Source organism: Myxocyprinus asiaticus, chromosome 12, assembly GCF_019703515.2.
Source record: "Myxocyprinus asiaticus isolate MX2 ecotype Aquarium Trade chromosome 12, UBuf_Myxa_2, whole genome shotgun sequence".
Classification (NCBI taxonomy): domain Eukaryota; kingdom Metazoa; phylum Chordata; class Actinopteri; order Cypriniformes; family Catostomidae; genus Myxocyprinus; species Myxocyprinus asiaticus.
In genome coordinates, this window is record NC_059355.1 from 5,535,997 (window position 1) to 5,794,176 (window position 258,180).

At 39.3% G+C, this 258,180-nt stretch overlaps 9 protein-coding genes and 1 pseudogene across 40 annotated transcripts; 5 read left to right on the top strand and 5 right to left on the bottom strand.

Moving 5' to 3' along the window:
- Positions 1-2,824: 2,824 nt before the first annotated feature.
- On the top strand, positions 2,825-30,690 carry LOC127448935 (transmembrane protein 237B-like). Of its 4 annotated transcripts, none has more exons than XM_051711924.1 (14): positions 2,825-2,955; positions 3,116-3,166; positions 5,856-5,887; positions 6,008-6,021; positions 6,228-6,299; positions 10,604-10,726; positions 10,836-10,929; positions 11,185-11,345; positions 12,189-12,315; positions 16,799-16,990; positions 17,114-17,187; positions 17,292-17,388; positions 17,459-17,580; positions 30,616-30,690. In XM_051711924.1, the coding sequence occupies exons 1-14, from the start codon at positions 2,938-2,940 to the stop codon at positions 30,648-30,650; spliced, it is 1,212 nt and encodes a 403-aa protein (XP_051567884.1). In that variant the 5' UTR covers positions 2,825-2,937; the 3' UTR covers positions 30,651-30,690. The 4 variants fall into 4 exon arrangements, with proteins under 4 accessions (XP_051567884.1, XP_051567882.1, XP_051567881.1 ...); XM_051711922.1 differs by lacking the exon at positions 30,616-30,690 and adding an exon at positions 18,059-18,425; XM_051711921.1 differs by lacking the exon at positions 30,616-30,690 and having other exon boundaries at positions 17,459-18,425.
- Positions 18,328-23,827, bottom strand: LOC127448934 (zona pellucida sperm-binding protein 4-like; annotated as a pseudogene).
- Positions 30,691-36,048: 5,358 nt separating the features above from the next.
- On the top strand, positions 36,049-64,709 carry LOC127448928 (abl interactor 2-like). Of its 25 annotated transcripts, none has more exons than XM_051711892.1 (12): positions 36,049-36,539; positions 45,104-45,271; positions 45,476-45,652; positions 46,217-46,234; positions 46,341-46,438; positions 50,295-50,477; positions 52,261-52,379; positions 52,745-52,978; positions 55,215-55,403; positions 58,571-58,657; positions 60,814-61,005; positions 61,831-64,709. In XM_051711892.1, exons 1-12 carry the CDS (start codon positions 36,423-36,425, stop codon positions 62,004-62,006), a joined length of 1,758 nt encoding a protein of 585 aa, XP_051567852.1. In that variant the 5' UTR covers positions 36,049-36,422; the 3' UTR covers positions 62,007-64,709. The 25 variants fall into 25 exon arrangements, with proteins under 25 accessions (XP_051567852.1, XP_051567855.1, XP_051567850.1 ...); XM_051711895.1 differs by having other exon boundaries at positions 36,050-36,539; positions 50,331-50,477; XM_051711890.1 differs by having other exon boundaries at positions 36,052-36,539; positions 52,258-52,379.
- itm2ba (integral membrane protein 2Ba) lies at positions 63,719-80,201 on the bottom strand. Its single transcript, XM_051711934.1, has 6 exons — positions 79,981-80,201; positions 71,288-71,419; positions 70,442-70,657; positions 70,181-70,291; positions 69,537-69,687; positions 63,719-64,708 (listed from the first exon to the last, which is right to left on the bottom strand). Exons 1-6 carry the CDS (start codon positions 80,065-80,067, stop codon positions 64,620-64,622), a joined length of 786 nt encoding a protein of 261 aa, XP_051567894.1. The 5' UTR covers positions 80,068-80,201; the 3' UTR covers positions 63,719-64,619.
- A 455-nt stretch (positions 80,202-80,656) lies between these two features.
- LOC127448942 (nucleotide triphosphate diphosphatase NUDT15-like) lies at positions 80,657-89,004 on the bottom strand. Of its 3 annotated transcripts, none has more exons than XM_051711938.1 (4): positions 88,887-89,004; positions 84,631-84,807; positions 83,728-83,924; positions 80,657-81,001 (listed from the first exon to the last, which is right to left on the bottom strand). In XM_051711938.1, exons 2-4 carry the CDS (start codon positions 84,795-84,797, stop codon positions 80,898-80,900), a joined length of 468 nt encoding a protein of 155 aa, XP_051567898.1. In that variant the 5' UTR covers positions 84,798-84,807; positions 88,887-89,004; the 3' UTR covers positions 80,657-80,897. The 3 variants fall into 3 exon arrangements, with proteins under 3 accessions (XP_051567898.1, XP_051567897.1, XP_051567896.1); XM_051711937.1 differs by lacking the exon at positions 88,887-89,004 and adding an exon at positions 88,319-88,464; XM_051711936.1 differs by lacking the exon at positions 88,887-89,004 and adding an exon at positions 88,308-88,456.
- On the top strand, positions 88,550-110,905 carry LOC127448932 (succinate--CoA ligase [ADP-forming] subunit beta, mitochondrial-like). 2 transcript variants are annotated; one of them, XM_051711919.1, is made up of 11 exons: positions 88,550-88,685; positions 90,034-90,229; positions 94,581-94,680; positions 94,812-94,974; positions 95,348-95,476; positions 95,587-95,725; positions 96,128-96,289; positions 98,602-98,744; positions 98,849-98,969; positions 104,020-104,108; positions 110,281-110,905. In XM_051711919.1, the coding sequence occupies exons 1-11, from the start codon at positions 88,602-88,604 to the stop codon at positions 110,353-110,355; spliced, it is 1,401 nt and encodes a 466-aa protein (XP_051567879.1). In that variant the 5' UTR covers positions 88,550-88,601; the 3' UTR covers positions 110,356-110,905. The 2 variants fall into 2 exon arrangements, 1 of the variants encoding a protein (XP_051567879.1); XR_007898603.1 differs by lacking the exon at positions 110,281-110,905 and having other exon boundaries at positions 98,823-98,969.
- A 12,910-nt stretch (positions 110,906-123,815) lies between these two features.
- On the top strand, positions 123,816-134,992 carry LOC127449529 (5-hydroxytryptamine receptor 2A-like). Its single transcript, XM_051713016.1, has 3 exons — positions 123,816-124,191; positions 132,615-132,815; positions 134,193-134,992. Exons 1-3 carry the CDS (start codon positions 123,816-123,818, stop codon positions 134,990-134,992), a joined length of 1,377 nt encoding a protein of 458 aa, XP_051568976.1.
- A 15,503-nt stretch (positions 134,993-150,495) lies between these two features.
- Positions 150,496-161,014, top strand: LOC127449530 (copper-transporting ATPase 2-like). Its single transcript, XM_051713017.1, has 11 exons — positions 150,496-150,626; positions 150,792-150,875; positions 150,986-151,013; positions 153,311-153,514; positions 155,079-155,261; positions 156,125-156,354; positions 156,454-156,579; positions 158,570-158,834; positions 158,907-159,036; positions 159,178-159,282; positions 159,422-161,014. The coding sequence occupies exons 1-11, from the start codon at positions 150,496-150,498 to the stop codon at positions 159,676-159,678; spliced, it is 1,743 nt and encodes a 580-aa protein (XP_051568977.1). The 3' UTR covers positions 159,679-161,014.
- b3galt1a (UDP-Gal:betaGlcNAc beta 1,3-galactosyltransferase, polypeptide 1a) lies at positions 155,176-182,738 on the bottom strand. 2 transcript variants are annotated; one of them, XR_007898606.1, is made up of 3 exons: positions 182,669-182,738; positions 162,236-166,306; positions 155,176-156,310 (listed from the first exon to the last, which is right to left on the bottom strand). XR_007898606.1 is itself a non-coding variant. In XM_051711932.1 (2 exons), exon 2 carries the CDS (start codon positions 165,732-165,734, stop codon positions 164,745-164,747), a length of 990 nt encoding a protein of 329 aa, XP_051567892.1. In that variant the 5' UTR covers positions 165,735-166,306; positions 182,669-182,738; the 3' UTR covers positions 161,161-164,744. The 2 variants fall into 2 exon arrangements, 1 of the variants encoding a protein (XP_051567892.1); XM_051711932.1 differs by lacking the exon at positions 155,176-156,310 and having other exon boundaries at positions 161,161-166,306.
- An 8,756-nt stretch (positions 182,739-191,494) lies between these two features.
- On the bottom strand, positions 191,495-237,218 carry LOC127448948 (xin actin-binding repeat-containing protein 2-like). Its single transcript, XM_051711947.1, has 11 exons — positions 236,363-237,218; positions 217,430-217,526; positions 209,069-209,193; positions 205,193-205,327; positions 204,879-204,947; positions 204,481-204,547; positions 204,269-204,372; positions 197,357-202,709; positions 192,821-196,546; positions 192,217-192,350; positions 191,495-191,642 (listed from the first exon to the last, which is right to left on the bottom strand). Exons 1-10 carry the CDS (start codon positions 236,546-236,548, stop codon positions 192,256-192,258), a joined length of 9,957 nt encoding a protein of 3,318 aa, XP_051567907.1. The 5' UTR covers positions 236,549-237,218; the 3' UTR covers positions 191,495-191,642; positions 192,217-192,255.
- Between the last annotated feature and the right edge of the window lie 20,962 nt (positions 237,219-258,180).

Consider the following 258,180-nt stretch of genomic DNA (forward strand, 5'->3'; position numbering starts at 1 on the left):
GGAAACCTGGCTGAATGAAGCCATGCCGGACAGCGCGTTTCACCTGCCAGGCTTCCAGTTGTTTAGAGTGGATCGCGTTGTGGAATCATCGGGGAAAACGAGAGGTGGCGGGACATGCTTTTACATCAACGAAAGTTGGTGTACAGATGTAACAGCGTTGAAGAAGATGTGCTGTCCTAATTTAGAAGTGTTCTTCATCAACTGTAAGCCTTTCTACTCGCCACGGGAGTTTTCCTTGTTCATTCTGGTGAGTGTGTACATCCCGCCACAAGCATGCGTGAATGCAGCGCTGCAACAGCTGGCTGATCACGTCACTTATTATTATTCTGGGATATTTTAGTAAAGCAAACCTCACACGTGAACTGCCCAAATACAAACAACACATCACATGCCCCACCAGGGACAGAAATATACTGGAAAACTGCTACACCACTGTTAAGGATGCTTATCGCTCTGTTCCACATGCAGCTTTAGGACTCTCTGATCACTGTCTGGTTCATCTTCTCCCGACCTACAAGCAGAAACTAAAATCAGCTAAGCCTGTAGTAAGGACTGTAAAGGAAGACCAATGAAGCAGAGCTGGAACTACAAGCCTGCTTTGACTGCACTGATTGGAATGTTTTTGAAGCTGCAGCCACAGACCTGGACGAGCTCTCAGATACTGTGACATCATATATCAGTTTCTGTGAGGATATGTGCATCCCTACAAGACTTTATCATTCAATAATGATAAACCATGGTTTTCAGCAAAACTCAGACAGCTTCGTCATTCCAAAGAGGATGCTTACAGAAGTGGGATAAAATCTTGTACAACCAGGCCAGAAACACACTGACTAAGGAGATTAGAGTGGCTAAATAAGCTACTTTGAAAAGCTGAAAAAACAGTTTTCAGCCAATTATCCTGCATCTGTGTGAAGAGGCCTGAAGGACATCAAGTACAAGACACCACCCCCTCGCTCTGTAGAGAATCAACAAATGGCTGATGACCTGAATGTGTTTTACTGCAGGTTTGAAAAGCCCAGTCTCACACCCCTCACCCGCTCTGATCTTCACTTCACCCACACACCAACACCTCCTGGAACCCCCCTCCTGCTACTCAATCTGCACTTATGGTCAGTGAGGAGGATGTGTGCCAGGTCTTCAAGAAATAGAAGACTAGGAAAGCTTCAGGCCCAGACGGTGTTTCACATGCCTGTCTGAAAGTCTGCGCTGACCAACTGGCCCCCATCTTCACACAGATCTTCAATAGATCACTGGAGCAGTGTGAAGTTCCCTGCTGCTTCAAACACTCCACCATCAAAATCACAGGACTTAATGACTACAGACCTGTCGCTCTCACGTCTGTGGTCATGAAGTCATTTGAGAGACTGGTTTTGGCCTACCTAAAGGACATCACTAGACCCCTGCTGGACCCCCTTTTGTTTGCTTACCGAGCAAACACCTCGACAGACCTGGGACTTATGCAAGGATCCTATTTGTGGACTTCAGTTCAGCCTTCAATACCATCATGCCTGATCTTCTCTCAACCAAACTGACCCAGCTCTCTGTGCCCACCCAATCTGTCGATCATCAGCTTTCTGACAGATAGGCAGCAGCTAGTGAGACTGGGGAAACTCACATCCGGGACCCTCACTGTTAGCACTGGTGATCCTCAGGGATGTGTTTTCTCTCCACTGCTCTTCTCCCTGTACATGAATAACTGCACTGCTAAGGACTCCTCTGTCAAGCTCCTGAAGTTTGCAGACGACACCACGGTCATCGGCCTCATCCGCGATGATGACAAGTCTGCATACAGACTGGGGGTTGAACAGCTGGCTGTCTGGTGCGGTCACAACAACCTTAAACTGAACATGCTCAAACAGTGGAGATGATAGTGGACCCCCCCCCCCCCAAAACACACACACCATCCTGAACAGCACTGTAGCAGCAGTGGAGTCATTCAGGTTCCTGGGCTCTACCATCTCTCAGGACCTGAAGTGGGACACCCACATAGACTCCACTGTGAAGAACGCTCAGCAGAGGTTGTACTTCCTTCACCAGCTGAGGAAGTTCAACCCGCCACAGGAGCTGCTGACACAGTTCTACTCGGTCATCATTGAGTTTGTCCTGTGCACATCTATAACTTTCTGGTTTGGTTCAGCCACCAAATCAGACAGAAGGAAACTAAAACGGACAGTCAGGACTGCTGAGAGGATTATTGGTGCCCCACTGCCCACTCTCCAAGACCTGTACATCTCAGGCCATTCACCATATGAACAGTTAAACTGCCTCAAGACTCCCCCATAGTGCAATAATATAAATAAATATCTCATGTACATATGTAAATTCACTCATATTTAATTCAATAACTGTACATACCCCTACCTTGCATATTTATTACCACTTGCACATGTACATACATACACCATTCTATGTTAATGTCCTATTTTTGTATGTCTATTTATACTCTTACCTTGTTTTACATTCTGTGTCTCACTGTAATGTTCTGTGTGCACTTGTTTCTCCAATCACCAAAAAAAAAATAATATATATATATATATATATATAGTACGTGAGAACACTCGGCAATAATGCTCATTCTGATACTGATTCTGGAAAAGGACTTAAATATTGATATGTTTCTCGCTAAATGTTAAGTGTTTTAAAACATCTGTTTTTCTATAGTAATTGCGTTGATTGTAGACTGACTCGTAGCCATCTAAAAGTGTATGTCAGCATCTGTCAGTGCAGGAAGACCCTTATATACAAAAAAAATTACGTTCCAAATCCTGCGCGCGTCTAGTACAGATAGTACGTCACGGAAAAGAGACACGCCCACTCGTCTCCAACGTCAACAATAGACAACGTGCAAAACAAAATCTCGGACCAACAACATGCGAATTCAAAGATAACCACAAATTAATTCAATAGCGTTTACTATACGACTGAAAACAAACAATGGATACCGACGCAAAGGTTTGTCTCACGCTTGGATAATAGAAGTCTCGTGCCGTGTACAGTTAGTTTGCTGGCATGCAGTTGCCCACAGATTATTTTAGGTCTGTTCTAACAGAATAAAAGGGTTCCAGTGTCTTGTCGTTTGTTCAGACCTTTTGTTTTTGGATATTATATGTAGGCTCGGAACACAAGGAGAAGAGATCTACCCCCAGTTGCTCAAGGACAGAGGGTAAGCACACGATGTTTAACAGTGGTGGTTCTGGCTTACTTGGTGCCCTAGGCGAGATCCGACGTGGCGCCCCCCTTAACTTTCCAACCCCCCCCCAAAATAAAAATTCTATCATCATTTAATCACCCTCATGACATCCCAGATGTGTATGACATTCTTTCTTCTGCTGAACGCAAATGAAAACATTTTTAGAAGAATATCTTAGATTTGAAGGTCCATACAATACAAGTAAATGTTGGTTAGAACTTTGAAGCTACAAAAAGCACATAAAGGCAGCATAAAAGTAGTCCATAATACTCCAGTGGTTAAATCCTTGTCTTCAGAAGAGACATAATAGGTGTGGGTGAGAAACAGATAAATATTTAAGTAATGTTTTTACTCTAAATCTCCACTTTCACATCTTAAAGTCACATGCGATGCCTGTTTAGTTTCACTTTCAGATCTGAAAGTGTAAGTGAAGATTTTGAATCTAAAAAGGGATTTTCAATCTATTTCTCACCCACACCTAGCATATCACTTCTAAAGACATAGATTTAACCACTGGAGTCTTATAAATTAATTTTATGCTGCCTTTGTGTGCTTTTTGGAGCTTCAAGGTTCTGGCCAATATTTACTTGCATTGTATGGACCTATAGAGCTAAAATATTCTTCTAAAAATCTTGATTTGCATTCTTCAAAAGAAAGAAAGCCATGTTTCTGGAATGGCATAAGGGTGAGTAAATGATGAGAGAATTTTCATTTTTGGGTATAACTAGACAATGAATATAGAAATGAAGTAACTATATACGTATAATATATATATATATACACACACATATACATACATACATATGCCACTGCGAGGACGATCAGCTGTCCTTCCTGTCTCCCTGTAGTGCTGTATTAGGCGTCTCACAGTACGGACATTGCAGTTTATTGCCCTGGCCACATCTGCGGTCCTCATGCAGCATGCCTAAAGCACGTTCACGCAGATGAGCAGGGACCCTGGGCATCTTTCTTTTGGTGTTTTTCAGAGTCAGTAGAAAGGTCTCTTTAGTGTCTACGTTTTTATAACTGTGAACTTAATTGCCTACCATCTGTAAGCTGTTAGTGTCTTAATTACCGTTCCACAGGTGCATGTTCATTAATTGTTTATGGTTCATTGAACAAACATAGAAAACATTGTTTAAACCCTTTACAATAAAGATCTGTAAAGTTATTTGGATTTTTACAAAATTATCTTTAAAATACAGCGTCCTGAAAAATGGACGTTTCTTTTTTGAGTTTATATATATATATATATATACAGGGTTGGGGAGTAACGGAAGACATGTAACGGGATTACGTATTTAAAATAGAAAATATAAGTAACTGTATTCCACTACAGTTACAGTATAAATCATTGGTAATTAGAATACAGTTACATTGAAAAGTATTTTGATTACTGAAGAGATTACTTTGCATTTTATTGTCATTTGTTTCATTTAATATTTCGTCCTTTCAGATGGAAAACATTTATACATATAAATGACGCGATCCAAAGTGCATTTGAACTGCGGTGAAACACTTTCTTATGATGTGTTACATTCATACGAGCAGACAGAGAAGTAAGTTTGAAGTAAGTTTGAAGCAGAAGAAATAGAAGTAAACCTTGTGTAAATCGTCAGCTTTACGCTAAGATAAAATGCTATTTCTAGCCATTTTACATGCACGTTACCAGGCACGATCATATGTTTTTTATCAAAAGAATTCAAGTTGGATCATAATTTCTTTTTTTTTTTGTAAGACTTTTGATATTTGGGCAAAAATCATATTCTTGATAATTTTTGTATTGATTTCCTGTAAAAATATCTAAAAATCCTTAAAACAAGATCAATTAGATTTATCTTGTTTTAGAAACAACACTGCATAAGATATTTAGGTTTTTCAGAGAATATATTTTTAACGTGTATTTTGTCTTACTGTACTGGTAGAGTTTTTATAGTCAAAACAAGTAAAAAAAAAAAAAATTAAGCCAAAGTATTTAGAATACATTACTGACCTTGAGTAATCTAACGGAATACGTTACAAATTACATTTTACAGCATGTATTCTGTAATCTGTAGTGGAATACATTTCAAAATTAACCCTCCCAACCCTGTAAATACTGTTATATTTTTTCAAGTTATGGTCCGCTCTAAAATATTTAGAAATTGCTCTTTTTGAGTGCAGTCTCTATTAAATTATTTTTAAAAATCATTATCCGGCAATCACAAACAACCGGCAAAGTCATGGAAATTATTGGTCATAGAAGCATAGGAGACCTGGTATCCTCTGTATATAAGGGTGTGTGTCAGAAGATTGAGTAACACTATTTTATCCTGGCTCCTCCCTCATAATCCTGTTGCTTGGCAGATGCCCGTCTCAGATTTAGACTCACATTAATCCTTGGTGTAAGTGCACCGAGGTGTTTGTGTGTATTCGCAATTGTCCACATTTCTGACAGCTCCCTTGTATTCCCCTTGTACTCTTCAGTGAAATGGCAAAAAAGACGATGGTAAGCTTAATTAGACACAATACACACATGTAGACCGCTCAACAGGTCCAGTGTCAGATGGTTCCCTTTGCAACAGTGTTTTTTGGTCTCTTGAAGTGTGTAAACAGTAAAGGGTTTGATGTTTTAAGACTTGAGCTGTTTTTTCTAATATAATATTAACTTTTAACATTTCAGCGGGGGCCACGAGCACTGCCATCAATGTCAAGGTAAGAAATCCTTGCCTTGTAGAGTAAGATGTTGTTTATGTTTTACCTGATATTATAAAAGAAAGTGGCATTCTGACTCTATTTCTTTCTTCTTCCTTCATTATGCTTACATACACACAGTCAAGACACAGCAGGTGACTGTTTCTCTATAAAACTTGCAAATCTCATGACAGTTAGTGTCCAAAAATCCTTCTATTATTACTATTATTTTCTAAATGTTTGTAGACAATCTTTTTGATCATTTACTTTTGATTTATGTTAAGTAATAGGTTAATAAATGGATGTTTATGGATGAAGTAACACTTTAAAAATATATAAATCCATTTGTTGTCCTGTACAGAGGAGATACCTGCCCCAAAAAGTAGGAAAAAGAAAGCCAGGAGAGATGTGGAGAGTGTGGAGGAACCTGATGGTGAGTTCAGATGAGATGCATATAATCATAAATCTATATCATGTAAACAAAACACATATATTTATATATATATATATATATATATATATATATATATATATATATATATATATATATATATATATCACACACAACAGTTAGTTCCGATCCTCGAATCTGATTGGACGAGAGACGTGCTATGAGTTCTGATGGTCTCACACCATCAGCACTCGGACGCTTCACTGTGTGTATCACTGCGCTTGTGTTTGTGCTGTTCTAAACTAAAAAGTGTAAGAGCAGTGCATATGTGTTAAGAGCTACTGTATGTGTGTATCTTACATGTATTTTAATTTTTTTTTACATTACATATGTTAGCCAGCAGGTGGTGGCAAAAGATTATTTTTGTGTGTAATGTGAGCCAGTTAGGTGACGTGACTCCGCGTCAGCCAGTGTTTACATACAACAGCGCTCCGTGATCGCTTGTATTACTACTACACTACTAAAGCTAGGAAATAGCTTTAAACCACTTTAAACGAACATCACAGCTGAGAGACACAACAGACTGATTAATTACAGAACTCAAGGCGCTTACCTCTTACTGGAGTTTCCACATTGGAGAGGATGTGCTGTTTAAAATAGCAGAGGAAATTACGGTTTCTATAGTGAATGACTCTTGCGCACTGGCTACTGCGAACAGGGAGAAATACCCCCGCTTGGACGGCTACTTTTAAACTGAGAAAGCTGATCTTCAGAAAGCTGACAGCATCTCTGCTTGAGTGTGGCAACAGGTGATCGCACACGCTCAATTCCTCTCTCTCTCTCTCTCTCACACACACAAACACACACACACAAACACATCCATCTTTGTTTATCCAATAACTTGTTAGAAACAGCACAAGCCATGATACTATTTCTGAAGTGACATTTTTGAATTACTAACGAAGGCTTGGACGCATCATTTGGTTTGAACCAGCAACGGCAGATTCTGATCCGTTACGTAAGAAAGTAGTTCCATACACAAATGTGTTTTTATGACCTTACTCAGTATTTTCTAATTTTTTTACATTTACTTGTACATTGAACTGTTGTATATGAGCAATATCACACTCGAAATCATGCTATATGGCCCTAAATCAGCACTGCTGTGATTACCTACGGCACTCGACCTGCGGCCGAATCACAGCAGTGCTGATGTAGGGCCATATCGCACTCTTGCTCGTGTGAAATTGCTTAAATATATAGCTCTGCCTTCAGCTTGACACATTCAATATACAGTTTGGATATACAGTATTACAAACTAATCTTTCTTCTCTTTTCAACTTAGTTCATCAATACAAAATTACAAATTATGCATCATTTATTGATGCACTGAAAAAAGTGGTAACCTAGAGCTGTTACCTCAAAGACCTATTTCTAGTTGATCTAACCTACACCAATCAGCCACAACATTAAAACCACCTGCCTAATATTGTGTAGGTCCCCCTCGTGCCGCCAAAACAGTGCCAACCTGCATCTCAGAATAGCATTCTGAGGTGATATTCTTCTCACCACAATTGTACAGAGCGGTTATCTGAGTAACCGTAGACTTTGTCAGTTCGAAACAGTCTGGCCATTCTCTGTTGACCTCTCTCATCAACAAGGCATTTTCATCCACAGAACTGCTGCTCAATGGATGTTTTTTGTTTTTGGCACCATTCGGAGAAAATTCTACAGACTGTTGTGTGTTAAAATCCCAGGAGATCAGCAGTTACAGAAATACTCAAACCAGCCCGTCTGGCACCAACAATCATGCAACGGTCCAAATCACTTGAGATCAAATTTTTTCCCCATTCTGATGGTTGATGTGAACATTAACTAAAGCTCCTGACCCGCATCTGCATGATTTTATACACTACACTGCTGCCACACGATTGGCTGATAAGATAATCGCATGAATGATTGTGGCATTATATTACTGTGATTTTACCATGTTTGTTCTTTTTTTTACTAAGGGAGTTTTCATGGCTAATTGAATGAATATTGTGGGTTCGAAACCATTTTAGCTCATCTGACAGCATTTGTTGCATAATTTCGATTACCACAAAAATGTATTTCAACTTGTCCCTCCTTTTCTTTAAAAAAACCTGTTACAGTGTGGCACTTACAATGGAAGTAAATGGTGCCAGTCTGTAAATGTTAAAATACTCACCATTTCAAAAGTACAGCAACAAGACGTAATAAGCAATATATGTTAACATGATTTTAGTGTGATGCAGTTGAAGTCAGAAGTTTACATACATCTTAGCCAAATACATTTAAACTCAGTATTTCACAATTCCTGATATTTAATCATAGAAAACATTCCCTGTCTTTGGTCAGTTAGGATCACTATATTTTAAGAATGTAAAATGTCAGAATAATAGTAGAGAGAATGATTTATTTCAGCTTTTATTTCTTTCATCACATTCCCAGTGGGTCAGAAGTTTACATGCACTTTGTTAGTATTTGGTAGCATTGCCTTTATATTGTCTAACTTGGGTCAAACATTTCTTGTAGCCTTCCACAAGCTTCTCAAAATAAGATGCTGGAATTTTGGCCCGTTCCTCCAGACAGAACTGGTGTAACGGAGTCAGGTTTGTAGGCCTCCTTGCTCGCACACGCTTTTTCAGTTCTGCCCACAAATTCTCTATCGGATTGAGGTCAGGGCTTTGTGTGATGGCCACTCCAATACCTTGACTTTGTTGTCCTTAAGCCATTTTGCCACAACTTTGGAGGTCTGCTTGGGGTCATTGTACATTTGGAAGACCCATTTGCGATGAGCTTTAACATCCTGGCTGATGTCTTGATGTTGCTTCAATATATCCACATACTTTTTCTCCCTCATGATGCCATCTGTTTTGTGAAGTGCACCAGTCCCTCCTGCAGCAAAGCACCCCCACAACATGATGCTGCCACCCCCATGATTCACGGTTGGGATGGTGTTCTTCAGCTTGCAAGCCTCACCCTTTTTCCTCCAAACATAACAATGGACATTATGGCCAAACAGTAAAATTTTTGTTTCATTAGATCAGAGGACAAGATCTTTGTCCCCATGTGCACTTGGAAACTGTAGCCTGGATTTTGTATGGTGGTTTTGGAGCAGTGGCTTCTTCCTTGCTGAGGATCCTTTCAGGTTATGTCGATATAGGACTCATTTTACTGTGGATATAGATACTTCTCTACCTGTTTTCTCCAGCATCTTCACAAGGTCCTTTGCTGTTTTTCTGGGATTGATTTGCACATTTCGCACCAAACTATGTTCATCTCTAGGAGACAGAATGTGTCTCCTTCCTGAGCGGTATGATGGCTGCATGGTCCCATGGTGTTTATTCTTGCGTACTATTGTTTGTACAGATGAACGTGGTACCTTTAGGCATTTAGAAATTGCTCATAAGGGTGAATCAGACTTGTAGAGGTCCACAGTTTCTGAGGTCTTGGCTGATTTCTTTTGATTTTCCCATGATGTCAAGCTAAGAGGCACGGAGTTTGAAGGTAGGCCTTAAAATACATCCACAGGTACACCTCCAATTCAGTACACCTCCTATCAGAAGCTAATTGGCTAGTTGTCTAAAGGCTTGACATCATTTTCTGGAATTTTCCAAGCTGCTTAAAGGCACAGTTAATTTAGTGTATGTAAACTTCTGACCCACTGGAATTGTGATATAGTCAATTAAAAGTGAAACAATCTGTCTGTAAACAATTGTTGGAAAAATTACTTGTGTCATGCACAAAGTAGATGTCCTAAACGACTTGCCAAAACTATAGTTTGCTAATATGAAATCTGTGGAGTGGTTAAAAAATGAGTTTTAATGATTTCAACCTAAGTGTATGTAAACTTCTGACTTCAACTGTAAAATTGCTTACTAACCTTTTCTGTGTAGTTATTTCCAATTTTACAACTTTATTGCCATGACGACATAACACTGTAAACACTAAAACCCCAAAACAACTGTAAAAACGATGACAACTTTAAAGCTCAAATAATTTACAAGTTTTAACAGAAGAATTAGTGTAAGAGTTTTTACAAATTTATAAGCTTCACATTTCTGCTTTTCACTTCCATTTTACTATAACCTTGATTTTTGTCTTTTTTTTTTTTTAAGGAGGGACAAAATAAGAGTCAAAATCATGGAGCTTAAATTTTATTGAACCCAGAATATTCCTTTAAAAGCTCTATGTATCTAGCTTTTTAAATGATGTGGATAGTGACTAAATTAGTGCAGTACACTAAACTGGAAAGTGTTATGTTGCTGTATTTGTCCAGTCTGTGTGTACTTATAAGGTGGTTTCCCCCTTGACCTCTGTAGATGCTGGAATGGAAATGGGAGGACTGGCCAGTCGCAGAGAGTCCGAAATTCATGAACCTTTGACTCCGGAGCCTCTAGACAATCCGCCACAGAGGAAAAAGAAAAAGAAAGCACAGGCCACCGGTAAAAACACTAGCGACACGCCCTTTTTAATCTGTATTAGTGTAAGGACTTTTTAAATATAGATATGATCCGTACTGCTACATAATGCTGGCCTGCTCTGATTGGTCAGTTGTGGAGGGAGATCAGACAGACCTGGTTTCAAATGGAGATATGATGGATCAGAACACTGATGAAGAGGTGACACGGAAACCAAAAAAGAGGAAGTGAGTCATTGTCAAGTCATTTTTATTTGTATAGTGCTTTTCGCAACACACAGTTTCTATGCAGTTTTACAGAAAATGAAGCTGTGATATGTGAAATGTCTTAATGTCATTGTCTTGTAGGAATCTATTTTTTTATCCAAAATAAGGAAGGTTCTGGTTATTCATGTGCACCACTTTTTTGTTTGTATTTTGCAAGAGCTGTTCAGATTTAATTTGCCCTTTAATGAATGCTTTCATCGCTCTCTCTTTCTGCAGAGTGAAGCCTAAAGTGACAGATACACAGTCCAACAATGAACTGGATGTGGAGGATGATGACATCATCACAGACCCCCAGGCACCGGTGCCTCAGCATTCCTTGTTCTCTGCTCCCCAAGGGCAGAGCCAGCCTGTGGGGAAGGCGTTCGTAGAGAAGAGCCGTAAGTGTCACGCAAACTCAAGATGAAGTCAGTTAGTATGTGTATGTGCTCCATGTTTTTCTTTATGACTGTTAGTTAGGGGTGAAACGGTACATGTATTTGTCCCAAACCATCATGGTACTGACGTCACGGTTCGGTGCATGCAGTCAGACGAAGTATACATCTAAGTCAGTCACAGGCGATCCACTCCAATCCAGAAGGGGGCACGTGCGGTAATGCAACACTGTTTGCTAACCGCCACAACAGGAAAAAGAGCAGAAGAAGAAGAGACCATCTATGCACCAACCCAAAACAAGAATGGTTTCTCCTAGTGCACAAGTTTTATTTTTCATTATTCTATTTATTTTGTACTTTTATAACACAAGAGATGCTTTTCAGTTTTGTAGCTGATTGTGACCAAATACCTTTTGTTTTTTATCAACCCTACAAAAAATATGGCGTATGCAAGAGTGCATTCTGTTTACTGCTTAGTGCTTAATCCACTAAAGGAGGCTGTACTGTACCAACTACCTCAGGGGGGACTAAATGCCGCTAGGTGGAACAAACTGTAATTTGCACTACTGTCTGTTCAAAATAAATGAAAAGAAACCTAGCATTTGGGATTTGTTGCTTTTTCCTGTTGTACCGCACTCGTATCGAACCATGATCCCAAAACCGAGGTACGTACCGAACCGTGACTTCTGTGTACCGTTACACCCCTACTGTTAGTTGCAACTTTAGGATTGTGACATTGACCACATTTATACTTTAATGTGAATCCGTACATTAAAGAATATATTCATGTTACTATTTGCGTCAAATCAAAGTTGTGTCTAAGTAGTGACAATGTTTGTTTGGTGGCAGGTCGTTTTCAAGCAGCTGAGCGAGTGGACCAGTGGAAGGCCAGCAGCCAGATGGAGCAGAGCTTTATAGACATCCGTTCAATGTGGACCACTAGAGATGTTTCTATGAGAGTACACAACAGCTTCAGGTGTCTTTTTGACATTCGATTTTAATTGCCATCCAATTGTCATTTTTAATTACCATTCATCCAAATCATCTATCGCCAAGTTCACACATGAAATCTGTTAAATTGTAGTAAAATTGCCAGGTTGCCTTTTCTGGTAAATGTACCATATTTGCTGTTCAAAGGCGCAATGACTTTCCACCTTTATCCGTTTTGCACCCATTCACACATCAGCACCAAATTGCTGTTAAACTCTGTCATGTAATTTGCCAGGAAGGCTTTTGGTTCTGTATGTACCTCATTTCCGAACAGAATCACTTACTGTTCCTCTAAACGGTCGACAAATGTTCTGAACCTCTCAGATGAAGAGAAGTGCTTTAGTTTCATCCGTCCAATTTGTCTGCATTTTTTGACTCCAGAGTCACAGGCAGGGGTGCCGTAACAGGGATGGTTGATGAAGCATGCAGACTATATATTTATATAATTAAATCACAGCATTAGTGCTTTAATGATCAGACTAGGCCATGTAGTGAACTGTTTTTAGATCTCTTCTGTTTATCCAGAGAAGTGAAGCTTTCGTTAAATACACGTCAAAATAAAAGCTAGACGACTGATATTGAAGAAATTGTAACAGAAGTATATTACAACTGTATAGTAAAATGTAATATTCACTGTAGTAATATTAATAATAATGATTAATAAATAATAATAATAATAATAATAATAATTACAAATAATGCAAATTAAGCAATATCACAAGCAAGAGTGCTGTTGTACTGAATAAAAGTACTATGTTCCACTGTTAAAATAATTAATTTGATTAGATACCATTTTGATGATGAAATTAAATTGCATTTTAAAACTATTCAAAAAACAAAATATGATTTGGGAAAAAGTAAAAAATATTTCAATAGGGCCCTACTTAAAAACACTTAAGCAATGCATACTTAATTGAGAAACATTTGAAGGAAACATCCATTTCTTTTAATTTATTATTTACATTGAAATTGAACTTTAAATAGGCTAAATGAGTGTGCTCAATAGCACATTACTATATTAGCATATTTTTGCATTGGTATAGAAATTTGTATTGAGAACTGTGAACTTTCACTGGTATCGACTAATACAATTTTAGTATCGTGACAACACTAGTTGTAACACCAACTTTAGTGACTGGTATTTTGACCGAAATGTTATAGATTCATATTTCACAGCACTCTTGAAAGCTTGATTCTGATTAGTTGACAGTTGTTCTAATGTGTGCAATTATTTTTCAGTGAATGCACGGCTATGAAGCAGTTCCAGATCTTGCCACATAACGGTTCCATATCACTTCGCCAAATTATTTTAGATATTTCAGTTAATGATGAATTATGGACCAAGCCATCAGTTTTCCTTCTGTCTAAAATCTTTTTTGTTCCACTGCTCTCTGACTGCGGGGGGTCTTTTCTTTTACATTGTAGAAACATTTCCTTTAGAAGCACAGTCTCAACTCTGACTTAGATCAAAAATCTTACTGCATCACTTTGCCTTGATTTTTTTAAAGTTTGCACAACAATTCTTTTTTTAAATTGAAGGTGCTTAAGCTGTTCATCGAGTCATCATCTAACCAATACTTAATGGTGTGGATTTTCTGCACCACCAAACAGAATTACAAAAATACATTAAGAGTTTCTAAAAAGCTCACATCTTCCACAAATTCAAAGGTGAGGTGTGTATTTTTTCGGATATTAAAATACCTTCCATCTCAGCTTAATATGTAGAGACAAGTATTAGTTGTTTTGTTTAGTCAATGTTAATTTGTTTGTTCACTAAATGCAAAAATTCTTGTTCAGAAAACGACTTATTTCTTGTTTATCCAACTATCAATTCGAGAACTTTCATCTAGTCTCCATTTCAATGATTTTTATATGAAGTTAACTGCAATGTTTGCCTCTGAAGAGAGGTATATCTTGCAAGGCAAAACAGTACATAAAATTGTTTGACATAGACACACATTAGGCTTCAACCTTTAACACACAAACCTCAATAACGGTGACTATCAACAAAATGTATTTAAAAAAAAAGAAAAGAAAAAATAGGTTACAATGAAACACTTACAATGGAAGTGAATGGGGCCAGTTTTTGTAGGATATAAAATCAGAAATGTGCAGCTTATAATTTTATAAAGCACACATTAATTCTTCTGTTAAAACGCATGTATTATTTGAGCTGTAAAGTTTTTAAATTGTAATTTTTACAGTCAATTTAGAGTTTGTTGGCATTACATCGTCATGGCAACGAAGTTGTAAAATTGGCTATAACTTTACACAGAAAAGGTTTGTAAGTGATTTTATCACACTAAAATCACGTTCACATGCATATCCTTTATGTCATGTGGCTAATCTTTTGAAACAGTATTTTAACTTTCAAAAATTGGCCCCCATTCACTTCCATTGTAAGTGCCTCACTGTAACCCAGATTTCTGCATTTTTTTTTTTTTTTTTTTAAAGAAAAGGAGGAACGAGTCTAAATAAATTTTTGTGGTAATCAACATTATGCTACAAATGCTGTCGATTGAGTTTAACTTATATTTAATCCGGAAAGTTAAAAGATAAGCTCTTAACATCACCACACAACAATAGACTAACAGTGGCAACAAAAAACAAGAAAAACAGCATAAAGTCAGCAAACTGCAAAATGTTAACCCTATAACACTTACGGCATAATTTATTTATGTTGCAATGCATGCTGGGAACTTGCAAATCAGCAACATGGTTCAATATGAAATTGTTCGTTCAGACAACTCTGTTAAGCTAGTTGGGACAACATTTGGGGGAATATTATTGGTCTAACATGTGTTTTTATGTAGATGCAATGTAATTCACATTTCGTAGTCGATAACTTGCAATGAGTCATTTACAGCGCTGTGGAGGAATTTTGACCCACTCATCTTTGCAGAATTGTTGTAATTCAGCCACATTGGAGGGTTTTCGAGCATGAACTGCCTTTTTAAGGTCATGCCACAGCATCTCAATAGGATTCATGTCAGGACTTTGACTAGGCCACTCCAGTCTTAATTTTGTTTTTCTTCAGCCATTCAGAGGTGGACTTGCTGGTGTGTTTTGGATCATTGTCCTGCTGCAGAACCCAAGTTCGCTTCAGCTTGAGGTCACAAACAGATGGCCGGACATTCTCCTTCAGGATTTTTTGGTAGACAGCAGAATTCATGGTTCCATTTATCACAGCAAGTCTTCCAGGGCCTGAAGCAGCAAAACAGCCCCAGACCATCACACTACCACCACCATATTTTACTGTTGGTATGATGTTCTTTTTCTGAAATGAGGTGTTACTTTTACGCCAGATGTAATGGGACACACACCTTCCAAAAAGTTCAATTTTTGTCTCGTCAGTCCACAGAGTATTTTCCCAAAAGTCTTGGGGATCATCAAGATGTTTTCTGGCAAATATGAGACGAGCCTTAATGTTCTTTTTGCTCAGCAGTGGTTTTCATCTTGGAACTCTGCCATGCAGGCCATTTTTGCCCAGTCTCTTTCTTATGAGTCATGAACACTGACCTTAACTGAGGCAAGTGAGGCCTGCAGTTCTTTGGATGTTGTTGTGGGGTCTTTTGTAACCTCTTGGATGAGTCGTCGCTGCGCTCTTGGGGTAATTTTGGTCGGCCGGCCACTCCTGGGAAGGTTCACCACTGTTTCATGTTTTCGCCATTTGTGGATAATGGCTCTCACTGTGGTTCTCTGGAGTCCCAAAGCTTTAGAAATGGCTTTATAACCTTTTCCAGACTGATAGATCTCAATTACTTTCTTTCTCATTTGTTCCTGAATTTCTTTGGATCTCGGCAGGATGTCTAGCTTTTGAAGATCTTTTGGTCTACTTCACTTTGTCAGGCAGGTCCTATTTAAGTGATTTCTTGATTGAGAACAGGTGTGGCAGTAATCAGGTCTGGGTGTGGCTAGAGAAATTGAACTCAGGTGTGATAAACCACAGTTAAGTTATGTTTTAACAGGTGGGGCAAACACTTTTTCACACAGGGCCATGTAGGTTTGGATTTTGTTTTCCCTTAATAATAACAACCTTCATTTAAAAACTGCATTTTGTGTTTACTTGTGTTATCTTTGACTAATATTTAAACTTGTTTGATGATCTGAAACATTTAAGTGTGACAAACATGCAAAAAAATAAGAAATCAGGAAGGGGGCAAACACTTTTTCACACCACTGTATGTCGAAAATACTGAAGTCTGTCAACCAAAACATGAGCTCATTGATGTCATTAAGTGAGCCTGCTTTTTTATTCCATCCGTTACTCCTAGTCGAGGCTTCCGTAAATATTTAGTTTATACGTAGGGTTACGTTTAATGGTGCAACGCTCACATATTTAGTAGTGCGTAAATTGTGACTCAGTGCCCATTTACACCACAACTAGGCTAAGTTGTAACTTACGTATAGCTGGTGCAACCGGCCCCTGTACATCTGCAAAAAGACTATTGTCTATTCTCACGACACAGGGTTATCGGCCTGTTTTCTCATGGCTTCCTGGCTGGTTATGCTGTGTGGAACATCATCGTGGTCTACGCATTGGCTGGTGAACAGATGAGAAGTCTTTCCAACCTACTTCAGCAATATCATACACTGGCCTACCCCGCACAGTCCCTGCTCTACCTGCTGCTGGCCCTCAGCACTGTCTCTGCCTTTGACAGGTGGACCACCTATCCTAAATGGCTTTCAACTTAAACCAAAACAAACACTGTAGCCACTTTCAAGTATTTGCAGATGTCCGAGTCCTTTATAAGACTAGAGTCTATTCTCTCTTTCCTGTGTAGGTTGAATCTGGCCAAAGCTCCTGCAGCCATGTGGAGTTTACTAACCCTGAATCCAGTGGCACTTGCTTCCCTCTGTGAGTTTGTCACATCCTCCTTTTTCTCATGAAACGAATATATGAATATAAAAGATATTTATACATGTTAGGTTTTTTTTAATGAATACATTTTTCTTTTTCAGTGTATTACTCTGCCCTTGTTTTATCATTAAGCCAGCAGATGACTAGCGATCGCATCAATCTCTATAATCAACCCTCCAGCTTAAATCTGACACTGTGGTAAGACCCCTTCTCACTCACGAAGTGCAAACTGGATAAATTCCCCACAGTGATCAGAGTTTTTTTGCAGGCAGCCGGGCTCAGAGCGGACCATCCTGTACCCCTGGATCATAGTGAATCTTGTGGTCTCTTTGCTGGTCGGGCTGGCTTGGGTTCTGGTGTCAACATGCCCAGATACTGACCACACAGAAGGTATGTGCAACAATTGGCCAAAGTTTAGTCTTCAAGGTGATCTGTGGCTATGTTCGGAATGGAAATCTAGCATACTGCTTAGTATTTTTTTAAGGTAACACATTTTCAAAGACTAGTATACCTTGTGTCATGTCCTCACCTCACCACATTGCATGTTTAATTACAAGGGGTGTCCTCAAAGTTATTTTGCATTTGTATCCATTTTTTTAAATGAATAAAAAAAGTCTTGATTCTTGGCATTCCAATCCGTTTGAGTCGAGAATGAAGTCGCAATGGATATTGCTTCATTCGTCACTCTGGTATTGTGAGGTCAAGCCGGGTGCATCGCATTATGGGATACAATATGCCCCACTGTGTGCTCAGTTATATGATACTAGTAATGTGCTATTCTGAACATGGCCTCTGTACAAGCTGAAATTCTCAAGTTTTCATTGTTTAAATAACAGTATATGTGAGTAACATGTCTTTTTGCATACAGAGTTTTTAATGTCAATGGAAGTGGACTATCCAAAAGCAGAGAAGGAAGGAAACATCACTGCTTAAGACATCTGAATGTGTTTTTTTACTCCATTTTGATAGTTGTTGTAGATTTGTACTGTTCTAGAGATATCTCATGCTTTCCCATTGTGTAATATATTTTCCAAATATCCAATGTTGTCTTGGCCATTATTGGACAGTAGCAAGTGATCACACAAAAGAGGTCAATTTTTTTTAGTCATTTTATTTAAAACAAAACCCAAAATAAAATCACACTGGAGCGGGCTGAGGTCGAGGTCTGGACTGCTGGATTAAAACAGCCAACATAAGTCCACAAACACCAAACATAGCAAGAGCTGCTGTCGCCCATAATACACAAGGTAGTGTCTGCGGAACTAGAAGAGGTCAAACATCTTCAGATAGATGCCAGCTTGTTGAACAAAGACTGTACAAGTATTCTCAAATGATGGTGCATTTTTACCTTCTTTCTCCGCTAGACTCTCAGAAACTAGCAAATCAGAGAGAAGAATGACCTCGCCGCTCGAAACCAGAACTTCCTCCTCAAAATCCTCCCATTTTTGTGAGATTGCTCTTCCTAAAGGATGGGAAAATAGAAACATTTCTTTTTCAACAAGTCTTGGCCAATCTCTATTGGTGAAGTTGTTGAACGGGGGGGGGGGGGGGGCCTTGTGCCACCCTGGGCAACTGCCCATGTCGCCCATGCCTAAATCCACCACTGATCTACAGCACGAAACTTATGCGCTTCCATTTAAAGCCGGTTATGGAATTAATCTTATACTGATAAATTATAACTATCCAGCTCGAAATGAAATAAGAACTGTTGGAGTCTCACAAGCCTGAAGTACAACATTAGGCTACATAACACAGTCTAAACTGTCTCTGGAACTGTTACTGTTTATTTAATGATGACCTGTCTCTATTAAATCAAGCAGTGCAGTTACTGACTGGTTGTTCATATGACAATGTATAATTAAAGATTACACGAGTTTTGTTGTAATAAGTGGAATTTTATGAAAGAATAAATGATTTAATGAATTATGCCATCACATTTCTTGTTGGTTTAGATTTGTTTAATTTAAAATAAGTTAAGATAGTTAGGATCTATTATTGGATTGTAATCAAGTCTCTAAAAAGTCTACAAACACACCTTTTACAAGAATTGTATTACATTTATTTCTGATTTGTTATATGTGCTCTGTAGATATCGGAAATGATCTCGGTGATCTCGTTATTTGGTAACAGACAGCAGGGTAGTAAATACAATAAGAATTGCATTAGTCATTTCCAAATCATTCTTTAAAAAAATAAAATAAAAATATTATATATTAGTACAAAAATAATTACTGGAACCATTAATGAACCAGAATCGTTACGAGAAATCGGGACTGTTAATTTCCTCACGATTCCCAGCCCAATTCACTGGTGCATGCTATTGCAAAAAAATAAAATAGTCTTTGTAATCTTTTATCAAAGTCACATTCTCTACCTCAGAAACAGCTATAGTTTTTTGGCTAACATCAAGGCCTTTTAGTTTTCAACCCCTACGTTCCATCCAGCTGTTTTATAGAGACCAATTTACAAGATTAATTAATTCCAGATGGATAAAATATTTAAGTTTCACTCTACATTTCTTCAGAAATAGGTCACATTATGGAAGTAAAATGGTTTTGAGCACTATTCCATGTTGAATTTAAGATGGCTACATCAAAAGGTCCATCCCATGCAGCCTTGTAAAAACCTCAGCTGTACTCACGTGTCCTGCCACAGCTGGGCTTGCAGGACTCAGTGGCAGAGGGGTGGCAAACAGAAGTAGAGCAGTGAATGAAGACCTGTTGAAGAGGTGGGGGTTAAAAGTTACAGCTAGAAAGAGCACAAGGGGGAAAAAATAAAGTGGACAGAGGGCACGTACTGGTTCCTGCAAAGGCACAAGAGATGACTGGTTTACAAAGGTGAACATCTTCATGACAAAGCGTCTATAATGAGAGGGGTACTGAAGCCCTGACTCTCCAACATGAAGCATCTTGGTCAGGTAATGGTCATCCTTATAAGTGCAGCTTGGATGAAGAAAAAAAAAAATGGAAAGACGACAATACCATTTCAAAAGTTAAGTGTCCACACTGATGTGTGTGGCCATTGCATATCCCCAATTAGATGTTTACATGACCCAGAACTCCAATTAATATAGGCACATTCGGATTTCATACTAATTAGAATATCCTTGTGCGTGTTAACATGGTCATTGACCCAGTTCTGCAACTAGCAAAGTTTACCCATTAACTACCAGGTCCCATTGGGGCAGGCTCTGGGGTTCCTGGGAGGATGTGGCCCAGCAGTGGTCCAGGATTAGGATAATATTTGGGTCCGTACGCTCTAGAATCCGCACTTCCACATACACCGGTTCTCTCAATACTTTAGTAACAGGGTAGTCCGTCTCAGAGTAGTACGAGGTATACATATCCTCTGAAATACACAAGGAGATTTGTGATTGAATAGTTGGTGATGCTGGGCATCATTTATTTCTAGGCTCTGCTTACCATCAGAACATCCTTTAGTGCTGCACTGTCCATTGGCGAGTCTGAGCTCCACTCTCAGAGGGCCCTGCTGCAAGATAGGGGGAGGAGGGGGAACCGTATTTACCTCAACCACAAGAGCCTCAACTGTGGTTCCCGAATACCTGCACTGGAATTTTAGTCTGTAAGACAAGCAGTGTTAATATACAGGGTTCCCACTACTTTTGACAAAATAATTTAAGACTTTTCCAGCCATTCGTGACTACTGAATAAAGATATATACACTACCGGTCAAAAAAGTTTCGAAACACATTCTTTATTATAATTTTTTTTTTTTTTTTTTTCACATTTTAGAATAATAGTAAAGTCATCAAAACTATGGAATAACAAATGGAACAATGGGAATTATGTTGTGACTAAACAAAATCCAAAATAAATCAAAACTGTGTTATATTTTAGCATCTTCAAAGTAGTCACCCTTTACCCTGGGATGCTTTTTAAACAGTATTGAAGGAGTTCCCATCTATGTTGGGCACTTATTGGCTGCTTTCGTTATTATTTGGTCCAAGTCATCAATTTCAAAAACTTTTTTTTTTTAATTAAATTTTAGTTTTGTAATGAAATAAATTAATATGGTGGCACAATTATATTTTTGTCTACAAAACTAATTTCAAACATTTAAGCATACGCCTTCAGATCAAAAGATTTTTAAGATCATGAGAAACATTTCAGTCAAGTGTTTCAAAACTTTTGACCGGTAGTGTGTGTGCGTGTGTGTGTGTGTGTATATATCAAATTTTAAACAGTATGCACTCGCAAAAAGCAATTTCTAAGCAATGAACTGAGCATTTCTAGGAAAAATCATAGCCACAAGCAGCAATTATCTGGGTCCAAGCAGTTTGGAAAAGTGGAGAAAATGACCAAAATTGGCAAATTTGAAACAAATCTGTCAGGTGCAAGTAATTTCATTACCAAGTACTCTAGTTACTTTGTAGGTACGGTGTTTTGAGACTTAATAGGATTAGTGTGACAAAATGTATATATCTCCATCTTCATTTCCGTGCCCCATTTTGAGTTTTCTGAAAATCCAAATTTTTTTAACTCCTCCCAGACAGATTTGCAGGAAATACAGACTATCATGACAAAATGTTATCAAAAGAATTTTGATTTGTCAAATCATTTTGAAGATAAGCCAATTCACTTTTTGTGGCCAAAATTGGCACAAATTTACTTATCCAAGATCTTCTGAACAATTTGACAAGTCCATTTATTTTTTTTTTTAATTTATTTATATATTTATATATATATATATATTTTTATATATTTTTATATATATATATATATATATATATATATATATATAGATTTTTTTTTTATTATTTATTTATTTTTTAAGTGTTTTACCAAATGGTTGCGAAGATACGCATTAACAAAAACTTCAAAGTGCTTATTATAGCGCCACCAAGGGTCAGATGGGAGGTTGTGTGCACCTGAGAAGGGAAGAGATTTTGGACCATCCTGCCAAATTTGGTGTCCCTTAGGACTTTTTAGGATCGTTATTGCTGGCCACATACTTTTAGGGCAGAAAGAGAAGAAAAAGGCAGGAAAATCAGTAGCAATATAAAAGGGTTCCAAAGACTTCTGTGCTTGGACCCCTATTTAGATTCACCATAGAAATTTCCATGACTTCTCCAGGCCTGGAAATCACAATTTTAAAATTCCAAGTATATCCAGGGTTTCCATTACACTGGAAACCCCAAATATAAAAGTTCACTGTGACAGGAAGCGCTTGCTACCAATAATTAATGGACCACCATGGCAAATAGGGTGTATTGTGATGGCAACAACAGTGAGACCACAAGAACATGAGCTCCCTCACTCATAAGCACTGTCTCTTGTGATGGATCCGTGGGGTCCAATGCCCAATTCGTACACCGATGACATCATGTTCTCATAAATAACATAACCGCTTTCTTCCTGAAGAAAAAAAGTGCAGATGTAAAAAAATAAAATAAAGATAGTGGAAGTAGCAGTGAATGTTGTAAATATGCCCCACCAAGACTTTAAGGTTTGTTTCTCAGACCCACATAAGGACTAATCAAAGGCTATCCCACTATTGTACCCACCTTCATTCTGGTGCCACAAGAGTTGACAGGAAACTGATAGATGGCAAAGCTGGCAGTACTGTCAACAGAAGCACATTGTCCACTGGGGTCATTCTCCAGCATTTGGATGGAGTCTAGATTGATGCGTGGCAGGGTGGCATCTCGAGCAACCACCAATACAAAATGCCCATCACTTGAGCACTGCAGGGTAACTGGTACAAACAGGGAAAACAACTTTCTGAAGAGTTTCTGTACACAATGTATACATGACAAACACCAAGGACTTACAGTAGTTATGGCATTCCTTTATGAAAACATACCATAATTTTTTAATGGTGCCCATAGATTAACTATGGTATTTGTAGGAAGACCAGTGTAAAACCATTGATGGTTCCAAAGTAGCATGGTTAAATGTAGGCTAACTATCGTTTGTATAAACCAAAATGTGGTATTTGATATGCAAAATAGTAGCTAAATATTTAGACACTACGAATGTCACAATTGTCATAAAAATGAAGTAGAATGACAATACCAAACACTGCAGTTAGTGTAGTAAAAAAAATAAAATAAAATAAATTCATGGTAAATGGTCGCTCATGGTAGGTTAACAGCACTAATGTGGTTCCATGGTAATGCAATTGTTTTGGGACATTTTTCTTTGGGACAAGTCCCTTGGAGTAAATATTATGCGACAGTACTTTTGGTAAGGGAGGACCTGCAGCTAAACCCTCGAGACTAATCACGCATTTCTATGCTGTTATGCAGAATTACAGCAGACTTCTCACCTGCCTTGCCATAATAACAGCCCTGTCTATCATGACAGCAGCTGATGGCCTCGCATTCAGCAGGGGTAATGTCGGGCTCTCCACACTCAATGCGCTCAAACTGCTCCACCACACAGCGCTGAGACCCAGAGGAGGACAACTGGCCCAGAGGGTCCCTCATGTCGGGAGGAAACACCTGCTGGGGGTCATACAGCTCTTGCTGGGGGAATTCTTTCAGTGGAGGTAGAGCGGGTGAAAATGCTAAACCACCGGCCTGATATTTCGGCATCTGCCAGGGAAACTGAGGGTCCTGAGCATTGCTCAAATATACACTAAGCGTAAACGCAATTAATGCTACAATTATCAACATTTTTACGGGTTTCTTTCGCGAAGTAAACACTTGTTTCCTGTGTGTCACATTTAAAGAGTTCAATAACGAGCCTAATTATCATTAGCTCCGCCTCCTTAATTATAAACACTCACTTGCGTGATAATTAAAGGTGCTGTTGGCGAGTTTAGCGAGAAGGGTCGGTCTGCCTGCGTCCTGCAGGAATACTACAAGTCACGCCCCCTTCAAATAAACATCTAAAAGCTCAAGACTTGCAACAGTTTGGATTCACCTTCACCAGTATCAGCAGTGCATGTAGAAGTAAGGGAAAGGCCACTCCATTTAACCCTTATGCGACCTTAGAGACATTTTTGTCTTTTTCATTTTTGCTTTTTCGATTATTTTAGCTGTTATTTTGCCAAAGGTGTGTATTTTTGGGGGGAATTTTGATATTTCAACCTCACTTCCTATAATACATCTATAATACCCTGTGTACACAAAACAGTTACACTCAGGAACTTCAGGTCAAAAATGTCCCCATTGAAACCCATTAAATCTGCAATATATGATCCCAGTACCATTAAAACATAAAATCATGAATTCTATTATATTATGCTTTAATTCCAGAGCCCTGGGTTCAAAAATGTAATTTTTAATATTTTCCACCAGATGGCACCATTTTACTCATGTTTAGCCTATGGAGTAAATACATGCTTTTCCCCTATTTTCTGTTTGCTGTATTATAGAGCACTGCAGGCCAATTGAATAAATGATGCAGATAAACTTGCGTGGGTGTGTTGGTATGGATGTCAGAGTGTGTTTTGTATGTGTGTATTGAGAAATGTGTGTGTGTGTGTGTGTGTGTGTGTGTGTGTGTAAAAAACAACAGTGGCATTATATAAACAAACTGGCATTTAAAGGGTTAAAATCCTGAAAATGAATGAATATTTAGTAGTTATGATCAGGACTGATGGTCAGTGAAAGTGGAAAATAATATTAATATATAATATTTTTATGGCAGTTGTTTGACATGGACATTTTTGTCCTCTAAGGTACAGTTTTTTTTTTTGTTTTTTTTTTTATCTGACACTGCACAAAAAATAATAATGCATCAAAATCAGTGTTGTTGCTAATCATTGACATATCCCAGACTGTGATAATCCAATAATAATAATAATAATAATAATAATTCCCCTTAGCATTTAGTATATGGAAAATAATTATTCTTCTTTTTTTTCATAAAAAAAAAAACAACAGTGGCATTATATAAACAAAATGCCATTTAAAGGGTTAAAATCCTGAAAATTTATGAATATTTGGTAGTTATGATCAGGACTGATGTTGGTTAAAAAAGTTAACTCACTGAAAGTGGAAAATAATATTAATATATAATATTATTATGGCAGTTTTTTGACGCGGACATTTTTGTCCTCGAAGGACCTCCGAGGAACTTTTTATTATTGACACACAAGGGTTAAGAAGACAACAATTGCTAGTGTCATATTGGGCTAATTTAAAGGGTCAGAATGAGTTACATCCTGCCAAAAAGTTGTTAAATGCATGTTGGGAGTACGGGAAAGGGGAAAATACAAGCTTTGGTTGGGTTGTGGTTGGTAGTTAAAGAAATGGGTTTAACAGAATATAGGTGTACTCCACAAGTGAGTTTACCACCAGTACATTTACTCACTAGATTCATCACCTTAATGCACATTTGAACTAATGCAAAACTTTAGAAAATCCACCTCCTCCTAGCGCATTACATTTTATGCAAATTTTGAGAGTGTTTCCATTCAGGATTTCTTATGTGCAATTTCAAAATGCAGTTGGATGGAAACCCACTCTGAAAAAAATAAATAAAATCTTTATAGCATGATCTGAGGGGGAAGGGAGTTGTTTGCATTGATGCTGCTGAAAATAACTGCAATATCAATCATATCGATGTTGTTACAGTGATATTTAAAATTTCAGCACACGTTATTTAGCATTAATGATAATAACAAAGAATATTATTTGTATTTTTAGGGGGCCCTAGGCGGATGCCTACCTCTGCCTAGTGCTGTCTGTAAAGCATGTCATAATTCAGTGTGGGATGTATACAGAAGAAAGGAAGGAATTAGTTGAACAGTTGCAGAAGAAAGGGGAGCATCAGTTAACATTAAAGAGTCTTTTAAATCCAGTTATGGGTAGTAGTGGAGCATCCATGTTAATACAGTTTCTGAAGAGATCACAGTCCCCTTTTGGGCTGGGTGGGGTCTGGTGTATACACTGGAAGAGCTGAACATGCAGCGCCAGTGGAGACCTGGGCCCCGGAAAGCCTAAAGAAGAGAGGGCGTTAAAGAAGGGAAAGTCTCTGGTCCATGTTAACAGCAGTTTGCGGTAATGCACTATTTAAGTTTGCGAGCCGCCGTTAAAAAGAAGGAGAAGAGAAGAAGTTTGGATTCACATTCATACACTGTGTATGTCGTGTTTATTTGGAGTCCTGCAGCAACCCCACAACTTCACCTATCGCTAACCCTAACATTAACCGCAAAGATTAAAAAATGAAAAGTTCTTAAAAGTTCTATTAAATAGAATCTTACCGCTGTTTAACTAGGTGGCGACAGTGAGGAGAAATGTGATGAAAATGAAGAGGGGAAGAAGCTAGCGGTATTCTCAGCTAATAGGCTAACCGGTTAGCTTGTGAGCTAACTGGAGAAAACAGATAAGGGAAAATTAAACTTTATCATTTACATGTTATTCGGTTTAATAATATGACATATCATTTAAAAGTTATTTGTTGTTATATTAACACAGTTAATACAATCATACAGCGAGTGCATACTGTAGGATTTTAATAGTTTTTTTAGCCAATAGAATCGCTTTATTATCCAAAGGGGGCATTACTTGGAGTGGGTGTGACGTGTAGTGGGTGTTTCTTGTCGTCTTGGGAGACTGCCCCCTTTTTCTAAAGCCCTGCCCTCCGTAGCGCTGAGACTAGGGTGCGTTAAATTCGGAAGTGATCACTGTGACAGCTTTGAAAGGCTAAAAGGTGTGTGGCTTAAAAATAAGGGTAATTCAGAACTCCCTTTTAAAGCCATTTTTATTGCAAATTCTGTTTGAAACAATCTTACAGCATGACTGTCATGGTTGTTTTCCCTTCAAAGTGCCCTTCGGAGGGTGATATCCTGTGATACTGAACTTACATAGACTAAATAATCACAAAAATATTAATTATGCAAGCGCAAATATATTTTACAACACTATTACCGGACTTATCTCGGTTCACTTCACGAACCTATACACTTTTCATAATCAAGCAGTTAAAAAAAAAAAAAAAAAAGGTATATTTTTTTGCAATTTTGGCATTTTTTTATTGTTACACTATCTGTAAGAGAAAGGTTGAGGAATACTAAAGAGGTCATAACTAAGAGGTGGGCATAACTCCAAAAAATGGATGAGATAAAAGGATTAGAATGAGGACCTGGGTCACTAAAGACCCAAGGTATGCATTTAAGGGTTAATGTAGTGAGTCCTGTGACTTGGCTATAATTTTGACAAAATAATTCTACACAACTGTGTCAAAAGTTACAAAATTATATTAAGAGGTAATAATTGCCCCCTTGGAGTTCATTTCAGGGGCATTTTTAAAAACACATCATATAAAAACATGTATTTGAATCAAATAGCAACTTCATTTGAATAAATAAAGTCATAACAATTAAGACTACATAAGTATTAGTTACCTATATAATCAAATACAAAAGTAGCTGTAAACAATGCACAAAATATCCCAACACAAAGACACTGCTAGAATAAAAAAATGACTTTGTATTAGTTACACATTCATCAACAGTTACCTCTGAAACTGGGAATACCAATATCTGACAGCTACAGTGTCTGTAGAGGCACTAAACCATCACCATAAAGTGTTAGATAAACCACATTTTAAATGTGTGGGTAAAATGCTTCCATTTTTTAACAAGCCTTTATTCTGTGATTTATTTATTCTTTTAGACATTGGTTATCTATGCCCTGGGTGTGGTTCTTCAAGATACAGATACTTGGTCACTTCCATACAGATAGGCAGTGCCGTAGCAATGTAATCTGGGCCTCCTGACTGTATATTGCTCTGGGCCCCTTTCCTATTAAAACATACATTTTCGAATTTGTTGTGGAGCCCCCTGGACCTGTGGGCCCCTAGAATCGTTACCACCTTTCACCCCACTAGCTACGGCCCTGCAGATAGGGGTGTGTTTGTGTTGTGTGATTGTGATTGTACATTAACATGTTTTGCTTGAGTTCTTAAAGGAATAGAACACCCAAAAATGAAAACTGTCTCATAATTTACTCACCCTCATGCCATCCCAGATGTTTTCAAATAGCCAAAAAATAAAAAAATAAAAATAATAATAATAATAATAATTAAAAGGTATCATTCTATAACCTAACCTTTAGTAATATGAAATGGCTTTACTATGTTTTGCACATTTTTTAGAAAATATATTTGAATTTGTCAATTGCCTGAAAAAATCCTTGTCCCCCTTCATCTGGTACACTACTTCTATGACATTTACAGTTATTTATGTGTTTATTTATTTTTTACTCATTTTTAATACAAGCATTGGTACAAGGCCGAATAAGTGTGCAAAAAACTAAATAATTATTAATATTTTAAATAATTTAAAAGGAATGTTTGTCCCTTGATTTCATGCCATTGGTGTTATCAATGGTAAAACCATTTTTTTAATGTTTTAACTTTGTTTAAATACAAAAAGTTGTGGAAATGAATTTTTAGGTCAAAGTTCAGAGGCTGCTTAACTATACATATAGTGATTTTCCCAACATGTTCAAAAGTTATTAATTCACATTTTAACTAATATTTTCACACACAAAAATGTGGTGTTGTAGCCCATTTAACCTTCATTATTGTTAACCCTCACTTCGTTCGTGAAACAAAATTAAATAACAAAAGAAAGAACAACAGTCAAGTTGTCCTTTATGAATAAAAATAATGTCAAAATGTTTACCCTCAGCGTTTATGGGCAAAAACTGAATTGAACGGAAATTTTCAATATTTTGTAAGTTGGAAAGTCAAATTATTTTTGAGAATGACCAATTAACAGTTTGGGTCAGTTCCTCACATAAATCTGTTGTATGACTTTAGAAAACATGGAACATAGCACATGAGTCATATGGACTACTGTTTACGAACCCAGTTATTCACTTTTGTTGAAAAGCGAAGTGCGTTTTAATGGAGCACACTACAATTGCACATCAATTTCGTCATGAATGAACCAAGAATTGTTACTGAGAATGTGTAGTTAAAGAAGCACATTGAGATATGTTGTACTTGTTATAAGTGGTGTTTTATAAAATAAACAAATTGAATGAATAAAATATTTGTATTTAAAATGAACGAATTTGTTTTAATGACATCTCGAGCATAGTCCTTGAAAACAAATAAAAATGTGAAAAGTCTTTGAATTTCACTTTGAAGCATCTGTACGCTGCTATGACTTTCTTTCTTCTGCTGAACACAAAGATTTTTAGAAGAATATCTTGGATCTGTAGGTCCATACAATGCAAGTGATGGATGATACAAATTTTGAAGCTCCAAAAAGCACATAAAGGCAGCATAAAAGTAATCCATTCAAATCCAGTGGTTAAATCCATGTCTTCAGAAGCGAAATAATACATTTGCAACCCTCTACGAACATGTTGAAGAAAGAATCGCCACTGGCAAGTAAATGTATGTTTTTACTTGCCAGACTTTTGATGACATGTAAGCGTAATGCAACTGAAAACTGAAAAAGATAGTACCGTATTTTCCAGAATATAAGTCACGTTTTTTAATCATCTGAAAGGTCCTGTGACTTCCCAGATAGCACACGCACATCTCTGAGATGTCTGTTTTTGAGCAAAGGGAAATCGGGACTCGGGCGGCTGCTCCAGGGTTCTAGTGCCTGCTGAATGTAATCTCTGACAGTGCGACTTATAGGCTACAGAGATGCGACTTATCTGTGTTTTTTTCTTCTCTCTAAACAATGCCATTTTAACCATGTGCGACTTAAATTCAGGTGCAACTTTATTTCTGGAAAATATGGTAAGTAAACCGAGAAGGGGGCATCTTCACACACACACACACACACACACACACACACACACACACACACACACACATATATATATATTGACAGTGAATAACAGAAAGAATATTAAAAGAAACATGAAATGAAAATGGACTGTGTGGATCTCATCTTTAATTACAAAATACACGGAACGAAACAAAAGGATACTTTTGCTTGTATAATGTGCATTGACTTGCTCGTACAAATATTTATTGTGCTCAAATTGAAATCTACAAGCTCTTGAGTTTTGCAATACATTTAAGTTCTTACAGATGTCCAACAGGCGCGTCACTCTAGCCATGCTGTAAAACGGAGAGTGTTTTGAAAACAGTACATGGAAAAGTTTAACCAAGATCAGAGTTGACGTCTTTAAATGCAATGTAAAATGTAACTATGGCCAGGGCCGCCGATAAGGGGGGACAACTGGACCTTTTGTCCCAGGCCTGGACTTGAGCGTGGCCCGACCGCTTCTGAAGATATAGTTTTATCCACAGCAGTCATATGGATTACTTTTATGCTGCCTTTATGTGCTTTTTGGAGCAAAGTTTTGGTCACCATTCACTTGCATTGTATGGACCTACAGAGCTGAGATATTCTTCTAAAAATCTACATTTGAGTTCAGAAGAAGAAAGAAGTCACATATCTGGGATATGCCACGGTGATATGGAAAGAATTTTCATTTTTGGGTGAACTATTCCTTTAACAGTTTCTCTTTCTTAATAGATTTAATCCTGACAGATTTGCTGACAAGTCAGTGATGAAAAGTTTCTCACTGCTTGGGTTTTCAGGGAACCAGGCCTGCCCTGAACTAAGGTACAATGAGGAACCTTAATTATGGTAGCGCCATCTTTCATTTTTAATGGGAATGACAACGAGGCTGTGAGGGATAGACTTGCCATCTCTTCAATGGCACGAATGGTATAAAGCTCTTAGATCACATCTGAGTTTCCACAACTCATGTTGTCTGGAGTTCTGTGTATACTGAATGTTCTTGGACAGATATTTTATCAATGTTTTGTTTGCAGAACGATCCAAAAGCACTTTGAACTGCAGTACAGCCCATTGAAGAGACTGTAAGTCTATCCCTCGCAGCCTCTTTGTCGTTCCCATTCAAAATCAAAGATGGCGCTAGCATGAATAAGGTCTATACAGACATTATCGTGAGGAAATACATAAACCAATATTCAAATCTGAACTGGAATTGCACTTGATTGTTTTCAATGATGAAGGTGCTGTATTTTCTTTACTTCACTCTCTCTCTCTCTCTTTCAGATTTGCATATGGCCACAGTGCTGCTCAGCACACTGGTGTGCAGGTTGAGACTGCCCAGAGTGGAAGGGCGGGTGGTTGAGGCCAGGAATGAACTGGTGGACACTCCCAAAGATGACACCTGGATCACAGTCATCAAGAGGAACTGAAGGGCTCAGATCTCATGTCCCTTAAATGGACTCTTCCTAAAAATATGAATTATGCATTGCCAATGGTATGGGGTATTTTTATGGGTCTGTAAATGAGTGCATTTCCTCACTGAGTGGGACTTCAGTTAATAATATCAAAGTGATGTCATTCTAAAATGGTCCAGTTTATTAAACTTACAAGACACTGTTTGTAGATCTTCATTCCTACAAAATGCCACAAAAAAGGCCATTTAAAATAAGGACTCCATTACAACCAGGTTCCTGCTTAAATGAATAGTTCACCCAAAAATGAAAATTTGCTGATAATTTACTCACCCTCAGGCCATCCAAGATATATATGACCTTCTTTCTTCATCAGAACAGGATTTAAGATTTTTAGGAAAGTATCCCAGGTTTTTAGCTTCATCCAATGCAAGTGAATGGACACCAGTTTTTGATGGTTCAAAAAACATATTTAGGCAGCATCAAAGTAATTCACATGACTCCAGTCGATTAAGTAATGTCTTAAGTAATGAAGTTAATCAATACATTTGTGTGAAAAACAAATTGCTAATTAAAACGTTTTTAACTTTAAATTGACGCTTCCACCAGCTCTCTGTAGCTGTTTGAATAGGCCTAACTCTCACATGAAGTACGTTCCTCTGTGGTAAACAGAGCGGAACTTCTGAATTCTCGCATGAACGTGCCAACATGATGACGTCACATGACAGTGATGTGAGGCATTCAGTGTTTACAGGAAGCAATTTTTTTAATTTAATAAAGTTTTAATTAGCGAATTAAAAAACAAACATGTCCTGCTCCAGGCACGGAGCCTGACCGCCAGAGAGGGGGCTGGTGCTGCGACCCAACGGGTGGGTCGTAGCCCCGAGCAAAGCCGTCAGCTCTTTAGATCTCTGAGCTTTGGGAAAAATGGCCGCCCGGTCGCTTTTGCCCAACAGCTCCGGGATGCCTGCCGGAAATGGTTGCTGGCAGAGGGAACCCGCAGCACCATGGAGGTTGTCGATCTGGTGGTACTGGAGCAGTTCGTCTCCCAGCTTCCTCATGGAATGTAAGAGTGGGTCCAGTGCCACCACCTGGCGTCGCTGGAAGTGGCCATCAAGTTAGCAGTGGACTACATGGCGGCGCTTCCAGGAGGCAGCGAAGCAGTGTTTTTTTCTTCTCCCTCTTCTCTCTCTGCTATCTCTCCACCCCCTGTGTGTCACTCTTCCCCCCTCCTCCCATCCCTCCCAGTGCCACCCAGTTCCGGCTCCCCGGATGTGGGGAGGAGCCCTGCCTAAACCCCATCCCCAGTCCAGGGGACTCCTCCCCTTGTCTGTCCCTCCTACTCCCCCTGTCTCCCTCCGCTATCCCCCCCAGGTTGATGAGACTGCCCCCATGATTGTGGAAGGAAAGCCTGAGCCGGTCTGTTGGAGCTGTGGGGAAGCTGGGCACTGCCAGGATCGTTGTCCGGTGATGGAGGTGGGGACACTGATCCGGATCCCCGACGCTCCACAGGCTACCCCCGATTGGGCAGGGGCATATCGGATACCGGTAAGAGTAAAAGGGGATACACATCAAGCTTTGGTGGATTCAGATTGTTCCCAAACCTCTATCCACCAGCGCTTGGTGCAAGGCGGGGCATTGGGTAAGAATAAACAAGTGAGGGTGAGGTGTGTGCATGGTAATTCACAAATATCCAGTTGTAACAAATGAGATATGATTCAGGGGAAAAAGGCACAGAGTCGAGGATGCGGTTAATTCCCGCCTCACCCATCCATTAATTCTGGGAACCAATTGGCCTGATTTAAAAAATTTATTGAGGGTAATATGTGTGAATGGGATCTGCAAAGTAGTGTTGCGGTGTGTGACGTGCGACGCTATGGCTGGAGAGGCGGTGCCAGGGCCGTCGACAGCGACCCCGTGTCATGATGATGCAGACAAGGGAATTCCTGTACTCAGGGGCTTCCCTGAGGGGGATTTCCCTCTAGAGCAGTTGTGTGACGAGTCCCTCAAGCACGTCTTTGACCAAGTGAAAGTAATTGATGGTCAGCAGCTCCAGCCTAATGTGGTGCTCACATACCAATACTTTTCTATTATTAAAGAGAGGTTGTATCAAGTGATGCAGGACTCTCAGACCAAAGAGAATACAACTCAGCTATTAGTACCAAAGAGCCATCGGGAAACACTCTTCCAGGCAGCTCACTATAACCCAACGGCTGGTCACTTAGGTCATGAAAAGACTTTGAACCGTATAAAGGCAAGTTTTTTTTTTGCTGGGCATTCATGGCAATGTACGCAAATGGTGTGTGCCAGTTGGTGAATCCACCGGCCACCTCAAAAGCACCATTGAAACCTCTGCCATTGATCGAGGTCCCCTCCGAGAGAATTGGCATGGACCTCATCGGGCCATTAGAGCAGAGTGCACGTGACCATCGCTTTGTATTAGTTCTGGTGGACTAAATCCTCACTGATCAAGGCACAACATTCATGTCATGTACACCACGTGAACTGTATGAATTATCAGGCATTAAATCAATTCGCACCAGTGTTTATCACCCACAAACCGACAGGTTGGTCGAACGATTTAATAAGACCTTGAAAAACATGATTCGTAAGTTTGTACACAAAGATGCTAAAAATTGGGATAAATGGCTCAAACCCCTGCTGTTTGCAGTACGAGAGGTCCTGCAAGCCTCCACGGGGTTTTCCCCATTTGAGCTACTGTATGGGCGTCGGCTGCACAGCGTGCTCAACGTCATACGGGAAGCTTGAGAGGAAGGACCTTCAAATAGTATAGTATATTTTTATATATTATAGTATATTTTTTATATATCAAACATAGAAAAAGTACTTAGTTAATCATTCAGTTAATAACTTAATTAATATGTATGAAATATGCAGTGATCTAAAAATGACAATGTGTAATCAATGTATTATGAATAACTGCATTATGAATGTTATTCAGATTGGCTTCTCTAGAAAGAATTACAGCCTCTTTCAATTAAACTTTGTATGACCCAAAGGGAGGTGTGTATGTGGATACTGAAAGGAAAATTTAATGAGCAGAGCTGGTGCTGATAACACCAAGGTCGGCAAAACAGGTATTGAGATGAAACAGCAAGTTGGGGCCAAAGGTGACCAGCTGGAAGGGAGACGGTGATGACGAAACTAGGAGGGCATAAGATGATTTTATTGGAAGAAGAGGCCATCACTCAAAGAGAGAGGGTGGAACAGAAGTTGTATAAAGGATGTTTGATTATGAAGTGTAATTTCAGATGCTAGGTGATCAACTGGCATCTCGGCTTTGTTGCTTTGTTCAATAAAGTCTAATCTTTGATATCTGGAACCCCTGGACTTTGAGAGTTTTCTTGCTAAGAAGGAAAGAGACTCCAATAATAGTGGGCAGGCCAGATGTTGCCCCGGCCTGAGTCGGCAGTGGGGGTATTTGATATGGGGGTGTGGTCATGTGTCTGTCTGCGGGAGAGGGAAAGTGGTAAGGCTCGTCACCTGGGCTGTAATTACTCTAACACCTGTTTCTCATTATAGTGTTGGCAGAGGGAGACCTGATAAAGCATGCCAGAGCGTCGGAGTGGGAGAGAGAGTGGCAAGAGAGCTGGTGGTCGAATGACCGGCAGCAATAACTACTTAGTTCTGTGAGAGACTGTTAAAAAAAGACCCTGTTTGAGTTGGCCACTGAGAGCCGTGTTTTTCTGTGTATCTGAGTGTGGAGAAAATAAATACTCACCTGCATGCATGCAGGAGGAAGTGTGATGGTGATGGTATTTTCCCCCTGCATTAAGGATGGGCGATATCACTTATTTTCTTTTCGATCTGATACCAAGTACTTTTAGGTCAATATCGTCAATATCAATACCAATACGATACCTCTATTAAATTGAATTTTTACGAATTATTTAGATAAAATGAGTAACTTTATTATTACTTACATTTGTTATATATTTATGGGTCTAAACAGAAAATTATTAGGCTGCTTTGTTTCCCTTTAAAATTAGTTTGTATAAGCCACATATAAAACCTCAAAATTAACCATAGATATTATTATATGGTTACTACTGCTAAAACCAAATTACCATATGGATACTACAGTAATGCTGTAGTAAAACCATGGTTAATTGTATCAAAACCGTGGTTACTGCCAAAAAGAAAAAAAAAAAAAAAAAAAAACAAACATGTTACTACATTCATGGTTAATACAATATTATTACAGTAAATCCATGGTAAGTTTTCATAAGGGTATCATTTATTAATGAGGATTACAGAACATTATCAATGTTTTAACAACTCTGAACTTAAATAAACCTGTAAAAATGGTCATACAAGCCTATTATAATACATGTCACATTTGACTTAGTGTGAATAACTCCAGATGCTGTTTTTCTGTCATTGCCTCAGGAAAGCACTGCTCCCTATTTGAACGAGCGCTATGACTGAAAGGGTGAGCGCTGTCTGTGACTTATAGTGTATTTTAGCATTTCTGGCATGTCAAGATGAGCGGAAGAAAAAATAATTCCGGTGCCATGCAACAATTCGCTCATATAATTTTGTTTTCCACTTCGAAGCTTATGAGATGCATTAATATTCATGTAATCTAAATAATAAGATGACTTGTTAAAAAAAAAAAAAAAACCTTCAGAATCTATATTTTTATGTGAGGATCGATATTCTTGATGCCACATCAGTATCGGAAGTATCGATCCACCCATCCCTATCCTGCATGCTTCAGTGAGTGATAGAGGGCCAGGGGAGTGTGATGGTGTTTCCTCCTGCATGCTTCAGTGAGTGACAGAGGGACAGGGGAGTGTGATGGCATTTCCTCCTGCATACTTCAGTGAGTGATAGAGGGACAGGGGAGTGTGATGGTATTTCCTCCTGCATACTTCAGTGAGTGACAGAGGGCCAGGGGAGTGTGATGGTATTTCCTCCTGCATACTTCAGTGAGTGATAGAGGGACAGGGGAGTGTGATGGTGTTTTCCTCCTGCATGCTTCAGTGAGTGACAGAGGGACAGGGGAGTGTGATGGTGTTTTCCTCCTGCATGCTTCAGTGAGTGACAGAGGGACAGGGCAGTGTGATGGTGGTATTTTCCTCTTGCATACATCAGTAAGATGTGAAGATGGCGGAGCTGCAGATGCTGCTGGAAGAGGAGATTCCTGCTGGTCGAGGAGCCCTGCTAGACAGCTACGCCAACCTAGAGAGAGTCGCCGAGTACTGCGAGAGCAACTACATACAGGTAACATAAAAACCGTGACAAATATACGAGGCACGACCAGATACATGGAGTGAAATGACACGAGAACTGAAGTGGTCCGACAGTTTTGTTGTCGAGTGATAATGTCTACAAACACTGCACAAATCTCCGCATTTCATCACAGCCGCGTAGTGTGTCCTTTATAATACATTTATTTGACACTTCACACATTTTATAAGTGTTTTGTTTCCCGCTGTTCAGAGTTTTTTTTTGTAGAGAATTGAGGCCTCAAACACTGAGCTAACATGCTACCGCGCTAGTCGAAGCGAACCCAGTGTGTAAACCTCAAAGTAACCGCATCAAAGACAGTTCTTTCCCTCGCTTTTCACACGGACTATGAATTTAAACACGTTTAAGTGTTTATTACAATTTGAGAGATATGATCGAAAGCGTAAAACCGCGATATACCGTGTGAAATTAAAGCAGCACTGTTTTTAAAGTTAGCTTGGCTATTATTCTTGAAGATTATGGATACAATGTGTTTTTGTTATTAAATGTGTGCTTAAACGTTCATTTATTATTATTATTATTAGTAGTAGTAGTAGTAGTATTTTATGAGGTGTTATTGAGCTTTATTGATTATAGAGTAGATAGTGAATGTGATATTTACTGTGTTTTCTGTGTTATTAGTAGGGTCGGTGTCATTTCATTTAAACCTTAAAATTAAAAATTTAATTTATATATTTATTAATTTTTTCGCTTTGTTTTTTTTTTTTTTGTTTGTTTTGGTGTTTTTATTTATTTATTTATTTATTTTTACTATGGTAACACTAACCTAAGTAAACACAGTGTTTTGGTGGAAATGGTAATTAATCTTTTATTAGAAGTGAGGGAATTATTTTTTATGACAATAATGGCAGTTATAGATTCTAAATGTGCTAAGGCATTTATTTATTTTAATAACAAATATCATGGTTTGTTAGTTACATTGATCTGACCATATCTTGATTGCAAGACCTCTATTTGGTGTGTGTTTACATCTGGAAGAGGTATTTTTCATGTTATCTGCAATACATCTATAAGACGTGTTTTGGATGTCATTAAGACATACAGCAGATGTCTTTGAGACATTTATGATTTAGAATGTTTGTAAATCTGATCTTTTTAAGATGTTTAGCAGATGTTACTTAGAATGTGATGCTTTCCATATGAAAAGATCTAAAACAGGCACCTCGGAGACATACATGTGATATCTGAGTAGTAATGGGGAGTCATCCCTGGTAACTAGTGTTTACCAAATGTGTTTACTATGGTCTTACTGCACACCACAGTTCAAGTAATGGTTACTATGCAAGAATTGTGTTACATTTCAAAAATGTTTTGAGTTTGTTGATTCACTATGGAAACTGTGAAGTGCTTTTGGAACAAAAATGAAAAAAATAAATAAATGTTATTTTCAGCATTGCTGGGGGATATACAGAATTGGGTGTGTAGGCATTTCCAGTCCGCTGTTTAACTGTTTGTCATTTGACCTACAGAAAAAGAGCATCCGAAATGCTTCGTCACTTGTTCTTTCAAAAATACAGAGTGTCTCACATGGACCCTAGCAGAACAGTGACTGGATGTCACCGGAAATGAGATTGTTCTCTGTTGATGCTGAATTGGTTACTTAGAGGTCAGATAGTGCATGACGTGTTCCTAATAAATATTGCATACTTGAGAACATCACAGCTTTTGCTGGCCTGCAAATGCGCAAAGCCACCTGGTCAGTGTTTTAAAGCAGTTTTAAACATGTAAAGCAGGTTTAGCTTTGTGATCTGGCACTGGGGTTCTCGGTTTGTATTATATCTCAATCAGGCCCCCGGGAATCATGTCGAGCACACAGTGATGCTCTCGGAACGTGTTGCTATGGACAATGTGAGTCCGTTACATATGTTATGAATGCTCTCAATGGGATCCACCAGCCTTTTGATGCTGTTGGGCTGGTTGGTTGAGAAAAATCATCGTATTCTGTTAGTGATTATACTTGTAATACATGTGACTTCATTGCTTTGTCACAGCAGGTTTAGAAATTCCCATAATAGCTGCATGTGACCAAGCACAAATGTTTCCATGGTGGTGTTCAGCTCGGGTTGATATGATTCTTGCCTACGTGTGGTCTGTGGTCTGGTCTGGTTTTAGTTCAGGTTGTAACCCAAAATCACACTTGATGTTTGTTTTTATTGAAGGCCATATTAATGGATAGTTGTTGAATTATATGAATGTCTGTTCAGGCCCAGAGTTATGTTAAAGCAATCACCCAAAAGTTGTAAAATTCTGTTATAATGTACTCTCCTGTATTTTCTTCTGTGGAACACAAAAGGAGATGTTGTGAAGAATGTTCATTCTGCTTGTTTCCATACAACGAAAGTACGGGGAGTTAATGGCAGAGACTCTGGAAGATGAAATGGATTACTGGTATACTTATGAATTGACCCTTCACTAAGCCCGCCTTAAAAGCGCTTCTGACCAATCCTGTCTTAGTAACTGTTGCCCAGCTGTCATTACTCTGACACACGTTTCTATTTTCCGATGACGGCCTATGGAAGTAATGTGTGTTTGAGTACTTTCAAGCAGGATTTTATAAATGTAATGCATTTGTAATAGTGACATGAGTTACCCAAAGAGGATACAAGCAGTGCTTTTCTTTCTATTTCTAAAATAAATCTTTCAATAAATCTAGAGAAGAGCATGTTATGGATATAACTGTTTGCCTTGATTCTGATTAGGCCTGTTGCAATTATTAAATAACCGTCTGATCGCGATTATTTGATCTAACCTCGGTTATTTGAGGTAACCGTGGTTATTGGGCATTCAAATTCCAATCACATTTTAATGCCCAAATAAGGGAATTTTAAGCGAATATACTGTATAAATGCCATGGACGGCACATTTGTGTGTCATTCAGTTGAACTCCCGAGTCCGAGCGTCACTGAGCCGCACCATGGAGGTCAACCAGCTCCTGTCCAGAAGAGCGTGTGAATTGCTCTGATGCGCACGCTGTCAGCAGAGGCAGGTAATAAATATTTTACTATTGCATAATATAATAAAAATATAATATATAATAAAAAAAAATATATATATATATATATATATATATATATATAATTTATTTAAAAAAATATAAAATATATTAGTTCAAAAAACAAGTGTAAATGTAAAATTTACCAAAACTAAAGTTGACCCAAAAGAGAGACAGGTGAAGTGAATAACATTATCTCGTTACAGTGGCACCTGTAAAGGGGTGGGATATATTAGGCAGCAAGTGAACAGTCAGTTCTTGAATTTCATGTGTTGGAAGCAGGAAAAATGGGCAAGTGTAAGGATCTGAGCGACTTTGACAAGGGCCAAATTGTGATTGCTAGACGACTGGGTCAGAGCATCTCCAAAACGGCAGGCCTTGTGGGGTGTTCCTGTTATGCAGTGGTTAGTACCTACCAAAAGTGATCCAAGGTAGGACAACCGGTGAACTGGCGACAGGGTCATGGGCGCCCAAGGCTCATTGATGCGCATGGGGAGTGAAGGCTAGCCCGTCTGGTCTGATCCCACAGAAGAGCTACTGTAGCACAAATTGCTAAAAAACTTAATGCTGGCCATGATAGAAAGGCGTCAGAACACAGTGCATCGCAGCTTGCTGCGTATGGGGCTGCAAAGATGCAGACCGGTCAGAGTGTCCATGCTGACCCCTGTCCACCGCCGAAAGCGCCTACAAAGGGCACGTGAGCATCAGAACTGGACCATGGAGCAATGGAAGAAGGTGGCCTGATCTGATGAATCACGTTTTCATTTAGATCATGTGGACGGCCGGGTGCGAGTGCGTCGTTTACCTGGGGAAGAGATGGCAGCAGGATGCACTATGGGAAGAATTAGGCTGGCAGAGGCAGTGTGATGCTCTGGGCAATGTTCTGCTGGGAAACCTTGGGTCCTGGCATTCATGTGGATGTTACTTTGGCACGTACCACCTACCTAAAGATTGTTGCAGACCACGTACACCCCTTCATGGCAACGGTATTCCCTGATGGCAGTGGCCTCTTTCAGCAGGATAATTTCCAACCTTTACCCCTAAACATAACACTAATCATCACACAAACGTGCACATCCCTAGATTTGAAGATCAATATCATCTGACCAATTTAAGAGCTTTTTTTTTACCGATGAGGACATTTGGCCCTCACAGGTGTAGACAGACCTGTCTGTATATTCCAAACATACCACACAGATCGAAGTCTGAGTCTGACCCCTGTGTGACAAAGTTTCTGCTAGAATTTTGATGTTTGATGTTTTAAATTAATGACAGGTAACAAAATAATAACTCTGTCCTTTCTTTGTATCACAGTCAGATTTTACTGTGGAGCATGTCATGTTCGCCAGCATATTGGAGCATCATTGCAAAATCTGACACTTCAACACGTGGTTTAGACAAAATGCTACAATTTGACAAATAATATATATCTATATCTATATATCTATATATATCTATATATCTATATATATATATATATATATATATATATTTTATAATGTCTAAATATATATCCAATGCATAAATTGTGATAATATATATAGAAATGATTCTTATAGAAATCAGCCAATGCATGGAGCACTGAAGTAATCTATTGGCCACAGTTGTTATTTCATGAAATTATTATTTTTTTTAAACCAGTTGATGTCACCAGAGACCCCCAGTGCATGACAAATTGTGGTGTTTTGACACTTTCAATATACTGAAATGAAGTTGTATTTTTTTTTTTTTTTTTTTTTAATTTTTTTTATTGAAGTGAAGATAACATAAAATGTGCTTGTTTTATGTGAAAACGAATGGCTTAAATTAGTAATTTAGAGCTAAATAATGTCTAGATACCATAAAATCCCCCCCCCCAAAATGCACAACTTTAGTGTTTATACTTTGGTTAATGAGTGTTATTACATAGCTTTAAAAAAATATTCAAAGAAAAAAAGGAAAATATTACACATGTACTGTGTGTTCGGGTCATTTCTGACCCGCGAACATCACAAGTGTGTCTCACAAAGGAATGGTGCACAACGTTTAAGGGATTTTTGTTATAGTTCCAGTAGCAGTGCCGGTTCAAGAGCATGGTACGGTATTATTACAAACTTCGTGCTAAATGTACTCAGGACAGAGAACCATGCTAGTGGAATGGTTTTAGAGATTTGGTAACTCACGATTGGTCACTTGCTCAGTCTGTCCATTCTTATTCTGATTTCGCAGCACCAGAATGAAATGAAAAAAAACGTAAAAAATGTAACTGTGTCAATGAGACTGGATCGGTACAGAGTGGCACGTTTCCGCTATGAAAGCTGTCCGGCCCGATTGAACCTAGAGGGCTCCAGACTGCGACCTTTTTCCTAATAGTGCAATTAAACTTTGCAAGAGGTCGCACTGGTGCAACTAATTTAATTTAATTATATTTATTTATTTATTTGAAATTCTTTTTTTCCACATATCCCAGCTAAGCTGGGGTCAGAGTGCAGGGTCAGCCATGATACGGCGCCCCTGGAGCAGATAGGGTCAAGGCCCAACAGTGGCATCTTGGCGATGCTGGGGCTTGAACCCCCAACCTTCTGATCAGTAACCCAGAGCCTTAACCGCTGAGCCACCACTGCCCCTGTTTTTGCATATCCCAGCCAAGCTGGGGTCAGAGCGCAGGGTCAGCCATGATACGGCGCCCCTGGAGCAGATGGGGTCAAGGGCCTTGCTCAAGGGCCCAACAGTGGCATCGTGGCGGTGTTGGGGCCTGAACCCCTGACAATCTAGTCAGTAACCCAGAGCCTTAACCACCAAGCCACCACTGCCCCTACAACTACAAAGTTGGCCGACACTCTGATTATGCACTGTCGTTTTTTTGTTGCGTATGAGAAATGTAAAACGGTAGAAGTTTCAAAAGCGAAACGAAACAGCTCTACCTGGATCAGTCACAGCGGCTCAATGGACAGCTCAGCGTTGAGCACGTGTGTTTACACGTGGACTGGTCTCGAGCTCTCAGTCACGTAGATCATCATAAACAGTGCTGCGAGAAGCAAGGGCTCGTTCGCGAATTCGGCATTGATTATTTGTTTAAAACCTCTATGAAAACCCCTAATGTGTCTGTGATTAAACTAGTTTAAAAAAGGCTTTGTTTGTCTTCAGATGAGTGTATTTTAATCAGTAAGATCCTGATGAAACTCATTCCTGCTGTCACAGTATTTTAATTTAGCCCAATATAAAAAAGGTATATGTACAAAATTTCAAGATCAACGGTTTACGGTCAAGTGGGCATTTCAATGGGACAAATGTGCGTTTTTATTGGAAATGTACTTATTTTTAATATTGTTTGTTTTTGTCCATATCATTTTCATTTTGCCACCAATTCAGGTGCTGGTGCTACCGCTCTCAAATGTTAGCCTATAATGACCAGGGTCTGTCAAGCTCCAAAAAAAACTAAAAAGTAACAAGGGTTAGGGATGGGCACGAGTACTCGGAAGTGACAGCAATGATCGATCATGAAAACGATGATCGATAAAGAAAATGCGTGACGTGACTTTTCACTTAATTCAAAATTTAGTGACAACTATACATAAACGTGTCAAAGAGGGGCCTTATTTTTAATTTTGAGATTGATTATGTTGTGATTTTCAGCTATACTTTCATTGTGAACAAAGAGGTCTCATAGCAACCAAACTGATAAACGATGCTGCTATGCTAGTGTTTGTTCTACATGTATACGATAAAAAAGAGAGTATAATTAACCGTATTTTGAATACGTTCTCTGCAAACGTTTACTTAACGAGTTTTATTATCATGTAATGTAGAAACTGACTCATTAATGCATATTGACTTTTATTAAACAATGTTTATCATTGACTGTAAATCTCCCTGGGTGCTGACATGTTTGCGTGAGGTGAAACACCTGCATCTTGGTGAAATCGCAGTTGAAGATTTCCGCACGATTTTCCAAGTTGGAAGTCCGACATAAAGTGGCATTTCCGTTGCACTTTTCCCAGTAGGAAATTCCAAGTTGAATGGAAGGCAGCATAAATCATCACAACAACAAACTCCAACACTGCGCGGCGTGAGATTCTGTCCGTGGGATATACAGCGCACACACACCAGACGTGTGACTGTGACGTGTTCTTCCTTTCAAACATCTAGACGCAGCGCAGCTAAATGGAACAGAATATAGAGTCTCTAAAACTATTTTAAACTTAACACTGCGTATTGAATACGCAATGGTTATGGCGTCCGAAGGAAAAGCAGAAAGACGCGCTTTCTGAGCATTCTTTCATTGGAATGGCCAGCAATTCTTCACATAATGACAAGATATGATGCATTATATTTTTATTATGCCATCTTTTATATTTTTTGTAACAGATTACATTATAGCAGCCCATAAGAATGTATAGGCGAGACACTGGAACAATAAGATGCAATGCAGCAGCTAAAGACAGATGTCTGACATATATCTACATTTACTGTATGTACATATCTATGTTATACCCCTCCTCCCTTTGGAGTACTCGAGTAGACACAATTACCAAAATGTCCATCCCTAAAAAGGGTTTCATAAAAGTTGTCCATATGACTTGTGCACTTTATTCCAGGTCTTTTAAAGCCATACAATAGCTTTGTGTGAGTAAACTTTGGCCGACCACTGAAAATCTCACCCTCCACTGCAACTCTTGTTTGTCAGATATATTCAAACTTGAATCGCGAATGTTATGAGACACACAATAACCAATGGTGTTGGCCATTTACGTCAGAACTAAAGCAATGCATCTTGACATGGTATATTTAGTTTGAAAGACATATATCAACTATTGGACTACATTTAATGGACTACATCTTTGGTTCTTCTATGGTGCTTTTTTTGTCATTTTTCAGCTTGGCAGACTGTGGTCACTATAAACGTCATTGTATTGAAAAGAGCAGCATGAACATTCTTCAAAACATCTCCATTTGTTTTGTATGAAAGGAAAAACAATTATATGTGTTTGGATTGGTGGTCAGGGTAAGTAAATGATGACAGAATTCCATTTTTGGGTGAACTTCTCTTTAACTGAGCATTTAGCCAATTAGGAGATTTACTATATATTAGATGATTTTGAAGTTTGTATCTGAATGACTTTGCATTTATCTGCATTTGTTTTGGCTCCTCGTTTGTTTTGAAAGCTGGAAGGCGTGTCTTTCTCACCCTTTCAATTCCACATTCACTCACTATTCCCCCCCTCCCTCACTGTCCTCAATCACAGTGCTGTTTGTCAGTGGACCTTCCCATTTATTTGACAGCATCACCATGGTAATGCCAGAAGGGAATGATTGATAGTTGTAGGCAGCCAATGAGGCAGCGACCTGAGGCGGTTTTTCATGAAGGTGTACTGTTCTGATTGGCTGTTGCAGCATCTGTCTTGCTGATCATATTGCTCTCAGGAAATTAATCATTAAGGGGCGTGAAATCGAGGTAGTAGAAATGAGGCCACAAGTCAATATGATGTTCTGTTTCACCTCTACATCCTTCTGTGCAGAGATTAACACACACACTCTCCTTTTCCCCCCCCCCATTCTATTCTAGTCTCCAGATAAGCACAGAGCTCTAGAAGAAACCAAAAGCTACACCACTCAGTCTTTGGCCAGTGTTGCATATTTGATCAACACTCTCGCCAACAATGTGCTCCAGATGCTGGACATACAGGCATCCCAGCTACGCCGCATGGAATCCTCCATTAACCACATCTCACAGGTATACTCACTCCAAACAGTTCTGCTGATGTAGAACTATCTAATATTACAGGTTCATTGCATTACGTAAAATGATCAGGGTTTTAAATTGCAGTATTGTGATGCTTAAATGCAGACATTCAAACCATTTTTTTTATTTAGCCACTTAAAGACCAGTACTGTGAATCTGTAATACAAACTGTAACACTCCAACGTTCCACCACAGACGGTGGACATCCATAAAGAAAAGGTGGCAAGGCGAGAGATTGGCATCCTCACCACCAATAAGAACACATCTCGCACACACAAGATCATTGCACCAGCCAATCCTGAGAGGCCTGTGCGATATATCCGCAAGCCTGTTGACTACAGCCTGCTGGATGACGTAGGCCATGGTGTGAAGGTAAAGATGTTGTGTATGTCACAGTAGTTTAATTCTCATCTGTTAGTACACATGTCTGCTTGGCTGCAAGAGCTTGGCTTGACTGTGAAATCTGGCACACACTGAAGTGAAATTAATTCAAGATAATTACAGTATTAAAATAGTAGGTACTATTTTAGGACTTAATATTCAGCACTGTTAAATAAGTTTAAAGCTCTGATGTGTGTAATTTGTGCGCCACTAGCGTCACCCAACGGAATTGCAAAAACTATGATTTCGAAAAGGTTTCCCGAACACTCCCCCATCTGCCATTGTTCAAACAAACAGATTGAGCCAATGTTGCTGCATCGGGCCATCGGGATGCTCAAATAAACAGAGCAATGTTTTGATAGTGCCACATCCAATCATAAAAAAATTACACACTTCAGCTTGAAATAATATGAATGTATTTTGCTCTGGCTCATATGGTGCTTAACTATCTACAGTGTGTCTGTGCATGTGTATGAGTTCTTCTCTATTCATCACACTAATGGTTTGTATCTTTTCTCTCCTTAACTCTCTTATTGCCTTCATTTCTGAGTGTAGTGGTTACTAAGGTTTAAGGTAAGGATTCAGTCAGGCTTTTGTTGGTGTGTTTTTTGTGTATGTGGTGTAATGTCAGTGTCTTTACATTTGTTCAGAATTATTATATTTGTCTTTTGACCCAAAGGTCAACGCCCAGAATATGAAAGCGGGTACGACTCCACGCACAGCTGCCCCTACCCAGAAACCACCCAGCCCCCCTGGCCCTGGCAAAGGAACCATTAGGTAAGTGCATGTGTTTTATTTATTTTTTATTATTATTTTTTATCTCTCTTGATGCCATTTATAAAATAAAAGTATTGATTTTTATTCTGAAATGCCAATTCTAAGAGCGATTTGACATAATTCTGAGATAATTACACTGACCTAAATTTCACAGTTGATTACTGATGTAGTTTAATCGAGTGTGAGTTGGTTCAGGGTAGAATAAGTATTCTTTCGGTTCTGCCATCTGGACTGGAGGTGAGTTTACTGCTGTACAGTAATTTGCTAATCTTTGCTAATCCACACCCCCCTTAGTTACTGTTGCTCCCTCAAGACAAGTTTTACATAAAATCCCATAGGAATGAATTGGAGATTTTCAGTAAAATATGGTCATAAAGTGTTACAAATTAAATGGATGTTATCCTTACTTGGGCTGGAATAAAATCTGACATTGCAACACTTTTTTATCTGCCGTTTTTCCTTTGAAGAATTTTTTTAATTGTGCAGTATTGTGTTAAAAACTGCAGAGATTTAGGATCAGAATTGAGGCAAACCCTTCTCATGGTCAGCTGAAAAGGTAGAAACCTAATTTAACAGTGATTACAACTAGTCGATATTAGAGGTAGACTGATATATCGGTTTTACCGATTAATTGGTGCCGATAGTCACTTTTTTTGAACTAACGATTATTTGCTAAATTTATACTGATAGTTGCTGATAGTTTTTTTTTATTTTTATTCCTCAACAATAAACCTCATCTGGTGAAATATATATATATATATGGGATTTTATATATATATAGTTGAAGTCAGAAGTTTACATACACCTTAGCCAAATACATTTAAACTCAGTTTTTCACAATTCATGACATTTAATCATAGAAAACATTCCCTGTCTTAGGTCAGTTAGGATCACTACTTCAAGAATGTGAAATGTCAGAATAATAGTAGAGAGAATGATTTATTTCAGCTTTTATTTCTTTCATCACATTCCCAGTGGGTCAGAAGTTTACATACACTTTGGTAATATTTGGTATCATCGCCTTTAAATTGTTTAACTTGGGTCAAACATTTTGTGTAGCCTTCCACAAGCTTCTCACAATAAGTTGCTGGAATTTTGGCCCATTCCTCCAGACAGAACTGGTGTAACGGAGTCAGGTTTGTAGGCCTCCTTGCTCGCACACGCTTTTTCATTTCTGCCCATAAATTTTCAAAAAAATCAGATTGAGGTCAGGACTTTGTGATGGCCATTCAAATATCTTGACTTTGTTGTCCTAAAGCAATTTTACCACAGCTTTGGAGGCATGCTTGTAGTCATTGTACATTTGGAAGACCCTTTTGCGACCGAGCTTTAACTTCCTGGCTGACGTCTTGAGATGTTGCTTCAATATATCCACATAAATTTCCTTCTTCATGATGCCATTTATTTTGTGAAGTGCACCAGTCCCTCCTGCAGCAAAGCACCCCCACAACATGATGCCGCCACCCCCATGCTTCACGTTTGGGATGGTGTTCTTGGGCTTGTAAGCCTCACCCTTTTTCCTCCAAACATAATGATGGTCATTACAGCCAAACAGTTAAATATTTGTTTCATCAGACCAGAGGACATTTCTCCAAAAAGTAAGATCTTTGTCCCCATTTGCACTTGCAAACTGTAGTCTGGCTTTTTTATGGCAGTTTTGGAGCAGTGACTTCTTCCTTGCTGAGCAGCCTTTCAGGTTATGTCGATATAGGACTCGTTTTACTGTAGATATAGATACTTGTCTACCTGTTTCCTGCAGCATCTTCACAAGGTCCTTTGCTGTTGTTCTGGGATTGATTTGCACTTTTTGCACCAAACAACGTTCATCTCTATGATACAGAATGCGTCTCCTTCCTGACCGGTAGGATGGCTGCGTGGTCCCATGGTGTTTATACTTGCGTACTATTGTTTATACAGATGAGCATCATACCTTCAGGCATTTGGAAATTTCTCCCAAGGATGAACCAGACTTGCGGAGGTCCACAATTTTTTTCTGAGGTCTTGGCTGATTTCTTTTGATTTTCCCATGATGTCAAGCAAAGAGGCACTGAGTTTAAAGGCAGGCCTTAAAATACATCCACAAGTACACCTCCAATTCAGTACACCTCCTATCAGAAGCTAGTTGTCTAAAGGCTTGACATCATTTTCTGGAATTTTCCAAGCTGCTTAAAGGCACAGTTAACTTAGTGTATGTAAAGTTCTGACCCAGTGGAATTGTGATATAGTCTATTAAAAGTTAAACAATCTGTCTGTAAACAATTGTTGGAAAAATTACTTGTGTCATGCACAAAGTAGATGTCCTAAACGACTTGCCAAAACTATAGTTTGCAAATATGAAATCTGTGGAATGGTTAAAAAATTTGTTTTTGTGTATGTATGTAAACTTATGACTTCGAATGTGTATATATATATGTGTGTGTGTGTGTGTGTGTGTGTGTGTGTGTATAAACTATATATAAAAAACTGTTCATCTGGTAAATATAATGGCTATAAAATCTTTTTTTATAGAGCATTGTAATGCAGTCATGTCTCTTTCATTTCAAAATAAGAGTCACGGATGTATGTCAGGCTTGTTTATTGTTAGAAGTTCTGCATTATGCACCAAATCTTAATTTTTCTGGTAATTATTGTGATTTTGGTTACACAATAAACTGCTTTTGGGATTTTATTCATTTTGGAGATGTCTGTGCCCTTCATTGTTCTGAAAGACTAAGACATTTTTATAATTCTATAGGCTAAGTCTTAAAAACCCCCACTATTGGTCGATTAATCGGTTATCTGCCTTTTCCCCCACCTTAGTTATTGGATTGGCAAAATCCACTATCGGTCGACCTCTAGTGGATATTATAATGAATGTTATCAGTGAACAGATCTGTTCCTAACATTTCTACAACATACAATGATACTTTTGTACCCTTTAGTTACTGTCACCTCTACTGTTAAATGAATTTTATCCATTTGTATCCTCTCTGGGTACCTCTTGTCACTTTTTATGTTCCCAGCAACAACATTTTACCGTTGTTCTTCCGGATATTTCAGTAAAACCTTGTTTAATCTAAACACATGGTTCTTTCATAGATTTACATTAGAAAAGAGCAAAAGCTTGTCTGCAAAAATTGAAGATGGCAACAGTTGCTGAGGTAGGAATATTCAGTAAATTTTTTTGGGCGGGACTTAGCGAAGGGGCAATTGAGATTCTACACATAAGATTCTGCACTGTTCATTTGGTACTTGAAAAGGAAATTCTCCCTCTCTCTGTTTTGTTCTTTGTCTCTGATCTCTATTCCTGACAGCAATGCTCACACACACACACACACACACACTCACCTACGACTGCGTGTATGAGTTAACAATTTTGGCTAGTTCTCTGTTCAGGGACTGACACACTAAAGCATTCTGGATCTGTGTGTGTGTTTCAATCTGTGTGCCTTTTTCCACCACTGCAGGTCACTGTGGAGAACAAGCTGTCATATTGTGTGTATGATGTGTTATTATTTTATGTCATTGAGTTTTTACAGCTGATGTTTGTCACTGCTAAACCTCAACTGTGTTCTCCCGCTTTTGCCTAATGTCCACGGCCTTTAACCCCTGACTGTCACCACAGCAACACAGCCAATCAGAAGCAATTCAGAAAACCTTCTGAAATACACCATAACAGGCACCACTAAATATCTACACCGCACATAACAGATTCCTCCTAATATCTACAAATAACAATAACTTAGACATGTCTCATGAGGTGTCCTTTACGGTACTGTTGTGATGATATTCTAAATGGATATTTAATCTACACAATATCTTACAGTATGTCATTATTGGGGGTCTGTCATCAGTGATGTTTGACTCCACCCCTTAGTGGACTTCAAAATATTTTAACCCTGCCCCTCGGCAGGCGGCACTCCCCTTACCGGACACTCGAGCCAGTGCGCCCACCCGTCGTCCCAAATGACTACGTTCCAAGTCCAACACGCAACACTGCACCACCTCTGCAGAGCCCGGCTAGAACTGCTTCTGTTAATCAGAGGACCCGCACGTACAGGTATTCACATACACACACACACACACACACATGCGCACACATCAAAATGCAGCGTTTTCAGAACCCCAAGACAGTCTTTTAGAAATGATGTCCTCTCACAAAGAATAAAAAGAAATTGGAAAAGGAAAAAAAGGTCCTTCACTCTTTTTCCGCATCCTGTTTTCCTGTCTGTCTCTCCTGGTTCTGTCTTTCTGTGTTTTTAAGCTGTCTTTGTTCAGTGTTTCTGTCGAAGTGTGACTTTCGGTTAAAGCAACAGTCACTCACTAACTTTCTCCTTTGCTTTTTCTCTCTCATACTGGGATCTCTTTCTGATTCAAACAGCCATAGTCTGCTTACAGAAGAGCTCTCTTCCGCTCTTTCGCTCACCGTCTTTCTTTCTATTTCAGTCTTTCTTACCGTATCTCTTCATTTCTATACTGCATTCTCAGCCCTCTGCTCTGTTTTTGAGAATCTCAGGAGACAAACATAGAGCTCTTAATCATATTCTTATAAAACTCTTCCTCCTCCTCCTCCTCCTCCTCTTCTCAGATTCTCATCCACAAATCCCCAGTCATGACCGTGCCAGGTCTTTATGAAGAAATTATTTTTGTAGATTCTACACATTTAATATATTCAGGACATAAACAGGGAATTGGACTGAACTTGACCCTCAAGGGACAGTGATTTGCTCATAAGTTTTTATTTTACTAGTGGTCAACCGATAAAATAGCCAGTTTTAAAATAGCTGATGGGCCGAACATGGTGGCTGATGATTGATATAATTTTGAAACATAATTTAGATTTACACAATTGAGAAAGCTGTCAGTAGATTTTGAAACATACACATGGAAGTTACTTCAGTTATTCGGCAAAGTAGGTATGGTCATCAGTTGATGCCAATAATCTCAAATGACGCAGATATGTCATTGCATCACTTGTTATTAGTCGCAAATTAGTCGTGGTTTAATATCGGCTTGACTGATATATCGGTCCATCAGTAGTATTCAGCTGATAATGTCACACTGGCCAAATATCATCTGATTAATTGGCCTGACCGATATATTGTTCCAGCACTTGATATCAGTTGACAATCTTAAAATGGTTAAATATCAGATGATTAATCGTCCTGGCCGATATATCGGTCCATCACTTGTTGTCAGTTGATAATCTCAAAGTGGTGAAATATTGTCTGATTAATCAGCCTGGCCGATATATCGGTCCATCATTTGTTATTAGTTGATAATCTTCAAATGGCCAAATATCAGATGATTAATTAGCCTGGCCGATATATCGGTCCATCACTTGTTGTCAGTTGATAATCTCAAAGTGTCCAAATATCGGCAGATTAATCGGCCTGGTTGATATATCGGTCCATCACTTGTTATCGGTAGATAATCTCAAAGTCCCCAATTATCGGCTGATTATAGGCCTGGACGATATATCGATTCATCACTGTCAGTTTTTAATTTTGAAGTAGCCAGATATCGGCTTATACATCGGCCTGGCGGATATATTGGCCCATTACTTGTCATCAGTTGATCATCTCAAAGTGGCCAAATATCAGCTGATTAATCAACCTGGCTGATATATTGGTCCATCACTTGTTGTCAATTAATTATCTGAAAATGCTATTAATGTTATTGCTGAAATGTTGAGGTTTCATGTGCATTTTTTTTTCAAAGGGGCAGAGTAAAATATGCATGACTGAGTGGGGGATGCTTTTTTTATATAATAATGTATTGGTTTATGTGTGCTGGATAAATTGCAAGATGTTTTTCTCTTTTGTGTGTCTGTGTGGCAGCAGTGGCAGCAGTGGAGGTAGTCATCCCAGCAGTCGCAGCAGCAGCAGAGAGAACAGTGGCAGTGGAAGTGTGGGCGTGCCTATTGCTGTTCCAACCCCTGCCCCGCCCACAATCTTTCCTGGTAAGAGCTCCATTGTTTACTGTATAAATGAGACCATAAATGGTCATGATGACTGTCGAAGATCCTGAAGCAAGCATCGCACCTTCAAAGTGTCTTTCTTTCCTACCTGCCTTGAAAACAGCAAAGATATTTTGCTGTTGTGTTGAAAGTGTATCTTCTAGAGCTGTGGATTACTTGTATTTCCTCTCACCTATTAGTGACAAGAACAACTCTTTCTGTTCACCTCCTCTTTTCCCCTCCTCTCTTTTCAAACAATTACCTTTCTCTCCTCCCTGTGGCCTGTTTCTCCTTTCGATCTCTGTTCTGTCTCTCTCACTCTCGTCTCCCCTGGGCTTCCTGTCTATGTGTGGCGTTCGGAGCTGCAGGTACTGTACCTGCCCCTCCCAATCCCCCCAAACCTCCACCGAATGTTACTCTCCCTTCCCCTCCTGTGCCCCCACCACCCTCCACCCCTGAGCCAGTGCCCCCTGCCCCTGCTTCTACCCCTGCTCTGCCAGCAGAGGGCCCTCCTGAGATACCACCACCCCCACAGCTGCCCCCTACCCTTCCCGTTAGCACCAACACCAGCCTTGTTGCTGCAACTAGCACTCCCGCTCAAGGTGAGTCCCTCTCACCCCCTACTCCAGCTCCATCTCCACTCCTCCATTTTTGATCTGCATGCAAACATAACTGAGCACCACATGATCCAAGACTCATCTCTCATTTACCTCACCAAGGCTTCACCTGCGTGGGCTTGGCTTTGCCTGCTATGCATCTGGGATCCAGTTCTTAGGGGGCAAACATTCTCAGCGACTTTCAAGTCTTCCTTTTACACTTGTTTTTCTCCATCACTCCATATGTCCTATCTCTTCTTCCTTTTTGTACTTTGGGACTGTTTTAGATTCTTGCTTTCTTTTTATGGTTTAATGTTTCATGGCAAATCAAAGTGAGAAATGCATTGTGGGCCAACTAAATTTTCTGGCTGAAAGGCCTTATTGTTCTGTGTAGCTCTGTTCCCAAACCTAGCGAGCTGCCAACAAAGACAGCATTTTCAGCAAAATCTTGTGTACTTTTTGTAGAGGAGCTGGTGAAAAAAATCATTCCTGAGGGCAGACAGTCGAGAAAAATGCTGATGATAAATATTTTTTATTCGGTACTTAAAGATATCAATAAAAAATACAAAATAAATAAAAAATAAAATAAAATAAAATTTGCCCAATATTTGTGTGTGCCATGTACTGTAGAGTGAGTCATCAGCTTAGCAAAATTTGCTAATGCCAAACCAGAGACCTCATAAAGCCCAAAGTATACTGTGGTCAAATGCTAATGTACAGGATGCGTGACGCAATTCTTTTCATCAGCAGAGTGTTCGAGCACTGAACGCGTGCAGCCTGATTTTTCTAACCACGCGTCTTTGAACACGCAGAATGTGCATGCGACTGGAATTATTTGCACTAATTAATGGGTCCAAAAGGCGGCAATACTCGTATTTAAGCCATTGTTGTCACGAAGATGTGCTAGAAGATGTAATTGCCGGTAAACAACTGGAGACGAAGGTAAAAACGTCAACAGTGGATGTGCATGGAGATACCTGTAATTGTATAACTAGGTTTGAAGGACTATAAAGACATGTTTATAGGTCTAAACTCCTGAAGAGAAATAGTCCGGTGTCTCGTTCAGTCGTAGCGCGCATGCTCCAACCGCCTGTGTATGTGCGCACCGTGAAATGGAGTATAATTTGACAGACTCCCGTTCGCCTGTACGCAGACGCCGAGCGTTCGCGTCTAAATCGAAGTATACTTTGGGCTTGAGTATGTAACAGGTCACTGGTATACATATAAGTGGGAAAAATCTTAATGCTTTATATTGCAGCTGTAGGAATGGAAGTCCCACCTAACAGTTAAAACTAGAGGTTGACCGATATATCTGTTTTATGATATATCTGTTATCGCGCCAAAAGTGGCTTTATAGAACTATTGGTTATCTGCAAAAATTGTTTGTGTTTTATTGCTGGCTGGTGCTGGAGGGTTCTACAGTACAACAGAGATGAAATAGTAACAATCACTGATTTCACGTTAAGTTTGTTGTGCCACATGAATACGCTATGCACCGATTTTTTAAATAGTACACGTTATCAATACATATAATCATGATGTAATAGATCAGTAATTTAAAACAACCAAACTAATTGCTGCATTGGAGAACTGCATGTTTGCCGACAAGATTTTCGAATGGTTAGAACAATGTTACAGTGTGAAGGAATGAAACTGCTCACCTTTCATCTTTGCAGTTTTGAATTATAAAAATGGGTGCTCCAAAGAGGTTTTATTGTTAAGCAGATATACGTAAATCATGTTCATGTTATAATGTTGATGTTAATTTTGACTGACAGTGTCCCTAGAGAAAAGGAAAAAAGTTTTTATATTTTTTTATGACCGGAATACCGGACAGTCATGGCAAGTGATCGCCGATGAGCTACTATTGATAAAAGATGATCTACTGTTGATCAATTACAGATCATACAGAATTTATTAGCCTAAATGGCACTGATTACTTTGCAGTGTTCATATTGTAATACATTGGAGATGATTGTAAAAGTGCATGTTTTTTCCCCCTGAAGTAACACAACCATTTCAAAATAAGAGTAAAAAAATGTAATCATTGAATAAATTGAATTCACCTGTCTATGGATGTAGACAGCGATGCAGCTCACTAGAGTTTGGACAGAGCTTGTGTTTTCAGTTCATGGCATCTGTTGTAGATTGTACCATGGTTGTCTCATTCTTATCATGTTTTCTGTACCATGCTTCAGAAAAGAACCAGATGTTTTACTTGTTCTTACTTACTGTCTCCCAGGCAATGGTCCTCACTTTTACAGTATGAATCGGCCAATGACACGGCATGCTACGCCCTCTGTGGGAGGTTCCCTGCCCTATCGCCGGCCATCATCAGTTACCGGACAGCCTAACAACATGCCTCCGAACACAAATCCAAACATGATCCAAAACCAGCTCAATGGAGGGCCGCACTACAACCAAAACCAAGGTAATGATCAAATGGTTAATTGCCTCATAGAACTCATAGAATGATCAGTTTTGGGGGGGTTACTAACTAAAAGTATTGACACCGTTAACTAGTGTGACAGAAGCTCTTCAGTTGCAAGTTATTGTACTAACAAGTAGCAAAGCAGTCACCTGTCATTTTATTTATTTGTTTATTTATTTTTATCCCCTTTTCACCCAATTTGGAATGCCAAATTCCCACTACTTAGTAGGTCCTCATGGTGGAGCGGTTACTCACCTCAATCCGTGTGGCAGAGGACAAGTCTCAGTTGCTTCCGCTTCTGAGACAGTCAATCCGCGCATTTTATCTCGTGGTTCGTTTTCCATGACACCGTGGAGACTCACAGCATGTGGAGGCTCATGCTACTCTCTGCGATCCACGCACAACTTACCACGCGCCCCATTGAGAGCGAGAACCACTAATCGCGACCACAGGGAGGTTACCCCATGTGACTCTACCCTCCCTAGCAACCGGGCCAATTTGGTTGCTTAGGAGACCTGGCTGGAGTCACTCAGCACACCCTGGATTTGAACTCGCGACTCCAGGTGTGGTAGTCAGCGTCAATACTCGCTGAGCTACCCAGGCCCCTATCACCTGTCGGTTTGTTGCCTGTAAAGCTTTATTTCCTGTACAGCTGTAGCTTTGCTTACTGCCTCCTGCTGATTGAGTTTTGCAAAAACATGGAGGTGACACTATAAGCTTGAATTGCTCTGTTAGTTGCAAAATTCCTTATTAGGGTGACGTGATTAATTGTTATTTTTTTATGCGTTATTTTTTTCATATTTAATCGCGTTGAATTAACGTATTACATCTTCAGCCTTAGTCAAGTTATTCACACACAGCTTTACTACTGAACAAGCAGAGGCCCAGATTAGCATGTTGATTGTGCAGTTCTCCTAGAATAACCACTCTAAAATAGCATTGGGAAGTCTGATTCATTGTAGTGATTTATTTCGATTCTTTCAGACAGGTTGTTTCAGTGATCCGGTGAAAAAACTGATTAATTTGACAGCGTTTTACAATGTTTTTTGTACCAAAATAAATCTTTAGTTCAATACTGCTGTATTATAATTTATTCACTTAAATAAGGGTGTATTCATGGCATGTTACATTTATTGTTAATCTAATTGGTACCCAATTAGTGTGCCAGATAAGTACTGATCTGAAGTAATATTTTTGGAACCTAAAAGTCCCATAATTGAAAAATTACTAGTGTAACTACTTTTTAAAAGTGTAGCTTCTTGATTGTAGTTTAGTCAACTACTCTAAATTATGAGAACAGGGTTCCCATGATCATGGAAATACTGGAACTAGGGATTTTTCAAAATTGTGTTTTATGGGACATTCTATAATGAATTGACCTATGCATTTTTCTTGTTATGCTCTGTTAAAAAACATTTCAGTGGCTAAATATTGCTCTAATATTGCTATAGTGATATCTGAAAACTTGCTTGGAAAGGCATAGGGATACCTGATTTGTCAGCGAATCATTCTTTTCAATTAATTGATTGAACCGTTCACAAATCAGTCTGAATTTGAATGATTTTAAGAATGCTTATGCAGTAAAGCCGGTGCCACATTAGCAGACTCCAAACAACTTGATTTTGGCCGAGGGTGTCACACTTCCAGACTGTTTTGCTGAGATCTTGCTTTCTTCGGTCGTGACAAACATACCAACTCACCGCAACTTCTCTCTCTGATTCCCTGTCTCGTGGAGCTCGCCGAAATAACAACAGGGATACCACGTGAGCATAAACAACTGTAAAAGAGTGATTTAGGGCTTTTTCAGACCTGTAGCTTGCTTGATTTGTTCCAAAACAGGGGCTAAAATAGTTACTATGTTACATTTTCTTCATGGTTCAGTTTGCTTTCACAAGATTGTATTTTAAGACGGACCAAAACTGTAAAATTTCCGTTGTGGTTATTTGTATCCATCATTAGTTGCTTTTGCATTGTCTCTGCATTGAAAAGTACCTGTTCTCACAATCAAGGAGCGCTCTCTCGCGCCCGCACACTTGTGCACACACACACATACATGCTGAAAGAGTGAAGACAAGTTTTTATCTGTTTTAAAATTTGCTGACGCTGTCTGTGTCTGTTCTGCCACGTTTTGATGATGCATTACGGTCACGAGCTGACCTAAAGATTTCTTCTCCATCCAGGTGGTTGCGGACCGATTGTTTTGGTGCAGATCCGGGTGTGATTGCAGTGTTTATATATGCCTATACGAACCAAACCGAGGGAGAAAGCGTGGCAAGTTCTGAAACAAATGCTCCAAATGAGCCAGCAGTGAAAACGGCCTTAGGATGTGATTAATGGAGTAACTTTACTTTGTGAAAGTGAGTGATTGTGTATTTATCTCCATAACCCTTGTTGTAGAATGTGTATGTCCAAATGCAGCTTTCAGTGAGTAACGAAATGACGTTTAATAAAAACATTGCTGAGGCTCTGCTTTCTGATGCCATTTTAGTGTAGGAAAAAAAGGCTGGAAAAACGCTTGGTGACAGAATCACTCAGCTTGATGTCTTGTCAGTTCTTCAGTAAAACAAGAAGCTCATTGGTCACAGAACCCTGGCGACAGAACAATTTTTTCTGTCATGTTGGATCCTTTTTTCTCCGTTGCTGTAACCATTAACTCAGCAGGAAGTCCCAACAGTCAAGTGATTAACGACCTCCTCCTAACACATGCTAAAGCACGCTTCGTCTCCCTCCGCCTGTCGATTACGTAAATAAAGCTCACACCTAAATGTCACTGGATAAATCGGCTAGTGTGGCGCTGGCTTAATCGAATGACTGGGAATGTCATGAAAATTCATTAGTCTGAAAATGTGGGAACCCTGTGAGTAGATTTGGTAAGCTATAGTTTCGAAGTAGCTTCCCCAACACTGCAGATAGTAGAAAATAAGTTCATTAATTATCTGAGTGGTTGTTTGTCTGTCAATAAGTTCAAAATGTTGTTGGTCTGACTGACCAGCTTTGATTTTCTCTTGTTTCTTCACTTTTCATCATCTTTTCTTATCTACGTCCTTTACGATTCCTTCTTTTTTGTTTCACTTGCACTGTGTTCTTTTTGTTTTCTCGCTCTCTTTTCTTTTTTCGTCTTTCTCTAAACTGTCGCTGGTTTTTTTTGGGGGGGGTGGGGAGAGTAGCCCCTGTGGCCCCTCCCCCCCCCTCTGTCCTTCAGATTACTCCTCAGCTCCCGCTCATGGGCTTTGTGGCTCGAGTTCAGGAGACCAGTAAGTAATCGATTTGGAAGAAAGCAACTCTAAATTGTGTCTGTGGTAGATGCATGCATGATTTTAGCGTGAGTTTTTGCATGTTCTTTACTTTTCTTCATACTTGTGCGATTTTTATTGATCTTACACTATTTCACCGATCAGTTGTATGTAATTGGATCTCTCTTGATTCATATTCCATAATCTGCTAGAACATACTGTTTGAAACTCCCTGCATGTCTTGGACCACATACACACTTTGAACGGTTTGGAAGTGACAACTGCATTTAAATGCAGATGTGAATTAGTTCTCTGTGTGGACAAAACGCAAAAGTCACTCCTGAATTCTCAATGGTTAATATATAGAGATAACCAAAGACATTTTTTGGCATCTTGTGGATGCAACAAGTGGTGTCACAACCTGAATTTGGTTGTAGAATGCAGTTGTCACTCTAGTAAATAACTGAACTCACATTCTGTGTATAGAATGGAATGATGCACTCAAAAGAGGAGTGACTATTTTATATGTATTTTGCTGCAGTGTGTATGTGATCATAGTGAAATTCCTATTTGACAAAGTGGCTTGTAACTGCTGATTTGAGGTCAGCGGTTATTCCATCCCTCCTTAAAGGGATAGGTCTCCCGAAAATGAACATTCTCTCATCATTTACTCACCCTCATGCCATCGTAGATGTGTATGACTTTCTTTTTCCTGCAGAACACAAATGAAGAATTTTAGAAGAATGTCTCAGCTCTGTAGGTCCATACAATGCAAGTGAGTGGTGACCAGAACTCAGAAGGTCCAAAAGGCAGCATAAAAGTAATCCATACGACTCCAGTGGTTAAATCCCTATCTTCTGAAGTGATATGATAGGTGTGGGTGAGAAACAGATCAATATTAAAGTCCTTTTTAGTATAAGGGTGGGTTGCACCAATAAGGATTATACTTTAAGTTTTGATTTAAATCAAGGATTGTATATAAAATTTCATATTTAAAAATAATCAGAGTTACATTTAAACCATCGTTCTGATCCTGATTTAAATTTGACAGTAAATCTAGATGAACTTTAATCCTGTTGCTCCAATACTTTAAACTCTTGGTGCGATGGCTCATCTCGTAGGCCGCGAGTTTACCAGCTTCCCGATACTTTACATGTGGGGACACGGTACATAGACAGAACTCTCGATGAGAAGGGACAGGAGAGCGTTAATTCGGTATTTAATGAGAGCTTGCAAGCGTCAGGTGTTTGTAATTGCTTCCCTCCTCTTGTACTCGCATCAGTCGACTGCCCGTGCTGTTCATTTCTGGCGATGACGCGAGGGGAGGCAGTTCATCCAAAACCTCTGCCTTCCTTTTTTCTTAAATCATGCTGCCATATTTAAGGCTTGTGACCTTGAACATGCTGCTGATACATTTTCTTAACCTGCTTGATCAGCCATGTTCAGCCTGCTTGAACAGCTATGTTCAGAATCCATCATGGCGGACAAAGTTAATCGCAGGATATGGTTTTAATCACAGGTTAACAGTTTAATCTCCGATTTGTTAAGCCGTATATAAAATTAAGTGATGCAACTCAACTCAAATAAAAATAACAATTTGGATCAACAAACCCTCAATTAGCTCTAAACTCTGCTTAATTTAATCCTTATTGGTGCAACCCACCCTAAATCTCCCCTTTCACTTTCACATTCAGTCATCTACTGGTGTGGGCTGGTCAAAGGTTGAGATTTATAGTTATAAAGGACTTAAATATGGATCTGTTTCTCACCCACACCTATCATATCGCTTCTGAAGACATGGATTAAAACACTGGAATCTGAAGGATTACTTTTATGCTGCCTTCATGTCCTTTTTTGGACCTTCTGAGTTCTGGTCACCATTCACTTGCATTGGATGGACCAACAGAGCTGAGGTATTCTTCTAAAATTCTTCATTTGTGTTCAGCAGAAGAAAGAAAGTCATACACATCTGGAATGGCATGAGGGTGAGTAAATGATGAGAGAATTTTCATTTTTGGGTGAACCGTCCCTTTAAATGTCTTGACCTTTACTAACACATTTTCCCTTCTCAACTCCACCTTTCCATCAAGCATTACTCATTTGTCTCGTGTCAAAGCAGACGCAGGATTTACCCAATTCCATCAAAATGTGCTTGTTACATTTTTTTATCCCTTTAGTCTCAGACGCACCCCCGCCACCACCCCCAGCAGAAGAGGTGGAGTTTGAGGAAGCAACCCCACCCCCTCCTCCTCCAGAGGACTATGAGGATGATGAAGGTGGTGAGGAGGAAGAGTCGGCAGTGGTGGAGTACAGTGACCCTTATGCGGAAGAGGACCCGCCATGGGCTCCTCGCAGTTACCTGGAGAAAGGTATGTAGCTGTTAATTGCGTTTACATGGCTTCAGCTTTTGCTTTCATTGAAAATGTTTGTAATTAGTGGTGCTTGCTTAGGTAAGCATCTCTATTACTATTGCCCAAACTTAGGGTTAGGGGGTCATTCAGATCCCTAAACCAAAGTATTAAACTTCTGTGCGCAACTTGTATCGCATCATTTGTGTTACAGACATGAATGTTACAACAAATTATGCAATTTTTGGAGGGTTTAAAGGCAGTAAATAGTTGTTTACAGTCATTTTATGGTGTTAGGGTTTATGGCATTATGTCATCATGCAACGAAGTTAGGGTTAGATTAACATAATTTAAAAAAAAAATCAGATTTGAGCTGAAAATCTGGTTTGGGGCATATTCATCTGCGGTGTGAATGTAGCCAAAGAGTACATTTCTACGAATTTGACGTGTTCCATTTTTTTCACCTCGGACAGCCTTTTTTGTAAATGTTTCAGCTTATAAATGCTGTAAGCTTGAATCACATCACAGATCAAATCAGTAGTCTGCCATCTATCTGAATCCTCATGGTAAGCGAGCGGCAGATGTTTGTGACTCTCCCGTTGATATCAGTTTGATTTGATATGAAGCATGCGTAATGCATTCCTATTGGTGATCATGCGCCGTATGCATTAGGCCTACGTTGAATACACTGTCTGGGGTTCAAACTTCTTGTTTGTTAAAATTAAGAGACTGATAAAGCTACATGTTATATCTTTTTTGAATCCTCTTCCAGTTTAGAGGCCTCCTCTTTCTGTGTTCACCCCTCTTTCATTTGTCATCTCTTCTTTCTCTTGTGGTTTCTGTCAGTGGTGGCGATTTACGACTACACGCGTGATAAAGACGACGAGCTGTCCTTCCAGGAGGGGGCGATCATTTACGTCATCAAGAAGAATGACGACGGCTGGTTTGAGGGTGTGATGAGCGGCACCACAGGCCTCTTTCCTGGGAATTACGTGGAGTCCATCATGCACTACGCTGACTGAGCCACGAAGTGGCGCCACTTCTCCTATGTTTCTCATCTTCCTCATTCTTTGGGTGTGCACATACACACACAGGAACACAAATAAACTCAGCTACACTACATCATGCACAGGCTTGTTGCAGACAAACAAACTGTGGACGGAGATGACTTGGAGAGCTGCGGCAAAGAACTGAGGCATTGTGTACATTGGCAAAGAGGACGGTTCCTCAAGATACAAGGGGAAAATAAACTATTGAAATGTGTAAGATAAATTCATAAGAACATTTATTCATCTCTTATTTTGAATCTCTTAGAAACATGTATCAGAAAAGTGTTGGTTATGCCTGACTTGTGTTGATATTGATTGCTTCGCTTTTGCTTCTATCCCTCCTCTGCTATGGGGGAACGGTCATAACACAGTGGAAGGACAGTTATCCACTCTCATGCCGTCATGAAGTTGCTCGGGTGAAGGAAGAGGGATGAGAAGATGGGCATCTTGGACATGCATAATCATTTTAACTGTATGCTGTCCTCTGACCAGCAAATGAGAGAAAAGCTTAGAATGACACAACAAGGATTTTACTGTCCCAGGTCATAAAGAAATGCATTAATTTAGGTCGGCTTATTTACTTGTTATTCATTGCGTTGGAGGTGATATTTATTTTTTAAAACTCTGTTACATTTAGAATGCGGTTCAGTTTGAAATCTTTAGCTGAAAGATATACCAAAGGATTTCAGTGACGGTTTGGATCGTGAACGGGACCGAAAACAACCTTAAAATATTTACTTTTCTCCATTCCTTTACATTCATTTCTTTTCCAACAAAGATTTTATTGCTTGAAATGTTCGCAAGTATGTGCATTCTTTACATGTATGATAAAAAAACAAAAAAACTAATGCTATTAAATCGTTCAGGAAGTTTGTGCCATAAAGAAATGTATTTAGATGGTCATATTTTTGGACATGAGAGGTTGTTTCATTAATCTCAGCACCAGATGCGGTGTTCTTCAGGAAGAAAATGTGTATTGTGATCTTGAACCTCTGATTCATCCCTTCGACCAACTGTGGACTGAAAGATGCAAGACTATTCTATATGTGTGTTATATATTGATTTATATTACAGAATTACTATTGTGTTGGTGTATGACTGGTGGAGAGACCCCATTTTATCTGCAATAACTAAGGCACAGTTGGAACGTCCTCAGTCGATGCGCTTGAGAGATCTTTTAAGCACAAGATGAATGTGATCTTAGGAAGACCTTATAAAATGTGAACTGACTTTCAGATGAAGTTATAGTAAAGAAATAAAAACCGAAACCAGCCCAAACTTTAAAACAACCTCTGACCCACATGCAGATGATGTGGAACAAACTGTACTAATGCACAGAGACCTTTTCTATAAAGTATTTCAATGTCTATATGTAAGTGTGTGTGAGTGTGAAACTTTGATTTCACTGTTTATAGATTGTTGGTGACTGACACGCTTGTCTGTGTGCAAATCTTTATTTTCAATGAAAGGTCTGCGGCAGTGCGTGTGTGTGAAATGAGTCTCGCATGTTGATAAATTCTGTGATTTTCCTGCTGATGGAGAATAAACTGGAAATATCTGGTCAACTTGCTCACACTGCCTTCAAGTGTCATTGAAAGTTTTCTTCTGGAGGTTATGGTACAATTTTGCATATCTAGAACAGTCTACGCTGCACTTGAAGCCGTAAAAAAGACAGACAGGCAAAAGAAGTGGTCAAATTTTTATTAGTGTTAATAGGTTAACATTAAAACCTTTCGGGTTATGTACAAGGTATAAATCATTCCAACTGTAGTTCAAAGATTGTCCAAATTTACTAAAATGTCAATCTTCACAGAACTCATCCATCCCGCTTTTCCCCCCAATACAACCACAATCCCCATATGATGCAAAAGTTACACATTTTATTAGTCTGCATTTTGACATTTGATTTATTTTGGATATGTGTTTTTTAATCAAAAACTGATGTTTCACATACTTTACATTTTTATCCTAAATTGCATTTCTTTAATATAGGACATGTTTTAGTAGTATTTTATCTTACAGCAGAGCCAAATCTATCATTTTAAAACAACTAAATTGCAACTAGTACAAAAATCGGTTCTACGAGTGTTCTTACCATGTTATTATTGGCCATATACCACAATAAGTCAATATCTTCCAGTATATAATCTAAAGTCGGTGACAGTAGTTCACATTTTTAAAAGTGCACTATTCATGTAGTGCATCTTTTTATAGATTTCCTCTTACGTTTATCCTTTGTGAGTCCTTCCACTGTTACTAGTTTATCATACATTACCCCACACACCCTGTTGGAGACTTCGAACTCCCCGCTTAGAAACCCAAACACAGAAAAACACATTACTAGGAGAGACAAACAGGTCAAAACGTTTGCCTACACATAAACGATTCTATGCATAATATTGCTCTAGGCGTTCAGTCGCGCACTCTCTGTAATATTGATCTACTATACAGAGAAACACAAATCACGCACACGTGCACACACACACATACAGGGGAAACAGAAAAAGGTTTAATGGAAGGATAGGAAGGGTCAGAGTGGAATTTGTCCAAAGTGGTTTATCTTGCTACCCAGCTGACATCTGCACCCTATGGCTCACAGATCAGCGTCTCCATCACAAAATTGTTCTCAAAGTGGCGGATCTTGAGGCAGTTGAGAGCCTCACGCTTCTCGATACCTGTAAAGAAAAAACAGAAGATGACACTTGTTTACATTGACGGACTAATTAAATGGACAATCAGAAACAATCCCCATTTATGTGCAAGCGTATCTCTAATGTCTATCATTTATTGTTCTTAATTGTCACGTGATTTAGAAACACACTACTCTCATATTTCAGATCAGCTTACACTGCTAACCTTTGCCTGTTTGCAAACACTTGTGTATACTCACATGGTGAGGTGTGTCTGCACTGTATCAAGCATTTCAAGTTCACCCAAAAATTAAAATTCTCTCATTTACTCACCCGCATGCCATCCCCAATGTATATGACTTTATTCTGCAGAACACAAACGAAGGTTTTTAGAAGAATATGCCAGTTCTTTGGGTCCATACAATGCAAGTGAATGGTGGCCAGAACTTTTAAGGTCCAAAAAGCACATAAAGGAAACACAGAAGTAATCAATAAAACTCCAGTAGTTAAATCCCTATCTTCAGAAGCGATACGATAGGTGTGGGTGAGAACTAGATCAATATTTAAAGCTGCACTATGTAAGATTTTTTTGGTTAAAAATGAAAAAAATTGCCATTATTATTCTTTTATTTTTCTCCCCAATTTGGAAGGCCAATTCCCAATACGTTCTAGGTCCTCGTGGTGGCGTAGTGACTCAATCCGGGTGGCGGAGGACGGATCTCAGTTGCCTCCGCGTCCGAGACAGTCAATCCGTGCATCTTATCACGTGGCTTGTTGAGCGCGTTACCGGAGACCTAGCACGTGTGGAGGCTTCACGCTATTCTCTGCGGCATCCACGCACAACTCACACGCGCCCCACCGAGAGCGAGAACCACATTATGGCGACCACAAGGAGGTTACCCCAGCGTGACTATACTCACCCTAGCAACCGGGCCAATTTGGTTGCTTAGGAGATCTGGCTGGAGTCACTCAGCACGCCCTGGATATGTTGTCTGGTAGGGTTGTTGAAGCTTATATTACTTGTCATGCTTGTATGAATCAAACAATACTTGTGTGTTAACCGATCACAATGTATCTATGTTGTCGGGGGAAGTTACTGTGACATGTTTACTAATATTTATGACTTCTTAAATTGAATGTTAACTGTTATATTGTATTTTCAAGTGTACTATTTTCATGTTTAATAAAAATATATCTTATTCCCATCATTATTGAATCCTCGTTTTAAGTTTTTAGTTTACTGTCTTATTGTGTGCATTCATAGACATACAATTTTAGTATTACGGTTCAATTGCATTATCAACTGAGGCTGTACAATATAATAATAATACATATATATATATATATATATATATATATATATATATATATAAAAAAGTCTTCCATTTAACTCATATCAGCCATATCACAAGTATCACCTAAACTGATAAGTGTAGTACAATACAAACATTAATAGTAATGTGGAAAAATTATATTAAAATATATTGGTAGTGATCGAGTCCCCTGTTCTTTATGTAAAATGCTTTGAGTGTAGTTTCAGAAAAGCACTATAAGTGTCAAATTCATTCATTCAAAATATGTGAATACGAGTGTTGTTTATCTTCATCAAAGCAAGTAATATTTCAGTTTTAAATGTTTAATCGTATAACATTATATCAACATGAAAATAGCACTTATGACTCCGGCTCTGAATATCTCCAGTAATGAATGATCACACACGGCGATGTTCAAGTAAGCTCAAATCATGAGATTCATCCGCCAGAAGAGCAGTGCCGAGACACAAATCATGTTTATTGTTCTTCTGCAAATTACTTGCAATTTTAAGTTTCAACCACAGATGTCGCTAGCAAGCACAAAGTTTTGTAGTTCAGCTTCAAGTCCTTTTTTACTATAAATCTCCACCTTTGACCAGCTCGACCAGTAAGTCAAGATATGCACGAAGCATGCAAATCACCAAAAAACAAAAAGGAGGAGGAAGTGAAAGTGGAGATTTACAGTAAAAAAAAAAAAAAAACTAAATATGGATCCGTTTCTCACCCACACCTATCATATCGCTTCTAAAGACATGGATTTATCCACTGAATTACTTTTAAGCTGACTTTGTGATTTTTGGAGCTTCAAAGTTCTGGTCACCATTCACTTGCATTGAATATCTCAGTAGGACCATTCTTCTAAAAATCATCATTTGTGTTCAGCAGAAAAAAGGCATACAATTCTGGGATGGCACGAGGGTGAGTAAATCATGAGAGAATTTTCATTTTAGGGTGAATTATTCCATTAATATTGTCACACAGTAAAGTGGCTCTGCTCTGAGTGTTTGAATTCATGAATCCAAGGTGGTATCTCTGACCATGCACTAAGTGGTCCTCAAAAGTGTAAAGACCCCTGCACACTTCATACGAAATCGAAGAACAAATGGAATGATGTCAATTAGAACAAAATCTGGCCAAAACAAAGGTGTTTTTGAGTTTGTTTTGGTGGTTCGTAACAGTTCGCAGAGGCGAACATTCAGGAAAACTTATTTCTGGCTGCTTATCACCTTCCTACCGCCACTGGTTACGTCATCGGTAGATATGACCTGGAGCTCCACCTACTTTGAAGCCCACAACTAATTCCCATTCAGTCAGTTAAGATAAGTCAGCATGAACACACTGGTGTAGCGTTATTAGTGAATTAGTGCAAATTTACCTACATCTGTTCACGTTGAGACATTTTTGCAAGAACATGTCATGAAATTCTTTGTTTAATTAGTGTACAAAATAAATAAAAACTACTCAAATACTCTGAAGTGTCCATTCACTCATGTGACATCTGGAGCTGAAAGCAATTCACACATCTGCCCAAAGTAAGATATGCCTACCATCATTCTTCTGTCTGTATTCTACCAATTAACACTTTTATAAACTCATTTTTACAGTAAAATCAGCGTCATCATAAATTACAAAAACAGTGTAATCGGCGCACATCATGGCCATGTACAGTGTGTTAGCGCATTAGCGGTATGAATACAAAAGGTAAAACATTACAAATTACACATTATCTACAGTTGAAGTCAGAAGTTTACATACACTTAAGAAGTCACTAAAACTCATTTTTTTAACCACTCCACAGATTTAATATGAGCAAACTATAGTTTTGGCAAGTCGTTTAGGACATCAAGTAATTTTTCCAACAACTGTTTACAGACAGATTGTTTCACTTTTAATAGACTATCACAATTCCAGTGGGTCAGACGTTTACATACACTAAGTTAACTGTGCCTTTGAGCAGCTTGGAAAACTCCAGAAAATGTCAAGCCTTTAGAAAATTAGCCAATTAGCTTCTGATAGGAGGTGTACTGAATTGGATGTGTACCTGTGTCCACAGGTCTGGTTCATCCTTGGGAGCAATTTCCAAATGCCTGAACGTACCACGTTCATCTGTACAAACAATGGTACCCAATTATAAACACCATGGTACCACGCAGCCATCATACCGCTCAGGAAGGAGACGCATTCTGTCTCTTAGAGATGAACGTAGTTTGGTGCGAAAAGTGCAAATCAATCCCAGAACAACAGCAAAGGACCTTGTGAAGATGCTGGAGGAAACAGGTAGACAAGTATCTATATCCACAGTAAAACGAGTCCTATATCGACATAACCTGAAAGGCTGCTCAGCAAGGAAGAAGCCACTGCTCCAAAACCGCCATAAAAAAGCCAGACTACAGTTTGCAAGTGCACATAGGGACAAAGATATTACTTTTTGGAGAAATGTCCTCTGGTCTAATGAAACAAAAATGTAACTGTCTGGCCATAATGACCATTGTTATGTTTGGAGGAAAAAGGGTGAGGCTTGCAAGCCGAAGAACACCATCACAACCGTGAAGCATAGGGGTGGCAGCATCATGTTGTGGCGGTGCTTTGCTGCAGGAGGGACTGGTGCACTTCACAAAATAGATGGCATCATGAGGGAAGGAAAATTATGTGGATAAATTGAAAGCAACATCTCAAGATATCAGCCATGACGTTAAAGCTCGGTTGCAAATGGGTCTTCCAAATGGATAATGACCACAAGCATACCTCCAAAGTTGTGGCAAAATGGCTTAAGGACAACAAAGTCATGGTATTGGAGTGGCCATCACAAAGCCCTGACCTCAATCTGATAGAAAATTTGTGGGCAGAACTGAAAAAGCGTGTGAGCAAGGAGGCCTACACACCTGACTCCGTTACACCAGTTCTGTCTGGAGGAATGGGCCAAAATTCCAGCAACTTATTGTGAGAAGCTTGTGGAAGGCTACTCAAAATGTTTGACCCAAGTTAAACAATTTAAAGGCGATGATACCAAATACTAACAAAGTGTATGTAAACTTCTGACCCACTGGGAATGTGATGAAAAATAAAAGCTGAAATAAATCACTCTCTCTACTATTATTCTGACATTTCACATTCTTAAAATAAAGCAGTGATCCCAACTGACCTAAGACAGGGAATGGTTTCTATGATTAAATGTCATGAATTGTGAAAAACTGAGTTTAAATGTATTTGACTAAGGTGTATGTAAACTTCTGACTTCAACTGTATATTACTTTAAATCATCGAGTAGTTAAATCAGCTTCTTTTACAGTGCAAATTCTGCTCATAGAATGAGGCATGAAGTCATCGATAACACATTTTAATGTCATATTAAGGTTTTAAATGTAGTCTTGGGCATCCTTATATTTAAATGTACCTCTAAACACCTCTCCATGCGACGTGGCCAGTGTCTGAACGTTTGCAAACAGTATGTCGTTGCTTATCGGTTTCATAATTCTTTTTACCTCCAAAGAAAGAACGAAGAAGAACTTCTCCGTAAGTGTGCTGGCTGGGGCCTTAATAAGACAAATGTGTGTGTTTACCAAAAACAGTCTCTCTGCGCTCCAGTTTGTAGGTGTCCCTCCCTCTGCAGAGGCCGTTGATGAAGTAACCCAGCTGATCCACATGCTCCACCTTTCCTGTCACTATCATCTTTTCACGGACCAGGTAGGACTGTGGCAGGTATGTTCCAGCCTACACACACAACCAGGGTTACATTATCTCAAATTTGTTACATGGCTCTCTGGGATAGATTATGAATGATTTCTTTTTGCATAAAAAAATAACTCAAATCAATATTTCAAATCCATTTATATGGCAAGTAGCCATGTAATAAGTAGGATAACATGTGTCAGACGGTCATGATAACAACCGGCTGACTGTACATTTATCTCTTTCTTATACATATTATAGGTCTACATTTCAAAGCCTAGCGAACTGCTTACCTAAACAGCATTTTTGAGAGACAGCTTAGATACACTTGAAAGCAACTTTAGAAATCTTTAGCTATGATAATGACACACAGTACATTTGCAAACCATAACTTTAATGTCTCCTGCCTAGCCATCAGTAGATGTTTAGTTAATTTTGTACAATTATACAAATTATTGTGTGTACTGGATTATCTGTACTTGCACTGAATATATAATAAAAACTGGTTCTAAGCAGCAGTGTTTGCCGTGATTACCTTGATGTTGACGAGCAGCTCCAAGAAGTCTTTGGGTGGCATCACAACAGAGGTGTTGAGCGGAATGACGTAGCATTTGTTCAGACGCAGATCCAGATAGGCTGTCAGTCTCTGAATGCAGAGAAGGAAAACCAGGACAAATTTGATGGGGTTGGGTTAGTCTCATACCCATTACCTATCCTGTCTGTTTTTGACTTTGTAACCTCTCCTGATATCGTGTGTTTGTGTGCCCTTGTGGGAGAGAGAGGGGGGAATTCTCACCCTGTTGAAGTCATGAACGATGTCAGCAGGGTCGCTGTCGCTGAACTTGGGCACCGGGATGTTAATAAGCTCCACTCCATCGTCCTCCAGAACCCTCACTCTCTCTTCAATCCTCTTTAATACGGCCGGCAAATCCATCTCACTTTCCTCATGGCTATCCTGCATCTTGTAATTCTCCTCACGGTAGTTCACACCACAGAAATACATCCTCTCCTCCTGGAAACAATCATCAACATCATCATCAAAACACATATTCTTCCACAATTAAACACCAAAACACACACTGCTCTTTAAGAGTAAAATGAGTACTGGATATTGAACCAAGTCAATATCAAATTTTTCAAAAGTGGAACGCTATCAGTCTTTCTAGATTATATGGAATTCTGAGTACTGACTTAAAACAGAGGTTTGTTAAGCAAACAGAAACTAAAATATTGGTGTGTGCCTATAATGAAAATGACAGTACTCTCTGTGGTTATGTCTGAATGTTTACTTGAATATTGACAGTGCTGCAAGATGAAAAACTTTGTTTCTTTGTTCAATTATTTTTATGATATTATCGATAATTCAAATAATTACTTGAAAACACAAAGCAATGTTCACTTAACTGAGAAAAACTGGCAACATCCAATGTGTTAAATTCATTAACATTTATATTGCTATTTGGTTTTAAAGGAGTGTTTTCAATAGCATAATTTAAGTGTATCGAAACTAGTATTGAGAATCTGAACATTTTCACTGTTATTGACGACTAAAATTTTGGTACTATTTTAGTCACTCAAACTAAACATATAAAAAGTCTTTATTCTCATGCAGTATTACATATTTTGTTAGTTGTTTTCTCACCTCTATGAAGTAATACCTGTACAGGTAAGCTCCGCCCACCACCACGCCAGACAGAATAAAGGCCAGACCCAAACACATGCACCAGCACCAGGCCCTGGACTGCTGCCTGACACGCAGACCATCCTCCACATCCTGTACACACACACACACACACACACACACACACAGTCAGCTGTATCCAATGCAAGAAAAGTGCAAATATGTGTTTTTGGTCTTTGAGTGGTCGATGACTCCACCAGTACTTTTATTTTAATTTTTTAATGTCACATAATGCTCGTTTCTGTATTGTACTATAGTCAGTTCCTCTAATCTTATTGGACAAGCAGCGTTCCAAGAGTGCTGATACTTAGTAACCACAGTTTTCCTGACCAACCATTATGTGGCACCATGATAATTCTGATTGCCACTGGACTGTTTTCTGGTTCCAGTGTCCATAAGAAGCAATGCAAAATTGCCAAAACTAGTGATCCAGATGGACAACAACAACCATTTTAAGTGTTAATTGGAGTAAAAATGGATTATGAATAAAGTAACTATTCAAAGTAGCCTAGTTAATAATATTAACGTGACTAAACTCTGGGCATCGCTTCACATCATCCACCCACTTGGCACTAAAGACAAGTCATCAGGACTCTGTAAAGTATCAGCACTATAGAGCTACGTTTTTGTTTTGTTTTTTTCCGGCAATTTATACAAATGTAATATGCTAAACATCACATTATCCACTAAAAACTTACGCCAATGCAAGTGAAAACCCTGAGGACTGGAAAATGAAAACAGGCTTCCGTTATGAATCGTGGAACACTTTCGCATAAAAAAAAGAAATAAAAAAAGTGGATAAACATTCTTTACCACCTTTGGCATTTTGTTGTAGCACAAATCACAAATGATTAAGCAACTGCTTGAAGACGTGGTGCCGTTAAGGTTAAACTGTAACTGCCGTTATTAGTAGTATTGACCAACATTGAGATCCTCACAAAATAGTGCTGGGATGAGTGACCGATGAGATATAGAGAGCACCTGGAGCGCGCTTGTTTGACTTGACCCAGAGAGCGTGCATGTTGACGAAAGTGCAGCTAAAAGCACTCATGATCGCTCTAACAGTCTATCGCCCCTTTTACACTGCACGCTGAAGCAGGACAGAGGCATGTTAACAAATGAGTGCATTTACATCAGCAGAAGCAGCGCGTCTGTGCGAAGCAGAATCAGCGCATGTAATGCTGCGGCGTGCAGTGTAAAACAGGCATAGAGCTCCACACACCGTATGAATGTCACGACTCACGTTGCATCATGTATATTCAGATTTGTATTTGCATATTCATTTGTTGTTATACCTTTGCAGTATCTCTGTCCTCTTCATACTCTAATTGTGCGGCGAGTCAGAATTACTACTGTAATGACTCTTGAAAATGGGCACCTTAATATTCATACATGTGTATTTCTTATACATATTCATCTGATTGTCTGAAAAGTTTAAATTCGCGACTGCTACGAAACTCACCCTCCAGAGGCCACACTGTATGCTGCAAGGGCTGAGCAAGCACTTGTTTATTAGAGTAGCAGTGTATATGTGATTCCCTGCGTGCTGCAAAAAAGATCGGCCCTGAATCTAGACACGACCGGCCTATCGCTGATTTAAGACGAAGATCGGTGGCATACATCGTGTCTCAAACTTCATATCTTGTTAATAATAATAATAAAAAAAAATCTCATCTGGTGAAATATATTTATATAAACACTTGATCAGGTTAATAGGCTATAAAAACCATAATTTGGTAAATATTTAAATATAGAGCATTGTAACAGAACAAAATAAGAGTCCCCAGTGAATTTCAGGCTAGTTTAAAGCCACACATTGTAACAAATCCTATTTTTTTCTGATTATTATTGTGATTTTGGTTGAACAATAAACTGCATCTGGGATTTGTATTTATTTTGAACTCTTGCAGCCTCCATTTCTGTGCTCATCATAGTAATGAAAGAAAAAGAAAATCTTTTTAACATTCTATAAATCAATTTTGAAAACTGTCGGTCGATTCATCGGTTATCTGCCTTTTCCACCACCTTAGTTATCAGTATCTGCAAAATCCAATATCGGTCAAACTCTACTCTAGAATATTACAATCGCAGTCATGCTGTTGTATTTTATATTACCAACAGCTGAATCACAGCCGTGCTGAAATTCAGTACAACTCTCGCTCATGTGATATTGCTTACCAGAAATTATTATATGCCTAGTTATTAGTTTATGAGTTGCATTAAATGTCTTTGGGACTCTTTCAATGGTACAAGTCTGTGACAACCTGGAACAATGAATTCCACAGCTTACGCAACAAACCTAAACAACAGCTGCTCACTTCATGAACTCACTAGTATTTCATGATCCCACTGCTACTGCTGGGAAATCTGTATTTGCTCCCAAACTTTTGGCAGTTTTCCCTTTAAAACTTCCCCCTCAATCCCTAATGCACCTGTTCGTGTTTGCTTGCATAGAACGGGCAAGTTTTTTTATTTTATTTTTATTTTGAGTGTGCGTGCTCAGTCAGGGTGTGGCTTTATTCAAAACAATTGCATTGTGTGCAATAGAGACTGGGACATTTCCAACCTTCCTCCAGAGACTAACAGGAACAAACATATTGCATGATGTAAACGAACAAAACATCTGACACAATGAGAGAGAGTGAGAGAGAGTGAAAGTGAATGAAACTGTGAACTAGGAACTAGAAACGGTTTCAGGAAACTAAATGGTAACGAAGTCCCTTTCAGTCGTTCCAGAGTGAAAACGTTATTTTTAAATCTTGCTAACGGTTAATAACCTTATTTCATTCCAATATTTTTTCCATTTAAAAACAAAAAACAAAGGGTTCTTCACAGTAAATTTTCAGATTTACACTATTTCGTCTTGCCTGAAAAAAATGTGCACACAACTGAGATTAATTAATGACTGCTGTAAATATCTAAAATCAACACAAAATTCACAAGGTGCTCATTCTGAATGCTGATTAAGCTGACATTTGGAGCTACATTTCAAATGATTCTCTACGGAAAATAGTTTGACTCTAAAGTAAGCTCAAATTATCTTTGGAGGCATGGCATCTGCATAGTTTGAAATTAGGGCTGGGCGATACATAGAATATTCACGATATAATCACGATTAATTTGCTGACGATATAAAATTAAGTAATATCGTAAATAGTGATAATTTTATTGTGCTCTTAATTTGGCCATTATGTTTCATAAAGAGCACATCAGTAGACTAATTTCACGATCCTTTCGGGCTGCACAATAAATCAAAATGACGATACGCTCATTTGTGATTATTAAACCGCAAAAAACTTTGATTGAAGACAGATAAACACGGTCTGTGCGCTTCAAAATAAACTGGTGACGTGCTGTTCTTTGCATGTGCGAAACTCATGTGCTCATGTTTTTAGCACTCTCAGAGCAGTTCACCAGCATTGTGAAAGATAAATACTGCATTGTAAAGCACTCACAATTCCAAACATTAGTAACTGCAACAAGTTATTATATACATCTACAAACGAGGCACGGTAACAGAAGAGGAAATGACAGCGATTCAACTGATGCAGAACATTGTAAACTACACAATGCACTTTCAGTGTCCAGATGAAGTGTCAAAATAAAACCTCCAAGTAAAGGGGTGAAGTAAATAGGACAGAAATATATTACTTCTAAATAAAACAAATCTAATCTTCAAAATAACTATAGTAAAATATATGAAGGTAGATCATGTTTTTTTTATTAAGCTTCTATGTATCATTCCACATAAAAAAATGTAGACACAGTTGAAGTCAGAAGTTTACATACACTTAGGTTGAAGTCATTAAAACTCATTTTTTAACCACTCCACAGATTTCATATTAGAAACTATAGTTTTGGCAAGTCGTTTAGTACATCTACTTTGTGCATGACAAGTCATTTTTCCAACAATTGTTTACAGACAGATTGTTTCACTTTTAATTGACTATATCACAATTCAAGTGGGTCAGAACTTTACATACACTAAGTTAACTGTGCCTTTAAGCAGATTGGAAAATTCCAGAAAATGATGTCAAGCCTTTAGACAACTAGCTTCTGATAGGAGGTGTACTGAATTGGAGGTGTACCTGTGGATGTATTTTAAGGCCTGCCTTTAAACTCAGTGCCTCTTTGCTTGACATCATGAGAAAATCAAAAGAAATCAGCCAAGACCTCAGAAAAAAATTGTGGACCTCCGCAAGTCTGGTTCATCCTTGGGAGCAATTTCCAAATGCCTGAAGGTACCACGTTCATCTGTACAAACAATAGTACGCAAGAATAAACACCATGGGACCATGCAGCCATCATACCGGTCAGGAAGGAGACGCATTCTGTCTCCTAGTGATTAACGTAGTTTGGTGCAAAAAGTGCAAATCAATCCCAGAACAACAGCAAATGACCTTGTGAAGATGCTGGAGGAAACAGGTAGACAAGTATCTATATCCACAGTAAAACGAGTTCTATATCGACATAACCTGAAAGGCTGCTCAGCAAGGAAGAAGCCACTGCTCCAAAACTGCCATAAAAAAGCCAGACTACAGTTTGCAAGTGCACATGGGGACAAATATCTTACTTTTTTGGAGAATTGTCCTCTGGTCTGATGAATTTTTTTTTTACTGTTTGGCCATAATGACCATCGTTATGTTTGGAGGAAAAAGGGTGAGGCTTGCTAGCCGAAGAACACCATCACAACCGTGAAGCATAGGGGTGGCAGCATCATGTTGTGGGGGTGCTTTGCTGCAGGAGGTACTGGTGCACTTCACAATATAGATGGCATCATGAGGAAGGAAATTTATGTGGATATATTAAAGCAACATCTCAAGACGTCAGCCAGGAAGTTTAAGCTCGGTCGCAAAAGGGTCTTCCAAATGTACAATGACCCCAGGCATACCTCCAAAGCTGTGGTAAAATTGCTTTAGGACAACAAAGTCAAGGTATTGGAGTGGCCATCACAAAGCCCTGACCTCAATCCGACAGTAAAATTTGTGGGCAGAACTGAAAAAGCATTTGCGAGCAAGGAGGCCTACAAACCTGACTCAGTTACACCAGTTCTGTCTGGAGGAATCGGCCAAAATTCCAGCATCTTATTTTGAGAAGCTTGTGGAAGGCTACACAAAATGTTTGACCCAAGTTAAACAATTTAAAGGCGATGATACCAAATACTAACAAAGTGTATGTAAACTTCTGACCCACTGGGAATGTGATGAAAAATAAAAGCTGAAATAAATAATTCTCTATACTATTATACTGACATTTCACATTCTTAAAGTAAAGTAGTGATCCTAACTGATCTAAGACAGGGAATGTTTTCTACGATTAAATGTCATGAATTGTGAAAAACTGAGTTTAAATGTATTTGACTAATGTGTATGTAAACTTCTGACTTCAACTGTAAATATAAAAGTGCATAAAAATGAAAATGTTATTCTCCCTTTTTCATTAGCCTAAGTGTAAAACTCTGGGGATTCATGCCTTTATTATCTTTAAATAGACTTTTATTCAATGCCTCTAAAATATTTAATCTACTTGGCTACAATGGTTGTTTGGATGAAATGATGGTTCCTCTGATAAAAAAAAATTAAAAAAAAATACTTTTGAGCCATTTCAGAACAAATGCATAATTGAAACATTTATTGAAGATCATCAATAGGCTGAAAAATACTGAGGTTTAATTTTTGAAGCCACCTCACCCAGCTCTACTTGAAATTCAACAAAAAATCAACCTAATGCAAGTTTCAGCTAAATGCATATTTAATTGCAATCCCTAAACAAAACACAAGCATGTTTTCACTGTCTTCATGTGTTAGCTTTTATGACCCTTTAAGGACCTTTGTTTGATTCAGCAACTGACAAAGTTTCTGTTTGGTTTAATGCTTACTAATGTTTAATGAAAGGTTGATAACGAAAGTGTTTTTGGATCGTTCCGCAGACAAAACATTGATAAAATATCTGTCCAAGAACATTCAGTATACAAAGAACTCCAGACAACATGAGCTGTGAAAAATCAGATGGAATCAAGGAGCTTTATACAGCTTTAAATCATTCGTGCCATTGAAGAGATGGGAATTCGATCCATCACAGCCTCGTTGTCATTCCCATTAAAAATCAAAGATGGCGCTAGCGTGAATAAGGCGTGAATAGGGGCCTCGGAGTCAAAAAGGTTGAGAACGACTGATCTAAAAGATTGTTAAATTGTTTAATTTGTAATCAGTACCAGATTACATTTCAGAAGTAATCTACCCTGCTGATTGGTCACGTGACACTTGTGGCTGAACTTCCTGTTCTCTAGTAAAATATGAACCTAAAACTAAAACCTTCAGAGATCCACTCTTTCAATTTTGCACACAAACAAACCTATTTCAAATACACTGTGGCTCACCTTTGTACACAGAGACACACTGCAGATTACGGCTCAGCCCTAACAGAGAGCGTCTTTGTTTAACTAACCCAAGCCTTTGAGAGTTTTTGAAGGTACAGAGATGGCTGTTTCTGGTAGTTGGCTCCAGCCACAAGTTCAGGGAGGCTTTGATCACTTGCGTGACAGGATTTCAAGACTGCATGTCAGACCACACAGCAGGCTCTTTACAGCTTATCTAATGACGAACTGATACCTTGAACGGATTTAGATAAGAATGAGAGTGCTTGAGACTCTCTGGTTGCAGGAAATATCTAAAGGCAAGGCACACTGCTCCATGCATGAAGCCACCTCTTCATCTTAATCAGTTGCTTCTCCTTCCTGCTGAAACACTCTTGTACATCACTGTTGTGTCTGCTGAAATCAGTAGCGGATCCTGGCATAGGCGATATAGGCAGACGCCTAGGGCGGCAACGCTCTCTGGGGCGGCATGACAGGGTACCTGATTGACCCCCCCCCCCCACACCACACCACACACACACACACAGAGCTCACAAGATCGCAATGGGGAAAAGGTGCCCCGAACTATGCCGCCCCGCCCCTGGGTCGCGATGGGAGAAAGGTGCCCCAAATTGTGCCACCCGCCGCCATGGAGAGCTCGCAATGGGGGAAAGGTGCCCCGAGTTGTTCCTAACAGGCTACTCAGCCTTAAATGCTCTATATGGTTAAGATTATGAATATTCATAATGCATTCTTACATTTGTTTGTTCAGAATACATTATGATCAACAGTATAATCATGATCAACAGTATAATATAATATATATATTTTATACATGTATATACATACACACACACACACACACACATATATATATATATATTATAAAGTTATTTCATTTCTATATTCATTGTCTAGTTATTTTTATTTAAAGGGATAGTTCACCCAAAAATGAAAATTCTCTCATCATTTACTCACCCTCATGCCATTTCAGAAACAAGGCTTTCTTTCTTTTGCAGAATACAAATGAAGATTTTTAGAAGAATATTTCAGCTCCAAAAAGCACATAAAGGCAGCATAAAGTAACTCATATGACTCCAGTGGTTAAATCTATGTCTTCAGAAGTGACATGATAGGTGTGGGAGAAAAACCGATCAATATTTAAGTCCCTTTTTACTCTAAATCTCCACTTACATTTTCAGACGTGAAAGTGAATCTAAACAGGCATCAAATGTGACTTTCAGATGTGAAAGTGGAGATTTAGAGTATAAAAAGGACTTAAATATTGATTGCATGTTGTTGTTGATGTTAAAGTGGGCACCAAGTAAGTCAGAACCGCCACTGGCGGAAATACTGCCACTTGGATCAGGCTGCACCACGGGTCTGATCACAGTGGCAGGGGTTTCAGTAGACACAACACGGTCTTATGAATGATTCACGACCTTTTCTTCTTCATCTTATCTACCCGATTCGCACATTCGGCGCTGACTCATCCTCAGTGGCAGATGATCGTATTTGGATAACAGAAGCTGTAGACGCATGAGTGAGAGCTGGTCTGACACTTCTGAAAGTCTCTCACGATAAGCTGGCTAAACATGTTTTTCCTCTTCCTGACTTTACTGGATGCACGACTGCAAACTATTCAGGAAGTGCAGGGGATAAAATTATACATATAAACCGTCGTACACATTCTTTAAAAATAATAATAATAATAATAAAAAAAGCATTTATATGAATTTACAACAATGCACGGCTGTGCGTGGACATGCATCAGGCAACTACAAGAAAAACCAGCAAAAGTGCAATGCATCTTTATTCATTTACGCACGCATTTCTAAAAATGCAATGTCTTTTGTATTAACCATAACGTTGCAAGAGCACGCATGGTTATGTATTGGACATCCGTTAAAAAAACCTCTTAAAAATGTAATGCATTGAGTTTTGTGCTTTGTGTATAATTCCTGGTGTTTGTGTTGAACTGACGGCCATTTTCCTGTCAGCTCAAAGCTGTCTGACGATCACACACTATATAAACACACTGAAACTAAGCAGGAGATGGCTTCCCTATACACACATTAAAACAAAACTCTCAGGGTTACTTTGGCTACTTAATGTGGAAAAATCCTTCATTTTTCTTTTACATTCTCACTTGACGTTGACATATTTTCATCTATACAATCTGACCGACCGTTGCCACATCGAATAAAGAGTTTTATGGTTAAAACAACGTTGTTATTGAAGACTTTCAGTCTGTTTTAAATCACATTAGCCGGGTAACATTCGTGCTAACAAAACTCACCACATCCTGAGGGATCAAAGCTTCATCTTTCTCCTCCTTTTTCACATCCTTCTGCCCGAGAGCTGAATTGAACGCGAGTTTTACCATGTTGGGTCACAGGAATTTGGGGTTGTTTTCTTTAGTTTTTTCTAAGCGAAATACAGAGAAAGCTCGATAAAACGGACGACCTCTCCTGACACAGTCTTGCCTCACAACTTGCTGTGGCGCATTTAACTGGATTCAGACTGTGTGTTCATCAGTGCGCGGGTAGAGGGCGCTGTTTCCACCATTCATGGCTCTTCATAGAATACTTTTTTTTATCTATGAATGTGTGTACTAATATAATATAATATATTTGAAGAGTATTTTATCCGGAGGGTATGCACTGTACATCAGTTTATGTGAAGAGTGCGCAGTTAATACATCTTTAATCTCCAATGCCTATCCAACTCAACATAAAATGTAATACCAGGTCATGCTGATTTGAGTGCAGGTGGGACATGGCTATGTGGAAAATAATGTTATGAAATCATTACACTGGGATTACCCAGGTAAAGGCGTGGTGGAAACTGTGAAAGTAAATTATGCCAGAAGCATTCTTTGAGACAATAATGTAAAACCACACAGTCCTCACATGATAAATATGACTGATAAATAAATATGACTGATAAATAAATATGACTGGTAAGCCTTGTGCAATTATGAATGACAGCTTTAATATAGTACACGTGCGTGTGCAATAAAAACATTTCTTGGAAAGTAATGTGACAGGTGAATCAATGCAATAGATGTAACTGTCAATCAGGAAGTATGACCATCTCACTACATAAGGCTAGGGCACTTTACATTTTTTCACCAGGGCTAAGGTGATAGAAAAGCACTGTTCAGCTGATCCTGAATCAGGTGTAAAAGGTCTCTTGATTACTAAACAAATCCCTTTAACTCTTTCTGAACAGCTGGAGTCCCTGCTGTCTCAGATTGGCCAATGGCAAGAAAAGCTGCTCTTCCGGGGGAAACTCCTCCCATCGCCTCCATGTCCAACCTGAGAAAGCAATAAAAAAAATGAGGCTTTCTTTGTGTTTGCACTGGCCACTTTATGATATGTAGTGGATTTGATTATTATGTATGTTAAATTCCAACTTCCAAGCAATTCAGAGTTTGAGGGTTCATTAAAGGCTGTTCATTAAACTGTTGCATAGAAATGTTACCGAGAGTTAGAATGATTTTCAGTACTGGTCAATATCAGCAACACCGATTTAACTAGGGATGCACCGATCCGATAACTGGATCAGTATCGGTTCCGATACTGACGTTTTTAACGATTTTAACTGATGTATCGGTCCAGCGAACCCAATCCAAATCCGATACTGTGTGTTACTCATGGTCGTTACTGTCAAGCTCCAAAAATGACATGAAAGAACCATAAAAGTAAAAGTAGTCTATGTACTCATGAGTTTTATTTGAAGCCTTTTAAAGACATACAATAGCTTTGTGAATCCTAAAAGGCTGCGTTTAATAAATAAATAAATAGGGGTGCTCTGTTGTGTCACACACACATACTAGCACACCCTGGCTGATGACGCGCTGCTGTTTTTAGCTCTCAGAGCAGCTTGCAATATGTGAGCTCTCCACAGTAAGTCATCTCAGATTTATATGCTCGATGGTTCGGTTCACTTTTAACATGCAATGAGATTGGAAATAGAGGAGCAATTCAACAGATTTGGAATAAAAAGCATATTAAACTACTGTGAACTAGCCCACATACAGACACTCTAGTTACCTTTTTTCCTGAAGTGTTCCATCAAAATAAAAGCCCTAGGGCTTTAAAGTTTAAAAATTGCAACTGATATGATTATTATTAATATCATTATTATAATATATTTATTATATTATTATATGAATAATAATACCAATAATAATTATTATTTTTAATTATTATGATTATATTTATGAAGTTCACCCAAAAATGAAAAATTTTCTCATTTACTCACCCTCATGCCATCCCAGATGTGTAATACTTTCTGTCTTCTGCTGAAAACAAACAAAGCTTTTTAGAAGAATATCTCAGCTCTGTAGGTCCATACAATGCAAGTGAATGGTGATCAGACCTTTGTAGCTCCAAAACTCACATAAAGGAAACACAGAAGTAATCCATAAGTCTCCAGTGGTTAAATCCATGTCTTCAGAAGCGATATGATAGGTTTGGGTGAGAAGCAGATCAAAAAAGTCATTTTGTACAATAAATTCTCCTGCCTGCCCAATAGGTGGCGATATGCACAAAGAATGCAAATCACCAAAAACAAAAGAAGAAGGTGAAAGACTTAAATATTGATGTTTCTCACCCACACTTATAATATCGCTTCTGAAGAAATAGATTTAACCACTAGAGTCATATGGATTACTTTCATGCTGCCTTCATGTGCTTTTGGTGCTTCAAAGTTCTGGTCACCATTCACTTGTTTTGTATGGATCTACCGAGCTGAGATATTTTTCAAAAAATCTTTTTTTTTTTGTGTTCAGCAGAGGAAAGAAAGTCATCCACATCTGGGATCACATGAGGGTGAGTAAATCATGAGAGAATTTTCATTGAACTATTCAGTATGATTGAAAAGTGGACTGATATCCTATTAAAACTAAAGTAAGCTAAATAGAGGTCTTAATTCATTTAAGTCCAGATACAAGTTAAACAATTTTTTATAAAGACAACTGGCTTCTTTTCTGAAGACTTTCATTGGAATTACTGTTAATTTTACTGCTGCATTGTCCAGTTATTCAAAAAAAATCTTTATAGCTTACACATTTTTTATGTCATCGTTTTTTGATTTTACAATGAAATAATGTGTAGTCATATGTTTTTTTTCTTTGCATATAGCCTAAAAGAGTACCCCCAATCAGTTCCACACAGGGAGGTATAGATATTCTATACTGATTAGAAAAAACAAAAACAACACCATTATCGGATCAAGATTGGTGTAGAGCGTTACCGAGAGTTCAGATATCTGAACTGGATCGGGAGAGAAAAAATGGTAAGGGTGCATCCCTAGATTTAACAACACTTAACACTGACATCAAGAGACAAATAAACCCATTTCTGCAAACAGGTCACCATATACTCATAACACATATAAATCTATTCACATAACTTGGCTATATACATATAAATTATATTTGTACACACACACAAAGTATGCTGCCAGTTGATCTCACATTAAATATGCTGTCAGTTAGACACATGGCAATTCATTCTGGACAAAAGCCACCCATTTAGAAAGAAAAAGACTGTTTGACCGACATATATAGCAGATAATCCGAAATCAATGATAACATACAGTAATAATAGACTGGCATGGAAAAAAAAAAGGTAATTAAATAATGATGGGACAATCTCCAAATTTGGATATTCTACAAATAAGAAAATCTCACAAACTTCACAAACTCTGGAAAATCTATAATTAGTTCTTGTTGGAAGGGCTGTAGCAAACAGGTGCACAGTAAACATAACTTTGTTTTTCGTGTAATGTACATCTTCTTCTGACATGCTATAACGTATCCTGTAATCTAAAATAAGCCTTTTAAAAAAATATATTTTTTTTAATATTTGCTCACAATTGGTAAAACATGTTGTAATGTTGAGTGTCAAGGTGGCGTGAGACAGGCAATAGTCTCACAAGCCAGATTTTCATCACTATCATGAATGGCCTACTCTGTAGGCGGGCCATCTGGGGCTGAGGCTAGACAAGCAAAAACACATTCATGGAAAAGATTTACCTTCATTCTTCTCTGGCTCCACATTAACTGGTTCAGCTGAGAAGGACCTATCCAGTTCTGCCTGCATGAATATTGTGACATAATGGTAGTTTTCCTCCATTCTGATGGAGTTCACGACAGATGCAAAGTGAATGTTCTTCAGACGGACACCTACTTCCTCCATCACCTCTCTCTGGGCACACTCCTCCCAAGTCTCTCTGATGATGCAGTACAAAACTGATTTACATGCTACCCATGTGTATAAACATGCAGTAGCACTTTTCATAAGAATGCACAATGTTCACCCAAAAAGAAAAATTCTGTTTTCATTCACACACCCTTATGTTGTTCTAAACCTGTATGTAGAGCGGAACGTTTTCACTCGATGATCATGTGCTACACGGATGGGTTTAGCCGTTGCACACCCTCTCTGCGTCTCCTGCCGAACGCATTTACATACACTCTCCCGAGAACGTCGATGGGAAAATACAGCGACTGGGCTCCCCCTCCCGGGAGTTCAGGGCCCCCCTGCTACCGTGGGCTCCGGGGCTTAAGCCCAGGTAAGCCTGTGCATTAATGCGGCCTTGCCTATACTATATTTTAGTATTTAATTAGGGGTGCAAATATTATCTGCCACTATTTGCACTGGGTTGCAAGGAGCATCTAACACTATTTTCACGTAGTGCAAAGATGATGCTTTTTGTTGCTAATTACACTTAGCGTTAATAGCATATATTGCTATTTGCACTTATTAAATACTGCACTTAGTGCAACAAGCTTTTTCTTTCTCCTTTTGTGTTCAGCATTCGGGTTTGGAGCGACATGAGGGTGAGTAAATATTGACCGATTTTTCATTTTAGGGTGAACTATTCTTTTAACATTGCAAAAGGCCACACTGATGCACTTTTGTGACAATATACTCACCCAAATTCAATGTGACCTCCTGGTAATTGGTAGGTACCTTTCCCAACTATGCCTTTCCTCTTTCCTAACAGGACACAACCTGGATTGGAGGAATCTGTCACAAGGACCCCAAGTCCAACCCCTGGACGTTTGGGGATGGGCTTGCCATTTTGAACAGCTGCAGACATTTTATTGCAGCTGTGATGAAATAGACAGACAGAGTTATTTAATTGTTGCCTGGGTCTTGTGTAGCTTTGACAAGCAATCAAATAAGGCTGGGGTTCCCAAACATTTTTGCCTGTTGAATCCCTGTGTCCTGTAAAAAGTCCAACTTCAATGTTGTCCGATAAACTCAACTTTAAAAGTTGATTGAACTATCTTATGTAGAAAAAGTTAAGATTACTTAAAACAATCTATTAAGTCAGGGGCCTGGGTAGCTCAGCGAGTAAAGACGCTGACTACCACCCCTGGAGTCGCAAGTTCGAATCCAGGGTGTGCTGAGTGACTCCAGCCAGGTCTCCTAAGCAACCAAATTGGCCCGGTTGCTAGGGAGGGTAGAGTCACATGGGGTAACCTCCTCATGGTCGCTAAAATGTGGTTTTCACTCTCAGTGGGGGGCGTGGTGAGTTGTGCGTGGATGCTGCGGAGAATAGCGTGAAGCCTCCACGCTATGTCTCCGCGGTAACGTGCTCAACAAGCCACATGATAAAATGATAAAGATGTAGAGGCAACTGAGATTCATCCTCTGCCACCCGGATTGAGGTGAGTCACTATGCCACCATGAGGACTTAGAGTGCATTGGGTATTGGGCATTCCAAATTGGGGAGAAAAAGGGAGGGAAAAACCAAAAACAATCAATTAAGTCAACTTGTATGTGAGGGAATTTTAAAACTGTGATTTCAACTCAGGATGTTATCCAGTAGTCATAAACATCTTCATGGAAAGTCCTGAAAATTAATGGGTCAAAATCTGTGGGAACCATATGAGGCTAAGCACTATTAACTTCATATTGTTGCATCTGCTACTGAGCATCCCCACTGGAGAAGCATTGTGGCTGAAGGCAATACCCACAATCCCTTGCGCTTGAATTGAATTGTGTTTAGTCAAAGCACGCCAACTTATGAGGACATGCAAGTAATTTGTAAATAATTAGTTTTTAATAAATAGATGTTTTAGCTCCATGTGTGTTTTTTATGTAGTTTTGCTGTAAAAAGTTGTTATGTTTAATGTCACAATCAGGGTGATTAGTGTTCGCTTTGATGAAGTTTCTTCCATTATTAAGTTGAGGGGCCCACAACAATTTCTAAATAGTATTTTTAAAAAGGAGGGCCCAGGATTCCTTGCCACAGCACTGCTAATCGGACATTTTAAAAAATGATTCCATCGACCACCTGCAATTACACCACAGACCACAAGGGGTTTAATGACCCCCGGCTGAGAAAAACAGCATCTCACTGTGCAGTGTTTTTCAGTTGTGCTCCTATGACCTGAGGGCCCTAGCACTGCAGAATTTATGTGTCTCAATAATTTGACAACCTAACTCATAGAGCTTTCTATTAAGGGTTGGTGAAAAAAAAAATTATGCTTGTGAAGCTTCATCAACGCGACATTAGGACTCTGCTGCCGAGTATTCATCTGGTGAATATCCGCTCCCTCGCCAACAAAATGGACGAACTGCTTCTGCTCACTCAAACAAATAAGAACTTTTCTAACTCGGCTGCTCTGTGTTTCATGGAAACCTGGCTGAATGAAGCCATCCTGGACAGCGCGTTTCATCTGCCGGGCTTCCAGCTGGTCAGAGCGGATCATGTTGCGGAATCATCGGGAAAAACGAGAAGCGGTGGAACATGCTTTTACATCAACGAAAGTTGGTGTACAGATGTAACAGCGTTGAAGAAGATGAGCTGTCCTAATTTAGAAGCACTCTTCATCAACTGTAAGCCTTTCTACTCGCCACGGGAGTTTTCTTCGCTCATTCTAGTGTGTGTGTACATCCCGCCACAAGCATGCATGAATGCAGCGTTGCAACAGCTGGCTGATCACATCACAGACACGGAGCAACAACACCCAGACTCACTTATTATTATTCTGGGAGATTTTAATAAAGCAAACATCAACACGAGAAATGCCCAAATACAAACAACACATCACATGCCCCACCAGAGACAGAAATATACTGGACTACTGTTACACCACTGTAAAGAATGCTTATCGCTCTGTTCCACGTGCAGCTTTAGGACTCTCTGATCACTGTCTGGTTCATCTTCTCCCGACCTACAAGCAGAAACTAAAATCAGATAAGCCTGTAGTTAGGACTGTAAAGAGATGGACCAATGAAACAGAGCTGGAACTACAAACCTGCTTTGACTGCACTGATTGGAGTGTTTTTGAAGCTGCAGCCACAGACCTGGATGAGCTCTCAGATACTGTGACATCATATATCAGTTTCTGTGAGGATATGTGCATCTGTGTGGAAAGGCCTGAAAAGCATCACCAAGTACAAGACACTCCGCCTCGCTCTGTAGAGAGTCAACTAATGGCTGATGATCTGAATGTGTTTTACTGCAGGTTTGAAAAGCCCAGCCTCACACCCCTCCCCCGCTCTGATCTTCACTTCACTTCACACACACACACACACACACACACACACACACACACACACACACACACCAACACCTCCTGGAACCCCCCTCCTGCTACTCAATCTGCACTTATGGTCAGTGAGGAGTATGTGTTCCGGGTCTTTCAGAAACAAAAGACTTGGAAAGCTTCAGGTCCAGACAGTGTTTCACCTGCCTGTCTGAAAGTCTGCACTGACCAACTGGCCCCCATCTTCACACAAATCTTCAATAGAAGTTTCCTGCTGCTTCAAATGCTCCACCATAATTCCGGCCCCCCCTCCAAAAAATAAAAAAAAAATAAAAAAAAAACAACACAGGACTTAATGACTACAGACCAGTCGCTCTCATGCCTGTGGTCATGCAGTCGTTCGAAAGACTGGTTCTGGCCTACCTGAAGGACATCACTGCTGGACCGCCTTCAGTTTGCTTACCGAGCAAATAGGTCTGTGAATGATGCTGTCAACATGGGACTGCATTATATCCTGCAACACCTTGACAGACCAGGGACTTATGCAAGGATCCTATTTGTAGACTTCAGGTCAGCCTTCAATACCATCATGCCTGATCTTCTCTCAACAAATCTGACCCAGCTCTCCGTGCCCACCCCAATCTGTCGATGGATCACCAGCTTTCTGACAGATAGGCAGCAGCTAGTGAGACTGGGGAAACTCACATCCGGGAGTTAGTTAGTTAGTAGTGGGTGTCACTATTAGCACTGGTGCTCCTCAGGGATGTGTTCTCTCTCCACTGCTCTTCTCCCTGTACACGAATCACTCTACTGCAAAAGACCCCACTGTCAAGCTCCTGAAGTTTGCAGATGACACCACGGTCAGAACAGTGGAGATGATAGTGGACTTCAGGAGAAATCCCCCCCGCACTTACAGTAATGTTCTGTGTGCACTTGTTTCTCCTATCACCCCAAAAATTTCCCTGTGTACGTGAGAACACTTGGCAATAAAGCTCAATCTGATTCAGAGTTGAATAAGGTGTGTTAGTTGAATTAAAGAGACATATGAAATGTGAGCAGGACTGAGAAACAATGCTGTCAGAGAAATCACACCAAAGACTAAAACTTACCTATATCTTACTTGGTAGATGAATCTTCTGGCAAAAAGCATGCGTTGTACGACCTGGTGGTTGCTCAAAATCTGTGATATGTACATATGGTTAGCATACGCATCAACAAAGAAAGTAGATTTCCGTTTCAATCAAGGAATGAGCTCATATATGACACGGAGAGTTTTGAGTCTCGATGAAAGATTAAACCATCACGCATGATTCTCGGAGCGCAGTTGCGCAGTTAACGTACGTCCTGACGCACGCGCCTGCAGTCATCTGTTTTTCTGTTGCGCTGATTGTGCACTGAGCAACATGGCGACGTCCCTGATCTGCGGCCGGTTGTCCGCTGGACTGAGGAATTCCGGCCACAAGACGACTTTAAGCTCGGCAGCTAAGGTCAGTTTTACGTACACACACACCAGATAACTATATCCGATCGTCACTTGTGGCGGAGTTTGCCTTTTTGGTCACTTTTAACGCCTGTCATTATTAGAAGGCTAATATGCGTAGGTTGAATGGGTCGTCTTCTTAAATTTAGGCAGACTTAAGTTGAATTATCTGTGATATTAGTGTGATATGTATGTTTATTATACTTACTGTATTTAATGTCAGCGGAGTTCTTTAGAACAGTACAGCTGTTGAGATTAGTGGCTCACTTTGACCTACATGGACAGATGCTCGTCTGTCTGGTAGTGAACTATATTTTTGCTTGATGCTGTGAGATATGTTTTCCCTCTGAACGAGACGTTTTTTGGCTATACATATAAAAATTTAAAGGGATAGTTCACCACCAAAAAAATAAAAACATAAAAAATAATATTCTCTAATCATTTTCTCCCCCTCATGCCATCCCAGATGTGTATGACTTTCTTTCTTCTGCAGAGCACAAACAAAGATTTTTAGAAGAATATCTCAGCTCTGTAGGTCCATCCAATGCAAGTGAATAGTGGCCAGAACTTTGAAGCTCCAAAAAGCACATACATTCTTCATAAAAGTAATCCATAAGACTCCAGTGGTTAAAGCCATATCTTCAGAGGCGATATGATAGGTGTGGTTGAGAAACATAAATATTTTAGTCCTTTTTTACTATAAACCTCCACCTCTGACCAGCCCTGACCAGTAGGTGGCGATATGCATGAAGAATGCGAGTTGCCAAAAAACAAAAGAAGAAGAATGTGAAAGTGAAAGCGGAGATTTGTTGTAAAAAGGATTTATATTGATCTGTTTCTCACCCACACCTATAATTCTGGTTCTGAAGACATGGATTAAATCACTGAAGTGTAATGGATTACGTTTATGCTGCCTTTATGTGCTTTTTGGAGCTTCAAAGTTCTGGTCACCATTCACTTGCATTGTTTGGACCTCTTCAAAAATCTTTATTTGTGTTCAGCAGAAGGAAAAAAAAGTCATACACATCTGGGATGGCCTGAGGGTGAGTAAATTATGAGAATTTTCATTTTTGGTTGAACTAGTATTCCTTTAAAAACCTTTATTATTTTTTTATTTTTATTGATTCTCCCGATTCATTTATGGTGGGTTGTGTGGCCTCGTGGATAAACTTCTGAGCTGGTGATTGAATGGTTGCAGGTCATTTTCTTGTTTCCTTTTTGTTTCCATTCAGCAAATCTCTAAACGAAGTATTTGCAATGTAAATATTATATTTTAAGTCTTGTTTTTGCTGTGTCATGACAACCATTTTTCTCCTACTGGATTTAAATTGTATTTTCCCTCTTTACATTTACAGGTGCTTGGTGGGACATCAGGTCTGTTTGGTAATCATGGGAACCAGCCATTTCCAATGCTGTCAGGGCAGCAGCAGAGAAACCTCTCCCTACATGAGTACATGAGCATAGGGCTGCTGAAGGATGCAGGCATCTCTGTGCCCGCGGGTATGGTGGCCAGCTCGCCTGATGAGGCCTATGCTGCTGCCAAGCAGATCGGTAAGAACAGAGAATTTGCCATGCTAAATTTGTGCAAAGACAAACATATAGCATGTATTAAAGAGAGAGTTCACCCAAAAATGATCATTTTCTCATCATTTACTCACCCTTATGCCGTCTCAAACTCGCATGACTTTCTTTCTTCCGTGAAACACAAACAAAGATATTTTGATGGAGATATGAAGTGAACATATCTCTACAACAGAAGTCATGGGGTCCAAACGTTCAAGCTTTATGTTCCTGCATAAAGTGCAAGGAAGTGTAATCAAGCTTCAAATCATGATCGTGCCTAGAAAACTGTGGATGGCAAGAATTACAGTGAAAAAGGAGTTACATTTTGGTCTGTTTCGCTTCATAAGACATGGATTTAACCACTGGAGTTGTATGGATTACTTTTATGCTGCCTTTGTGTTTTTTGGAGCTTGAAAGTTCGGACCCCATTGAATGTATGGATATATTCACCTCATATGTCCATTAGAATGTCTTTGTGTTCGTCGAAAGAAAGTCACGCAAGTTTGAGCAAAATAAGGGTGAGTAAATATTCAGAGTATTGACAATTTGGGGTGAACTATTCCTTTAATTCTCAACAGGATGCAGGTAGCACACATAATCCTTCACAATAACTAAAAGACTTCAAGTCACTCATTATTATTATAATACCGTATTTATCGATGTGTTTTTCTTATTGTTCCTGATTATTATTATGCAGTTGAGAGACAGATTAATGTGTATATATGGTCTATTTATACATCTTCCCCAAAGAGTCATCACTGTATTTTATTTATTTATTTTTGGGTAAATTTAGGCAGCACTATGTTGTCATTTTAACGCTAGAATTTGTAGCACAGCTCAATGTGCAGTCTTGATTACTTCTGCACTACAAAACCATTGTTGGCTCAATTTCTGATTTACTGTTAAGCTACTGTTACATTAAGCTCTATAAAGGACAACCGGATTACCCTGTTTTGTGCTCTTGTGTAAAGTGTGTGTTTGTCTGTGTGTTGCAGCTATTCTCAAACACACTGATGTCTAAACATAGGCACAACCATTGGAGAATGTGACTGTCTTAACCCTTAATCTGACTGTCAGCATACAGGCAGCACCTGCACAAACGCATGATGGACGGGCAGAGGTGTTAGCAGGGATAAAGGAGTGTAGGGTCTCAAAAACATAGAACAGAAATCGTTTTAGATTGTGAAACATGCCCAGTGAAGAAACACTGTTTATGTGACCCATCAGACCGGTTCTTGGCCTAATCTGTGTCCCATGCAGTCCTAAGAGTCCATCGTTTTAGGCTGGACTTCACTCCATATCTTATTAATGATGATCATTTTCTGTTTTTATTTCAGTCGAGGTATTTGAACAAGACTGAAAATTGAGGGCTAGTTGCAAAAAATGTGGGAGTATTTCTAATGAATTTGCAATATTGCAACATGAAACTGCAAATATCCAGAGTTACACAAATCCACGATTAAAAGAATTGCAAGCGGGGCACTTCCTTATTACTGTTCTCCAAAAAGAGAATATTGTCATCAGTTACTCAACCACATGCAACATGAGGGTTTAAACCAGGAAGATTTTCTTGCATCCGTGGAACGCCAAAGGAGACATTTTGGAGAATGTTCATGCTGCTCTTTTCAATGCAATGAAAGGGACCAGTGACCAGAGCCTGTCAAGCCAGTTTGTGTCTATTCAGATGCTTCTGAACAGTTGTGTTGCGCGAAGATGCATCGTGCCAGGTTTGATGTCAGTGATGGTGCGTGCGGTTCTGACACTGGTTTGTGACAGATCACGATGTGGAAAGTTTGAATATGCAGATGTGAATGAGATTTGAGAGCTACAGAGGGGAGGATTTTCTGTGCATAATGATAGTGGTGCACCGATCAGGAAAATCTGAGGCCGATATGATCACCAATACTTTAACACTGTGATCAGCCGATACAGATCTGATCACTGATATTTATTTTTAAAGTGTCCCTTGCCACACACTTGTACAAGTTATATGCTGCAGTTATATGTTTATGCCCACAATGAAAAATTACATTCGATTTACGTTAATTGTGAAATGCTAACATGTATTTGAATTGAAAACAGTTACGGATAGTTCTGTTGTCACTATCAAAGATCATTGTGACGTACTGGCAACCAGTAGCACAATGAGAGCATCACACACAGTAGAGATACATTCAAAGATAAGAAAAACATATCTATTACTAGCTCAAATGGCTCCAGTGAGAAATTATTAGTATCTATGATTTGTTTACTTTGGCATTTTTTGTTGTATCGCAAATAACTAACTATTAAGCAACTGCGTAAAGACGCACTGCCGTTATTTGAAAGTTAGACTGTTATTGCTGTTATTAGAGGTATTTCGACAAACAAACAGTATATCTCTGATTTAAATCCAGAATGAGTGACTGATTAAAGATTAAGAGCGCACATAATTGCTCAAATTGTGACTTACGCGACTCTCGTTACATCGGTATTCTCCGATTTTTATTGACCTCTTTTTTTGTCGTTTAATTTGTTGTCTTTGTACAAGTTGTCCAATTCATACACATGTAATATAATTTTTCTTCTCCCCTTTTTCTCCCAATTTTGAATGCCCAATTCCCACTACTTAGTAGGTCCTCGTGGTGGCGCGGTTACTCGCCTCACTCCGGGTGGCGGAAGACAAGTCTCAGTTGCCTCCGCTTCTGAGACCGTCAATCCATGCATCTTATCACGTGGCTCGTTTTGCATGACATCGCGGAGACTCATGCTACTCTCCGTGATCCATGCACAACTTACCACGCACCCCATTGAGAGTGAGAACCCTTAATCGCGACCACGAGGAGGTTACCCCACATGACTCTACCCTCCCTAGCAACCAGGCCAATTTGGTTGCTCTGGAGACCTGGCTGGAGTCACTCGGTACACCCTGGATTCGACCTCGTGACTCCAGGGGTGGTAGTCAGCGTCAATACTCACTGAGCTACCCAGGCCCCCTGTAATATCATATTTTTAAAACATACCAGCATATTCAACATGTCAAAGTGTAAATTCGCAAATGCTTGGAATTGCCAGTAACTCCCCCTCCAGTAGCCGTGACATCATGCTTTGTGCTGAGCAAGTGCTCATTCATTACAGTAGCAGTGCAATTTTGTGCAAGCAGCAGTTAAAAAAAAAATCGTCCAGATTTAAGACGAATATCGGCCAATAAAGCGGTTGGTGCATCGTTGAATAGCGACTTAAATTTTGATCAGAAACAAAGCTATCGTATGGACTACTTTTATAGTGCTTTTTTGTCCTTTTTGGGGCTTGATAGCCCCATGTCACTGTATGCATTTATTGTATGGTTTGGAATTACTTACTTGTAAGTAAATAATGACCGAATTGTCATTTTTGGGTGTAATTATTCTGTTTATTAAAATAAAAGGTGTTGTGAAGTTACAACAATTAAACTCCAGCTTATTGTTTCTCTAAGCAGATGGAATTGAATTTTGAACTGTTTTACATAATCATTCTGTTATTTGTGTCATGTGTCTATTTTCTGTTGATTCTACCCTGATGTGAGTGTAAATGCTTAATCATGTATCGAAATGGTTTAGTCTTTGGCAGTCTGTAATGTCCAAAACAGATGGACTGTACTATTCATACACGTGAATGGTAAATACTAATTCTATAGCAGGTTTTATCATAAGAATCAGGCCCTGTTAAGAAGCCCATCATCAGTGGGATGAGATCAGTGTGTTTGGATTTACTCATATGTGTGTGTGCTGTGTAGTCGTAAAGCAGGTCTGTGCAGGTTCAGACACTGTGGGTAATAGTAGTGTGGCTCATTGGTTCCAGATGCAGCAGTTTTGTAGTGGCAAAGGATCTCCCTTAATTTTGATGGCTTCTGTCTGTTTTGCTGAAGGTCTTTGGGCATGGCTGTGCGTGTTTGGTTTTTGATTATTGAAGGTACTCCTTCAGTATGTCAGTCAACGTGACATTAAAATTGACCCTATTTACTTTCTTAACACATGTTCCTGGTGTTATTGTGAACGATTCATTAGTACGTATACACGTACATGTTAGTACAAGTTTGTCTTCGAAATCTTTTGTCTAAATGTAATGTGCTCTGCCTCTAAAAGAATATTCATATCACCAAGCGCTCTTATTTTTCAGCCCTCCCCTCCAACCCCTTTTAACGATCCAAACAATTCCCGATAGATTTAAAACAAATCCCGCCCTTACATTTGTTTTCTCATTGAATATCCTTGCTTTATCCCTCTTTTTTCCCCGAAATATCATGTTGATTTTGTATAATGATTATGTGTAAGTGTTTTTCTTACCCATTGTTTCTGCTTTGTCTTTTTCTCTCTTTCAGGCTCTAAAGACCTGGTGGTAAAAGCTCAAGTGTTGGCGGGTGGTCGAGGCAAAGGCACTTTTGAGGGAGGATTGAAGGGAGGAGTTCGAATTGTTTACTCGTGAGTGTCTGTGCTGTGATTTTCTATGACTTTGCTTTATTACTTTTCCTATGTTCTTGTTCTCTCTCTCTCTCTTTCTCTCTCTCTCTCTCTCTCTCTCTCTCTCTCTCTCTCTCTCTCTTTGTCTGTAGGCCAGAAGAAGCGAGGGACATCTCCTCTAAGATGATTGGCCAGAAATTGTTCACTAAGCAGACAGGAGAGGCAGGGCGAATCTGTAACCAGGTGTTTATCTGTGAGCGCAGGTACCCGCGCAGAGAGTATTATTTTGCCATCACGATGGAGAGGTCATTCCAGGTGAGAGGTCATGGATTGTGTTATTGCTTCTACTTTATGGTTTATATATGAAATCGCTGTTCATACAGTATATATGTTAATTCCAGTTCATATTTATGTCTTTCTATACTCCTCCCAAAAAGCCCTGTTTACACCTGGTATTAATATCCATCTCCGGTGATCCAACCAAAACACATTCGGATGTGGTCATGCATTTGAGATGCATGTTAATTTCAGGTGTGTTCAGGGCCTTAGATGCTGCAGTAATAAAAATGGACAGCAGCTGGTAAAATAGGCAATTTTTACTGTGTAGTGCCCTGAATTCTCAGCACAGTTACAAGTTTCACCTGCCCTTAAAATGAATGATCACTTTGCTTGTGCTCTACCCCTGCAGGGACCCGTGCTGATTGGCAGTTCTCAGGGGGGCGTGAACATTGAGGATGTGGCTGCAGAGAATCCCGATGCCATTGTGAAAGAGCCCATTGATATCGTAGAGGGAATAAAGATGGAGCAGGCAATAAAGGTGAGGTGCAAAGTATGGAGGTTCTGCTTGGATGCCAGTGACCACACATGATGATCGTGTGACCCATCTTACATGAAAAATATTTTTGATACTCTTTCGTTCTTTCTCAGGTGGCAGAGAAGATGGGCTTCCCTCCTGCACTGATCAATGAAGCAGCAGAGAACATGTTGAAACTCTTTGATGTCTTCATCAAGTATGATGCATCTATGTTGGAGATAAACCCGATGGTGGAGGATTCATCTGGCATCGGTACATAAACTCTCTAAATATGTGGTCTTCTTGATTACTTTTCTATTATTTACACATATTGGTCATAAAAATGAATAAGTCTGGCATCAGTGCTAAAACAGCTTCACATGTAACACAAGTTCAAAACCCACAATTTCAGCAGCAAATCTAATATTATAAAACTGATATAGAGTTCTGACTCTCAATTTGAAATTTTCAGTTCTGATTGGACGAGCCACATTCAGAGCCCTTGTAAAACAGCCTAAATACATGCACACCTGTGACCTCAGAGAAGTCTAATTCTAGCGCTCAACCTTATGTACGTGCATAAAACAACACGCAATCTCAGCACCATAATGTTCCATTTCCAGGCAGATTCACGCATGAATAGAAGCATTCTGATCAACGTTTATGTATCTGTAGTGATGTGTATGGACGCTAAGATCAACTTTGACTCCAACGCTGCCTATAGACAGAAGAAAGTGTTCGACATGCGGGACTGGACTCAGGAGGACGCCAGAGACAGAGAGGCAGCCAAAGCAGACCTCAACTACATCGGCCTTGACGGCACTATCGGCTGCCTGGGTCAGTGTAATAAACTTCAGCCTTCCATTAGAGAGCAACTGAGAAATGTTTTTACAGTACTGAGTGGACGACTCAAGATCTACCCACTTATTAGCATATATAGTGTCTCTCATATCCTCTAGATATGCGGTGGCCCCAAAAATGAGTGTCACTGCATTAGATAATAAAATATCAAACCAAGTGGCTTTCATTTGATAAAAAGACACTCTTTTCGAGCAAAACAATTCACAAAAAGGAGCAATATTAAGCAACAGATATAGTGTTAAAAATTAAGATGAATGAACTATGTAACAATCTCCTGTTCTGTCGAAGTGTCCGAATACTCAGACACTTTCTCGTTGTCAAACGTACCGGAACATGTCCATAGTTACTGTGATAAAGTAACTACACCCGTGGTTACTCTGCTAGGACACATGTGTGAACTTGAGGTATACTGACTTCATACATCCACCTTAAAGGGATAGCACACCCAAAACTGAAACTTCTCTCATCATTGACTCACCCTCGTGCCATCCCAGATGTGTATGACTTTCTTCCTTCAGCTGAACACAAAGATTTTTCGAAGAATATTTCAGCTCTGTAGGTCCATACAATGCAAGTGAGTGGGTACCAACATTTTGAAGCTTCAAAATGGCCATAAAGGCAGCATAAAAGTAATCCATAAGACTCCAGTGGTTAAATATATGTCTTCAGAAGTGACATGATAGGTTTGGGTGAGAAACAGATCAATGTTTAAGTTGTTTTTATCTTTGAATTCTCCATCTTGCCCAGTAGGTGGCGATATGCACAAAGAATGTGAATAGCCAAAAACAAAAGAAGAACAATGTGAAAGTGGACATTGACAGTAAAAAAGGACTTAAATATTGATCTGTTTCTCACCCACACTTATCATATAGTTTCTGAATATATACTGTAGATTTAACCACTGGAGTTGTATAATGTGCTTTTTGGAGCTTCAAAGTTTTGGTCACCATTCACTTGCATTGTATGGACCTACGGAGGTGATATATTCTTCTAAAAATCTTTATTTGTGTTCTGCAGAAGAATGAAAGTTAAACACATCTGGGATGACATGAGGGTGAGTAAATGATGAGAGCATTTTCAGGTGAAACATCCCTTTAAGACCAGCTGGTTAAAATTAATTGCAAAAAGTTTTAGTTCTGAGAAAAGCTCTTGCAGAATTTAATTGCAGATGCCATTTGGTTTGATATTGTTACCTAATTCAATTAAATTCTTAATTTTTTTAGGTGTGGCTTAAGTGTCTAAATCACCAAACACAATTGTACTTTTTGGCCCACTGTATCTCATGTTGTTCTATGTAATATTCAAGGATGAAATTAACTTTTTTGCCTACCAGCCACAGTGGCTGGTGAATGGCAAATTTTACCAGCCACTTTGAATGAATGATGAACGTTACATTTATATAGCGCTTTTCTGACACTACACTCAAAGCGCTTCACACAGTGAACAGGGGACTCCCCTCAACCACCACCAGTGTACAGCATCCACCCGGATGATGCGATGGCAGCCATAGTGCGCCAGAACGCTCACCACACACCAGCTAATGGTGGTGAGGGGAGAGTAGAGTTATAGAGCCAGTTAGTGGATGGGGATTATTAGGAGGCCATGATTGAGAAGGGCCAATGGGGGGAATTTAGCCAGGACACCGGGGTTATACCCCTACTCTTAGGATTTTTAATGACCACAGAGTGTAAGGACCTCGGTTTAATGTCTCATCTGAAGGATGGTGACTTTTTACAGTATAGTGTCCCTTTCACTATACTGGGGCATTAGGTCCCACACAGACTGCAGGGTGAGCGCCCCCTGCTGGCCTCCCTAATACCTCTTCACTTTGATTATTCACACACGCCCACACACACACATGCACACACACACGCGCACATACACACATAAATATATATTAATTATAATGTTATTTTATAATATAGCATATAATGCCATATTGTTATCATAATGATCATTTTGCAACATACAAGTGAACTTGCAGAGTTGCATTCACAATATATGTACAACACTTACTGCTCTGTGGAAATTAAAAAAAGAAAAGTGAACTAAACTCAGACATCTGAAACAGAGAAAAATGAGAACGATTTTATACAGGTAACCCACCACATTTGGCGGGTTGGAGGGTGTTCATTTTAAACCCTGGTAATATTCTGTTACAGTTAATTTAGCTTTAAATGAAAGACTTGAACCATTTTTACTAGCTGACCCAGTGGATTGAATGAAATCCTGAGTGGAATTTGAATATAATTGGAGACAGTTGATATCACGTATTTTTCTCTGTTTAGTCAATGGAGCTGGTCTCGCTATGGCAACAATGGACATCATCAAATTGCATGGTGGAATTCCTGCCAACTTCCTGGATGTAGGAGGCGGAGCCACAGCACAGCAGGTGACAGAGGCCTTCAAGCTCATCACCTCGGATAAAAAGGTAGTGGCATGGTCTGTTGGACTCAGGGTTCTTATTTGGATGGTGTTAACTTGTTGATGTTGGCTACTCTTTTATTAGTCTGTTTGTTGTTTCCTCTGTAACAGGTCCAGGCTATTTTGGTGAACATTTTTGGTGGCATCATGAGGTGTGATGTCATCGCACAGGGCATCATCATGGCCGTCACGGACTTGGACCTGAAAATTCCCATCGTAGTGCGGTTACAAGGTGAGAGAGCGAGAGCTGGATGGTGTGGGTGAGTTTGATTAATGAAGAGATAGAGGGATGGTTTGACACCCATTAAAAATAATTTTCAGTTTGCATACTTTATTTAAAAAGGTGCTGATCTGACAAATTTAGTAAAATTATCAGTCATATCTCAGTAAGAACAATCACTGGAAGTAGGTTTGATAATCACATAAACGGTAAGCACATTAAAATTGTGGCATGGCAGTTCAAATCCCGATTCTGTTTCCGTTCCCCATCTCTCTCTTCCCAATAATTTTCGGTCCCCTAAAGTGTTGGGGAGTCTGTTTCAAACTGTAGCTTCACAAACTTATCACTTAAAGGGATAGTTCACCCAAAAATGAATGTGTATGACTTTCTTTCTTCTGCTGAACACAAATTACAATTTTTAGACGAATATCTCAGCTCTGTAGGTCCATACAATGCAAGTCAACAGGGTCCAGAAATTTTAAGCTCCAAAAAGTGTATAAAGGCAGCATAAAAGTAATCCAAGCGACTCTGGTGGTTTAATCCATGTCTTCAGAATCAATATGATACAGTTGTAGTCAGATGTTTACATACACTTAGGTTTAAGTCATTAAAACTATTTTTTTTAACCACTCCACAGATTTCATATTAGCAAACTTTTGGCATGTCGTTTAGGACATCTACTTTGTGCATGACACAAGCAATTTTTGCAACAATTGTTTACAGACAGATTGTTTCACTTTTAATTGACTGAATCACAATTCCAGTGGGTCAGACGTTTACATACACTAAGTTAACTGTGCCTTTAAGCAAATTAAATTAAATAATTAAGTAAATTATTTCAAGCCTTTAGGCAATTAGCCAATTAGCTTCTGATAGGCTAATTGGTTAATTTGAGTCAGTTGGAGTTGTACCTGTGGATATATTCTAAGGCCTACCTTCAAACTCAGTGCCTCTTTGCTTGACATCATGGGAAAATCAAAAGAAATCAGCCAAGACCTCAGAAAAAAAATGGGGACCCCACATGGTTCATCCTTGGGAGCAATTTCCAGATGCCTGAAGGTACCACGTTCATCTGTACAAACAATAGGACGCAAGTATAAACACCATGGGACACCGCAGCCATCATACTGCTCAGGAAGGAGACACATTCTGTCTCCTAGAGATGAACGTAGTTTCATTTTAAAGTGCAAATCAATCCCAGAACAACAGCAAAGGACCTTGTGAAGATGCTGGAGGAAACAGGTGGACAAGTATCTATATCCACAGTAAAACGAGTCCTATATCGAAATAACCTGAAAGGCTGCTCAACAAGGAAGAATCCACTGCTCCAAAACCACCATAAAAAAAGCCAGACTACAGTTTACAAGTGCACATGGGGACAAAGAATTTACTTTTTGGAGAAATGTCCTCTGGCCTGATGAAACAAAAATGTAACTGTCTGGCCATAATGACCATTGTTATGTTTGGAGGAAAAGGGGTGAGGTTTGCAAGCCAAAGAACACCATCCCAACCGTGAAGCATGGGGGTGGCGGCATCATGTTGTGGGGGTGCTTTGCTGCAGGAGGGACTGGTGCACTTCACAAAATAGATGGCATCATGAGGAAGGAAAATTATGTGGATAAATTGAAGCAACATCTCAAGACATCAGCCAGGAAGTTAAAGCTCGGTCGCAAATGGGTCTTCCAAATGGAAAATGACCCCAAGCATACCTCCAAAGTTGTGGCAAAATGGCTTAAGGAAAACAAAGTCAAGGTATTGGAGTGGCCATCACAAAGCCCTGACCTCAATCCGATAGAAAATTTGTGGGCAGAATTGAAAAAGTGTGGGTGAGCAAGGAGGCCTACAAACCTGACTCCGTTACACCAGTTCTGTCTGGAGGAATGGCCTAATTCCAGCTAATTATTGTGAGAAGCTTGTGGAAGGCTACACAAAATGTTTGATCCAAGTTAAACAATTTAAAGGCAATGCTACCAAATACTAACAAAGTGTATGTAAACTTCTGACCCACTGGGAATGTGATATATGTGAAATAAATCATTCTCTCTACTATTATTCTGACATTTCATATTCTTAAAATAACGTAGCGATCCTAACTGATCTAAGACAGGGAATGTTTTCTACAATTAAATGTCAGGAATTGTGAAAAACTCAGTTTAAATGTATTGGGCTAAGGTGTATCTAAACTTCTGACTTCAACTGTAGGTGTGGGTAAGAAACAGATCAGTATTTAAATCCTTTTTTACTATGCCCAGTTGCTGGCGATATGCACGAAGAACTCTTAGGAGAGGCAAGCGCTTATGAGGGCTGTTTAAAGGGTGGTGATTTATAATAAAAAAGGACTTAAATATTGATCTGTTTCTTACCCACACCTATTATATATGTTCTGAAGACATGGAGCTATGCCTTTATCCCCGGAGTCATATGGATTACTTTTATGCTGCCTTTATGTGCTTTTTGAGCTTCAAAGTTTTGGACTCTGTTGACTTGCATTATATGGACCTACAGAGCTGAGATATTCTTCAAAAAATCGAAGTTTGTGTTCAGCAGAAGAAAGTCACACACATCTGGAATGGCATGTGGGTGAGTAAATGATGAGAGAATTAAAATTTTTGGGTGAACCTTTCCATGAAGTAATTAAACTACAGTTAAACTAGTCTATTAAAAAAGTAGTTAGCTACACTACTACTAATACTAAGCTAGTAAAAGAGTAGCAAACAACATTAAAGCTATTTAAGGTGGTAATATAATTTTAAATGTATCACTTTAAACAGATTATATCATTTTTATAATCAGAGTAGTCTTTGTCTGGCACAAAAACAATAAGGGTCGCAATTGAGGAGACAGCATTAAACTTTAAACATTTTTTTACCCTAATACAGCTAATAAAATTAGAAGAACACTCTAAATACTATATTTTGAGTTGAAAACATAGTGAAAACTTGAACAGCATTTAATTACAAAGAGGATGGCATAAAATACCTTGCAAATATTCTTACACTGCATATGAGAGGGAGGACAGTTTAGAAGACCATGTTTAATTCAGTTTGCTCAGCTGTAAAGCTGCAAGCACAGTACAATAAAAAACAGCCATGTTTTGTCATGTTATGCTACTTGTCAACAAAATTAGCTTGTGACTGTAAAAGTTACACTATTTTTTAAAACTGCTGAGCTACTGTCATACTACTGAAAAAAATGTAGTTAAGTTGGTAGTGTTGCTAGTTTTTTAGTTCAGTTGCTCCCCAACACTAGTCACCTCTTACAGTCTCTGTGACAAGTGTGACAGAAGTCCCCCAAAAATGTTGAGTTGGAACTTATGAGTGAGAGGAAAGATACAACCTCAATTCCAAAAATGTTGGGACAGGATGAAAAATGCTAATAAAAACAAAAATGTGTGATTTGTAAATTATATTCACCCTTTGGTATATTGAAAGCTCTACAACTACAAATTATATGATGTTTATCCTTTTGAATTTCATTATTTTAAACAAATGTACAGTAATTTCAAATCAGATGATTGCAACACACTCCAAAAACGTTCAAGTGTTTACCACTGTGAAACATCACCATTTCTTCTAATAACACTTATTAAGCATTTGGGCACTGAAGACACAAGTTTGTTAAGTTTAGAAAGTGGAATTTTCCCCCATTCATACATTATGTAGGTCTTTAGCTGCACAATTGTACGGGGTCTTTGTTGCCATCTAATGCGCTTCATAATGCACCACACATTCTTAATTGGAGACAGGTCAGGACTGCGGGCAGGCCAATCTAACACCCACACTCTCTGCTTACACAGTCATGCACTTAAAATCCAGGCAGTATGTGTTATGAAGTTGTCCTGCTGAAAAATTCAAGGACGTCCCTGGAAAAGACGGTGCTGGATGGCAGTATATGTTGCTCCAAAATTGTACAAATCTATCTGCATTCATGGTGTTCTCACAGATGTGCGAGTTACCCATGCCATGGGCACTGACACACCCCTGGTCCATACAGACACTGGCTTTTGGACCTGATGCTAATAACAGCTTGGATGGTCCTTTTCCTTTTTGGCCTGGAGAACACAATGGCTGTGTTTTTCAAAAAAACTTTTTGAAATGTGGACTCTTGGACCAAAAAACACAGTTCCACTGATCTTCTTTCCATCTAAGATGAGACCGAGCCCAGAGAAGTCGGCAGCACTTCTGGACAGTGTTGATGTATGGCTTCTGCTTTGCATAGTAAAGTCTTAACTTGCATCTGTGGATGCAGCGGCGATTGGTGTTGTCAAACAAAGGTTTACTAAAGTAATCCCAAGCCCATGTTCATGATATCCATTACAGATGAATGATGTTCTTTAAGACAGTGATGTCTGAGGGATCAGAGATCACGTGCATTCAGAAGTGGTTTTCGTCTTGCCCTTTACGCACCAAAATTTTACCAGATTCCTTGAATCTTTTAACTATATTGTGCACTGTAGAGGGTGAAATGCCCAAAATCCTTCCAATTAGTCTTTGGGGAATATTGTTCTCAAAGTGCTGGATTATTTGCTGAAGCATCTGTTGGCAAATTGACAAGTCTCGAATTATCCTTGCTCTTGAAGGACTAGGCTGTTTTTGGAGGCTCCTTATACAGTATACAGTACTATGATACAATTGCCTTACCTGTTTAACATCTCCTATTTCACATCACCTTGTTATTTCAACTCATCAAATTGTTATTAGCCTTAAACTGCCCCGTCTCAACTTTTTTGGAGCGTGCTGCAATCATCTTATTTAAACTTACTGTACATTTTCAAAAAAACAATAAAATTCACAAGGTAAAACATGATATATTGTGTAGTTGTAGAGCTTTCAATATAGCAAAGGGTGAATATAATTTACAAATCACTCCTTTTTGTTTTTATTAGCATTTATCATACTGTCCCAACTTTTTCGGAATTGGAGTTGTAGAGAGAAGGGTGACAGGAAGAAGAATTGTGTGTGTTGAGATGGTGAGAGATATTTGTGCAGGTGGCCCATGTGTCGTGTCCTTCATCTCACTCTCTCTCTCACTCTCTCTCTCATTGCACTCATCTGATCTCTAGGAACAAGAGTGGACGATGCCAAGGCCCTGATCGCTTCCAGCCCTCTGAAGATCCTGGCCTGTGATGATCTGGACGAGGCGGCCAAGATGGTGAGTTAGTCTTGCATTCATTCAAACAGGCAAATGGAAACTGACAAAGAGTGGAAATACAGAGTTTTTATATGTGTATATATATATATATATATATATATATATATATATATATATATATATATATATATATACACATTATATGGCCAAAAGTTTGTGGACACTCCCTTCTAATTAACGAATTTGGTTACTCCATTAAATCCAGTAAAGAAAAACCTTAATGTTTATGTAATGGCTTGGGCTTTGTGTGCTTCCAAATTTGTGGCAACTGTTTGGGGATAGAAATTGACTGGCCTGCACAAAGCCCAGACCTGAACCCCACTGATCACTTTTGGGGTGAACTGGAACAGCAACTGTAAGTCAGACCCCATCGACCAACACGAGTTCCTGACCTCACCGATAGCCTTGTGTCTGAATGAGAGCAAATCCCTGCAGCCATGTTACTACATACAGTATAGTGGAAAGCCTTCCCAAAAGAGTGGAAGCTGTTGTTACAGCAAAGGGGGAAATTGATGCCTAAGATTTTGAAATCAAATGTTCATCAAGCACATATGTTGTCCACAAACTTTTGGCCATATAGTGTGTATATATATATATATATATATATATATATATATATATATATATATATATATATATATATATATATATATATATATATATATGCACACCGATCAGCCACAACATTAAAACCACCTGCCTAATATCATGTAGGTCCCACTTGTGCTGCCAAAACAGCGCCAACCCGCATCTCAGAACAGCATTCTGCTATTCTTCTCAGCACAATTGTACAGAGCAGTTATCTGAGTTACCGTAGACATTGTCAGTTCTAACAAGTCTGACTATTCTCTGTTGACCTCTCTCATCAACAAGGCATTTCCGTCCACAGAACTGCCACTCATTGGATGTTTTTTGTTCTTGGTCCCATTCTGAGTAAATTCTAGAGACTGCTATATGTGAAAATCCCAGGAGATCAGCAGTTACAGAAATACTAAAATCAGCCCATCTGACCTCCTGTGGTCGCGATTAGTGGTTTTCGCTCTTAATGGGGCACGTGGTAAGTTGTGCGTGGATCGCGGAGAGTAGCATGAGCCTCCACATGGGGAGTCTCTGTGGTGTCATGCACAACGAGCCACGTGATAAGATGCACGGATTGATGGTCTCAGAAGCAGAGGCAACTGAGACTTGTCCTCTGCCACCCGGATTGAGGTGAGTAACCGCGCCACCATGAGGACATACTAAGTAGTGGGAATTCGGCATGCCAAATTGGGAGAAAAAGGGAGAAAAATGTATTTAGAATGTGAAATGTCGGGGGGCCTGGGTAGCTCAGCGAGTATTGACGCTGCCTACCACCCCTGGAGACGCGAGTTCGAGTCCAGGGCATGCTGAGTGACTCCAGCCAGGTCTCTTAAGCAACCAAATTGGCCCGGTTGCTAGGGAGGGTAGAGTCACATGGGGTAACCTCCTCGTGGTAGCTATAATGTGTGGTTCTCGCTCTCAGTGGGGTGCAAAGATGAGTTGTGCGTGGATGCCGCTGAAAATAGCGTGGGCCTCCACACGCGCTACGTCTCCGCGGTAACACACTCAACAAGCCATGTGATAAAATGCGCAGATTGATGGTCTCAGATGTGGGGGCAACTGAGATTCGTCCTCTGCCACCTGGATTGAGGCGAGTCACTACGCCACCATGAGGACTTAAAGCACATTGGGAATTGGCCATGCCAAACTGGGGAGAAAAAGGGGAGAAATGTCAGAATAATAGTAGAGAGAATTATTTATTTCAGCATTTATTTATTTTTTCAATACATTCCCAGTGGGTCAGTTTACATACACTTTTTTTAGTATTTGGTGTCATTGCCTTTAAATTGTTTAACTTGGGTCAAACGTTTAGGGTAGCCTTCCACAAGCTTCTCACAATAAGTTTCTTGAAATTTGGCCCATTCCTCCAGACAGAACTGGTGTAACTGAGTCATGTTTGTAGGCCTCCTTGCTCGCACATACTTTTTCAGTTCTGCCCACAAATTTTCAGATTGAGCTCAGGACTTTGTGATGGCCACTCCAATAACTTGACTTTGTTGTCCTTAAGCCAATTTGCCACAACTTTGGAGGTATGCTTTGGGTCATTGTCCATTTGGAAGACCCATTTGCGACGAGCTTTAACTTCCTGGCTGATGTCTTGAGATGTTGCTTCAATATATCCACATAATTTTCCTTCCTCATGATGCCATATATTTTGTAAAGTGCACCAGTCCCCCTCCAGCAAAGCACCACCACAACATGATGCTGCCACCCCCATGCTTCACGGTTGGGGTGGTGTTCTTCGACTTGCAAGCCTCAGCCTTTTTCCTCCTAACATAACAATGGTCATTATGGCCAAACAGTTACATTTTTGTTTCATTAGACCAGAGGACATTTCTCCAAAAAGTAAGATCTTTGTCCCCATGTAGTCTGGCTTTTTTATGTCAGTTTTGGAGCACTGGCTTCTTCCTTGCTGAGCAGCCTTTCAGGTTATGTCAATACAGGACTCGTTTTACTGTGGATATAGATACTTGTCTACCTGTTTCCTCCAGCATCTTCACAAGGTTCTTTGCTGTTGTTCTGGGATTGATTTGCATTTTTTGCACCAAACTACTTTCATCTCTTGGGGACAGAATGTGTCTCCTTCCTGAGCAGTATGATGGCTGCATGTTCCCATGGTGTTTATACTTGCGTGTACAGATGAATGTGGTACCTTCAGGTGTTTGGAAATTGCTCCCAAGGGTGAATCAGACTTGTGGAGGTCCACAATTTTTTTTCTGAGGTCTTGGCTGGTTTCTTTTGATTTTCCCATGATGTCAAGCAAAGAGGCACTGAGTTTGAAGGTAGGCCTTAAAATACATCCACAGGTATACCTCCAATTCAGTATAACTCCTATCAGATGCTAATTGTCTTAAGGCTTGACATTATTTTCTGGAATTTTCCAAGCTGCTTAAAGGTACAGTTAACTTACTGTATGTAATCTTCTGACCCACTGGAATTGTGATATAGTCAATTAAAAGTGAAACAATCTGTCTGTAAACAATTGTTGGAAAAATTGTTCGTGTCATGCACAAAGTAGATGTCCTAAACGACTTGCCAAAACTATAATTTGCTAATATGAAATCTTTTGAGTGCTTAAAAAATTAGTTTTAATGACTTAAACTGTGTGTGTGTGTATATATATATATATATATATATATATATATATATATATATATACATACATACATACATACACACACACACACACACACACACACACACACACACTTCCGGTCAAAAGTTTTGAAACACTTCTCATGCACCTTACAGTCTAGTTGATCCCACAAAAGCTCAACTTCGGCTGCATTGAAGGTTCCCAAGAGCACAGTGGCCTCCATATTTCTTAAATGGAAGAAGTTTGGAACAACCAGGACTTTTCCTAGAGCTGGCCACCTGGCCAAACTGAGCAATCGTGGGAGAAGGACCTTAGTAAGAGAGTTGACCAAGAACTGATGGTCACTCTGGTTGATCTCCAGAGATCATGTGTGGAGATGGGAGAAAATGGCAGAAGGACAACCATCACTGCAACACTCCACCAATCTTGGTTTTATGACAGAGTGCCCAGACAGAAGCCTTTCCTCAGTGCAAGACACATGAAAGCCTGCTTGGAATTTGCAAAAAAGCACCTAAAGCACTTCCAGACTGTGAGAAACAAGATTCTCTGGTCTGATGAAATGAAGATTGAGCTATTTAGCCTTAGTTCCAAGCGTCATGTCTGGAGGAAACCAGGCACTGCTCATCACTTGTGCAGTACCATCCCAACGGTGAAGCATGGTGGTGGTAGCATCATGCTGTGGGGGTGTTTTTCAGCGGCAGGGACTGGGGGACTGGTTAGGGTTGAAGGAAAGCTAAACGCAGCAAAATACAGAGGTATCCTTAATTAAAAACCTGGTTCAGAGCACTCATGACCTCAGACTGGGCTGAAGGTTCACCTTCTAATGGGACAATGACCCTAATCTCACAGCCAAGACAACACAAGAGTGGTTTAGGGACAACTCTGTGAATGTCCTTGAGTGGCCCAGCCATGGACTTAAACCCAGTCGAACATCTCTGGAGAGACCTGAAAATGGCTGTCCACCAACGGTCCCCTCCCAATCCGACAGAGCTTGAGAGGATCTGCAGAGAAGAATGACAGAAAATCCCCAGATCTAGGTGTGCAAAGCTTGTCACATCATACCCAAAAAGACTTGAGGCTGTAATCGCTGCCAAAGGTGCTTCAACGAAGTACTGAGTTAAGGGTCTGAATACTTATGTCAATGTGATATTTCAGTTTTTTTCTTTTTAATACATTTGCAAAGTTATCAAAAATCTGGGTTTTGCTTTGTCATTATGAGGTATGAGTGTAGATTGATTGTGATTTTAAAAAAAATTTTTTTTAAGCATTTTAGCATAAGGCTGCAACATAAAATTTGAAAAAAATGAAGGGGTCTGAATACTTTCTGAATGCACTGAATATATACAGCCACAACATTAAAACCACTGACAGGTGAAGCGAATAACATTTATTATCTCATTACAATAGCATCTGTCAAGAGTTGGGATATATTAGGCAGCAAGTGAACAGTCAGTTCTTGAAATTCAAGTGTTGGAAGCAGGAAAAATGGGCAAGTGTAAGGATCTGAGCGACTTTGACAAGGGCCAAATTGTGAAGGCTAGATGACTGGGTCAGATCATCTCCAAAACGGCAGGTCTTGTGGGGTGTTCCCGGTATGCGGTTGGTTGGTGGTTAGTACCTACCAAAAGTGTCCAAGGAAGGACAACCGGCGACAGGGTCATGGGCGCCCAAGGTTCATTGATGCACGTAGGTTACCGAAGGCTAGCCCGTCTGGTCCGATCCCACAGAAGAGCTACTGTAGCACAAATTGCTGAAAGATGTAATGCTGGCCATGATAGGAAGGTGTCAGAACACACAGTGCATCGCAGCTTGCTGTGTATGAGGCTGTGTAGCCGCAGACCAGTCAGAGTGCCCATGCTGACCCCTGTCCACCGACGAAAGTGCCTACAATGGGCACGTGAGTGTCAGAACTGGACCATGGAGCAATGGAAGAAGGTGGCCTGGTCTGATGAATCACGTTTTCTTTTAGATCGTGTGGATGGCCGGGTGCATGTGCATCGTTTACCTGGGGAAGAGATGCACCATGGGAAGAAGGCAGGCCGGCGGAGGCAGTGCGATGCTCTGGGCAATGTTCTGCTGGGAAACCTTGGGTCCTGGCATTCATGTGGATGTTACTGACACGTACCATCTACCTAAAGATTGTTGCAGACCATGTACACTTCTTCATGGCAACGGTATTCCCTGATGGCAGTGGCCTCTTTCAGCAGGATAATGTGCCCTGCCACACTGCAAAAATTGTTCAGGAATGGTTTGAGGAACATGACAAAGAGTTCAAGGTGTTGACTTGGCCTCCAAATTCCCCAGATCTCAATCTGGTTGAGGATCTATGGGATGTGCTGGACCAACCAGTCCGATCCATGGAGGCCCCACCTTGCAACTTATAGGATCTGCTGCTAACTTCTTGGTGCCAGATACCACAGGACACCTTCAGAGGTCTTGTGGAGTCCATACCTTGACAGGTCAGAGCTGTTTTGGCAGCACGAGGGGGACCTACACGATATTAGGCAGGTGGTTTTAATGTTGTGGCTGATCGGTGTATATACACAGTATATACATTTTTTGTCCTTTTTGGAGCTTGTCAGTCTCTGGTCACTGTCTGCTTTCATGGTATGGGAAGGAGCATCGTCGTAAACATTCTCAAAAATATCTCCTTTTGTATTCCACGGAAGAACTAAAGCAGAAGATATAACCATCTTAAGACAAGTGTTTGTGTGACTTTTGTACATTACTGCACATGTGATTAACAATAGCTATGTATGAAAAGAAAAAATTAAGCAAATGTTTCAGTCCAAACGACTTTCTTCAGTGCTTCAAAGGAATGCAGTCAAAACATTTGAAGATGTTGGCAGTAAAAACTAATTAAAAAAAATTACTTCAATTGATCATACTCAGAATCTACTTATGAATGTCTTAATTTCTAAATTGAGATGACCATGTTTTTGAAGTAATATTGTTTGTCTTTCTTATATCTCTTTCTCCCTTTCTCATTCTCTCTAGGTTGTAAAGCTTTCTGAAATCGTGTCATTGGCCAAAGAGGCCCAGGTTGATGTCAAGTTCCAGCTGCCCATCTAAAAGAACAAACCACAAACCCACCAAATCACCATTTAAACCATCTTATATAAACTGATTCCAAGTCTGCAACATGAACTTGTCTTGTCCCAGACCTCCAGTAGAGTTCTCCACAGCCCCTGTATCTTGGTCAAGGTTCTATCAGCTCTTGTTTCTGTCTCTCTGTGGTTCCCCCTCCCTTCTGCTTCACCAGTGCTTCCAGATTGTAAAGACACATGTGTCTGCTTGGTACCACTTTCATTTCATGCAATCAACCCCCACCCCACCCCACCCCACTGTGCAGCACTTAGCTAATCAGTCCACTAACATACTATTGGTTGTTATGGGTTTATTGGTTTAGATTGGTTCAGTGTTACTGCCTACTGTCATTTATTTTGTCTATGTTGTTTGTTTTCTTAAGTGGAGGATGTATTTATGCTGAACTGTATTTATACTGTTGAAATGTACATGGAGAGCTGATTCTCTGGATAGAGAATGTCCTTGACACACTGGTCCTGTCTTTTGCCACACGTATACACACACAGTATCATTAAAAAAAGCGAATTCCACCCCCTTTTTTCCCCCTTCCCTCTCTCCACTACTTTTTTCCCCTCTCTCCACTACTTTTTTCTGGCGGGAGTGAGTGGCGCTGCAGGGTGTCCTCTCTGTTTTCCTGAAGAGAAATGCACCATTTCCCTTTCAAACTAACGCACAAGCACTCACAGGGAATATGTGTGTTATTGGTGTTCTCTCAGTTTGACATGGAGCCAACGGTGCAGTGGTAGCAGGAACCAATAAAAATACTCAAGCATCTCAGAGGATGATGTTTGATTCTGCTCAAAAGCCCTGTCAGTGTCTATTCTTGAAATGTAGATTGACAAAGTCTGTCCCTTGAATCCACTTTCATTTCAGAGTGCATCTTGTGGAAGAATCCAACATTTGTGATAAATGAAACCGCTGCAGCACACAGTTGCTATGTTCTAGTGTACCTAAGAAAACCTGAACTAGCACCTAAACAGATCAGCTAGAAATTATATAAATTTAAACTTGTGTGTTGTTTCAGAAAGTAAATATTGACATTCGGAGTGGCCTGGGTAGCGCAGTGGTAAAAGACGCTGGCTACCACCCCTGGAGTTCTAATCCCAGGGCATGCTGAGTGACTCCATGCAGGTCTCCTAAGCAACCATATTGGCCCGGTTGCTAGGGAGGGTAGAGTCACGTGGGGAAACCTTCTCGTGGTCGCTATAATGTGGTTCATTCTCGGTGGGGCACGTGGTGAGTTGGGCGTGGATGCCGCGGTGGATGGCGTGAAGCCTCCACACGCGCTATGTCTCCATGGCAACGCACTCAACAAGCCACGTGATAAGATGTGCGGGTTGGCGGTCTCAGACGCGGAGGCAGCTGGGATTTGTCTTCCGCCACCCGGACTGAGGCGAATCACTATGCAACCACGATGACTTAAAAAGCGCATAGGGAATTGGGCATTCCAAATTGGGTGAAAAAGGGAAAAAAAATAATAAATGGACATTCGGACTATGTCCTAAACTTCAGGGGCCGTTTTCTTGGAACATGTTTTTGCATCAGTCTCTACTTTTTTTATTTTATTGATTTTCTATGTAAATGTGCACTAAACTGACTAGATGAAGGCATCTGATTAGATGGTGTTATGCAAACTTTGGATAAGTTATGCAGTTATGGGAGTTCATTATGCAGTAATTTGTTTGATGAATGAGATTTGATGAAATCCATATGCAGATGGGTAAGATGATCATGAAGTGACCTATGTAAGTAGGAAGTCATTTAGTTGACACCTTTATCCAAAGCATTTTGCAGTATGTTTATTACAGGGACAATCACCCCGAAGACACCTGGATTTGAGTGCCTCTTCAGGGATTTGAACCTAAAACCTTTGGGTGGTCTGCCCAGATCTTAACCACTATGCCACACTACTTCTTGCACACTTTTAGACCAAGTCATATGGGTTGTCTCAGAAAACAACAGACCTACCACTACCACCATTAAACTGTTACAATGTCAACTTTTGGCAAATATCTGCCACTATTGGCAACAGTTTTATCTCAAGCCTTAGGTAAATATCTGTCACTACAGGCAAACAGTTCAGTGGCAAACATTCAGCAACTATCTGCCAGTTCTAGCAAACTGTTCTATGGCAAACCTTTGGCAAATATCTGCCTCTACTGGCAACAATTTTATGGCAAACCTTTGGTAAATATCTGCCACTACAAGCAAACAGTTGTGTGGCAAATATTCTGCAATTGTCTGCCAGTACTGGCAAACAGTTCTGTGGGAAACCTTTGGAAAATATCTGCCACTACAGGAAAACACTTATGTGGAGAAAGTTCTGCAAATATATGCCACTACTGGAAAAAGTTATGTCAAATGTTCACCAAATATCTGCCAGTACTGACAAACAGTTATGGCAAATATCTACCACTACAGGAAAATAGTTCTGTGGCGAACATTCAGCTAATACCTGCCACTACTGGCAAACAGTTATGATAAACCTATGGAAAATATCTGTTACTAGAGGGAAACAGTTATGTGGTGAATGTTAGGCAAACAGATCTGTGGCAAGTATTCCGTAATAATCTGTCAGTTCTGAAAAACAGTTCTATGGAAAACCTTTGGCAAATATATGCCACTACAGGCAAATAGTTATGTGGTGATGGTTCAGCAAATATCTGCCAATACTGGTGAACTGTTATGGCAAACCTTTGGCGAATACCTGACACTCCTTGCAAACAATTCTATGGCGAATATTCGGCAAATATCTGCCAGTACTGGCAAACAGTTCCATGGCAAACCTTTGGCAAATATCTGCCACTACTGGCAAATGTGGTGAACATATGGCAAATATCTGCCACTACTGGCAAACAGTTATGGCAGACCTTTGGAGAATATCTGCCACTCCTGGCAAACAATCCTATCGTGAATATTCAGCAATTATCTGCCAGTACTGGCAAACAGTTCTATGGTGAATATTCGGTAAATATCTACCACTACTGGCAATTACTTATGGCAAACCTTTGCCAAATATCTGCCACTACTGGCAAACAGTTATGGCAGACCTTTGGAGAATATCTGCCACTCCTGGCAAACAATTCTATCATGAATATTCAGCAATTATCTGCCAGTACTGGCAAACAGTTTTATGGTGAATATTCGGTAAATATCTACCACTACTGGCAATTACTTATGGCAAACCTTTGCCAAATATCTGCCACTACTGGCAAACAGTTATGGCAGACCTTTGGAGAATATCTGCCACTCCTGGCAAACAATTCATCGTGAATATTCAGCAATTATCTGCCAGTACTGGCAAACAGTTCTATGGTGAATATTTGGCAAATATCTACCACTACTGGCAATTACTTATGGCAAACCTTTGCCAAATATCTGCCTCTGCTGGCAAACATTTGTGGTAAAACTTTGGCAAATATCTGCCACTAAAATTAAACAGTTATTTGGTGAACATGTGGCAAATATCTACCTGTACTGGCAAATATTTGCCACTACTCATAAACAGTTTAATGGCAAACCTTTGGCAAGTAGGCCTATAAATGTCTGCCACTATTGACCAACAGTTATGTCAAACCTGTGGCAACAACGTTCAATCCATCCCTTTACCGAACCATTTCAATTACCTAATTTTAGTCATTACACATAATCCTGTTGAAATGAAATGCACTTCTCAGTTTTTTTCACTGTTGCTTCTCAGTTACTAGTGTGGTGTTTTTACTTCCTCAATTTGTAGGCAGCGACTTTGCCGTCTCCCAGTTGTAAACCAAAGTCAACATTCACCTCAGTGAAATTAAATTTACATAATTTCCCACCATGCCGCAGGCTTGTTTACCTTCTTATTTTCAGTGGAGCGGGACCTCTGTGAGTTTTATTGCAGCGCAGAGGTTTCTTTTAGCACAGAAGCTGATGTGCCCCCAAGGCTAAAATTATCCTCAGCTTTTTGAGGAGAACATCTTCAGGGCTTTGCCTATGAACTTGGTGGAATCGTGCTAAAATGGCATCCTGGAACAGTTCATGTTGGAGAATAGAATTTGTTTGTGGGAACTTTTGAGAAAGTGGTGTGGCAAAGGATTTAAACAATTCTTATAATAGCAGAACACATCATTCAACCTGTTCATAAAAATTGCTATAAATTTGAATGACAAAGGGTGTCTCATATACAGCAAAGGGTTTTAAATGGACATGGAAAAAGCTGATATTTGTAAGAATAGATTCACATGGACCCCGATCCTTAAAATCATCCTTACCAGAGGCCTCAAATTGAAAACAAAGTCGACCTCTCTCAAAAGTTGTATCCCTTTATTACCTATTCTTATATTCCCTATGGCCTTTTCTCAATCCATTCATCCCTCCCTCCCTCCCTCTCTCGACCATCTACTCTCTCATTAGTTGTGCGGTTCTGAAAGGGGTTCATAAATCTTTTTCCAAGAGAGGTGAGAAGGGTGAAGTTGAAGATATCTGCGTACCCCTCCCACCTTACCTGCTGTTATGGAGGGACACGTCAGGTGGTCTCTGGAGACCACACATGTGCAAGGTGTTTTCTCGCTATCTACTCTCAGTTATCAATTGCTGAATGTGATGTGTTTCATCAGTCATGCTGCTTTCACACTATTAAACCAACAATGTGCAACTGTTTGTGTGGAGCAGGGGTGTAAAAAGTACTCATAAATTATACTTAAGTGAAAGTATGGATACTGAGTGAAAATTGTACTCAATTAAAATTCCAAGTATCTAGCCAAAAACATACTTGAGTGAAAGTAAAATGTATTCACATAAAATTGTACTTGATTTGATTTGAATTGTATTTCTACATGTAAAATAATTTTTATGTGGCCTGTTGTACGCAACACAGCATTTTCCTGGTGGAATGAACACTAGAGGTGCTAAAAGAACAATGACATTTATCCCCTTTCACTCAAATCACGAGTAAAATGGCAGATTATCAGTTCATAACAACTTACCCAACACCCTGTTCCTCACACAATGCTATCTTGTGACATATAAACACTTTTACTCTAGCACATGACTCATTTTAACATTTCCATTACATAACCAACTACATTTATAAGATTGCACGGTAGCTCAACTGATAGAGCATTACACTTGTGATTGTAAAGGACTGGGGTACAAGTCCTGAAGAGCACACAAGACGACATGTGAGCTGAAAGTGTCATAGAAGCACCACAAAACGATGTGGCTGTAATTTCACATTTGCTTTTTCTGACATTATTAGTTAGGTTTAGGTTTAAGGTAGGGATGTCAGTTTTGTTGATTTAAATCTCGATAGAAGATTAACCTTAAAAACCTCATCTGTTTGAGAGAACATTTCACATGCTTTTAGTGCCACACATTGGACATTTCACTTCAGAACTGCCCTGAGATTTGTGATGAACCACATAATTTTATTCAGCAAAGACTTTGTCACAGTCACGCTATGTTCATTGCATTGGAGAAGGCACTCACGAATCGCGATGCCAGAGTACCCAGCCCCTTGAGACAGAGAAAGATTAAAAAATAATAATAATTCAAATGAAGCTTTGAAGAAAGTTAGTAATGTTATTGGTTTTGTTTAATGTTTTCAGAGGTTTGCTACCAAACCTTGCTGTTGAGTAGATGGAAGAATTCAATAAAATAAATTATTAATACTCAGATTCCATTATTTATATTTTTATTATCATTATCATTGCTGGTTTTATAGTTATTATTATAATTAATAGATGCCTAACAACAACAATAATAATTCTGCAAATGGGGAGTAGAAATATATAGATATGATTTAAATACGAAGGCAAGTGTAGAAAATAATGACATGTACATATTTAATTACAAAAGCCTTTTGTTTATATATATATATATATATATATATATATATATATATATATATATATATATATATATATAAACTCAGCCAAAACAGAAACATCCCTTTTTCAGGACACTGTATTTTAAAGATAAAAATTAAAAAGTTTCTTTTTTGCTGAGTTTTATATTTATATGTTTCTCACTTCATGCTCATAGTTTTGAATAAATACGTCACATACGGTCTAGCTGAATTCCGCCTCTCCAGATGGTCGGAACTCCACACAGCCACCGTGGGACACTGCGTTTATAATGACTGACCTCTGTTTGATGCAGTGAAAAGGCAGCTTCAGTCCAGTAAGATGAAAGAAAATTATCTGTAAAAAATGTAACAAGTACTTTTCAAGTTTAAATAAAATTGTAAGGAGTAAAAAGTAACATTTTTCTTTAGAAGTACAAGCATTCTGTTTAAATTGTACTTGAGTAAAGTACAAATCTCAAAAAGTATAATACTTAAGTATTTTTACTCAGTTACTTTACACCCCTGGCGTGGAGCCTTGTGGCCTCAGGGACTGATGCCAAAAGATAAAGCTGCATCTATGAAAACGCACACTGGTGGAGTTTTCGGGAAACAATACTGGGGGAATGTTTTTTGAAGGTATCTGTTATTCTATAAACACTCAACTGACAGCTGGCTGTAGATTATGCCTTAAAGGCAGCAATCATATGTCAATTTTCCAAGGTTGAAACAGAGCGATGTTTCAGCTGTGTTCTATTATAGATGATTTTATGTGTGTGGGTGTGTGTGTGAGATAGAGATAGGGTGACTTGAGTCTTCATCAAACTTAGGGTGCGTCTCAATCAGTTCCCTAGTTCAGTAGTCAGGGCACTGATCAGGGAGTCAGCCTTTTTTAGGGCTGTCTCATTCGCAAAATCATTCCAGTGCACTGGTGCTCCCTATAAAATCCCCCAATGCACCATAAAAACCAGGGAGCATCGTTGCTCACTATTGGCACTTTTCCACTGCATGTTACAGTTCGACTCGACTCTGCTCGCTTTACATTTCTGAGCTTGCTTTTCCACTGCAGTTTAGTGCCGCCTCAATGTGGGTGGGATTATAGGCTGATCGTCATAGTTGCACCACCTCTACTGCCATGACATCATCTTAAACGTGACCATAAACAGTAACACGACCGCTAGCTGTTAGCTACTAGCTCATTGTGCTGCATACAGCAGTTGTTGCATGGTGATTTTATACAAGTGTAACAGTTAAATTGGCCTGGTTGTTTTAGAAGCAAGCTTTCCAGCAGCTGGTCAACTAAATAAAGTGAAGCTTTCAAGCAGAATATAGAGTTAACGTAACAAAACGTACCATCCTCCATCGTGGACTCCAACAACGCCGAGTCCAGGGCACTCTCCCTCCCATTGCTCGCTGGTCTATTGCCATAGATAGCATCCATTTGGTCGAACCACTTCCACTTTCTTCTGTTTGAACCACTCCGGCTGTTGTGGTCCTTGATGGTTCTGTAGTCACTTTTAAGTTTTTTTAACTTTTCCCTACACTGTTGGTAGGTCCGGTGGTAGCCGTGTGCGGCCAACAGCTGAGACACTTCCTGAAAGATGTCGTTTCGTTCGTCGCTAACGAGAGGAACGTCTGCACCTCGTTTATTGACCACGGCGTGGTTTTGCGCACAGCCATTTCTTTTTACAATTCAGAAGTCACGTGAACAAATGATATTGCTGTTTGCTAACTTTAAAACTAGCGGGTTGATGTCCCGTGTCACAAATCCAGTGACGCTGGTAGTGACGATTCTCTCTGACCAATCAGTGATCTGCAGGGTTTTGACGTCAGGCTTGGAACATCGAGTGAGGTGGTACTAAAAAAAGTATCAGGTACCAGGTACTATCCACAGTGGAAAACCCCAAAAAGTGAGCAAAGTCGAGTCGAGCTGTACCATGCAGTGGAAAAGCCCCATATGTTCCCTTACCACAAACATCATCATGTCTTCTAAACCTTAAGCCCAAGCCTTATTTTCTCTTTAAAAGATATGTTGTTTGTAATGTCTTTCATTCATAATTACCATGAAAGTGAAACAATCTTTTAAATAAAAAAAAAAATTAATAATTTGAGTTGTTAAAAGAAGTTTTAAAATACACTCCAGTATATTTGTATTTCTTTATTTATGCCATTTATCTGTTATAATAACACTGTACGTTTGAATATCTTCAACGAAAATGAACGATAGTGTCATTTATACAGCGATGGTGCTGATTAATAACAGCCGACTCCTCCCTCTTTTATTTAAAAAAAGAAAATTCAAGGTTACAGTGAAGAACTTACAGTGCAAGTGAATGGGGTCAATTTTTGGAGGGTTTACAGGCAGATATGTGGAGTTTATAATTTTATAAAAGTCTTTTCTTTTTAAAAACTTGTGTATTATTTGAGCTGTAAATTGTTTAATTCGTAATTTTTGCTAGATTTTAGGTTTAGTGTTTGGTTGTCATGGCTACAAAGTTATAAATTTGGAAATAACTTTGCACTAAGTTTAGTATTTTATTTTATCACACTAAAATCATGGTACAGCACATATCATTTACGTCTTTTGGCTGTACTTTTGAAATGTTTTGCAATGCACTGTATTTTAATGTTTATAAATTGGCCCGTTCACTTCCATTGTAATCGTCTTGATGTTACTACGATTTTTGCTTTTTTTTTTTTTTTTTTTTAAGAAAAGGAGGGACAGGTCGAAGTTACTTTTTGTGGTAATCAACATTATGCCACAAATGCTGTCAATTGAGCTTAACCTGGATTGGTCCCGGAATATTTCTTTAAAGGTTCTTTAATGATAATAATAATTACATTTAGAATCATATCTACCTTAAGAACCCTTTTATGCTTATGTTTATGTCTTCTCTCATATGTCACCTGTTCTTTGAACCTAAATGGATGCAGAAGAAATTTCATGTAATCAACAGCAAGAAACCGTTACCAAATTTCGGACTTGATGAAGTTGGTAGGGGACATCAGATAATGATCATGGGCATGTGTGCCAGGTTATTATGACATATCCATGATTGATTTTGTGTATGTATGCATTTACTACTCCCTTGTGAGGCTCACTGTTGCCACTTGTTCCACAATACAATCTTCCCTATAGCTGCACAAGTCGTTAATATAATTTAAGCAGATTTTATTGTGATTGAGGGCTTGTGTATGTGTACACATGGGATGTGCTAATTGGTTGCACTAAAGTATTTATCAGCTAAATGAGAGCTAACAGCCTCCCCAGCAGGTGCAGGCCCTGTCGAGTCTGGGATCATCTAAGAAATGTGTGTATAAGACCCTTTTCTCTCAACCTAATGTGTCTTCCTAGTTTTTTCTCCTTCCTCTTTGAGGGATTCCAAGTGGCATATTTGCTCAAGGGTCGTTCCAAACAAAAACTGAATCCCTTCATTAAGAGCCCTTTCACAAGGCCGCCAGTGAAAGGCACAATCATGAATCCTTATGATTCATTGAAAAAATTTATAATTTATTTGAGGTATGTTTACTAGCACATTTAAACCCAAAAGGACACATTCCTTATATATTTGCCTTTCAGTGTTGGGGAGTAAATGACTAAATTCAGGCAGGAAACTCTGAATGCCGTAATCTGATACATTTTTTTAACTTTGTTATCTGTTAGCCAATCAGCTCGCTCACATGTGATATGTCAAGCCAGTCGACTCACATGGTGTAAGCTGAAAGGTCCTTTCATCGGGTAGCAAAGCAACATGCATACTCTCTCTTTGCCTAACATTTATATTTGCTCAGTTTGCAAGTAAGCCGGTTTCACTGCAGCATGCCGTGAGAGTTTTCTCGGAAACCCTCCTCCTCCCTAGCTCCACCAGTCTAGATCTGCTACATGGTGCATTGTATTTATGTCAAATTGTTCAGCAGCATGTCCACATGCTAAACTCAGTATGTCTGTGTATGTTCTAGTAGTATCAAGTCTCCGTACTTGCTCTGCAGGAGCAGCAGCATAGCAGATCTAGTCCACCAAGACCAAAATCCTATCAATATGTCAAACTGACACTTCAAAACAACACTTCAAAATAAATGAACTTTGACAAAAAGTAGTCTTTGATTATGTCTAAATATAATATCAATATTTATAGTAATAATATCTAGAAATGATCTTCTCTACAAGTAAACTGCACAACTTAAGTGTTTTTTACATAATTGAAGTTAGTGTTATTACATTTCTTTTTTCAGTACCGTGACAGTAGTTGAGGTATTACACAAAAAGGGTATATACTTGTCAGGGCAATCAGTTATAATTATGAATTTTGCAACTATGTTATTACGGTTACATTCCCATTCATATTAGCACAATTCTGGGTCAATAAGAGGGTGGGAAATGTAGATGCTATGTCAAACTAAATGACAACTAAATTAAAAGACTAAATAAAAATTTTAATGCAAGAAACCGTGACTAACTTTTTAAGTTGACTTAATAAATGCTACAAAAGTAGAATATGACTCTTTAAGTGAACCTTAAAACAGTGCAGCCCAAACTGTGAGTGACCTATCAAAGTGTTTCAGTCCTGTACATCGTCCAGACCTCCTGTGGTTGCATGCATCAAGCCAAGTTCTCCTGGCCTGTGAATTTTAGAATACTGATGGAGTTCATAATCACAGCAGTGTGTGTGCAGAGCTGACTCTGACACTTGAACCGCATCTCGGTCGCCTTGTCTGCTCTACTCCCAGGTGAGCAATTACAGCACAGCCTAAAGCCTCTCCACACACACACACACACACACACACACACACACACACACACACACACACATACATTCTTGATTCAGCTCCTGCTTATTCTCACACACCTCTTCCATTACCGGAGGAGTGAGTGAAAGAGAATGCTCTATCAGTCTGTCAGCCAGCCCAGCAATCCATCATTTATATGGATGAGACAGGTGAGGTGGAAAGGTGTTACGTTTTTTTCCCAAGTCTGTCCTTTACAGTTTGAACACTTCCCTTCTGCTACTGTACATCTGTTTGGCCTCCTCCCCAGCTACCTCCCTCACTGCCACCCTTTCTCACCCGTCCTTCACTTTGCCATTTTTTTTTCTTTTTCATCATAAACCTTGGAGAGTTAGCAGGTCTGTCTGGAAAAAGATTCTATGGATTTTCTTTTTTTTTCACCCCCAGTATATCTCTCTACATTTTCTTTTTCTAACCACAGTCCTCTGTTTGCACAGTTTCTATATTCTTATATATTTTTCAGTCTCTTCTAATCTATTTCTATCCCTCTCTCTGACCTCTATCTCTCCAAATCTCGCCTAGAGGAAGAAGTATCTAATTTTCCCCCAGTTTTAATAAAAGGGTGAATGTATTCTTGGAATATATTAAATATTAATGTATGATGTGTATTAATAATACATTATTAATATCCTGTGATGGCAGAGGACTTCTGTGAAAATTTATCAGTTTCTGGATTATTTTAGCATACATCCTGAAGGAAGAAGATCAGTGAAACACCTTTCCTCAGGTTGACATACAGGATGTCATTTGTTGTTAATGTTCTTTTTGTACTTTAATGCAATTTGCTGATACTGATGCACGTTTTTCCTGAAATAGCATTTAAAGTTCAGAAGATAAAATAGAGCGGAACACAGAAAGAAATGATAATTCTTGCAATGCTTTTTTTTTTTTTATTTTATTTTTTGAAATAATTGCATTAATAATTACTCTAATTAGTTACATTTCCTATTTTTCTTTAAACTGCAATCGAAATTTCGCATTTTCTTTTTTCACTTTTTGAATACCTATTTGCTAAGTTAATTACTCAAACTTCAAACATTTCCTGTTTTTCAAAAATTCATGAAAAGTTTAAATGATAAAATGGCATGGGTAGTGTTGGGTGTAATTTAATTACAAAATACTTAATTACTGTAATCTAATCTAATCACTTATTTAGTAGAAAAAGTGGCACATTACGTTTTTAAATTCTTGTAATCAAGCTAATTAAAAAGTAATTAATTACTACTTTTAATTACTTGGGTTACACATATTTCTAAAATAAAATATGAAGAATTAATTTAAAACATGAATATGTATATCTGTTTGCATTTTGTTATGCATTTAAGTAATAATAATAAAATAATAAGTACTGTGATTACTTTTTAGATGATGTAATCATTAAAGTCAGTAATCTTACTTCAGTTTTAGAGTAGTGATCAGAAATTTGTATTGAACAACACTGGGCATGGGACACAGAAAATTACAAGAGAATGACAGAAAAAAAGAGAATGAAAAAAATATTCTTTTTAATAGCTATTTGGCTAATTAATTAATTTCTAATATGTCCTGCTTTTTTATGAAATTACTTTCAAAGTTAAAAGGTAAAATGGAATGGGACACAGAAAATAACAAGAGATGACAATATGTGCCATGCTCTTTTTGTAAACATTTGTCTAATTACTCAAATTAGTAATATTTCCTGTTTTGCATGAAATTGCTTGAAAAGTTCAAAAGGTTCAATGGAATGAGATAGAAAAAAAAAAAAAAGAGAGAAGGAGAATTTGTGCAATGTTCTATTTACAAATATTTAATGAATTTCTCTAATATTTTCTGCTTTTACTGGAATTACATTAAAAGTTCAGAAGGTTAAATGGAACATGACATGGAAAAATGCTTTTGGTTGGTTTCCTGTTCTAAGAAGTTGTTTAAAAATCAGTGCAAACGCGTATGTGAATAAAGGAGTTAATTTGTCTTTGATGCAGTTGAAAAGCACCAAGGGAACCAGTCAGAGGCTAGTCTTTCTGGAGAGAGCTCAAACAGTCTGGCTTTAGTCACAGCTTCTGGAAAACTATCTTCAGAGAGAGAGAGAGAGAGAGAGAGAGAGAGAGAGAGAGAGAGAGAGAGGGAGAGAGGGAGGGAGGGAGACAGGACTGCGAATTGTATGTAGAAAGGAGAAGAGAAAGGATGAATGGAATTGGACAGCTTTGGGTTGATATGAGAGCCATACATCATCGTAGGTTCATTCTCCACATCTGGAGTTCAGAGTGTTCTGCTCACTGGAAGTGTGATTTGGAAACAGAAAACTCTCCCAGATTTAGCGGTAAAGTATATGAACCAGATATAAACTGAGACTTGGGTAGAATTTATCTGATGCAGTTTGATGTTCTTGCACAGCTGAATCTGTCTAGCTTTTCTCGGAACGCACTACAAAGTGTAATGGTTGCATGTTATGTGCGTTCACAGGGAATTACAGAAAAGCAATGTGTTTTGTCTATAACATTGCCTGTTTACACATGTGTTTGTGTGTTTACATGATGTTTTGTTTAAGACATGCATGCAAGGAGAGGACCCAAATGCATTACAGTCTTTTTTCTCTTTTCTCATTCTCTCTCTCTCTCTCAATGTACATGCAGCAGTAAAGTTGTCTCATCTATCCTGAGTCATAATCCATCTTCTCAGTGGCGCTTTGAAGATTCATGTAAAACAACCGTCCAAACGACAAAGGGTCTAGATGGAACATGTTGTCAATTTCAAACTAGAATCTCTTGGACTGCACAGTCTTGGAGTGCCATGGAACGCATCCTATGGACTGTCGGTTGCCTGAATTAATCGATGCCACTCTTGCAAAAATGGTCCTTTAATGGTCTTGAATGGGACAACTGCTAAATTCAGATCCTCAGGGATATCAGCCGAGATTTCGACAGACACAAGCGCTGAGCGTTGGCTCATGGAGCAGAAAGTGTCTTTGATCAATAACTCAATGGATTGCAATGGCAGAGAAGACAGAAATAGGTCATATTCTTTGACCTCTATGACTGTGCAGAAGAACTGGGTTGCATTATTGATTTCACTGGTCATCATCATTACAGTGACGGGTAACATACTGGTCATTATGGCGGTGAGCCTGGAGAGGAAGTTACAGAATGCCACCAACTACTTCTTGAGGTCTTTAGCCATTACTGACATGCTTCTTGGTGTCCTTGTGATGCCAGTAGCCATGGTAACAATCCTCTATGGTGAGTATGTTTACATTTGCACATATGTATTTGCACATGTTTGATATTCATCAACAGATCAAATCTATTCTGGGAAAGAAAATGTTGCATGTCCAATATAGCATCTATGGACAGCATCTGTATCACGCTGTTGATTACAACAAAAAACAATTTCAACTCATCCCTCTGCAAAAACCATGGATGTTATGTTTGTTTTTAGCTTTATTTAGCTTTAATATTTGGCTAGGTGAAACTGACAGCATGCTGAAACTCTTTCAGAAAAACGGTCTCTTTAAATTAGTCTTCTTTAAAACACACGACCGCTACTGCTATTCTGATTGACTTCAAATTGCCTGCTGTGAGAAATGTGAGGGCTATGATACTTTTCTGCAATATAAAGTTAGAAATATTTAAAAAATCTTGGTCTATATACACATGTAGATGGACATTTTTTGGCCGCTGCTCCACATCTTGCACTGTTTTTGCACTTTCGGGCTATTTATTTCTTGCTGATTTTCAGCATGAACACAAACAAAAACTCAGGAGCTCAATAACACAAACGTAAAGTAGCACTCTCCTTCCCACTGCAGTCTGTGTCATTGTTGGACTAAGGTCACTCTTCCCCAACTGCGACTCTGGCTGCTCTTTATCTCTCTCCAGCTCTCACTGTCACACAAAACAGCTGTTAGAAATAATTTCCCCTAGGTGTCAATCCCGCTCTTCCTCTCCTGGCCTCGCTCTCCAAAGACATCGCTTGGCCACGCCCTCATCAACACATACCCCCATCGCCCGACACCAGGGAGCAATCCGGCCTGTCACTTACTCCCCCCCAATTTCTGGAGAGGAAATCCGCAACAGCTATCTGCGCCCCCAGTCTGTGGATCACCTCGAACTTAAAAGGCTGGAGAGCTAGATACCAACGGGTGATCTGCGTGTTGGCATTTTTCATGCGATGGAGCCACTGGAGTGGGGCGTGGTCTGAACAGAGGGTGAAAGCACTCCCCAACAGATAGTACCGGAGGGTGAGGACCGCCCACTTTATGGCCAAACACGCATGGAGCACTCCTCCCCCTCCACCATCTGTACTGCTTCCAACCTCCTGTCCAACATGTCTGTCTACAAGATAAAAGGGAGAGCGAAGACAGGAGAGTGCAATAACAGCCCACCACAAAGTGCAGCCTTCACCCGCGTGAATGCCTGCTGATACAGCTCCATCCACTGGACTGGATCTGGTGCCCCCTTTTTAGTCAGATCAATCAGTGGGCTGGTGAAGGTAGGCACAAACCTACGATAATAGCCAGCCAGTCCCAGGAACTGTCTCACCTCCTTTTTGGACTTAGGTCTCAGGCAGGCTGCAATTGCTGCGGTTTTATCAATTTGGGGCCACACCTGCCCATGACCCAAGTGGAAGCCCAGATACCGTAATTCCACTAGCCCAACTGCGCACTTCTTTGGGTTTGCCGTGAGTCCTGCCCATCTCAATGACCTCAGAACAAACCTCAGATGCTGCAGGTGCTGCTGCCAGTCATTACTGTAAATAACGATGTCATCCAGATAGGCAGCGGCATAAGCAGCGTGCGGTCTGAGGATTCTGTCCATGAGCCGTTGAAACATAGCCGGGGCCCCGAACAAACCCAATGGAAGGGTCACGAACTGGTTTAATCCGAACAGTATATAAAACGCAGTTTTTTCACAGGGCATGGGAGATAAGGGGATCAGCCAATATCCCTTTGTCAAATCCAGTGTCGAATAAAAGCGAGCTACGCCTAACTGATCGAGCAGCTCATCAATCTGAGGCATCGGATATGCATAAAATTTAGACACCGCATTGACTTTTCTATAATCCACACAGAACCAGACAGAGCCGTCACTCTTAAGAACCAAAACCACCGGGGGCCTGGGTAGCTCAATGGTAAAACACACTGGCTACCACCCCTGGAGTTCACTTGTTCGAATCCCAGGGTGTGCTGAGTGACTCCAGCCAGGTCTTCTAAGCAACCAAATTGGCCCAGTTGCTAGGGAAGGTAGAGTCACATGGGGGTAACCTCCTCGTGGTCACTATAATGTGGTTCGTTCTCAGTGGGGCGTGTGGTGAGATGAGCTTGGTTGCCGCGGTGGATGGCATGAAGCCTCCACACATGTTATGTCTCCGTGGCAACGTGCTCAACAAGCCATGTGATAAGATGCACGGGTTGGCAGTCTCAGACGCGGAGGCAACTGAGATTCGCCCTCCGCCACCCAGACTGAGGCGAATCACTACACGATCATGAGGACTTAAAAGTGCATTGGGAATTGGGCATTCCAAATTGGGAGAAAAAGGGGAAATATAAAAAAAACCCAAAAATGAACCAAAAACCACCGGGCTGGCCCAGTCACTGTGGGATTCTTCTATTTCCCTCATGTCTAGCATGGCCTTTAATTCTTCTTTTGAACCACTTTTTTGTGCTCAGGTAATTGGTAGGGATGACTATGTACCACTACACCTGGGGTCATTTCAATATGGTGCTCTATGAGATTTGTATGACCGGGAAGAGGTGAGAACACGTCGGAGAATTCTCCTTGCAACCTGGCAACCTCCATGACTTGCGATGACGAGAGTTGGTCTCCACAAGTGACCGGATGACTCGATCTGTGGCTTTTAAGTTCACCTCTGGTCCAAGCTCGTCCCTCTCCGGAACCACCGTTGCCAAAGTCACAGGGGCCACCTCTCTCCACAGTTTTAGGAGGTTGAGGTGGTAAATCTGATGTGCTCTGCCTCTATCCATTTGTTTCACCTCTTAATCGATTTCCCCAACTCGCCGTGTGACCTCAAGGGGTCCTGGTGAGTAATTTAGAGCTCGATGTGGGGAGCAAGGACTTTATCTCCTGGTGTAAATTCCCATAGTCGAGCACCCCTATTATACAGCTGGCTTTGACATTCTTGAGCCTGGAGCAAATTCTCCTGTGTTAATTGTTCCAGTGTGTGGAGTTTTGCTCTCAGGTCAAGAACATATTGAATTTTGTTTTTGCTGTTTGAAGGTCCCTCCTCCCAATTTTCCCATAGGACGTCGGGCATTCCGCATGGTCGATGCCCGTACAATAATTCAAATGAGGAGAACCCCATGGAGGCTTGCAGGATCTCTCATACTACAAATAATAGGGGCTCGAGCCACTTGTCCTAATTTCGAGCGTCTTCATGCACGAACTTACAAATAATATTCTTTAGGTTCTGATTACATAGTTTGACCAACTCATCCGTTTGGGGGTGGTAAACGCTGGTCCGAATCGATTTAATCCCCAATAATTTGTAGAGTTCGCATAGTGTAGGTGACATAAGCATAGTGCCCTGATCAGTGAGGATTTCTTTCGGAATCCTCACTTGGGAGATAATGCTGAAGAGTACCTCAATGTTGCGCAGAGGCACTGCTTCCGGATATCGCGTTGCATGGTCCACCAGAACCAACACAAAGTGATGCCCGTGTGCCATCCGTTCTAATGGCCCGATGAGGTCCATACCAATTCTTTTGAAGGGGACCTTAATCAACGGAAGGGGGCGCAATGGCGCTCTTGGAGTGGCCGGTGGATTCACCAGCTGACATTCACGGCATGCCGCACACCACCCGCGAACATCCCCGTGAATGCCCGGCCAATAGAATGGGCCATTAGACAGTTCAGTGTCATTTCCTCCCCTAAGTGACCCGCCATCAGATTATAATGAGCCATCTGGAATAACATTTCCTGATGGCTCCGCAGTATTAACAATTGGGTTGTATCCTGCTTTGTCTGAGTGTCCTGCATCACTCAATACAACCAATCCTTGATAAAAAAATATGCATATGAGAGTGCAATGTCTGGCTGGAGGCGTTGACCATCAATCACTTTCTCTTGGTCAAAGGCATGCCAAAGGGTTTCGTATTGCGTCTGCTCCAGAGGGAAATCCCCTGCAGGGAATCATCTAAGGGCTGGGGAATCCAAGACTTCCCTCTCCCTTGCATCCTCTTGACATGGAGCTGACGTATATGGCCCTGGCACCACCTGCCCAGCCAGCGAATCGCAAACTACACGCAGAGATACTTTGTTACAGGACCCATCCACACATATTCCCCTCGATAAAGTTCTAAATTCTGGCCAATTCATACCCAAAATGAGTGGATGGGAGAGGCAGGGACTAACCGCAGCCTCGACACTATGTTTTGTCCACGAAATTTAATAATGACCATCACTACAGGGTAATTTTGAATATCCCCATGCACACACCTTACCTTCACCCACCAGCCTGTATCCAAAGCCTCGTATTGAACCAAGCTTTGGTGAATGGAGGTTTGATTACAACCTGAATCCACCAAGGCTTGGTCTGTAACCCCCTTAAAACTCACAGGTATCCAGTACGCTCCAGCTCGATAGGGGGTGGTCTGTGGCACGTCGGGGATCCAGACCTATGTTCCCACCTCCATCACGGGGCATCGGTCCTGGAAGTTCCCAGTTTCCCCGCCCACACCCACGGCAGCGGATTCACCAACCTGGGGAGGAGAGCGGAGAGAGATAGGGGGAACTGGTGGGTTGAAAGGTCCTTGAGACCAGGGAGCCAGTTTTGGGGAAACAACTTCCCATTTCCAGGGAGTAAGAATGGAATGGGGAAAACAGGATGGGGAGGAGGGAGAAGGAGAGACAGAGAGAAAAAGAGGAGAGGGCTCGGCGGCCCCCTAATACGCCACCAAGTGGTCCTCAGTCAGCTGGATGGCCTCATCTGGTGACACCGGGCATTGACACTAGACCCATTCCGCTGTCCCTATCGGAAGTCAAGTGATGAATTGCTCCAGTACCACCAGATCGACCACTGCCATGGTGTCGCGTTCTGCCGGCAGCAGCCACCACCGGCAGGAGTCACGGAGCTGTTGAGCAAATGCAAACGGGCGTCCGAGCTTGCTGAGCATCAGTGAATGGAAGCACTGGCTGTGCTGTTCTGGGCTGCGGCCAACCCACTGCAAGATGGCTCGTCTCAAGTTCTCGTACTCCAGGAGGTCTGTCATCGGAAGCTGTTTGACCATGAGTTCCCTGGTTAACAGTGGCAAGAGGCGGACCACCCACTGGTTGTTGGGCCAACCTCCAGGTCGTCCTGCGGGCCCATCTTGACGAGCGTGACGTAGGGGATGGCCGAAGCTGTGGCCGGGGTCATGGCTGAAGTTTTCCCCTGGGGCACTAAGCTCCGTAACACCTGCCGGTCCTCAGCTTGGGCCTGGAGCTCACACATGTGCCCATACATTCAAAAACACATCCCGCTTCAGCGACTGGGGGCAGTGGTTTGAATTTCTGCAAGCAAAGCCCGATTTTAAAACTTTCAACACACTATCGCCAAATTCACAATGAGATCAGTCTGTTTACATACAGGAATTACATTGGTAACACATTACCAGATGTTCATCTGCCGAGAAAACTAGTCCCACTGCTAGAAGGACAGTTTTGACAACTTTACAGCTCAAATAAAAATGTTGTTTTGAATAATTAATGTAAGCGTTTTAACGAAAAACGCAAGCTTCACATTTCTGCTTTTAAACCCTCTAAAATGACTTGGCCCATGCACTACCAATGTAAATGTGTAAATATACTTGCCATTTTTATATGTTTTTACAAACTGGGGGACGAGTCAAAAATTATTTTTTGTGATAATCAACAGCATCTGTGGCATGCTACTGATTACCACAGACAATTTTTATTAGTCTCGTTGTCTGTGGTAATCAACAGCATGCTACAGATGCTGTCAATAGAACTTGTTTTGAGCACAAAACATTCCTTTAAACAACACAAGTTGCATCTGGGGTCATGTGAAGGATGCTATCTGAGTTGCTTTACATCATATCTTGTTTAAAACATTTGCCAGAATTCCCATCCACAGCATAAAACCTTTATGTGTATGTTTATACACTGCACCCATCAAATGTCTTTTTATGTGACCAGTAAGGTTCTTCCAGGTCAAATGTGTGATATACTAACTTTCTTGAGTTATAATATTTGTATCCCCGGAAAAGACAGATTTTCCTCTATAACAAATAATTAGTCCTCCATGCATTTTGCAGCAAGGTGATTTATTTCAGTGCATAATGAGTGTGTGTTTGGCCGTCTGCTGTGTCTTAAATTAGCCTGTTTGTATTCACGCATGGGGAGAGAAATCCCTCTTCCTCATCTTTCTAGCGCTTTGATGAGGTATTAATTATGCAGTAACGATGCTTTGCTTTGGTGTGTGAGTGTGCAGCAAAATTGTGATGCATCCTTTTTGATATCCTGAGTAGTTTGACCAAGGAGAATAAAATATGTCTCTTCCTGGTTCTAGGAGTGGCATGTGTTTTTTGACAGCTGACCCTCATTGTATGACCTACTGACAGATGTAAAACAAAACAGAACTGAATTGTTTATTTTCCTCCTTTCTTTTTATGTTGGTGAAGTTTATCATTTATGGGCAATCAAAATTTTACATAAAAACCCAGACAAAACAAAGTCTGCCTCCAGCATAACACATTGTTTCCAACTCACACATGCAAACACGCAATGCAGAAGGTTTGATCTGTTAACTGCTCACTCACATTAAAATATTAATCATGTTACTGTTCATCTAATCCCTACAAAGGCAAACCACAGTTACTACATTATCACTGAAACTAAGAATAATGCTTTTTAAAATGTTTTGCTTTTAAGTAAGGCTTTCGATTTAATGCGTTAATTCCATGTGATTAATTATCTAAAAAATAAAGTGTATAAAACAAATCATCATTAACGCAATTAATCATGCCCCCTGACCGTACGTAAATTCCGTAATAAGGAATATTTCTTACCATCGGAGCAATTCAAGCTTGAAATACTACCTTCATGTCGCATTTATCAGGGGGCAGTCAGCGCAGCTGTACAGGCAACAAACAACACTTATTCAGAGAGCAGTAAACTCAAAAAAAGAAAAGAAGCCTCACACAGCAGCACTTCTTGCATTCAAGGACCACTGGACAGAGCACAATTCTGAATGCAGGGGTCTCAGGATGCATTTTTCAAAGTTTTCAAACAACGCATAACTCGACGCAGCATTGTAAAAATACAGCGTTTATGCGTAAGACGCTGAAAACAGATCATAGTTTAAGAGACACACACACACACACAAAAAAAAAAAAAAAAAAAAAAATTTAATCATTGCGATTTACCTTTGCATAGCAGCATTGGAATCTTCACCCATCCTCCACATTTTCTCTCTCTTTCTGATAAACGTCCTAGTTTTGGGGAAATGGAACTGTAGCAGGTTGATTCTGATATCTTCTTTGCCCACTGAATCATGTTATTCCCGCATCTATGATGTAATGCTATTATATAACTGGGTCAGAGTAGTTTAATGTACTGTATATGCATGAAACCACAGTTAGTAAAAGCTAGGCTCTCTGTTTCAGCCGAACCTTGTCATCAGAACTTTAGAAGATTCAAGGATTTTACAGTTGGAAGCACAGTAATGTCTGTGATGGCGGAACTGATGAGTAACACTGTCAGGATCTGCTCTCTAGAGTCTCAGTGGGTTCAGAACATTTTATATTCGGTTAAACAGAGACTCTCCAAAACATCTCTGGTCTTCTGTTGTCAGCAAAATAAAAGGCTGATCCTTGTAATTGTTTTAATTAAGAAAATGTTTTCTTTTCCTTAAGAAAATAATAAGTGGTGCTTGCCAGTGCAAAATGCAAATATTTTGCAAAATGATATTTCGTGGCTCATTACACGTATTGTACAAGTTTTGAGCTGAAATGTCCGCTGAGTGGCGCTAAAAGCAATTTAAATGTAATTCCAAACAAATGAGGTTTTTAAATACTTTCAAGTTTTAAATAAACAAAAGGGACCTCCCTACCCTAAAACTTAAAGGGACGGATCACCCAAAAATAAAATTTTCTCATCATTTACTAACCCCCATGCCATCCCAGATGTGTATGACTGTCTTTTTTCTAATGAACACAATAAAATATTTTTAGAAGAATATCTCAGCTCTGTAGGTCCATACAATGCAAGTGAATTGTGGCCAGAACGATGAAGCTCCAAAAAGCACATAAAGACAGCATAAAAGTAATCCAAAAGACTCCAGTGGTTAAATTAATTTCTTCTGAAGCTAAATGAGCGTGGGTATGAAACAGACGCATATTTAAATCTTTTTTCTTTCTTTTTTTTTGTTTTTTTTTTACAATAAATCTACTTTTACACAGCCCTCCTATGCACGTTCAAGAGTTCTGTTTCTTTTTTTTGCCAATTTGCATTCTTTGTGAATATTTCCATCTTCTGGACAGAGAGGAGAAATAAAAAAGGAGGGATAAAGCTAAGGAAAAGAATCAATAATTTATCATTAACTGTTCAATCCAGGAAATTCCCAGGTGGTGTTCTGCCTCATGAATATTTAATATGTTCTGATTTCAACTAATAATATACATGTCCTTTTCTCTCTGATATGCTAGGTTACACCTGGCCCCTTCCATCGGCTCTGTGTCCGATCTGGATCTACCTGGATGTTCTCTTTTCCACTGCCTCCATCATGCACCTGTGCGCCATCTCTCTTGACCGATACATCGCCATCCGTAACCCTATCCACCACAGTCGCTCAAACTCTCTAACTAGAGCCCGTGTTAAAATAATGGCAGCCTGGACCATCTCTGTGGGTAAGTCCTAGACATTGGTGCGATGGTGACTGAAAAGATGGGCAAACCATGAATTTATCAAGACTAATGTGTTGTAATGTTAAAGGAATAGTTCACTCAAAAATGAAAATGATCTCATCGTTTACTCACCCTCATGCTGTGTCAAACTCAATAGACTTTCTTTCTTCTCCTTGAACCCAAACAAAGATTTTTTTTTTTTAAGTATATATGATATGTTTTTGTCCATACAATGCAAGTCAATGGGGTGCAAAACTTTCAAGCCAGAGGAAGCATGAACAAGCTCCTTGAACATGCCAAGGAGACTGCAGATGTCAAGATTTCCAGTGAAAAAGTAGTTCGATTTTAGTCTGTTTCTCACCCAAAATTGATCGTCTGCAGAAGACATGGATTAAACCACTCAAGTCATGTTTTGGACCCCATTGACTTGCATTGTATGGACAAAAACACATCATATATCCTTTAAGAAAAATCTTTGTTTAGGTTCTGCAGAAGAAAGAATGTTATAAGAGTTTGAGACAATATAAGGGTGAGTAAATGATGAGAGAATGATCATTTTTGGGTGAACTATTCCTTTAATGTTAGAAAGTAACTATATAAAACTATATCTTGTAACGAAATGTTACAAAGTATTAATGGTTATTTGGTTATTTGTGTACAATGTGCTATGTCCTTACTCTTTTGTAGTGAAATTGTTTTCCTACTATGAAATGTAAATTGAAATGATCTGATATATATCAAGAAAAAAACACTACTGTCTGAAGAATTTTGATAGCTTAAGTTATGTATAAATGCATAAATATATTTGCGTTTTACAGAGAAGAATATTTACAGTATTAGTAAGCAGCATTATTTCCCTAGAAAATGCTCCCTTGCTGAAACCGATAATATGACTGGTTTTGGAAATATCCACACTAGGCAGAAAAGAATGTTCTGATTGGTTTTTCAGTTGAGTCAGACTTGTCTGTTTTGCCCTTGTCCTTAGGTTAATGCTCTGAGCATTTAGAAAGAATCTCCACATTTTTTAAATAAAAAATCCACAGCTCACTGAAAAAGTGATAAGGCATCGCCCCAGTAATTTGAAAAGTGACAAGTCAAATTCCCTCTTGCTGTTGTTCTGGTGGCGTCGGTTACTTATCATTACTAATTTTGGAGTAGGCATACAAAAAATCCTTATAGAAATAGATGGGCATACGCCATATGCTTTTACTACACTACTAGCGCTAGATCCTCCAAACCCAAGAGGAAACTGGTTTCCAGCTAAATTCTGAAATGCTAAACAACTGAGACTGCATCTATTATCGTTGTTTCCAAAACCAGACCACCAAGCTGTTTTCTCACTGTCTGTTTCTCTCTCATTCTGTCTCCATCTGTCTCCAGTTATCTCCATGCCTGTCCCAGTCCTCGGTCTGCACGATCACTCCAAAGTCTTCCAGAATGAAAGCTGCCAACTGACAGACGGCAATTTTGTTCTTATTGGCTCTTTTGTGGCATTCTTCATCCCCCTCATCATCATGGTGGTCACATACATTCTCACCATCAACACTCTGCAAAGCGAAGCGACTTTGTGCCTGCACCAACTCGTCGTTTGGCCTAAGCGGTCATCCACAACTGGACTCCTCCCACAAGGTTCTCTCTCCTCTGAGCGACTGTTTTCCCGTTCGTCTCTTTGTCGCGGCAGTGATGGGGTGAGCAGAGGATCAGGCCGTCGCACCATGCAGTCCATCAGCAATGAGCAGAAGGCGTCTAAAGTGCTGGGAATAGTCTTCCTTCTCTTTGTGATCATGTGGTGTCCATTTTTTGTGACGAACGTGATGGCGGTGGTGTGCGGCTCAGCATGTGACGAAGATTTAGTGGGGGGATTAATGAATGTGTTTGTGTGGGTGGGTTACCTATCATCTGCAGTCAATCCTTTAATCTACACGCTCTTCAATAAGACTTACCGCGCCGCATTCGCCCGGTACATGCGTTGCCGCTACAGTGAGGAGAGGAGGCCACTACAGCTGATACTGGTCAACACCATACCTCCTCTGGCATACAGCTCCACCAGGCTTCCACTGAAGGTGGAGAGCCCATCAGAGAGGAGGGTGGAGGGCATCGAGTCTGGAGGCTTCTTTAACAAGTCAAACTCTGTAAATTCACAACTCAAGGAAAAGAATGAAGTAGTAAGCCATGTGTAAGACTGAAAACAGACTCAAGTGCAGTGCTTCTCAACTGGTTTCAGGACCCAGATTTTACACTGGACATCAGGTGGTGATTCAACACAGTACCAGAATTGTTTATCGTTAAAAATGAACAAAAATGAAAGAAAATGAAATCAAATCATTAATAAAGCCTAGAAACAGTGCTCAAATCAAATATGATGACTACGTATAATATACACATATTGGTTTTCAGGGTTGTTTATGGTCCAGTGCCGATTGCTTTAGAAATACATGGCTTCTCCTAAAACTGGCAAAGAAGTTTAACATATGTACAAATAATCTATATAAATTACATATCACTCTTTGTGAATTTCAATATTTTAGCAAATAAAAGCGTCAGATATCACACATCACTACCGCACTGTTTGTTGCAAAAGCATTCCGCTTTTTAAAAAATGAATATGTTGTGGCAGGGTAAGCAAGAGACAGACACAGTGCATGTGGCGTCAGGCCTCAGAGAGGCATTTATTGGAAATAATAATAAATATGAAATGTCCAAAAATGGGGAAAATAGTGTCTATGGGGATAAGAACCCAAAATAAAGGGGCATCTGGCATCCTTGCGGTGAGACAGGGCTTTGCGAAGGATGGGGAGTGTCCAAAGGAATGGTACAGGATGTGGGTGGGGTCCAAGGTCCAGCGTCCACGAAGCACTCCCCTCTGTAGTCTATTGCGTGAGGGTCGGCAACTTCTATGGCAGCCTATGTCTTCCTAAGGGCCAAGTGTGAAGGGAAGGTGGTCTGACTTCCTAGCCCAAGGGTTGCGACGATTGCTCCAATCCCTGGTGTTGCATCTGATTTGTACCGGGGGTCCGTGGTGCAGGTCTGGCAACACTTCTAACTCGGCTGGTACCCTTCCCGCTCTGCTCCTGGACCTGCGAGGACGCCAGCGTGTGCACACAAGGAGATAGAAGCCGGCTCCCAGAGGAGAGGCGCACTTTATTGTAATGGCAGCAGTGATGAGGCTCTACTCACAACAGGTGTGCCTCATCATCGGCTGCCCAAACAAGGCTCATTAAGTTGCACCTCTCCTCTCTTAAGCCCACTCCCGTTGTAAGCCTGGCTGAAGGATGGCCCTAAGAGGGGGTGTGACGATGATGAGAGGGAGGGGTGGGTCGTTCGGCCACAATGTTCACAGAAGTCTCTGAACACATTAAGCAGATGGCAGTTACCGATACCATTTAAATCAAGGTGCAAAATAAGTTTTCTTTGGACGAGAGGCTGTAAATGCGCTAGACCAAATTTTGGTCCCGCCCAGAATTCATGCTTCTCTGGGAGTCTACAGGAGGTTCATGAGTACTATTAGCTTTGGGTCTGCATCGGACTGCCTATTAGACATTGGGCTTTCAATCAATGTATGTGATTGTGGCCCACTTGGAAGCAAAGCTTCTCTGTATGAGGATAGGTTAAGCTCTCAAATGGTCAGGAGTTAGCAACAAATGGCCAATATTTGAAAAGTGATGTATGTGATTGACAGCTTATGAAATTTAAAAGCACCACTGTCGAGCGCAGAGTGTTCGATGGCTCGGATATACATATGCATTTATTTGCAATCTGACTTAAAATTTATTTAAACTTCCATTATCAGATATTTTGCCTATTTTGTTGCAAAACAGAGCTTAGTTAATCATTTTCATCTAGAAATTTCACCGTCTGAGTAGCAGTTTGAGCAGCTTTTGGAAGCAACATTGCAGATACCAAAAACAATAGTTTGAGCTTCTCCACTCTTGATAAGCACCAGCTGCCACTGTTATAATGATTTGAATAGCAATTTAAATTATGGTCTGTTCATCCTACTAGGTGTGCATATGGCATCAGAAGACTTGTTGTATGATGCACAAGTCACATGTAATACTTTTTTGACACTTTTGGGTGATTTATTAAGTATTGAGTCTCTATACAGTATACTACCACTGTATTAAATCCCCCAACTTGACATTCATTGAATTCTTTCCTTTTGTGCTCCACAGAAGAATGATATGTGGGCGAGTAAATAATGACAGAATGTTAAGAGAACTATTCCTTTAAAATCAAACATTGAAATGTATCAATATTATACTATGAACCGCACTGGCCCAACAATATGCAAAATGATAATGACACAAATGAATTATTACATACACACGCACACACACACACACACACACACACACACACACACACACACACACACACACACACACACACACACACACACACGTGTTGGTGCGGCTATGCTTATGAGGACTCTCTATAGACATAATGATTTTAATTCTGTACGAACTATAGATTCTATCCCCTAACCCTAACCCTACCCCTAAACCTAACCCTCACAAAAAACTTTCTGCATTTTTACATTTTCAATAAAACATCATTTAGTATGTTTTTTAAGCAATTTGAATTATGGGGACACTAGAAATGTCCTCATAAACCACATTTATAGCATAATACCCTTGTAATTACCAGTTTGTAACCTAAAAAATGTCCTCGTAAACCACCCAAAACCGCCCACACACACACACACAAACAAATTTCAACAGTTTCATGTTCATAGCAACTCACCGCACAAAACAAATTATGGTTAAATCATAAATCAGGTTATCCTCACTGCAGGTGAAGCTGTATTTACTATAGTTTGGTTTGTATTTTTATAAATGTATTTGCACTGTAACTTATGTAGTTTTGTAAACGGTTTTCGAAAATGAGTGGATATCATGCATCCTGTCCATGTTGCCACCTACATACAGTATACAATTTTGCTGCTTCTACGAAGTGACACATGAATTTAGCACAGAATTTGATTTGACACACACACCCTTTAATGTCCTTTTTAAAAGCTGACAAGCCTAATTATTTGGCTATCCCTACTATGCATGACTATACAGATAGTTGAATTTCATTGTTTACCATTGTTTTTTCCCTGATGCCTATGACTTTATCAGAATAGACCTAAAACCCACTTCTGGGTCACGTGAGTCATGACCTACTAGTTGAGAACCACAGCTTTTTTGGGTTTTATTATTTATGATTCTCATCAGCTGAACGCTGAGACTGTCATTTTGTAGGTGTAAAATGCATAAAAACTAGCTCTTTTATTTTAATTTGTGTCCACCAGTGCATGGCAGCACAATCAGCACTACAAATACTACACTACAAATAACACACTGCCAAGAGGGAAACAGATGCTTTAAAATGGGCCAACAGCAATAAAGTTTCACAGCTCACTTTGTGGAACTCTCATCACAACTTCCTCTATATTTTGTACAGGATTTGTAAAATAATTGCTGTAAATGTAAAGTGCAGAAGCATTTGATTACCATCCAGTATGTTTATACACAAATATCTTTCTGTCTCTGTAACAGCACTAGGCTCTGTAAACAGAAAAAAAGATTCCACACTTTTTCAGCTAATCAGAAATCTTAGCCAATCACAAACACACTTTACCTGCTAATAATTTTGTGTATTTGCTGACATTGGGTTAGCTGACATCTTTGGAGGCTGGGTTTTGGAGAGAGGGTGTGTGGTTGATGCAATGGGTGCCAATTCAGTGGCTAAGTATGGTGGAAGTTAGCAAAACCACTAAAAATGGCATACAGCACCATTAAAGTCAAAGTAATAAAGGTTCATTTTCTGAGAAATAGTTTGAATGTCATTAACTAATTAATATTATAAATAGTATTGTGAAGACATGTGTATGATACGTACTGTAGGTAGATAAAATAAAGGAAATACAAGTAAAATGTTGCCAGTATCATTTTTTTTTTCTCCCCTTTTCTCCCCAATTTGGAATGCCCAATTCCCAATACACTCTAGGTCCTTGTGGTGGTGTAGTGACTCCCCTCAATCCAGGTGGCTGAGGACAAATCTCAGTTGCCTCTGCGTCTGAGACAGTCAATCCATGTTTTTTTTTCACGTGGTTTGTTGAGTGTGTTACCGGAGACATAGCACGTGTGGAGGCTTCACTCTGTTCTGTGGCATCCACGCACAACTCACCACGTGCTCCACCGAGAGCGAGAACCACATTATAGTGACCATGAGGAGGTTACCCCATGTGACTATTTTGGTTGCTTAGGAGACCTGGCTGGAGTCACTCAGCACACCCTGGATTCGAACTCATGACTCCAGGGGTGGTAGTCAGCGTCTTTACTCGCTGAGCTACCCAGGCCTCCGCCAGTATCATTGCTGAGATATCCGGGTCCCATGCTCTGTTAAAGTAGCTGGGATTGAGAAAGCTGGAAAGTTTGATAAATGAACTTGCAAACAATTGACCCCGATTCATTACATGCCATCTGAATAAAAAACAAATGCAGATAATTAGTGAAGTGGGTGGTCAATAACAGACCAACTCAGGACGTGAGTCATGTTAAATGAAAGTGTCTAAAGAGTGTGTGACGGTTTCAGTCCAGCCAGACATGCAAACATTTGGTTCTCAAACACATTTGCCAGGATATCACAATGCTCTACAAAACTCTCGCAATATTACTTCTGTAATCACTTTCAAGTCATACACATTCATTTTTTTGTCTTTTTGAGAAACAATGACCACGGTAACCATAGTCCCCACCAAAATGGTTACTATTACTACTACTACTGCATAACGTTTCTGAAAATACCACTTAGGTTGTGTGTGTCACATTTAAATATGTTTTGTTCATGTTTTGTGTTCATGTCTTTTATTTTTGTTTAGTTCCTGTTTTATAGTCATGTGTTCATGTCATGTGATTTCCTGTTCCCTCATGTGATCTTGTCATGCGTTTCCCCTGTTCATGTGTCTTGTTTTCATTGATTCATTGTTTGAGTATCTTGTAAGCAGTCTTGTTTTTTCATTGGTTCATGTTTTAGTAGTCTTGTTATCTTGTTATTAGTTTAGTCTTGTTATTGGTTGTCATTGTCATGTGTTTGCCCATGTCCTTGTAACTAAGCCCTCATGTTTGCCATTGTCTTTGGTCAGGTAATGTTTGGTGTAATGTTGGTCAAGTCAAGTCAAGTCATTTATGTCTGTTTTGTTTTTTGGATTTCACGTTTGTAAAAAACTGCACTTGGGTACTTCACATCATCTCATCTTCTTCTGCCTGTTACTGCTCATTAACATTACAGTGTGTATAAGAACATGTTTATGGATATCTGAACAGCATGTAGTAACACCACAATAAATATCAATTTGTGAAAAAATTTGTTTCTAAAATTTTTCTCAATCCCTACAAAAAGAGCTTAATATTATTTACAGATGTGCTCAAGTTTGCATACCCATGGAGAATTGGTCATATATGTACCATTTTTAAAGAAAACGTGAGTGAGCAGGCAAAACACATTTCTTTTATTTCTTATGGGATTCATATCGAACTGTAGGTTATAACAGAATGGCACAATCATAAAACAAAACATGGCAACAAAGAAAAAAATGAAATGACCCCTGTTCAAAAGTCTGCATACCCTTAGTTCTTAATACTGTGTATTGCCCCCTTTAGCATCAATGACAGCGTGCAGTCTTTTGTAATAGTTGTCTATGAGGCCCCAAATTCTTGCAGGTGGTATAGCTGCCTATTCATCTTGGCAAAAAGCCTCCAGGTCATGCAAAGTCTTTGGTCATCTTGAATGAACCGCACGTTTGTGATCTCCCCAGAGTGGCTGATGACAGTCAGGAGACTGCGACGGCCACTCCTGAACCTTCACCTTTTTCTGCTGTAACAACTGGAGGGTCAACTTGGCCTTGTGCATAGGGTCATTGTTGTGCTGTAAAGTCCAAGAGTGTCCCATGTGCAGCTTTCGTGCAGAAGAATGCAAATTGTCTGCCAGTATTTTCTGATAACATGCTGCATTCATCTTGCCATCAATTTTCACAAGATTCCCTGTGCCTTTAGAGCTCACACACCCCCAAAACATCAGTGAGCCACCACCATGCTTCACATGCTTGGTATTCTTTTCACTATAGGCCTTGCTGACCTCTCTCCAAACATAGCGCTTATGGTTGTGACCACAAAGCTCTATTTTGGTCTCGTCACTCCAAATTACAGTGTGCCAGAAGCTGTGAGGCGTGTCAAGGTGTTGTCGGGCATATTGTAACCAGGCTTTTTTGTGGCATTGGCGCAGTAAAGGCTTCTTTCTGGCAACTCGACCATGCAGCTCATTTTTGTTCAAGTATCATCATATTATGCTCCTAGAAACAACCACACCATCTTTTTCCAGAGCAGCCTGTATTTCTCCTGAGGTTACCTGTGGGTTTTTCTTTGTATCCCGAACAATTCTTCTGGCAGTTGTGGCTGAAATCTTTCTTGGTCTACCTGACCTTGGCTTGGTATCAAGAGATCCCCGAATTTTCCACTTCTTAATAAGTGATTGAACAGTACTGACTGGCATTTTCAAGGCTTTGGATATCTTTTTATTCCTTTTTCATCTTTATAAAGTTCCATTACCTTGTTACGCAGATCTTTTGACAGTTCTTTTCAGCTCCCCGTGGCTCAGTATCTAGCCTGGTCAGTGCATCCACGTGAGAGCTAACAAACTCATTGACTATTTATACACAGACACTAATTGCAATTTAACAAGGTCTAACATTTAAGTGTATGTAAACTTTTGATCAAGGCCATTTGGGTGATTTCTGTTATCATTATGATTTAAAAAGGAGCCAAACAACTATGTGATAACAAATGGTTTCATATGATCACTATCCTTAAATAAAAGGAGTGTTTATGTCTTTACAGTCTTTACAGACTGGCCAGGTGATTAGTTAATGGGCACAACACTCACCCCATCTTTCATCAGAACTTTTCCTTGTGATCTCCATGTGGGCCGTCAAAAACTCCTCCAAACTATCTCCACAAAGATAGTGTAAATGTGTACATCAAACTCCTTCGAAAATAATTCTTATAACAAAATATACTCCAATCTCCTTTAAAATAATCTCTGAATAGAAAATGTTCTTCAAATGGTTCTCCAAAAATGCTGCAAGCTGTCTCCGAACCATTTCCAAGCAACCAGAAAACAATGCATTTGAACATAAACATAGTGCAGAATAACTTTAAAGGTGATGCTGTAGCGGCTGATTGCAATAATTTGAATACGTTCTGCTCATACAAAGTTAATTGCTGAATCCCAAACCAGCACGAAATTAGCTCGGGAATTGAGTGGAACAAGTGCTTCATTACGGGAGCTGTCCGGCTGAAAGGTGCTGAATAAAACTGAAACTTTTGCAAATATGTCCAAAAGTTTTGTCTTCTAAGCATGACAAATACTGCCAAACACGGAATTTGTAGTTGTCGAGACACCGAAAGTGAAATTAACAAAAGACACAGCTAATTATGACTTTGGTAAAACGGGATTGCATTGATGCCATCAGAAAGTGTCTTGTTGGCAGGTCCTAGTCTAAAAATCATGGTATGGAATGTATGAGTGACCATGCTGAAACAAATAGTCTATCCATCTTATTTATGATATGATTTTTGTTCATTTTATTGCTAGTTACATGGGTAATGCTTTATAATAACTTTCATTAATATCTGAACTAATACATAAAGTAACATACAAAGAGGTCCCAAATGGTATTTGGACCTTTAGCCACACTCACAAATTGTATGAATGCCATTGCATTAAATACAAGGTCTCAAACCAAGTGGTACATGCCCAAAAAAGCAAGAAGTCAGTGTAGAGCTGAGGAGGGCGGGGCCGGGCTGGAATGAGACACACCCGGTCCCCAATCAGCCTGATGGGGCGCGCGAGGGATAAAGGCGGCCGGGGACGACAGTTCGAGAGAGAGAGAATTACAGACAGCTGTGCTGTGTTTTTAGTTGTGTGTTTTTGGTTGGGTATTTGTTTAATAAATTGTTATTTAAGTTGTCAAGCCGGTTCTCGCCTCCTCCTTTCCTCTAAACCCCCTTACAGTCAGCTATAACAGAGTAACCACAGATGAGTTCATTACAGCCACGAAGTGTTCACATTTTTATCTTAATTTTGAACAGTATATCTATCTAAAGTCGTTAAATGTTTATAAAAAGCTTGTGGTATCTTGATAAGCTTGTGCTCTTCAAAATAAACGGACTGTATTATAATGTAATACCTAATGTAATGTTTTTTTGTTGTTGTGGTTTTTTTACATTATAGAAATATATTTGAAGTCAAAGAATAATCTCTAATATTCTGGGTGGGCCTGCGGTGCAGGAGGGCCTGGGCCCGCCGATGGGTATGCCCTTGCATGTTGTCTTTTTGTCTGTTTTTTTGAATGATTTTTTCCTTCAAATCAAAGTTTGCAATGGCATTATTCACCTCGGAGCTGGTTCGTTTTGTTCATGGCTTCTGAAAAGCCATAAGAAAAACATGAATGGTAGAATGCTTCTGGAGACAGGATCCCAGATGGCTTAAAAAGTGAGGGGCACGGTTGTCTTCATCTGTCTGTGTTCCGTGATGAGAAACTCTAAAATAAATCCTTTAACTCAATCAAAAGTGTTAGGGCACTGCCCCAGTAGTTTGTAAAGTGCCACGTCAACTGCCAGCTCGCCCCCATTGCTCCGCAGGAAGAAGTTAAATTTTAGCGTTCTAAAGCTTTCAAGTGACTGAGCCATTGTATTAGCCACGCCCCCTCATTCCAAAACCCCGCCCTCCAAAGATAATTTTGAGACCAAAACTGCGCAAAAGAACAGAATTATTTGTTCCTGTGGCTGTGAATTCAACAGTGGTACAATAGCACCCTCAACTGACAAACATTATGAATCATAACCTCTCTGATCCGCTTCAAATACAACACTATGAGAACGAGCAAAATGACTGACAGGTGAAAAATGTCAATGTCATCTGTACGTGGACACATTTTTGTTTGCTGTTTACAAAGTCTACAGCTGCACAGAGACCAGTGTGATATCTCAGGACACTTCATTAATATCTTTAAGGGAGTATGAAATTCCCTATCTGACACTAAGGGTCACTCTTGGGAGCCCCAAACACCTCTGCTTTTGAAAAAAGGCCAATGGGAATTGGCGCGTGGAATTTGCATGCCACTCCCCCGGACATACGGGTATAAAAGGAGCTGGTCTGCAACCACTCATTCAGATTTTCTCTTCGGAGCCGAGCGGTTGCATTCAGTGCACTGAATTCAGTTCTCCCTTCTGTTCACCTCAAACTGCTGGATTTACGGCGCATTTCAGCGGCTTCTCCCCCTCTGCACCTGTGGAGTGCAGAGAACGCCCTTGGGCGCTTCGGCAGAGCAAAACGAAGAGTATATTCTAAAAAGTATATTTTCATAAAAGAGTGGCACACACGGAACGTCTTTTAAAAGATGCCTTTCTGTTTGTGTGTTATTCCTGGTTGCGGTCATTATCTCTCTGCTTCTGATGGCCACGATCGCTGTCTTACGTGTCTGGGCGCTGCCCATGCAGAGACATCGTTCGTGGATAGGTCTTGTTCTCATTGCGAGAACATGACCATGGCAACGTTGCGGTCGCGGCTTGCCTTCGTAAGAACGCAAGCCACCCCAGCGGCTCCCTGCCTTGGTCCTTCTACCTACGGATATGAGACCGCGTCGGTTAGCACTGGGGGCGATTTGGGGACTTCAATGGGAGCACCTCCGCCGGGTAACCCCCCATGGACCTCCCATTCCTCAGCACGCTCGCTTGCCCCGGTTGGGCTCTCGGATGAGTTTGGCGCAGCATCGGAGAGCAGGCTCATCCAGTCTGACACGGAGGCTTCGGCTGGGCTTCCTCCTTCGGCTAATTCTGTAGCTATAGGCAGTTGGGCACTTTATAGCCAGTTTTTTTTCTTTTTCTTTTTTCAGAATCAAAAAGAAATGGCTTTAAATATAATTTTTTTAATTTTCTTCTCTTAAAATAACTTTTTGTACACAGGCTGTTTAAAAACATCACAACAGGATGCTATGCAACGCTATGACGCTATGTGAAGGTTGGTCGCTTAGAGGCGAAAAGTTGGAAAGTGGTCTATATAATTTTGCCTTGGGTACACAATTTATCTTTACATGTCAATATGTTGCACTTTAATATAGGTCAAATGTTTATCTATATGTGGAATGTTAATGGGCTGGGGCACCCTATAAAAAGAAGGAAGGTTGTATCTTTCCTTAAGCTTAAAAAATATGATATAGTGTTCCTTCAAGAAATGCACCTTTCTTCATAGAAATCTGAAAAGCTTGGTAGGGCATGGGGTGGGCATGTGTTTTGCAGTGCTGGTTCGAGTAAGAGCAGGGGAGTCATCACATTGAGAAGTAAGCATTTACAATTCAAATGTCTCAAACAGATCAAAGATAATTTAGGAAGAGTCATTGTTTTGGATGAAATACAAGTGCAAAACCTTATTTTGGCTAATATTTAAGCACCCAACGCTAACGCTGATGATCAGAACTTTTTTAAAGATCTTGAGGGAAAGCTACAAGCAGCTGGGATCCTTCATGATATGGTTTTATGTGGAGACTTCAATCTTTCAGTGGATCGAGTATTTGATCATAGTGATGCAAAGGTGTGTAGACCCTTTAGAGCATGTTGACACTTCAGAGGACGTGTAAAAATCTTGTTCTTACAGACATTTGGAGACTTCTGAATCCATCTGGGAGGTATTACACCTTTTTTCATCAGTTCATAAGATTTACTCTACAATAGATTTTTTCAAGTCACTTATTCCATCCAACACCGACTGCTCAATTGGGAACATTTTAGTTTCAGATCATGCATTGGTGTGTTTAGAGATGTTGCTGCATATAGAGAAAATCATATAGATAGCGCTTTAATATATCTCTTCTACAGGACCCAGCATTTCAACAAATGGTAAAGGCAGAAGTCAATGTTTATGTAGAAACCAAATGGTCCACAGTGTCCTCTGTGGGTGTGGCATGGGAGGCGCTTAAGGCAGTTCTTAGGGGGCAGATAATACAATATGCCTCATTCATTAAAAAGATCAAAGCAGAAGAATTCATAGAATTGGAAAAGAGAATTAGAAGTGCTGAAACAGAGCTGAAGCGCCAAATGTCATCCAGTAGTCTTAGAGAGCTGACCCAGCTAATACATGGGTACAATACTATTCTGTCTCTGAAGGTTGAGTTTTGGTTATTCAGGGCAAGACAGACATATTTTGAGTTTGGGACAAAGCAAGGAAACTCTTGCCAGATACATAAATCAAAGAGAGTTTTTTTTCCACCATTCCTTCAGTGAAGTCTTCTGGAGGAAATATATTTACTTCTGCCACAGATATTAATAAGGCCTTTAAAGAATTCTATTTCGATCTTTATAGCTCCACGTATTCGTCTACCGATAAGGATATTAGCAACTTCGTAGAGCCATTAGAACTTCCTAAATTGAGTGATCAAAAAGACTTGCTTGACTCAGATATTACTTTGGAGGAGCTTGTTGAGGTAATTAAAGCCTTGCCAACAGGTAAATGGATGACCCAAATTAATGTAAAAGTTATCTTTCAATTTCCCTGATCCAGTTTGATTTAAAAAATATTGGCTAAAATTCTGGCTAATTGATTAAGTAATTCCATCTGTTAGACATATAGATCAAGTGGGGTTTATTCATGATCGTAGTTCTTCTGATAATATTAGATGTTTTATAAATATTATGTGGTCAGTTGCGAATGATCAGACCCAGACTGCTGCCATCTCAGTTGACGCTGAGAAGGTATTTGATAGGGTGGAATGGGACTATCTTTTTAAGATTTCTGATATTTACGGGTTTGGGAACACTTTTATTGGGTAGAATAAGTTACACTATAAACAACCATTAGCAGCAGTGCAAACTAATGGATTCATTTCAGATTATTTTTCTCTTGGTAGGGGAACCTGGCAAGGCTGTCCCCTTTATTGTTCTGCCTTGCCCTGGAATCATTAACAGCCACAATAAGAACAGAGGATGATTTTCCTGGTGTTATAGCAGGAGGTGTGGTGCATAAACTTCTACTCTATGCAGATTATATATTATTATTTGTCTCTGACCCTTGTAGATCTATGCCTAGCCTCCATAAAATTATTAATTCTTTCTCCAAATTTTCGAGATACAGTGAATTGGTCTAAATCGGAAGCTCTGACAGCATATTGCTCTGACAGCATATTGCTCTGACAGCATATTGCCCTGCCATGGCTTTCCAACTTGGCGCCTTTCAATGGCCCAAGCGAGGCATTAAGTATTTAGGCATTTTATTTCCAGCAAATTTGAGGGATTTAGTTCGAGTTAATTTTGACCCATTAAGGAAAAGGTTCTCGTTTGATGTGGATAGGTGGGCTTCACTACATTTGTCAGTGGCAGGGAAGGTCAGTGTTATAAAAATTATTTGTATCCCCACATTCAATTATCTACTACAGTCTCTCCCTTTAGAAGTCACTCTTTCTTATTTTAAACAATTTTATAGAATATTTAAGTCCTTTATTTAAAATGGTAAACTACCTCATTTGCATTTCAGTAAGTTACATAGACCAATTGACAAAGGAGGTTTAGGCCTCCCCAAAATGTTATTTTATTATTATGCTTTTAGTCTTAGACACCTAGCCCATTGGTCTCTTCCACCTGAGAGAGCCCTTCCCTGGTACTACATTGAACAAGCAGTCCTTGCCCCAATCTCACCATTGCAAAGTCTTTCTATCAAATTGCCTAGAGAAGTGAAAATGCATCCCATTATTTCACACTTACATTCAGCATGGACAAAGGTTTCCTGTTATTTACCTAAATGGAGGACTTTGCGGCAGAAACGAACTAAGAGAAATGTAACAATTCCACACCGAATTATTTAAATACAGAATCTACACTGACTTTCTCCTGAGCTATAAAGAGATTCGGACTGGTGCCAGCAAGCCAAAAAAAAAAAAACATTTATCTACTGAATCCCATCTGGCTAAGCGGGAACGTGATCATGGTCGAGCGAAAACTAGAGTGAACATCGGCAGGGCATTTGATTCCTGGAGAGACCTTCGTTCGGTGTTGGGGATCAAAACCGACCTTGAATTGGCATTCTTCTTGTTGGACAGGTAAATTTACATAACTGCAAAGCATGTGAAATATAGTGCCATAAGGATTGATGTGTAATTTTAGCTAATTGAAAATATAACACAGAAATTTGGGATTTCTAGGTCTAATTTTCTCAGGTATTTGCAGTTGCGCCATTTACATTGTACTATTTTTGGTGGTAGTACATAGCCCCATAATGCTGCAGACACCCTGTTTATGGTGCTCACAGCCTTTGGAAAGTGTCATGAAGCGCCAGTGTATTATTCCTCATTGATTCAGAGTCTTGATGATGGGGCCTTAGCTGTTAAGAGGTTATGGGAAAGAGATATGAACTTTGTATTAGAGGATGGGGAGTGGGAAAGAATTTCTAAAAATGTTAAAACTATGCCTAGGGATGCAAGGGTATGCCTTATTCCGTTTAAGATTTTGCATCATTTCTACTGGACTCCCTCTAGATTGTTTAGGCTTGGTTTAAAAGACACACCTACAGTGCTGTAAAAAAGTATTTGCCCCCTTTCTGATTTCTTCTGTTTTTGTGTATTTTTCATACTAAATTGTTTTAGATCTTCAAACAAGATACAGTATAACATGAAACAAAGGCAACCTGAATAAACACACAATACAGTTTTCAAATATATATATATACATATATATAGATTTTTTTTTATTAAAAGTTATCCAACACCGATATCACCCATGTGAAAAACTAACTTCCCTATTAAATGTAACCCCTGTTTTCCAAACATTTCCACTTTCATTTCATCAGTCCACAGAGCATTCTCCCAAAAGGTTTGAGGATCATCAAGGTATGTTTTGGCAAAATTCAGATGAGACTTAATGTTCTTCTGGTTAGCAGTGGTTTTCGCCTCGCCACTCTTCCATGGATGGCATTTTTGACCAGTGCCTTTCTGATAGTGGAGTCATGAACAGTGACTTTTATTGATGCGAGAGAGGCCTGCAGTTCCTTGGATGTTGTACTTGGCTTTTTTGTGACTTCCTGGATGAGTTGTCGCTGTGTTCTTGGAGGAATTTTGGAAGGTTGGCCACTTCTGGGAAGGTTCACTACTGTGCCAAGTTTTCTCAATTTGGAGATAATGGCTCTCACTGTGGTTCTTTAGAGTCCTAGAGCCTTTGAAATAGCTTTGTAACCCTCCCCAGACTTATGTATTTCAATTCGCATAATTTCTGGAATTCCTTTCGACCTTGGCATAGTGTGGTACAGGGTGAGACCTTTTTAGCCAACTTCATGCTGCTGAAAAAGTTCTATTTAGGTGTTTATTTGATTGAACAGGGCTGGCAGTAAACAGGCAGGGGTGTGTTTAGTCCAGCTGAATGCCATTGTGAATGCAGTTTCATAGATTTGGGGATTTAGTAACTAAGGTGGCAAATACTTTTTAACACAGGCCCAGTTGGTATTGGATAACTTTTTTGCTTTAATAATAACATTATCATTTAAAAACTGTATTTTCTGTTTACTCAGACTGCCTTTGTTTTATGTTAGATTTAGTTTGAATTTTTGAAACTATTTAGTATGAGATATACACAAAAACAGAAGAAATCAGGATTGGGCTATGGCATGGGGGTGGGGGGGCATGGTCATATGTCTGTCTGAGACAGAGAAGGAGAGCAGTAAGGCTCGTCACCTGGGTTGTGATGATATCTAACACCTGTCTCTAATTATAGTGATGGTGGAGGGAGACCTCAAAAGGCACGCCAGAGCATCAGTAGGAGAGAGAGAGCAGCTGGAAAGCACAACATCCACGAGCAGAGAGTGTATCTGTTTTTTAAGAGTGTTTTCATCACACAGAGTGAACTACATTTATGTTTCGGATGGTTACCGTCCATTGTGTGTCTGCTGATAAAAAGCAACAAATTAAAGAAATGTACCTGTGAACTGTTTCGTTGTCTACTGACTCCTCCATTGCCAAGAAATTAACCTTACAACCTTACAAAGCTAATATACATTTTCATAGCACTGTACCTGCTGGTGATGTCAGTTGAAGGATGGAGACATAGCCCTGGAATAACAAGTGTTAAAGTTGATTCTGTATATAAATATATTCTGTTTATTCTGTTTGTTTGTTTTTTAATATATGAATCCAATAAAAAGTGTTCATAAAAAAAAAAGCAGCACAACATTTTATTGCACTAGGCTAAATAACACATCTCCCTCCATTCAGATGCATTGAGCACAGGCATTCATCATTACCACTGCACATTGTCAATACATAATAATGTCATGCTGTGGTAATAATGTTTATGAGCTTATTGGAAATAACAACTTGTATAGCTGCTGAGGACTAGCTACAGCTGTTGGCGTGAACCATATTATCATTGTAATATATCATTTGTCCTAACAACAGGCAATGTGCAATAGGGAATAGTTACGCCATAATACATTGAAATACTTACCTTGACATTTTTAATGTTACTATATATTCTACGCATCAACTATATTGCCCAGTGATTTTAGTATTTGTGGTGGTAATTACTCACACACACATATTTTAGCCTATGCCTACAGATGGAAGCACTAATTTCTGTTCAGTCTGGTATTTGGGATCCCAGTAATGGGTCTAATAATCTACATGATAATGATGGACAGTCAGCACAAGGAACATGGTGGTTCCATGCCTGTGGACCAAAACATTCTACCTGGTCGCTCTGTCTTGGCCTTTTTCTGCTTTGCACACCTGTACAGGTACCTCCTTTTTAAAGGCAAAGTGTGTGATTTCTGTGTTTCTCAATGAAATTGCAAAAGTAATAATTATTTCAAACAGGTTTCCCAAATACCCCCATCCTAATAGCTTTAATTACAGATGAAATTTTGAGAGTGGCTCTTTTTTTAATTCTCTTTCTCACTTAGTTACTTCTACGTACAAGCGTCCCGTTCACTAAGACATGGTGTATTCAACATGGATGTGCTCATCGTCTTAGCAACCACCATTACGTATGTGTATTCCTTTGTAGTGCTGATCGTTGCCATGATTGAAGGGGCTAAACAGAGCCCGCTCACATTTTTTGATACACCTCCAATGCTTTTTGTGTTCATTGCTCTAGGATGCTGGCTGGAACATGTTGCTATAAGGTAAAGAAATCTTTCTTTAAATAACTCTTTCAAAAGTACTTAAAGAGTGAAATGTGTAATTGCTGTGCCACGAAATTGCATTGTTTGAAAACAGGTTTCCAGAACAATTCCACCATCTGCCACTGGTCGGACAAAAAGATAGTCCTGCCCAGAACTTGCTTTGATGGGCCACTAAAACAGCCAGAGCATTGTTATAATATCACCATAGTCACAGTGTTTAATCTTTTTAGGGTAATCAAACTACAAGTGACTTACTTATACTGTAGTTCATTCTGCATATTAAGCTAGGATAGGAGAGAAATATTTAAACAATGAAAAAGTTACACACATCAGCTTTTCTGAATGCAGTTAAATGTCAGTTTCTGTATACTGTTACCTTCCCAAGACAGTGAAGTTTAAAGTAAATTAAAATGCTGTTTCTTGATGGTGAGAATCTACCCAAGAGACAGTTCAAACCTCAGTTAGGAGTCTCTAGTTTACCTGAAGAAACCATACAGTATCTTTATATGATATCTGATGAAATCAGATATATATCCAGATTTTATTATGCACTTATCTTGATAGTGTCCATACAGACTTTATTTACTAAAATTTCTGTCTTACTGTAACTGTTTAACAGTATTTCTTAGTGTTTTACATTGCTTGCAAGCTGAGGTTTTGGACTGCATTAATTGCAAAAACTCTTTAATCAGTGGTGGGAATTGTACAGGGATTTTATTGTATTTATACATACAATATTTACAATTATTCATATTTGTCCAGCTTCCTTCTGTTTTGACAGCAGTTTTTTATGAGCATTTGTTCACTTTCTCCAGTACTGTAATCTCTCTCTGACATAAATCCTGTAACACGCTTCATGTGACAGAGCTATAGGTTTAAAAAAAACTTAAAATAAATTGCTCTTCTCAGGTCTGAATAGATTCCTCAAGCCGTTCTGAGCTGTCTTTGGTTTAATCAGTAACAGCAGCTTTTACAGCCAATAAATATTCTTAAGCTTGTGTTTGGATTAATTCAAAGTTGTGTTTTTATGGTTTCAGTATGTACAGAAGCTGTTGTATAGCCTTAGTCTGACCTAAATGGGATAAAATGAGGATTATATAATTAATTATATAAAGACTAATGCATTAAAAAAGGCAGAAGCTATTTGGGACAAAAGGCGGAATCGAACCCGAGTCATCCCACATGAAAAAAGCACATCCACACTGTTGTTACAAGTTACACTACTGCAGCAACACTAGGGGGTGCAGTTTGTCTTCAATTTCTGTGTTTCCACCAGACTATTTGTGTGCAAATAGCCGCGCTGTGTGGCAGGTGCTATTTACACTAGGTGCAAATAGTCATTCCATTTAAAAAAATGACAATAAATTCTGATTTTGTCAAAATGATAAATCTTTTAAATACACTGTTGGATTTCAAAGAAAATTGGTATGCATCATCGACATCATGTCCTGATGATGCTTGAACAGTTTGGAGACAGTACCACCTACAGTTCAAAACATAACATACACTTGTGTGCTGACTCTAACCTCACAAAGTCTCTTTGACACTCAATAAGCATGTCAACTAAGTGGCTCAGTATGTTAAACACTGATATATAGAGTCGTGGATTCAAATCCCATGTGGACCAGTATTAGAGTTGATGCTATATTGTACTGGAGGTTTTTGTATTGTTTTTACTGAATAGTTGCTGGGCTTATCACAGCTAATTTCTGCTTGCAGGTATACTTCTTGTTCTTCTTTGTCTAAGTATTGTTCTTTTGATATATACGGGAGTGATATAATTTGAAATGATTGAGAAGTTCTGTTTAGTATAGTTATCATGCTACATGCTATGATAGCTTAGCATGCTAATCAGTTAACATGCTAACTGTAGGGTTTTCTGTCTTATCAACGTAATTGATCACAATGCTATCAGTAGGCAACATTGCATTTGCATGCTAATAAGCTAGCATGCTAATCAGTTAGCATGCTAACAAATGTATTTGTTTGCTCGCTTTAAACTTGTCAAGTCTCTTTGGCATTAGTTAGGATTTCAACTGAGTGGCCAAGTGGTTAAAGGCATGGAGTTGTGGTGCCATAGTGGGCTAAAGCACAGAACTGGTAAGCAGAAGGTTGCTGATTCGATCTTCACAACCACCACCATTGTTTCCTTGAGCAAAACACTTATCTCCTGGTTGCTCTGGGGGGGATTGTCCCTGTGCTCTGTAATTTGCTTTGGATAAAAGTATAAATGCAAAACATAGATGTAGAACATTGGACCATTGTTCAAAAGGTAAAACTCTTTAACTAATATTTGATCTCCACAGCGTTATGACCAAAATATCTCCCGGAAAGATGTGATCATCCGGCTTGCTTTCCAGGCCTCCATCACGGTTTTGTCCATTGCATGCCCCTGCTCTCTGGGTCTGGCAACCCCGACTGCCGTTATGGTGGGCACAGTGGTAGGCAGCCAGAATGGCATTCTCATAAAGGGTGGAGAACCTCTGGAAATGGCCCACAAGGCAAGGCTCATCCCCAGTTCCCTATTCTCTGTCTGATCTGCAAAATTAATAATAAATGTCAGCTGCAGTGGTCTATGATGTGAATTTCTATTTAATAGCATAACTTAATTTTGATGTTTTTGAAAGCTCTTGTTTTTTAGTCTATATACTAGAGATTTTATCAGTAACACTTTAAAATAAGGTTACATTCGTTAACATTAGCTAACAACATTAATTAACATGAACAAACAATGAGCAATACTTTTACAGCATTTATTAATTGGTTAATTGGTTACTGTTTATTTCAACATATACTAACACATTTTTAAAATCAAAAGTTGTATATGTTAACAACAGTTCATCTTTAATCTCTAAAAGATTAAGCATATAATGTGGGTGTGACATTTTGATAGGATATTGGTCTTGGTGGACTAGATCTGCTAATGCTGCTGCTGCTGCTGCTACTGCAGAGCAAGTACGGGACTTGAAAAACACACTAGAAAATACATTTTCTAGGTCTAGACAGGTGGAGCTGGCATGGAAGTGGGTTTCAGAGAAAAATTCTCACAGCACGCTGCAGTGAAACCAGCTTATCTGCAAAACTGAGCAATTTAAATATTAGACAGAAAGAGACGCAAGTTGATTTGTTACATGATTACAAGTCAAAGGACCAATTAGCTTGCGCCACATAGAGTTTCATGTATGAAATTTGGTCATTTAATGCACTATGAACTGTTATAAACTAATAATGAACAATTGTATTTTTATTAACTAACATTAAAAAAGATTAATATATAGCCTACTATAAAAATATATTGTTCATTGTTAGTTCATGATACCTAATGCATTCACTGATGTTAACAAATGTAACCTGATTATAAAGTGCTACCTTTTTATTTATATATTATGTATCTATATTACCAGTCAAAGGTTTAGCCATACTTGACTGAATTTATGTTTCTCATGATATTAAAGGCATTTTAATCTAAAGACTTAATGCTTAAATGCATTAAACTAGTTTCGTAGACAAATATAAATTTTGCCTACATATGAATTTCTTTAAAAACCATTTTAATTAAATATATATATTTTTTTAATTGATCAGTTTGACTAGATGATGAAATTAAGGAAAAGCAGCCAACATACAGTGGCCAGCATACATGGGAACTCCTTTAATACTGTTTAAAAATTATCCCGGGTGGGATCTCATGAAGTTGGTTAAGAGAATGGCAATAGTGGGTAGAGTTGTAATTTAGGCAAAGCGTGGCTATTTTGAGGATGCTAAAATATAGCTTGATTTCTTCCACTTGTCTTATTTCATAGTTTTGAGGAATTTACTATTATTCTAAAATGTGGAAAATAGTATTAATAAAGAATGAGATGTGTTCAAACCTTTGACTGGAAGTGTATATATTATAATTGTCTACAACTGTATAGCTATATAATTGAGAGATTGCATATACATTTAAGTTTAGCTCAAACAGAAACTGTTACATTTCTTCAAGTTTTTTTTCTCCAGAAAATCACCAGAATTTACTGGTGCAGATAGCCTATTCTCACACTCGCTCCATTGCTACCCCTGCAGATAGGGGCTGTTATGTTTGATAAGACGGGCACCATCACTAACGGGGTGCCGCAAGTGTCCCGTGAACTGGCACTGTGGGATCGAGCAAGGCTTCATCTCTGGAAGTTTCTGGCTGTGGTAGGCACCGCTGAGGCCAGCAGTGAACATCCATTGGGCATGGCTGTTGCCAAATATTGCAAAGAGGTTTGAGAAAATTAGCACGCATACAATTTTTTACATTTCAGTATAGAATTGTATGATGGAGTCAATGGAAACTGGCAGGTCCTCCAAAGACTTCTGTTGTTCTTACAATTATTTATTCACCCCAATGCTGTTCCAATCCCGTATGACTTAATTTCTTCCATGAAACACAAAACGAGATGTCACGCATAATGTTCGAGACTGACAGCCTCAGTTACCATTCACTTTCATTGCATCTTTTTTTTCTATACAATGAAAGTCAACGGGGACGTAGGTTAACCTTCTGCCTGACATCTCCTTATGTGTCCCATGAAAGAAAGAAAGGGTGAGTAAATGATGGAAGAACCTTTGTTTATTCACCCCCATGTTAATCCAAACCCTCATGGAAACAAATGGAGATGTTAGGCAGAATGTTAAGGATGGACAACCTCAGTCACCATTTACTTTCACTGCAATGACGGTTAAAAGTGACTACAAAAAAGTGTTACACGGAAGAAAGAAAGTCATACAGGTTTGGAACAAAATGATGACTGAGTTTTAATTTTTGGGTGAAAAGTTCCTTTGAGCTATTTGCCATTTTTTATTCTAACCTTTACAGACATGTTTTGGCAGTTATTTTAATGAAAGGTTATTTGCTTTATTTATTAACCTTTTTTAGTAGCAAAGGAGTTTGTTTTACTCTATTTGTTGGAAATTTGGCCCTCACAAGTACAGTGTACCGAAGTACCTACATGTGAAAAGTACATGAGTTCATTGGAGTTTCAGATATTTGGGGAAATCTCTATCCCTCAGTCATTTTGTCATTTCTTGTATCTCTCTCTCTCTTTCTCTATGTCTTCCATCTTCCTCTTTCTGTCTCTCTGCAGGAGTTGGGAACAGAAAGTCTGGGTTACTGCTATGACTTCCAAGCAGTTCCTGGCTGTGGAATCAGTTGTAAAGTCTCCAACACTGAGGATCTGCTTCAGAACAGCCCAAAGGCACAAGCAACGCCCACAGCAAAACACACACCACTTCTGCTCACCCTCCAAGGAGCCACCACAGATGAGAGCAGCCTGTTGGCAGACACAGATTCAAGGTCAGTTAAAGTTTACATGTGGTTTTAGTGCCTCCTAGTGTGAGCTTTGTGCATTATCAACTTGTGCTTTATTTCCATTTTTTTGGATTTTAGTTTTCATAAATAATCTTGATGGTCTAGGAAGTTAGAGTATATCTTCATAGTACGTCAAACTCTTTTCTTTTTTAAATCCTGCCTTCCCTTGTATGACCTCTATAAGCCTTTTTCCATGTCAGAGTTGCACTGGAAGGAAATAGAATGTACACGGTATGCCAACTTTTCAGCAGATATCCAACATTCTGTCAACAGTCTGTTTAACAGTGAAGTGTGATGTGTATGCAGGGTTGGGAGGGTTACTTTTGAAATGTATTCCACTACAGATTACAGAATACATGCTGTAAAATGTAATTTGTAACGTATTCCGTTAGATTACTCAAGGTCAGTAATGTATTCTAAATACTTTGGATTACTTCTTCAGCACTGGTAGATTTTTTCATTTGTTTTGACTATAAAAACTCTGCCAGTACAGTAAGACAAAATACACATGTTAAAAATACATTCTCTGAAAAACCTAAATATCTTATGCAGTGTTGTTTCTAAAACAAGATAAATCCAATTGAACTTGTTTTAAGGATTTTTAGATATTTTTACAGGAAAACAATACAAAACGTATTATCAAGAATACGATTTTTCCCTAATATCAAAGATCTTACTAGAAAAAAAAAAATTATGATCCAACGTGAATTTTCTTGATAAAAAAATATGATCGTGCCTGTAAAATGACTAGAAATAGCATTTTAGCTTAGCGTAAAGCTGACAATTTACACAAGGTTTATTTCTATTTCTTCTGCTCCAAACTTACTTCACACTTACTTCTCTGTCTGCTCGTATGAATGTAACACATCATAAGAAAGTGTTTCACCGCTGTTCAAATGCACTTTGGATCGCATCATTTATATGTATAAATGTTTTCCATCTGAAAGGACGAAATATTAAATGAAACAAATGCCAATAAAATGCAAAGTAATCTCTTCAGTAATCAAAATACTTTTTGAATGTAACTGTATTCTAATTACCAATGATTTAAATTGTAACTGTAGTGGAATACAGTTACTTATATTTTCTATTTTAAATACATATTCCCGTTACATGTATTTCGTTACTCCCCAACCCTGTGTGTATGCGATTTGTTCTTCAGATAGCCTCTCATACCGTTTTGATAGGGAACAGAAAGTGGTTGATGAGAAATGGTTTGGAGGTCACAGCTGATGTGGATAATGCCATAAGCAGCCATGAGACTAAAGGCCATACGGACATACTTGTGGCTACTGATGGTACAGTCAAAGTTTATAAAGGGCCTTTTGTGTTTATTTGCACATTAAATCTTGTGCAATAGGCAGATACAGCCTCTCTTACATAAAACCTACTGTATCTAAATAGGATTTTTATTTAATTCAAGCAATGATAAAGGGATAGTTCACCCAACAATGAAAATTATCTCATCATTTACTCATCCTCATGCCATCCCAGATGTGTATGACTTTTTTACTTCAGCAGAACATAAAGATTTTTTGAAGAATATTTCAGCTCTGTAGGTCCATACAATGCAAGTGAATGGTGATCAGACCTTTGTAACTCCAAAAATCACATAAAGGAAACATAAAAGTAATCCATATGACAGTGTTTAAACCCATATGTTCAGATGTAATATTATACTGTATGTGAGAAAATTTTAGATGTGAAAGTGACACTAAACAGGCACCACATGTGACTTTCAGATGTAAATGTGAAAGTGAAAGTGGAGATTTAGAGTAAAAAAGGATTGTTTCACACCCACACCTATTATATTGTTTCTGAAGCTATGGATTTAACCAATGGAGTCGTTTGGATTACTTTTTCATGTTTCCTTTATGTGATTTTTGGAGCTACAAAGGTCTGATCACCATTCACTTTCATTGTATGCACCTACAGAGCTGAAATATTCTTCTAAAAATCCTTATTTGTGTTCAGCAGAAGAGAAAAAGTCATACACATCCGGAATGGAATGAGGGTGTGGAAATGATGAGAACATTTTTATTTTAAGGGTGAACTATCCCTTTAATTAAAAATAAATGGTCTTACATCAACAAAACTTTTTAGCCAGTGTGTTTAATTTGATTAATTCCAGTTTATGACCAGAAAACAAAGTTAATAATCTTGATGGTATTTAATTTAATTTAATTTCATTTTGTTTTGCAGGTTTATAGATTTTACTCAGATGGAATTCATCTTATTTTTTGGAAAGTTCATTTCTTTCTCATTATATATATATCACTCTTTTTATCACTCCATTCCTCTTCCCCTCTCCCTCTTACTTTCATAAAGTGGCAAAGGATCAAGAATTGCAGAAAAGAGGTCTTAAAGTTGCAATGGTGGATGACGGGGTCAATGACTTGCCGACTCTTGCCCATGCTGATCTGTGCATCACCATTGGTACAGGCACTGATGCTGTCATTGAGGAAGCAGATATTGTCCTGATACAGGTGAGTCAGACTGCTCTATCACAGCTTATTTTTCAGGAGACAAAGGGCAGACTACAAATTTGAAAATCCCAGAATTCTTCCTTCAATGATTTGCTGGATGTGGTGGCCAGTATTGAGCTGTCTAAAAAGACTGTGCAGAGAATCCAGATCAACTTTGTGTTTGCTCTTATTTACAACTTGCTTGGCATCACTATTGCTGCAGGTAAACCGCTCCAGCACAGTGGCACACAGTGGCAACTACCATAGTGTAATATTGTTTTCTGTCATTTGTGAATATGGTAATTTGCGTGTATGGAAGCTGTAAAAGGTGAATGTGTTTTACTGGTTTTGTCTTGGTTTTCAGGTGTGTTAATGCCTACTGGACTGGTGCTGCAGCCCTGGATGGGTTCTGCTGCGATGGCAGCTTCATCTGTCTCTGTTGTGCTCTCTTCTGTACTACTTAGACTGTAAGTGCACACAACACTACACATGAAGACTTTACATTCTCCGCACACACATTAGTAACCACTCTATACTGTAGCTCTGCCATCTCATTAAACTTATAAACTCTATACATATCTCAAACTCTCTCTTACTTTCTCTCTGCAACAAGAAGACATCAGTAGAAGTGTATGAGTTGAGAGCTCAGGGTCATAAACTCAGTCCGAGTCCAACTCAGGTCAGCACCCATGTGGGACTGGAGAACCTTCACTGCAGCCCTCTTTCATACCACATGGACAGACACAGGCAGAGCCGATCTGGCTCAGACCCCTCCTCCTTTCGTCCAAACTCCTCCCACCTCTCCACAACACAACCATACAGCCCCTCCCACTTCTCTCAGCTAGAGCCTGATGTGACAGGATGAAGCTTCATCGTGTAGAAGAACTAGCCTGGAGTATGTCATGGGGCCAAATAAACTTTCAGAGTACAAAGTATGCTCTACATCTATGATCTGCCATCACTTGTCCTTATTTTAGTATATTTTTTATATCATTGTCTTCAACAGGGGTCTGTGACCCCCTAGGCAGTACTGCAGGTGGTTCGCCAATTGTTTAATTTCAAAACAGATTTTTGTGGAAAAAAAGAGAAACAAACATGCATTAAACTAAAATACAATATTAAGTTAAACTGGAAATTGTCTAAATACTTCATTTTACTATACCTTCCGCAATAAAATGTTTTAAGTAAGCTTGAATTATAAAGTACAGGTATATGACTCTTTACATAGATAATTATTATTTCATTGCTGTGCAATGTAAGCATCATAACAAAGTGTGTAACACATTTCTTTACTTTATATGGAGCCTCAAAACTAAGATAGCATACTCAAAATCAGTGCTATATTTAATTCTCATCTGGAACCCATTGCCAAAAAATGAATGTAGTATGCACCCAGAAATTGGTAAAATAATCTGGATAATCTGAATTTGCATTTGTTTGTGTTGGTCTCCACAAACAATGATCCAATAAAAATGTGGCGACTTTTTTTTTCTTCACCATGACAGTTAGAGAGGGTTTCTGCCATAAACATAAGGTGCTGGTAGAGATACAGTATAGCTGGATTTTGAGTAGTGCCACCTGGAAAAATAACTTCACAAATAGAGTTAGTAGAAAAAATTTGTTTGTTGACATATTTGATTGAGGTACCTTTGACTCATCAAATTGTATTTCAGTAGACAGTAAGTTTATAATCATGACATGTCTAATATGTTCTCACTAGATTGATCAGATTATGTGATTTTGCTCCCAGATTGCTATGCCTAAAGGTAAAAGACATAGTGACACTTTTTCTAAAAGTGAATATTTTTTAATTTAATATACAGTCAGCAGTGTAAAACAAATCTGTCCACGAGTTTTCATATACAAAATAAAGTGCATGGTCCCAGCATGGCCTTTTCACATGTGCTATGTTACATTATTATAATACAGGACAATTGTATCCCCGTTTTATTCATCCATCAGCAGTACACAATTGAAAGTATAAATATACATTAATGCAGCACACAATCACTGGCTGTCAAAAAATACAAAGCACATACTACAAGTCAAGGTTAAAAGGTCACATTGAAAAGGTTTTGGGCCAGTTGTGTTGTATTGGAGTATTTCAGTATCTTTGATTGATTGATTGTTTAAGCTTGGAGCTCAGTTTCTCTTAAATTTAGCTGGACTGGACTTAGCTGGACTATATTGCATAGCTCAAAAAAAAGACACATACTGTATATATATATATATATATATATATATATATATATATATATATATATATATATATATATATATGTATATATATATATATATATATATATATATATATATATATAAGAAAAGTACTTCTATGTTTGTCTGTGTGTGTGTATTGCTTGTGCACAAATGTACTGTACTGTTAATGTAAAATCAAAGTGAGTCTGTATGAGTATGTCTATCCATCTTTTTTTTTTTTGTGTGTGTGCATTATTTCATCATATTCTAACAATTGAGAAAAAAAAAAAAAAAAAAAAAAAAAAAAACAATGTTCCTATCCAGATTCTAAAACTGAGCTCTACTGCTTTGCAAAGGCCTTGACAACACATAAATATGCATTCTCATTCTTTAAGAGGGATATACAGGATTAAATATAGTATTTGGCTGAACTTTGGGATAGTAAATACTGTAGTGCTATTTCTCATATTATTGTACTGTAAGTCTTCCTTTGTAAGTCGGTACTAATAATATAAAGCAAATTTCACAGTAGCCTGGTTGATGAGTAATGTTTTTACACCTTCAAGGCCCGAAACAGCTGTTTTAAAGCGCTTTTCATTTTTTTTTCTCAATATTTCACTATAGTGGAATAAAAGTACAACAGCAAGTTTAAATCCAGATTAGTTCCACTTTTAACAACAGTATCCACAAGTTTTAAAGGAATAGTTCACCCCCAAAATTTTATTTCTGTAATATTATAATAGTTTGGTACTTTGCAGCTAGAAAAAGCATTATGTTTATGGTACTGTGATCATGACTTCAAATGGAACATCCTGTTTTTGAGCAAAAGACAAATGTCTCTTTATTATAAAGAGCATGCTCCTTATTATCTGATCATGTGACAAACTTGGAGTAATACAGAATGTATACAAGTGCATCCTAAAAGACATTTTGCTGATATCACATGGAAATCTGCTGAGGAGAAAATCACATGTAACATTTTAATAAACAAAGGAACTATACATAAGTACATCCTATATGAGCCTGTCATAAAGTAAGGGGGGCAGAAGACAGGAACTTCTCCCTCGGCCGGGTGGTACGAATAAAAAGTTTTGGAATCAGAACTTTGCGTTTCCAAAAAGCTTTAACTCGACTGCACTTCGATTGCTGTTTTGAAGAAATCTACCACGACAACAACTGTATAAATTCATATTAGAAAGAGATGAAAAAAGTCATTAACTTACTGCCGTGCATGAAAATCGTCCGTATATATTTGCTCATCATCCTTCATTTACATTTATTCATTTGGCAGACGCTTTTATCCTCGTCTCCTCTTCCTCTCTGACACCCAAAGGCTCTCTCACCAGCACTACAAGTTGTGTAGCACCACACATGCAGCATTGCTGTCACCGTTGTCACTTTTGGGAGTAAAGAGCAGACCTTCACTTTATTGGTGAATGTCCATAAAGCTCATCTTCTAAACGTCTTCTTATTTTGTGCTCTGTGACATCACGGAATAATATTCAATGAATGCTTTTAATTAGCAGGATCATATACAGGTCCTCCACTGTCTTCAGTAATCCTGGAAGCTTTTATATTGAGAGGAATTTGTGAAAAAGAAATATTATAAATGCACACGTGATTATGGAAGCAGACTGTGTAAAAGAAAAAGATAGTTTTGCACAAAATGACTGTAAAATCAATATGTAAATATGCAGTTAATTAGGTTGAATATTTAAGAAATAAAAAAATAAAAAACATTTTAGCCAGGTAAATTACAAATTGTAAAGTTATGCACAAATATAATGAAGTTACAATGACGAACAGCACTATACTGTCACATTTCAGCACTGTCACATGGACAGTGACTCTATTAAGTAGCTCTTAAAGCGCATCCTCACCAGTTCATGCTAAGTGCAGTTTTGGGAAACGCACGTAAAATATAATGAGCATTCGTAAAATTGCTCGTAGAAAACGCTCTTAACCGCTAAGATCGATCGTTATTGGGAAACGCAGCCCTGTTGCCTAGGCCACATCCACACGAATATGTTTTTGTTTGAAAAAAATATACATTTTACTACTCTCATCCAGAGCCGTAGCTGGGTATTCTGGGGCCCCTGACTGTATATTGCTTTGGGCCCCTTTCCTATTAAAAAATACAGTTTAGAATTTGTTGTGCGCCCCCCCCCCCCCAGACCTGTGGGCCCCTACAGTCATCACCATCCATACTAGAACAACATTTTCCTACACCGAAAATGCTTTCCATAACTTTCCATAACGATGATGTCAGAAAACTGAATTTTATAAGCAAAAACAGATTAGTGTGGATGTGTCCTTACTTTTCTATTAATTTATTATTAATACATTTAAGAATGGCCAAAATATATATATATATATCATAAAATAAAAAACAGAAAATTAAAAATATTCTTTATACCTCACTTATAAGAACTTCACTTTTCAGTTCTCCTGCTGTGCCTGGGTACTTTCCTGAAGGTCAAATATTATTACAAACTCTCCTCTGGCTGGCGGTTTGTGCTTGGCACATAATATTATATATGGATAGTATGTGAATAAACTCAAAAATATATTTTTGCCTGTTTTTAAGATTTACACATTTCAAATTCATAGCAAAATTCAAAATTCAAAAAAAAAAAAAAAAAAAAAAACTAAAATTTTACTTTGTTAACACGTTAATTACTCATTTCAATTTGATGGAACTTTATGAAATTGAAATGCGTAAATCTTACAATTATTTTTGAGACAGATGCAGGGCTTGTTTCACCCCCTTCATGGCCTGACCTGTGTACTTGTGCATTGTATTTTGTCTTTTTTGCCACTGACACGCAAGTGCCAGCTTTACAGGTCACATACATAGGTTGCACTACAAATATCTAATGGACTGCATTGTAAAATGTCAATCGTTGCCTATTTTTATCCATCATGTTATTTTAAATATCCCTGATCCGTAATATATTTGATGTTGTCTCGATAAAGTCAACATTTTCACTTAAAAAAAATAAAAAATGCGTTTCAAGCGCGAGTCTGATAAAACAGGTGTTCTGTTTAATAATTCGCAGAGTTGGGGGAGTGCACTTTTAAAAGTGTACTTACGTTATTGATATTTCGGGCTTAGCGGAAAGCTCTGGTGATCTCTTGCACACACACACATACAGCGGGCACAGAGAGTGGATGGGTGAGTGAGAGAGGGAAATTGAGTAAAAAAAGTATTTTGAAAGAGTGTGCACTCTGGCACTCTCAGATGGAATACTCGCATATGGACACATAATCACGTGATAACTGATACGCAATATCAAACACAGAATGTATTACAATCCAAGCTGTAGAGAACATATCAATATGAAGACGAAGCCGAAATCCTGACATTTTTAGCCAGTTTTGAAATCCCGGCCGGGCGCTTTTTTCAGGTCCAAAAAAACAAAAAGGTCGTATATGGGGAAAAAAAGAGGACCTATATGATCACCCTATTTTATATGTACATACATTTTACTGCACCATACTTGTATGCTGTATTGCACTATACTGTTGTAAGTTATACCATGGCTTTGATAAACATTACATGAATAAGTATTTTAGATGCATTGTATATGACAGTATGCTATGTGCATCTGGTTTTCAGTGAATAAACCTTTTATACATCACATGTGTTTGAAATGACATGATAGTGAGTAAATTATAGTAGAATTTAAATTTTTTGGGGTAAACAATTCCTTTAACAATGTCCTGTGTTTGTTAGCATTTAAGGTGTTTCTTGTTGGACATATCATTCCATATTCTCAGTATCTCCTCTGGTGAGATCTGATGGACAGTCAACACTTTACGGTAACGACAGAGACTGTAGGTCATTTTCCAGTGATTAAATCCACTGTTCTGGAAGGGCTGAATACCTAGTTTACGCAGGCACATTCCCACATACACATCCTCCAGATAAAGGAGTCTTGTATGAAGAGAGGTCTTATAGATTAACTCTGCCACATCTCCAGAGAACACATACCCGGTGCCAGAGCAGAAGGGTGGGTACCTGCTGTCAGGATAGAGCTCTCTGGACATGAACCACTTGCTGCGGACGTCACGAATAGGGCCACCGTTTATCACATGACCTGTAAAAAAGCGCCGCCTTGGCTTGGTATTGGGTCTCAGCAAGTTAAACACTAAATTGTCCATGTTGACAAATATATCACTGTCCGTTTTCATGATGTACTGCGCACTGGGGCAGAATGAGGACACCCAGCGCATCCCCATGACAGTTTTCAGGGTCAGATTGTGGTAGGAATCCACAAAGTCCTCAACCAGGATGTCATGGAAGATCTGGCTCTCTTGTTCCACCATCTGGTTGAGGACCGGTTCAGAGCTAAACCCAAGAAGGAACAGTGTCAGAATGCGAACATCGCTGAATGTGTTCTCATCGCCCCACGTCTCCCGGATTGCCTGCCGGGCATCAAACTCCTTGTGGTTGGTGCTGATGAGGAGAACAAGGAAGGGCGTTTTGCCTTCGCATTTGGTGGGCTCATTGATTAGGAACTTGAAATTGTGCGGGTTTAGGGAACGCGTGCGGATGTTGCTGAATGTTTTGTTATTTGAGAGTCTCGGGAGCGGTTTGCGGACTGCCAAGTTCATCTGACCCATGTAGGTGGTTGAGGGGCGGGAGCCGCTGAGATACCACAGAGCACTGGCCCAGCAGACCACAGTCAGCATGTACAGGCATGACACCTTTGATGGCATCTCTGTAGTGGCTGGAGCACCTGTCAATCACACGTGCTTAGCCCACAGGCCAATCACATGTAGTTATTTGAAGAACATTTCTCAGATGAGCACAAACCATCTATCTTTTGCTGTCAAAACTGGTTCAGTTTTGTTCAGTGGCATCTTTCTGCTATAGAGGAGCATTATACAACATTTTCCCCAGTTCCAGAGCCATATAATTATTTATTGGTGTTGGTGACCATGTCATTTAAAGGCACATTAGTGTTTTTTCATATGCAGTTATTGATAAAGGACTAAGAAGATTTAACAGTCCTTTTTACTGTCTCAAGTCTCATATTATCTATTTGAAATTTGCAGCATTCATTTTCCTATAACTGACCTTCTGTCTCTGGGGGTCTTTACTGCACTGCGTCTGTTCTGACATTCATTAATAAAGCATAAATATAGTACAGAGTGAATAGGGATGCTTATCAAACCAGGTGCTGCTGAATGTCTCTTTGTCTGTAGGTCACAGAAAGCAAAGATGCTCTCTTTGCATGTGATGGGTATTCATTTTCCTCCCAGATCCCACTTTTTGGCAGCATATGAATCTGAAATAGAAAAATGGAAAATGTGAACCATATTTATATAAATGTTATATGTAAAACATACACATATACTGAACTCATATCATGTAGCATTTTCTTGGGTTCGCCAGTTACAATATCACATGAATTTTATATATATATATATAAACTACATACAGTCGGACAGACAGACAGACAGATAGATAGATCCTTAAAAAATGACTCTCATTGATGTAACCAAATGCATTTAGGATGATTTGGTCTTATTAAATAATTTCCTTGATTTCAGTTAAACCAGCTAATTTACATGTTACCGGCTGAAATACAATTTGTTGGTGACAAAAAATTTATATTGCTTTTTTATCTTATTAAAGTGACCTTCATGAAATCTCACAAAACTGCTAGAAATATATGTAAACAGACATAGCTGATATTAATTTAGGGGTGGGAATGGAAGACCTGGTGATCACGAAAATCTTCAATAAATACTATATTTAATAAATATTTAATAAATACTTTATTATGAAATAGCACTTCAGCAGAATTTTTGCACCTAAAGACACAAAAGACAACAAACAAACAACATCAGCATCAACTGTCTGGGAAAGACTCTAGCAGGAGAGCCTGAGGCAATAAGATGGATAAGATGGCGCCGCAGATGGCTGCTTTGGTGTGGAGCTCTCTAGCGTTTTTGCTACTTTTGTGTGTTTGTCATGTTTTTTGTCATTCTTTCCCGATCAGTTTCACCAGGGATGAACTGCTGAATATTTGGCAGAGCATAAATTATCATTTCTTGCTGGTGTTTGATTATTCTGACGTTTTATTAGACATCTTAGTTGGAGGCACAGCGGTGCACTACAAGCGATCCAAAGATGCACACGAGGGAAGCGAGCCGGTGCGCTTGTGAAACTTCGTCAACACGGCTTTAGGACTCCGCTGCCAAGTATTCATCTGGCGAATGTCTGCTCCTCACCAACTAAACAGACAAACTGCTTCCGCTCACCCAAACAAATAAGGACATTTCTCCACTGCTCTGTTTCATGGAAACCTTGCTGAATGAAGCCATCCCGGACAGCGCGTTTAATCTGCTGGGCTTCCAGCTGTTCAGAGCGAATCGCATTGTGGAATCATCGGGGAAGCCGAGGGGCGGTGGAACATGCTTTTACATCAATGAAAGTTGGTGTACAGCATTGAAGAAGATGTGCTGTCCTAATTTAGAAGCGCTCTTCATCAAGTATGCATATCGCTCTGTTCCATGTGCAGCTTTAGGACTCTCTGATCACTGTTTGGTTCATCTTCTCCTAACCTTCAAGCAGAAACTAAAATCAGCTAAACCTGAAGGTTACAGAAGTAAAGACTGTAAGGGGATAGACCAATGAAGCAGAGCTACCAGCCTGCTTTGACTGCACTGATTGGAGTGTTTTTTAGGCTGCAGCCACAGACCTGGACGAGCTCACAGATACTTTGAAATCATATATCAGTTTCTGTGAGGATATGTGCATCCCTAATAGGACATTTTTATCATTCAATAACGATAAACCGTGGTTTACAGGAAAACTCAGACAGCTTCGTCATGCCAAACAGGATGCTTACAGGAGTGAGGATAGAATATTGTTCAACCAGGCCAGGAACACACGGACTAAGGAAATCAGAGGGGCTAAAAGGAGCTACTCTGAAAAGATGAAAAACAGTTTCCAGCCAAAGATCCTGCATCTGTGTGGAAAGGCCTGAAAAAGCATCACCAAGTACAAGACACCTCCCCCTTGCTCTGTAGAGAGTCAACTAATGGCTGATGAATTGAATGTGTTTTACTGCAGGTTTGAAAAACCCAGTCTCACATCCCTCCCCCACTCTGATCTTCACTTCACATACACACCAACACCTCCAGAAACCCTCACCCCCCCATACTCAATCTGCACTTATGATCTGTGAGGAGGATGTGTGCCAGGTCTTTCGGAAACAAAAAACTAGGAAAGCTTCAGGCCCAGACGGTGTTTCACATGCCTGTCTGAAAGTCTGTACTGACCAACTGGCCCCTATCTTCACACAGATCTTCAATAGATCTGGAAGGGAGGTAGATCAGCTGGTTTGGTCACAACAACCTTGAACTGAACACACTCAAAACAGTGGAGATGATAGTGGACTTCAAGAGAAATCCCCCCCACCCCAACCCCCCACCATCCTGAGCAGCACTGTGGCAGCAGTGGAGTCATTCAGGTTCCTGAGCTCTACCATCTCTCAAGACCTGAAGTGGGACACCCACATAGACTCCATTGTGAAGAAGGCTCAGCAGAGGTTATACTTCCTTCGCCAGCTGAGGAAGTTCAACCTGCCACAGGAGTTGCTAACACAGTTCTAATCGGTTGTCACTGAGTCTGTCCTGTGTACATCTATAACTGTCTGGTTTGGTTCAGCCACCAAATCAGACAGAAGGAAACTACAACGGATAGTCAGGACTGCTGGGAGGATTACTGGTGGCCCCCTGTCCACCCTCCAAGTCCTGTACATCTCCAGAGTGAGAAAACGTGCAGGTAGAATCACTCTGGACCCCACACACCCTGCCCACTCCCTCTTTGAACTGTTACCCTCTGGCTGGCGCTACAGAGCACTGAGCGCCAGGACATCCAGGCACAAGAACAGTTTTTACCTTCAGGCCATTTTCCTCATGGACAATTAAACTGCCTCAGGACTCCCCCATAGTGCAATAAGATAATACATGAGATAATACATATCTCATGTACATATTTAATTCAATAACTGTACATACCCCTACCTTGCACATACATTACCACATTTAAATAAATAAAGCTCAGGCACTAAAGCTCATTCTGATATCCAGCCCCTCAGCTGTCTCAGAACCTCACGTGGGGGTGAAAAGTGACTCATCCCTTTTCTGGCCAGTATGTATTGTTTCTTTGAACCTCTATTAATATTGGTAAGATCCAAGAGTAAGTGGGCGCTGTTGTGTGAAATTGTGTTTGACGCATCTATGGCAATAAACGTTTTTTATTCCCGAGTCCAGACTCCTGACAAATAACAGAATAGGTCTGTGAACTCTCGCGGTTAACCAAATATTACAAAAGGTCACTGTGCGCATTTTTAGGGTATTAAAGGTGGAGTAAGTCATTTTAATCCAATACACTTTTTGTCAAATTCAGTGAATATCTCTTCATGGCCCCCTAGCTGTCCGTTCTGTGTGCACTGAAAATAAATCTGGTGTCTGTACACAGCCCTGGCTCTGTAAATGGGAAAATAAACAAAGTGGATTGGAGCGATCCACACAACACTACTGCACGTGCATGAATTTGTGGGGCGGAGCTTCTGAAGGAGCACAAAAGGGAGGGGTGTGTTTGTTTAGCTGTTGAGTTCAAATATCAACAGTCTCAGGAATCACTCCACCTTTAAGGAATATTTCGCTTTATTATTAAACATTAAATGCATGCAGGACTAAAAGGTATAGTCCTCCATACTGTTGCACGAATCTGTCGCTTATATGAATTTAAACCATCAGCTTTGTACACAGCCAAGGTAAATTGCACCTTATCTTTGTTTTTGAAAGCATTTTGTAAACCAAAGACTGTTCTCTGTAGTCCTTCGAATAAATGCGCTGCACCTGTGATACGCAGATTCCTTGAGCACGCACTTGATTGCCTGTGCTTGCGTTGCTGAAGTCCAGCACGCATTTGGCTGAACAATTGGGTTTAGAGGCCCCTGGGCGATGGCCCAATCGGCCCGGTGGTTAATCCGTCCCTGCTGATAGGCGCTTTTTTCAAATTGAATTGAAAATTCCCCAAAAAAGTGTTGTTTGTGGAATTTAGACACCCTGTTTCTAAAAGATCATTGGATACTTAGGCTTCTTTAAATTTCCATAAAGATCACTGGATAAGGACAAACTCAAGATTTGACATACATTATGTTATTTCACGGATTACCATCACTGGTATCACATCAGCTCTATTAAGACCCATATGCCATGCATCTGCTGTTGGTAGATTTGAACATTTTCATGAAGGAATCACACAAACTCTGGTCACAAATGTTTTTATTTCCAAAGTGCAATCGCTGTGACAGATATGAGGCCAAATATGATCTTATACCTCCATGTAAAATCTAGCGGGACGTGCCACCACCTCAGCACATACTATTTGTGAAAGGATGTGCAAATAAAAATAATGGAATACTTCTAAGTTATGTTTTTGCATTTATTTTTAATGCAGTAAGTAACTTGTTCAATCGAAACTGGCTGTTATTACAGTACGTTTGAATAATTAATATAAAGATTTTGAAGCCAAATATTATTGTTAACTGTGGACCAATAATTTAATCAGTAAAACCACTGTTGGGCACTTTGTTCAGGAGCGGGTTTGGTTATTAGCAATAATTAATAATAATCAAAAATAGTTATTAATTATTAAAATCAATAGGACATTGATTAGAATCAACATTAATTTTTTAATCCTTTAAATCAACAATCATCAAAGATAACCATCAATTATCAAATTCAATAGAATATTAATTATTATCAAAAGATAATTATCAATTATTAAAATCAATAGAACATTGATTAGAATCAACATTAACTTTTTAATCCTTCAAATCAACAATCATCAAAGATAATGATCAATTATCAAAATCAATAGAATATTAATAAGGATTAATGTTGCCGGGGCACCACCCTGGAATCAGGGACTAATCAGACAGTACAACAGTCTCAGTATAGGATTGTTCTCTTAGGAAAGTTGATGTCCGGAGAACATCGACATTCAAAAGGAAAACAATGAAGGCTTGAATCCAAGCACTGACATCCCCTGCCAGCCGCATGCATGCAGAACTATACCAAAACACTTCTCTTTAAAGTATAACAAATTTATTGATGCAGTAATATCAATGAATAATCAATACAATGCAGTCAATAAACTTCTGACTTCCAACTACAAACTAAACAGTAACATGATTAGATATGGTAACGAATAAGCCTATAATACATGAGAGGAAGTTATATGTGTGTGTGTGTGTGTGTGTGTGTGTGTGTGTGTGTGTGTGTGTGTGTGTGTGTGTGTGTGTGTGTAAGGAGAGGAGTGCAAAATTGGCGGACGTGGCTCTCATAGAGAGTACGTCATGTGAGGTTTCCGGCCAGAGAATGTGGCTGCGAATGTGGGCATAGAGACTGGTTAATGGTGTCTGGCCGTTTAACGCGTGTCTCCACTGGTACCATAACTTAGGGACAAAGCTGGGCTATATCACCAAGTTATCAGTTCACTAAATGTGTGTGCGGGTATGTTTATGAGGGATCGTGAGTGTGTGCGGTTAGTACGAGAGAGAGAGAACAGAGTGACGGCATCGAAGCCGGTTTAAGCGAACGTGGGAGAGAAGGCAATCGTTAGTTTTATCACTCAGAGATGTGGTGAAAGGCTTGTAATCCGTCCGCCGCGGTCGTTGGTTCTTTAATTGATAAACTCAGTGTGCCTGTCTCACCTGCAATCGCTAAAATGCACAAAGAGTCCAACGTGGTTGGACAACAACACAGCAAAACTCATTCGTGGTAACAGTAAGTTACAGTAATACCTTTGAGTATTATTAGCAGCAATGAGCGGACTCGGCGGTCCGTAAAATATACAAGCAATAACCTTGATACACAAGAATAACACACTATAATAATCTATCTCTGCCCAGACGTAAACCTCTTACTTGAGTTGTGTTAGGACATGGGAAGAATGTGTGTTCGTCCATCGTTTGACTCCGACTCAGTATTTGAGGCTCGGGTGATGAAGGGAGGCCATTTCCTCGCTCTGTCGGCAGGTGGTACGACGGCTGATTCTCAGCACGGAGAAAACAGTGAAGTTGACTTGGTTGAAGAGGGAAGAGAAATCTTCTTTCTTCACTTCTGCAAGCAAAAGGGTGAAGACACAGACTGCACGGCAGTCTCCTTCGTATCCATTAGCATGCTCGGTGGAACACGGAGAAATCTTGGCTCGTCCTGTGAGATTGAGATTATATGGGCAAAGTTCAGGTACGTACATTACTTCCTTGGGCAACGAGGCTACACCTGGGAGCAGCAGGGCTGCAACTAGACGAGGCACATGCTGTCGCTGGAAGCAATGCCCAGAAAAATCTCCGAGGTTTTTATACTCTCGATGACGTCATGGTTGAGGGATGCGTTCTGTCGTGCATTTCATCCAATAGGAGTTGAGAGTTTGATCCTTCAGAATTTCATACATCGGTGTAAAGTGAGCAAGGCTTCATGGGATCTGTAGTCTGTTTTGGATCCCTTTGTTTGATTTTGGCACTTTTATCAGGCTTTGAGTGTTCTTATAGGCCGCAGTCAGGCTTTATGACTGTATGTAGGCCTGCCTTTGTCTCCTATTGTGTCCCCTTTGGTCTGAAGAGTTGGTTGTTGTTCAGTATCTTTAGAGCAACTGAAGGGCCGAACAGTTCCTTTAGGTTCACAGTAACCTGTGGGTTATGCCTTCTGTGTCTTCCTGATAGAAAAGAAAATGGTTGCACAGTTCATACAGTTCATAGAGTTCACTGAGGCTTTATCGTCTGGGCAGAGACTGAGGCACATCTGGGCATAGAACTTCTAGCTAAGTCTAAAACTACATTCACCACACATAAAAGACAAACATTCCAAGTTATAGGTAGGCACAGCACAATCCTTTGCTGTTCTTTGGTCATAACACAAAATCATAGTAGAACATGACAATGGATACTAGGACCAAAAAGTTAGAGGAAAGGAAAGGAGTGTTAGAGGTTAAAAGGCTTATCCTTGGAAATTATTGGGATTAACCTGTGGGATGGGCTCAGACTGGTGTGTAAAACACGGCTGTATGAGAAGGAGGGAGTCCAGTCTGGCCTGTAGGTTTTGAATGTACCTGTACATGGCGTGTGCAATAACTGCCGTAATGATCCAACCACTAAGAAGGAGCCGAAGGGTGGCCAGACTGATAGGGTGTTCTTGGTAAGATGTCGATCTGCTTATGTGACTAGGAAATATAGTGGTCAAGCAAGTTGGTTTGAGAATGAACTTCACTAATTTCGTCCCTTCAGCCTGAAGCTGATGTTGAAGGGTTTCATCAGTGGTGAGGTTATGACCTCTAAATGCATCCATGATCTCAATTTCCGCGTCATGTTTGTCGATGCTGAGATGATGGAGGACCATATCATCAATAAGCACAGTGGCTCCTTGGGAAACCATTAAGAAGACCGTCTAGTTAGGTAGCGTTAGTTTATTAGCTGTATCATGGCGGTTGTATGACATTAGAACTTCGGTGGCTGGTGTGCTAATGTGCCAGCGATTACCTGTCACTCTACCTTTGTCTCTGTTCCTCCATCTTTGACAGACATGCTACCTTGACACTTTTGTTCAAGGTATTCGGCTCTTAGGCCACAGAGGTAGTTAGTCACCTCTCTAACAAAGGGGTTGCTTGGACAAACCCAATGAATGTCCTTTGTCTTGGTACACATGCTTAGGTTAAGTATAAGGTAGAGCGAGGGGTCCTCATCGTGGTAGGCGAGTGTTGAGGGTGTTTTGAGGTGAATGTGTTTTACCTCTCCGAAAACCATCATTCAATACGGACTATAGTCTGTATATATTCTGCCTTTCTGTGATGGGTAGATTGAGGATAAATCCTATTTCGAGGTTCTGAGGATTTGCATAGATTAGAATTGCACTGCCAAGACTATATGCCAGGTGTATCTGTGAAGGTTGCACAACGGAGGTAGTAGCAGATCTAAGGATTTGTTCGACAAGGTCTAGGGAGACCAGGTATGGTGGAATCCTTCCACCACTCAGAGTGGTGCTAGGAATTAGTGCATGCCGACAGGGTTGGGTTGAGGCATGCTGCTATTCTTATGGCGCTACTGTGTTGCGTTTTCTTCCCTTTGGAGTGAAAGCAGCTTGAAGAGCTTAATCTGATTCGAATGGACCCATTTGTGTGCCGGTGTTTGGCTTGGTTTTGAGACCCTGATGCGGTAGGCTACTGGTGAGAGCTTTCCCACTATCTTGAAGGGGCCTGACCAACTTGGTAGGAACTTTTTAGAGATTCCTGCCAGTTTGATGAACCTGAAATAGAGTACCTTGTCGCCTACTTGGTACTCGTGGTGAGATGCTTTCCTGTAAAAGTAGGCTTTGGATCCCTTGACACTGGCTTCCAAGTTCTTCTGGGCCCACGCGAATGCAGAGAGGGGAAGCCCCCAGCGGCTGAACATATGGTTCAGCAGCAGGACTGCGGTTGTTGTGGCTGTGGCATTAGGGGCAGGAAGGCATTCCAGCCACTTGGTGAAACCATTTTATGGTTCTAGGCATACGTGACCTCAATGTCGTAGCCTTGCAGTGCCATCATCCAAGTGGCAATGCGGCTGTTGGATACCCGCCCCTCCCTCAGCTGTTGGCTGTTCAGGAAGGTGACAGGTTGGTGACAAGTCTCAATGACTGTCTTCTGACCCCCAATGTAGCTATGGAAGTGTTCCACAGCCCATATGGTGGCCAGGAGGGCTTTTTTGCAGTCAGAGAACTTAATCTCTATAACACTAAGAGGTTTGCTCATGTAGGCGATGACACATTTGTCTGTGTCTTGTTTCTTTGTCAGGGTGGCACCGAGACAGTGGGATGAGAAGCTTGCCTCAAGGTGGAACTCTTTATCCTTGTCTGGGTAGGCCAGACAGGGTGCAGAGCTGAGCTTGTCTTTCATCTGGTGGAAAGACTGTTCCTGGGGCTCTCCCCACTCAAATGTTTTGTCTTCACAGAGTAGTTCTGTGAGGGGTCTGGCTTTCTCCGCATAGTCCTCGAACTGTTGGGAGTAGTTGCAGGAACCTAGGTAGCTTCTGAGTTCTGACAGACCTGTCGGAGCTTCGATGTCGCGAATGGATTGAACTCTCCCAGCTTAGGGTTTGATGCCATTTGCACTCACTGTTAGACCCACATACTTGACCTTGATGTGGCACCACTAGCCCTTGGCTAGTGCAAGCTTGGCTCCAGCGGTGGAGAGTTGGTAAATTATATGTCAGATCTTGATCAAATGTTCCTTAAATGTCTGGTTCCTCATGAGGATTTAGTCCACTTACACAAGGTTACCACAGGCAGCAGCGTCACTCATGGCCTTATGGAGGAAGATATTGAACTCGGCTGAGGAGTTCGAATATCTGAATGGACAACGGTGCCAGGTGTACTGGCAGTTACCAAAAGAGATAGCCAGCTTGTACTGGTCAGCTGGGTAACTCTCATTGCCCAGAAGCCGTTGGCCATGTCCACAGTAGAGAAGAAGCTGGCCCATTTGACCTTGGCCAGTTCTTGGCCCAAATGGATCATTGGCCAGTGGGAAAGTGGTACCTGCTTATTCAGAGGGTGATAGTCAACAATGAGAAGCCACTTGCCGGTCAGCTTCAACACTGGCCAGATAGGCAAGCTGTAGGTTGAGTTGCATTCCCGAATGATTTGCTTTTGCAGAAGCTTGTCGAGGATCATATGCAGCCAGGGGGGATTTTGTACTGGTGTACAAATGTGGGTGGCGCATTTGGATCAGTGGGAATGCGAATGTGTGGAGGTTGGTGACCCCACAGTCATGGGAATCTCTCGAGAAGATTGGCTGGAAATCACGAAAAAGTTTCCGAAGTGCATTTCTCTGATCCTCTGTTGTTAAAGCATCTGCTTTGGCAAGCTGCTTATTTACCTCGGCCTCAAAGCCAACATAGGGTTCCTCTGGTGAGGAACAGGTTCTGTTATCACCAGGGGTTGTGTCTCTGGGTTGAGTCACAAGAGAGTATCCAACCATGTCACCTCTGGTGCCCAGGGTAGCACTGCAGATTGGTTTGCCTTATAGCGCTTTGTGGCGGGCCACCATGAACATTTTGGTCGGGAAAGTGGACAGGACACCATCCAGGTTGTCATCCCTGGCTAGTGATGGAGGTAATTCCTATCACTGGCAGTGTCAGTTCTAAATCATGAAATGAGTTATCAACCAACATCCCTAGCAGTCGCCGCGCCGTCACCTGAATAGTGATGTGTGACAAGTAGGTTGAGCGGTGGCTCAGGGGCATGACGCAGATGGTCAGATTGAGTTCCCAGAAACAGGGCAAGGGTTGGAAGAATGCCTGTGGGCCAAGTATCTTCTGTCATTTAGAGACCAGGCAGATGGGAACACCTGCTGTTCACGCAGGGATAGTCATATCTACCTTGCTAGCAACCTGGCATGCCTGGGGAATGATCTGGCCTGATATCATGTGTTCTACCTCAATGGTCAGAGAATGCCTTTCAGACCAGACTTGGGACCACAGAACCTGGTTGACTGTGTCCAACTGAGTGCCTAGTCTGACCATAAGGTCCGCCCCTATGAACAACGGGGGTTGGAGTTAAGGGACTACACGCATGAAATGCATGACCTGCCTTTTCCCAATCCGTACAGAAAGAGCGCATACCCCAATCACTTTGAGGAGACTTTGTGGTGACCCTGCCGAAAGGATGCGGTGACTTTGCGGTGTGAAGAACTGAGGAGGATTGTGTCAACACAAGTCGTTGTATAGGTCCTGGCTCATAGCGATCTTTTCTGACCAGAGTGCTACAAGCGCTTCTGGTGTCGCTATACTGTTAATGTGCATGCCTCCCACTATATGGGGGCTGTACAGGGTTAAGTTTGTGTTCTTCAGTGAACAAAGGAAAGACTTGTGGTTATTAAATGAGTTTTGACTATCAACCTATGGCGGCTGTGGGCTCGCAGGTGGCATAGAAGGATCAGAGCCAGGGTCAGGCTCTGGAGGAGGCATGATCATAGGTAGGGATCCTCTGGACTCCTGAATGATGGTGACTTGTCCATCAGAAGCTGGTGAACTGTTTTCTGGACCATGTGGCCTCTGTGTATCAAAACGAGCCCACGTGTCCACGATGGCAGTCAATGAGCGGAGCCAGTCTGTCCATTAGGTCCTGGCTAATTAACATTGGTTCCGTATTAATGGGACATATGTAAATGGGGTGTACCAGCATCATCCCTTGAAAGGTAATGTCGATCCATGCCTGTTTTGTGATAGACGACCTATCTTGCATGTAGCTTGTGATGCTTATGTTGCAGGTCTCAATTTATAACTGTTTGCCGAGGGACAGCATTGCTCTAGCCACCTCTGCAAAGGGGTTGGAACCCATCAGACTTATTTCAGAACCAGTATCGAGTAGTGTGTGGGAGCTGATGCACATTCTACCACTACTGATGTGTATATGCATCGGGTGGTGCCCTTACGGACGAGATCGCCCAAGAACGTCAGGAAAGGAGGGTGTGGTGTGTTAGGAGTGACTGTTTTGGGGAGCAACTTGGCCTCCCCTGTTCCCCTTTCCCAACCTACAAAGTAAACTTTGGCGTTAACGGGAGGGGGTACATAGTCAAGTCATGCTGACGCCAGTGCCGTATTCCTTTGAGGAGCATGTCAAGCTGTGTTACTACCTCTGTCAGGCATCTCCTGATTATACCCTCCATTTCCTGTCTCAAACCTTGTTCTCTGGGGAGGTTTGAAACCTTGTCTTCCCACTCACCTCCTTGTTTGGGTTTCCGTTCGTACCATACCTTTCCTTTCGGCCGGCGAGTGTTTTGCCGCTTTGGCCCGGCATGATCCTGGGGGTGTGTCTGGTTACCACCCCCTGGTTCTGTTACTCACCCTACAGGCATCTGTAATACTATTAGATTATATTGTAATAATATTTGTAGATTATATAGTGTTTAAGAGATACTGTAATCTCGTAATATCTCTCTGCAGCGCTGCCCATATCCACCACTGAAAGCTGCTGCTCAAAACAACCCAGAAGCATGGTTTCCTGCTGTCATGTCACTTTAATTTAATCTACAGCATCTGAAGTTGGATTGCGGGAGGAATAAGATGCAGCGTTTTACGCTGAAATACTGCACACAGACTTGATGCAACTGTTTAGTGAATTCATGCCAGTGCTTCTCTCAGAGTTTGCAGGGGAGACAATAAAGGTGGAGGTGAATGAAACATTAGTGATATTACACTGTTGAAATAATAAAGGCACAAATTAACTATACCATAATTGTCACAGGCAGTGGTGGAACAGATCACAGATAGCAATGACCTACTGAACTCTGTCAAATCCATTCATGTTTTCAAACATACAGCTTTCAACTGATCTGGTTTCATTAATTATTTATTGAATCTTTAATTAGGTATTGATCTGTCAAATTTTATTTCAATTTTCCATGTAGCCCTTTCCTGCAGTACAATATCTGGCTAACTCAAAACTGTTATATCAACATACAACAACCTCCATACTGACACTCCAGTCCCTCATTTAGAAAATATGTTCTATATGGTGAAACCATTTTGTAATTTTGAGTACAGCACCTGTCTTCTGTTCTGCTGGATACTCAGCTGTTGCTATGGAGCTTCCAGGAGGTAAACAGTTAATGGAGCACAGTGATTAACCTTCATAATCACTGTCCTTTCCCAACGTTTAGTAGGCCATCACCTCTGTTAGTATTTATGTGTATTTTGCGTGTATTTGAGTGTGCAATCATATATGTGCCATCACCATTTTCTGACTGAGTTACTGCACAAATGTGTACAGAAAAACTATTCGAGACTGATGCACAACAACTAAGATGTAGATATACTGTATTTCATAAATATATCTTACACTGTGAAAAGTGAATAAAAAATGTTCACGCTGCTCTTTTTTTCATACAGTAAAAGCATAAAATGACCAGGGGCTCTAAAGCTCCATAATAATACAGTATATAATTGTGTTTGCTAACATAAGTCTTTCTCTGATTTACTGATCAATAAACAGATGGCCGCCACTGCTACTCTCACAAATGGAAGTCCTTAGGAAGTATGTGTGTGTGTGTGTGTGCACTCACAGTGAAATCTGAAACAGTAGGTTGACTTTAATTTAGCCAAAAATGCTTTGCGCTTACTGAAATGCTAAACACTGCCCCAAGAGGCCAAAGAGGTAAGTGTTGTTGGCCGTATAGTCTCGAGTGCACTCCATGTTTTGAGTGAAATGTCAAAAGCAAGTTTTGAAGCAAGTTGTTTTCAGCTGTACAGGTTGTAATACAGTGAAGAGGAATGCATATTTTATAAACTGTACCCCCCTACCCAAACCCCAAACCTAAACCTACGTATCAGTGAAAATTATAATGTTAGAGGGAAAAATGCATGCTTTGAAACCTGCTCAGTACTGTTTATACAAACTTAATTACTTCCTGGTTTTTAACGTGGGATCCATACCCAGGACTCCCACACTACTGATGCAATGCACTTCCAGTTGTACCACAGGGGAGAATACACTGGAGTCAAAGCAAAAATGTTTATAGAAGATGCCACTTGTCAGTGAGTGGGCATAATACGACTGATCCTAGGTACCAGGAAGCTCAGAAACAACATGCCAACTTCCCGTGTGATCATGTTGATGCAGTTTGGTCTCTTAATTTTGTATCCTTTCTGGCACTGGCTGCAACAGCATTGCTTGTTTTCATATAATCTTTACTCATTCGCTTTGGTTTACCTTTCATAAATAGTTTTAAAAATATTTTAAACCCTCCTTATAAACCCTAAAGGTTTCAGGTTTCCTGAACACTCTCACAACAAATCGTCTCAACCAAAACTCAAGCTATTGGCTGGTCGGATGCTCAAACAAACAATATTTTGAGAGTGTTAAAATTAGATGTTACATTATAAATAAAGCTTCCTGTTTCTGAAAGTTACGGTACCCTAGGATCGGCAACAGTTTGCCGACTCACTGACTATCTCCCATCGGACATATTTGGAACGGCTCAACAACAATTACTTTCCCTCGTGGCACGACTGGTAGTGTGTTGTGTCAGTTGCATGGGAGACCACAGCTCAATCAGACAGATCTCACATAAAATTCGGCAAGTGTGTGCAGATTTTTCTTTAGGCGAAATCGGTATATGTTGACCGAATTTGAAAGCACTGCCTCCAGAGGCTAAAGCGGTAAGTGTTTCAGAGCATATAAACAAGTGTGACATCCATTTATATCCATGAGAGGTCGTCAGAAGCCTGTTGTAAAGATAATGGTTTTCAGCGGAACAGGGTGCAAAAGAAATGCTTATTTTATTTAATCTAACCCCAAACAAAACCCAAATCTAACCCTATCCATTAGTAGAAACAAAATGCAATTGTAGGTATAAAAATTCAACCTCCTTATCACGCTTGTGATTGTTTATACAAATGTGATTACTTCCTCGTTTGAATGGGGATTGAACTATGGTCACCCATGCAACTGATGCAATGCGCTACCAGCCGTGCCACAAGGGAAATTAATTGTTGTTGAGCCGTTCCAAATATGTCCGATGGGAGATAGGGCATGTCAGTGAGTCGGCGTACTGTTGCCGACCCTAGGGTACCGGAACTTTAGGAAACAGTATGCCGACTTCCCGTGTGATCATGTTGTCTCCACAAGGCATGCATCACACCACTGTACTGTAAATGTGCATTCAAACAAAACAAGATCTTAGGAGAAGCTAAAACTGACAGATCATTGCTAATCAGGGTCTGATAAAATTTCTTCACAGTCCAGTAGTTCAACTGGGAGACAATGCCAAAGTTCTGAGTCTGATTTCCAATGAATGTATGTACTGACCAAATACATGGTTTGAATGCACTGTAAGTCACTTTGGATGAAAGTGACTGCTAAATGTATGATGTAAAACACACAGTCATTAAGGGTCATTAAAACAATGTTTTAGGGCAAGTTTAAGACATGCTTGCAGATAACCGTATCTTATCAACACAATATGTATTTTTTGGGATTGAACACAGAGCTAAAGAGCCTGAACTATAAAGTATTCTTAAAACTTTCTTTATCATGCAGGAGGGTGTAATTGCTTGCTCAGCAGAATTAATCCCTGAAAGACTATAATCAAAATCATGCCAGATATCCAATTCATAGCTAAAATTACAGCTGACTGTAAGGTAACAAGGTGCCAATAAGCTCATGAATAAACAATCTCTCTCCACTAAACAAAAAGAGTAACAGTCTGACAGAGCAGAGGTCTGATATAGGAGAAACTGCATTCAAACTATAAAGAAATAAATAAAAATAGCATGTTAAGTGTTGCACTGAAACCTCAATGCCTCAATAAAATTTAACTCACGTGCATTTGAGTAGTTGACAAGAAATCTTTTTTGGAAGTTGTCCTGTGGTGGGACATGCTACACTCATTGCTATACACCATTTAAAACTATTTTAACCATCATTTCTGTTAGACTTGTTATGCATGCAGATTTAATGGCCTCATATTAATTAAGAGACTACATCAAATATTTTATAGTTTTAAAAATTACACCACAGGGCCATTCAGAATGAATTAGTGAAGACATAAAAGGTATTTAAAAATTGTAATTGTAATAATAATAATAATAATAATAATAAAAAGAAAGAAAGAAAGAAAAACTTAAAAAGATTACAGTTATCCGTTACAGGACATATGATGCATACTTTCCCTTATACAATCATATACATTTTTACCTAAAATCTTTGTTGATAAAACAGGGTAATATTACATGTCCATTTCCTTAAAAGTGCAAAAAGACAGAAGTGGCCTGGAGACAGGGGGTGTAGATCTCATTTCAACTTAGGACAACAAACAGGAAATTGTCTTTTATTGATTCTAATATTGAAAATTTGATGTTTTCACAAAGTTAGAGGAAAGCAGCTTAGAATTAAATATTATCCATTATTTTTCACTATTTTTTATTTTATCCATCTATTTTGTAATGCGCTTGGACTTGGAAAATGAGGTTAAGTGACAGTGATGTTATGACAGATAACAGCTGTGCTTATCTACACAAATACTATGAATAATCCACAGTCCAGGTGATGTTCACCCAAAAATGAAACCCTCATGTCTTTCCAAACCTGTATGCATTTCTACAAAGAGGAGAAATTTTGAAGAATATTGACAGACAGTGCTCTGTTTTTCATCGACACAGCAGTTCCGAACGCATCAAGGTCTGCTGCTTGCATAATTCTTAATAATGCAACCAGGATGCGGCTATGAATGACGACCCATGTTGGTCGGAGCATGACGCCATGCATGCGCTTAACTACGGAGCGGTACATTCTGCATTACCAATATTCAACAAACAAACAGTCTACCAATCAAACTTTCCAAAGCTGGCAGCGTCAGACTCGCGACCAAATTTTTTTTTACATTTTTTTTTTTTTTGTTGCAAAGGTCTACTGACCCTAAAACAGACATTATATGCATATAATGCTTTCTACATCGCTCGTTTCACCCCCACACGCGACAACAACATCACTTGTCTCTTCAGCGCATGCTGCGCCTCTCACCTTACAGAACGGGATGCTCCATAAAAGCAGCTCTTCGACAAAGTCGGTGAAGTAAAACGATATTCTATACCCACCTTTTTCTGTCTTAGTGAAATGATGTCAGTAGTTCAGAGACTAAGGCGAATGGACGGTATAATGAACGAGCGGTCGAGTGTTATGAGCGAGTGCTCTGCAGCGGGTTAAAAAGCGCTGTCCAATCAGCACCCGACAGAACACGAATCACAACACTGGTGGTATGGAAAGCCAAATTATCTTTTAATGTTCCCAGCATTATTCGTCGTAATTGCATTCTTACTAGTAACAACTGAATTAGAGAGCTCTCTAATTGTACTTCTTAGTAGTAACAATGCAATTGAAGAGCTCTCTAATTGGACCTATTACGAGTAAGAATTGAATTGTAGAGCTCTCTAATTTATTTCTTACTAGTGAAAATGCAATTACGATGAGTAACGCTGGGTGTATTAAAAGCTAATTGCACTTACCATAAAATATTCAATTACAGAGCTCTACAATTGCATTTTTACAAGTAAGAATTCCGATTACAGAGCTCTGCAAGTGCATTCTTACTAGTAAATATTCCAATGAGAGAGTTCTACAATTGCATTCTTACTAGTAAGAATGTATTTGCAGAGCTCTCTAATTCAAATACAGAGCTCTGCAATTAAACATATCTTTAATGTGATTTTTTACTGGTAAAAATTCAGTTAGAGAGCTCTTTAATAGGAATTCTTACTAGTAAAAATTAAATTAGAGAGCTGTTTAATAGGAATTTTTAGCAGTAAAAATTCAATTATAGAGTGATGTAATAGGAATTCTTACTAGTAAAAATTCAATTATAGATCTCTGTAATTGGAATGATTACTAGTAAAAATGCAATTATAGAGCTCTGTAATTGGAATACTTACTAGTAAAAATGCAATTATGAGTAACGCTGGGAACATTAAAAGATAATTTGGCTTTCCATAATAATTGGAGAATGCGGAAGTGACGCGTGTTGTGGGACAACCAATAGTTCCAAACACTGAAAAGTTCTAGCACTAATTCATTTCAGTGTTTCTCAAGCAAACTTGAGTTTTTTCTCTGGAAACTTGATGGAATGACTGTATTTTTTTTTATTTTAACGCATTAGCTGACCTATCATGAATCTAGTCAATAGTAGTATTTTATGTAGCCAGATCTAGTTAATGTTTCTCGTTAGATAATAGCTAGTTAGATTGTAATTGCAGATTAGCTAATGTGAGCAACACTTCACTAGCTACCATAACCAGATGTCAGTTGGCCTACATTTAGCTCAAATTAATTGCAGTTATTGGCGTTCTTTAACATACAAAGTTTATCTTAAGTGATTAGATTTGTTGTTAAAGTTAGCAACACTTAGTACAAGACCGTACCGTATTAGTACACCTAATTTCAATGAATGGTAGCTAGCTCAACTGGATAACATGGCTAGCTTGTATCTAGGAAGGTTGTTCCTTGGTTAATTCAGTCACTACACACATCGTTTGTTAGACAGTGCATGGGTTCAGTGATAGGTTCAGCAGCATAAATGTGGATGATCATAGTGAAAAGAAAGTATAACTGCAGATAGCTAATTACTTTACATATTTTTCTGTTGAAGAGCTGACATGTGAACCCATGGGAAACTAGTGTGTTGTGTCAGTTGCATGGGAGACCACAGCTCAATCAGACAGATCTCACATAAAATTCGGCAAGTGTGTGCAGATTTTTCTTTAGGCGAAATCGGTATATGTTGACCGAATCTGAAAGCACTGCCTCCAGAGGCTAAAGCGGTAAGTATTTCAGAGCATATAAACAAGTGTGACATCCATTTATATCCATGAGAGGTCGCCAGAAGCCTGTTGTAAAGATAATTGTTTTCAGCAGAACAGGGTGCAAAAGAAATGCTTATTTTATTTAATCTAACTCCCAACCAAAACCCAAATCTAACCCTAACCATTAGTAGAGACAAAATGCAATTGTAGGGATAAAAATTCAACCTCCTTATCATGCTTGTGATTGTTTATACAAACGTGATTACTTCCTCGTTTGAATGGGGATTGAACTATGGTCACCCATGCAACTGATGCAATGCGCTACCAGCCGTGCCACAAGGGAAATTAATTGTTGTTGAGCCATTCCAAATATGTCCGATGGGAGATAGGGCATGTCAGTGAGTCGGCATACTGTTGCCGACCCTAGGCTACCGGAACTTTAGGAAATAGTATGCTGACTTCCCGTGTGATCATGTTGTCTCCACAAGGCATGCATCACACCACTGTACTGTAAATGTGCATTCAAACAAATCAAGATCTTAGGAGAAGCTAAAACTGACAGATCATTGCTAATCAGGGTCTGATAAAATTTCTTCACAGTCCAGTAGTTCAACTGGGAGACAATGCCAAAATTCTGAGTTTGATTTCCAATGAATGTATGTACTGACCAAATACATGGTTTGAATGCACTGTAAGTCACTTTGGATTTTCTGTTGAAGAGCTGACATGTGAACCCATGGGAAACTGACTTTGATGCCCTTGCAAGCCAGATATTTATAAATGATCCAAAAAGCAATAAGGTATGTAATTGTCAGAAACGGCTCTCTGTATCCTCCAAAATAATCATAGAGTTGAATCAACGCCTCTAAACAACAAAAACTAAACATTATAACCTTCATGAAGGTAGGATTATTGCAGGACTGTTAGACTGTATTAGTTTAAGCTCGGTGTGCCTAATAAACTGGCAGCTGTATATATGCTTATAGACTTCATAGAAATACCAAAATTGTATATTGTAAGAGTAGTGGAGTGCAAATAGTACATAGTCATACATACAATAACATTTATAAACACTCCCCTTCCCCAACCCACCCCCAACATTGAACATTCAGGGGAAAAAATAAATAAAAATAATAATATATAGTAGTAAGAGGTAAAGTATTTTTTTTATAGGCGCTGTCGTTTTATCAATTTCACTCATTAATTTCAGCCTAAACACTTTCTAGGAATTGCATAAAAGTGTCCCATATTTCACTGAATTTATTTAATTCCCTCTGACCACATAGGTTAATATCTCCAAAGCAAGGCAGATCGATCTGTAAAAGTTAGATGCTATGAATACTACTTCAGTTTCCAGAGAAGGAGTGCAACATTTTTATTTATTTATTTATTTTCTCCCCTTTTCTCCCCAATTTGGAATGCCCAATTCCCAATGTGCTCTAAGTCCTCGTTGTGGTGTATTGACTCAATCCAGGTGGTGGAGGATGAATCTCAGTTGCCTCCACGTCTGAGACCCTCAATCCGCGCATCTTATCACGTGGCTTGTTGAGTGTGTTACCGCAGAGAAGCAGCACGTGTGGAGGCCCATGCTATTCTCCACGGCATCCATGCACAGCTCACCACACGCCCCACTGAGAGCGAGAACCACATTATAGTGACCACGAGGAGGTTAACCCAGCGTGACTCTACCCTCTCTAGCAATTGGGCCAATTTGGTTGCTTAGGAGACCTGGCTGGAGTCACTCAGCATGCCCTGGATTCGAACTCATGACTCCAGGGGTGATAGTCAGCGTCAATACTCGCTGAGCTACCCAGGCCCGAAGGGGTGCCAATTAACCCCTCCCTGCCTTACATTAATTCTACTGTGAGTTTTCCCCTATATCCTCATACAAAAATCGACTGTAAATCCACATTTTAAAGCTGATATTTAAAGAGCCCATATTATGCTAATTTACAGGTTCATGATTTTATTTTGGGGGTCTACTAGAGTAGGTTTACATACTTTAATGTTCAAAAAACACATTATTTTTCTCATACTGTACATTTCTGCTAAACCTGTTTTCATCCCCTGGCTCAAACGCTCTGATTTAGGTCCTTTCTCTTTAAAGCCCCCCTTTCCGAAAAGCCCAGTCTGCTCTGATTGGTCCGCTAACCAAGTTTCAGACTTCCTTAACAGCTGTAAATACTATTGTAACTATGGTAACCATGGTGGCAGTTTTTGCCAAACCAGTTTGAGTCCGAGTCCGATAATGAAAGTTTGGAAGAACAAGCTGATCGAACCGAACCACCTTCGCAAGCACGACTTGAGCAGGATATTTCACAGTGGTAAGTTTTAATTTTGTAGCTTTCTTACAAGTACACTGTTGATTATTGTGAACCTAACAAAGCTTCAAGTAAGACACATAGTGCATCGAAGTTAGTCATCTTTTGCTGGAATGGGTGTAGCTGAACTTTTTTCCGCCCGAGATGTGAACGAAGAACAGAGGCTTACTCCCGGTTGGACATTACCGGGTGTATTAGAGAGTTAGTGAGCAAGTTAACCGTGGACTACTGTGGACTACTGTGGATAGCAGCCGTAACATTACAGCTTGTAATTATATAATTATATAGGACTCTTGAGATTGACCATTTTGATACACAGTTTTAGGTAAAAGCTGGACCACAGCTGAATAGTAAACCCTTACCAAAATAATAACAATACATAGCAAGTTAGCCGAGCACTAAAAATTAAAAAGTTAAAATAACCGTTTGTAAAAATAAACTTGATGACTATTCATGATAGCAAGAATGACAAACAATCTGCATAATTCTACACAATTGTAGGTAAAAGTGGGCCTGCAGCTGATTTGAAAACTATTTCAACACAATAACATTAGCTAGTAGGTTAGCAGAGGCCTACAGCAGTGCACTGGGTGTACACTGTAGCTACAACACAAAACTCCGCTTTTGAACTCTCGGTAGCAGATAAATCCACAAATAATCATGCATACACATTATGCACATTATGCGTTAATATTTACCGAAAATTGCTGCAAATATAGTTGCTGATGCTGTCTGTCCCACTTAAACCCATTTAATCAGGTTGACAGCGTGTATTTGTTTGGAACCATTGAGAGCTACATGAACCGCGTGGCGGCAAGTTCAAATAGTGTCGCAACTCTCTTTTTCAACGGCTCTGGTATAGCCTATCCCTACTGCTCATTTGACCAACCTACAGCCTCCACTTCATACTGCAATCTCTCTCTAAAAAGTCATAGGTCAAGATCACTGTTTTTTGTTTATGCCAAATAACGGAAATACTTTCACTGTGGGAAGGCTACACTTAACAATACCTTTCATTTAGCTTCTATTGCACGGCCGCACAAATTATGAAATAATTGTTTATAAAATTGTTTTCACTTTTCTTGCCTTGGACCTTGTTATTGAAACCAAAAATGAATGTCTATACAAATAATTGAATATAATAATTTTAGGTATATTGCTCAAAGGCAGCTTTGTGCCACAGTGAAAATAATTGAATCAAAAATAGGTTTTTATTTCTTTAAATATTTGAAGTGAAAATGAGTGATGACTTTGTGGAACAGCATTGTTCAGCAATGAACAATGCTGTTTAACAATTTTATCACACTAAATGCTTGTTAACTTTTTACTGAAGGCTAATTTAGATATAAAGTAAATACTACAAAAAGTAAAACAAAAATTATAATAAATATACAAATAATAAGATATACAGTATACATTCTACCATTCCACTGTTGCACAATATTTCTTATAGGAAAATATAAGAATCAGCGTTTAAATACATTTCTGATTATTTGACAGCCCAGTAATTCTGTAAGCATTATATAATGGAATGATATTTTTGTTACAAGTTAATTTAGTGTAAAATAATTATAGCATTTACTGTAACAGAGTGACTATTTGCACCCCAGTGTAAATAGCATTTGTCACACAGTGCAACTATTTGCACCCCAATAGTGGAGAAAGGTATAGCTGTAGACAGAGCTCCAAATACAGCTCCAAATCGCCAGCAAAGATATAGGGATCCCCTTACATAACCCTTTCCCTAACCCTATCTATAGAGGTTTTGCTCCCTTTTGGAGTTGGCGCAACCCCCTTTTGGAGTAACCACGCCGCCTTCTGGAGAAACCACACCCTATTTTGGAGATTTTGCCCCCATTTGGAGATTTCTGGCCTGCAGCTATACCAACTTTCAATAGTCTGGTAAAACCACATAAATGTACGACAAACTAGATAATAGGTGTCACTGTAGTGGCGTGGGGTGTAAAGATGGTGTGTGATTGTGTAGTGTTGTCTTAGCGACACAGGTTCAATTCTGCCCTTTGTTCCACTCTTTTCCCATCCGATTTCCTGTTTCCACTCTTAATATTTCCTTTAACACTACTTAAATTAATAGATAAAAATGATTATTAATGTTGATTTCATTGCAGTGATTTGCGGTTCTAGCTTGTATGGCGCCCTGGGCAAAACCCGCTTCAACACGCCAACAAACTTGTGCCTCGTGCCGCCCCCCCCCCCCCCCACAAGATGCTGCCCTGGGCAACTGCCCATGTTGCCCATGCCTAAATCCACCACTGAAAACTGTATTAATAGTAATATTCTAGTAACCATGTTTTTTTCGGGGGGGGGGGGGTTTGTGTGTGTGGCAGAAATCATAGTTTTAATGCAATTAACCATGGTGTTACTACAGTAATATGGTGGTAATATAGTAGCCATGGTTAATTTTGGTGGTTACTGTACATTTACAACAAATTACAAAAAATGGTGAAACTATGGTTACTGAAGTAAAGCCAAGGTTATTTTTTCTAAGGGAAGGTTAGCGTTAGGTTTAGGGGTAGGGGTTAATGTAAAGTTGGTTATGGTACGCTAAATAAACACAATAAACACACTGCAGTGATGCCCATATACTGTATGTTAGTATATATGGGTGCAAATAGTATCTGACACTATTTGCACCAGGGTGCAATTAGTATCTACCATTATTTGCACCAGGGTTGGGGTGCAAATAATATCTGTCACTATTTGCTCTGGTGTGTAAATAGCATATACCATTATTTGCACCAGCATCTGCCTTGATTTACATGGCTACTGATTTATAGCTAGGGGTTTGGACTCTTAAGTTATTTGCAAAAGGAATTTCAGTGTCTGATAATACACTTTAACTATATCAGGATCAGCAAAACATGTCATATGAAAATTACAAAACATAAAACTGATGAAACAAAATACCGCTGATAGTTCCAGAAGCATATTTTTTATTGATTGTCAATGCATTTGCAGAATAATAGAAACAATTAATCCTAACCATCCTAAAACAAAACTGTCAGGAATTCTATCAAACAAAAGCAAAAATAAAACCATCTATGTATGTTCTATAAAGAAAGTACAAGAATATTTGCACATTTCCAGGCATGAAAAAACAGGCACAGGCAAAGATACATGGATACTGAGTGAAATGATTACAGCAAAAAACAAATAGTATCACTATTATCATATTTCCCCAATTTGCACACCAGGTGCTTTAAATAAAGCTTAAAAGTTTCTGAATGTGGTTAAAATGCACAGGCTGCCACGAGCTAAGGATAAAAGAATACAAGCATGCTAACATTCATCTCTCCATGAACAGAGTTTGAGACCATTCTGTTAAGGGATGTTAACAGAAGCTTTGATTGTATATATGTAAATGGCTGTATAGCAGATCTGCAGAGTGTGAATTCGTACATCTTAATCAATCATCATCGTAATATCGGTTCTGTTTAATTTGATCCTCTATGGACAAGAAGTCACTTTCATCCTGCCAAAGGCTGCTTTCTCCCAACAGTCCGGCAGCACTGGTGTCATGTTTATCGAATGGATTCCTCCTCATTTCCGCCTCTGTGTGTTGGCTCATCTCCCCTCTTGATTCTATTCCAAAATCCAGAAAGTCATCCAGCTGAGATGAGGCTGATTCCTTGCTATAAATGTCATCCTTAAATACAGGCAACGAGCTAGATGTGTCATCAAAACCTGCAAATATGTCATCAAGGAAATGTGAAGCACTGAACATTGGGTTGTAATTGTTCTCCGTGCTGGCTAATGTTTTTGTATTTAGTTGTTCTTGTTCTGCCTCTATCATGTCCTCTGAATATTTGGCACGTGGTGAGAATTGTTGGAAAATGTCAGAAGCCTTACTCTCACTGTTGATAGTGTCTTTACTAAATGATTCCTGAGCAGGAAATGGTCCAGAGGAGCAGAAGTCCAGCAGTCCTGGTTCTTCTTTGATGTCCTTTGATGCCCAAATGACCTTGTTGTCCAATAAAAGGTTACTGTTGTTATTATTGTTTACATTCCCATTGGCTGTCTGGCCATCTGGTATTTCACAATCTATTACTGTCACTTTTACATCTTCTTTGCCTTCATTTACTTCCCTTTGCTTTTCACTTTCCTTAGTACCATTGTCATCAGTGTCATTTCCATTTCCACTTTCCACACTTGTGTTCACATTCTCTATTCTTTCTTCAACTTTATCTTCTGTTTTTACCTCCAACTCCTCTTTTTGTCCATTTACGTCCTGTCCCTCTTTTGCCACATTTGTTTGAGTTGTTTCATCAGCTGTGTGCACTGTGGTCCGTTGGCTTCCATTTGAGGTCTCTATGGCTTTGCCTGTTGCACTGACATCTTCTGTGACCTCAGCTATTTTGGGATTTTGTGTTCCTGTTGGCTCTTCAGGCTCTGGTGTTCTTTTAGCAGTTGTAGATGTCTCTTCTGGCAGATACTTGTGTTCAACAAGCCCTCCATAATTTTCTTTGGGACCATTTTCTGCTTGTTTAGTTATTGGAGATTGCCTCTTGTTTACTGCTGGTTCATTATTCTTTTTTCCTGAGAGTTCTGATTCACCATGAGGAGGCCAGGCAGGTTTCACTAGCTTTATTTCATCCTCCACGTTAAAAGACTTCTTTTGGGAATCAATGGGAGGTGGCCACACAACTGCAATTTTATTTGCTGGTTTCTTAGTGTCATAGTTCATCTGATCCCCAGGCGTATCCTCTGTAGTGTTTGGGTCATTTGGTTTTGGGTTGTGAGCTCTGACCTTAAAATTTTCAGGAGGATTGTTTTTTATGTTAGTTGTCTCTGAGTTATTCTGTTTTTTTGTATCCCAAAGTTCCTTGTGGGGCCTTTCACCAAACCCTTCGTCGTAGTTTCCTTTAGACTTGAAAAGCTGTTTGTAGTGTGGCTTGCAATACATACGTCCATGGAGAGAAGCATAGTTTACAAGGCTGAAGCAGAGAGATAAACAGAATCATTATATGAATCTGAAAAGAATTAGTGAGCTGTAGATTGTGTTCTGACATAGCACAATTAACAACTCACACAGTTATTACTGCCAACAATAGGAAACATCTAGTAAAGCTCTCTCAAACTGTTTGATTAAGAGACCAAACTTCTAACATTCTCACCACTCAAGTACATGTACATGAACAGTTTCAATTGAGTTACAGTGGGCTTTGCGTAGCTGAGCTACAGTCTGACTTTGCAAAAACATAGCGTTTACATGTCATTTTAAAAAGACAAATTAATGTTTTAGTCCAACTGAAATCTGACTTTTAAAGTGCATGTAAATGTACTGACTGTTGAAGCAATGTGTTAGGATTCAGTATGGGGTTGTTCATCCTGCCCTCAAAATACTTACAGTATACAGCCTATAAAATGTATACGCTTCCCCTGACTTTTCCACATTTTATTTTGCGTCTACATAGAATCATTATGTATTTCATCAAGAACCTTTTGCAACTAGTTATTTGCTGTAACCCATTAAAATGTGGAAAAAACTATTAATGTAAAAACCTTTACCTGAGCTGGCTGCTGCAGTGGGCACATCTAAAACAGCTTTTATGGAAGTTTTGCTTGTCCGCTATGAGAGACTCCATGGGATACACTGTCTTCCGACATCCCCGACACAGTTCGGACTCTGGCACTCTTATTTTCTGTCAAAGAGAGAGGGTGGCATCAGAAAATGTTCAATCAATTTAAATCTATCAGCAAACACTAATACACACTCACATAGATAGTTATACACAGCAGGCAGTTGCATTAATTTTCCATGATAGAGAGTTGTGTAAGTTTAGGAATATATAAAATTAAACACAGAAGTTGTTAGTAAAGGTGTTGGAATGAAATAAATTCATATTTTAGCACTACACGCTTTCACGGAGGTGCAATACAAACACAAACATGTAATTTGGACCTCATACAAAAACCTACATGAATCTTAAGGACAAACCTTCACATTTTCAAGTGATCACACTTTGACAATGGTAACTAAGTTTAGAGCCACAACTTTTTATTGTCAAAGAAAAAAGGGCTCAAGCCATGATTATTTATCAATCCAAAAACACTGTTTTAGTCATCACTCCATACGCTTGTTAACCTTTCCATGCTCATCACGCAGGTTTACCGGTTACTACAGTCTGGTGCTGGTGTGAAACACTCTGTGTTCTGTGTTGTTCAGACACACTGAAGCCCAATTTCTTGAAGACATTTTCACTCTCTGCCCATGTCTGCTGGAAGCTCTTCAATAACTCCTCTGCAGAGGCCTCAGGTGGAACGTCCAGAACAGGAACTTTCCGTCTTACTACATCTGCATATGTTGGTGGATCACAGCGGGTTGTCACACTTTGAGAGTGGGAGGTCATCTCAGTCTTTGACCCTGTTACAGGGTTTCCAAACTCATCTACAGTGGAGAAGTGCTCAGATACAGATCTCGTTTCTGAGAACCCTGCTGGGGCAATGGATTCTTCTTGTTTTTCAAGGATCTTTTTTTCTTCCCTTGTGTGCTGGTGGGCTTGCTCACCCATTTCAAAGACATTCTTGAGGGCTTTAATATCAAAGCTTGGTATGTCCTCCACCAGTGTTGGCTTCTTCTCTGGTTCAGCTTCTTCTGTGTCACTTTCAAGTCTCTCAGCAATCACAATAGGCTCCTTCCGAGCATAAACTTTAGGCTGTGGAGACTCAAACTTGTTAACAAGCCTGGAGAGGTCAACCCTGGGCAAGTTCTCTAACATTCTCTCATGGACATCTATGGATCTCTGGAGCTCCGGTTCACTCTCTTCTGCATCTGGTCCAAGACGCTCTGGGATGTCAATGGGACCCTTGCGTACATATGTACGGTTAATGTCCGCTTTCTGAGCCTCCTCAAAGAACTCACGCTTGTCTTTCACGGTCATCATAGAGTCCCCATGGATCTCTGTGATATCCATCAAAGATGATTCCATCATGTATGTCTCCATGCTAATCTCTGAGTGGCTGGAAGAGCGAGACCCTTCCAAGTCTGTTTGGGCCTTCAACATATGCTCAGGCAAAGGCATGGGTGGTGGGGTCATGCCTTGAGAGAGTTTGGCTGTTGTATCTCTTAGTTTAGCTAGCTTCTCAGAGTGACTCATTGTGGGAGAAAGTGTGGATTGATTCAGGTGTGTCGGTGTATCAGACCAGCGAGGTGGAGGTGTTGGTGTGGTGCCTGACTTGTAATAGGGAGGGGGCGATGGGGTCACTCTAAAGGGAGAGTCTGTCCTCTTGGCTGACTCAATGCAGATGAAAGTGGGTGATGGTGTTTGCATTCTTAGCTCTGGTGGCATTCTGAGCTCTGTAGTTTTTGACTCACTCTGCCACTCTGCCTTCTTCTCCTCCACTACTTTCTTCTGAGTCTCTCTTTTTGCAGAGCCAATAGTAATTTTTGATATTTTCTGTGTGGCTCCACCAACAGTTTTCTTCTCCTGTGCTGGCTCACTCTTTGGCATCTCCAAAACAGACAAACTTCCTTCTAAAAAAATCTGTTTAGCCTGTGCAAGGTTCTGCATATAGGCCATGACCTCTCTCATTTTCTGCTTGTTGTACTGAATGCAGTTTAAATCGGCCTTCTCCTCAGAACCGACTAGCCAATCAGGAACCAAACTTAGCATTGTCTTTGCTGTCTTTGGATTGATTTTTTCAGGGGCTCCTTCCAACTGTTTTATATAACTCAACAACTTATTAATTTCATCACATTTCTGTGTATGAGAGCTTTCAGTTGTAATGGTTAAACTATCTGACCCTTTTGATTCTGCTGTCTCCATTTTATCATGCTTCTCTTTCTGTATGGACTGCTGTATGGCTTCCTCTCTGCTTTGAGGCCGTGGTGGAGGCTTTACCTGCTTCTTGGTCTGGAATTGACCTTTTTGTTGAGTGCTCTGTTGTTGAACTGTACTCTGATTGACCATTCTCTCTTCATGAATCTGGACATGTTCCTCTCTCACTGTCTGATGGCATTGAACGAATGCTGTCTGCCTTTCTCCTTGATGTACCTCCATCGATATAGATGGTTGTACTTGATGTATCTCAAAAGATGTTTTTGGTGTCTCAGGTGGTGGCTGCTTAATTGATTTTTGTTTTTGTTTCTTTAACTTGACCTCCATTTTGACATCTTGATTGGCTTGACTTACTTCTTCCTTTTTCTCAACTTTTACTTCAGTATTTTCCACAGCATTGGTTGATTTTTGGAAGCTCTCTTGACCCATGCACACTTGAGAGACATCATGTGTTCCTGCCTCTCTGAGTGTTTGCTCTTTCTGAGAAGTGCCCTTTCTGCCCTCCTGTTTTTCTGCCGTTTCCACCTTAAAAGTTTTCACCTTAAAGCTAGGTGTCACTTTTGGGATCTTTGTGGGTTGAGTGGGAACCTTCTTGATTTCTTGAGCCACACAACTTTTTGTGCTTTTGAGCTCTTCTGCTTGAACATTAGCAGTGATCAGACTTATTGAGGACTGAACACTCTCTTGTTGTACCAGGCAAGATTTCACACCCTCAACCTGCTCAGGAATAGGAGCTGGATGGCTTTTAATCTCTAAGGAGGTAGTGACGGATTCCTGCTTTTTATCTGAGACACCACTAGATGATTCTGTGGTTATATTCTTACCAACTTTGGGAAATGAGGGTTTGTTTATCGGAAAATTTGCAAGTGGCTTTTGCTTTGGAGGGGGTTGTGGACTTTTTGGGGGACCAGCTTTTTCCGCTGTATATTTTGGTAGCATGGCTGGCTTCTGTAGAGGCTCTGGTGTATTAGCTTGCTCTTGCTGTTTATGAACTGATTGGGACTGTTCAACTTTCTGTGTGCTTTCACCCTTCATTTCACTGACCTTAAATGGTGACGTAGCTGTAGGTGAAGTAGGAGTACAACCTCCCTTCATTTCAACCTCCTCTCTTTGTTTGTGGTATCTCTCCTCTGCAAGCATCAGTGGAGTTTTGAATTTACTTGCATAAGGTCTTGGTTTTGGAGCAGCAGGCTCAGGAGGAGGTGGCAGTTTAATTGGCGGAACAAATATTTTTTTAGGGCGTGATGGTTCCTCAGCTGCTGCTGATGGTACTGGAATGACTGGGGAAGCTTTAGTAACAGATTGAGCTGGAGGCTCAATAGTTTTAACCAGTCCCTTTTGCTTAGTGACGTTCTCTGTAGATTCAGTGACTGTGGCAATGTTTGATGCAACTGTTTCACCCTGTTCTGGCACAGATGGAGGAGGGGGAGGTGGTGGTGGAGCAGGAGCAGTTTGCTTTTTCTGCCATTTATATTTTGGTGGCTGTGTTTCCTTAGGAGGCTCAGGTTTGGGCACTTTGAATAGATGTCGGCCCTTTGGTTTTCCACCCTGGGTGACTAAGCTGAGTTCTTGTTGGGATGGAGGAGGGGGCAGAAGGTCTTGAAGTGGAGGAGGTGGTGGAAAGAATTCGGTGTCTGCTTCCATGATGGGGGGTGGAGGTGGTGGAGGGGGAAGGTCACTGTCCTGTCTCATAACCAGAGGAGGGCATGGCAAGAGAGCTGGCTGGAGATAACTTTCTGCCACTGGAGATGGAGGAGGAGGCAGAGAGAGTTCTGATTCAGAGGGAGGTGGAGGGGAAGTTGGAGGTGGAGGGGAAGTTGGAGGTGGAGGAAAGTGAATCTCTGGATGTGGCTTCACTTTTTTGATCATACCCTTGGAACTGAGATTGTGGTTCAAGCTCTTAACATTTTTCTCTGATTTTACATGTTTGGTGTTCTGCTTCTGGGTTATGGTGGTGTGTTCTGTTGTCACAGCTGTCTGCACCTGCATGACTGTCTTTTTCTCCTGAGTTTGCTTAATACTAATATGAGTTTGTGATGCCTCCTTTGATGCACTTGTTGCTGAAGACATAGTTGTACTTTCAGATTTCTTCTCACTCATCTGACCTCCAAAATTCTTCTTTAATAGCACTGGACTAGGAGTGTTTTCTTTTTGCTTGATATGTTGTTCCTTCACAATATTTTGAGAGCCTTGGGAGGACACAGAGTGACCAGCTATAGTCATCTGTTTAGCAGTAGAACATGCCTCATTTGATGCACTTGTTGCTGAAGACACAGTTGTACTTTCAGATTTCTTCTCACTCATCTGACCTCCAAAATTCTTCTTTAATAGCACTGGACTAGGAGTGTTTTCTTTTTGCTTGATATGTTGTTCCTTCACAATATTTTGAGAGCCTTGGGAGGACTCAGAGTGACCAGCTATAGTCATCTGTTTAGCAGTAGAACATGCCTCCTTTGATGCACTTGTTGCTGAAGACACAGTTGTACTTTCAGATTTCTTCTCACTCATCTGACCTCCAAAATTCTTCTTTAATAGCACTGGAATAGGAGTGTTTTCTTTTTGCTTGATATGTTGTTCCTTCACAATATTTTGAGAGCCTTGGGAGGACTCAGAGTGACCAGCTATAGTCATCTGTTTAGCAGTAGAACATGCCTCCTTTGATGCACTTGTTGCTGAAGACACAGTTGTACTTTCAGATTTCTTCTCACTCAGCTGACCTCCAAAATTCTTCTTTAATAGCACTGGAATAGGTGTGTTTTCTTTTTGCTTGATATGTTGTTCCTTCACAATCTTTTGAGAGCCTTGTGAGGACTCAGAGTGACCAGCTATAGTCATCTGTTTAGCAGTAGAACATGCCTCCTTTGATGCACTTGTTGCTGAAGACACAGTTGTACTTTCAGATTTCTTCTCACTCATCTGACCTCCAAAATTCTTCTTCTTTAATAGCACTGGACTAGGAGTGTTTTCTTTTTGCTTGATATGTTGTTCCTTCACAATATTTTGAGAGCCTTGGGAGGACTCAGAGTGACCAGCTATAGTCATATGTTTAGCAGTAGAACAATGCTCCTCAGATGATGTCTGACTTTCTGAAGATTTGATCTCAAATGTCTTTTGCATGCAGCTTTGTGGAATGTTTTTCACAGGAGGTGGATTTGCTGGCATTTCTTCAGTTGTACGTCCAGCTATGCATTCACAGATTTCACATGATTGAGGAGAAACTAGATTTTTCTTGGGAGCTTTGGCTTTCCTATGAGGATTGATTTTTGATTTGTGGCTTGACTGCTCTTTCTTCCTCATCAGGGTTTTTATGGTGCCTTGAACATCTCCCTTAATCACCTCTTCTTTCTCAATCTGTATTTGCTCCTGTTCACAAAGGGATTTCATGGAGGACTTTATGTCACCCTCTGTGCTTGGCCTCCTCTGCATATGTGGGGATGATGTAGGCTCCAGTAAGAGCTGAATTGTACCTTTCACATCACCTTGTTCACTTACTTGGTGCTGGAATGCCCTCTTTTCAGTTGATGCCTCTTGAAGACCAAGCAGAGCAGTATGGATGTCACCTTTAACAATCTCCTCTTTCTCTATCTCTTTTACTGCCTGCTTTGCTGCCTCCAGGGATTTTAAGGTCCCTTTGATATCTCCTGGGACCAAATCTTCAATTACTACCTCAGTCTTTGCAGATGATGATTTCTCAAGAGACTGTAATGCACCCCTAATATCCCCAGGAACAATTTCAGGCTTTTCTACCTCTTTGAGTTGATATTGAGCCTCCTCAAGAGACTTAAGTGTTGTGCTTATGTCTCCTTTGACTATCTCCTCTTTTTCAATGACAACACATTGGTTTACAGCTAGTGTAAGTGAGTCAAGGGCTGCTCTCAAATCTCCCTTTACTATCTCCTCCTTCTGCACGTTACGCAGGGAAGGCAGGGGTTCCATCATAAACACCTGTACTGTATTATGAACATCACCTGGAACAATATCATCTTCAGCAACAGTTCGTCCTATTATCTGTTGGCTCCTCCTTAGAACCTGTTTTGTTTGTTCTATGTCACCTCCGATTATCTTTTCTTTCACTTTTTCCTCAACGATTTCATCGGCCCCTATTTGAAGTTGCCTGAGGTAGTCCAATGCCCCAGACTCAATACATGTAGAATAAAAACTGACATTTCCTCTCTCTGAGTCTCCCACGGTTATTTTAGAGGACAGGTCCTTTTCATCAGCATTACCCAGAAGCCTATGCAGCGTTCCACGGACATTTCCTCTGACTATGTCCTCTTTCTCAACACTGCTTCCGCTTTCTTTATTTAGGAGTGAGTAGATGGTCATTCTCACATTTCCTTTCTCATCCTCTTGAATCAGAATGCCACTTTTGGCAGATCCTTCCTGCTTTAGCAAGTTATTAATAGCCTCTTGGATGTCTCCTCTGAGGATCTCCTCTTTCACCACATTACCACCCTTCCCTTGGGTGAAGAGCTGTTGGACAGTTGAGTTAATGTTTCCTCTCTCTTCCCTATCAATGGTGATTCCCCTCTCTGTTATCTCACGTCGGTTGAGCAAGTTCATCATAATATTGTTCAGGTCTCCATGTATTACCTCTTCTTTCTGGATCTCTGGGGTCTCCTGGTTTAGAAGTTTGTATTTAGCCATTCTGACATCTCCAATCTCATCTGCCTCAATCAGAATACCCTGCGACTCAACCATTTTCTGAGAATACAGCTCTTCCAGGGTAGCCTTGATGCTCTTACCAATAATCTCTGTTCTCTCCACACTGCTCTCATTAAACTCTGTCAGGGGGGTGGTTTCAAACAGCCATGTTGTTGTCTTCACATCTGCTTTTGGGATTTCCTCTCGTGAAGTGACATTTTCTGTTCCATCAACTTCCTTGATCCGGTCAAGCGGCTCTTTTTCAAAGAGCCACACAGACTGTTTAACATCACCTTTTACCACTTCTTCACGTGTCACCTTCTCCATCTCCTTGTACTCTGAACCTTCACCACGGATCTTGTCAATGGTGTGAGTTTCAAACATCCATGTGGAACTTCTCACATTACCTCTCTGAATCTCACTTACACTAACAGTTTTCACGTATTTCTTTGAAAGGTCATCCATTTCAAAATGCTGCTTGTTTGTTTTCACATCTCCCCCTTGGATGTCTGTGACTGTCTTAATGGTAACTTTCATATCTTCAGTAATCTCATCTAGCGGCTGAGTTTCAAACCTCCACCTGGCGGTGCTGACATCTCCTTTTTGGACGTCTTCCTCAGTAACCGCTTTAATGACATAAACCTCATCTGTGTCTCTTATCGAGTCAAGAGGCTTTGTCTCAAATAACCATCTTGCCCCAAGCACATCTCCTCTCATAATCTCTTCTTTTGTGACTGTTGTAACCTCATGAAAGTGTCCCTCTTTGTCCCTTATAGCATACAGTGGTTGAGTCTCAAACATCATGGTATAGTTTTTCACATCACCTTTTTCAATCTCCTTGCATATGATGCTCTGGAGTTTGCTGATCTCAGTATCAGATGCCTCCTCTTGAATCTTATCTAATGAGTATGTCTCAAAAATGAAGCGACCTTTATCAACATTACCTCCTTGTATATCCGTTACTGTGCGTACATCTTTGGAGTCCTCCAGATTTTCCTTGATGGAATCAATTGGTTGGTTTTCAAACATCCAGGTGCAGTTCACCACATTTCCTTTCTGAATTTCCTCTGCTTGATGGGATTTCAGTTTCTTCATGGTCTCCTCAGATGTGGAAGTCATGATATCAGATGAATGTGTCTCAAAGATGTATTTCATCCTTGATACGTCTCCTGATTGAATGTCAATCTCAGTGATTCGCTTAAAGCCACTATGATCCTTATCATCTGTGATATTTTCCAGGTTCTCTGTCTCAAAAAGAAAACGCACTAGACGTACATCCTTGCCCTGTACATCCTCTTGATTTACTGTGCACGTTTTTAGTATTGTCTCAGACTCATCCTTGATGCTGTCAAGTGTCTGCGTCTCAAAAAGCCAGGTACATGTTTTAACATCTCCTTTCTGTATGTCTGTGATGTCCTCAGTCTTTGTCTCTGTTTTGTCATACAAGACATCCATTGGTTGCGTCTCAAACAACCATCGGCATGTTTTGACGTCACCCCTTTGGATCTCAATGCTCTCATTCTTCCTGTTGTCCTCTTCCTCTAAGTTGCTGAAGTATTTAATGCCATCGAGTGGCTGGGTTTCAAAAAGCCATTTGGCAGTTTTGACATCACCAGACTGGATTTCTTCTTTAGAAATTCCTTTAATTATCTGGAACTTACTGATGCTCTCATCAAACTGATCAATAGGACGGGTTTCAAACATCCACTTGCAGCTCCTCACATCCCCTTTGACAACTTCCTCTCTCCGCACAGTTTTGACCTCATGGTAGTGCCCTGAGCTGTCCTGTACAGCATACAAGGGAGCAGACTCAAATAACACTTTATTTGATTTCACTGACCCGCTGGTGACCCCCTCCACTTGTATCCTCTGTGCATCTGTACACTTGCTCAGATCCATGGTCTCAAATATCTCCTTGTAATTGGTGACATCACCCTTCTCAAGATTTTCCAGATTAACAGTCCGTGTAATCTCTTTCTTGTCCTCTCTGATCTGCTCAAGAGGTCTGCTCTCAAACAACCACCTCTGGTGTCTCACATCGCCTTTCTCTTCCTCTGATGCCACCACCTTTGGTAGCTTACCTACTTCTGTTAACTCCTTCAGGTTCTCCATTGGCACTGTTTCAAACAAATGCCTAGCAGAGTTAACATCACCACCCATGATGTCTTCTAGGGACACTGGTCTTGCATTGGTATTGTCTTTAAGTTTATCCATTGGTTGTGTTTCAAAGATCATGCAGTGTCTCCTTACATCCGCACCTGTGATTTCCTCCTTCTGAGTCTTTGTGCTTTCCAGTTCCTCATCTTTGATTTGATCAAGTGTCTTTGTCTCAAACAGCCATCTTCCTCTGTTGACTCCACCCTGATAATTTTCCTCCATGGAGACTCCACAGATTAATTTGACCTTGGTTGGATCTTTGCTGATCAGGTCCAGAGGCTGAGTTTCAAAGAGCCAGCGTGATGTCCTGACATCACCTTTCTCAGTTTCCTCACGTCGTACCTTGGTAATCTCCAGCATCTCACCAGAGTCACCCCGGATGACACACATGGGTTGTGTCTCGAACATCTTGGTCGTCTTCTTTACCTCACCTTTCACCTCTTCGAGCTCTGACTTCAGCTGCAGAAAGTGACTTTCGTCAACAGTTTCAGTATGGCCAAGGGTGTCTAGGTGCTGTGTTTCAAACAAGTACCTAGCAGTCTTCACATCTCCCCCTGCAATGTTTTTAGTACAAATAACCTGTCTTTCCTGCTCATCCTCTTGGTAAATTCTGCTAAATGTGTCCAGAGGCTGTGTCTCAAATAGCCATGTTGCTGTTTGGACATCTCCCCTGGCTAGCTCTGTTAGTTTTCCAGTGTGCTCTGCAGAGTCTGTTTTTTCTGTACCTAGAGAGTCCATGGGCTGTGTTTCAAACATCCATGTGGTATACCTCACATCTTTACCAGCTATGATTTCCTGTTGGGCTATGTTCTTGCCTTCAACCTCATCTGGTGTGTCATCTTTAATAGTATCCAGCGGCTTGTTCTCAAACATCCAGCGCATTGACTGTACCTCACCCTTCAGGATCTCGTCCCACTCCAGATACTCTCTCTCTGGGCTTATGCACTTGCCAGGACTGGTACTGCCACTGTTCTCAAAAACATACCGTGCTTGCTGAACATCTCTGCTCACCTCCTCATCACTATCCGTATAGATGTGCTCTGTCTCCGTCACCTCAGTAAAGAAGTCACGCTCCAGATTTTTGCGCACCTCAGGGTGAATGTGTTTGCAGAGACGCTTAAGTTCATAGAGGTTCCTCTGCTTGGAGTACTGTTCTTTATTGACAGCATATTTAGCTGCAGTAGGTTGATCTGTTGGCTTAGGGGAAGGACAATGTCCTGGGACTTGGGAAGGAAGGTGATGTTTGGTACATACTGGTTGATGGAATTGCTCCACTGGCTCATTTTGTGAAGAAGCCACAGATGAGGTAGAGGCCTCTTGTAGTGTTTTAGTGATGGCCACAGTCTCATAGCTACCTGTATTAGACGTCTTTGAAGAAATATTTACTGGGGCCCATGGAAACTGGTTGTAATCAAGATCAATCTTTGTTGTTGTAGAAGAAAAAGAAAAGCATAATTTCTGATCAATACATTTTAATGTGTATAATATTTACTATAAATTCTATTTTTATCAAATCAATTATTTGCATAATAAGCAGAGAAAAACAGATAGCTATAAGACAGAAATATGAGAGCTAGAAATATGCATGAATGGAATAGTCAGAATGGTGCAACCTGCAAAGTTGTTAGCAAAGAGAGAAAACTTTCATCGTATAATAATGGATTTATATTTTAAATAATTATCCTTTTACCACAAATGGTATTTGATTGTGTAAATTAATTCCCCTAGAATATAAAAATGTTACTTTGTTTATTATCAGGCTGTGATTTAATCATGAATGTCATGATTGAAATTTTAACATAGAAATTTAGATGACAGTGTAATTCATTTTAAATGCACATACAGACTAAAATTCTTAAACTGTAGACTAAAAACACAGAAAAAAGTTGTTTTAACTAAACTAACTGAATGTAACTGAATTAAAACAATTAACCGTATTAACAATTAATTGTCTTATTAACTGTAAATTAAATTAAACCATTAACAAGCCCCTGAGGTATTAGGATAAGCTGTCAAACATTTAGCCAGTGAATTACTGCATGAAAATAAAGCATTAAAAACCGGCATACCATTTCTTTTAATTATACTTTCATTTAATCTAAGTGCAAATATGACATTTAGAGCAGAAATAAAGAGTTATTTTAGTGGAACACCTGTATTAACTGAGCTGAAAAAGATGTGTGTGTTTCTCAAAAAGTTCTTGTTTATGCCCATGTATTTGCTTTTTAAAATGGTTTAGATCGGACGATTATTTTTTTTAAATCCGCATGTAACTTTAACTCTTGTTTTAGGATGCGCCTCTGCTGTGGCACAACAAGCGCAATGTGCTCACATCAGTTTGCGAATGCCTCTGAATGTGGTTGAAGTGTACAAAACTTAAAATGTGAATGGATCCTGGAACAGCTGTCTTCAGTGTTGTCCCGTTTCAAATGGATCGGCCAAAATGCATCTTAAAGATACTATACTGAAATTCATTCACAAAAAAGTTTAGTCATGATAACAAATCAATGAAAAACATGAAAGAAGGGCTCGTGCCTGTTACTGAAAAGCTGAAAATAATGACGAGACAGTGAGTAGGAAGATGTGGGTGATGTTTTATTTTATTTTCTAATTATAATGTTTCTCCTGCTTCTCAATGCATTGCTCTCCTCTTGCTATTTCATTGGCTTTTGCTCACAGTCGGTCTCTCGCTCATCGGGATAGGTTAATGCGGTCGACTTATCGCAGACCAGTTGGTGACTTAAAACATCAAAAGAAATGAGCTTAAGTTGTGTAGTGTGCGCTAGGCTTTAACTGCACCATCTGCTGTCGGATATGGGAAATGTCTGGTCTTGGTCTGACCAGAAGCATGGATAAAACGCATCCCATCTGGGGATGTGCACTGAATGACCAGAAGGGGGGATATCACAAGCAGAGACAGGGAAATCACCCCCACCCTCCTGGCATATCACACCCTTTTTATAAGCACACTTTATTGTTACCTTGATGTGTTTGGGAGGAGTGGCCTCTTCAATACTTTTCTCGTGTTGCTGTTTTAGAGCTTGGGTAGAAACTTTTGACAGATTCTCTCCTCCAACCACCATCACTGTTAAGAGTAAAAGATGATTCCATAGAATGGGAAGAAATTATTAAAAGACCTAAAAAAAGGGGGGTTACCCACACTCTTCTCACAATTTGTGATTGAAAACACTACCTTTCTCATCATAATGCTCCCCAAAACTTGAGGCCACACTCTGATGAATCTTCTCGTCCAGGGAAACCTGACATGAAATCAGTGAGTAGCACACCATCACTTAAACATTCATAATTTAACACTGTGTGGAAATTAATGTGTATTAACCACAAAATATAGGCTGTTTAGCAATCTATATTACCATTAACACTGCACCTATTATAAATATGAGATCCAGTCTTGTGTGTGTGTGTGTGTGTGTGTGTTTATGAGTATGTATATAAGGATTGTAAAACCTGAAATCACCTGCATTATGGGGTTAAAAGAATATAAATCTCTCTCTCTCTCTCGCTCTCTCTCTCTCTCTCTCTCTCTCTCTCTCTCTCTGTGTGTGTGTGTGTGTGTGTTTGTGTGTGTACCTGAGCATTTGCTGTACTGCTTTCTCTAACACTGCTTCTCACTGTCACCTCTGATGAGCTCACCACCTCCTATTAAGACAAAAAAAAAAAAAACTTGTTAACACATACACACAATTTTCAAGGCACAGCAGATAGTGTGAAATAATAAAACAGAGTAGTGCTGCTCAGTGCCTTGTGATATAAATGTTAAACACTGGAATCAGTCTGGTGGTTACTGCTTATACAACTGAATATAGCAGTGGTGGTATCTTTTTTTGTAGATGTGTTTGTGTGAATATGAGTGAGTGTTTTGGATCATGTAAGTGTTAAACTACCTGTCTCTGCTGGTAGTGGTATTGTGTAACAGTGCTTTGAGATGCAGAGGAGGAACTGAGCTCTTGGCTCTCAAACTGTTTCTTTATGCTGGCCAGACCACCTGGCAGGGAGCAAGGCTCAGAGCTGTCCATGACCTTATAACACATAAGAACGACACATTAAACATGTACAGTACTTATGTAAACTTATACACATAAGAGTACAACAGATCTAGGATATGAATTTAATTCTCCCATAGGGTGCATTACAATGTTAAAAACAAATCTTTTATATTTCAACATTATAATATGACAAGGTATATCTGTATTCAGCTTTTATTTAAATAGCCTTTATAGCTTTTGAAGGATTTGTTGATAAATGATTATTTATTGTATGAATCTTTGCATAGAACCAAACACATTTTGATTTTACAAGTCATACCCTGATTCAGTTTGAGAATAAATAGCATTTATAGTAAATAGTAATTATTTATTAATAAATGATTATTTATTGTACAATAACAGAGACAAATACAGAACAACCAGGCGTATTCACCTTATTCAGCCCCGCTCTTTTTCTGCGCTCCTCTCTTCCAAATTCTGTCATCTAACTTCCTGTTTGTATTGAAGCTACTAAGAAGAGTCTAACAAAATGGATTACGTGTGGGAGCTCAGAAAGTATTTTTCACCAACAGCTGATGGTGTGAGTCTACAGCACCCCTTTACTACATGAAAATGCTAGTGAGGTGTTTTTTCTGTCAACCTAAATTTTTTTTTTCCGTCACCCAAGCAAGTAGACCTTTTTCACACTCCAGGTTTTGGAACGCGGAAGTAAACGTTTGCAGGGTAACCTTCGACAGCGGTGAATGGGAGATCACAGCAAATATTATTTTCACTTAACCATTTGCTCCAAGACCAAAATAAAAAAATCAACTATTACATTTGTATGACTTTCCAGAAGAGGAAAAAAATAGAGAGTGGTGGATTAAGACAGTAAAATGGGAGAAGATGCCAAATTTACTGTCACTCTCTCAGCAGCTGTAATCAAAACCACCTCACAGCTGTGGTAATTCGTTTTTTAAAACTAATTCCAGGGTAATATAACACAAAGCATAATGTTATAAATTTACACTCAATATTTTAAAAATGTATAATGCTAGGTTTATGCTGATAAATAAGGTGGAAACACGTCATCACAGACTGTGAAAAAGGTCTGTTGGACCAGCTGTGACACACTGCACTTTTTCATAATACACGCGTTTAATTGTTATACGTGTAATTCTCCTTAATTTTTAGGTTTCAACTTGTTAATAATTTGTGCAAAAATGACATTTCCAAGAGTGACAGCTCGTATTATTACATATGCAAGTTCAATATGAAAGAAAATGACAATTGTGCTTTTTAAAATTAATTTGTCATCATACATTTTTTTGAGGCTTAAATGTGAATAAAATAAAACATACACTTTCACGTCTGTGTGTGTGTGTATAAATATAGTTGCACCCCTGCCGCCATCCCGTTTAATGCTCAAAAAATCTGCTTACCTTAACCCTTGTACGTCAATAAAAAAAAGTTACTCAGAGGTCCTTAGAGGACAAAAATGTCTGCATCAAAAAACTATATATTAATATTATTTTCCACTTTCAATGAGTTAATTTTTTTAAACCAACATCAGTCCTGATCATAACTACCAAATATTCATTCATTTTCAGGATTTTAACCCTTTAAATGCCAGTTTGTTTACATAATGCCACTGTTGTTTTTTACACACACACACACACACACACACACACACACACACACACACACACACACACACTCACAAATTTCTCAACACACACATAAAAAACACACTCTGGCATCCATACCAACACACCCACACAATTTTAACTGCATCATTTATTCAATTGGCCTGCAGTGCTCTATAATACAGCAAACAGAAAATAGGAAAAAAGCATGTATTTACTCCATAGGCTAAACATGAGAAAAAATGGTGCCATCTGGTGGAAAATATAAACATTTTAAATTTTGAACCCAGGGCTCTGGAATGAAAGCATAATATCATAGAATTCATGATTTTATGTTTTAATGGCACTGGGATCAAATATTGCTTTTTTAATGGGTTTCAATGGGGACATTTTTGTCCTTGAGTTCCTGAGTGTAACTATTTTGTGTTCACAGTGTATTATAGATGTATTATATGAACTGAGGTTGATATATAAAAATTCCCAATTTCCCACATGAGATCTATAATGTGTCAATCGAACTTAATGGGTATTTTATGTATCTATTGCGAATTACACAGCCAGGGATAGTTCATAAAAAATGAAAATTTCTTATCATTTACTCACCCTCCTGGCATCCCAGATGTGTATGACTTTCTTTCTTCTGCAGAACACAAATCAAGATTTTTGGAAGAATATTTAATCTCTGTAGGTCCATTAAATGCAAGTGAATGGATGCCAAAATTTTGAAGCTCCAAAAAGCACATAAAGGGAGCATAAAAGTAATCAATATGACTCCAGTGGTTAAATCCATGTGTTCAGAAACGATATGATAGGTGTGGGTGAGAAACAGATCAATGTTTAAGTCATTTTTGTTTTCATAAATTCTCCTCCCTGCCCAGTAGGGGGTGATATGCACAAAGAATGTTAATCACCAAAAACAGAAGGAGAAAGTGAAAGTGAAGTGGAGGTTGACTGAGCAGGGAACACATATCATATCGCTTCTGAAGATATGGATTTAACCACCAGATCCGTCTGGAGTACTTTTATGTTGACATAATGTGGATTTTGGAGCTTAAAAATGTTGTCACCCATTTACTTGCATTGTATGGACCTACAGAGCTGAAATATTCTTCTAAAAACCTTTGTGTGTGTGTTCTGCAGATGAAAGAGTCATGCACATCCCGTATTTCTGTTAGCAAATGAATAATTCTTTTGAGTCTATTTTCAGTGAATTGGCCATACGGGCTTGCAAAACGGTCTGAATCGATTTGTGATTCAGTACAATTCGTTCAGAGCACTCTCTGAATCATTTGGATCGGTTTCTCACACAGTAAAAAAGTATCGGGATATTTACGAACACAGAGAACAAACAGCACTGGAAACAGTGGAAATTTACCTACAATCATCTGACGTGAAAGGCTGCATTTTTTGAGAGGTAACTTTGAGAAACTTCAGCTAGTGCTGTGTAGAGGTCTGAACGGGCCTTAAAATGAAACCCGTACCCGAGACCGTGTGGCCCGACCCTACCCGGCCTGAACGATACAGTCAGATTTTAAGCCCGAACCTGAAATCACTTACTATCTCATTTCTTCTCTTAGCAAGTACTGTTGCAATAGGCTATATTTTATGTAAGCATATTGGCAGCATAGTACTGAAACAGTAAACATACACAGTTTTAACAAGGCACAGCAGCCCCTTAGTACACTAGAGCAGAAGGGGAAAAAGCATTGCACCGTTTATTTGCTGAAACTTCACCTGGTGCAGAACAATCTGGAATAATATGAAACACTGCAACAGTCGGGTACAGAATTAAATTATTTCTGCTGTCCGTTAATGGTTCGGGTGTTCTGTTAAGTACTGTGGGTGCAGGGTGGTTGTGGGTTTACAAAACAGGACCTGTGCAGGACTCTGCATGAGGGTGAGTAAATGATGAGAGAATTTTCATTTTTGGGTTAACTAACCCTTTAAGCACTGTGCGCTTACATCAGCTGCAAGGACATTTCACACAGTGGTAAATATTTAACAGGAAGTGGGAGACCTTAGAAATAAAATATAAAACCTTTGTATAGTTTTACCACACATTGGGTAATAAGATACATGTCTGTGGAACTGCATATGTTCATGCATGTATAAGTGTATTTGTGCATGTGCATGTATCAGTGTTACGTACCACAGACGGGCTTCTCTCTTCCTTAGTAATGGCAGCTTGATAAAGTGCCAGTCTCTGCTTGAGAGGCACAGTCTCACCGTCAGTGTGTGTGTCTCCTGATGGTAGAACACCTGTGCTGCCCGCAGCTGAAACACATACACAAACGGGATGCTGAATTGGCGTCATCCTGTATAAGGGAGAATGGAGCTAGTTGCCACACTTTTTACTCCAGTACTCATATATCTCAGGATAGGTTTATTTGTGGAAGGTCAATGTCTTATATATATTTATCTCCACAATTATTGCACAAAAGATGCAATGCATTTTAGCCTTCATGGTTACCTTTTGTGACAACATGCCTCAATGTTGCTGTTAACAGATGATATTGTAATTTTAAGTTTGGAAGATAGAATTCACAAATAAGAGTTTTATTAACTGTAGGTGTTTGAAACCCTTTATTTAGTGAGATACAGCCCAACAACTTCCCCATGTGACAACTAGCCCTAGTCTCCCCAATATCTAAAACAGAAACAGTGAAATAAATAAATGCATTTCTTCACCCTGACTGAGATAAATGGGTGTCATTGTGGGTCGTCTGGAAACTAATGTTATATTAGAGATCACATCATCTGTTAAAATTTCAGGTGTAAATTTAGCCAGACAAAGTCGAACTGACAACAGGGATGTATTGTGACAGCTAATGCTAACTCTCTTTGTGTCTATAGATGGATCTGGATCAGGAGATGAAGACAGGAGACTGATCTAAAGTTAGAAGATGAGAGATGAGGTGAGACAGAATGAGAGATTATGTCATGAAACATGCACATAGTAGACATCAATCACTGTCTGTTTTCAAAGCTGGATCATCCAAGTTATCTCCACTGCTAGCTCTGATAAGGATTTTTAACATACAACTTATGTCATACATATAACTTAAATATATATATATATATATATATATATATATATATATATCACACACACACACACACACACACACACACACACACCCCGGTATGTAGGTTTTTTTTTTTTTTTTTTACGGTATCGTATCGGCCAAATCTTTTTATATCGGTTCATCCCTAATATAAATATATATATATATATATATATATATATATATGTGTGTGTGTGTGTGTGTGTGTGTGTGTATGTGTATATATATACACACACACACACACACACACACACACACACACACACACACACACATATATATATATATATATATATATATATATATATATATATATATATATATATATATACATACATATACATACATAATCAATAACGATTATTCAACTATTTGGTGATTGTTGCAACAATTAATCATTAGCTCTTAACTGACTATTCAGCTTGTGCCCCGAGTTAAAAGGTTGTATTAAACGTGCTTAAAAGAGGACAAAATCTTCTTTTAAAAATACCTCTAAATGACATTCACTGAATTAAAGGGGGGAAAAAAGCTACTTTTATTCACTGCAAAACAAATCCTATTTTTATCATGTGTTTTTATCTTGTTTTCCATTTAAAATGGTCTAAAAATCCTTAAAACAAGATACATTTACTTCAGATGTAACATATAAGATATTTCGACTTGCTTTAAGAGAATGTATCATAAATATAAGTATATTTTGTATATAACTGTATTTTTTCACTTGGTTATACTGCTGCGAGTGCAGTAAAGACAAAATACACTTATATTCAAGATACATTCTCTAAAAGCAAGTCTAAATATCTTCTATGATGCTTCACAGGTGAATTCATCTTTTTTTAAAGGATTAGATATTTTAAAATTTTTGTATTTTTAATATTATATTCAACATTCTCAGATAAATTATACTGTATTCTGCAGTATAGCTGCTAAAGAAAATGTACATAGTTTTAGATGAGTTTTAGATATTATTTTTAAAAAACAAGCCAAACCAAAAACAAATCAAAAACGTATATTTTTACAGTGTATAATGGGGCGAAGACTACCCTCTCTCACCTTTCTGTTCACTTCAATCCATCTTTAACTAAAAAAAAAAAGAAAACTCTCTTTTATTAATAAAGCTGCGTATTGCCAATTTTATTCACAATAAGAAATGCACAGTGACACATATATTATGATTCAATAAGTTGCGAGCCATCACGTTATAATCTAGCTGACAGAGTGTGCCTCTGCCGGGTTCAGTTTCCCCCTTGGATCGGGACATTCGCGCAACTCATAGATGAGGCTCTGACCGCACAGAGAAATGCCAGTTTCAGAGTTTGTAATTATTTACATGACCTACTTCCTTATTATTTGAACTTTAATAAAGCTATAACGCATTAAATATAACTGCATTAAAGATATAACGCCAGGGTGTTTCCTTTAAAGACGCTCGACACGCAAGTTTTGCTTCAGCGGAGCAGCAGCTCCAGCTCCGCTTATTTCACAATGAGAGTGCTTCTGTATTTACTTATTTTGTATTTTTGCATTATAATTCCCTCATACTTTGCGATCTACATCACCTGAAGCTGTTTGGAAAGTTTAGAGTGCATCTGGACTGTGAGCTGTGTGATTCTTCCTCTCCTCAGTGAGGCGCGAACTGCAGTGATGCTCTCGCATGTCATCATTAGAGTTTAATGTGATCTCATGTTACGTTAAAAGAGATCAAACGACTGTTTGACATAGAACATTTTTGTCTACAATTTTTTTATTTTTGACGTTGTCGATAACGTTGACTAATCGTTTCAGCCCTATTACCTATATATATATATATATATATATATATATATATATATATATATATATATATATACAGTATATTGTAATCTGCAATATTTTTAACTTAAAATACTTCACCTCCAATAACAAATTCACTTTAAAAAAAGGGTTCATAAAAATAGAAGTTCATAAAAGTCACAGGTCCAGACAGTGTGTAAATAGTATGCATTCAAGAATGTAACTAAGGCACAAATATTTAAAATAGCCTAAGCTTTTGTATTAGAATGATTTACAAATAAAAACTCAACAGGCAAACTTCTCTTTGAATGGCTGAACATTCTTCAGTTTTTCAATATTTCAATTCTACACATAACTTCTAAAGAGAAGGTGAGGAGTAAAGTAATGAGTATGTCCTAAAATGCTTTTCGCTGATGATCTCAGGCCAGAACATTGTACTGTGCCATACACCCACATTGATTTTCTTGCATCAGTAAAGCATGACCGTATCACCATGTGACCGAGACATGTTCCCTAAACTGTTAATTTTAGCAGAGCAGTTATTCAGAACATGCCAGTGTAAAGTTAGCACAGCAGAGGGAGAGAGAGGTGATTCAGATCCAGAAAAAGCATGCTTTACTAGCTGCTGAACAGAAACTCTACACCTGAAGGTATCCAACACATTTCAAACACACAGACGGTGGGGTGTGGAGACAGAGTGATCACACAGTCGTTTGTCATGACGTTAAGAGAAAGACATCAGTGGGAAGATGGATGACCTGCATGTAGGGATCAACAGTCCAGAAAAACCTCCAAGAATCTAGAACTGCAGGGGCAGGAGGCATTCTAGACTTCTGAGCATTACCACAATGTGAAATAACCACAGTACTGAGGGCAATTAAAGAAGACTTATTTTAAACTATTTTAAGAGAGAGAGAGAGAGAGAGAGAGAGAGAGAGAGAGAGAGAGAGAGAGAGAGAGAGAGAGAGAGAGAGAGAGAGAGAGAGAGAGAGAGAGATATGTCCCAGGAAAGAGGACTTCCTAAAATGCAAAGCCATGACAATCTTATCGGTCACTTGTTCTGTCTTTCATTTAAAGATTTCTACATCTCAGATTACTTTAGCCATCACAGTTCTGTGCGTTGCAAAGAGAAAACATTTAGAGCTAAGAGAAATAGAAGGTATTAGTGTAGATTGACTTTGTCGGTATTCCGCTGAAGTGTGTAGACTATGCTACATGTATGGTTCTACTGGGCATGCGTGTGTGAGTGTCTGTAAGTGTGTTATGTCAGTAGGCTCATAATATTCTAGACTCTATTCTATGCAATGCAGCAGTAACTTACAGGCTAAATTCAGAGACTTTGTCTTTGGGACTCTATTCTGAGCACACTGTGATACGACATATATGACTTTCAATACTTTAGAGAAACCAAAAAGCCCACTGGGAAAAAGGAAAAAATGCACAGTTCACAAAGTGTCATATTAATTTCCATTCTCATCTTTCCTGACCTTTTTTCTACTGTTACTTCCATAATCCTACCACCGTCACCTGATTTTTAACCACAGAGAAATGGTTTAAAAAAAAAAAAAAAAAAAAAAAATCTGATAGCATTTGGGTTGTAGATAACAAAATTACTCTTTATGTTCATAAAAATAATGATCTTCAAAATATATTTTCTCCAGCTCTTTTGATGCATCAATATGCCATGTTTCCTTTTGCATGCATTTTTCACAATTGCTCTCAAACACATGGCCATTGGCCTTCTGCATTTTAAACCTGAATATCTGTTACCATAATCATTTTGATCTCAACAAAATTGACTGTTTTTAAATGGTTATTCAAAAATCAACACTGTGTGACCACTGTCAAACTATTAATGAAGTTCCACTAATTACTTTAAAGATATACTATAAGGCAAGCGTCTTACAAACAGGTCTACAGCAGACACCACTTGAGTTGAACAGCACTCACCTACAAAGTTGAAGTTTCCTTTACGTTCACGCAATGTTGCTAAAGTGTAACCTGAACAATCCAGATCCCACCTGGAGATCCCCAGACACCCAGCGTCCGTATGTGTGTATGTTTGGAGACCAGCTCCAGTCTACTGTTCTGTTCACCTCAGAGTGATGGAGGACTGGGACAGCTGCTTGTATTTCAAAAGCCCCTACCATTACCCTCCTCCTCTTTAAAAGATTGCCAGTCTGCTGGGCCTTTTTTTAGATAAGCTAAACAACATGCCCTTAACCTGAAGTCATAGAGAGACAGACAGGCAAAAAGAGAGACTGACACACTAAGGGGGAGAGGCACCCTGGTGTCTAAGGGTGAGATTCTGAGAGATTTTAGGGTCATTCACCATTGGCCTTCATAAGAGGCACTAATAACAAATGTTTAAATTTATATAATTAAAGCTGAAGTGTGTAATTTTTCTGGTCCATTAGCATCACCAAATGGAATTGCCAAAATAGTAATTGATTTCAAACAGTTTCCAGAAAACTCCCTCCATCTTCCATTGGTTGAATAAACAGATTGTCTCATCCAAAATTCAAACAATTGGTTGAACCAATGTTGCTGTGTTGGGCTGCATGGGCTACTCAAACAGAGGAATGTTTTGATAGTGCCTCTGAGCCGCAGTCTTACACTTTTAGATTAAATCAACCTACAAATGGCTTATTATTAGTTGACCCTGCATATTAATCTGGGATTGAAAAATGTACATACTGTACATTAGCATGAAAAATAAAGTGGCTCAACAGAAGATGGCAAATCAGCTAGCAGTTTTGCTTCTAAGCTCTGGTTACTATAAAACACTTCCAGAAAGATCCCGAAAGTCAAATAGTTGTAAAATGACCTCTAATCTGTACACACACACACAAAAAAAGGATTTTTGCATGTTGTTCAGTTTACTTAATTAAAATGAACTAAAGCAACTTAATTCTAGAACATTTGGTCTTAACTTGATTTCATTACGTTCTATCCAATTAAATTGGTAAAACTGAAGTTTACTTAATCAATTTGAGTTAGGACTACATGAATACTTTTTGTAGCATTGATGAAACTGGGCAGGGGATTTCCATTTCCCAGCATGCATTGCAGGGGACTGGATGGAGTGAACAAATGTTGAAACTAAGTGTTATTTATTTATTTATTTATTTATTTTTTGCATTTTTGAGTAAGATAACAATAGGAAGAGATTTGTTCATGTTTAATTTTGTGTTATATTGGCATTTAAAAGGATTATTTGTTAGACTGGAGTTTTTGGAGTTACCATTGTGGTGAAGATTGACGCTTGGTCTTAGGTTGAGGATGGACTCTCACTTACAGTGAAGTTTGAATTGAGTGCTGCTTAGCTCTATAAGCAATCGCTATCAAACTGACAGTGCAACAGTTTTAGTGTCACTTCACTTGCTCACCTGGCATATACTAATGGTTAATAAAATTAATTTAGTTGGACCAACTTAAGACAGTTATTTAGATCTTATCTAGTTGGCCTGACAAAATGAATTTAAGTTTGTACAACTAGAACAAGTCAGTTCAAACCAATTATTTTTTGTTGGAAATATTTAATCTAATTGCATGGAAAAGTTTTCCTCATTTTAATTAAGTTCAGTGAACTTATTTTTTATTCTATTTTTTTTGTGTGTGTGTGTGTGTGTGTGTGTGCGTGTGTGTGTGTGTTTGTATAACTGACCCTTGTCCCAGGCAACCTATTTCCTGTCTCTTGTATCATTCCACAGTCGCTTTCTTCAGACATAATAAAATAATTCCAACTCAAATCATTATTTTATATGGTAAGTAGCCTGTGTAATAAGCACAATAATACCTTTCTTAAGGATCCTCATTATGCTGTCGGGGTTTATTTTGCGATAATGACCAGCTGGCCATGCATTATCACTTACTAATATTTCATAATATCCTATTTTAGGCCTAGCTAGTCATAGGTTTAGTGCCTCTGCAGACACTGTGGATGCCTGATACCTGTGTTTACTGTCTCAAAAGGCAAGCGTTGTTGAATCTGTTGCTAAGTGGTTTTTAATCAAAAAAACTAAAACCAGCTCTGAAAACACTGGGCGTGAAGAAAACACTTGCAATGTCTCCAAAACATGAAATAGCAAAATCTACTGTGATGTTAGACAGTAGAGAGAGATATGTTCTAACATAAAGACCATTTGAAGGATGTAAACCAGAAAAAAGGAAGTAGAACGCTACTGACCCTGAAGCATTTCTGGCAACATTACCGGTTCCTTTAAATAAGGCTCTGAGTTAACATATTTTCTTGAACCCCTCACAAAAAAAAATCTAGAGTCGCCACAAACTTGTCGCAAGTTCACCACTATTAATTTTCATATGCAAATGAGCTTTGCGGCAAACTCTTCATTGTCGCGAAAGGTTTGCTGCAAGTTCACCGCTACAGGTGAAGACCTGCAATCTTCTATCAAACTTTTGTGGAGAATAACAAGCTCATTTGCATGTGAAAATAATGAGTGGTGAATATGCTGATACTTAGCACGTTGAGAGGTGATGAGATTGTATTGTAGTTTAGATGCTCACAATTATTTCCTCAGCTGAAAGATGAGGAATATTAAATCGCTTCTATTATAATCAATGAAGCTGTTTAATAAAACTGTCTGTGACCTGCGACAAGGTAAGGATTTCTTTTTTTTAATTATAAAAATACTGCAGATATTGTTGACTTTTGAGTGACAAATTGCTTGCTGTGCTCTTCATTTGTAAGTCATTTTGGATAAATGTGTCTGACTTCATTATAATGGAAGCAATAGTCACTTTTAGAGATCTGCCTCTCAAACTAACAATTAGTTGACAAAAATATCTATCTATCTGTCTGTCTGTCTGTCTCTTTGTCTGTCATTTTTTTTACTAATAACATAAAATGCAATTACAAACACTTGAGGGAACATCAAATCATAAATACCCAGTGAGGATATTGTTTGCTGTGCATATATACATGTATGGACTGGTCATAAACAAGGTTGTCTATTTAAAAGACGAGATGACTGGCCGATTTAAAGAATGAAAGAGGGATAACCAGAGAGAGACACACACAGACATTTACCATACACAAATCAGCTCACATGTCAAACAAACCTATTAAATTACACAGGCCTCCCACTAGCATGCTATTGTCACTACATACATTCACAAACACATACACAAAATGTAATGTATTGCAAATTAAATCTAGGATATAATATCTGATTAAGAATGTATCTGATTAAACTCAAAGTGAAGAAAAAAGGTGTCATGACAACAAAAATATACACGTACACGTACATGCGTGCATACTAAAGCTGAAGTCTGTCATCACAGTTGTCATCATGCTAGACAGCAATGTGAGAAGTCTTCAATCATGTTACCTTCATACACACACAAAAGGAACTGCTACAAACATCATAAAATGTAATCCTAGACCATGTAAAATGCAGCTTGGCTCATTTTGATATAAATGTGGAAACACAGCATGAATCAGTTTAAGCACCTTTTTTGAGTTACATTTCCTATATTAGCCATTAACCAAACAAACATCTATAGGGTGAAATCACAAAATGTGGTGTTCAATATTAAAATAATTAGTGTTAAATCAAATTCTATAGAGATAAATTAAAGTTATTTTAACAGTAACACTTTACAATAAGCCATACTAAACTCATAACTTGAAAGAGACAAAATATACTCACAGTCACCAACGTTTGAATCCTGATTTGACATTTTTTTCCCTAAACCACTATATTTGTCTGCAACTTTCCTGGTGGACAAGTGTGAGCCTCTCACTTCCTAGAGAAAGAGAGAGAGATGGAGAGAGAGAGAGATAGGCAGGTGTGGTTAGAGAGAACACTTTCCAGTCCAAATTTGATTTGCATTTACCAGAGTTCCACTAGACATCACACAAAAGTGCACAGATCAGAACAGCACAGAGACAGTGTAATGCTTGAAGTGTGTGCATGTTTTCTTAGTCTATTTATCATTAACAGTACATCAACAAAACCCTGTCTCATGTTACAAAAGCGAGAGTTTACATAAAAGCTTAAAAGCTGTCACAAAGTCAATATTTATGCCCTTGAATGAGGAACATGAATAAGGAAGGAGATAAAGAACACTGAAATAAACAGCCAACTGTGAAAATCATTTACATATGAATAAAAGCAGATTTATGAATCTAATTTGTATCTGTAAATGTATTTACAATGTGTATGTACAGTTGTACTCAAAAGTTTGCATACCCTTGGAGAATTGGTAATATATGTACCATTTTTAAAGAAAACATGAGTGAGCAGGCAAAACACATTTCTTTTATTTCTTATGGGATTCATATTCAACTGTAGGTTATAACAGAATGGCACAATCATAAAACAAAACATGGCAACAAAGAAAAAAATGAAATGACCCCTGTTCAAAAGTCTGCATACCCTTAGTTCTTAATACTGTGTATTGCCCCCTTTAGCATCAATGACAGCATGCAGTCTTTTGTAATAGTTGTCTATGAGGCCCCAAATTCTTGCAGGTGGTATAGCTGCCCATTCGTCTTGGAAAAATGCCACCAGGTCATGCAAAGTCTTTGGTCGTCTTGCATGAACCGCATGTTTGAGATCTCCCCGGAGTGGCTTGATGATATTAAGGTCAGGAGACTGTGATGGCCACTCCAGAACCTTCACCTTTTTCTGCTGTAACCATTGGAGGGTCAACTTGGCCTTGTGCTTAGGGTCATTGTCATGCTGTAAAGTCCAAGAGCGTCCCATGCGCAGCTTTTGTGCAGAAGAATGCAAATTGTCTGCCAGTATTTTCTGATAACATGCTGCATTCATCTTGCCATCAATTTTCACAAGATTCCCCGTGCCTTTAGAGCTCACACACCCCCAAAACATCAGTGAGCCACCACCATGCTTCACAGTGGGGATGGTATTCTTTTCACTATAGGCCTTGTTGACCCCTCTCCAAACATAGCGCTTATGGTTGTGACCATAAAGCTCTATTTTGGTCTCGTCACTCCAAATTACACTGTGCCAGAAGCTTTGAGGCGTGTCAAGGTGTTGTCGGGCATATTGTAACCGGGCTTTTTTATGGCACTGGCGCAGTAAAGGCTTCTTTCTGGCAACTCGACCATGCAGCTAATTTTTGTTCAAGTATCGTCGTATTGTGTTCCTTGAAACAACCACACCGTCTTTTTCCAGAGCAGCCTGTATTTCTCCTGAGGTTACTTGTGGGTTTTTCTTTGTATCCTGAAAAATTCTTATGGCAGTTGTGGCTGAAATCTTTCTTGGTCTACCTGACCTTGGCTTGGTATCGAGAGATCCCTGAATTTTCCACTTCTTAATAAGTGATTGAACAGTACTAACTGGCATTTTCAAGGCTTTGGATATCTTTTTATATCCTTTTCCATCTTTTTAAAGTTCCATTACCTTGTTACGCAGGTCTTTTGACAGTTCTTTTCTGCTCCCCATGACTAAGTATCTAGCCTGCTCAGTGCATCCATGTGAGAGCTAACAAACTCATTGACTATTTATACACAGATGATAATTGCAATTTAAAAAGTCACAGGTGTGGGAAATTAACCTTTAATTGACATTTAAACCTGTGTGTGTCAACTTGTGTGTCTGTAACAAGGCCAAACATTCAAGGGTATGTAAACTTTTGATCAGGGCCATTTGGGTGATTTCTGTTATCATTATGATTTAAAAAAAGAGGCCAAACAACTATGTGATGATAAATGGCTTCATATGATCCCTATCCTTAAATAAAAGACAGGTTTTTTTTTCATGATCAGTCATATTTTCAAAATCAGTGCCAAAATTTCACAATTTCTGCCAGGGTATGCAAACTGTATTTTTTATTTTTATGTCACTTTGATTAGACATCCATAAAAAGCAAATAAACTTCATATTTTGCCAAAACACAGCTCCAAACTAAATACTGACAACTTTACCCTGTTTTTCATTAATAAACTCAATAAATCATTAAAAATACAGCAGACACGAGAGCATAAGTTCCTAAATAAGTTGATGTTTAGATTATGAGCTCTATACCTTAACTGCATTTTAAATGATGAAAAGTCTAGAAAGAATGAAATATTTTTGATATTTTTTTGTGGCATCACAAGTGTCAGAACAGTTAAAATAAAGCTGTTTCTTATTAGGCGAGTGTGTCCATTTGCATTGCCAGTGCATGCACAAACTATCTCAGCATGTCTAATTGTGATAATTGGTTTAGCATTTTATATATATATATTTCTATTGTGTTCTAGGTCGGCTAGACATTAAAGCTGAAGTGTAATTTCGTCGCCACTAGTGCCACAAAACAGAAATATAAAAATAATTATTGTTTTCAAATAGTTTTCCGCAAAATTCCTCCCATCTTCCGTTGATCAAACAAATAGTTACGCCCCAAACTTATGCCATTGGTTGAGTGTGTCACATCAGTGTGGCTGTGTCAGGCAGGACAGAATGCTCTAACAAACAAAGAGACACAGTGTTTCAAGAAATCAACCAACAAATGGCTTACTTCTAGACTTATAGTTTTTTCTGCATTTTAACAACGAAAAAGATACACACTCCAGCTTCAAGGAACACAGTAGGCTAGCACTCATGTGGTGAAAAATCATTAAAATAAATAAGTATAGCATGTGGATAAAAGTATCCAATTCTTTCATCACATCCAAATTCACATAAAAAAAAAAATCTCTTTGAAGAAACTGACCTTCGACGCTTAGCCTACAACATGAAGTGCAATGTAGCAAAGTCACTCAAAAGCATGCATGGTTGCCACGTGTCCTGGTTTGATGACAGTAGCAGGATGGATTCTGTTTTTTGTTTGTTTGTTTGTTTTGTTTTACTACATTGATTTCTTGTGACTGGCAACCCCTAAACCTAGTAGGAAGTGAAAACAATCCAGATTTCAAATACCTAGTCTCTGCTCATGCAAGCAAATGCACATATTTTCTTTAACCAAATGTCCATATTTTCACCTGAACTCTCTTTTTCCCTCTCTCCATCTCCCAATGTCACAAAAACATTTACAAATCAAATCTTCCCCTAACAGCTCTTCCATGGCACTCATGAAGCTTACAAAGTTTAAAACATCAACAAAGAAAAACAACAGTGTCAGGCCGTCACAGAATACACATCCATCCATCCATCCATCCTAGATTTCACTTACTGTACTTCTGGTGACAAACTACTGTAATTGAATTCTAATAAACAGCTGTAAAGGTGAATCAGCAGTGAGTCTTGACACTGTCAACTTCGACTGAATTTCCTCTAGTGGAATAAAAGAGACGCAGATCACTGAGGCAATAAAGCAGCATTTATTTTATATAAGGTTAGCAATTTTTGCAGCCCTGTCACCAAAATTGGGGCATGTCTGAATACCGTTTAAAATACTGATTTGTGTGATTTTGTTCGTTTTCAGGTTTATTGCTAAAAAAAGTAACATTTATAAAATATGTTTTTAAAACATATTACAAATGATTAAATTACAATAAATAAAATTAACTAAAACTAAGCTAGTTTGGGTTCAAAGGTTGGTTGCAGTTAATAAACTTGTATTTCCCAAAATATTTATTTTATTTGTATTATTGTTATCACAATAACTTTTTAAAAAGTTGATTAATTTTGCACAAAAAATTTCTTTTGAGACAAAATTCTTATTTATCATTTTCAGTTTTGTTTAAGGTAATTAACTCAAACATTTTTCAATAACTGTCCAGTAAGTGAAAGGATAGTATTTGGGGTAAAAAGTCCCCCTGTTGCAGGGGCTAAAGGCTCCCATTAAACACATTGTTTTTCTTAAGTGGGGGGAATAGATTTGTTATGAAAAATGTTCAAAGTGGGCTCACAATGACTCCTCCAATCATAATAGAGTTTAGTATGTTTATATAATACTGGAGATGTAATAAAATGCCAAATGTGTTTGAAATAAACAGGAAATGGTTGACTTTTTCTGAAGTAGTTATTTTGAGTAAGCATCATCTTAATTTGTTACTCAAAAAAGTATCTTGCTGTTTCAAAATTATTCGACAAATTGTGCCCTATAACTATTGGCCCGGTATCAACAAGATATCACTTTACCCCAAGTGTGGGGTAAAAGGCTCCCTCACCACATTTTTTTTTAAAAACTTGATTTTAATCAAAACCTTCAGTTATTATTATTTCTTTTCACGCAGATTATGTTGCTCCATCAATTTTCAGTAATAAATAATAAAAATGTTTTTGACTTTGATACATTTTGTGACAAGAAAAAAGCAAAATTTCCATAAGGGGTGCCGTTAGCCCCGTTGTATCCTATTCTATTTGTGGGTTGTGCTATGAGTTTTTCTGTGTGTTTTGGGGTGTGATTTAGTGATTTTCTTTCATAGACTTTGATACAGATGATTGGATAGGCTAATCTCACAGTGAAATCAGAAACAGTTGGCTGAAATTTCTTTAGTTAAAATCGGTCTGTGCTTATCGAAATTCTAAACACTGCCCCAGTAGCAAAATCAGTAAGTGTAGTTGGGCGTATTGGTGCGTGTGAGCTCCATTTTCTGGGTGAAATGTCCACGTAGGGGGCGCCAAAAGCGAGTTGTGAAGCAGATTGTTTTCAGCTATACAGGATGTAATACAGTGAAGAGGAATGTATACGTTATAAACTTTACCCCCAACCCAAACTCCAAACCTAAACCTAACCATCAGTGGAGTAAAAATTTAATGTTAGAGGGAAATGCGGCCTCTGAATCCCGCTTGTCCACGATGAAGCGAACACGATTACTTACTGGTTTCAGCACGTGATCAAAACTTGGGTCTCCCACACTCCTGACACAATGCACTTCCGGATGCTCCACAAGGGAAGGTAAACCCGCTGGAGCCAGTGCAAAAATGTCTAAAGGGAGATTGCATATGTCAGTGGAACGCATAATGTGGCCGATCCTAGGGAACTGGACTCTCGGAAACAACATGCCGACTTCCTGTGTGATCATGTTAGATTGGAGTGGAATGTTTTAATCAATTAGCTCTCTGACCTTTCTACCCTGTTACTCAAACCAACGTTTGTTTTTTTTGTTTTTTTTTGCATGTATCAGGCCAGTGCTGTGCATCTCTAAATATGTGTTCATGTGTGTGTCAGGGGATTTCCTGTTTTTGTTAGCGCCACTAAGAGTCTCCCATTACTCTCCGGTCTCTGTGATAAGTGGACATATTTAAACATGAGTCACTGACCCGGAGACAGCAGGGCTGATTACACACACACACACACACACACACACACACACACACACACACACACACACACACACACACACACACATCGAAATAGTGATCTCCTGAAAATCCTGTTTACATTTGCTAACACAAACACATTATTCCCATCAAATATTTCAAATAAATCGAGAGGTTCTTTAAATACATTTGCATGTGTTGGAGGAGGTGTAGTCACAATAAGGCCACAGATTTATCTGTATAAAGCCATGACAAGGTATGATCACCATGCACAGCACATATAGCCTAACATGACACAAGCACACATCCTGTGACAGTGTGTTAACATCAAACGTCTAAATATCTGAATTATTGTCCTCAGGCCTTGACCGAAAGTTTTTTTTGTTGTTTTATTTTACACTAATGGCAGCCAGAAACAGTCACAAGAAGCTGCTTTTAGCCTGAGTGCTACACATAGCACAGGGATGACTATACAAAAGTAAGATGACAGCCCCTAATACTTTCTAAACTTTTTTTAGCAATGAAGTTACTGTGTTTGTAGGGTATATTTAGCAGTGGCAGGGCAGTGATTAACTGTCAGCTAGCTTTAGCCTGTAGCTTGCTAGATGAACAGAGTAAACGTCTGTTCAAAACTTCAATTTTAAGGAACATTTTGAGTTCAAAACAAGTCCAGCTATGTGTCATGCTGCTGATTACCACAGAAAATCATTTTGACTCATCACTCAGTTTGTAAAAGCAAACAAAACTCTTGTGTTTGTAGTAATGCATTTACAATGGCATTCTGCTGTATGGGGCCAAGCATTCCGGAGTATTTAAAAGCGTTAACCCATGTTTTTGTTGAAGTGCTTATATTAATTCTTTCATATAAGAATGTGTAATTTCAACTGTAAAGTTGTTGTCCTTGATGAGGTGGGACTACTGTTCTAGGCAGGATGTTTATTTATTTATTGCATTACCGCCATAATTCCTGTTGGTGGATGTAAACAATCCCTTTTTGGTATCCTTGCGCATATCTTGCAAAAGTTACAGGCAGGGTCAAACACTGACCAGTGCTTGGGGTAAAAATGTCACTGAAAGTGACAGAAATGCCCCAGATATTTAAAATGTGGAGGCTAAAAATGCCCCCATAGTAAATCTCATATTTAGTATTTTTCATAATATCTAGTCATTGGTCTTTACACCACAGGTACCTTTTCAGTTAATTAAAGTATTTGACATAAATTGACAGTGTGTTGTGTGTAAAAAATTGAAATAAAAGGGCCTAAAAAATGTATTCCAATGGGCAAATATGGCCCCTTAATAGAAAAAGTTAATTTCTGACACTGGTTATGGAATAATTAACCAGATTTACATGGGTAGAAATTGACAAGTTGGATATTATAGGCACAACTTTGTACAGACAAGATTAGTGATTTTGGATTATGTGATTTTTTGATTTTGGACAAGTGATTTTATGCCAACAGTCTCATGTCATTGGCTATATTTTCAAAACGGTGTAATGTATATTTTAATGTTTATCCCGTTGTAATGCCTGCCTTGCCCCACAGAGTTCCATTGTAAGTGCATTCTTTTACACACAATTTGTGTTTCACAAAACTGTTCACAAAGCACAACTGTTTTTAAAAACTAAGGGAACAAATTATTTTCTGAGGTAAATAACTGTATGCCACAGAAACTGTTAAGAACCCAGGTCATTTACAAATCCTTCACAGACAACATCATTTTGAAGTAAAGGAGCATTTGTCTAATATTACATTAATGAATTCATCAATATACAGTGCATCCGGAAAGTATTCACAGCGCTTCACTTTTTCCACATTTTGTTATGTTACAGCCTTATTCCAAAATGGATTAAATTCATTATTTTCCTCAAAATTCTACAAACAATACCCCATAATGACAATGTGAAAGAAGTTTGTTTGAAATCTTTGCAAATTTATAAAAAATAAAAAATGAAAATAAATCACATGTACATAAGTATTCACAGCCTTTGCTCAATATTTTGTTGAAGCACCTTTGGTACCAATTACAGCCTCAAGTCTTTTTGAGTATGATGCTACAAGCTTGGCACACCTATTTTTGGGCAGTTTCTCCTATTCTTCTTTGCAGGACCTCTCAAGCTCCATCAGGTTGGATGGGGAGCGTCGGTGCACAGCCATTTTCAGATCTCTCCAGAGATGTTCAATCGGGTTCAAGTCTGGGCTCTGGCTGGGCCACTCAAGGACATTCACAGAGTTGTCCTGGAGCCACTCCTTTGTTATCTTGGCTGTGTGCTTAGGGTCGTTGTCCTGTTGGAAGATGAACCTTCGCCCCAGTCTGAGGTCCAGAGCGCTCTGGAGCAGGTTTTCATCAAGGATGTCTCTGTACATTGCTGCATTCATCTTTCCCTCGATCCTGACTAGTCTCCCAGTTCCTGCTGCTGAAAAACATCCCCACAGCATGACGCTGCACCATGCTTCACTGTAGGGATGGTATTGGCCAGGTGATGAGCGGTACCTGGTTTCCTCCATACATGATGCTTGCCATTCAGGCCAAAGAGTTCAATCTTTGTTTCTCATGGTCTGAGAGTCCTTCAGGTGCCTTTTGGCAAACTCCAGGTGGGCTGTCATGTGCCTTTTACTGAGGAGTGGCTTCCGTCTGGCCACTCTACCATACAGGCCTGATTGGTGGAGTGCTGCAGAGATGGTTGTTCTTCTGGAAGGTTCTCCTCTCTCCACAGAGAAATGCTGGAGCTCTGTCAGAGTGACCTTCGGGTTCTTGGTCACCTCCCTGACTAAGGCCCTTCTCCCCTGATTGCTCAGTCTGGCCAGGCGGCCAGCTATAGGAAGAGTCCTGGTGGTTCCAAACTTCTTCCATTTATGGATGATGGAGGCCACTGTGCTCATTGGGACCTTCAATGCTGCAGAAATTTTTCTGTACCCTTCCCCAGATCTGTGCCTCGATACAATCCTGTCTCGGAGGTCTACAGATAATTCCTTGGATTTCATGGCTTGGTTTGTGCTCTGACATGCACTGTTAACTGTGGGACCTTATATAGACAGGTGTGTGCCTTTCCAAATCATGTCCAATCAACTGAATTTATCACAGGTGGACTCCAATCAAGTTGTAGAAACATCTCAAGGATGATCAGTGGAAACAGGATGCACCTGAGCTCAATTTTGAGTGTCATGGCAAAGGCTGCGAATTCTTATGTACATGTGATTTTTTTCGTTTTTTATTTTTAATAAATTTGCAAAGATTTCAAACAAACATCTTTCATGTTGTCATTATGGTGTACTGTTTGTAGAATTTGTAGGAAAATAATGAATTTAATCCATTTTGGAATAAGGCTGTAACATAACAAAATGTGGAAAAAGTGAAGCGCTGTGAATACTTTCCGAATGCACTGTATTAATGAATTCAATATGTCTTTTAAGAAAGGGAATATTATTAATATTAACGTCTTTATTCATGATGGTGAACAGCATGACTATGATGATCCACCAGCTAGAGCAAAACCAGCTCTAACCAGCATAAACCAGCCTGGACCTGCATGGAAACCGTGTTTTCACCAGGGAAGGGAATATATATAGTGTTTCACACTACTCATAGGATAGTGGACATTAACATTTTCAAAGAAAACAAACAGAGGTTTATTCTAAGAAATAAGATCTCTTCAACGAACCTTTGGTTGGCTAATGCTTTTCTCAGATTTATGAAGTATCAGCAGAATAATTAGACTGTGTGAAACCAATGAATATGTATCAGTTCATTCTGACAAAAAATGCAGTTATTTATACAATGCAAAAAGAAACCATGATATGCAGCCTACAATACGCTTATAAAGACATCTGCTGGACAGAATTCGCAACAGCACTGACACAGAAAGTGCTGATACTCTAAACCTTGGATGAACCTAAATTAAAATCCACCAAGACTTTAAACAGGATGTGACTCATTTGTGTTTCCGTGAGGATGCTTGAGGATTGACAGGAGGAGGATTTCATCACTGAAATGAAAGTTTCCCAGTCTTCTCCTTAGAGCTGTTAATCATGGCGGTCTCTCTGTATACTTTAACTGAGTAATAATGAATGAGAGAAACACACTGAGATAGACAGAGAGAGAGAGAGAGTGTGTGTGTGTGTCTTGGCAAAGGGATCATGAAATATAAATAAGCCCTGTGGGGTGGAGAGGTCATGTTTCAGATAGAAACGATAGATGGATCTCTAGCAATCGCTCTCCTCTTCCTATGTTTATCCAGCCAACAATTAGCCTCTCAATCAGGAAGACAGTCACTCATTCTTCTCTGTTCCAAAAAGCTTTCAGAGTCAGGAATCAAGCACCAGATCAGGCAGCCAGGCATGTGCAGAAGGCGGGGGGGGGGTGCAGGCTTCTGTCTGGGGGGCCATGATTTTTCCAACCGCGCGTCCTCTGTATGCATAATCTGCACATGTGCCTGGAATTATTGCCAAGGTGGCAACACTCACAGTAGGCCTGTTGCCTTCACAAAGTCGTGCAAAAAAATCAAAATCAAAGTCAATGGTCCGAATTCGCGCACACAGTTAGATGGTGTATACTCTGAAAGGTTAGAGCGTTGGACTGTATGCGAGTGTGCACGTAAAAACTATGTTTATTTTAGGCTTAAGTGTCCAAATACTTTTTTGGGCCACTGTACGGGTATTTCCAATATCATGGATCCATACTGCATTTGATGCTTTATCGAGACCCTTACAAAAATGTAACACGTTAACAATGGTTTTCATTAAAATACCAGTTTCTACAGTGAGCATCATTTAAGCGCTCCACACGATCGCATGAGACTCGACTCGTAACTAATTTCAATACAGGTGATGAGCATAAATACACACAGCACGCACACATTTTGGGTAAAATAGTCGGTTTTGTATCATAGTACACTGTTATTTAACGATACTTTCCAGTATTGAATGGATTATGAAGTATATTTATAATCAAAATTTCATTTTGGATCATCATTAATCATCTTGGATTCGAACAGCCTTCGCGTTGGGAGCGCGCCTATGATGTCTTTAAATGCTGCCTCCGGAGGACGATCACTAGGTTTCGGAACAGACCCAAATGTGTGTTGTGAAAAGTGCTATGCAAATAAAAATGACTTGAAATGGCTTAAGTGACCCGGGACATCATTCCACCCCCTGTAGCTCATTCATTTTTTGGCGTTATGCCCACACCTCTTTAGTATTCCTAAACCTTTCTCTTCAGAATAGTGTTAAAAAAAAGAATAAAAAGAAGCAAAGTTGCAAAATAAATAAATCATATATATATATATATATATATATATATATATATATATATATATATATATATATATACACTGTATACTGTGTGTGTGTGTGTGTGTGTGTGTGTGTGTGTGTGTGTGTATAACAAAGCAAATGAGTACTGTATTCATTCAAACGAATCACGTTGATTTTCTGTGTGAAAATGGTGAATGATCAGTATTCTATATGTGTGTACACATATTATACATGCTATTTCTTACTCAAGGAGGCACTGATGTTTGGGTGATTGACTTGATATAAATTTGACATTGCTATTTGCAGGGTTGGGAGGGTTACTTTTTAAATGTATTCCACTACAGATTACAGAATACATGCTGTAAAATGTAATTTGTAACATATTTCATTAGATTACTCAAAGTCAGTAATGTACTCTAAATACTTTGGATTACTTCTTCAGCACTGGTAGATTTTTTCACTTGTTTTGACTATAAAAACTCTGCCAGTACAGTAAGACAAAATACATTATACATATACATAAACACATACATATATTCTCTGAAAAACCTAAATATCTTATGCAGTGTTGTTTCTAAAACAAGATCAATCAAAAAGATCTTGTTTTAAGGATTTTTAGATATTTTTAAAGGAAAACAATACAAAACGTATTATCAAGAATATGATTTTTCCCTAATATCAAAGATCTTACTAGAAAAAAAGAAATTGTGATCCAAAGTGAATTTTCTTGATAAACAAATATGATCGGTTGTGGTAACATGTGCATGTAAAATGGCTAGAAATAGCATTTTAGCTTAGCGTAAAGCTGACAATTTACACAAGGTGTATTTCTATTTCTTCTGCTCCAAACTTACTTCAAACTTACTTCTCTGTCTGCTCGTATGAACGTAACACATCATAAGAAAGTGTTTCACCGCTGTTCAAATGCACTTTGGATCGCATCATTTATACGTATAAATGTTTTCCATCTGAAAGGACTAAATATTAAATGAAACAAATGCCAATAAAATGCAAAGTAATCTCTTCAGTAATCAAAAAACTTTTTGAATGTAACTGTATTCTAATTACCAATGATTTAAATTGTAACTGTAGTGGAATACAGTTACTTATATTTTCTATTTTAAATACATATTCCTGTTACATGTATTTCGTTACTCCCCAACCCTGACTATTTGACAAATAAGCAATATGGGTGTAAACTATTGCAAGTGTAACATATGAACAGTATGATTTGGCTCTTGTGATTTGGGTGTACTACTGAAAAATAAAATATATCAATATACAGTATATTCTTTTTTTATTTTATTTTTTTATTTGACATAATCTGGGCATTTTGTAGATCTATTTGTTATAGATATACGTATGTGCCAGGTCACTAAAGACCAATAATATTTGGCAATACACCCATGCATTCAATGGTTAAAATGGCACACCGTTTTTTGCACTAAACTGCCTTCAGAAGAATTAGAATATGATATATGAGCCGAATGGGCTTCTTTTATTATACTTTTTGAGGCGCTATCCACTGGCATTGTATTGAGAAGACGGTATGCGATATTATTTAAAACATCTCCTTTTGTGTTCTGCATAAGTGATACTGTATGTCTTTGAAATGACATGAGGGTAAGTAAACTATTCCTTTAAAGCAAGAAGCACAACAAATAAAGATTACAGTATTTATATTACAAAACATTCTCAGCATGTTTATGTTTTTCTGATCTGGAAGAGCATGATTGTTTGGTGGGAAAAGGGATGTGACCACTTAGAAATCATCCGGTGGTTTATGTGAAGTGTGATTAACAAGAAGGACAGATTCTGAAGAAATGAGCATGAATGTAAGAATATGAAATCTAACATAGAGACAAAAGGGTGAGAAACAGACAAATTTCTATTGATGCAGCACTACAGGTGTTACATTGTAATAGAGTCAGCATGGTTGCCGAACTTCCACTGAGATGAATGCGAAAGCTCTATTTTTTTTTCTTTGCGAAAGGTATTTTAGACCTCCTTGCTCCAGACACTACACTACCCACAGTCAATGTCTGACGAATGATATAGGCATCACAACCTGAACAACATTCCCCAAATATTCAGCCTGTGCTTTTTAATTCACAGCTTTAGTTGTGTGTGTGTGTGTGTGTGTGTGTGTGTGTGTGTGTGTGTGTGTGTGTGTTTGTACTGTATGGGCATGTATGTATGAAAGCAAGCCATGCTAAACTAATTAGTTCATTCTTTCTGCCTCTTTATATGTCTATCCCTATATCTCTCTTACTTTCTTCTGTTGGTTTTGCCTTGCCCACACACACACATTACCCACATACAAATTATAGGGTTATTTATAAGAAAGCCAGTGTTGCGGAAAAAAACCCAAAAATAAGTTTTAAATAACACAGTGAAACATCAGTGTGTGTGTGTTGTGGGTGTCTTTAACTTTGTTGTGTTCGTGTGTGTGTGTGTGTGTGTGTGTGTGTGTGCAATGCACATTCTCTATTTTTCCAGATTGTGACCTCTCTCTCTCTCTCTCTCTCTCTCTCTCTCTCTCTGAGCTCATAACAATTTAATTTAATGGATTAAATGTTCCCAAATGGCCAGCAAAACAAGAGCTTTCCATCCCTGAGTAGTTTGCCAAAGTATGAAAACTATGAGTATCTCTTTATCCTCTGTCACTGCTCTTTCACTCTTTATTCACTCTCTATCGAATAATCTTTTCTTTCTTCATCTTTTCTTACTTCACTGTTCTATCACTCCTTTCACATCTGCTCTTTCACTTCTCATTCTTGTGTCTTTTCATTCTTTCTCATTCCTGTCTGTTAACTTTGTATTTTTCTCCTTCCTCTAACTGTAACATCAATGAACTGTGATGGGTTTGAAACGTTCATGGGATGCTGGTGTGCTGGTGTTCAGAACAGGCTAGCTATGAAAAGCCTGGCCTGTTTTTAACTAGCTATGAAATCAAAATTGGAGTTTTGTATTTCATGTCTATTAGCTTTGAAACCACCTATATGTTGCTGTACTCCTAAAAGTTGACCAAATGAACTTGTAGCAGATATATACATTTAAACAATCATGCATTATACATGCATACATATTTACATATATACTGTATACTCTATATATATATATATATATATATATATATCTAAAGATTACGATGCATTGTGAAATCTGAACTTTGGTCATGATTCGATTCTATTATTTTGGAACGATTCATTATCATTTTCATAATATGCAGAAAAAAGATTCACAGTTTTTCCTGAACATTACTAATTTAGACAGCACAGAAATGCACCAGACTTGAGCACTAGAGTCACAGATGCATTTAGCACCCAGAAGAATTGGCTTATACTGTATGTATGTCTGCATATATATATAAAAATGCATTACAGGATATGCATTATATTTATATATATATATATATATATATATATATATATATATATATGTTATATAGACATAATATGGTTGTGGTGATGGGGGCATGGCCAAGCAATGTTTGCAGAGCGAGGCCAGGAGAGACAGAATGGTAAGGATTGACACCTGTGGGAAATCACCTCTAACAGCTGGTTTGTGTTAACAATGAGAGTGGAGAAGGATAAAAAGTGCAATCCAGACTGCCGGAAGGAGAGAGAGAGTTGATTGACACACAAACACCTGGTAAACTGTGAAATAAGCATAATAGATTTGCATATCATGTAACATTAACATATATTGCACCAGTAATTACAGATGAAGGGTCAGTTCCAAAACCAAGTGAGCGTCCTCTGGAGGTAGCATTTTAAGACAACATAGGTGTGCTCCCGACACGAAGGCTCTTCCAAATGGTAGGTATCTTAATTATGCTGCCTCTTAAGATATCTCATTTTGGCCAAATTCTAAGGTAGCATCGATGTCTGTATCTAAAAGGTGATTGGTTCTTTTACCTGTAAGGCGGGACTTCCTTTCAACATTCATTGAACATTGGGCGCTAGAGCTCCTTGGCTGGGCATTCCAAAGACTCAAAATAGTCTTTTCTATATAGCAGGGTCGTGTCTTGTAGGTAACCCTCTCATATTAAGATTGTCGCGCATGCATGTTCTGTTGATGCTTTAGCCGCTCTCACGGGGATGCAAAGTGGCTAAACTCACAAATAATAATTAGGTTATGCACAGTAAAAGATTATTTAAAATTGTATTTAAAAATGTAAAGAAATATTTGAAAATAAATATTTCACATAATGTGATAAATTTTCCAGATGATTTTGCCCAAATTGTAATTACAACATGTCCACTGATTTTATGACATGTATACATACAGTATACTTGTATCAAAGATTAATACATATTAAAAATGTGTTTAAATAACTCTATCTGCAAAAAAAAAAAAAAATACAACATTTTAAAAAATCGCTTGATTGATTAGTTAACATTTTTTAATCGATTCACAGCCCAAATATATATATATATATATATATATATATATATATATATATATATATATATATATATATATATACACTACCGGTCAAAAGTTTTGAAACACTTACTCATTCTTTATTATAATTTATTTTTCTTCACATTTTAAAATAATAGTAAAGTCATTAAAACTATGGAATAACATAAATGGAACTATGGGAATTATGTTGTGACTAAACAAAATCCAAAACAAATCAAAACTGTGTTATATTTCAGCATCTTCAAAGTAGATTTGCAGACATGTACTCTTGACATTTTCTCAACCAACTTCTTGAGGTATCACCCTGGGATGCTTTTTAAACAGTATTGAAGGAGTTCCCATCTATGTTGGGCACTTATTGGCTGCTTTTCTTTATTATTTGGTCATCAATTTCAAAAACTTTTTATTTATTTATTATTTTTTATTTTTATTTTTTTTTATTACATTTTAATTTTATAATGAAATAAATTAATATGGTGGCACAATTATATTTTTGTCTACAAAACTAATTTCAAACATTTAAGCATACGCCTTCAAATCAAAAGATTTTTAAGATCATGAGAAACATTTCAGTCAAGTGTTTCAAACGTTTTGACCATTGTGCTCAAAAGTTTGCATACCCTGGCAGAAATTGTGAAATTTTGGCATTGATTTTGAAAAAATTACTTTTTTTTTTTTTTAATTGTCTTTTATTTAAGGATAGTGATCATATGAAGCCATTTATTATCACATAGTTGTTTGGCCTCTTTTTTAAATCATAATGATAACAGAAAACACCCAAATGGCCCTGATCAAAAGTTTACATACTCTTGAATGTTTGACCTTTTTACAGACACACAAGGTGACACACACAGGTTTAAATGGCAATTAAAGGTTAATTTCCCACACCTGTGGCTTTTTAAATTGCAATTATTGTCTGTGTATAAATAATCAATGAGTTTGTTAGCTCTCACATGGATGCACTGAGCAGGCTAGATACTGAGCCATGGGGAGCAGAAAAGAACTGTCAAAAGACCTGCGTAACAAGGTAATGGAACTTTATAAAGATGGAAAAGCATATAAAAAGATATCCAAAGCCTTGAAAATGCCAGTCAGTACTGTTCAATCACTTATTAAGAAGTGGAAAATTCGGGGATCTCTCGATACCAAGCGAAGGTCAGGTAGACCTTGTGAAAATTGATGGCAAGATGAATGCAGCATGTTATCAGAAAATACTGGCAGACAATTTGCATTCTACTGCACGAAAGCTGCACATGGGACGCTCTTGGACTTTCCAGTATGACAATGACCCTAAGCACAAGGCCAAGTTGACCCTCCATTGGTTACAGCAGAAAACATGAATCTTCTGGAGTGGCCATCACAGTCTCCTGGACTTAGTATCATCGAGTCACTCTGGGGAGATCTCAAACGTGCGGTTCATGCAAGATGACCAAAGACTTTGCATGACCTGGAGGCATTTTGCCATGACGAATGGGCAGCTATACCACCTGCAAGAATTTGGGGCCTCATAGACAACTATTACAAAAGACTGCACGCTGTCATTGATGCTAAAGGGGGCAATACACAGTACAGACTTTTGAACAGGGGTCATTTCATTTTTTTCTTTGTTGCCATGTTTTGTTTTATGATTGTGCCATTCTGTTATAACCTACAGTTGAATATAAATCCCATAAGAAATAAAAGAAATGTGTTTTGCCTGCTCACTCATGTTTTCTTTAAAAATGGTACATATATTACCAATTCTCAAAGGGTATGCAAACTTTTGAGCACAACTGTATATATATATATATATATATATATATATATATATATATATATATATATATATATATATATATATGTGTGTGTGTGTGTGTGTGTGTGTGTGTGTGTGTGTGTGTGTGTGTGCGTGTAAAACACAATTTATATTTATTATAGAATATACAGTATATTCTGGAAAAATGGATCAAAGATATTGATGACTCTCCCCAGTACCACCTGGTTCATAGCTGTAACATAACTAAAGCCTAAGGGCTTTTTTAAAAAACAAAAAAACAAATCCTGCCCAAACTTCCTGTTTCAATAGGAGGCACATCAAAACAGGAAAGAAAACTGCTTAACAAGCGATTTCATGGGGTCTTTCAGCAAGACTTCCTTGGTCAACCAATGTCAACAAAAGGTCATGCTGGTTGACCAGCTTCAAGTTTTGCAGGTGAACAGCTGGTCCACCCACTAGACTAGCACAAAACCAGCACTAACTGCACTGTATATTCACGCTAGTCTAATCTGGTCTTTTCAACAGGATAGTCTGCCAGCATGTAGGCTTGAGAAACTGGATATTCTGTTCTGATAACATTGCTAAACTGGATGTATGCTTCGTAAAATGACAAATCACAGGTTTATTGCCTATTACAAAGTTATCACAAACAGGTAACTTCACTTTCCTTTAAATTCATAATCTGTCGCTATTAGCACACCAGCATTTCACTTTCAAAGACAGAGAGGACACCTGCACAGCAACAATGCTTTAAATGTCAAAAAGGTGCAAAACCAGAATAGAATAGTGAAATCTCAAAGAATGATAAGGGGAGAAAATTACCCTGAAAAGTTCTTAAACGTAAATTCGGGAGGAGCTTGCTCATCTAATCTGCCAATCAACCTGCAGGCTGCAGAGTATATAAGCTGCAGTTTACCTCACTCTAGCGACAGTCTTTCTGGCATCCCATCACCTCCCCATCTCCATCCTCAATCTTCCAAGCGTTCCTGCCCTATAGCTCCCTCAATATATTAAGTAGTCCCTTAAGGGGGTAAATTTGGAGGTCAAGTCGAGCTGCTTCCTCGAGCCCCTCCTTTGCAGACAGCAAGCCATAAATGTTTACCCTTTATCACTCAAAGATTATATGGGCAGGCAAACTTGTGAAATGGTAAGTATCTTGGTAATTATATGTCTCTGGTTGACATGAAATATATTTAGAAAGTTGACCGGCCTGACCTTCAGTGTGACATGCCCATTGCTCAATCTAAAACTATTTGAAGCATTATTGTTCATGCAGCTTTTATGATCTTGTATTAATTGAGAGACCACATGGAATATTTGTGACAAATTTGATTTCTGACAAATTTGTCAAACTGCAGGTCCATTAAAAATGAACTAGTTCAAAGGTAAAACAGTGACTAAATATGGTGAAAAGCTTAATAGAAATGGTGACTATTTACTGGCACCGAGGAAGGCTTTTGGCCAAAGCGTTTTTTTATTTATTCCACTGTTGTAAAATAATAAAATAATCTTGTCTAGAGAAGTTTTCAGAGGGTAAACTTTGTTTGACCACTTATTGAACCTACTATAAGATATGCACTTTCCCTTACACAGAACATTCATATATAATGAATTATAAACTTTAACCTAAAACCTTGATATATGCATCAACTGCTCATCTCCTAAAAACTTCTACATCCTTTTGTCAGGCTGGACAGAGGCCAGATGTGGAATTCTTTGGAATTCAGATGTGAAATTGCAAACCACTCAAGAGTTGTTCAAAGTTAAGCAATATATAAAGAAACACAGTAGTTATTAATATTGTCTTTCTCTTACTGTCTTTTCTCTCCGTTCTTTCTTTAATCTGTATCTTACAACAAAATCTGAAATATGACAGTCTAATGTATACATATATCTTTTAATCAGCCGACATAAATGGCACGCTCAACAGCTGACAGTTCCTCTTTTGCATTGTCATTCTCTCTCTTTCACTCTAAAACTCACCACATGTTGCACTGTTGGTTTTTCGAATATTTGCTTCAGGCTGCTGAGTGGGATGTCAAACTTCTCAATGCATCTGTTCTCCTGCAGGTCCCCTTTAGCGTCTGCAGGCCGCAGGGCGAGAGGAGATGAACGAGCGTACTCTCCTTCTTTCAACACCTCGGGTCCATTTCCTGATTGAGTTTCCATTGTTCAGGAAACCAGATATTCCAGCCTCCCTCACGAGATCAAAGAGGACCACTACTAAGTAAGTGGATGCAGAAAGACAGAGAGAGAGAGAGAGAGAGAGAGAGAGAGGAGAAAACAGAGCAAGAGAGGGATGTGGAGGAAGGAGTGCGTGGCACAGTTGTGGTGTCTAGGAGGCTGATCCAGACGGACACTCCGAGGACAGCCTTGAAGGAGGGGAGAAAGAAAGAAAAGAGAGAAGAAAAACAACGTCTCTGTGAACTTAACTCATGCTATGAATTCCCTTCCAGTAAACACTGAACTCCACACTTACTCTCTCACACACAGTTCCAGAGTTAAGTGTTTCAGAAGCATTGCATTTGAATAAAACATTATCACATACTATCCTACAAACAGGAAACAAACATCACCCCTGAACAAATCATGGAAACATGACCACAACCCCCTCTCACGGCTTTCACACCAACACCCCTTCCTTTCAGCTCACTCACATTTCCTAACAAGAGAACCCACCCAGAGACTGTATCCTGCATACAGCCATAAAACTCTTAAAAACTTTGGCTTAAACTTTGTCACATCTGTCCTATGCTGTCGATCACCACAATAATTTGACTTGCACCTCAGAAAACGTGTACAGAAATACACATACGATAGAAATCTATGGGGCAAGCACACAATGGATTTAAGGAATTATTCACACAAAAATTACAATTCTCTCATAATTTCCTCACCCTCATGCCATCCCAGATGTGTATGACTTTCTTTCTTCTGCAAAACACAAAGTAAGATTTTTAAAAGAATATTGCAGCTCTGTTGTTCCTCACAATGCAAATGAATGGTGACCAGAACTCAGGAGGTCCAAAAGGGACATAAAGGCAGCATAAAAGTAATCCATAAGACTCTATTGGCTAAATCCATATCTTCTGAAGCGATATGATAGGTGTTGGTGAGAAACAGATCAATATTTAAGTCCTTTTTTACTGAAAATCTACACTTTCACTTCCACATTCAGCCACCTGGCTGGGGCTGGTCAAAGGTAGAGATTGACAGGAAAATAAAAAGGACTTAACTTTTGATCTGTTCAGAAGACATGGATTTAACTACTGGAGTCTTATGGATTACTTTTATGCTGCCTTTATGTCCTTTTGGACCTCCTGAGTTCTGGTCACCATTCATTTGCATTGTGAGGACATACAGAGCTGAGATATTCTTCATTAAAATCTTTATTTGTGTTTTGGAGAAGTAAGAAAGTCATAAACATCTGGGATGGCATGAGGGTGAGGAAATATGAAAGAATTGTTTATTTTTTGGGTGAACTATCCCTTTAAGAGTAAATGTGGTATGACATGCTATCAGTGTCAGAAATGAACTTTTCCATTAGGGGCCAGTAATTGCCCGCTGGGTTTAATTTCAGGGGCATTTTGTTCTTTTTTACAGGCGTAATTTATTCTAAACATAAAAAAATAAAAAAATTAAAAAAAATATACCATGTGTCATCATTTATTTTCAAATTATTTAATACATTAATTTAGTTGTCCATCTTCATAATTAGACTGATAATATATTACCTCTTATCCACAAAATTAAATCAACATCCACTCATATTTTTTGCCATAATGTATATACTGTATGCATAACTAGGCATAGAAAAGAATATTAAAAACTACATTAGATAGTACAAATAAAAAACAGAGGAATTCTTTAAGTGGGCATTGCCCCATCATTTTGAATTTTGGGGAATTTTTTTCACTTTTGGTGTCTTTCTTGCTCTGAGCCCTTAATTTTTGGACCTGCATGCTATTCTCCATCTAAATATTTTAGAACTTTGACAATTATTTTAAAAAACTTGAAGCTTTGTGAAAAACTTAAAAGAAACGTTCTGTGGTAATCGACAACATACTGTACCATAGATGCAGATTAAAGAACTAAACTTAAAATACTTAGCATATTTAAGTGTTTAGCAAAAGATTAGGCAGCAAAAGAAACCTGCTGTTTCACTCAATATGCTTTGCTGTAATTTCATTTGAATTTTTTGAGTTTTATCTGGAGTATATTAATCCTATGGGTAATGGCCATAGATAGAGGACTGAATTGAGGAAAACCATATATACTATATATATCTACTTTCCGACTAAACATAGACAGGAAGAGAGAGAGAGAGAGTGATTAAGGAAGTAGGATTCTTTGATTGACATTACTTAAGTAAATGAATTCCAGGCAGGAAACATTAAGACGTTTTTTGTCATAGACGAGAGACAGGTGAAAACATATGACCTAGATTTACACGCTCTTACCTTCAATGACAGAGGGTGCTTGTACTTCACAAAAGGAGACAGTGAGAATGGTTGATGAGGCGAAAAGTAAGGGGTCGCAAGTAAAGAGCAGGAAAGATAATGGAAGTGAGGGAACGATGGGGTCAAGTTAATGCAAACTCATGATAAGAGAAGTAAGACATGGCTGTAAGTAGAGAGAGGATGAGAACGTCACAGAAATGCATTATTCAACCCACAGAAACACAGCTCACTTACAGGCCTGTCCACTCATTTTACACATACACACACCAACACACACAGAGAGAGAGAGTTCAGTTAAAGGCTACTTATGCTTTAGTTGCATGCAAACTCTTTGAAATAGCATATTCCAGACATTTTACACAAGGGCATTATATACATATTTGTGCTTAAATCTCACGTTGCCTGCTTTGCCTCTGACTGTACAATACTCACACAGTTTAAGCAGCCAACCGAAAGAAAAATGTCAATTCCAACAGTCCCGTGATGAGGATCTAATACAGTATATATGAAACAGCAGAGGACCTAACACAGATCCTTGATGAACACCATGAATTGCCATCACAGTAAAATCATGCAGTAATAGACTCCTGGTACAGTCACAGAAGTCCAAAAAAGTCTCAGATTAGGCACTTGACTGGGTCAAAGTTTGGATGGTTAGCATGGCCAAGTTTGCTCTGCTGGTAGATACCGTAACTACAGAACACCATTTTAGGGAGAAAAGCCATCTTTCTCTATTGATGGCCATTCAAAAGTAGCCAAGTATTCTGATGACTTAAATAAATGCCATTGAGATGTTTGGGAATACTAACGGAGAGCTCTCTCTCTCTCCAGGAACTGAAGAACTTCTTAAAGGAATACTCCAGGTTCAATACAAGTTAAAGTGATAGTTAACCCAACAATGAAAATTCTCTCATCATTTACTCACCATCATGCCTTCCCAGATGTGTATGACTTCTTTCTTCAGCAGAACACAAACAAATAATAGAAGAATAGCTCCGCTCTGTAGGTCCATACAATGCAATTGAATGGTGATCAGACCTTTGTAGCTCCACAGATCACATAAAGAAGTTGTCCATAAGAATCCAGTGGTTAAATCAATATCTTCAGAAGTGATATGTGTGGGTGATAAACAGATAAAAATGTATGTCCTTTTTTAAAACTCTAAATCTCCACTTTCACTTTTGCTTTTACATCTGAAAGTCACATGAGGTTCCTGTTTAGTTTCACTTTCACATCTGAAGTGGAGATTTAGAGTAAAAAAGGACTTAAATATTGTTCTGTTTCTTACCCACATACTGTATATATATATATATATATATATATATATATATATATATATATATAGCTATATATATACAGTATACAGTTGTGCTCAAACGTTTGCATACCCTGGCAGAAATTGTGAAATTTTGACATTGATTTTGAAAATATAACTGATCATGCAAAAAAACTGTCTTTTATTTAAGCATAGTGATCATATGAAGCCATTTATTATCACATAGTTGTTTGGCTCCTTTTTAAATCATAATGATAACAGAAAACACCCAAATGGCCCTAATCAAAAGTTTACATACCCTTGAATGTTTGGCCTTGTTACAGACACACAAGGTGACACACACAGGTTTAAATGGCAATTAAAGGTTAATTTCCCACACCTGTGGCTTTTAAAATTGCAATTAGTGTCTGTGTATAAATAGTCAATGAGTTTGTTAGTTCTCACATGGATGCACTGAGCAGGCTAGATACTGAGCCATGGGGAGCAGAAAAGAACTGTCAAAAGATCTGCGTAACAAGGTAATGGAACTTTATAAAGATGGAAAAGGATATAAAAAGATATACAAAGCTTTGAAAATGCCAGTCACTTCAATCACTTATTAAGAAGTGGAAAATTTGGGGATCTCTTGATACCAACCAAGGACAGGTAGACCAAGAAAGATTTCAGCCACAACTGCCAGAAGAATTGTTCGGGATACAAAGAAAAACCCACAGGCAACCTCAGGAGAAATACAGGCTGCTCTGGAAAAAGACGGTGTGGTTGTTTCAAGGAGCATAATACGACGATACTTGAACAAAAATGAGCTGCATGGTCGAGTTGCCAGAAAGAAGCCTTTACTGTGCTAATGCCACAAAAATGCCCGACAACACCTTGACACGCCTCGCAGCTTCTGGCACACTGTAATCTGGAGTGACGAGACCATAAGTGCTATGTTTGGAGAGGGGTCAACAAGGCCTATAGTGAAAAGAATACCATCCCCACTGTGAAGCATGGTGGTGGTTCACTGATGATTTGGGGGTGTGTGAGTTCTAAAGGCATGGGGAATCTTGTGAAAATTGATGGCAAGATGAATGCAGCATGTTATCAGAAAATACCGGCAGACAATTTGCATTCTTCTGCACGAAAGCTGCACATGGGACAGTAAGGCCAAGCTGACCCTCCATTGGTTACAACAGAAAAAGGTGAATCTTCTGGAGTGGCCATCACAGTCTCCTGACCTTAATATCATCGAGTCACTCTGGGGAGATCTCAAACGTGTGGTTCATGCAAGACGACCAAAGACTTTGCATGACCTGGAGGCATTTTGCCAAGACGAATGGGCAGCTATACCACCTGCAAGAATTTGGGGCCTCATAGACAACTATTACAAAAGACTGCATGCTGTCATTGATGCTAAAGGGGGCAATACACAGTATTAAGAGCTAAGGGTATGCAGACTTTTGAACAGGGGTCATTTCATTTTTTTCTTTGTTGTCATGTTTTGTTTTATGATTGCGCCATTCTGTTATAACCTACAGCTGAATATGAATCCCATAAGAAAAAAAAGAAATGTGTTTTGCCTGCTCACTCATGTTTTCTTTAAAAATGGTACATATATTACCAGTTCTCCAAGGTTATGCAAACTTTTAAACACTGGAGTCATGTGGATTACTGTTATGTTTCCTTTATGTGATTTTTGAAGCTACAAAGGTCTGATCACCATTCACTTGCATTGTATGGACCGACAGAACTGAGATATTCTTCTAAAAATCTTTGTTTTTGTTCGTGTTCAGGGTTGTGCTCAGCAGAAGAAAGTCATACACATCTGGGATGAGGGTGAGTAAATGATAAGAGAATTTTCATTTTTGGGTGAACTGTCCCTTTAAACTCAATCAACAGCTTTTGTGGCATAATATTTGGTCAAATTTCATCAGTCAATGCCCCCCTTAATATGGCGTCCCTATGAGTTGCATACATTGCATATACATGTTTTAGGGAAAAAAATCAAATCTTGTTAAAAATATTTTTTTTAATGTTCTTTACGTGCATTCCATGGCTGTTTGGACTAAATTTAAAACCGATTTGCAAATTTTTCACTTTCATAAAATACATATTGGTGGTGGTCGGACATTATCATGTAACAGTGATTCTGAATTAGTTCCTGTTTTTTAATACAGGAGTGTGAAGTTCAACATATTTGACCATGTGTTGCCTCAGTTGTCTTTCTCTTTTTCTCTCTCCTCACTTGACCTACTTACCTTCTATTTCTGGCAATGTAAGATTCCTTAATCAAGGAGAAACACAACATAAGCCATAAGCTCTTCAACAGTTAAATGCTTCTTTTAAAGCAAGAATACAAAGCACATGTTTTTATCTCCCCAGGTACGTCCTAAACAGTGTGCTTGCGTTCTTAGTTGGGAGTACATTTATCCATGTGTAACAGATAGACAGGAAAATGAGAGGTGGACATTTCTACCCTCTTAGCTGAAGCTATAGTCAGCTTGTTTAGTTTGGGAATATGCCCTTGCTTTCCGTTAAACACAAATGCAAATGGCGAGATGGCGAGACCAGATTTTTTTTTTTTTTTTTTATCTATTTTTTTAACATCATCAGACTTTTTTTCGTCTTTTTTTTTTTTATTTTATTTTTTTATTTTACTTTGTGGAAAAAGTGAGCTGGTCACATTCAGCACAAGTTACTCACAGCAGTAAAAGTGCCATGCACACTCTGAAACTTGTATACACACACAAGCACACACAAAAAGAGACTGTATTAAGAAACAGTGATTCTGATGTCCATTTTAGTATAATCAGCATAATATTAAACAAATTCTTGAGACGTAATAATATGTAAAGCCTATTTGAAAAAAGTGTTTTCAGAAGAAAGAAAGACATACAGGTTTGGAACAACATGAGGATGAGTAAATGATTTTTGGGTGAACTATCCCTTTAAAGTTTGTTTCATGTTTTGATTTTGGGAAAATCTGTTGAAATCTGTAAAGGTTTTAGATAATGGCAAATGCTAAAATGGTGCAATATGTTAAACAGGGAGGAGATTACTAGACTCTTTATTAGTAGTTAAGAACAATCAAATTAGTCGCAAAGAAACATGCGAGGGACAGGGCATGTAGAACTTGTGTCCGTGATTGGTGAAGCCTTAACTGACATTATAAGTAAAAATAAAAAAAATCGAATAATGTGACAGGGGCGGCACTAGGGGTGGGCGTACCGGGCTTAAGCCACAGATGATTAAGGAAAAGCCCCAAATGATTTTATAGCCTTGTACTAATCAACGAGTTTTAATGCGTGCAGTAAACTAAAATCCTGTAGAACCGCTAATCTGCTCGCTGCGCATCAAAGATTGTCTCCGTTTACATTCATTCAGGATGGTGCGGACAATTATTCCATCAACGTGCGCTTTCGCTATTGCGCACTGTCTCCGTGTTTATATCCGCGTCTCCCGCTGACCGCGTTTAGATGCGACTACAATATAGAACAGCACCCCCTCCAGTCCGGGGCCCCCTTAAGCCCAGGCCAGACAAAAGGTCCAGTTTCTAGAGGCTAACTATTTGGGCTGTTAAGCAACAACTATAGATTTCATCATTATACTATTATTATTTTTGTGTAATAAAAAAAAAAAAAAATGTCGATCTGATTTCTATTTGTGAGGAAGAAAAGCTTCTGACTAGCCCTTGCGCAGCCGCAGTCTTCCCAAAACACACACACACACACACTACGATTATATAAACGCTGCTTTTCTGTTTCCATGATATCCGCGTGTGGTTCGCGTAGCCAATAAAAGGCTTTCACTTGATCAGATCTGGATGCATTATGTTATTTGTGCTAGAATTTTCTCCGTGTTTAATATGGTAATATTAATAATACAGGTTCTTAGACAAAAAATAACAGCTTGGTGTCATGGCTCTAGACTTGTAGGTTTTAAACATATAGTGTTCAATGAGTTTGATGACAAATTGTAATAGCATTAAGCAGTATTATAAAGGATGATTGCGGATGGTTGTCTGTAGTGGTGGAATAAAGCAGTTGGTAGATCTGAAAGGTTTTCAGTCCAACTCATTTTATGCTCAGGCATAAATGTTATGTTTTGTATTCTTTAACAAACAATATTAAAAGATTTACTTAATTTAAAAATGGACACTTTGCCGATGTAACTTTTAAACATATTTTAAAGTGTATCCCGAGTATAAAATGCATACATGGATGTCCACTGCCCCTAGAACAGCTCTTGGTGTGTGATATGGCCCCTTTAAGACAGAAATAAATAAAAACTCTCTTAATGACAATGTGGTGCAACGCCTCCTGCTGGTGAAGGGCAAACATCATCACACAGTACACATACATGTATATGCACTCATCTTTTTACCACAAGAGGGCGCATTGGACTAGTCAGAATGTGACAACTTCATGGAAATGGCACTGATACCAGTCTCACTCACCAACCCCACTGCCCAATTCCCTGACATTGGAGGCAATATTAATCTGTGCATCTATGACTTCTTGATTCTTTCCCTCACTTTTAAGTAATATGTTACTTATATTCTATATTATATTAGCCTACACTTGTTCAGCTGCTTCAAACGAACCTGATTCAGGCAAACAAATATATGTACACATCCCCAGAACATAAAGAACCTTATCAGATCATGCATAAGTGGACAATATACACACACTTATCTCGCACACCAGATTTCACTATGAAAGACTGTGAAATAAACCTCTTTTCTCAAAGGGAACCCCGCAGGGACAGAGGAATATTGGGAAACGCAAGCCTGTCTCTCTCTGTGATTGAACAGAAGGCATGAATGAATGAGTGTGGGAGAGAGGGGGTGGGAGAAATGCAGAATGAGGGGTGTTGGTTGGGGAAAGCCTGCTGAAAACCCCAGTGCACCTTGGGTAGACGCTGTGAGATCAAACACTGAAGGGTGCACCGTGATGTCAGGTTGCCAGGCAACAGGAAGAAAGGCACTCCAGCAGGGTCACTCCTGATTACAGAGCGTTTCTCTGCACACACACACACACACACACACTTTCAATCTTGAGTCTATGTTGAAACAAGAGTCTAGCAGTTCTAGAAGGATGATTACAGGACACTCTGTAGTTAATCTCACCCAGCAGACTAATTTTAGACCTTAGTCTATTATGGTGGCTCTTATCTCTTATCTATTCCTCTCTCTATTCCATTACTCTTCTTCTCCTCCCATATGAAGAAATATGTTTGTGCTGTGTAAAGGAACAAAATCATACAATTTCTGAGTTGGGGAGACCAAGGGTAATCATAAAAATTTACATTTTTCTTCATAACTCACAGAGTAGCTTACTACAAATCTACCTGCCATCCTTTAGTTTAAGACATGTACTGTGTACACTGTAAAATGTAATACGTTGACTTTAAAAAAGGGAAGAAACCAGTTGCCTTAAAAAATCTAGTAAATATACTTACTTGGCTCAAGTGGACTATTCCTAATTCGTTTTACTTGAGCCAAATAAGTACTGTAGAGCCGAGGAGGGCGGGGCCGGGATGGAATGACGCACGCCCGGTCCCCAATCAGCCTGATGGGATGCGTGAGGGATAAATGCGGCCGGGCATGACAGTTCGAGAGGGAATTACAGGCAGCTGCCCTGCATGTGTTTATGTTTGTGTGTTTTTGTTTAAGTTTATTATTAAACTATTATTTATATTCTCAAGCTGGTTCTCGCCTCCTCCTTTCCACTGAACCCCCTTACACTGGTGCCGAAACCCGGGAGGGAGGAGGGATGCCCATCGCAGAGTCCTCGACACTGCTGTCCACCCAGCAGAGCACTGCTGCCATCCGCCGGGGGAAGGAGTAGCCTGACCACCGGACGCGGGGAACGGCCGCCGTCCGCGAGGTGAGTGGGGACTGGGCTCCCCGACCGCCTGGAGCGATGGAGCCGCTGCCAGGGGCGGAGGAGTGCCCTGCCGTCCCCTAGAAACGCAGAGGGGTCGAGAGAAGACCGCCATCCGCGAGGGGAGGAGGGAAGTGACTCCCCGACCGCCTGGAGCGGTAGGGCTGCTACCAGGGGCGGAGGAGTGTCCCACGGGACGCCGGGAATGTGGAGGGGCGTTCTGTCCGCTGGGGGTCGGAGGTCTGACTCCGGTCCGCCCGGGGAGGAGCAGCTGCTATCCGCCTGAGAGGGTGGAGGAGTGATCGAGGACCACAAGACGGCGCATCAGAGAACCAGTGAGTGAGTTTCTTTTTCTCTCCCTCCTCTCTCTCTCTCTCTCTCTGTCGCTCCGTGTTGGCCTTTCCCTCGCCTATTTTGTTGTTTTTTGTTGTTGTTTTTCCCCTCCTGTCTCCTCCCAGGTCGAGGAAGGCGGGGATGTCCTGCCGGCAGTTGGGGCGCAAGGGATGCCCCCCCCAAGGGGGGATGTACGTCATGCCGGGGGCTCCCCGGCCTGAGGCAACGCTGAGAGGAGTGTAGAGCCGAGGAGGGCGGGGCTGGGCTGGAATGACGCACGTCCGGTCCCTAATCAGCCTGATGGGACTCGCGAGGGATAAATGCGGCCGGGGACGACAGTTTGAGAGAGAGAGGGAATTACAGGCAGCTGCCCTGCATGTGTTTATGTTTGTGTGTTTTTGTTTAAGTTTATTATTAAACTATTATTTATATTCTCAAGCCGGTTCTCGCCTCCTCCTTTCCACTGAACCCCCTTACAAGTACATTTACTGCCAATTTACAATCGGTTTACATGCTTTTTAGGTAGTTAACTAATAGATTTTACAGTGTAAAAGCAACCGTATCATTAAAGGAATTCAGTACAAGTTAAGCTCAATGGACAGCATTTGTGGCATTATGTTGATTCGACTCGTGTCTCCTTTTCTTTAAAAAAAAAAGCAAAAATTGAGGCAATTACAATGGAAGTGAATGGGGCCAATTTTTGGAGTGTTTAAAGTCAGAAAAATAAAGCTTACAATTTCATAAAAGCAATTACATTAATTCTACTGTTAAAACTTGTGAATTATTTTTGTTGTTAAGTTGTTTAAATCAGAATTTTACAGTCGTTTATGTGTTTACGGTGTTACATTGTGTTGGCAACAAAGTTGCACAATTGGATATAACTTTAAACAGAAAAGGTTAGTCAGTGATAAAAACATATAAATCACAATAAAGTCATGTTAACTTGTATTGTTTACGTCTTGTGGCTATACTTTTGAAACATTGAGTATTTTAATGTTTACGGATTGGCCCCATTCACTTCCAATGTAAGTGCACACTGTAACCCTTGTTTTTTATTTTTATTTTTTTATTGTTTTATTATTATTATTATTATTTAGAAAACAAGGGATGAGTTTAAATTAATTTTGTGGTATGATAAGTCTCTAGTTCTCTCGTGAAGGAGGAAGCGGGAGCCGGATAAACAATCCATGGGAGTCTTTATTTTTTAACACACTTTTCAGTATTTTCACCACTGTTTGCTTTTCAGCACAACATGAACAAACACGAACACTCTGCTGCATGTGTCTCTCTCTCCCCTCCGGTCTGGGCTGCCTTTTTAACCCCCTCCAGCTCTCACTGCAACACAAAACAGCTGTTAGAGGTGATTTCCCACAGGTGTCAATCCTTACCACTCTTCCTCTCCCGGCCTCACTCTCCACAGACGCCGCTCGGCCACGCCCACATCACCACATGTGGTAATCAACATTGTCACAAATGCTGTCAATTTAGCTTAACTTGTATTGAACGCTGAATATTCCTTTATTACATTTATAGTGAGAAAGTCTAGATCATACTGTTGAATTGAATACAAGAAGTGATAGTTACAATCACCTCAAATCAGGGTCCAAATATAACTATATAACCTACCAACAAAAGAGGCAGCTGGTAGATGAAAAAAATTACCAGCTTGTCAGATTTGTTACCAGCAATTTTGATTGCATTTTTTTTAATTGGATTATTTTATTTTTTATTAATAAAAGTGCAAAAGAAGCACACACAAAAAGAGACTTGAGAAACTTTTTATATCCATTTCAATACAATCAGCATAATATTAAACAAGTACTTGAGTCCTAGTAAATACTCACTGAAAAGATGTCAGAAATTTCTTTCCAGGGCAGTACTGCAACTGCTGCCGAGGGACTGTGATTTAAATTTAGCTTCTGGCTAATACTGTTACAATATATTTATTGTGAATTGTCCCTTAAAAAAAAAAAAAAAAAAAAAAACAAAGGGATCATATCATAGTATATATTTATGAAATATTTAATTGTCTTTTTTTTACAGATTATTCTCTATTACAACAAAACTCATAATGGGTATCTTAAACTACATATTGTCATGTGAACCAGTCAGTAAACTGATTACAGCATTGCAAATCTTACCTCTTACTCGTACATCCCCTCAAAGTAGTCTACATTTCTTCCCAATGGCATGAACGGTCATGAATATCACCTCCACTAGAAGCCGCAAGTTACCGATTCAAGCTGTAAAATAATGGAACTGTTCTAACTTCCGCCACAGTCTATGGCGCCCCCTTGAGGACAAAGCAATCGTGATGTTGGCATGAATATCAGCGCAAAGCCGAATCACAGCCGTGCTGATATTTATTACATTTATTTCAAAATTAAACTTCATTTAATAATTTTTAAATCATAAAAAGTCAAATCATTTTTTAAAAGCTAATGATTTTAACAACTTATTTATCAATAAAGTACATAATTTAAGATCTAGAATGCACTTTAATTATGTACAATTATCTTGTAATCCAATTGTAAATATGATGAAAGACAGAAATTATTGTTTCATATTTAATCCAGTTGACCAAGACAGTGGAGAAGATGTATATTTCCCTACAAGATGACAAACCTTGTAAAGATGACAATTTAGATGGAAAAATAATTAAGATTGCAGCTAGCCAACTTTCTCAACCAATATGCCAGTAGACCTGGACACTCAACCCTGCTCTCACATAAGACAGATGAGTGGTTAACTTGCATGGTTGTTAGGAAGTTAGCTGGAGCTGTTCTTCTGATGTCTGCAGCTGCAGCTTTTGATGTCATTGACCATGTATTCTTGTTGCTAAGCTTACATTTTATGGTTTCTCACCTGTAGCCCTTGTCTGGATTGAAAGCTATCTCTCTGATGGAACACAGTAGGTGTTTTTTAATGATGGCAAACATACTTATTGTAGTGTCTTACAAGGCAGTTACTTAGGTCCACTTTTATTTTCTATTTTCATAAATGATTTACCATGTGTTGTTGAAAACTCTAATATAGTTGTGTGCTGATGATTCCACTATGTTCTCTGCAGCACCAACATCAGCCTTAAGCTTGTATATGTGGGTTTCAGTTACAAAACTCGTCAAGTGAGCAAGGCTCAACTCCTTGTACCACAGACAATCTCGTTGAAGAAAATGTATTTGTATCGAGGTTCAGCCACCTGGAATATGCTTCACATCAATATAAGACAAAGTAAAAGTACATATTTGTTAAAAAAATATGTAAGCTATGCTTACAAATGTATGGGTTCTTCTGTGTGCTTCTGAGACTTTTTTTCTCCTCTTTTTGTTATTGTTGTTGTTTTAATTTTAATGCCTGATAATTTCTGTGTAATGATTCATGTGCAGCCTAATATAATGTTCATCATATGGCCGTAATGTGGAGAAAATATTTTGGTGATTTGACTACAAGACTTTTATTCTTGGCATTATATTCTGTATATTTTTATTGTGTATCTTTGTGTGGACCCCAGGAAGACTAGTGTGGAAGCTAATGGGGTTCCGAATAAAGAATTACAGCACTCTTGCTCTTCTGATATTGCTAAAATTAAGGTACTAATTCCTTCAGCTGTCAGTAATAATGTGTTTTTAAAGCTAAAGATCAATTGCAATAACTGGACTACAAATTATCTGAAATAATTTAACCACTTATATATTGAACATTAGATGGGTAAAATGAAGTCGTATGCCATTTCATAGAGGTGGAGGTAGATGGGCCCCCCTTACTATAGCTGTGATAAAGAAAATAAAATTACATGTTGCTTTCCGGTTGCGTTTGTAAACACCACTGAAAACTGTCCATTACTAACATACATTAACTATGCACATCATTTTAAAAAGTTCAAGGGAAACTTGTATGAGTTTTCTGTAAATTCCACTGATACTATTTGAGAGAGTGGTCTAAACATCTAATAATGCTTAACTGTCCAACAAAAAGAAGCAACATCAGCATCAATACTCAGGTTCCCTTACGACTCTGTACAATTGATATTGCGTTTATTAACGCATATGGGGAGTGCCTTCTTAAACGACCTAGTTGAAACCTCTCTACAATAATGCCAATATTCTAATATTGGCTATAGTGTTTGAGCCCCGCCTGTTTAGGCGCAAAACTGCCTGCTAACCACCTTTTTCCTGACTTCTCCATGGGCGGCGCCATTGCGGCGAGAGACTTCCTCTCAGATGCTCCACATTTCCGCTTAGTTGTTGTTATCAGTTAGACTAATGTTACTGGTGATGGCATGCAGCTAAGGGTCTGGATAATTATGCACTGTTATAGGGTGCTGTAACATCTACAGGTGGCTTAAAAACTACTGGAAAATGAATGTCACAAAGATAAGCCCCCCAAAAGCAATAATAATTAGAGGTTGCATTAAACTTATTCTCCATCACCTGCCTTTTTTTTAAAAACATTGACAGATAATTCCAAATACTGTCTGTCATTTTGGAAGATAATAAAGATGAAAACTATTTAAACCAAGCTTTGTTTTATTAATCATCTTAACAAGGTTCATATCTCATGTGGCACTGTGAATGTATGTGAATGAGGGAGAGACCAAGTCGTTCTCGGCAGAGTGCGTGAGAAGGCGGCACTTGTTAATGCAGAAATAATGCAAAGGTACGTGCCTCAAATCTGAAGATTTTTAAACGGAACCTATTGTGACCATACGTCCTCTTTTCACGGATGTTTACTCTTTTTTTCTAACCTTAAAAACCGAGCAGTCGGGATTTCTAGATTCCCTAAATGTCTGTGATTTCCGTGAGTGTTGCTTGTGCGATAGGCACATCCTGCCGTCAGATCAGCATGAGAGCTGTGTTTACTGTCTGGACCGCGCCCATGCAGAGTCAGTTCTCATAGAGATAGACTGCCCTCACCGTGAGGGCATGAGTCTCAAGACGATTTGCTCACAAATTGTCCTCATTCTGAGGGACGACTCAGCCTCACACACCCTCCCACCCGCCTCTTCTGTGATACCCGAGGATTCACACGAGGAGGCATGGCGGGGCCTCGAGATCGAGCAGGGTGAATTTGAGGTGGTCCTCGTGCTGGCACATGCCCTGCGCGGCCCTCAATCTCCACGAAGCGCATGTTTTCCCGATACGCTATGTGTGAGACGAGCTCTGGCCCTCTGAAAGAGTGTGTGGCCTCGTCTCATTCAGCAGTTCTGACGCTGGGGATGATAATGACTGTCATGTCTCTCGCTGCATCAGGCGAGTGGTCAGTGGATGATGCTGCCGCCCTTCCCCCAGCAAGGGCGTGCACACGAGCCACTGATGGGGAGATGCTCTGTGTCCTTACAAGGGTGGTCGAAGAGCTTAACCTTGAGTGGTCTCCCCCAGAGGAACCTGAACAGTCTGGCCTCAATGAATGGTTCCTGCAGTCCGGACGCCGTCAAGCAGCCGTGTTCTGCAAATCTGCCACATTCTTCCCCGAAGTTCATAACGAACTGTCTAAGTCCTGCCGCGCGCCCTTCTCAGCATGCTTGCGCAGTGACGCCATCCTCTCTAATGTGGATCATGGTGAAGAAAATGGTTATGCCCAACTACCCCCTGTAGAGGAGGCGGTAGCGGCACACCTTTGCCCAGTGAGTAACAGGGCGTGGAAATCACGAATCATAATCCTTCCAAGCTGTGTCGACAAACGTCTGCACTGGCTGGAAAAGTTTACTCAGTGGCAGGACAAGCTGGATCAGCACTCCACGCAATGGTGGTGCTCCAGGTATTTCAAGCCAAGCTCCTCAAGCAAATGGACGAGCAAGGCTTCGATCCAGAGACATTCAAATAGCTCCATACCGCTATAGACCTAGCGCTGCGTGCCACGAATATCACTGCACAGGCCATCGGCAAGTCCATGGACAACCTGGCAGTTCTGTATTGACATAGGGGCAGTGGTAGCTCAGCGGTTAAGGCTCTGGGTTACTGATCAGAAGGTCGGGGGTTCAAGCCCCATCACCGCCAAGATGCCACTGTTGGGCCCTTGAGCAAGGCCCTTGACCCTATCTGCTCCAGGGGCGCCGTATCATGGCTGACCCTGCACTCTGACCCCAGCCTAGCTGGGATATGTGAAAAAGAAGAATTTCACTGTATATGTGCAAATGTATAATGTGTGATAAATAAAGAAAATTATAATTATTATATATGGCTGACCCTCATAGAAATGAGTGATACAAAAAAAGTCACTCTGTTGGATGCTCCAGTGTCTCCAGCCGGCCTCTTTGATGGCTCTGTAAATAAGTTTGCTGAGCGTTACATCGCAACTCAGCAGTAGTCACAGGCTACGAGACACTTTATGCCCAAATGGAGTACATCACAGCCAGTTCACCGTCGCTCTGTTTCGAGCCAGCGACCGACTAAAAGCCCCGTACCTGCTGCCTCAGCGCCGAGCCACCAGTGAGGCCACACAAGCCGTGGCCCAAACGGAAGCAGCCATATCAGTGCCCACCTTGCACCAGCCGAACAAACCCCAAACCCCCCCAAGCAGAGCCCGTGGTTCCCTCTGGGTCTGCTCCAAAGAAGGCTCAGTTGGAGAAACAAAACACTGTTTCCCATCTCCCCACTGATGTTTGTTGAGAAAGGAATATTGTTGTTCACAATATTGTTCAAAATGTTGTTTCTGTGTCTTGCACTCAAATAAGTGCAATAAAAAATACAATGAATGCAAAAAAGAAAACAGCACTCATTGCAAATGCACGAGATGCTCACACATTCTCAATAAAAATACCTTTTCCTCTTCAAAGCACACACATTATGCACAACCACTTCCCTATGGTGAGCAACGCATTATATCATACGGTGAGCAAACCAAATTTTTGTCTGTCCTGTTACGCGGACGCATGGCGAGCCCTAACTGGTATTTCAGAATGGGTGAAAAAAATGATCGAACATGGTTATACAATCCAATTTGCATGCCGGCCACCCTATTTCAACGGCGTTCTGTATTCCAAGGTTTTGTCCGAAGACGCGCCAGTGTTACAAGCCGAAATACACAATCTCCTCGTGAAAAGCGCGATAGAGGTTGTGCCAAATTTTCAAGCCCAAAAAGGGTTTTCCACTTAGTCCCAAAGACGGCGGGCTTCAGCCGATCCTGAATCTGAGACATTTGAATCGCACGCTCACCAAGGACCCATTCAAAATGATTACTCAGAAATGGATGTTATCGTATGTACGCCCACACGATTGGTTTGCGTTGATAGATCTGAAGGATGTGTACTTTCATATCCAAATTGTACAACATCACAGGATGTTTTTGAGGTTCACGTTCGAGGGAACAGTGTATCAATTCAAAGTCCTGCCCTTCGGACTGTCTCTGGCTCCTCGCATGTTAACAAAGTGCATCGATATGGTTCTTGCCCCTCTGAAAGTTAGTGGCATGCGCATCTTGAACTACCTTGTTGATTGGCTGTTACTGGCACAATCAGAGGCTCTGTTATGCCAGCACAGAGACTTACTGCTTCAACATCTAAACAGCTTGGGCCTCAATGTGAACTTTGCGAAGAGCACGCTCTCCAAATCTCCTTTTTGGGAGTCCGAATCGACTCCACGAGTGGGCGCGCGCACCTCACGAGCAAGCGCATTCAGGCCATTATACAGTGTCTGTCTCAGTTCAAACTGGGGAGAACAGTTCCACTGAAGCTGTTTCAAAAAGCATTGGGATTTATGGCGGCGGCATCATTCCATTAGGTCTCTTACAAATGAGACCTCTTCAGTGCATGCTCAAGCGCTGTGTGCCAAGGCATTCTTGGCACCAAGGGCACATGCGCATCACTATATCCCGGCACTGTATAGCTGCTTTAGCACCCTGGACAGCTCCTGCCTTTTACCATCGAGGTGTCACGCTGGAGCAGGTTGTCAGGCAGAAGGTGGTGACTACAGATGCTTCCAACACAGGTTGGTGGGCGGTGTGCAATGGACGCCCAACTTTCGGCACCTAGACAGGTGCAAAGAAAGCGTGGCACATCAACCACCTAGAGCTATCGGCTGTAATCCTAGCCTTAAAGGCTTTTCAGTCAGAAATAGCGAACTGTCGTGTCCTGGTTCGCTCAGACAATAGTTGTGACATATATAAACTGCCAAGGCGGAATTCATTCACTGTTGAGACTGACGCATCACCTCCTCCTATGGAGTGAGCGTCATCTCCTCTCCTTGAGAGCGACACATGTCCCAGGCCGCCTGAATTACAACGCAGACCTATTGTCACGCCAAGGGGTGATACCAGTCGAACGGAGACTTCATCCTCAAGCTGTATTTAGGATTTGGGAAATACTCTGCAAAGCAGAAATCAATCTATTTGCCTCAGTGGGGAATACCCACTGTCCCCTCTGGTACTCGAAGTCCCAAGCCCTGCTGGAAGCGGACACAATGGCCAACAAATGGCTGGCGAAACGCAAATATGCATTTCCCCTGGTGTGCCTGGTTCACTCTACCATACAGTACCATTCAAAAGTTTGGGGTCACTTGCCTGAAAAATCTTTTGATCTGAAGGCGTATGCTTAAAGGTTTGAAATTAGTTTTGTAGACAAAATATAATTGTGCCAACATATTAATTTATTTAATTACAAATCTAACATTTTATTTAAAAAAAAAAAAAAAAGTTTTTGAAATGGATGACTTGGACCGAATAATTAAGAAAAGCAGCCAATAAGTGCCCAGCATATAGATGGGAACTCTTTCAATACAGTTTAAAAAGCATCCAGGGTGATACCTCAAGAAGATGGTTGAGAAAATGCCAAGAGTACATTTCTGCAAAATCAAGGCAAAGTGTGGCCACTTTGAAGATGCTGAAATATAACATAGTTTTGATTTATTTTTGATTTTTTTAGTCACAACATAATTCCCATATTTCCATTTCTATTATTCCATAGTTGTGATGATTTTACTATTATTCTAAAATGTGAATTAAGAATGAGTATGTGACCCTAAACTTTTGAACGGTGGTGTATGCAAAGTCCAAGAGGACAAGGAAACGATTCTATTGGTTGCGGCGAAATGGCCCAACCAGCCATGGTTTCCGGAAATGATAAAAGATGCTGTACAGCTCGCCATGGTAAATACAGCTGAGGAGGGATCTCCTCTCTCAGGGGCAAGGCACAATCTGGCATCCCCAGCCCAAGCTGTGGAACCTGCATGTGTGGCCCCTGAACGAAGCGCGCTAAATGTGCCAGAACTAACACATTCAGTCATGAACACCATTTTACAGGCCAGAGCGCCCTACGCGCTAAAATGGAATGTGTTCACTGACTGGTGTCTCTCACATGACAAAAACCCAGTAAACTGCCCCATACATGAAATTCTCATATTTCTTTAAGAGTGATTAGACGCAGGACTCATTCTGTCAACGCTTAAAGTGTATTTGGAGACTATATCTGAATATCACGCACATGAAGCCGGCGCCACTATAGGCAAGCATGATTTAGTCATAAAGTTCCTTAAAAGAGCAAGACGATTAAACCCACCTCGGCCGGCTACAGTCCTGGCTTGGGACTTAACTTTAGACTTAACTTTAGTCCCAAAAGCTCTCGCTCTCATTGGCCAAATATATATACTTACACTCCACCCTTTAAGGACGAGCTTCCCATCTTTTTACACAACCGCCTGCATTCAGGCCATTGTAATTTACCATAAGCCACAAGCACTTATATTATAAATAAACTCCCTTCCTGACTAGGTTCGTGAAGGAGTTAATTCATACTATATGACTATAGCTCATATATTCATTCTGAGTGCTCCCCTCCTGGCCCAACACTGCGGCATACTCATGTCGGTTGCCGTTCCACGAGACTGCGGTGTCATGCTTCCTTTCTGGGAGGTTATGTTGTGTAGTGTGGCATGATGGGATTCTGTTCCTCATATGCATTAATAAACACAATGTCAAGAGTACTGAGTCATAAGGGAATGTCTCGGTTACATACCTAACCCCGGTTCCCTGAGACGAAGGGAACGAGACATTGCTAACGCTAGCCGCACTACAAGACTGAGGCACGAGCGATGTGCTCCTTGTTCTCAGTCAGAAATTCTGAGGAAATGGTGTTTGTGCACCTGTTTTTATAGCAGACAGTTTTAGAATATTAGAATATTGGTGTTATTGTAGAGAGGTTTCAACTAGGTCATGTAAGAAGGCCCCTCCATTTGCATTAATAAATGCAATGTCTCTTTCCCTTCGTCTCAGGGAACAGAGGTTACGTACATAACCGAGACATTTTTCTTCGTCATTAAATCTTTCCACCTAGTGTATGCAGTAGCGATGTTTACTCTAGATTTTTGCCTTTGCCGGTCTTTCTGACTTCTTGCTTCAGACCTTTTTTGGTTCTTTGGCAGTACAGCTACTGAATCTCATGTTGTCTCTGCTTCTAAAGTACGATAATAAGTATGTTCTAGGGATGTACCCGAAGCCAAATACCTTATTCGAAAAGGCACAAATAATGACTTCAAAATGAATAATGGATTCATCCGAATAATATAAAAATATTCGTTTGACTGATTATCCAAGAAGCACAAGGATAAAGCGACATTTTAAAGAAACATATCCAAAATTACAACGAATTTATGGATCTGTAGAGCCAATTTTTCTGAAGTGTATTTCTAAAATGGGCACGGTCTCGACTCAGTTTGCGGTCTCTGTAAATTGTGCGCATCTGGAGCTTGTCAAGAGTAACATTAACTAAGATACGACATCATGTACACTTTCCATGTCTTGAAATGTCTGTTAATGTATCACACGATTCACACGTGACTCTCATGTATTTATTTATAGCCTAAACCTGAGCGCTATGTTAATTTCTTGACCTGAAGTGATGATTTCACGTCGGAGCTTGTCTAGCCGTCTCTTAAAGTTGACCACATTTATATCCACATCAGCGATTAAAGTAATTATCTGGTTAAATGCTCCATAAAGGTTTAAATGCTCCTTAGAGTTTTCATCTATTAGGAATATTCCTCCTTATTTAAAGCGAAGCAACTGAAACAAACTCCATCTTTTTTTTCCTTCTTCTTCTTTAAACTGTGCTAAAATTGAGAATTTTAAGTGTTCTTGAACTCTGGAAAGGTACTATATATAGTTGACATTATTATTATTATTATTAGCCTATTATTATTATTAATTATTATTATTATTTACCTAAATAATGGTGTCCTATCGTAAAAAAAATCCTGTTAGACTTATGGGACTTTCTGTTTGTAGGCTGTATTGATTTTATTTTCATTTCTTTTATTGTTTGAGTTTGTATTAATTATTCACTGCAAGTTGTGTGCTTGACATTTCACATTTTGCTGGACACCTCCTGTCTCCAGAATAATGTTGTTATACATGCACAGATAAACGAAAATTCTGTTTCATGCAGATATTGATATCTGAAATACCAGGAGAAACCACAACATATTCCACAGTTAATGTAGCCTACAAATTCAGCTTCATCCGGTAAGAAAAAGAAGAATAGAATAATTTTTTTAAAATAATAATTGTATAATGATAGTAATAATAATTATTATTATTATAATTATTAGGCTTTTATTATAAAATGACATATACAAGGCATATTTTATTAATAGAAACTATAATTGTGAGAGTAAAATGGGTGTTTCGTTTAGTTTTGATGGTTTCACTTCCGGTTTAAGCCCCGCCCACACTTGGTTCTCTCTGAATACAGAGACAGATACAGATAATTTTGTCATATGAACAAATACAGATACAAATACAGATAATGGCTTCGCTACACACTCCTAGTATGTTCCACTGTATTCTTTTTGCTCTTCGCATCACCAAATTGGCCAAGCATAGCCAAGCGAATCTACATAGGCGGCAGCCACTAAGTGTGAGGATTTTCTTCTTCGACGT

Coding starts and splice junctions, on each gene's coding strand:
- itm2ba (XM_051711934.1), bottom strand. CDS start 80,067: ATGGTAAAACTCGCGTTCAATTCAGCTCTCGGGCAGAAGGATGTGAAA. Junction 71,420..79,980: donor CTTTGATCCCTCAGGATGTG/GTGAGTTTTGTT, acceptor GTGTGTGTACAG/GATGTGGAGGATGGTCTGCG. Junction 70,658..71,287: donor ACAGGTATTACTTCATAGAG/GTGAGAAAACAA, acceptor GATTGTTTCCAG/GAGGAGAGGATGTATTTCTG.
- LOC127448942 (XM_051711936.1), bottom strand. CDS start 88,393: ATGTACATATCACAGATTTTGAGCAACCACCAGGTCGTACAACGCATG. Junction 84,808..88,307: donor ATCTACCAAGTAAGATATAG/GTAAGTTTTAGT, acceptor ATTTCATCACAG/CTGCAATAAAATGTCTGCAG. Junction 81,002..83,727: donor GGAGCCAGAGAAGAATGAAG/GTAAATCTTTTC, acceptor TTGCTTTCTCAG/GTTGGACATGGAGGCGATGG.
- LOC127448948 (XM_051711947.1), bottom strand. CDS start 236,548: ATGGAAACTCAATCAGGAAATGGACCCGAGGTGTTGAAAGAAGGAGAG. Junction 209,194..217,429: donor GGATTCAAACGTTGGTGACT/GTGAGTATATTT, acceptor TATGTGTTTCAG/CTGCGGGCAGCACAGGTGTT. Junction 205,328..209,068: donor AAGAGAGAAGCCCGTCTGTG/GTACGTAACACT, acceptor ATGTGTTATAAG/GTCATGGACAGCTCTGAGCC.
- b3galt1a (XM_051711932.1), bottom strand. CDS start 165,734: ATGCCATCAAAGGTGTCATGCCTGTACATGCTGACTGTGGTCTGCTGG.
- LOC127448928 (XM_051711890.1), top strand. CDS start 36,423: ATGGCGGAGCTGCAGATGCTGCTGGAAGAGGAGATTCCTGCTGGTCGA. Junction 50,478..52,257: donor CAGAGGACCCGCACGTACAG/GTATTCACATAC, acceptor TCTGTGTGGCAG/CAGTGGCAGCAGTGGAGGTA. Junction 55,404..58,570: donor GCACTACAACCAAAACCAAG/GTAATGATCAAA, acceptor TGGGGAGAGTAG/CCCCTGTGGCCCCTCCCCCC.
- LOC127448932 (XM_051711919.1), top strand. CDS start 88,602: ATGGCGACGTCCCTGATCTGCGGCCGGTTGTCCGCTGGACTGAGGAAT. Junction 96,290..98,601: donor CGGCACTATCGGCTGCCTGG/GTCAGTGTAATA, acceptor TTCTCTGTTTAG/TCAATGGAGCTGGTCTCGCT. Junction 98,745..98,848: donor TCATCACCTCGGATAAAAAG/GTAGTGGCATGG, acceptor CCTCTGTAACAG/GTCCAGGCTATTTTGGTGAA.
- LOC127449530 (XM_051713017.1), top strand. CDS start 150,496: ATGGGTCTAATAATCTACATGATAATGATGGACAGTCAGCACAAGGAA. Junction 153,515..155,078: donor CTCTGGAAATGGCCCACAAG/GCAAGGCTCATC, acceptor CTACCCCTGCAG/ATAGGGGCTGTTATGTTTGA. Junction 158,835..158,906: donor CAGATATTGTCCTGATACAG/GTGAGTCAGACT, acceptor TGAAAATCCCAG/AATTCTTCCTTCAATGATTT.
- LOC127448935 (XM_051711921.1), top strand. Junction 10,727..10,835: donor AAAGAAAGCACAGGCCACCG/GTAAAAACACTA, acceptor CTGATTGGTCAG/TTGTGGAGGGAGATCAGACA. Junction 10,930..11,184: donor CGGAAACCAAAAAAGAGGAA/GTGAGTCATTGT, acceptor CTCTTTCTGCAG/AGTGAAGCCTAAAGTGACAG.
- LOC127449529 (XM_051713016.1), top strand. CDS start 123,816: ATGGTCTTGAATGGGACAACTGCTAAATTCAGATCCTCAGGGATATCA. Junction 124,192..132,614: donor CATGGTAACAATCCTCTATG/GTGAGTATGTTT, acceptor CTGATATGCTAG/GTTACACCTGGCCCCTTCCA. Junction 132,816..134,192: donor AGCCTGGACCATCTCTGTGG/GTAAGTCCTAGA, acceptor ATCTGTCTCCAG/TTATCTCCATGCCTGTCCCA.